The sequence below is a fragment of the Nyctibius grandis genome, chromosome Z (assembly GCF_013368605.1).
Source record: "Nyctibius grandis isolate bNycGra1 chromosome Z, bNycGra1.pri, whole genome shotgun sequence".
Classification (NCBI taxonomy): Eukaryota; Metazoa; Chordata; class Aves; order Nyctibiiformes; family Nyctibiidae; genus Nyctibius; species Nyctibius grandis.
Window position 1 is genome coordinate 83,160,374 of NC_090695.1, and position 288,358 is coordinate 83,448,731.

The following is a 288,358-nucleotide window of genomic DNA, read 5'->3' on the forward strand; positions in this document are numbered from 1 at the left end:
ACTCTTTGTGGAAATACCAATGTTGCAAAAAGATTGACCAGAGGGCAAGGTCCGTGCTTGTTTGATTCAAGTTTAAACCTTGCGTCAGGTTAGACATGAAACTATAGCATTCTAAATTCACTTTGTAGGGTCGGAGGTGGAGTGTGAGATGTGTGGTTTTGAAGAGAGCATGCTGTTGACACAATACCAAACTGTGCTATGCTCAGTCATAAGAAACAAGCAGAAGACCAGGCACAGGGAGAAGAATGAGAAAACAAATGTGTTCTCTCTGAGCAGCTTCAGGCAGGAGCAGAGAGAGAGGCTTTGAATTAGAGATACTGTAAATTACTAATCTGTAATACTGCTTACCAACTTGTTATTCCAGTACTATTTTTGGGTTTGTAAACTGGAGTTCAGAATACAATCCAGCTTAAAGTAAGCAAAACATGTTAGCCACATAGACGTTTAAAGCAGCTCTTGATACATCCTGACAGTTTTGGTTTATTTATAAACAAAAAAGGAGGGGAAGCAGGGAAGTAAGAGAAGTAGTTTGTTCTTGAACACACGTGTGCATGTTCCGATGTCCAAACAGTTGGGGAAGATACTGGCATTAGCTAAATGGCCTGAATGCCAAAATGATAAGAAATACTAAATTTCTAAAGAATTACGAATTTCAGAACTAAAATTAGTCGTGTATATGAAAGTGGTTTGATTTGGGAGTACCTGTAATCCTGATTTCCATTTGATTTGGTGTTCAAGACCTGAAGCACAAAGCCTGCAAGCTGCTCTGCATGGGGAGGCTGCTGTGTCTTTGAAGAGCCCCTTTGATGTCCGTGGAACAGATTACACTTTAAGTCAGGTAAATCTTTGAAATGTTAGGATTGTCATAACCCTTCCCATTCAGAAGATCTAGAAATGGAAGCTAACATTTAAGAATCACTTCTTTAGGGCACATGAGCATGTTTTATGAAGGTTCTGTGCAGACTTAGGAAGATTTGCAGTCAGTATAGAACTTTTAGTAGTGGTTATCACATGGAAAAGCATTGACTGCTTGCCCGGTGTGGTGGTTAGTATTCAGGTTGTCCAAATGATTTTCCTTATTATGGGTCAAACCCTATGGCCGACTGCTGAAGCGTCTAAACCCATTGAAGTGGTCTTTCTCAAAGGCTGAACTCCAGATCTTCCTAGTGCAGGATCTGAACAGCATTCTTTGAATAACCGTCTAGAATAATATGTGTTTGGTTGGTAGTGGTGTTGTGTTTTTTTTTAATTTCCTGTAAATTCTTATCAATTGATAAGATCTCTTTTCCTACTTGGATTGTAGCAGGGCAGTAGCCTATATCAAAGTGCATTGGCAGGCAGGAGAATGGACATGGTAGACTGGCTTTTAGCTCTTAATTCTAACAGGTGTTGTTTACCCCCCTTAGCAAAAAAAAAAATTACTTGCTCATACTGCCACAGAACAATACTCAAGTTCAACCACTGTCAGTTTAACCTAAAGGAGCTACGGATGTCATCTGTCTGGACCTCTGTAAGGCCTTTGACACAGTCCTCCACAACATTCTTCTCTCTAAATTGGAGAGATATGGTTTTGATTGGATGGTCTCATCCAGAGGGTAGTGGTCAATGGCTCAATATCCAGATGGAGATTGATGACCTGTGTCCCTCAGGGGTCTGTACTGGGACCTGCACTGTTTAATATCTTCATCCCTGACATAGACTGTGGGATCGAGTGCACCCTTAGCAAGTTTGCAGATGACCTCAAGCTGAGTGGTGCAGTTGACAAACCTGAGAGACGGGATGCCATCCAGAGGGACCTGGGAAAGCTTGAGAAGTGAGCCTGTGTGAACTTCAAGAGGTTCAATAGGGCCAAGTGCAAGGTCCTGCGCCTGGGTCAAGGCGACCCCTGGTATCAATACAGACTGAGGGATGAGGGATTTAGAGCAGCCCTGCGGAGAAGGACTTGGGAGTACTGGTGGATGAAAAGCTGGACATGAGCTGGCAAAGTGCACTTGCAGCCCAGAAGGCCAACCGTATCCTGGGCTGCATCCCCAGCAGTGTGGCCAGCAGGTCAAGTGAGGAGATTCTGCCCCTCTACTCTGCTCTCGTGAGACCCCACCTGCAGTTCTGCGTCCAGCTCTGGGGCCCCCAACAGAAGAAGGACATGGAGCTGTTGGAGTGAGTCCAGAGGAGAGCCACGAAGGTGATTATAGGGCTGGAGCACCTCTACTATGAAGAGAGACTGAGCAAGTTGGGGCTGTTCAGCCTGGAGAAGAGAAGGCTCCGGGGAGACCTTGTTTCAGCCTTTCAGTACTTAAAGGGTGCTTATAAGAAAGATGGGGACAAACTTTTTAGCAGGGCCTGTTGCAGTAGGACAAGGGGTAATGGTTTTAAACTAGAAGAGGGTAGATTTAGACTAGATGTAAGGAAGAAGTCTTTTACATTGATGGTCGTGAAACATTGGACCAGGTTTCCCAGAGAGGTGGTAGATGCCCCACCCCTGGAAACATTCAAGGTTAGGTTGGACGGGGCTCTGAGCAACCTGACCTAGTTGAAGATGTCCCTGCTCACTGCAGGGGTTGGACTAGATGACTTATACAGGTCCCTTCCAGCCCAAACCATTCTGTGATTCTATGAAGATTCAGACTTTTCCCAGGAAGAAATGAGGACACACATAAGAGATGTTCTCACCGATGCCCTGTGACCTCCTTTCCTTCTGGCTAATGAGATCTTTTTGTCTTGCTTTACCCTGAGAAATGGTCTACTTATCCTCTGCTATGGTCTGCCGTTGAAAAGATGAGCGTTTGATACTTTTGCTTCTATATTATGTTCATCTGAAACGTAGACCTGCATGGTAACAGTGAAGGGCAGGCAAAAACCAGACCAAAACAAAAAGCAAGCTAACAGAAAACATCCAGGCACTTGTCATGTTTGTTTAGAGAGGAAAAATCACAGTTAAATCTCATTAAAATCTATAGATTTCATTATATATAGCCTGGATAGCACAGCAGAAGTGCTTAATACACTGCTAGAAGGGGAATGTAGGGAGTGTCAGTCACTTAGCCTTTCTCCATAATATCAGTAAGAAAAATTGGAGATAGAATCATAGACTAGTTTGGGTTGGAAGGGACCTTAAAAGGTCCCTTCTTTTAAGGATAAGATACACAGACTGAGGTGGGATCCAGCTCCTCATAATTACCCCTTCCCTTTTGGCCTGTTGATGATCTCTGCATCTCTAGCAATGGAGGTCAGAGAATCACAGAATCAACTAGGTTGGAAGAGACCTCTGGGATTATCGAGTCCAACCGTTGCCCTGACACCACCCTGTCAACTAGACCATGGCACTAAGTGCCATGTCCAGTCTTTTCTTAAACACATCCAGAGATGGTGACTCCACCACCTCCCTGGGCAGCCCCTTCCAATGGCTAATGACCCTTGCTGAGAAGAAATTCTTCCTACTGTCCAACCTGAACCTCCCTGGTGAAGCTTGAGGCTGTGTCCTCTTGTTCTGTTGCTAGTTGCCTGGGAGAAGAGGCCGACTCCCACTCCACTACAACCTCCCTTCAGGTAGATGTAGACTGCAATAAGGTCAGCTCTGAGCCTCCTCTCAGAGGAGCCTTCTGCTTCTAAAAGAGAGTCTCTATTTCCTCTGTTTGTCTGATGTAGTAGTTCTCATTGTTCAGATGCTGATACCAGAGGAAAGGAGATTTTTGACGTCTACAGAATCTTCATCGCTCATAATAAAAGAGGTCCACTGTGTACAGCCAGGGACAATCCCACCGCAGCCTCTGCTGTTTAATTCTTGATCCTTTCCTTGGCATAGCTTTGAGGTATATCAGCTCTCGGGCAGTGCTTGGTACAGTCTGGAGGATGGTGGGATTTAAAGACTTGGTAGTAGACAGATTGGATGAGTCCCCTATGGGGAAAGACACTTATGGGCCTCGTAATGTTCTTGTGTTTGTTTTTTTTTTTTTAACATGGCCATAGGCAAAGATGTGTTTGTTGGTTCTACACACCATTTTTAGTAATCTGTGTTTTGTTCTGTTTAGTCAAATTTGTATTGCAGTAAGAGCAGGATTTCTTACAAAAAGCTGATCAATAAGCTTTGGACCTGATCTATTAGAAAATATCTGATTTCTAATCTCCCCTGGACGGGGAGAAATTTAATGAAATATAACAAGGGCAAGTGTAGAGTCCTGCATCTGGGCAAGAACAACCCCATGTACCAGTACAAGTTGGGGACAGAGCTGTTGGAGAGCAGCGTAGGGGAAAGGGAGCTGGGGGTCCTAGTGGACAGCAGGATGACCATGAGCCAGCAGTGTGCCCTTGTGGCCAAGAAGGCCAATGGCATCCTGGGGTGGATTAGAAGGGGTGTGGTTAGCAGGTCAAGAGAGGTTCTCCTCCCCCTCTACTCTGCCCTGGTGAGGCCGCATCTGGAATATTATGTCCAGTTCTGGGCCCCTCAGTTCAAGAAGGACAGGGAACTGCTAGAGAGAGTCCAGCGCAGAGCCACGAAGATGATGAAGGGGGTGGAACATCTCCCTTATGAGGAGAGGCTGAGGGAGCTGGGTCTCTTTAGCTTGGAGAAGACTGAGGGGTGACCTCATGAATGTTTATAAATATGTAAAGGGCAAGTGTCATGAGGATGGAGCCAGGCTCTTCTCACTGACATCCCTTGAGAGGACAAGGGGCAATGGGTGCAAGCTGGAACACAGGAGGTTCCACATAAACATGAGGAAAAACTTCTTTACAGTGAGGGTAACTGAACACTGGCACAGGCTGCCCAGAGAGGTTGTGGAGTCTCCTTCTCTGGAGACATTCAAAACCCGCCTGGACGCGTTCCTGTGTGATATGGTCTAGGTAATCCTGCTCCGGCAGGGGATTGGACTAGATGATCTTTCGAGGTCCCTTCCAATCCCTAACATTCTGTGATTCTGTGATTCTTTAGGACTAGGTGTCTGATGGATTTATGAGGAAGTAGCTGATTATGGAGGTAGTGATAATTTTCCTTTTGAAAATAGAATACAGTACCCCAGGAAATATAAATTCATGCAACTTATATTTCATGCTACTGAATAGATAAGCGTTTTCAGCAAATGCTTACAGCTACGATTTTCAAGCAGTGATTTTGAAGATAAACACAGAGGTCTAGCACTGATAAATACTGTGCTTTCTATGTTTTTACTTTCTTTTAACTCCTTTGTGATCATGGTTTTTACTCTAATTTACGTGCTAATATGTTTTATCTGAAAAGACCTGTTGTCTTCATTGCACTTCTGGCATTGAAACCTACCAAATTTACTTCATGCTTACTTTTATTTGTTTATAGCATATTTTGAGAGAATAAAAGACTGTAGTGGAGTGCAATAGCATCTGGCTATGATCTATAATTATTCAAGATGGTTTCTGTTGTGATGCCTTATAGATTGCTTTCAATAGTTAAGCTTTTTGGGGAATGTTGTTAGGCTTCCTTGGTAGCTGCTGCAAGGAAAATATTCATATTGCATTATCTTCCTTTCAGTCACCTGCTAGGGTAGATGAGTAAAGAAGAACCAGGTCGCAAAATGCTGAAATTGTTGTTTGAAGTGACCCGTCTTGAACTGTGTGCAATATCATGATACTTCGAATGCAGCTTTCATAACCTAAATCACTTTACTTCTGAATAAAATAGCAAGAGACTTCAGCAAATACCGTTGTCCAGAGTAATAAATGTCTGACCCCTTTTAGGCTTTTTTTGTATAACACAGATGCAAATAGAGAATAAATATTTTTATTGATTTCTCTGAATTGTCTTACATACATCTTGCATGTTTGATTTAAGTAAGACTAGTAGGAGCCATTTGCAGCAATTTGTGGCTTAGTAACCGGACAGTCAGGAATACTAGTGAGACAAAACCAATACGCCACTAGAACACACTAAAGGGCTCGAAAGTTTCTAGGCACTTCCGAAAATAATAACTTTAAACTTAGCAGGAACATTGTAGCAGGTAAGTAACAAGTGGAAAATTATGCAAGGCTGTACACACTGAAAAGAAAACGCTACCAGCTGAATGAAGTTCAAATAAAAATAAATTGGGCTAAAAAAGGAAGAACTAATCAGAAAATTAGGAGAAATAGAAAATGTGGTTTACAGATTGCTGGATTAAAAAAGTAAATGAGGCAGGAATTTGAACGAAAGGATAGAAGCAATACTACGAGGAATAAAATCCTAAGAAATTGTCTTAAAAATTGTTTTGCTGGTACAATATAATTAAGCAATGGAGAAAATGACTCAAATGCTGCTTCTGTTGACAATATTGAACAGGAATAATGCCATTGAATTAATGGAGTCACTTTGGACTTTCACAGGAGTCGTGCAAGTAGCATTTGGATTAAAACCGATCCTGCTGATCCCACTAGAAGTTGTTGTATAAGAGCTCCTGACGTAAAGATCTTGAGCACCAGCGGTCTGATCAAGCTTTTTGGAAGAGTTTTGCTTTTAACTTCCCTGGTAGATTTATTAGGCCTTAAACCTGCAGGAGCACCAAGCGTTATGCAAATAATGCTTTTATCATTCAGGGTGTTCAGCGCTGCTGTGTGTTATGCACTTGTTCTCTTTGCCAGTAATGAGGCAGTATAATGAGGGGGAGCGCTGCCCGTGTCCTGGCTACCGGGCTTGTGCGAAACAGCAGCTCTGCCTTCAGCTCTGATGGAGAGAAAATGTAATTTAGAGTGGGGATAATGTCCTAGCCCCATAGTCACAACTAAGTGCGGATGTAACTGCCTCGTGGTAGGCAGTGGTCTGGGCCAGCTTAGTAAAAAACATATTTTCAGAAAGCTAGTTTGAGGTCAAGATCAAAAGAAAGAAATGGCAGCAGTTAACCTGTTGTGGTTCTGGTCCATGGTGTGGGTCCCTGGAGGCACGTGCAGGGCTAGCGACAATAATTTGAGTTTGGGGAGGGGAGAGATCAGTAGCTGTTAAAAAAAAAATCTAAGCCTGTTCTCGGAGATAAAAAAGAAATTAAAAGTTCCAGTGGCAAACACACAACTACAACATGCACAAAATAACAGGTTATTCCTTTAATGAGGCCCACAAACAGAGGGGGGGAAAAAAAAAGGAATTCCCTAATGAGCCTCCAGGTTGTTGTTAATAGCTTCATTTGAAAAGAAATATGCTGAATTTCAGACTCCGATATATTCTGTTTATCGGTCTTTTTTATTGTAGTCCCCTTGTTTGTCAAGATCAGGCAGTAGCAATCTATTTGTGTGCCCACGATAACTCTTTTATATTTCCTGTCAGTGAATAATGAGGTTTCTCTAATCACCTGTTTGTGCTATAACTGCTGTGTTCTTTGTTGTTGGCATAAATTTCTGGATACCAACAGCATACGATAAAAAACAACATTTGTTAAGTCAGGGCATGGGACTGGAGTCAGGAAATGGTCTGCATTTCGTGTTTGGGGAAAGGGAGAAAGAGTATCGAGTGAAGTTAATTGTATGAACACGTTTGTACACGTATGTACATCAACAATAAGTTGGTGTACAAGGACAGAAGGAAGTAGGAGATGGGTGATGACCTTGCCCTGCTGTGTGGATCTTGCCCAGTCACTGTGGATCAGCAAAATAAGCTGCATTCAGTCCCCCAGAGTTTACACTTGTATACAAAAATGCATTCAGTCTCCCAAAGTGCACACTTTTACACTTAAAGCTTTATACTTTTATACGCTTTTTGTGCTTATTTTCTGTAGGTGTCCTGGCAGAAGAGTTTATGGTGAATCGGAAGAAAGTATTTTTAGGTACCTTCTGTATAATAGAAAGAGCAGCTGTTCTCATTAGAAAGCAAGATTTACTTCTCAGGAGTATTCCACAAAACATCCCAGTGTCAGCAACTGTTGATTTGTTGAAACTGGAAGGCTTCGTAGATGTGTAATACTTCAGTTTTGATGAGGAAGTATTTTATTATCAGTATGAGAAACTCAAATGTGTCACAACAAAGTGTACTGAATTTTCTTTTAAAAATCATCTTTAATTTGCAGATTAATCTTTTTTTGTAGAAACAAATTCAATAAGATCCACCATCTGAATTCCCAACTGCAATAACTACTGAGAATCGAACAATAAACTCATAGTTGTGAATTGTATATTTGAAAGTGTTAAACCCCCTCAAGCTCTTTCAAATAATGCTATTTCTGTATTTTGCAGGTTTAAAAACTCTTTAGAGATGATAAAAAATCTAGAAATACCATCTATACCCTTAGAATTTAAACTTTTTTCAACCTGAATTGTTCTTTTTTTAATATATGTTTTATGTGCTACAACAATCCAATGGCTTGAGCAGCCTTCCACAGTAGTATCCTAATGCTTTGTTTTAAAGTGCTGTAATGTGCTGTTTTTTTAAAAACATACACTATACATGCAGACTCAGGACTCTGTTAAGTGCTAAGGAACAGCAACTGCATTTCAAACAGTGTGTTGTGGACATCCTATACATAATTAATAATGTTAACATTACTTGGATGCAGTAATAAAGCAAAGCTGCAGATAAACTGAAAAAAAAAGCAGGCCAGTTGGGCAAACCGTCCTTTTTCTTTTTCGTGCTAATTAGGCCAGAGTGGGAGACCAGCTTTATTTTCAGGTCCGCTTTAGACATGCTGTTGAATGTGGGATGTTGAAGGGCAGGTCAATGACTTGGCCTTGAGACTAGAAGCAATTATAGTGCACATCAGTTCTCCAGATTAGATATTTTGGTTGTCTTGTGATGCCAGACAAGTTACCAATTATTATAGGAACATTTATCTATGTTCAGAAGCTGAAACAGAATAGTTTTTTAGCTTAATAGTCAAGGATCTATATGGACCATTACTAAAATAGCAATTAAGGTCCCTCTTACATTATGGTGTACTAAAAGCATCACATTCTCATCCACTCCATTGTGGATATGTTTCATTTTTACTGTTCTCTGCCAGATTTTTTTCTTACTTGTCCTTTTTCAATTGCTGTTCCCAGTTCTTCATTTTCCAGTTTTACTCCATACCGTGCAACAAGCAGCAAGCACATCTAAGCTACTACCCATCTTTGTTTAGGTTTGGTTTACAAATTACAGCAGAAAACAAAAATAAATTAAAAAAAACACTGCTAAGAGTACAATTTGTTAATGCAGTGTGGCCATACTGAGACAAGGTTTTGGCATATACAAACTCTTTTCTTACTTGACATTCCCATAAACTGCCGTATAGTAAAGTGGCTTTTAAAGTCTGAGACAGTCCTTGCAACTCAGTGATGCTAAGTGGTTTCTTAAGGTCCAGGCTACGCTGCACAGAGCGAGTACGATGCGGATACGCGTGAAGCAACTGCAACCATCAAACGTTTTTATGTAATCCAGTTTACCACCTCGGCTAAGTCCTTGTTTTAGTTGTCTTTGTGTCACATACTGCTACATGGAATAAGTGCATTCAGAGGTTCACACTCAGTTCCTGTCTGATGCATTCGGTTAAAATGTGCCTGGTAGATATGTTGTTTCATCTAATTTTATATTGTATTTGGGGAAAATCTAGGGCTAGGAGAAATCTCTTTTACAAGTAACAGTGTGCTATACAATCTGTACAGGAGTCTTTATATGTGCAAAAGTTTCAGATTTTGTTCTATTTCTGAACAAGTGTAAACAAATAAGGTAAAAATTGCATCTGTTCATCTTTCCAGAGACTCTCAGCAAAAATTGCCAAAAGGGTTTGCATCATTCATCCACAGAGCTTACATGTTACTGCCAGCTGCATCGTCCAAAACAAACAGAATCACTTCTTTATTGTAGCTGACAGCTGTAATACCCTTATTATTTCATATGTTTCACAGGAGGGACACATATCTTCATTACCTAATTATTGTTATGAGTGTGATCGGTAACATCACCTTCCTGTGAAGCAAGAAAATGGTGAAATGATGAAAACCAGCAATACTGTTGTATCTCCTTAAGTGACATGTCCTTTTTGATGGTGACAAAACTTTTGTAGTGGTAGATATAAATATCCACGTGGCCAGAAAATGCACGATATGAATGCAGTATGATCAGCTAATTATAACAATGCAAACTTACGGAATATTTTGCTTTATTCTCTTTAGCTGCAGGGTTTGGTATAATAGAAGAGTAGAGTTCATTGTAGAAAACGTTCATATAGCGGAGAGTGTTCAAGGGTCAGCGCGTCTATTAAAATGGTCATCTAGTGTGCCGGTGGGGTTTGGAAGTGAATCCCTTGATGGCCTCCACATCCTACGCTCACTTTGCTTCTGCCTGCAGAGGGGTTTTGACGGGAGTCAGCTGGATTCGTTCCCGAGGATGTCGGACTAGAAGCTGTACTCAAGTGGAGACCTTAATGGTTACTTCAGGGTCTGAACCAACGACTAGTCATTTGAGCGCCTTCAAATCACATGGAGGGGAGTGACTAAATCTGAAACAAAATCCACAGACTTCACATAATGTAGATACAGAAGCCTGAGCACTGCACGCTTTGAAATACTGATCTGCTCACGTTGTGCCAGGCTATTTTCTAATTTAGACACAGCCAATGCTGACTGCTTTGCGTGGTGTATTTTCAAATATGTTTTGCAGTTTGGGATATTGCTTGAAAGCAGAAAACACTCCTTCATTTTCAGTATGTGTTCTGATACTGTTCATGGAGGTGGATGTGTGTGTATTTTTTTATAAATGTACATATTTTTGTTTATATATAGACATATATTTAAGGGTTTTTATGGGATGTGCTTGGTACTTACATGATTTTTCAAAGTTTTGAAAAGTGAATCATAAATTTTGCATGTTTTGTATTTCGGATACTTAACTTGGGATGTCAGATGCTGCCCATTTCTTCAATAGTGTTGAAACCTCTTGTAAAAACTGTGACCAAGCAAGAGTGGATATCCAAAACCAGAAGTAACTTGAGATCGAGGAATACGTTTTAAAGGGTAATAAGAATATGGTTAGAATTCGTATTGTTTTAAGGTATTTCATTTTGGTGAAGATAGGAAGATATAATGAAATGTCATTACAGATTTAAAAAACTGTTAATGATGACTTTATAATTGCTCAGCTTTCAAATTTAGATTTACTTAGGGTTGGAAAAGATAAATTCACCAGTGCTGAGATTAATAATCACCTAGCAACCGGTGCCTGATTATACCCAATATAAAGCAAACAAAGGGAAAACAAAACTCTTCAATTTCCATATATATAAAGTATGTATAAGTGTATAAGTATGGAGCTAAATATATGTGTGTGTATGTATACACATAGACACACACTCTGGTGCTTCCAAATTGCTAACCTCAAAAGCTGTGGAGTGTAAAAAAGAGAAATGGAAAGGCAAAAGTGAGATATAAAGTGTGGATGAAAATTTAGAATATTTATTTAAAAGTGTTAATTCCACAATAAGTGTTTTGTTTTTTTTTTTTAAGCCATCTGGCTTCACTGATGAAGTGAAAGAAAAGGAAGGAAGATTTTACCTGTCTAGAGAAGGTCATAAACACTTACGTCTGTTTATTTTAAAGGGCACCCTTTAGACTGTGCTGCTGATTTGACTGCTTGCATGGATTTTTTTCTCCATGGAAAGTTGGGGATGGGCAAGAGAGAAGCTGCTTTGTGTCTTGAGTTGTTTCCTCATCAGGGGGTTGAGACTCTTCCAGAGCCTTGGGAACTGTGAATATTTTGAAGAAAGATTTAGGTAGAGCTAATGATAAAAAACTCAATGTAGATTAAGTCAAATAAGATATCTAGATCCCAATATTATAGAATCATAGAATCACAGAATGGTTTGGGTTGGAAGGGACCTTAAAGACCATCTAGTTCCAACCCCCCTGCCATGGGCAGGGACACCTTCCACTAGACCAGGTTGCTCCAAGCCCCATCCAGCCTGGCCTTGAACACTGCCAGGGAGGGGGCAGCCACAGCTTCTGTGGGCAAACTGAGCCTGTGTTTGACCATCTGATGGTCATGGATATAGAAATGGAGCCTACTAGCAGTTAGTGGAGAAGCCTGCAGGAGCCCACCTGATTTTTGCCAGAAACCAGTGAAGCTGTATCGGGAGATCTGCAAAACATGGTAATTTCTAGCAAGAAACGTGAATATTTTATTAGCTGAGAAATTTCAAGTGAACATACTACTAAAAATCTCCTGATCAGCTTTAAAAGCAAAGGACAAGGGCCTGGAAATGATAATGTATTCCCGTCATGACTTGATATCTCCGAAAGTTTTAATTGGACAAACCGACTTAATGGAGAGACAGTTTAGGCTAAGTGCCTTGTACAGAAATTCTCCATTTAGCTCTTGTTCTTTCCCTTTTCCTAAACCTATCTCACCCTGTAGATCTGAACAGATGCAGAAAGACAGGTTGATTCACATGAGTGTTAGCAAGTGACAAATAATTGTATAAACATGGCTGACGTGAATGACGGCTGAAATCAAATTACTACGTGCAAGGAGCACCTAGGTGCTTTTTGCCAGCTTTGTTGAGTATGCAGAGAGAAAAGATGTTGTGGATGATTGTGTTGATAGGGATTAGGGCATCTTCATTAAAGGCATTTATCAGCTATCTCCCTGCTTGTGGAGGAAGCATCGTTGCTCTTAGCTGAGGTTGGGTGATAGGAATGGTGCACCACTGGTACCATAAGCTGATCAGTTTGGGGGAATATGTCTTTCTTCCTTCGATGAAAAAGCGTCTCAGCTGATGACAGCTTTCCCCAAATCCTCGCAACAGTGTATGCATGAAAAATTTTCCATAAGTTGTAAAAATATTCAGGAGTGCATTATGTAACCATATTTGTCCTTTAATCACTTTTGATCCGTTTTTTACTAATAAAGATTTGAAATTACAGGAATCGTTCATCTTTTTCCCTGCAGAGCCAGTTGGCGTAGAAATTAACTCTCTGCAACCTATGAAAGAGAGAAGAGTTTACTTTTTAAGGTGTTTTCTGTTTCTACTTGTATTTCATATTGTCAAACATCAGATGCTTAAAAAGTCTGTAACACAGCAGGGTGAAGTACAGTGACCTACTGCTCTTTCACATTCAAATGAATAAAGTAGCTCATCCTGTAGACCTTTAAAAGGGGAAGAGATTATACTTTTTAAGGCAGAAGGGGATTTATTATGATAGCAATTAATATCTGCAGACATTACCTTAGGGCTCTTTTCTAACCCTGAAAGTAGGGACACACTTTTATGGTATTTTACTATTAGACTAAAACCAAAGTTTAAGTTAGCACTTCATCTTCACCCAGGATTAATGTTTCAGTTCAGTCCAGTGCTGGAGTGGTATTCGAAGGAGAATTCTCTGCTTAAAATAATCTGATTTTCTTTTCGTAATACCATCTCAGGTTTTCAAAAATCAGCTGGTACATCCCCTCAGATTACAAGACCGGAAAAAAGTTAAAGAAATGTTTACGCATGCTTTACACGAGTATGTTGCAGTTCTCCTCCACAACTACAAGCTACAGCTTCTTTAAGCGCATACAGTCTCTTGATCCCAGAGGCTTTCAGAAGCAGCAGCAACTACCTCAATTTTCATGAGACCTGTGATAAAATCATGAGTTTATTCTGACATTTACATTCTCCTGTAAGTTTTCCCATCCAATTCGTATGCAGATATTTAGAGTTGATGGTATAAGTTTATCTATTTTCGAAAACCATTTAAACGGTCTGCCATGAATATTCTAGTTAGAAAGTTAGCTGAACCTTCTACCTGCATGGTAAGCAAATCAGCCTAGAAAACAAGCAGAAGGAGGTAAATGAGCTATTGGTATCTAAAAACTTTGAACTTCCCTTTCAAATAATAAGGGATACAAGTTAATTATTCAACTGTTTTTACCTTAGGAAAAACAAAATTAGCTGCCTCACCATTAAATCTGAAAAAAACAGCTTACAAATTTCTTAAAAGAACTGCAGAGCTCATCTGTTTTCATGCTCACATTTTACATCTCTGCACAGGTGTGTCTTCAATATGATTTATGGTCTGCTTCTCAATAGTGGTTCAGCTGTTGAGAAATAGATTTGAACTTGGACACTGTACAGATGATTCTGTAAATCAGAAAACTATTAAAGCTCTTTTTCTGAAAATTCATTTTAACGTGAAACTGCTACTGGTAGCAAGTACTTTCTCAGCTGTCTTCTGAAGTTTAGTTGCTCTTCTGGGCTTCAGAGCTGAGACTCACTTTTACTATCCCTGCCCCAAATTTCTATTGACTGGCTATTTTCTGGGCTGTTTATTCTTTCATGCCACCTGGAGATTCCTTCTTTGTAACAAGTTTTATTCTCATGAAAGGGAATAGCTATTCATTTTCTTTCTTTAGAGAGAGCTTTTAAAATAAGTAATTTTTCAGGTAGCAATATAGGAAATTGAATAAAAATATAGCTGCTGTTTTAGGTAGGAACGATGGTCCACCTCTTCCCATCAACGGTGAAACCAAATGCTTGAGCTACAAAACACCCATTATATAGCATACTAGTGAAGAGTGTTGTACCTCCCGAACAACTTGTGTGGCTAGCACCCTGAACTCGTATGTCATGTTTGCAACTGTTCACCTGTGGATTTCGTCGTGCCTTTTCTTTCAATGGGTGTCAGCATCTCCTCGCACTCCTACAGTATCAGTATGTTTACCTCAGTATCAGCTTCTGTAAATTTCACTACATCGATGTGTAATGCATACTAAATGTGTTCATATTTATATTTAATGCACATTATATAAAAGAATGAATAGGGTTGAATTTTTCCATGCACACTTTCTGTTTCATGGAATATGCTCTATTCTTAAATTATAGAAGACAATGTGCCCAAACACCCAAATCATCTTTCTTCTATCACTTCTTTCCTTCCAGTTTTGAAATCATGTGAATCCACATGATTTTTTTGAAGACTTTTCTTTCTTTGTCATCATTTCATTGTCTCAAGCAGATGTTTCTTACAGTAACACTTCTGCCGGAAATCGTAGCAGTTATCTTTCTAGGTGTTATAAGACATTGAGGAAAATTGTATTTATTTCAGGCTAATGATTGTGTGCATAGGGTCTCAAATACTTCACCCGTGCCTAATTCAGGATACTGCACCTTAGCTTTTAGCAGCTATTCCTATCCCAGGAGCTGTAATGTTAAAGAGTAAATAGTTTTAAGTTGGAGTAAATAATTCTTTTTCTTTTTTTCATTGACAAATGTTAGTGAACTGCGAATTGATTTGGATATAGTAATGGCAGCTGGGTGGTCCATGTGCTTTTACAAGGAGTGCTTTACGAAGCAGTGCGTGCAGGTGGTTGTGGATGGTACTTCTCTGTTTGCACAGTGCCTTCATATCACAAAAATTGTTTTCATAAACTGTGAATTTCTGTTCTTGACAAGGATTGATGGGTTAACTGTTACCATCATGGTGTGCTGCATTATTTATACGCAGCAGTTGAGTTCCTTTTTTCAGGTTGTCCTTTGCTGTCAAGCAAAATACGGCACTCTCCAGTCAAGAATCCCGTAACATTTTGTAGTGTTTTACAGGATCAAAAAGTAAGCTATATAAAAGTGTAAAGTTCGACAAAGAGTAGATTACAATTTTTACCCTCCTCCCCACCATTACCCACTTGTGGAAAGAAGCAATAGTTGTACATTCAGTATTTTGTTGGAAAGGATATGTCTTAAGAGTATTTATGTGGAGGTACGTCATGGAGAATGGTGGACTTACAGAACAGTTTCTCTCCCAAGTGCTTTTAAAAAAAAGAGGTCCAGGTTTAGTCATTGAGTTATTCACTATGGACAAAAGCTGTTATAGTCTTTTAAAAAAGCCTAATTGTTACTAGAGAGCAAGCATCTCGCCATTTTATGTATTTTTTCCTAGGTTTGGAGAAGTAGGGAAGGTTTTTAATTAAATTTCTAATTTTGAGAATGTATGGATCTCCACTTTAACTTTTTTCGTTTTGTCTTGCTTTTTTAACTCTTAACCAACCATGTTTTCCAAAGAGAGGATGGACAGTTCACTCAAGGACTTATTTAACTTAAGAATGTTCTGAAGAAATTAAAAGACATAAGGAAAAATAAAAATAAAAGTGAAAAAATCCCCCAAATTTAGTATCCTCTAATCATGTAAATGTTTTGTCTGCTCCTCAGTACAGTATGGCCTGAGGTAATGTGGATTACATTTCTACCTTAACTCTTCCATGCATGATGTCGTCAAAAAAGAATAAATATGTGTAAATACATATTTATTTTTTATATATATATATATATATATAAAATAAGCTACATATATAACATCACTTCAAAGCAAGGGTCACCTAAAAAGTGGTAAATGCAAAGTGAATAGCTGTCAGTATGTCTAAGAGAATTAAATTTTATGGAGTAGAAGGCTGGGGGAAGATGGTTACACAGAGGTGTGCTGTTAATTAAATATAAAATGGAATTACCCAAACGGTATTCAAAGGACATAGAGGTTGCCGTTGCTTTCTGTTCTTGGTTGTCAGCAATCTGCCATACTTAGAGCTTGTGCATAACTTTTGGAGAGTTTTATACAGGAATCTTTTTTTTTTTTTCCCTTTAACCCACAGCGGATGTGTGTGACTCCAACCCATGCAAAAATGGTGGCATCTGTCTGTCGGGGCTGAGTGATGACTTCTACTCATGCGAGTGTCCTGAAGGTTTCACAGATCCCAATTGCTCTAGTGTTGTGGAGGTTGGTAAGTGCAAACTTCAAATGCTGGAATAGTTGTTTGAGTATCCCGTTAGTCTGTGGCTGCCCAACCAGTGACAGTGTCCACGGCAGTTTGTATAGCGCTGTGGTCACTGCATTGTTCATTATTGGTTTCTTAACCTTATCTCTATATTGTAGATATCTATATCATAGAATCATAGAATCACAGACTGGTTTGGGTTGAAAGGGACCTTAAAGACCATCCAGTTCCAACCCCCCTGCCACGGGCAGGGACACCTTCCACCAGACCAGGTTGCTCAAAGCCTTATCTAACCTGGTCTTGAACACTGCCAGGGAGGGGGCAGCCACAGCTTCTCTGAGCAGCCTGGGCCAGTGTCTCACCACCCTCACGGGAAAGAATTTCTTCCTAATATGTAATCTAAATCTACCCTCTTTCAGCTTAAAACCATTCCCCCTTGTCCTGTCAGTACTTGCACTTGTAAAATGTCCCTCTCCAGCTTTCCTGTAGCCCCTTCAGGTACTGGAAGGCTGCTAGAAGGTCTCCCCGGAGCCATCTCTTCTCCAGGCTGAACAGCCTCAACTCTCTCAGCCTCTCTTCACAGGAGAGGTGCTCCAGCCCTCTGATCATCTTCATGGCCCTCATCTGGACTCACTCCAGTGAGTTCCAATATCATAATTAGTAGACAGTTTAAAGTATCTGACAAGTGTATCTGCAGAACAGAATCACTCAGAAAAGTTCCGTGCCCTGTTTCACAAAGAGAAAAGATCATAGTTGCAACTTAAAGTCAGAAACATTTCTCAAAGATCAATGTAATTAGATATTTCTATATATCCTTCTGCTGATCAATGACAATTTAAAGCTTGGTTTCTGATAGTTTTATGCTTAGGTCCCAGAGTAAAGAGTATTGACTTAAACAAGTGAAGTTACAGAACAGTATAGGAGAAACCAGAATAGCACATAGTGGTCACTTGTTTGAATTTCAAAACAATTACCTGGCTGGAGGTTGTAATTAATCATTATATGAGTGCATAGAATGCAAGTCAAGTGTACTGAAATTTTGTGGTGTGTGTTTGACTCAGAGTAAATGTAAATATGAGTGGTAGCTTGAAAACATCCAGCCTCCATCTTAAGAAAACTTAAGGAGAAAATCTAAGTACAAGGGAAAAGATGGTAGACAGCGCATTGTGTCACAGGCCATCCCGTCATTTTTGATGGAGCAGGGACCTGCAAGTTGACCAAGCTCTTATATTATCCCAAAGAAGGTACAGAAGTACGTATGGTAGAACAAAACAATTAACAGACACTACTGTTTAAATACGTACATTTTCTACTTATCTCTTCCATCGAGCTGTGGGATTAGGATAGGAAGGTGAAAGATGCAGGAAAGCATTGGTTTACAGGAGAGATGGCAGTAGCTCTTATTTTGTTTGTATTAAGAAAATACAAAAAATGGGGGTTCTGTAGCAGCACCTTTTATCTGAAGGCTTTGCATGCCCTGCCTGCATTTCTTCTGCTGACAGCCAAAGTATCTGAAAGCCGTACAACCCTTCAAGTGTTTCATATCATATGTCCATGTCGGTGATTCATCAGTCTGGGTTACACTAACACGCTTCAGTCTTGCGACAGCTGAGTAGTGCTCGCACATTTTCCTTCTGCCAGCTGTACTGTAGGACACCAACCTTGGGCAGAAAGGCAGCGCCAACAGCCTTGCTTCTACAGACGTCTCGTTGAAGCTGTCACAGCTAGGCTCAGCACCTCTCTGACAGTGCAACCGTCCTAAATCTGTGTGGTTTTCATTTTTTAATAAATAAATAAAAGCTACACAGGCACAATCTGGATACACTGTTCTGGGGATTAAGTATATCCCTCTCTATCATGAGATAAGGTGAGCAGAACTTAGTCCAGGAACTCAGGGTTAGTTTGTTTTTTGTTTTTCATTATTTCTTTTCTGAAAATGATGCTGCCGTTGTTCTGGGAGTGAATTCTAAGTCTTCACAATGCAATTTTAAGGGAATTTGGATTGAATTTGATTTCCCTGAAGACAAGTTTTCTGCAGACAAATGAACCAGTTCCTGTGAGAGAATGACCAACTTCGGTCAGACACCAACTGTATTTTTTTCTGACTGTAAAATGTCATAGTAGCTGGTTATTACCTAACATTTGAGTTGCACAAGAAACTGCTTGTTCTCTTGGTGCATCCACACAAGAAGCCTGAAGACACTGCCTCAGAATCCTGTTTTCCATCCCTTTCCCTACCATTTTTATGCATACTTGAAGGATCTGAATTTATCCTACAGCTATATAGTGTGCTACCCTGAAATGGCCTTGACATGGGTTTACTGCAGGAAACTTCTTGATTTACCACGTGCTTGACTGGCAGAAAATTGCATTGCGCATAACTGGGAGGATGCTGATCATGAGTGAATCTGAGATAAAAGCATATTGTGATAATTGCCTCTGTAGTTTAGAACTAGCGATTAACAGGGCTTTCAAAAATACACAGATACTTACTAAATTCTCCAAAATACTTCAACAAAATCTGAGTTTGGTAAACAGAGTAAAGCATGAGCAAATAGAGAGCTTGAGAATATGTGGTGATCACAGCGCTTATGCAAGCAGAATATTACTTTTTTAGTTTGCAGTCCAGAGAGAGTATCTACTCGACAACATTGGTTAAGTAAAGGACTTAGCTAATGTTCCTGTATTAGCTAAAATCTACTGTTAATTTAGTTTGTGTTTGTCCTGTATGATTATGCTGCATGTATGGATTCAGGGACTAGCTGTTACTTCTTGAAAACTTTAAAAATTGTTTTCAAAATAATATTTTACTTTTTAGTAAAGTCTGTCTACGGCTTATTCAGCATTATATTCCCTTACGTAGAGTCACATAAATCACTGAAAAAAAAGGCACTTCAAGACAATATTTTGACTTTTACTATGAAAATTATGATGAATAGTGTAAGCTATTAATCAACTAGACTCCATTAATTCAAACACTGGAGTGTTTCAAGTAAAATAATAAGTTCAAATGTGGAACGGTGAGGACCCCAGGAGTTCAAGACCCCGTGTGATCACTTTTACCAAGAGTGTTTATGAGCAGATGTAAGACTGGAAAAGGAATGCTAACAAAGGTTATTTCTCTCTGGCTTTTTAATGAGTTATTGCCCAAAAGCTATTTCTCTTAATCCTTTCTGTCTCAAAAAGGTTTCTTGACAATTCCGTGTGTAGTTGAAAACACTAAGCTGGTTGAAAATTAGACATTTAGGATGTCAGGAGCAAGAAGAAGAGTGGAGGGTGGGGGAAAAAAAACAACACAGAGAAGAGCCTGTGTCAGTCTGTCGTCCCTTGAAAGGGCTGTACAGCAAATTTTAAAACCAGTTGAGTGTTCTGTGTGGCCCTCTCATTAGATACTCTGCTATTAGACTTTATTCAGTCCTAGTGACAGGATACTGTTGATCTCTGGACACTAGCTGGAAAGTCACAAATTTTCGAGGAACATACCTTGGACAGGAGGATTTCACAGTAGAAGGTAACAGGGATTTTACTTAGTCACACATTAAAGTGGGTAAATAAAAAAAAAAATGCTGTACGGATCAGAAGATAAAAATTCATGTAAAGGAAAAAAGATAAATGTATAAAAGTACATAAAGGTAGGAAGATTAAATATGTAGGCAGAAGTCTTACCCAGGTTGATCAACAAAGATTTAAGACAGTTTGGGACCTGCATGAATAGTTCAAGGACTTAAGAATCACAGAATCACAGAATCAACCAGGTTGGAAGAGACCTCAGGGATCATCGAGTCCAACCGTTGCTCTTACACCACCCTGTCAACTAGACCATGGCACTAAGTGCCATGTCCAGTCTTTTCTTAAACACCTCCAGAGATGGTGACTCCACCACCTCCCTGGGCAGCCCATTACCAATGTCTAATAACCCTTTCTGTGAAGAAATTCTTCCTGATGTCCAACCTGAAGCTCCCCTGGCCAAGCTTGAGGCTGTGCCCTCTTGTCCTATCGCTAGTTGCCCGGGAGAAGAGGACAACTCCCACTTCACTACAACCTCCCTTCAGGTAGTTATAGACTGCGATGAGGTCACCTCTGAGCCTCCTCTTCTCCAGGCTAAACAACCCCAGCTCCCTCAGCCGTTCCTCGTAGGTCAGACCTTCCAGACCCTTCACCAGCTTGGTCGCCCTCCTCTGCACTCACTCCAACACCTCAATCTAACTCCCGTTGTTATCTTAATAAAACTAAGATGTAAAAGAACCCAGCATGATCATGGCACCTTATTTCAGCCCAAGAAGATTCGTTATAGCTGTTTTTTTCTAAATTTACCCATGGAAAATCCTGACTCCACTGCCATACCTCTCAACTCTTTTCCAGTCCCATAATTTTGAGTGTATCTAAAACAAAATTATTGTGAAATGTTTGTAATAATAATTGATATGTTTTAAATTACTAATCCTATTCTGATCCTACTCTTTCTCTAATGGTAATCCTGCCTTATTTCCTATGTTTCCTTATACTAAATACTATACATAGTCATGCTAAAAGAGTTGAGATTAGATGATAGAGCTATAATATCACCCTGTGTGTGCAGCCAGGTTATTTCAATGCACTGTTTATCCTAAGAGATTCTAAATATGTGATAAACTGGCAGAGAATAAGGTAGAAGCAAGCAGGAAAAAGTACATTGTGGTTCTTTTCAGTACAGCACATCCTCCAGTGGTGTAGAAAAGGATTTAGCTAAATAGATAAGAGTAAAAGGTAATTATATCAAGCTTCCCAAACAGCAGGATGTTTTCCAAAGATAATAAGGACACTATGGCCTGAGTTACCACTTTAGCAGACTCCTACCTATATTTTTGGAAACATGAATTTTAACCTACATTGAAAAAGATTCACATGCAATTAACATTGGTATTGAAATGCATTGCAAACAACAAGTTGACAGATTTATGCCATTTAAATTACTCACAAGTAATTCTCAGAAGCTGTGTAAGTTACAGAAATACCGTAAACTACAACTGTTACATACAATTAATAGAAGTCTTTAATACATACTATTCAGGAAAACTATTAATGTGCGTCCTAATCAACATGGGTAGTTGATGAAAGAGAAGTAGCTTAGTCGTGGACAGTGCATGAGGGGAGCAATGACGGTGTGGCTATACATACATTGAAATAATACTGGGGGAAATTTTTTTTGACATAAAAATTATTCCTGTTTTGTTTGCTGTGTGCATAGGGGAAAACAGGCAGAGAAATACATGACTGAAGATAAAAGTTAAAGAAAGAGCAGGTAAGTTTAGAATGTCATAAGGCTATCACAGTATGTACCATGGATGACCGTGTTGTTCACATTTGAAAAATGAGCAACTTAAAACTATTCAGTTTTGATCTTCCAAATATGAAATTCAATAGCTGTCTGAGAGGATAAACTGGTGAACATTTTTAGTTTATGTAAGTGGAAAAGTAAATGATGTACAATGACAGGAAGGGTAGAGGAGCCACGAGCACATTAGAGAAAAGCCAGGAACACTCTCCAAAGCTGTGTTCAAATAGGCTGTCGGTACCTTTTTGGAAAGTGTCTTTACCTTTTGCGTCAGCTCTCTGTACTCACTGAGAGGAACTCATTATTGAAAAATGTGGTAAAAATGTCTATGTGCATTTTAGAAGGGTGGAAAGGCAAGTTAATTATCTTCACAGAATCACAGAATCACAGAATGTTAGGGATTGGAAGGGACCTCGAAAGATCATCTAGTCCAATCCCCCTGCCGGAGCAGGATTGCCTAGACCATATCACACAGGAACGCGTCCAGGTGGGTTTTGAATGTCTCCAGAGAAGGAGACTCCACAACCTCTCTGGGCAGCCTGTGCCAGTGTTTGGTCACCCTCACCGTAAAGAAGTTTTTCCTCATATTTATGTGGAACCTCCTGTGTTCCAGCTTGCACCCATTGCCCCTTGTCCTGTCAAGGGATGTCAGTGAGAAGAGCCTGGATCCATCCTCATGACACTTGCCCTTTACATATTTATAAACATTAATGAGGTCACCCCTCAGTCTCCTCTTCTCTAAGCCGAAGAGACCCAGCTCCCTCAGCCTCTCCTCATAAGGGAGATGTTCCACCCCCTTCATCATCTTCGTGGCTCTGCGCTGGACTCTCTCTAGCAGTTCCCTGTCCTTCTTGAACTGAGGGGCCCAGAACTGGACACAATATTCCAGATGCGGCCTCACCAGGGCAGAGTAGAGGGGGAGGAGAACCTCTCTTGACCTGCTAACCACACCCCTTCTAATCCACCCCAGGATGCCATTGGCCTTCTTGGCCACAAGGGCACACTGCTGGCTCATGGTCATCCTGCTGTCCACTAGGACCCCCAGGTCCCTTTCCCCTACGCTGGTCTCCAACAGCTCTGTCCCCAACTTGTACTGGTACATGGGGTTGTTCTTGCCCAGATGCAGGACTCTACACTTGCCCTTATTATATTTCATTAAATTTCTCCCCGCCCAACTCTCCAGCCTGTCCAGGTCTCTCTGAATGGCTGCGCAGCCTTCCGGCGCGTCAGCCACTCCTCCCAGTTTTGTGTCATCAGCGAACTTGCTGACAGTGCACTCTATTCCCTCATCCAAGTCATTAATGAATATATTGAATAGTACTGGTCCCAGTACCGACCCTTGAGGGACTCCGCTAGACACAGACCTCCAACTGGACTCTGTCCCATTGACCACCACTCTCTGGCTTCTTTCCTTCAGCCAGTTCACAATCCACCTCACTACCCGATCATCCACACCACACTTCCTCAGTTTAGCTGCGAGGATGCTGTGGGAGACCGTGTCAAACGCTTTACTGAAATCGAGATAGACCACATCCACAGCTTTACCATCATCTATCCACCGGGTTACGTCCTCATAAAAGGCTATCAGCTTGGTTAAGCATGACTTCCCCTTGGTGAAGCCATGCTGAGTGCCCCTAATGATCCCCCTATCTTTGATGTGCCTAGAGACAGCACCAAGGACAAATTGTTCTATCACCTTTCCAGGGATGGAGGTGAGGCTGACCGGTCTATAGTTACCCGGGTCCTCCTTCTTGCCCTTTTTGAAGACTGGAGTGACATTCGCTTTCCTCCAGTCCTCAGGCACCTCTCCCGTTGCCCACGACTTAGCAAAGATGATGGAGAGTGGCCTAGCAATGACTTCCGCCAGCTCCCTCAGCCCCCGCGGGTGCATCCCATCAGGGCCCATGGATTTATGGACGTCCAGATTGCTGAATTGGTCCCTGACCCAGCCCTCATCTACCAAGACAGATTCCTCCTCTATCCTGACTTCTTCTGAGGCCTCAGGGGTCCGGGGCTCCTCAGGACAGCCTCCAACAGTATAGACAGAGGCAAAGAAGGCATTCAGTAACTCTGCCTTCTTTTTATCCTCTGTCTCCAGGGCCCCCCATCTTATACATGTAATACATGTAATACAGGAAACTTGGGTGTAAGTGCAGCATGGTGGCTGAGGGAAGGGAGGAGAGCTGAAAGGCAAAAAGAGATGCCAGTTTTGCTTTACATCTTTATTTTGCCAAGTGATGAAGAAGTGATTGTGGGGTTCCTTGTTTATCACATTGCGGTGTTTTCCCTATCAGTTTAGTCTTTTCAGGGTTTTTTTGACAGCTTCTGTCTCTGAGCCTGCAGGAATCAAAGGGGTTCTTCCCTTTTTATGCTGTTAAATAAAAATTCGGTAAGATGGATTAGACCCAGAGTGCTATGATCTGTTGGCTTTGTGGCTTTCTTTCCACAACCTAAGTCTGCACCCTTGCTGTCCTTGCGTCTGCACTTACAGCTTATAAAAAAAATTAGTAAGGGTAAATTTCTGTCATTGTTTTGCAGTCAGTGTTATGGATGCTGTTTAATGCTATGAGTAGAAATGACTGAATGATTTCAAAGATGTTTTTGTAGTTATAGAATCATAAAATCATCATAGAATGGTTTGGGTTGGAAGGGACCTTAAGTATCATCTAGATCCAACCCCCCTGCCACAGGCAGAGACACCTTCCACCAGACCAGGTTGCTCCAAGCCCCATCCAGCCTGGCCTTGAACACTGCCAGGGAGGGGGCAGCCAGAGCTTCTCTGGGCAACCTGTTCCAGTGTCTCACTAACCTCACAGGAAAGAATTCTTCCTAAGATCTAATCAAAATCTACCATCTTTCAGGTCAAAACCATTCCCCCTCGTCCTATCACTATGTACCCTTGTAAAAAGCCCCTCTCCCGCTTTCCTGTAGGCCCCTTCAGGTACTGGATGGCTGCTAGAAGGTCTCCCTGGAGCCTTCTCTTCTCCAGGCTGAACAACCCCAAATCTCTCAGCCTGCATTCATAGCAGAGGTGCTCCAGCCCTCTGAGCATCTTCATGGCCCCCTTCTGGACTCATTCCAACAGCTCCATGTCCTTCTTGTGTTGGGAGTCCCAGAGCTGGACGCAGCACTGCAGGGGGGTCTCACAAGAGCGAAGTAGAGGGGCAGAATCACCTCCCTCGACCTGCTGGCCACGCTGCTGGTGATGCAGCCCAGGATACGGTTGGCCTTCTGGGCTGCAAGAGCACGTTACCAGCTCATGTTGAGCTTCTCGCCAACCATCACCCCCAAGTCTTCTCCTCAGGGCTGCTCTCAATCCATTCTCCACCCAGCCTGTATTTGTGCTTGGGATTGCCCCGACCCACATGAAGGACCTTGCACTTGGCCTTGTTGAACTTCATGCAATTCGCACAGGCCCAGTCCTCCAATGTGTGATTTTTAAAGGAGGATTGTTTGCACCACACACTGAACATTTGTACTAATGAATTTTCTTTCTAAGATAGATAAAATGAGATGAATCCATTCTTACAAAAGAATTGCAGTGGCTTAGTGTCATGTGTATCTAGTATACAGTTGATATGAATGTAGCTGCTTTAGCTCTAAATTAGGTAGCCTGAAATAATGCAAATTCAAGCACTGGCAGTCAGAAAATCAGAGCAGTTGAGGATCAGAGGAACTTCTGGAAGTGTCTATTCTAACTACATTTCTCAAAGAGTATCAGGGCTGCAGGTTTCTCAGAGTCTTGTGTAATTGGGTTTTGAATATTGCCAAGGATGGAGACTTCACAGCTTCTCATGGCAATCTGTGCCAGTGTTTGATCACCTGCACAGTGAAAAAACAAGCAAACAAACCAACCCAAAAAATCCAAACATGTTTTAAGTGGAATTTTGTGAATTTTGGTTTCTACTCGTTGTCTCTTGTCTTGTCACTGTGTGCCACTGAGAAGACCCTGTTTCTGTTGTCTTTATGAGATTTCTCTTCTTCAGGCTTAACAGTCTCAGCTGTCTTAGGTGCTCCTCATATGTCAGGTGCTCCAGTCCCGTAATGATTTTAGGGAAATAATCACATCCCTCAGCCTGCTGGCAGTTCTCTCCCTAGTACAACACAGTACTCAGTGTAGATTGCCCAGGATACTGGGAAATAGAGTGTGGACTCCAGATTTCAGCATCTGTTGTCACTGCTTTATGTGTAGTGTCACCCAAATTGTCTATATTTATTGCTATTGTGACAGAATCTACCTAGGTGATTTATTCACCGTGTTTCTTATTGCCAACAGAAAGATTTTATTATATGGTTGTGAGTTCTTCTTTAGTAAAGTGTCATGCTTTGCTCTTGATACTGATTTATTATTTGGAAAAATTGCAAAGGAAAGGAGTGTCTGTTTGTTTGTATTTTTGTTCTTGAAAATCATTTCAATGATTCTGTTGGTATAAAAATGAATGGTGAGTTGGGCCTGTGTTTATTTGAATGTAGGAAGAATAATCAGGTTTCATGGACAAAGGTTAGTCTCTTCTGGGAAGAGAGTGAGTTGGAGTGGGAGAGTGGAGGTAGAAAACAAGTTCTTCCCTCTGGTCTTTATCTGTGATACCTGTTTGGATTCTGTGCTGATTTCTTTTCTTGTGGGCAAAGAGGGAAAGTGATAGTTTTCTTGAGCAACAGCTTATTGCTGCAGAGTTCTTAATAATGTCCAGGTTTCCACTTCTGAGCAATGAAAGAAGTTGTTAAGTGGAGCCCTATCAGCATGGTACCTGATTAAGATGAAGCTGATTTTGTGTGAATCTGATTTTTGTTTGTTTGGTTTTAGTGCGAAATATCCCCAAGGTATTTGCTAAACTATTTGAAGTGCACTCTTGTGTTACTTTCCTTATGATTAGAATTTGCAGTATGAGTATGGACTACTAAATTTCCTCTTAGTAAGGCTGTAGCTGTTGTACATTCAGTATGTTGAGGGCATTTTTCAGTGTTCTGCTCTTAAGTCTATATCCTGTAGTTTCACATCTCTGTTGTGACGGTGGTTTATGTGGAATTCACTATAAAACAGATTTTTAAACAGGAACTATCACATAATCAGGGTACTTGGCTCATTCGGAGATGTTCTCAAAGGTTACGGAATTCTGTTGAAAGGCAGTCAATAGATATTAATAAAAATAATTTGACAAATTAAGTCTTAATTTTTAGTTTCTGGGTAGCCTGAAGAGTGCATGCTGCACAGAAATCTAAATTGAGTAGACTAAATGCATGTAAGCAGAATGGCTTAACAAGTGGCATTAAATGCAGTGCAGAAAATGTTGTAAGTGATAATTGTAGAATGTTTGTGCCAAAATAATTGCCTTTGGTGTTGATTGCTACTAAATCTGTTGTGAAAGTATGGGCTCAAGTCAAAATTGGTGAGAATGCTAAAATAAGGGATATTCATAGAATGATAGAATGATAGAATGCCAGGTTGGAAGGGACCTCAAGGATCATCTGGTCCAACCTTTCCTGGCAAAAGCACGGTCTAGACAAGAGGGCCCAGCGCCCTGTCCAGCTGAATCTTAAAAGTGTCCAGTGTTGGGGAATCCACCGCTACTCTGGGGAGATTATTCCAACGGCTAATTGTTCTCACTGTGACAAATTGTCGTCTTGTGTCCAGTCAGAATCTCTGCAGGAGTAACTTGTACCCGTTACTGCTTGTCTTTTCCATGTGACTCCTTGTAAAAAGGGAGTCTCCATCTTCTTTGTAGCCACCCATTAAATACTGGAACATGCTGATGAGGTCTCCCCTAAGCCTTCTTTTCTCATGGCTGAACAAACCCAGTTCTCTCAGCCTTTCCTCATATGGCAGGCTTCTCAGTCCTTTGGTCGTCTTTGTGGCCCTTCTCTGGACCCTCTCCAGCCTGTCCATGTCTTTTTGTATAGTGGGGACCAAAACTGAACACAGTATTCCAGGTGTGGATGGACAAGTGCTGAGTAGAGTGGAATAATGACTTCTTTGTTTCCACTGGTGATGCCCTTGTTGATACAACCCATCCTCCTGTTGGCTTTCTTTTTTTCTTTATCTGTTTTTGGTTGTAATGCTGGAGGGTTGGGACTGAAGCAGAGTCCTGCTTTTGTAGGTCACCAGAGTCCAAGGTGCCTCATTCTCGGTTGTGGCCACCACAGGAGCATTGTTGTGGAACCGCTTATCTATCTCTGTCTCAGCCTCTCTAATACTGCGCAGCCTTTTAACTATTTTCTGCAACTCGACCGCCTGATACAACAGCTCCTGACGGGGCTCTCTGCTTTTCCTCGGGTTTCCCTGGCTCTGGGAACCCTCTTGTACACCTCGATCTAGCGCTCAGCCACAGAACTTACTGTTGCCACAGCTGCATGTCTCACTGACTGAGTGCTGCTTTCAGTTTTGCCGCATTTAAAAATATTTCATCAGCATCAGTAAATAGGGCAAGTGATCCTTGAAACAATTTTCCCAATAGGCTGAAATTTGTTGGAATAGTATCACAGAATCACAGAACAGCTGATGTTGGCAGTGACCTCTGGACATCACCTGGTCGTAAGCCCATGCTCAAGCATGGTCAGCCAGACCAAGTCAAGTTGGGTCTTGTTTCCATATGAGAGGTTGCAGTGGAGACTCCTGTTCCACTGTTTGACCATGCTTGCAATACAAAAAGTGTTTTCTTGTGTTCAGGTGGAATTTCCTATGTTTTAAGTTGTGCCCATTGTCTCTTGTCACTCGATACCACTGAAGAGAGTCTGGCTTCATCTTCTTTACACCCTCCCTTCAGGTATTTTTATATACTTGGGTAGGATCCCCCCGAGTCTTCTCTTCTCCAGGCTGAGCAGTTCCAGCTCATGCAGCCTCTCCTTGTATGAAAGGTGCTCCAGTCCCTTCTGCATCTTTGTGGCCCTTTGCCGGCATTGCTCCAGTATGGCCATTTCTCTCTTGTGCTGGAGGGCTCAGAACTGGACACAGTACTGCAGAGGTGTCTCACCAGTGCTGAACAGAGGGAAGAATCACCTCTTTTGTCCTGCTCTGCCTATTGCTCTGCCTAATGCAGCCTAGATGCTGTTGGCAGTTGAAAAAAGATGGTTAATACACTCTTGGGTTTAATCAGAATGTATCTTTTATAAAGCATTCTGAAATATATTACTAATATTAAAAGTTTACTTAGTACCATTGATCTCGAGATGACCATCTGCAATGTTTGTAGGTAGTGGAAAGTTTAGTACCTTTGTGGAAAAAATCCTGCCAAATAAACAGTATCCTGAAAATCATATTACACTTCTTTTTTTTCCCTTTACAAATTTGTTATTTGAAAGTATCGACTAGCAAGGAATGAGTAGTTGTAGTCACACACTAGAGCATTTGACAAAAGAGCAGTGGAACGTACTGAGGGAGATTTTATGCATTTTAGTTTAATTAAAAAGACAAACGAAAACCACCCAGACTCTTGTTGGCAGAGCTACTGCTCAGGATAAGACCTTGCAAAGATAAGTAAGGTTTGTGAGCATGGACAGGTCTGCAAAACACATCCTGAGCCCCTGTTTTCAGTTGAAGGGATGAAGCTCTCAGTAGTAGATCATGGTTTGATTAAAAGCTCCAAGACCAATGCCAAGCCTTGCATACAAAAATATTCAGAAAAGCATGCATGTAGGTCATGGAGATCTTTCACAAAACAGTGAGGTGTGGACTCTCGACCCAGATGCTATTTAGTTGGAAATTCCAAGTATGTAGAGTCTACTAAAGGCGTGGTGCTCCAGAAACAAGACTTGGCATACTGCAGATCAGACTTGCCCAGGCTGTGTGTACTGGAAGGGAGGCATCTCCTGGGAGCCAGGTCCATTTCTACTGGCTTCCTGTCTGCAGCTGACCAGGATTTTTGCCCTACTTTACAGGGTGAAGAAGAGACAGGAGAAGGAACAGAAAAAATAAGAATGGTTTCTCTAGTAAGGTGATGTGTCTGTGGCCTGATATGTTTTAAACCAGCTTTAAACAAGTAGGTGCAACAAGCCAATTATGTTTTGCCAGATCTGCCAGTAAAATAGGCAGCACATAAAAATCCGTGGAGAGCTTATGCTAACAGCCAAGGGAAATTGCTCTTTGGATAGGTAGTCTAACGTTGTCTGAAAAAAGAAGCCTGCAAATAATTCAACTACTTTGAAAGAAAGAGGTGTTGGTGGGCAACAGCTGTAGCAGATTAAAACAGCTGAATCCAGTACATGACACATCGAGATCTAATGGAATACATATTCTGGCACACAACTTTATGCACGTTCCACACCCATCAGTACCTCTCAAGTAGTCCAGGTGCCTGCGAGACTTGCTGACATTGCTGCTAGGCTGTTTGTAGTGAAGTTCCATATTATGTCGACTTTGTTGTTCAGTGTTTATTTTTGTCTGGTGAGGAAAGATCTGGAGTTCTGTAGTTTCTATGAGGCCATGCAAGCACTGGGTAGAGCAATGTGGTGTTTTCTGCAGAGTCTCATGTTACGCTTGTCAGATGCTCATCAGCTACAGCACAGACATGATCCTGTCTTGGACTCCTTGATTCCATATGAGCTCAAAGAGCTGAGTGTTTAAAATAGGTCTCTCACTGCCTTTTTTTTTTCTTTTTTGTATTTGTTTGTTTAAAAACTTGTAAAACATACATGTTTTATTTGTTAAATTACTAGTAGATTGTTAGTGCCCTTAAGAGAGTTCCTTGTATTAGATCATTTCTTGTATGTACACCATTATATTTGCCAAATATTATATCAGAGATCTGTATGTTCTTGTCTGACTATTAAGAAATTAAGAGTTGCAGAACTTTTATACTTTTAAATTACACCACTCGTTAAGAATTATCAGTAAGGCTCAGGGATTAATTACTCTTCTGTTTTGCTAGAAATGGGGGAAGTAGCTTTATAGATTCACGTTATTGTTAGTTGAGTTTCTTGGCTAATGTAAAGTAAGTAGTTTTGATGTTTTTGAGGAGGCAGGATGACAAAATTTCTCATAAAATTTAGACTTAAGAAATAAATGTTCTTGAAGTACCGCTCCTGTTTGTGTTCCTGTTTTATATAATATAGTGTGCTCCTGGATTTTTGTGCAGAAGGATGTAGCTCAACAGCATGGAAACAACCTACTAAAATAAAAATGCCAGAAGGAAGCTGATTCTTTAGCTGAAAAGGCAAATTGGTCTTTAATGAGATGATAATTCTGGCATCCTAGGAGATTCAGATCAGAAGATTTTAGACTTCTTAGGCAAAAGTGATCAGATGGAAAACCTGGTGGTGTTCAGGTTAATGCAAGTTCTAAATGCAGTGCAGTTCCAGAGTAAAAGAAACAAAAATTAGAAGCTGAATATTGAAACCCAGAGACAGATGGACATGACTGTTGTTTCTTTCTTTGCCCCTCTAAGTTATTTCCCAGATGTTTCTTTGCATGACTATTTATATAAAGGGCTCATTAAGCAGAGCAAAATTCATCATGATTTAGAATCACGTTTGCTTAGCTTTGTCTCCCCATGTATGTTTACTCATATTTAAAATAATGAATTAGGGAAATATTTTTTGATACTATAAAGAGATGCAATAGTTCATAAACCCTTTTTCTTTTCTCCACTAGTAAATATTCTTATGCTCAGAAGCAGGAGAATGAGAGTGCCCAAATGTTTCTCTGAATAAATTTAATCTTTCTAACTAACTGGGAAAAGTTGCTATTAGTAGCTCTGAAATTTCTTTTCACTCTGTGGGATCAGATGTCTTTGTATGCTCATTCCCTTTTTATTTAAAATCTCTCTTTAGTCACTTGCTTAAGAGTTCAAGGTCTGAACAGCAAAGAGCTGTTCAGCACTCCATTCCAGATGCAAAATTCTCTTAAGTGTATAAACCAGTGTGGAATAATGTATCTACTCTACTCTCTTACCATTTTTTTTTGTGCAGTTCCAGAATACTAAATGAACTTGTTAAGATTTTGAACTAGAGTATATACCACTAGTATTGTCTTGAACAAATATACCTTGTTCATAAGTATGTTCAAGACTGAGAACTGTTGGTAGAAGTGGGGCACAGCTCTGAATGTAGAAGGCTTGTGCTGGTATACTCCAGCTAAGATTTTTGTTTTACTTTTTTCAGCAAAGGAATACCCACAGAATCCCATTTCAGCTGGGTAAGAGGAATAACTAAATGTTTTAGCTCTTAAATGGTTTGGCTTGGTTTTGTTTTTTTTTCCAAATATAGAAGTAATTACAGGAACTTCCTAATAAGTTTATGGTTGAAAGTTTTTCCTGTTAGGCTACTGAATAAATGCAGGATTTATTGCAAGGAGTAAACAAAATGGGAATTATATGAGTTAATCTAATAAAATGGGAATCAGAATTTGAAAGACCAAAGTTCATTACTGAACTTCTATGAAAATTATCAGTAAAATAGCAGGAAGAAAAAAGTCCTTTTAGTTCCCAGAGAAACACTTTTATTTGATAACCCTTCGGCATAAGTTAATGAGATGTTGGGGTAATTTGGATAATGAATGAACTGAAATGGTGCTGCTCCACCTGGCTCGTAAAAAGCCATCTGAGGGATGCCTCACTGTTACCTCATGTTAGGGTAAGGTCAGCTTTTTATCTGAATTTATTGCTGTTCAGTCAGATGTGCCTGAGCTGCACCAGCCCATGTCAGCTGTTAATAACCAGGCTGAAGGACCCCCACTACTGCCTCTCCTCTTTCTTCATTTACCTAGTTAATTGTCTGCGATGGTTGTTTTGGGGGTGGAAAGAGGCTATATGCCACGTGCTCATCTTTATGTGCACCCATGGCTGCTGGATCTTGGCATACATGGGGAGAGGTACAGCCACTCCAGGGTGGCACTGGGTGTTTTTCAGGATGGGTTTTCACATTTCAGCTATTTTACAGCAAGACGAGCCAGGCATCTTTTTTCTTTTGTTTTCAATTTGGCTCCAGAATGAATAATGAGGACTTAAGTGAAATGCTGACTGTATGAAGCATATTAATAATTTCATTTAGAGATACTGGGAGATTTTCATGTTGTATCATGTGTACAGCTTTCTCAATTTGATGATGCTGTAAAATAATGATTAATAATAATTCAGTCATATTTATGTTATAATATTAATGACCAAAATGATTAGGGCATGAAATTCTGGGCTAAATTATGGTTGCAGAATTAATATTTCAAATGTATTACTTGAGCTGAACACCTGCTTGAGAATTGCCACTGCACCATGAGTTAGGAGAGTTAATATATTATTTCCTATGTTAAAAAAAAATAATCAATGACATTAAAATTAATATTTTCATCTGGTCCTCTTTGGCTACATCTGTAATATTAGAATATTCATTTGAGGTACAAACTCTCCAGTAATCCATACCATCTTCATTTTGAAACATGCTCTGGACTGATTTCACTGTAAACCAGGCAATTCCGAAGTCTGGAAAAGAATGTGAGAGGGGTTGACTTGGGCATGAGCTTGATTTTTAGTCTCTGAAACTAGAAAGGGGGAGGTAGAATTCAAACTACATGATTTGGTGAAGCCACACTTCAGCTTCCTTTATATTTATGAGGCTATTCAGCTTATGTGTCTCTTCATGCATAATTGGTGCAAATATGCATAGTTCCACTCTTCTGATCTATGCTTTCGACAAATATCTAATTCATATATGCATGAATGCATTCAAGGTTTTAATGTTTTTTTTCAAATGGATGGGTACAAGACATGCATATATAATCTACTTTGTTTATCTGTCCATACGCATAAAACTCTGATATCCTACGCTTATTGCTTCCTCCTTTCATATCAGACTAACAGGGGTGGTCAAAATAGGCTGGATTCTTTAGATTTCCCATAAAAGCAATCAAAATGATATATACGAGCATTTTGTACATGGGGGATGGGATACAAAAATTCAGACTTCAAATCCTCATGGAGATGCTTCAAATATTCAATTTCAATTCCTATACACCTTTCTTGCCCTCCCTCTTTACATCAGTGCATCCATACAAACATCTGGTGTTGCAGCAAGATGTGTAACTGTCATCTGGGTAATGCATTTGTTATTCTTTTTGCCCACCAAAAAGAACATGGAACGAAGTACTGGTTACAGCTGTTTATCTTGTGTAACATCCCTCACTCAGGAAGATGGTGCTGGGAGCAGCACACATATGCACGGATTCAGAGCTTCTGTTTCAGAGGGGAAGTCCAAGATAACTGTGAATGCCAGGGTCCTTTCTCTAAATCTCACCCAGTATGTTATGTAGTTCCTTGTGGCTTTGAACAGCAATTACTGTTTGACTTCTGTTGATCATGTTTGCTCAACTGGTCTTTCTAGCTGCAGGTATAGGAAAAACTAGAGAGGAAAAAATTAAGTGCCTTAAAGTTCATTTTTCTTCTAAACATACTTAGTTTTCATGGAGTCTGGTGCCTTTTATGGTGCAAAAAGAAACGGGACAGAAGTAATGTTTCTCTTGTTTATTCAGGTATCTGTGTATCTTAAGTGGAGTGATGGTCACATTGTGCTGAGTGCTTCACTCTTTAAGTTTAAATCTAGAAGAAAAAGATTTGGCAACACAAGGCAGACAAAGCCCTAGCCAGAACTGAATTGATTCTGCTAATAAGGAGAATCTATGGCAAATCAATAAGCTGGGTACTGCTACAGTATCTTAGAGATTTGCTGGTTTCTTCACTGTATCAGAGGAGGCCTGGCTTTTAACCTAAGTTGCAGCACTGCCAGTTCAGTTAGCTGTTAGAGGTCTGGCAAGGTGTTTCCATCCAGTTAGAAGCTAGTTCACGCAAAGTATATTTTTCAAACACAAAACAAAGTTTTTTTTCCAAAGGCAGTATGAATCATTTTTCGTATATATTTATTAAGCCTTTTGAAGTACAAACAACGGGAAGAATGTTGAGAGAGTCATTAGAGACTATTAACAGAGGCAGAGGTATGAATGGTTTGTTGTGAAAAAAGAATGGAGGCTGTATAACGAGATGCATGTCAAAGATGAACAAATAATGCAGTAGAATGCCAAGTTTTGAAGATTATGTCTATATTCAAATTGTGAATTCTCTCTTTTTTTCTTTTTGTCTTTTCACTGACTTCTGTGTTTGTAATACTAACCTTGAGGAACATTCACTGACAATGACCTGGTCTCATTTCGAACCTAGTCTGAAAGCAACTACAGCTTCAAATGCATATTTAAGAATAAATGAAATGGCTATGAATCGAAAAGTATTGTGCTTTATAAAACAACAACAAAAACAACAAAAAAAAAAAAACAAAGCAAGGCAAAAAAATGATGGTAGTCCCAAACTGTCAGATGTGTTGTAGCGAAAGCCGTCAATAGGGAAAAATATAATCCCCTTTCTTTCTCTGGTGTGAGGAGTTGTGGGAAAGGTTTGATCCAACTATATGAAGAAGGTGTTGCTGTGGGATCTCAGGCAAAGAGAGCACTGCATATCCAGTGAGGGAAAGTGGAGGGTGTGGAGGCTGGAACTAACCAAAACAACTGATTCTCAGATGTTAAGATACTGAAAAAAAATCCTTCGTGCAAATGTTTCTTAACTTCAGGTTTGATTTCATGAGGAAGAAGGGGCATGCACATGTTAGGTTGTGCTATTTCAGAAGTTTATTCTGCAGAAATACCTGCATTCCTTGCTGTAACTCATAAAGGATTAAAGCTGTATCCAAAATTAGACTAGGTTAGCTACTGAACTGGTCTTGTGGCCTCTGGTGGCTTGACACGTTGTCCTGTTTCCTGAGGAGTGATAGAAGAGGGACACTGCCTGTGAGGTTGTACTGGGGAGACCAAAGAGAGTGTCTGCAAAGATGTTCAGCTGAGGAAAAGGTAATACATTATTATTATAAATGTACCAGAACAGGAGAACTGAGATCTTTTCTGTCCAGTTCTTCTACAACATGATAGTAACATAGGCATTCATTAAAAAAATTCTATATTTCCTAGTTCATTTGCCAATTGCAGTGACTAGAGGCTTAGGAAGAGTGAAAAGCTCAGTTCCAAGATGTTTATGCACAAACCAACAAGTTGCATTTAATTAAAGAGAAAATTAGATTCTTTGTGAGAATGTACAGTGAGTACATGCATCAGTATTTTAGGGTTCAGGGGAAGATTCTTGTCTAAGCATTAATGTTTTTTAAAAGGCATCATAAAACCCAACCCACACCATTTTTAGATATTCAAACCCACTTTTTGTTTTAAGTTCTGCACACAAAAACCCTGTTTTCATGGTAGATGAGTCCTTCTACTACATTAACCAGCTTTCTGCTGCTGGGACAGTGTGAACTAATAACATTCCTGCTGTGGCAAAGAGAATTATCATCATTAGTAGGGATTCTTAGCTACATAGATATGCCTGAGCAAAGGTCCTGAGAAGCTGTTGCAGCCCTGTGCTGGCACAAGATGTGTGTATGCACAGGCAGTGGTAAGATCAAGGCTTGTAACAGAATCATTATTGTGGATCAGGCCTTAAGGCCGAGAGAAACAAGTAAGAAAAATATTTTTCAACAGCTAAAACTCATTGTATTAGATTACGTTTCTCTAGAGATATAAAACACCATATCCAGTTCTGAATATGGCAAAGTGAATTCCAATATGGCATTAGATTAAACAAAAGGTGTTCTTGAAGATGTCAGTTGGGGTTTCTCCATGTATAAGTAAGGTGGGGGCAGTAAGGGTGTGAGGTAATAAGAAGACAGAGACATGCCAATGTATTTAAGTACAAATGTATTCTTGTTGAAAGAGAAAGAGAGGTATGTCTTGATTAAAAATTCTTATTACTTTCCTCTCCTTCTTGGGCAGGTCAACTTTTTAATCTTCGGTTGTATTATTCATTATGAACAGTCTAATGAGGCCAGAATTTGGTCCTGTAAGATTAATTTTTGCAGATAGGAAAACTGCGTTGTCAGTGTCATTTGATTTATTCAAAAATATGACTGAGTGAGCTATAATTATAAAGGGAACTATAATGGTCGTAAAAAGAAAATATTTAATTTCAGCTTCTGCTTTTCCTGGCATGAAATAAGAAACATCTGCAGGAGTCATTAGCTCATAGCTGAACAATACATTAGCCTAAGTCAGCAACAAAAGTAAGCAGTGGATTAACTTTGTCCTCACTAGTGGTGTCATTCGAATCAGTCTTAGTTATATTAAAACAACAGACCCTGACCAATGTAGCTTAAACAAAGTAATTAAATATATCAATCTGAATGCAAGTTGTGGATACCTCCAAAACATCAGTACATTTATCACTTGCCCTCTCAGGGTGGAAGAAGGGACCTAAGCACTTTCAAAGTATCAGTAATCCAAAATTAAACAGATTAATTATGTTTCAAGTATTGCAACTGAATATATGAATGCCCAAAGACCATGAAATAAAAGTTGCCTAAAATAAAGAATGTGAATATTAAAACTAGCAGGCTATGAATCTTGATACAGTTGGAATTGGGATGTGCGAAGCATTTCTTTCATACATCTTACAGTTAAATACAGAAAGAATTAAGTTACACAGTCCTTGTTTGGTCCTGTTGAAATCAAACTGATAGCAATACTTTTAGAGAAATATCCAACTCTTGTTTAAGAAAAGAAATATTAAAACTACAATAATCTGATTAATCAGAATTGAACTAAATGGCATTTTTTTTGTGTAATTTAATTTGCCACTGAATTTAATTACATATTCAGTCTGTAACAAACAGTATTGTATCCATGTTTCTCATGTTCGTTTGAAAATGGTCCATAGTAGCTCCACTGTTCGTCTTTGACTTGGCAACCCTAAATCACAGCCCTGTTTGTTGCCTGCTATTTGCGTGCCTTTGCAAATTTTCTTGTCTACTTCAGCTCTATAGGGATGATTGTCCTGTGAGACACGTGATGTTACCAAATGCCTTTGGCCTGCCCAAGAAGAAAGCTACATTTTCTGTGCTGAAGTCACTTAGCGTGGTGGACAAAGACTTCCTGGAACCTGAGAAGTCTACTGGTTGAATGGGAGAGGAGATGGGACTTGTGGTTATGGCTTAATAGATGTAGTTTGTAACTTTACATTCTTCACTACCGTATTTGGATAGGAAGAGGACAATTTAGCTTTATGAACACAGGATTTTTTTCATGTCATTACGCAGCGTATGGTACATGAAACACAGTGGCAATGGTCTGTGGTGAGAATTGGAGCAGCAAAGAGAATGTGATTAATAGAAAACCAGAGTGCAGTACAGTGAAACGTAACAGCAATGGCCTACCTGGTGAGAACAAAGTGATGAAGGGAGTGTGATTAAAAGGAACCAAAACGGCCTAGCAAAGCAGTTGAAGAGTAGCACAAGATAAGGGGAGGGAACTGATGCCACAGTTCAAGTGAAACTTCAGGAAAACTGATATTTTCAAGTCTGCTGAAACGTATACACAAGAAATTGATGCCTTAATCCAAATCTCGTTTAGCAGTGTTATAAGAAGCAGCAAACTAACTTTATGGATTTTTAGAAGATTTGTTATGTCTCTATATCCAGGAATCTCATTTACTGTAATATTTACTCTTGATATTAAAAAGGAGTGGGTGAGATGATGGAAAATTGACTGTATGACACACAGCAAAATAATTCTTTGATCAGTGGGTAAATACAGATTGCTGATGAGAAAGCCTTGGAGCAAGGAAAGATATTAATCTGGCATGCAGTCATACAGCTGAATCATTGTCATGTAGGCAACTGGATATTGCAAGCTGTACATAGGACTGTGCAGAGTACAATATCAACAGTGGTCCCAACTTGAAAGAGGAGGAGAGTGCGAGTCTGTGCATTCGAACAAAGTATAAGGTTGTGTAATTCAATGTGATGAGCATCCAGAGAGAAGCTGAATATAGGAATAAAGCTTCCCATAAGTATTCCAGTAGCAATGTTGATGGGTGAAAGGATGAGCAGTATGAAACCCCATAGTATTTTGAAATACTCCAGAACTGAACAGCAGCTTAGTGTCAGGGATAAACTGAGCATTCTGCTTTTACCCTGGATGACTGCAGTAGTTATTTAAAACAAATATTAGTACTGACTGTTATCCAATATAGTGTGCCCCAAACAAAACTGGGTGAGAAATGATACGTTCTTCTGGGTTGTTCTGACCAACTTCAACACATTTTTGGGAGGTGTTCCTGAACGTGGACTCTTTGTGGGTCCAGATGTATTCTTGGTTAACATAACTCCAGGTACAACTCGCATTAGGGCGATAGCATTCTTACTGAAAAGATAAAGGAAAAAGCAACCTATGATAATGATATGAGGTGGTGGCAACCTGTAAATATAATTTTACTGCAGAGCAGCAGCAGGTAACTGGCTCATACTTGCAAGAGGTGATGCAGACCACAGGACATGTATGGGATATCCTTTTGAAAGGCTTACAAGAACCTTATTCACCCTCTGGTTTGGCATAGGAGAGCTAAAAGAAGTTTGATATATGAACAACCTGAAGAATTAGTGTCAGTGGCATCATAGGTTGGAAACAAATCCCCAAACCACAGTAGTAATGCAAACAATTTGGGACACTTATTCATGGAATATCATACTTGAAGATGTATGCAGCATACTAAAAAAAAAAACAAAACAAGGAAGTTTATATCAAGTAAAAAAATCTACCTGATTTGCAAGATTTCCATCAGGAGATTTTTTGAAAAGTAATTTGGACTTTTATTTAAAAAAAAAACAAACCTCCCTTTTGCCACTATGCAGTGCAGAACAAACAATACAGAAAATAGACAAGAAGTACCCTTTAAAGGCTTCAAGGTGACTAAGAAAGGAAAAAAGAATTTTAGAAGATGAAGGAGAGGAAGGATGGACAGAAGACATTTTGGTTTGCTTGTTTTCAGTTTACTGGTTCAATTTTTATGGATAACATGAACTTACCATTAACTTATTTCCTCCTTAATGTTACGAGGAAACAAACAACATCTGCCATTCCTTAGTTTTTACCAAGTCCTGCAATCCACCAAAGTGACTGTCACTTTTTAAGTTGCTTAATAAATCAGATATAAGACTATCTGAAAGAAAAGAAAGCTCATTAAATTGAGCTTTCTTCTCCCTCGAGGAGCACAGAAGCTTCTGCCAGTATGAAAAAAAGCTAAAAAGCCCCACCTCTCCTGTGACCTGATTATTGACCACCTTGATGCACAGTAGCCCACCACAGACCTGCAACTACTGACCTTCCCCAGACTTCTGAGGCCGTGTGTGGAGTGAAGGCTGAAGATTTTTGCACTATAATATGTTTTGGAAAACAGCTGGAACCTCATTGAGCTTCTCTCTCATTGAAGTGTGCATTTGTTGTGGCAAAAGGGTAGCAAAATTTACATGATCACTTTCTACTGGGAAAGCTTGACCTAATTACAGAGGAATTAATTATTCTGAAGTTGTAAGCTTGGATTTTGTCCTGGTTAGGCTAAACTCCAGTGATTTCAGTGGAGTCTTTATCTGTATTATATAGGTCTGAATTGTCCCGTAGTGGTGTGAGGGGCCATTTAAAAATTCTCAAATTGCAAGATAGTACAGTAAAAGAAGCACAGACAATGGAATGTAATATAAATGTATATTTCATTGATTTATTCCAGGTCACCAGGAGACAATAATTCAGTCAGTCACTTTTACATTTATAAAGTGGATCTCATGTAAAGACCTCTGTGTGGTGCAAAGAATCAATAAGAAGATACATAAGTGAAGGAAATCCAGTAAATATTGGCTGTTTTGCTTTAGTCATTGACTGCAGATAGCAATCAGACATTTTGCTCTATCAGCCTACAGTAGGAGGGCATGTATGTATGTGTATTTTTTTTACATATATAGTGTGTCATTTTGTCCCTTTAATGCAAAGTCATGGCTAAAATTCACTAGGTTAAAACATGGAATATTGATGAAGTAGATGAATTTGCTCACCAGATGAATATTTCATGACTACCATTTTTTATGTCTATTTCTTGAATATATCTTGTATTTAGTCATAATAATCTTTGATGTATAAAGGTCTTGCAGAATGCTGTACATAGTAATTAACATAGACTTTAAAATACATGGTTTAATTTAAAATTTAGTATTCTAGTGAATTTCCTTATGGGGATTATTTTCTGTTCAGTGAAGTCATCATAAAATTCCTAGTGAAAAAAAAAGGGTTTAGAGGGGAAAAAGAATAATTTTGTTCGACAAAATATTGTGGGATTAATTTTTGTCTTTTAGTTAGGTCAGTGGAGTTATTTCAAGTTTACTTTCTTATTAGATACCGGTATTAGATCAGATTTCGTGTTAATGTTAATAATGCTGCACAAAGTTGAGCAACTGAAAATGCAATAAAACTGCATCTGTTAGCATCATAGACATTTAGATTGCCCATCTTTAAACCTGAACTTTCTTTTGCATGAATATTAACTGGAAAATGCCATGGCGGCCATGTAAATTATTCATGAATGTGAGTCAAATTCAGAAGGAATTTTTTACTTTAGAAGCTCACAAATGTTTCTTTGACCTAAAAACTAACAGAAAAATATTTAACCTAAAAACTTGGAAAAGTATTCATGAAAATGTATTAATGAATTTCAGTTTTATTTTTGTAAGACAATTTTATTGATGTCTAATTTTGAAATTTTAAAAAATATTCCAAGTGTTCTACAATTATTGGGTTTTTATTTTGTCTCTTAAAAGGGTTGAAATTGAGATGAGGTATTTCACTACAAGCATAACAGTTTTAGATTGACCCAAATATAAAGTTTTTAATTTCTGATTAATATATACTAATTTTTTTTTCCATTAGGTGGGGAAAAACCAACTCAAGAAAAGATTATTCTTCAGGTTCTGTCCTGAAGAAAGCAATTAATGATGGAGAATATAGGCTAGTAATTTCTTTTTCCTTAGTGCACTTAACTGTAATGAAAATCAATCACGTTTCAGTCAAGGTTTTCTCAGTAGTTCCTCCGAGTTAAGTGTGTGAGTATCTGCCTGTCATTTTCCCAGATCTCCAGAAACATACACTTAGAGCACTTAGAGCACTCCAGAAACATACACTTAGAAGTATTTACCTTGAGCATTAGAGATGAAGACTATGGAAGCAGTAGGGATTTTTCCATCACTGTCATTGTAAGTAGCCCTTTAAATGTAATTTATTTCAATAATGATAGTATAACAGTCAACATGTCGTAAAATGCGTGTTAGATCGCTATGTAAAGAGATTGAAAGGTGGCCAATACTTAAAGGAAAAAAGGTGAGTAATGTAGAAATACATTTTGCTTCTCTCCCATTGCACAGCCCTTCTGTTAATTGTTCTTTAAACACAATGTGATTCACAGAATCACAGCAGGGATGAGGTGCAAAGGGACCTCTCATCCAACCCCCCCTGCCCAAGCAGGGCCATCGAGAGCTGGTTGCCCAGGACCATGTCAAGATGGCTTCTGGATATCTCCAAGGAGGGAGACTCCACAACCTCTCTGGTCCTGTAAGAAAACTATTAAAATCTTACATATTGTCCAGCGTCTGGAATCCAGAATGGTGTGCATTTTGACAGCCCAAACAAAAGTGCCACATCAGCAGATAAGAGGTAAGATCATAGGTCTCGTACTCAATGGTTCAGAGCACCATAGACCTTTCTCTGTGTATCCTGCATTTCTGTATGCCTTTTTATGGAGAACACAAGGCATTACTGAATCCAGAAGCAAGGATCAAAGTATTGATTTACATTATTCTGACCTGAATCAACCACGTAAAAAGCATTTGCAACATCTCAAGTGTCGAGGAGAACACATTATATGAATAGTAATCCTTGTTTTTGTGATGGTCTGCGAAGGCATGCAGTGGAGATGCGAGTGTGTAGAAGTGCTCTAGACTCCATCAAACATCAGCTGGAAGGGGGTAATGCAAGGAGAGTTTTTGCCATCTGCTTGTAGCACGGAGGAGGGAAAATCAAAAGGAATGAAGGACAGATTTTTAACACAGCTCGCCAGAGCCTGACGTCTCTTATTTCTCATGGTGGGAGGTGCTGGTTGGGATTGCTTTTGAAATGCAGCCACTGGAGAGGGTGCTAAGCATCCCCTGAAAATTCAGAACTCTGCTTCTGATGGAAGGAGCACAGAAAATGAATAAATCAGCTCTGAGGAATGTATGGAAAAGTAGAGGTGAGGTGGGTTTCAGAAAATCCATCTACTTGGGATGAAAAAATCTTAAAAAAAACCCAGCTCAAAATCAATAGGCCTCCCTCCTACACTAATGAAAATTGAAAGGCGTGGAGGAGCACCAGAGTGCTGATTGATGGCTACCGTGAAAATTCTTCTTACAGGGATGAAGTCAGAGAGGCAGATAAACCTTTGACTTCTAGTGGCTTTATACATTAAGATAAAATAAAAATCAATGTTAAATCTTGTTCGGTTGTTCATGCGAAAGAGCCTTGAGTACTCAAGTTTTAATTATTTTCTGAAAAATTAAGAATAGGATATAGACTATATATACAAATTAAGGGAGGAAATGTAGGACTTCTGAGAAGAATAAAGAAACCTCACGCCAGGAGTATTTTTTTACGTCATATCACCATGTTCTCCCTTGCCTTGTTTCACTGCATGTATCAAAGCCACGTTACTGCCAGCAAGAGAGAAACACATCTGTTTTTCCACATGCTTTAACATGTTTAAGCATGTTTCTATTTCGGCATTTCTGTTCATTGAAATACAGTTGTCAGCAAAGAACTTGGCGTGCTCAATAAAACCAGTCTAGGGCGCAGTAGTTTGTTCAAACTGCCCCAGTTTTAAAGTAAGCTTCTTTGTCATTCGTATTTTAGGGCAGAACAATGTACTGGGTTTGAAAAGGTCGAGGTGTGGCCTCTGCAGATATCCTTGGATAAATTGTTATTTTCTACGAGTCATTGTTGCTGTTTTTAACACAGACATGTGGTAATAAATTCTTTGAGATCTAGATGAGGGCAGTGTTGTATTGAAACTGGACATTATTGACACTGTTTTGCCACAGTCTACATCGTACATATTTTTCAACATATATTTTTCAATATTAAACAATAATGGATCCATAGAATCATAGAATAACAGAATGGTTTGGATTGGAAGGGACCGTAAAGATCATCTAGTTCCAACCCCCCTGCCATGGGTAGGGACACCTTCCACTAGACCAGGTTGCTCAAAGCCCCATCCAACCTGTCCTTGAACACTGCCAGGGAGGGGACAGCCACAGCTTCTCTGGGCAACCTGTGCCAGTGTCTCACCACCCTCACAGGAAAGAATTTCTTCCTAAGATCTAATCTAAATCTAGCCTCTTGCAGTTTAAAACCATTCCCCCTCGTCCTATCACTCCACACCCTTGTAAAAAGCCCCTCTCCCACTTTCCTGTAGCCCCTTCAGATACTGGAAGGCTGCTAGAAGGTCTCCCCGGAGCCTTCTCTTCTGCGGGCTGAACAGCCCCAACTCTCCTAGCCTGTCTCCATAGGAGAGGCGTTCCAGCGCTCTTGTCATCTTCGCAGCCTTCCTCTGTACTCGTTCCAACAGCTCCATGTCCTTCTTATGCTAGGGGCCCGAGAGCTGGATGCAGTACTCCAGGTGGGGTCTCACGAGAGCGGAGCAGAGGGCCAGAATCCCCTCCCTCAACCTGCTGGCCACGCTGCTTTTGATGCAGCCCAGGACACGGTTGGCCTTCTGGGCTGCAAGAGCACATTTCCGGCTCATGTTGAGCTTCTCATCAACCGTCACCCCCAAGTCCTTCTCCTCAGGGCTGCTTTCAATCCATTCTCCACCCAGCCTGTATTTGTGCTTAGGATTGCCCCGACCCACATGCAGGACCTTTCACTTGGCCTTGTTGAACTTCATGTGGTCCGCATGGGCACAGCTCTCAAGCCTGTCAAGGTCCCTCTGGATGGCATCCCTTCCCTCCAGCGTGTCAACTGCAACACAGAGCTTGGTGTCATCGGCAAAGTTGCTGAGGGCACACTCAATCCCACTGTCCATGTCACTGACAAAGATGTTAAACAGGACCGGTCCCAATACTGACTCCTGAGGAATGCAACTTGTCACTGGTCTCCACTTGGACATTGAGCCGTTGACTGTAACTCTTTGAGTGTGACCATCCAGCCAATTCCTTATCCACAGAGTCGTCCATCCGTCAAGTCCATGTCTCTCCAATTTAGAGACAAGGATGTCGTGTGGGACAGCGTCAAGTGCTTTGCACAAGTCCAGGTAGATGCCATCAGTTGCTCTTCCCTTATCCACCAACACTGCAACCCCGTCATAGAAGGCCACCAAATTTTTCAGGCATGATTTGCCCTTAGAGAAGCCATGTTGGCTGTCACTAGTCACCTCCTTGATTTCCATGTGCCTCAGCATAGTTCCCAGGAGGGTCTGCTCCATGATCTTGCCAGGCACAGAGGTGAGACTGACTGGCCTGTAGTTCCCCGGATCTTCCTTTATTCCCTTCTTGAAGATGGGGGTTATGTTTCCCCTTTTCCAGTCAGCGGGGACTTCACTGCACTGCCACGACTGCTCAAAAATGATGGATTCACGGCTGGTCACTAGCGGTGTTCCCCAGGGCTCAGTTCTGGGGCCGGTGCTGTTCAATATCTTTATAGATGATCTAGACGTAGGGATTGAGTGCACCCTCAGTAAATTTGCAGATGACACCAAGCTGGGTGGGAGTGTCGATCTGCTGGAGGGTAGGAAGGCCCTTCAGAGGGATTTGGACAGGTTAGATAGATGGGCCGAGACCAACGGCATGAGGTTCAACAAGAACAAGTGCCGTGTCTTACACTTCGGCCACACCAACCCCATGCAGCTCTACAGGCTGGGGGAAGAGAGGTTAGAAAGCGGCCCGGTGGAAAGAGACCTAGGGGTGCTGATCGACAGCCGGCTAAACATGAGGCAGCAGTGTGCCCAGGTGGCCAAGAAGGCCAATGGCATCCTGGCCTCTATTAGGAATAGTGTAGCCAGCCGGTCTAGGGAAGTGATCGTCCCTCTCTACTTGGCACTGGTGAGGCCGCACCTTGAGTACTGTGTTCAGTTCTGGGCCCCTCACTTCAAGAAAGATGTTGAGGTGTTGGAGCGAGTGCAGAGGAGGGCAACCAAGCTGGTGAAGGGTCTGGAGGTTCTGACCTACGAGGAACGGCTGAGGGAGCTGGGGTTGTTTAGCCTGGAGAAGAGGAGGCTCCGAGGTGACCTTATTGCAGTCTACAACTACCTGAAGGGAGGTTGTAGTGAAGTGGGAGTCGGCCTCTTCTCCCGGGCAACTAGCGATAGGACAAGAGGGCACAGCCTCAAGCTTCGCCAGGGGAGGTTCAGGTTGGACATTAGGAAGAATTTGTTCTCAGAAAGGGTTATTAGACATTGGAATGGGCTGCCCAGGGAGGTGGTGGAGTCACCATCTCTGGATGTGTTTAAGAAAAGACCGGACATGGCACTTAGTGCCATGGTCTAGTTGACAGGGTGGTGTCAGGGCAACGGTTGGACTCGATGATCCCTGAGGTCTCTTCCAACCTGGTTGATTCTGTGATTCTGTGATTCTGTGATTGCTGCTTAGCAACGTCATCCGCCCGTTCCCTCAGGACCCGTGGATGCACCTCATCAGGTCCCATGTACTTGTGCACCTTCAGGTTCCTTAGATGGTCTCGAACCTGATCTTCTCCTACAGTGGGCAGTTCTTTATTCTTCCAGTACCTGCCTTTGCCTTCTGCGACTTGGGTGGTGAGGCTAGAGCACTTGCTGGTGAATACTGAGGAAAAAAAGTCGTTGAGTACCTCAGCCTTCTCCGTGTCCCGGGTAACCAGGTCTCCCGTTTCCTTCTGAGGACAGTCCACATTTTTCCTAGTCTTCCTTTTATCACTGACATACCTGTAGAAGCTTTTCTTGTTGTCCTTGACATCCCTGGCCAGATTTAATTCTATCAGGGCTTCAGCTTTCCGAACGTGCTCCCTGGCTGCTCAGACAATTTCCCTGTATTCCTCCCAGACTACCTGCCCTTGCTTCCACCCTCTGTAGGCTTCCTTCTTGTGCCTGAGTTTATCCTGGAGCTCCTTGTTCATCCATGCAGGCCTCCTGGCGTTTCTGCCTGCCTCAATATAGTCAAATATATTTAAGTATTTATTCTGTTTGTACTGAAGTTAAATAGAAAGCCAATATTAGCTACAAAGGTGATAGGATATTCTTTTGTTGCTCCCCAATCAGAAAAGTTAGAAGTGAGTACTAGTTTGTCAATCATTCCTTAAGCAGTGTGTTCCTGTCTCCAAAATTTACCTCGGCAATTAAAATATTGTTTTATTCATGTTAAAATATCTGCTTTGCCTTTCTTATACCAGGGCTCAAGTCTTCTCTTTCCTATACCCATATTCATGCTGCGTAGCTTTATGGTGGGGTATTTCCTGTTCCTCGTTCCTGAAGTTACTAAAAACCGATTAAAAACACATACCACACCAAAGGGATATGTCTCCCTGCATGGGACTCCTCTAACACCGCATCCTTCATTTTAGCTGCCATCTGCTCCTTTGAATTCTCCTCTTGGCACTTTATACAATTTACAGCTCAGATTTTCTGTGATGAAGTTTGTGTTGCATGGAAATTATCTCAGTAAAGCAGTATACTGGCCATCAGTCATGCTGAAAAGAGTACAATAGACTTGGATTTAATAAAAAAAAAAGTTAATTCTTCTGTAGGGCCTATGAACAAATCAAGGCATTTGAACTGAGCACTGTATGCCCCTGGTCCTATGCAGTTTTGTTTAATATATTGTAGAGTATTTTCTATGACTTTTCTATACCTTTCTATACTTCTCATTTTGTCTTGATGCAAGCTAAAGACTTTTCATATGGTGATAAAATTGTTGTCTGTTTGTTGGTTTATACAGCTTCATTCTCCAGAAAGGATAGCAGTATGATCATTGTAACTGGCATATTAGAAAATTTGCTAAAAACCCCAAAGTGAAAGCACTGAAAGTTGCAGGATATGTTTGTCCTGAAATTTTAGAGTTTGAAATTTGTTGGGTTTTCCTGTGTGTTTATTGAACTTTCTAGCTCACTGCCTTGCAGTGAGGCAAGCCGGTCAATCTGGACGTAATTTGCTGGCAGCAGACTGTCCAGCTGAGGTTAGTCTTGGGTAAGAAATGGCACAATAATGTCACAGAAAGTTCATGCACTAAAGTTGGTATCTGGCGTTACAGGACCATGTAGAGTTGGGGTTAATTTGTCTTAACTGCTATTTTCTGCTCTGTTCTGAGCACTGTTTATTTTCTTTTGAATCTTTCCTCATTCTAGTGGATGCTGGATATTGCATATTGTCAAGTAGTATGGTAATAATTCTACCTTCTTATTTCTTGTGGAAGGTTTAGTGATGCTCAGACCCTGTTCATATCTCAGTCCCACTTTGTTTCAGCCTCAATTTTTGTACCTTTGAGAAAGCCTTACTCTCCTCCCTTGCACAGAGAGCAAGTGCCAGGAGTTTCCCAGCTTTGAGTAAACTGTTCTCAAAAGCAGATTGCCCTCTCAGTCAGCCTGTGTCATCTGTGAATTGAGATGCAACACACTGTGAATTGAGATGCAACACATTTTCAGACCATAATATAAAGGAATTAATATATCTGGCATGGCACCCAAGTACCTTTGACTTGGCCTGGGTCAAGTACTTGGGTACACATCTGCAGTGAGAGCGCTAATCCAGCCTCATGTACAAGTCCAAAACCAGACTCAAACACACTGTGAGCATCTGAGTGGGCTTTTATTGTGGATTGTGGGTTTTTTTTTTCCCCAAGAGGGAGAATATCCATAAAAAAAGAATTATTATCATCATCACTATTACTTTGCAGTGTGATACATGATGTTATTTTAAAATTCTCCATTCACATAAGAATAGCTGGTCAAATTTCCCTTAAAACAAACAAAACAATCAAGTGAAAAAGCTTCGGGCAGGTGACTGAAATACGTAAATATGAAATTGCTTGGCTTAGAAGGCAAAGATTTGTATCTGTAACTATGAGGATATCCTGCATAGGTTTTTGTATCCACAAGTGTAACAGATGCTAGCAGGTACCTGGTTAACCATAACTATATTTTACAGCCTTTTTCAGTATTTAATTTTAAGATTACACATTTGGATGTTGGAGGATGCTCTTTGAAATATAAAGAGGCAAAGACTATTGTACACTGATTTACAGTCTTAATCACTTAGCTATTTGAGTACACTTGGTTTTGTTTGTAAAAGTGCTAGGATATTTTCTGATTACATTCTTTGCTCTTTTGGAACATGCACATCTCAAAAATGCTTATGGCAGCATGTGTGTGTGTGTATGTAAAATTGTGTGATATTTCAAGTCAGGACAGACTACTCCTGGTTTCAGAATTACGGCTTTAACTACTGTTGTGCCTTTGGCAGCACTTGAAACCTTGGCAAGAACTGCAGCTGACTGAGAACTGAATAATTGTTTTAAAACTAAATCTTTTTACACTGTTGTCCTTAGGAAGAGCATCCTGCCAAATCCTAGGCTCAGTGGGCACTCCATTGACTGTTTAGTTCTATGGAGTTGTAAATGTGACGGCACTAACCACAAAAATAATTATCTAATCTTGTCTTCTGCAAGAAATAGAATTTCACCTACATAAATCTTTAATTTCGTATTTAAGCATATTCTCATTCAGCACCTGGCCCTGATGCTTAGGAGAAAAGGAAGACTAGCGATAATGAATTAGCCACCTTTATTGGCATTTCTAACACTGTCAATTTAAGACACTAGTATTCTAGATTTTAATAATACTTGAAATTTTGCTCAGATACCCACTTTTTGTTAGAAATTTATTTCTTGAAATAAAATAATGAAGAGAAGAAAGAGTAAGTTTTTCGTAGACTTTAAGTGATTAAGTGGATGTAAACCTGCGAAGAGTGACAGGTTTCCTCTACTAGAGTGCCACAGGCATTTCTAGGGTTTCTTAATTATTTACTTTGTTTTCCGTTTAACATCTGTCATCCAAGCAGAGTTTTATCAGTTCATACTGAGTTATCTCCGACATGCTCTAGTGAGTTGCCTGGTGTCTTCCTTCTTGTTTTGTTTCGTTTTTTTTTCAAGAATAGCTGCAAGCACAACTTCGCCAGCTGAAGCTAGAAGGAGGCACTGGTGTTCCCAAGGGCCTGTGAATGGTGAAGGATGTGCTGGTGTCCCAGTAGTACAATTACGATTAACACACAGTAACAGAACAAACCCAACCCCACTGTAAAACTGCAAGATAAAAACCTCTTTCTCACACTAACAAACAGATGTGTCTTTGACTAACTGGCATAAATGGAGTTTCCAGATTCGTGGTGCATTTTCCAGATTCATCAGGTTCACGCCTCTTGAAAACAATCTGTTTTTCTTAGGGTTTACTCCTCCTATTTACAACTAGAGTTGACGATTACTTATATCAGTTGTTGCAGTGGCAGACAGTTGAGCTGGTTGAGTTAGTTGTTACGAGTTGGTGAGATAGCATTAATCATCTGATCTGTGTCTTGGAGGTGTCTTTAGCACATTTAACCTGACAGTGTGGGACAGACTGACATTGGGTGCAAAGGGGGGCTTTGGTGGAAACATGACTTGTTCCACCTCTCTGCTTGATGATGGGTTGCCTCATCAGTCATGCCAATACTGCCCACAAGGCCATGTTGAGAACCAAAGAAGAATGAACTGAAGTCTGTCAAATGGGGAGCGGGTGAAAAGACAGACTTCTTAAGCGCGTATTTTCAATGAAACATCTGTAGCATTAAAATCACATTCTTAAAGACTGATGCTGAGGTTTTAGGAACTCAGTCAGTCTTCATAGAGTGCAGTTTCTCTGACAGCCTGAGATTTGACGCTGAGCAGAATATAATTTATTTTTGATGCTGCATTCAGAAAAACGTTCTTTGCTCTTGGATCCTACTGTTCACAGGTCATTCCTTTCGATAATTTTGTAGAGCTCTTGCATAGCCTTTTCCATAGAGATAATGTCATATATCTATGTTTATTCTTTTATATATGAGTCGTACATTTTATTTGAATGTTAAAGGCAGACATATTTCATATTAATATAAAATTAACACAAGCCTTAATATAAGCACAAAACCAATGTAATGTGTCATAATATATAACATAGTGTAGCACACTGTTACACTGAATCTGCCTGCCTCGAGTTACCTATGCTTCGAAGTCCAGATTTTTCCCAAACCTGTCAAGGCTTCTACCATTGTAACAGAAATAATCAGAAGTCTGGCATAGGTATTCAGATACTATCCAAGCATTGCCTTCTTATATTATTTCTCTTAAGCTAATATATGTTGGGCAATATTTGTCTCCCAGACAATATATGTCTCCCAGAGATGCGAGAAGGATCACAGGTCAGTAGGAGAGCACCTGAAGAGCAGTACAAAGGGATCCTAGCCAGTAAGTCAGCTTTATCCAGAGCCCAACTGAAATGCCAAGCTGTGTGATGTGATCAACACACTGGAGGGAAGGGATGCCATCCAGAGGGACCTTGGCAGGCTTGAGAGCTAGGCCTGTGCAAACCGCATGAAGTTCAACAAGGCCAAGTGCAAGGTCCTGCATGTGGGTCAGGGCAATCCCAAGCACAAATCCAGGCTGGGCAGAGAGTGGATTGAGAGCAGCCCTGAGGAGAAGGACTTGGGGGTGATGGTTGATGAGAAGCTCAACATGAGCTGGAAATGTGTGCTGGCAGCCCCGAAAGCCAACCGTATCCTGGGCTTCTTCAAAGGCAGCGTGGCCAGCAGGTTGAGGGAGGTGATTCTGGCCCTCCACTCCACTCTTGTGAGACCTCACCTGGAGTACTGCGTTCAGCTCTGGGGCCCCCAACGTAAGAAGGACATGGAGCTGTTGGAACAAGTCCAGAGGAGGGCCATGAAAATGATCAGAGGGCTGGAGCACCTCTGATATGAAGGCAGGCTGAGAGATTTGGGGTTGTTCAGCCTGGAGAAGAGAAGGCTCTGGGGAGACAAGTCCAGAGGAGGGCCATGAAAATGATCAGAGGGCTGGAGCACCTCTGATATGAAGGCAGGCTGAGAGATTTGGGGTTGTTCAGCCTGGAGAAGAGAAGGCTCTGGGGAGACCTTCTAGCAGCCTTCCAGTACCTGAAGGGGGCTACAGGAAAGCTGGAGAGGGGCTTTTTACAAGGGCATGGAGTGATAGGACGAGGGGGAACGTTTTTAAACTGCAAGAGGCTAGATTTAGATTAGATCTTAGGAAGAAATTCTTTCCTGTGAGGGTGGTGAGATACTGGCCCAGGTTACCCAGAGAAGCTGTGGCTGCCCCCTCCCTGGCAATGCTCAAGGCCAGGTTGGATGGGGCGTTGAGCAGCCTGGTCTAGTGGAAGGTGTCCCTGCCCGTGGCAGGGGGGTTGGAACTAGATGATCTTTACGGTCTCTTCCAATCCAAACCATTCGATGATTCTATGAATATGTATCCTGCTACATGCCTTCCAAATCTGCCCATGTCTTCTTGTTTTGTTTTTTTTTCCCCACTAATGTCATGCAATATTATTCACCTCTAAGGAAAACAAGATTAAGTTTTCCCAAGTGAACATCAGATTTTCTCTAAGATAAAAACTAATATTTGTGCTGCCATATGTCTTATTATATTTTGTCAAGGATGCATTAAAAGGGGAAGAATAATGTGCTTAAAAATGCTTTAAAGCTGCAGAGTAGTTTACAGTTTAAGGTCATGCAGTGCTATTATCAGACCGTGACTTCAGGATGTCTGTGACTGTTTTGCGGGCTTTTTTGTCAAATACCCGGCTCGTCTGTGTGAGTCTCACTGCTCTGGAGTCAGAAGGAGAAAGCCAGGCTGATGATGATCCACCACCCAGTGTAGCAAGTCAACAGCTTGTGCCGGCTCAATTGAGCAAGGCAATTCCAGCTTACTCCCTCTCCACCGGTCTCAAATAAGTAAAGTAAATTACAGATAATTACTATGGAGATGAGTCACTGTATAAATAGCTTTTTAAAATAACTTCAAGTTTTAAATTGGTGCTGATGTTAAAAAAGTGGTGTTGTATAGGAAATTTTTGGTATGGTAATTTGGTGCAGTTACTTAATGAGAGGAATGCAGAGTGCTGACATTGCATTTCAGCTGGTATGATAAAGCAAAAATAGTGTATTCTTTGAGTATTTAGTAGTTTACTGAAGGATGTTTTTTTAAACATGCTTTATCAAGCTATGGGGGGTGAAAGAAGTCCTGGCACATATAGCAAGAGATTAAGTTCATTTGATTTTTTTTAAAAAGTGTGCATGAAGTACAAAAAGTTCATAACTGCATTTTCATATCTATTTTTATTATGCATCTTTAACTTCTGTCTAGGATTAAGAAATACAGTATTGACAAGTAGAACTAGGTCTTTTTCATTTTAGAAGAGCATTTTTCACTAACTCTAGTCTTACTCAGACAAGAAATGAACATAGTCTATTCCTTAAAGAGCCTAAACCAGCAATAAAATAGTCAAAATTAATTAAATAAACAGAAAAGTAACATTGGTGGCATAGCTGCCTTGGCTTCTGAATGATTTATTTTAGCTGAGATACCTCTATCCTATTTTATTTAGATGTGTACTTAAGCGCAGAGTGGTCTCACTGCAACAATCATCAGAGTAATAACAGAATCCAGTTTTGAATTGCTAATGCTGGTATTCATCCCAATAATTAAGTCTAAGAATATTATTCAAATAGCAGCCTGAAAAAAATGGCTACTGGAATGAGTATTCTTTGTATAATTGTACGATTTTGTTTAACCAGTTTTAATGAACAGTCACTAGTACTTTTAATTATTTGATGCTCAAGCAGCAGTCGAGCTTGCAGCTAATACAGATTTTGGGCATTTGTAAAATTTCATAACACAACTTCTAACTAACCTTCATGTTCTGTTCTGTTTGTGTAGTCCTCTCTGCCACTGGTGCCTTGACAAATTAGAATACACTTGATTGACTTAATTTGTAGTTTGTTTATTTACTTCTGATTCTGCTGTTCTTAAGATTTAAATACTCAGTTTCTTTTTTGTGGAATCAGCCGTCATGTTGTTTTTGAACTAATGATATATCTGATTAGTTCAATTTAAAAACCATACAGTGGTATTTTTCCCTTCTTTCTTTCATTGTCTTTAAATCCTCTACTGTTACAAACACATTTTATTTAAATTCCCTAATTATACAGTAAAAGAATGTTATTGTAGAATTTAAAAGCTTGAGGTGATCTTTGCATATATACACCTCAAAATGGATTAATACAGTTTCAAAATACACATCTAGACACTAAATGAAGAATTACAAAAGGGAAAGGTTAGCCTGTTAATTACCCTGTTTAGGCCATTTTAGATTATGTGTTTCATAATGTACTGTACTTGTAATGTAGCCTTCCTAAGTGTTTACCTGAACACCAAGATATATGAAGAAAAATCACCTATTTACCTCAGGAAACTGGTTACCGGCAAGATGGTTGGCTGGTGCTTCAGACAGTATTTCATTATTTTCTATTGATTGGATTTGACAGCCCCCAAAAGGACACCATGCTACTCTGCAATTAGGAATAACTGATGTGTCCAGCATTAATTGTCACATACAGTTGCATATAGAATATTGTACTGAATTAACCAAGGTTTATAGTTGGTCTCGAATACAGTTGATGTCTGTTGACAACGTCTCTGCTATGTCTGACAAAGTTTCACTAAAAAGAGGAAAGATCTTCCTGCTCCTTCCCTCATTTCTCCCAGCATAATACATGGAGTGATGTAGGCAAAGAACTCAATTTACCAAGCATGGCACTGATCTCTGAGAAAATGTTTGAAATCTTTATCCATGCCAAGTGCAAGGTCAGAAGCCATCAGGGTGGATCAAGGTTTGCTGTGATTGTAGGAGTGTTGTTTGTATGGAACTGATTCTGCAAGAAATAAAACAGAAGGAGCTTCCATTTCAACTGATCGGACAGACTCCTTAAAAGAGAAAAAATAAAAGTGTGGATACCTGTGTTTAGCATCTTAGGAGAGTCTCTATATCACATTTATGGAGAGTCCTCTCAGACTTCTAGGTGCTGTTAGAGTATCCAAGTGAGAAACACTTGATTGCTGCTTTTTTCTGTCTTTGAAAACTTCGCAGGACTGTGAGAAGACCGTTCTTATGATGCATGTGTATATAAAATGTACTGACTGCAAGGAGAGAAAGAATTAGGTCACTGATGTACTTTTAAAACACAGTTATACTGTGAATACATCTGTTTCTTTCTTTTGAATGTACGGATAATAGTTTACAGTCAAAGGTGCTTTATGATGATAACTTAAGGCAATTTAATGGTTACCTATCACCAAAAGGGAAAGGTTCTAGTATGAAGATACGGATTTTTATTGCTTTCCTCAGACAATAAACATCTGAAATGGAGAGTCCAATGGGCAACTGCCCCCTCACCCCAACCCTACCAGAAAAACAAGACCAAACCCTGAAACTGCCATTTTTGCTCTCTAACTACTTAATTTCAGGATTATTAATTCATTACTGCCATCACCAAGTTGGGAAGAAACTGAAAGGAACAGAAGGGGTGGAGGATGGAGAGATGGGAAAAAGGTGTGGACCATGCTTCTCATTAACAGCTTACCAGCAGCTGGCTTAGCTGTGTCCTCAAACAGCCTTCATTAGCTACCCAAATAACTGGGCCCTGCAGCTGATTTTTTAGAAGGCTGTACCTTAAGAACAGCTCTTTTTCAGTGCTGCAACAGCTAGCTCTGGCAGGGAATTTGACTGCAGAGAAGCTGACTGAAATTCTTCTGTTAAGCATTGCTGTTGTGGTATTGGACCTATCCTACTAGCTGTATTAGAGGGAAAGGTTGAGTGTAATGTTGTAAATGTAAGCTACAATTTTAACTCGGTTTAGCTTAGTTCTCCACTAAGATGAAATATCTGTTACTCAAGTTGACCAAACTCTTTAGAATAAAGTTTTTCATGATGTCTTATTGCTCGTATATTAAGAAAATGTAAATAATGTGACAATTAGGACTGTATGGATTTCTTCATCTGTATTTTTCTCTCTCTCCCTTCCCCTTCCTTGTCACTGCTTCCCTCCCCGCCCCCACTGCCTTTTTGCACAGCCTCAGTTGAAGAGGAACCAACTTCAGCAGGTATGAATAACTTATGATTACATCTGCATCATGGTAACCATTCCTTGAGAGCTACCTTTTTAAAAAAATAATTTTAACCATGTTTCTTTTGTGTATAACGCATGCTAAACAGCCATATCAGTGCTGGGTTCTTTTCTGTCTGCTCCCCTTCCTTTTGTCTTTTTTCCCCTCAATTTGGAGTCAGTAGGAGATACACTCCTCCAGTAGTAGTTAAAAATCTTCTCTGTTACATGTTCCTTCCTTTTTGCTTTTTCCTTGGTTAACCTGGCGCATCAGGCTTCACACAACGAACCAGGTCAAAAGCAATCAGGAGTTCAAAAAAAATCAGTGTTTGTGCTAGTTTTTTATCTATTTTGTGCTGGGGAAGCTCAGTCATCTGCATGACCCCCAAAACTAGCATCCTTAAAGGCAGTGCAGCCTGAGAACAAGCAGTGAAGGAAGGGAAGGACAGTGGGTGCAGATGCATGCTGCTCAAAGAAAATATTCTGCAGCCTATGGCCTGGATATCTGCTCAGCGAACTTTTATTTCCATTGACAGGCTGCCAAGTAGTGAGAACGGTTAACAACACAGTCATAAAAATTAGTTTAGGAGCTCCCTAAGAGACACAAACACGTAGTGTTTATTCTATTGCAAAGATTAACTATTTCTAATTAATTGGCAATCCATTAGCTTGGGAGTATTTAAAGAAAAATAAGACAACATACCAAAGAAGAAGAATGCCACTAAACAGCTTAACATATTTGAAATGGCATTGAGCTATATAAACTCAGTGAGCTGAATGAATAGAGAGTCACTTTATAGTGGCTTGTTAAAAGAAGGCCTCCAGAGGACCAAAGAAAAGGTAAGGAAAATGAATGATGAAAGGAGGATGGCAATGAAGGACTGAACACTGTTTACAACACTAACCTACAACTTGGGAGCAATATAAGTAATTAGGGTACAGTGGAGAATAATAAATGAAAGGACGGAGAACAAAGCCAAGAGCAGAATGTGAGGGAGGGAGAATAGTTAAGACTAGCACTGAATAGAGAAAGAAGCAAAAGGGAACTTCTAACATGGAGAGGGTAGTGGAATAGAAAGAAAGCATGACTGAGATGAGAAAAAACACTATGAAACAGACAAAGGAAGAGTTTGGGAAAGAACTGTAGAGTACTTACTAAGACACCCCTGAGTATATATTATAATTATTAAGCATTAGCCTTCAACTATCCATTTCTTGAGAGGTCTGCCAGTCTTGACATTTTCATGGGAAATATCTTGATAGAAACCTATTGCAGCTGTTCAATAGAAGTGTCAGTTATAAAAGGAGATTTTTTTTTTACATTGGAGAGAAAACAAAGCACCCTTTTTTCCCTTTATGGAATTTGTTTAAGTACGCACATTTTGTAGAGATAGAGTTTAGAGGCGTATATGAATATGCTGTGGTAATGTTCAAGACAATCTTGCTATGTTTGTGCATTGTAAAACCATCATTCCTGTTGCGACCAGTGGAGCATTTCATGAAGTTATGGGTTCCCTCTTTGCATTGTGAACATCGCTACTGTTTTTTGTGAAAGCCTGTAACTGTGAGCTGGCCAAGATAACCAGATACATCAGCTGAAAATGGGTGAAAGGAGGGAAGTGGAATTTATAAGACAGCCACATGGGCTCCACTACAGAACTCTGTTAGATTTACCAGCTGAACTGTCAATGGTTTCACAAAAGCCTACAGATTCTACATTCAGTTCCTCAGGAGCCCTTGCCTTTTTGAGTGCCAGATGACATTGTTTGCTTTTGTATTCGTTCAAATGGATTGTTTTTAATCACTTCTGACTGCTTTGTTTTACTCTGCCCTAGTATCACTGCTTTGTTTATTTCTCCACATAATTCTTGTACAAAGCTCAGACAATAATTTACAGTGAACATCTTTTGAGCATTGTTCCGTCACAGAATGTTCCTAAACGTTCATAATCTCCTTGAATTCACCCATTATCAATCATATCTTTTAGACCAGTTTTTTTTTTCTAATATTTTTCGCCATGACTTGATCAGATATGTTTCAAACCCAGATCATTTACTTGCTTGTGGTTGGTTGAATGAGCTGCACCTAATTTTTAGCCATTATTTTTATTGTCATAGTTCTTAGTGTTTCAGGGTTTGTTGGCATCTAAAAATGTGCCACAATTATTTATGCAGTAATAGCTATACCAGTGTAACTTTCTGTATGAAGATTCTTAATGGAAAGACTGGTGACCTTTTCATGTTAGTTATTCCATGAGTGGGTGCTGTTTGCAGTGAGAGTATACAGTGTGGGAGTTGCACTGATACAGCAATGCAGATAGATATTCCCACACAGACAAATCAACAGCTAGAAGTACACAAAAATACAGCACCAAAATGTTTTTGTTCTTCGATTTGGACAGTTGAACAAATGCCTCTGGCATAAATGGTACACGGTAGATCTACAATATGAGACAAAACACATGTTTGTAAACATTTGGGCAAATAAATCTCAACTGCTCAGAAATTATGTTACAAGGGAACATGATTAATTCACTTACTTTTGCAGGTATTTAATGTAACAGTAACACTTTATGTTATTTAATCTGGTTCTAGGACATTGATACTTCACATGATTAGAATCTCTGGGAATTATTTTTGAAACAGTTCTTTTCTTGGGACAAATTTTGATTAATCTGAACCTTTTTGGAGGAATTAATTTGACAAAACTTCTCCAGACACAGAATGACTTTTTTTTTCCTATTCAAATTAAAATTTCCACCTTTGGGAAAAGAATTCTAGTCTCTGCCTTGAGTAGCAAACTTTGCACCTTAAACTCTTCTTGCTAGATGTTAGTAGAGTATAACCCAACTCTGCATTTGCATGAAATGTGACTATGATCAAAATAAGCTATATTTAAGTATAGATACTATTTTTTTAGAAATTCCATAAGATGAAACAAAAAATTTCTGCACAGGTGTACATAGCTTGTTTTGGGTCTTCCTCAGCAAAGCACTGAAGTATGTAGTTAGTATTAGAGTAGTCATTGCACAGTAGACCTGTTTTCTTTGTGGTCGTGTGTTTAAGCATGTGTTTGCTAGATTGGAGCTTAAATTAAGTGCAGTGAAAGTGCAACCTAGAAGCACAATATAACTTTTAACAATGAAGTGCACTGTCTTGCTCCTTGGGGAGTCAAAGTCGAAACCAGACTGTTGCATTAAAAACAGGAAAAAAGTTTTAAATTTAGTGAAGGGCATGAATATGAAAATGAAGTTATTTTTAAATCTTTATTATAAAGATATTACTTGTTTTAGCTTTTGTCTGTGAATAAAATGCGATTTTTCTTTACCTAACATTAATTTATATATTAAAATTTAATAAGCAATACTAGCTCTTCAGATGCTTTATAATTAATACTTTCTATTGATTTTGCTTTAAGATATGACCAGATATTGTTGTTTTGTAAATAACAGATTAGTGCATTTTTATGGGACCGGTTTAATACAGGTTATTTCTCAGATTGTGATGACATTTACAAAGCTGTGTGTTCTGCTTAAAACACATACCTCTTCCTCAGAGTAGGAAGGCTGTCATGCAGTTTGAAAGATGCAGGGGTGCTGAAGAATAAATAGAAACTGCATCCAAAGCCTCATGCAGTCACCTGGAGCCTTTCACAGTAATTTCAGTGCCTATGCAAGGCACATCCCACTGAAATTTTTCCAAACAATAGCTTTACTTATTAAAGAATATTAGGTAGGATAAATTGCAGGTAATACATTAATTTTATGAAGATTATAAACATTATTTAAACATTTTATGAACCTTATACACTTTTAATTGACCTGTGATTGGGATGAAAACTAGAATTTCCTTTTCTATTCACTCAAAGGGATGAAACAATACTTTTTCCCATACTCTGCTCTTTGGGATAGAGTCTAGCTTCTCTGACAACGCCCTCTGTGAGTAATCTCGTAGAAGTGAAGTTACTAAAATTTTGCTCTGATTATTGTAACCACTAGGTTGAAGATAAATAATCCTGAAATAATAAATGCCCTGTGAGTATCTCTATAGAAATGGTATTTCACAGGGGTTCCTTAAGTTTCAGAATGCTTCAGTCTAATGCACTGTTTAATTATAACTCATTAAACATATTTCATCTAAGACAAAGCATACTTCATTTTTTGCATGCTTTTTAACCAAAGCTAAACCAATGAGTTTTTCAAATGGTCCTCACAGTTTCAACAAGGTTTTCCGTAGCCCTACTTCTGGATAAGCACTTATCTAGATCTTTTTTTCCATTACAGTTAAATACCTGTTATTTTATGTTGCTGTAGACATGTGAACACTCTCTTTTGAGCCACTTTTGCGTATCTGTTTATTTATTTTGAGTTTCAGATTAATTAATTAGTTTTACCAGAAGCTCATGTGTCCTCTGAAAGGAAGCTAGCAAAATCTCAGGGCAGTTTGCTTGGAGATTTGTTTCCATGTTTCTGTTCCCGTCTACACATGTGGCATGATTCTTTTAAAGCTGTTTATTGGACTAGGAGGAGGTTGCTTTTTTGAAAATTGTTTTTAAGCCTAATGTATCAAATTCTGTTGGATGTCCTGCTGTCTGAAGCTTTGCATCTCAAAAATGTTTCCCCATGGTTTTATGTATTACCCCCCCTCTCCTCAAGGAGTCTGGAATCATTTCTAAAGATATTAGAGTAATTCTTCCAAGACATGGTGAGACAGAGTACAGTATAACATGTGGCACTTCGTACACTTGCCTTTGCACTGTGACTTTGACTGAAATAATTAATACATGCCCTTTGAGTTCATCACTTAACTGAAGCCATTCCTTGCTTTTGTCACTGATTTTTTTTTTTTTTTTAAGCCTAGTGTTTTAGGTAACTGGCATTTGTGTCTTTGTATTACATCTATATACAATATGCAAATATATTTAGACTTCCATGACAAGAAAAGCTCTTTTACAGTTTGAGTTTAATATTGTTTTCATGAAATTTAGGTGTTGAAGACGTAGTAGACTCAATATATGACAGAAATTTTTTCTTCAAAAACAATAGTAAAAAGTAATCCCTACAACAACCTTCTGGCACAGTACATATATGTACGGACAGCTGCATTGTTTATCTGTGTGCAGCTCCTACAAGCAGTATATTTTTTCCCATGGAAAATAATGTTACTCTTCTACAATTTCATGTGGTATTTAATCTGTTCTTTATTTAGAATTCCAACTTCTATAAAAGTTATTTTAGCGTTTGTTTCCTAAAGAAGTGAAAAAGAAGGGAAAAAATCACTTGAGAAACAACAAAAGTTGAAAATGCCATGTAAAGTGGAGAAGAGGACTTCTATTGGGAAGTCTCTAGAATGAAGTTTAATTCAGAAAAAGAAATGAAAGGATTAGAATGGAAAATCACAATAGCAGAAGTTCCAGCAAGAAAGTTGTACTAGAGATAGCACTTAAGAGTTATCAAAAAGGCACAAAAAATAGACATCTAAAAACCTTGACATTTGCCCATTAACCTTACTCTTGGTGTTAAGCATGGTGTTAAGCAATAACTGAAATCTAAATTGCTTCCAAGTTATGTGTTTTATTTTGTTTCTGTTAGGAAAAAATCCATGTTTCTCTGGCTATTAAAACTGATGCTTTGTTTCTCTCTCAGATTTCCTGTGTTTAAGAAGAATTTTAAAGCAGGGCAGCACAGTATAGTTCCTTTGTGTTTTCCTTGGAACCTATTTGCAGAATATGAAACTATGGATCAGTCATTGTGTTTGAAAAAAAAAAAAAGATTGAAAAAGATGAAAAATTAAACGTAGTTATAAATTATTTTAACCAACAGATATTTCAAAAATGACTTACTGGACACAACCTAGATACTTCTTGAGAGACCCTATTTGTTTTCCTATTAGGTATCCTTTAGACTTCTGTAGTAACAGTGGAGTTCTGTTTTCTTTTCTAGTTGATTTTTAGATTTTTCTCTTTTATTCACATTAACATTTAGGTAAATTTGATTTAGACTGCTAGCATATTAGGAAGAAATAATGTTGCTTCCCTGAGCTCCACTACCTCTCAGGGACTGTCCCTATACTCAGTGAGAGCCTTACTGTGAAAAGGGAGTTTCCCGTGGAGATTTCAGACCCAAAAGCCCTTCCTTGATGTAGCATCCCAGTGCTCACACGCTGACTCTGTTCTTGCGAGCAGCGTGCTGAAATGGCAAAGCAAATCCAGCCCCTACTTTCTAGCTCATAATAGAATGGAAATTATGTACACAATCCCATAAAAAGATGCCTGTGTCATGGGTTGGGTTTCCCCTTATGGCCCTCTGGAAATTGACAGGATGGAGACAATAAAGCAACGTATTTAATCTGCATTTGCCAGGCATACGTGCTAAGTATTACTAACGTGTAGATTTAAAACCACCATACAATCTTGTATTAGCTATAAGTAGAATATTTTATTAATTTTCTGGTGAAATTATTAGTTCCTCAGAAATAAAATTCTTCATGGGACCTGGTGAGTTTAAAAAAAAAAAAAAAGAATGGAATTTGTATTGTAAAAATGTGAGCCACATTTTTGGCAAAAAAATAAGTGATTTTTCCTGTTCTAAATATCCTTACATTTAAAAATTTGCTGTATTATCATTTTTCATAGATTTAAAACACTAGACTTAAGATTATTAAAATCCCAGGTTTTCGCTTGTCCCAGTTTATTTTTATTTGAGGTAAGTTCATAATATCAATTTTTTAAGATTTTCATGTTTCATAACTATATATGGTGGAAGGTAGGAGGGTTTTACTCAGCACCATCTTAGATAGTTTAGAATAGTTTCATATTAGATAGTTTAGACTGTGAGTACATTTAGACTGGACATAAGGAAGAAATTTTTTACAATGAGGGTGGTGAGACACTGGCCCAGGTTGCCCAGAGAAGCTGTGGCTGCCCCCTCCCTGGCAGTGTTCAAGGCCAGGTTGGATGGGGCTTGGAGCAACCTGGAATAGTGTAAGGTGTCCCTGCCCATGGCAGGGGGGTTGGACTAGATGATCTTTATGGTCCCTTCCAACCCAAACCATTTGATGATTCAAATATTAGATAGGTCTTTTGCTCGAACAGAGGACTACTGTAATCAGTTTTTCATTATCTGTCCTTCCTTCATGTCAGCAATGCTTTTAGCACTTGGTGCTGCACTGTTCATCAAAAAGTAGAAGAGATCCCGTTGGTTAAAGTGCTGGCAACATGTCATTGATTCTCAGAGAACCACATATGAGTTCAAATGAAAAACATTTGAGGTCTTACTGAGATTAATATTGACACAGGATTTATCCTTATATCCTTATTTGCTAACTATACTATATGTTTGACTTGAAAATACTTAACAGATTGTGGGTATGAAATTGGATTTCACAAAGGGTATCTCTTCTTCCTGAAAATAATACCCTAATGGCCTTCTATTGATTGCAAGAAGTTGAAATAGTATCACCTTTGATGATTATCGGAAAAGAAAAAAAGAAAATAAACAGATATCCCTAGCTTATTGGAATGAAACTTTAGAAAAAGTTCGTGAGATATTTAATCTGCTTACTCTCTCGCCCTCAAAACCTCAAAGATGCATCTGGTCTAGTCTCAAGGACTTCAATTTCCTGCCCACTCTACAGCAGCGTCCGAAGTGTTTTAGTTTTGTGACAGCATGCTCTCCCTCTGTCTTTTGGGGCACAATAATTTTGCTGGGGTATGCAAAGCTATTCTGTTTCACACATTTCGAAGAGGAAAAGCGTCTTTCCAAATTATTCTGAGGAAAAGGATTTGCCATTCCCCCAGGGTCTGTAACAGAAATTTACTCTCTTGCTTAACTTGGCTTACACAGTTGTAACAATTCCTTTTCTTTTTCTTCTTGAAGTGTATATTTTATTTTTCACTGCCTGAAGCTAACTTATTAATTACATTTCCATATATACCAAGCAAAATATAGACTAAATCAGAACATTATATAAAGGTCATATTGAACTCTATTCTGATGGAAATGAGGCTTATGCAGTAAAAATAGCTCTAGATGCCAGGTGGCACTGAAGGCTATTACAGTAGGCTGTCACATTTAAAAGCTGGAAATCTTGCTTAGGTCAGGAATGGAAATTAATTAGTATTTTCAGCCTATGTCTTAGTGAATATTTGTATACCATAAAAATAACTCAGTTCGGCAAAATGGCTCACTTCAGGATTAGACAAAAAGGGTGCTAGGAGGTTGAGATTAGCCTGCAGGGCTGGCAACTGTCTGAGAAACTCATACATGGGCATTTTTCCATAATCTGCATAGTTTCAGAGAGAGGTGAGGGTAAGGGAGAGAGAGCAGTAAGGGACTCTGGAGCGCAGGTAGTTCTTTCATCAATCCTCTGGTCAGAGGGAAGGGGTTTCAAAGGGCCAGTTTAATCGGGCAACTCAACAAATGGTTACAGGACTGGTGCCACAGCCAGGGGTTTGGCTTCTTAGACCATGGGACTCTCTTTGAGAAAGCTGGACTACTGGGGACTGACGGGGTCCATCTGTCAGAGAAAGGGAAGAGCATCTTTGGTCATGGGCTTGCCAAGCTGGTGAAGAGGGCTTTAAACTGAAGCTGCCGGAGGAGGGGAACCTTAGTCCAGCCACTTCTACTAGTTTGATGCCAGGCCCAGGAATAAAAGCCCAGGGCCTGAAGAAGGATCGCAGATCAGCAGGAAAGCGCCTGAAGAGCAGCACAAAGGAATTACAGCCAGTAAGTCAACTTCATCCAACTTAAATGCCCCTATGCAAACACATGTAGCATGGGGAAAGAATAAGAGGAGTTAGAAACATGTGCATGCTTGATCTTATTGGCATCATGGAGACACGGCGGGATGGTTCCTATGACTGGAGTGTTGGAATGGAAGGATACAGGCTGTTTAGGAAGGAGAGGCAGGGCAGACAAGGAAGGAGCGTTGCCCTCTGGATCAATGACCAGCTGGAGTGCCAGGAGCTCCACCAGGGGATGGAGGAGGAGCTGACCGAGAGCTCATGGGTCGGGATTAAGGGGAGGGCAGGGACACATGACATTATAGGGGTGTCTGCTACAGGCTACCTGACCAGGAAGACCGAGCGGATGAGGCCCTCTATAGAGAGATCTGTGTAGCCTCCCATTCACCAGCCCTGATCCTCACAGGGGACTTCAACCACCCCGATATCTATTGGATAGACAACACAGTTGGGCACAAGCAGTCTAGGAGGTGCCTGGAATGCATTGATGATAACTTCTTTCTCCAAGTGATAGCGGATCAGTGAGGAGAGGTGCTATTCTGACCTTGTTCTCACCAACAAGGAAGGGCTGGTGGGGAATGTGAAGCTCAAGGGCAGCCTTGGCTGCAGTGACCATGAAATGGTGGAGTTCAAGATCCTTAGGGCAGCGAGGAGGGCGCAGAGCAAGCTCACTACCCTGGACTTCAGAAGAGCAGATTTTGGCCTCTTCAGGGACCTACTTGGTAGAGTCCTTTGGGATAAGGCCCTGGAGGGAAGAGGGGCCTAAGAAAGCTGGTTGATATTCAAGGACCACCTCCTCCAAGTTCAGGAGTGATGCATCCCAACAGAGAGGAAGTCAAGCAAAAACACCAGGAGGCCTGCATAGATGAACAAGGAGCTGTGGAAAAACTCAAACACAAAAAGGAAGCCTACAGAGGGTGGAAGCAAGGGCAGGGAGGAATGCAGGGAAATTGTCTGAGCAGCCAGGAATCAGTTAGGAAAGGTATATCCCTGTTAGAATTAAATCTGGCCAGGGATGTCAAGGGCAACAAGAAATGCTTCTATAGGTATGTCAGTGATAAAAGGAAGACTAGAGAAAATGTGGGCCCTCTCCCAAAGGAAGTGGGAGACCTGGTTGCCTGGGATATGAAGAAAGCTGAGGTTCTCAACAACTCTTGTGTCTCAGTCTTCACCGGCAAGTGCTCTAGCCACACCACCCAAGTCACAGAAGGCAAAGGCAGGTACTGGAAGAATAAAGAACTGCCCACTGTAGGAGAAGATCAGGTTTGAGACCATCTAAGGAATCTAAAGGTGCACAAGTCCATGGGACCTGATGAGGTGCATCCACGGGTCCTGAGGGAACTGGCGGATGACGTTGCTAAGCCACTATCCATCATTTTTGAGCAGTTGTGGCAGTCTGGTGAAGTCCCCACTGACTGGAAAAGGGGAAACATAACCCCCATCTTCAAGAAGGGGAAAAAGGAAGACCCAGGGAGCTACAGGCCAGTCAGTATCACCTCTGTGCCTGGCAAGTTCATGGAGCAGATCCTCCTGGAAACTGTGCTAAGGCACATGGAAAATAACGAGGTGATTGGTGACAGCCAACACTGCTTCACTAAGGGCAAATCATTCCTGACAAATTTGGTGGCCTTCTACCATGGGGTTACAGCATTGATGGATAAGGGATTGGGAAGAAATTCTTTCCTGTGAGGGTGGTGAGACACTGGAACACGTTGCCCAGAGAAACTGTGGATACCCCCTCCCTGGCAGTGTTTAAGGCCAGATTGGACGAGGCTTTGAGCAACCTGGTCTGGTGGAAGGTGTCCCTGCCAGTGGCAGGTGGGTTGGTACTAGATGATCTTTAACGTCCCTTCCAACCCAAACCATTTCTTTTGGTTGCTTATCACTTTCTCACCTGAACTTTGAGACAGAAGCTTTCCATGCCAGGTGCCTCCCTCAGGTTGAATTCATCTCAAATCGTTTCACTATTTATCATAATAAGTTTAAGGAAAAAAAGCTTTCTGCTGCCCATTTTGATTCTCAAAGCTGTTCTACTGAGAAACCTTTCTGCTCCAATACTTTGGAGCTGGGACATGCAATTTTACAGTACAGTGTCAGAGGTTGCTTTTAATACTGCCATGGAAAAGTCTGCAGAGTCAGACAAGGAGGTAGGCTTAATTCATGCTTAATTAGCAAAGACAGCTCCTAACCTAACAGAATTGACAAGTTTGTTATAGGGAAACCAGCAGTGCATACTGCTGTCAGAAGGTAGGTGAAATCAAGTCTGCCATACCAAATACCAATGCATCTCTGTCGCAAGGTGAGCAGGGAGCAGAACAGATGGAGATGTCACCCTGGAAGGAAAACACAACAGCTTTGTCTCAGGCTCCAGCAATGTAGCACTGTCTATTGGTACCAGGTCTGTATCAATAGGGTAGCTTTACGTAGGTGCTTTTCTATCTGGGAAGCAGTATTAGCCAAGAAGAGGCTTTGCAGGTGTCTAGACCTTGCTTGGACAGATGCAAAGAGCAGAACTAGCAGTTAAGATAGGGTCATGTGAATAAAATAGCCAAAGATTATTATTTGATATTGATTACTTCATCACCTGAAGATGGAGCAAGAACAAACAAGGTGAACAAACTACTGTTCTTATTGCTTCAGGGATCTCAGTGTACTCTGTTGCTCCTTGAGTTCTCTGTACTTCCAAGAAGTAGAGCCGAAGCACAGGAGAAGTATGGCAAAAGGCTAACCATGGTGGAGAACAGGTGACAAAATCCTCTCCTGTTAGAGCAGACAGATTTTCATCTGAGAGTGATGGAAACTGAGACAAGAAATTGCTGAGGGAGAAGGCAGTTGGCAGGGAAAGAATTGAGATTAATGAGTTGTGCATGGGCACAGAGTGACTGGGTCTGAGTATGTGCGTACAAAGGGAAAGGCTGCAGTGGGATGATCTGTGTTGGGTTGGCTGCTGTTGGAAGAGTTGTTTCCTTCATGCAGGCCATTTATTTCTGATTCATTCTTCCAACCTACTCATGCCTTCTTGCTCTCTCCTTTATGCTTGCGCTAGCAATTGTATGGCTACGTGTTGAGCTGCATCAGATGATTGTTTCAGCTGAAAGTAGCCTCTTCCCTAATGCAATTTCCGCAATAGAGCTAGAGTTCATTAGGTTCAGCTCCTTGACCTGGCTTGCCATGTAGTGGCATGTGTGCTCTCATTGGGAAGGGGCATTTGGTGGAAACATGTAGTGAAAGGTAGAGTAAAGGGAAAAAAAACTGTCGTCTTTGGTGAGATACTGTAATTAAATTGAGTTAAAGCAGTCAAAGATTCCCATCCAGGCATTAGATGCATGGAAAGGAAAAAAAAAAAAAAAACCACAAATACTAAAGAAAGCAAAGCAAACAGGAGTAGTGGTTGGTTGAGGATTTGGAAGCAGGATAACAAGCCTGATGAAAAGGACTGTATTCAAAAATATTGTCCCAAAGAGGCCTATTTTGTTCTTATTTTGGCTTTAAACTGTCTTATGACCATCTTTAAAGCATTGGTTTTACTGTGAAAATGCAAGAGTATTGAGGAAGAAATTTTACTCGTTTTCTGTTCAGTGCAAATTTGAGTGATTTTTAGTTATGAAGGCTTTGTATTGCACATTGATTCAGGAGGGTAAAGAAGTATTGAATAGTGACCCATTTGCAGAATGACTAGTCCTGTAGAAAGATAGTACATGGTAGCAAAATTAAGGACTATAAAGTAAGTGTACTCTTAAAAGATGCTAAGTATATTTTGAGTGACAAACCAGTCCCTTCCATGATAGACATTGTAACCCAAATAATATTCATGAGTTTTAGTGATGTCATATACATTATGAGTGCCAGTGCTTGCATAAATATGAATTTGAAATCCTCGCTGTTGGCATTTGTCACTAAATTGTACCAAGACTGGGCAGTAGTCTTCTTTTTGGACAGCATTGCAGCAACAGCATGGATAGATGTTATCTCATCCTGATTTCCTCTTCAAGAGTGAAGAGTCCAATCTAGGTCAGTCCTTGCAGTCAAAGAAACGAAACACAAACCTGTAGAGGACGTCATAGTAAGTTAGATATTTAAAACAAAGAGACCAGTTATTCCCGCATTTTCTCTATTTGCTACAGAAGCAGTGTACATGGTTAATGTCAATTAGGAAGAAACTCTGAATTTAAGTAAATCCCTTTTTCTGGTTTCTGCAGGAAAGGCCCACAAATGGAACTTGAATTTTTGTAGCCCAGTATCATGGTTTGTATGCACATATGAGTATGCATACATTTATGATTTTTTCCTGAGGTTTTTAGGACCTCACCTTTTGTAAAGCTGTTGATTTGTTATGTTTGACATTTGTTTTTCTTCATATTCATTTATGGTATCTCCTTCTAGGCTATATACTTAACACATTGAATGTTTTGTGCTTTAAAGACTTTGAGCCTATGAAAAGCTACATACATGTTTAACTGTAGTGACACAAGTTTCTGAAGATCAGCCTGCAAATAATTATAGTGATATAACATAAATAAGAGTAGCTGTGATGAGTTTCCCTGAAATCTAATGATTCTTGGTGCTGACTACCTCAACATAACATCTGTAGATTCTGAGCAAAGTTGCCTAGTGTGAGTCTTGAAAGTAACCTGTACCATTGATATGATTGTAGTGCTCCAGTGTCATGTTGGAAGAAGGGTACCAGAAAAGCCCTAATATGAGAATATCATAAAGTCAATAGATAAAAAAACAACAGAAAAATTAATCAGATTACAAAGGAATGGAAAGGTGTAAGGATTGCAAGATCATACTGTGTGCTGTCCATTCCTAGGGCTGTTGGGTGCAATAAGCAAGAGAAGGAAGAGGAGAAAAAAATTGTATTTTAAGATTAAAACCAAGAACAAATTGCCCCTCTGTGTTATTAGTATTGCTCCCCACGTTATGATGTTTAACAGCAGGATGAATGGGAAATATCCCTCTCTAATAACTCTTCTGGGAATGACTCTGTAGCATAATCTCTACAATTTTCCAAGTTGGCTGACATGCTGAAACAGCCAAGGAAAACCTTTAAAGATAAGGATAAGTTCAGTCTTGTATCTTATATGTTTGTTGGTCTAGTAACTTTTCGTATCACTTAATATCTCTTGTTCCTAAATAAATACTTTTTCTATCCATAATTCTTGTGTAGTAAAAAGCAAGCAAATGAAGAAAAGTCTATTCTGATTCTTGGTAATCTGTGCTGATTCTTGGTAATCTTGCACAGCAAAAAAAAGTATTAGTTCTTGCAACCAGAATCCTTGTCCTGCCTTTTCAGTCATTCATATCCTGTTATGTAAGGGAGTTAAAGAACTTACAGATGTCCCTAAGCTTAAGCAGGTTGGATAGCTGCTAAAGCGAGTAAGAAGGTAGTGCCAAGGAAGGCTCTCTGGCATGTGGCAGAGTAGCAGAGAGCGTGGCTGAACTGGGAGAATATGGTACTTCTGTTAAATTCAGGCTCCTTTGCGACCGATTTTATAACTGGGGAAAGATGTGACATTTAGGATTGTTTTCTGATGTAGGTACATAGGTTCCAGGAAGGCTATAACAAGGAAAGGTTTGTCGATACAGGTGGCATATTTTATTGAACCAGCTGATAGGTGAAATGGACAGGCTTTCGGACAAGTGAGTTTTTCTTCATGTCTGAAACAGCAGTATTTTATTGATGATGATCGTGAATATGCATAATACCATGACATTGCTGTGGATTTGTAGTGCATCAAAGTCCAGGAAGTGTTAAAACTGACAGATAATGGAATTATCTGCAAATGGAATTAAGTGCCCTGGAGGACCAAGAGCAGGGTTTAAAATAGAGCTGAGGTGGGTTGTTTTCTTCCATCTGGTCTTTCTTATTAAGAATCTGTGTCTCATCAGCTACTGATCTCATGCCCAGTTCCCATCCGAATGAATTTCTTCCTGCATTGCACTTCTGCCTACTACTAATACCCCCAAAACCCCTACCAAGTAAAAAAGTCCTGCTATCCCAAACTGTCTTGACTCTGGCTTCAGTCAGTACTGTTTTTCTGTATGGGATCAGCTAGCTGGACTGTCTTGAGTAGCTGTATCACTGAGGTGTTGAGAAGATCTTTAAGTCTCTCCTAGCTTGAACAGGAAGAAAATGTTGAAGGAATGTTTGGCATTTGTATTTTAAAAAGAGTCACAGGTTACCTGCCATTAACATTGACCATGAATAAACAGCCCTCTTTGGAATGTACCATTGAAGCAACATTAGAGGTGAAATCAGATGTAGTTCTTACCATAAAGAGATCATAAATTGCTTTCGGGGCATGGAAATATCAAGCAAAGGCTTAATGGAGTTCACTCAGACAGGGATGTGGGTATTTCTGCACGTATGCAGCAACTTCTTAGACCATCTCTTGCAATAACAAATATATGTCACTTCATTCATATCTACTAATTCTCATTGTTGCTCTTATAGATTGACTTTACATATGCTAATGACCATTTGCCAGAGCCAAGACCTCCCTTTTTTCTTTTATCTTAGAAATTGAATAGATTTTTTTTTTCGTTGTATATTCTTTTGATGCCCTTACTACTGCAATTAAAATGCACTAAATTTTTCTCACTGTAAGTTTTTTAAATAAACAATGTTTTACCTCATCATAGCATGAATGGCCGTTATTAGACTTAAAGAAAGAATAACATGTAGTACTCAGCTGTCTTCTGCTGTATTGTGTAATCTTATCTATACAACAGTAGTGTTTCAAAATATTATTTTGGAAACAACTATTTTTTTTCTCTTTTTTCTTACATAAAACTGTTGACTTCAGTAGTACTCCTTTTGAGCAAATACTATGTGACTTCAAAATCGTGGCAAAAATATTTACATAAGTTCCACAATACTGTAATAGCTGTAATAAGTAATAAGCTGCCAAATGAAAATTATCAGTATGACTGGAGATATGTAAAAGAGCATAAGCTTTCACAGTCCAGTCCAGAAACATGCGTTCATTACTTACTCAAGACACAATTTCCACTGGCTGCCATGGGAGTTAAGGTTTTATGACAACTGTTCTGATAAAAATAGCAATTATGAAAATGTAACATGCTCCCATCAATGTCTAGTTGTCTATTAGTAAAAAATGTTAAAATGAATTGTACCTTTATATACTTTAGAAGTTATTTGAATTGTGTCAAATAAGCTGAAAAAAGAGTTGGAATTCATGAAGGTTTTTTGAAACAGCCAGCTGTGATGAAGAAGCCGTAGCCCAAGACCAAAAAAGTCTCGATATATTATATATTGAATATTTATATATTCAATTTGCCTGCAGTATCATATTTTAACATTTACTTGCAAAGTGTGAATTAACGTTCTACAGCAACATTACAAGTCTTTGTTACAGTTATTCATGAATTTCATTAGCTTCAAGCTTTATACAGCATTCCATCCTGTGAAACCGCAGAATAGTGTTTGTTTATTAATATACACTAAGGGACAGGGTGACAATATTTCAATATCTGATTCTTAATCTTTCCATATCAACCTGGAATTTCTCAATTTTCTTTTTGTAATCCAGCCTTCTAGAAGAGAAAACCATTCTAATAATTTTTTCTGCAAAACAGTAGTACTGGGCATTTTTTGAAACAAAATACCAATTAATGATCCTGTCACATCAGTGTTCTGCTTTAGCCTCCACTGAGCAGTGACAGGTGCAGAAGGTATAACGTATTTGTCATCAAGTCTTGTTTCCATCTAAATTTTTGGTAGCAGAATACAGGCAATGGGTCGCAACCTCTTAAGAAATTCCCAAGAAGAATTTTCTTCAAAGTATTTTAAGTCGTGTAGCTAGGGATATCCTTACTGAAAGAACACATTACATTGGTAAAGCAGTGGGTTTGATAGCATATCATATTGGTCTTACCCCCTGCCATTCAGAACTAACTGCAGAATCCACATTTTTCAACCAGATGACCTTCTTTGTGCCTGACTCCATTTCGTCAACAGATGAGTAATATTATGGATTCCTTTTCAGGAACCATATCCAGACACTGATTAGACTAAATGGGAAAGGGACTATTAACCCGCACTCAGGTCATCTATACTGAGGTGAGGGGAAGTTAATTATGTCTAGTTCATGCCCTCATCTTTTGAAGTCACTCAGATGAATATGGGCATCATTATGCCTGTGCACACATCTATGGATCTTGCAAACCAGAGGAAAGCTGCATGTGTCTGATGAGCTACCCATGCCACAACTGAGGGTGGACACCAGAGAGGAGTGTGTGGCTCCAGAGGAAGTCTGCCATACCGTTCCATGAAGGACTGTATTTGTGGCCTTAGGAGTGCAGCAGCTTATGCCCCAGCCCTTGCACAAGGCTCTGCTGAAGGTAAAATTTACCTGTGCAGATAACTGTAATTGAACCACAATAATGACACCTGCATTGAGTGTAAAAAAGGAATTTTAAGCTAAAGTATTGTTTATCAGAAAAGACTAATCTCCAGTATTGCTGTGCAGGAATTATTACTGTTACCCACCAAAATAGGTCAGTATTTTCATCCATGTACAACTACCTGCATGTGAGTCACATTAATCAAGAGCAGTTAATTTGTATGTGGTCTGTGGATGTAGCTGGTGCAAAGGAAGCAGACATCCAGTGATTCTACTGTGTATCTTAAAAACTAAAGGCACATAACTGCAAACATGGGTTGTGATTTTAAATGGGGATGGTTATACCATGTGTGGTTTCCTGAGTTGGCAAGAGACGGATATGAAGCAGGAATGGCGTATGAGGAGAAAAGAGGACGATGATCTAGCTAAGAAGGGAGTAAGAGTTGGAGAATAATGACAGGATCTAGAACTCAAAAGGATTTAGGGTAGGGTACATGAAATTGGAAGGTTTTGATGACAGCTGGAAAAAAATGCAAAGAGGAAAGTATATATTTCCTCTGTCATACATCCTAAGGGAAATAAATGACTGGAGTGTAAGTCTTGTCTATTTCCCTTGGTTTCCGCTGTGGACAACTTTATGCCTTTTTGAACTATACATATTTCACATTTAGTAATTCTCTTTCATCACTTTTTAATAACATTTCATGTCCTAAGGGTAACCACCCTGAGATTCTCTTCTGCTGTTTCCGTGTCATTAATGCGACACTAGTAATTAGGACCTGACTCATACAAATATGAATAGCATAAGTTTAGGCTGTTGCCTTTTTTTAGTTCCCACTGGAATGCTCACCAAGAGGACTAACTGGATTTTAATCTATTTGCTGTTATAATTAAGAGTCACATAATCTTTTCAGGTTTTTTCCATTTTTCAGTTATTATGGAACACGGCGAAAAAGGATGAGAGGTCCAGATCACTGGCAGTTTAAAGCACAGTGAAACACTGAAAACATCATAAATGATGACGAGAATTGTGATGATAAAAATAGCTCTGTTGCACAGAAATCCCAGCTGGCAGTGAGGTTCTGTGTTAGGTACCAAACTATGTATAGTTTCCTTATTGCTGCGTATATTTTACTTAAGCAACAGACCAATGCAGTAAATACAGAGATGGATTTGTTTCAACTATATAGAGAATAAATTTGAAGAGTTTAATTTAAAGTAGAACCTGTAGACATTAGAACTGCACTTCTGAGCTGAATCTTTTGAACATCCCAATCTATAATAATTCTCTGAATATGTTAACATACAAAATTCTTCAAATCTTGGTAGTCCTTCAGCAAAATTTTTACAAAATACAAGATTCTCTGTGTTTGCAGAGGTTTTTCTGTTCTATGTGATCCAGAATCAACTGAAAAAGAGATTTGGAAAATATTTCTAACGTAACTTGGAAAATTAATCTAGATTTAATGATGATACAAAGTAAAACACAAAAAAAATAGCAACCAAGCACCCGCAGTTCGGTCAGCAAGAGTGGGAGAAGTCAGTGACAGAAACACTATCGTCTAGGAAAAAAATAACAATGCTGCTGCCTGAGTGTAAAGTTAGAGGAAGAGAAGGAAAAGGCACTGAGCCTGGATTTTCTGTAAACAAAGCAAGTATCCTTTGGGAAGATAAAACCCTCCTGTGAAAAGTCATGCAGAGATGCAGAACAGGTCTCATATTAATTTGCTACAGTAGGTTTATGAGATAACGGGTGGGGGAAGAACACAGTGGGCTTTATTTAGAAACATAGATGTAGGTGATGAAGGGTATAAAGAGCTGAAAAACAGCACTGAAAATGGGGAAAGAAAGTTCTCAAGCTTGGAAGCTGAGGAGTATGAGGAGAAATAATGAGAGAGAACTTGGGGAAAATGTCTTGTAGTACGTTGAACACTTTCTCCAGCTTTCAGAGCATTTTCAGGTTTCACTCTCTGTAATATAGCTGTGTTGCCTGCTACTACACTGACCACACCTCAAATTTGGGTATAATCTGTCATTCTCAGTCAATGGAAGGGTTAGGTGAGAAGCTTAAGACTATTTATTAAGGAAAGGCACTGTATAGCCATCAAGTTTAAATAGCATGGTGTCAGAAAATACTCTAGTTATTTAGTTACAAAAAGGTTGGGAAATGGCTGGACAATCAGTTTAAATTTCTTCTCCGTAATAGAAACTCACAGAACAGAATTGAGGGAAATGTGCAGAAATGACCTAAAGCATTTTGCACTCAACGGGTGAACCTTAGCTTTTGCTGCATCCAGATGGAGACACCTTGATCATTATAATCAGCACGCTCCATTTGCTGCATTAAAAACAAGATAAATATTTAATCACAGTGCAATTAAGTCTGGATCAGTGCCATTAGTTTATAATGAATATATTGTTGGATAGACTCTAATACAGTACTAATTCACTTATAAGCCAGGCTGAACAGATTTATTTTTTTTTAAAAGCTGATATTTTGAGAATGTTAATGAGATGAAGGTGTGTGTAACTGCTAATTATTTTTACGACTTTCATGCATTAACTGGAATAACATATAGCTATCGGTTAATATAATCAATATTCCACTGTAAGTGATGTTCTGCAATGCCTATTCTTTTCAGATTAAAATAACCAAACAAATAGCAAGATGTAGGTATAATAAATATTTGTTGATGCAAAATTAATTTGTATCATAACAGCAAAATAGAATCAACAGTGACAAATTCTAAAACAAAATTGTATGAAATATATTGATCTGTAGGAGCTATTGTGGTTTGTGTTTTGGTTTTTTTTTTTTCCTCTTTGTTTTACGAATATTCAGGTATGCTGGGCAAGCAAGAATTTCTTATTACACTTCCAAAGACTTGAAGGAAGAGGTAGTTCAAAATACATCAAGTTCGACTTCCGTGGGTTTTAGTTAAACTGAGAGGCTCCTTTATTTTCTTTAAGCCATGTCATGTTGCACCAGTATAATGGTAGCTGGGCCCTAAAATGTTGAGATATTTATGCAAATGCTGAGCCCAGAATGACTTTTAAGGGCAAACCCCAAAATCTGTGAGTAAGAAAGAGCGAATAATGGACTACAGTATATTCATTACTGAATATGGTTCATACTTAAGTAGTGGAATGAGCATGTTGACTAGAAGAACCACTTTCGTGATTACAGCCCCTTCTGTCAGAAGGTCAATAGCACATCTCCTGGGAACGCTCTCTTCAAATGTCCTCAAAACCGTGCACTGCAAAGCAGGCAGCTGACTAATAGTAGTAGTAGTAGTAGTAGTAGTAGTAGTTTCAAGTAGTGAACAAACATGCTGTTCTTAGGACCCAGCTACGTCAAGAGTGTTCTTGGGAAATGGTAGTTTTCTTCTAAATACAGGTGAAATTACAAAATACTTGAGCAGAAGCTTAGTCTTAACCACAAAGGTGCGCAAAAGTACGTGTACTAGTGAGATCTAACTCCGTACACTACATTGCTGGAACGGATATGTCATACTTGCGTGCTTGAGCCTATAGATAGGTTGGGACATAAGCATGTATTTTGGTATGATTTAATGATCCCCAGAACTCAGCAGATGCAGGATTGTTTCTGTCAAGTTGTTAAATTGGTCACTAAATTATCACAGCTCCCACACAGAAACGCAGCTGGGGGCATTCAAAACCAGCCTCCCTGTCAGGTAAGCCTTGCACAGTCATATTAAATTAATAGCCAAAGTAGTAAATGTGAGGAAGGTCAGAGACCCACAAAAGCTTTCGTTGTGTTCCTGCCTTTTTTGTGCAATAAAGCAGTTTTCTGTCAGAACCTATAAGGGCGTTCCTGCTGGTTTTGAATGCTCATCTGTGTGTCTCTGTGAAAGATGGTCCCTTTTTCGAATAGGATTATGTTATATTTTGGGTTTGTGTCTGCAGAACTTTGAAGTCAATCAGCTCACATTTGAGGGGGCACACCTTTCAAAAGTCCATTTAATTGAGTTTTTAAAAGGATGGTGAGGAAAGAAAAAGATCAATATACTTCTGAAAAAGAGGCAGTCAATCATTTATGCATATGTAGGTGTTATAAACATAATTTTTAACTGAACGGAGAGAACATACATATTAGGAGAAAAGAATGTCAAATATAAAGATTCAGACATTAAGCTCATCTCAAATATTTGTAAGATATCCAGTGCAGATTTTTAATTATTCCCATTGCAGGATTCTTCAGCTTTCTTCTCAGGCTGCAGGAACTGATGAGCAGCAGGGACAGGGTGTTGGATTACCTGGACACTGAGCCTAATTCAGTGTGATAATCCTTAACTTCTTCATCATGGGGAGCTTGTGCCATTCTGCTAGCAGCGGCAAGGAGATTAATTCTTCTCTTCCCATAAAGATGAAAGAAGTCATATGTGCCACTGGCTTCTTTTACACATATTAATCTCAGAATATAAGAGCTCTTGCTAAGTGAGCTCTGTCACAGCTTATTTTGAAGATTTTTCTTTGGCAGAGGAGTATTATGTATTACCAAAACATGGTGGGGGTGGGGGAAAGCTTCAAACTACTGATGTTAGAACTGTGTGAGAGATCTTTGATGAAGATTTCAACTTACCAGAGGGGAAAAAAATGTATTTGACTGACATTCCTGTCGAGCCAAGAGGGACTTAAGAAAAGCTAGTGGTATGAAGGCAAGCAGCTGGAGACTACTTTTCTCTTACAATGAAATCTAAAACCATTTGATACCTTTTATTAGTTTGATGATAACTCCAATATTTGTTTTAATGGGGTTTGGAGCTTACTATATCATCAGAGTAACATTGTCTATCTATCCTACTTCAGTAATATTCCACAAAGTAAGTGAAACAATTAGCTTTGTAGCTAACAGTTTCTTCATCTTGATGTGTATCAAGGTCAATATCTAATTTAGTGTTTTTCATTAAAGTTACATTATTTCTACATGAAGAGAAGCTGGATAGATAGATATCATCAAAAGTGTTAACTTTTGTATTGCACTGCCTTTAATTTTACTTTTTTTAAGTGTGATTGTTTGGCCTGTGTCACTCCATTGGAGTATATTTTTCTTCTCTTTACATTTTTCATATTGCTCATTTAATCTTGTCTTGGTAAGAAAGGATGGGTTTTGATTTTTGATCGTCTTCCTGTTTTAGCACAGCAGCAAGCACACTTTTGAGTATGAGGAATCACACTCTGAGGAAGATGACTGATGTAGAGTTCTTGTGTAACTATATCACCTGTAACTGCCTGGTGTTTTTGGATGTCTCTCCCACCAAAGCAGCAGCAGATATTATATTTGGCAAAAAAAATGCTTACACTGGTGAAAGCTTGGCTTATTTCACAGATGACTGTCACTGAACTGGGGAGTGGTAAGGGAAAGAGTAGTTGGATGGGGGTTTTTTTGTTTGTTTTTTCTTCCTGTTACGGCCACTGTTTCAACTGTTTTCTAATTTCTTGGAATTTGCTAAGCTGCTGCTACACAACTCCACTGTTAGCCATTGCACTTCAGAGTTGGCTTTTGTCACATTTTTAAGTCCTAGGTAAAGATTTATCAGAAAAATATGTGACGAAGCCTCCATAGACTTCTTGATAATGCATCTCAGTGCGTTGTACAAAATCTTGCATGTGTCCATTGTGTCGCTGACCATCTGCACAGCCTGCCCTTTCGGACAGGCTCCGTTTCTGTCTCCGATGAAGTTTGCACTGGTGCTCCAAATGAACTCGTGTATGGCTCTTGCTGTCCTCAGCTGGGTGAGGAGTGCGAGGGCTGCAGTGCTTCATCAGCAATGCACTGGAAACATAATATATATATATATATTTTCTTTTTCTTAAATTCTAATGCTTCCTGACCGCTTAGACGGGACAGTAATTAGTGTCATACCTCACAGGTACAGATAGACATTGTGTAGCTTGATCATGTAGATATGCTGAGTCTGTAGTAAAACTAAAGAATTTAAAAGAGAACAATCAGAATTTTAGGTAATGACATTCACATATGCATATTTAAATGTGCTTTACAATTGTCAATGTTTCTAGGCTTTTTTTTTGTTTATTTGTTTGGGTTTTTCCACAGAAATTTGAGACCATGCAAAAAAAAAAGAAGCTCAAAATAAGACTAAGGATTTTAAAAAATACATTTCCTCCAAACTGTTGAGGAAAAATGTAGAAAGGTATTTGGTCACTTCTTTCTATTACTTCAAAAGAATTTGAATATCCTACAAGACAAAAAAAAAGTAACAATTTTATTGAATAAGCTAATTCAACCTTTGTATATATTATCACTGTCAAAAATTACATTCTTATTGGTGAAATGATGCTTTCCTTGCTTTCCTGGCTTTTCTTGCTATGGAGAAGCTAATGCTTTCTCTCAAATATGTAATTACTGCTTCAATATTGCATTATACAAGATTTTATTTTTACAGAGTTTTAGTTGACTTCTTTGATGTGTCAAAGAAGAAAACAAATAACATGGTTCTGCCTTGAGCCCGTTTGCAACTCTACTGAGGATGCATTTGTTTGATTTGTCCATATATAAAATCTCAGAGATTTCAGTAAGAGTATCTAAAACATTTAAAACCTGCTATGCTTTAAGTTAACTTGCAATATTTTTTCAAAACCAGCATGGGATCTCAATTGAGTAACTGAATGACGTATTTTGGGCTGTACTTACTATGTCAGCTAATACCACTGGAATTGCATAAAGAAGGACTCAAAAGAGCAGCAAAGTGAATAGATCTGTTACTTTTAGTGCACAATTAATCTTGTTGACATTATTTTATATGAACAAGGATAAAAATGCCTGGAAAGCATACCATTGAATTCCACTGCTCATTAATATTGATCAAATGTTGTTGTTCTCTTTGTGTTGGAAGCCACTTAAAGATTACCTGCAAAAGTATTACAATGCTATTGATTTAAAAAAACAAGTCCCTGAAGTCCACTGTTTTTTGAAAATCAGTTGACATATTTGGGTTGGTTTGGTTTTTTTTTGGTAAAGAAGGATGTTTTGAACTTGCTTCTATAGATCTGAGTAACTGAGAATGTTAATCAGATTGGCAGGTAATAAATTATCAAGCATTCAATACAATGTTATTTAAAAGCCTATACATCCCTATGGAAGTTAGTTGGGACCTCTCATCATCTGTCAGCAGTGCCTAGATCTTACATACCATTTTTGATGCTTAGATGGAATGATGGCAGAATTAGGGCCCAGGTCCTTCAGGACAGTCAAACCTGTATAATTTTGTATCATGGATCCTGTAGACTCTGTTAAAAATAAAAAAAAAACACAAAAGAATCATATGCTTGAAGGTTCATGCAATTTAAATATCCTGAAGGTAGGGGTCTGGGATCTCAGAGTATGGTCCTCTGGAGAATTAGGAGAAACAAGGTATGATGCTATAGGATTCTCATTCATTCCTTTAGAACACAGATGAGTCTAACTCATGTCCTTTTTAGGAATGGTAACTAGTGAAAATTAGATTATTATTGTTTACTAGTTTCAGTACATTTAATTAAGATGTTTCATTGCTCTCAAAATAATTTTTGAACTACCAGTTTCTATTAACAAAAAAAAAAAATACACAAAGCAAAATTGCTCAACATTTAGATTGAAAATACTGCTATTATATGTCTATGACCAAATAACAATGATAATCAGGAAAAAAAAGTATTCATATTGTTGGTGTCGGGTTTTTATTTGAGTAGGAAGGCATGGTAGAAGACTAAGATTAGTTAGAAATGCTGGCATACACCAGTATATTTGTTACTGTGCACCTCAAATGACCTTTTAAGCCTTTGTACTTTGGACTGATCTGTGAAAATGCAAAATCTAAAGAAAATCAATGAAAGTATGCTGAACATGTGCTTAACAAGCTATATAGAGAAACCAGCAAGCAAAATGAGAAAGCAATTATTAAAAGATTTATTGTTCTTGGTAGATTAGAGATCTTCTTGCGTAGAAGTAATTAACATATGAGACTACCTGCAGGTACTCCCCAAACTGCAGAAGTATGATAGAGGCTTGAAAAAAAATACACAGCTCATATTCATGGGGAGACCAAAAGTGCAAATTATTAAACATGTTTCTTCCCAAAATATTACAGAGGAGAAATAATATGAACAGAAGCTGTGATACTTGAAAGCCATGAGTCTTCCTAGACCCGTTAAAGGAGTGATATATGTTGTCTGGAATTAATAATGTAGTCTATCTTTACATTTAAAGTGTAATGCAGAATGTGGATGGGGAAAGGCAAAAAAGGCAGCAGCCAGTCTCCTCATTTTCATCTTCATGATTTTTGCCTTTTTTTACTATTAATTGCATTTAGAATAAGCTGCTGCATATTCATGTCTTTTATTTATTGGGTTCAGTGAGACATATCCCATGTTTAATGATGATGTGCAGAGGTATAACTTCTGCAGGATTGTGTCCTGGAATAGGCCAATGACATAAGTTGTAATAGAAATGTGTATATGGATAGTTTCTCAAATGGCTATAACCACCTGGGCAATTATAACTGGGGACTGCGTTCTGACATCCTTGCCATTCTATTAATTTTTATCTCCTGCAAATTAATATTTTCTTATAGAGTGCAATTTTCACTAACGTGACGTTCTGAATGAGTGCTGTTGCAGTGAACATCTGTCAAACCTTCAGTTTGTAATTGAAAACATAAACTAATAGTCAGACCCTCAGAAACATTAAACTTATAGCTCTTTTAAGTTTAAATCATTCAATTCCCAGTGCTGATTGTCAGTAAATTATGTTGTGGAAAGAAGTTCTTCTCTGTTTTGTTTTGGGTTTTTTGTTGTTGTTGTTAAATGCAATTTTAAGTGGGTGAATAATTATGACATTACGTTTCAATAAGTGAAGATTAACACCTTTCTGTGTGCATGGCAAAAGTTGCAAATAATATATGTTATATTGAATTCACAAATTTTCACACACAAATTTGCATGTGAGGCTTTCCGATCCATGATTACCAGTTCTTTAAAGTGAGATTGGAAAAAAAATTCATCAAAATGCTGAAGTGTTTTTTCTGGTAGGAGGTAGGTTACAGGTCGTATTAGTAAGATAATAAGATGTAAAAGGCTTTTAACACGTGCCATTAAATGAATAAACTTTAGACTTCAGTTCGAAGATGCTATTATTTAAAGGTATTTATAGTCATTAAAAACCTAATAAACTGGATCTCACTGATGAAATGTTAGGTAACCTAGCGTGTGGTTAGTTGGGAAAAAAAAATTTTGTCACACCTTTTTGAAATCAGCTTGAAGTGGATATGCTAAAAAGGAACTCAATGGAAAAGGTGTAGTTGGTTTAGTAGCTGCTAATTGCTGGCCCAGATAGTCACATATTCAGAAAGTCACCCAAAGCCATAGCAAAAATTTCCTCAAATTACTAACTTGACATGTAGTGATTATTCAGGGATATTGTACATGTCACTCTGTACATGATAGGCACGTTTGATTAATACATATTTCCTCAGTGGTATAAAAATTAGAATGCCTGTTATCTTTAATAGGAGAGCAAGATTTAGCTTCCCTGTCCCCTGTCTTCTCTTACATTAAAAAGTCATGTTGTGATTAATGAGTAGTGACATGCTTCATATTTTTTCTTGTTCATAAAAATCTGTGCAAGTTATCTGAACTAAGTCAAGGGTATATTTTAGTGGGTTAGTGAATATTAAGGTCTACATAAGAAGTTTTATTTCTTTAATGAACGCATATAAATGACTGAAATGATTATGGTTGTTATTATGTATGTATATACACTTCTCTTTTTTTTTCCCTGTCTCAGGACCCTGCCTTCCTAATCCATGTCATAACGGTGGGATATGTGAAATTAGTGAAGCATACCGAGGCGACACATTCATAGGATATGTTTGTAAATGTCCGGAGGGATTTAATGGGATTCACTGCCAGCACAGTAAGTTCCACATGGTAACTTTTATTGTATTTATAGAAAGGAGCCGTTTTATTGTTTGCAATGTTGAGGATTAATATCGGATCTGCCTTTCTGAAGTATATCAGTCTTTGGCCTTTATGTTATGAGCAAGCTAATACTACTGAATACTACTACTACCTTCAGAAAATGACCTTACTTCCAACTTACTGGACACTGTTATTGAGATTTCAATAATATCTCATGGGGTAATTATATAGTCAGATCTAAACTTCACCAATGAAAAATTTTAAGAAATAAATAGATGTTGCATTTTTTGTGCTCATACTGAAAACTACAGTTCCATGTTTCTCCAATTAATGTTGTCAGAAATTCTGTGTGATCTCAACCAATTAGTAAGGTCTATGGATGTTCATCTGCAAGAGACTGATCAGATCATGTTCTAAGCTATAATCTTAATCTGCATTATCTGTCACTTCAATAGAAGCAGGTTTTTTTTTCATATGTAAAACTCAAAAGTAATTTAGAACAAGTACTTGCCTAAAGAGAAACTCGTGTGCCAAATTCGTGTTTTATTTTGTGCAATAAAGCTCAGCACAGTTCTTAAAATCTCACATTACTGATGTATTTGGAAGCCACCTGTTACTTAGAAGGTTAAAAACTCAAACAGTCCAGAATCCAGTTCCATTTGCACATAAAAGATAAATCCACTCATTGAAATCAGAGAGAGTAAGCGCTGAAGCCAGTCTACCTTAATTAAGTGCTCCATTTAGATACTTGTCTATAATTTGAAGTGTCAGGAACCAATACAGTCCAGCTCAAATAACCACTTATGTTCATTATGTCCCTTATATACACAATGGAAACTGTCTCCAAAGACCTGAATATGGATATTCAATTTCATTAACTTTGGCCACACTCTCTCTCTGTGCTAATTACGTAGATAACGTAGGCAGTCCCACTAACTTAATCTGGTTAAATTATGTGTCTACCTCTTCCACTGGGAACATGGAAATGTTGGATATTTTCTACTACTTTGGGACCTGTTGCATCTAGCCCTGATTCTGGGGATGTCCATCTAGTGGAGCTGGCTGCCAACAACAGTCATACTGACTTTCTTTTGTTTCACTGGTCATATCATTAGAGCACTCAGTCAAGACAGGGGACTGAGTTCATAGTGTGATTGTGATGGCAAAGGATAGTCATTGCCAGCCTTTAAATCATATAGCTAGAAGTTCAAGTGTTTCGAGACCAAGAGAGCAGGTGAGATTATGTCTAGCTGTAACTTAAGAATTATACCAGCTTAAAAATTGTACCTGGGCTAAATTGTGAGTGCAGTACCTTGTGGTTCCCAACCCTGTTCCTTGTACTTACATGCATTTTACATGAGTCTGCCCCCTGATAAGTGAAGCAGAAGTCATTAGGGAGTAGAGAGACAAGAAGCTGTACCTTGACCCCTGTGACTGCTGTAAATGAGGGTACAGGCAGACCGCTTCTGTGTGCCATTGATGTCCACTCATATGGAGGAGCTCATGTGAAAATGTTCCCAGTATCCTTTTAAAAATATTCAGTTATGTAACAGTTAGCTAATGATCCTGATAATCAGCAAAGTGTAGTTACACCAACTTAAGAACAAAGTAGAGCTCTCACACCAGTGATACAGATTAACTGTGGGGAGACTAGAACCCAAGAAGGCAGCTGAAGTGATTTGAGATAAGTTTATGCGAAGAGTTACTCTTTGGGGGACAATGAAATTCAGTCCTTTTCAGATAATCTGATTTAAGATGTGATAATAAATCATATACAATATATAGGTGTTCGGAGGGTCTCTAAGGATGTCAGCTATGAGAAGGAGCGGAGGAGGTCTCCACAATCAGGAAGAAGTATGGAATTTCCAGTGGTGGACTTAATATAACTCTTTTATATAATATCCCTTTAACTCAATTCTCAAAATTCCTATGATACAAATTCCTCTGCTTCATAAAGTTTAGCAATTCAGTTCTGAACTCACTGTTAATCAGTTAAGAAGCCTGTCAAAGTAGTTCCATCATAAAAAGGTAAATTAAAATGACCTCATTGCAAGACATGTATCTTCATCTAAACTGTTAAAATTTCCAAAAATCACGTTATACTTCTCTTGAACAAGGTTTTTTATCTTGGATTTCTTTCATGTCTAATATTCTGTTGCTAAATCAATTAAGCTAGGTGATTGATTTTGCAGTTGAGATACAATCCCAAAGCTGGTATTCTGTCATTCACGTTAACAAACATCCTGTCAATGTTTCTCAGATTCCTTGACCTTTTACTCATGTAAATAATTAATATGTAAAAGATAAAAGACATCATTAGCAATTTCACGGTATATTCTAGATTTATTGCAAAACTGATATTAACTGGCAATGGTTGTCTGAAAAGATTCTGATTCCCCAGTGGCAAAAAAAAAAAGAAAGAAAATTTTCGATTTCCAGGCTCATAAACTAACCAGTGTTTGGCTAGAAAAGTCTACCTCAGGTAGAAACCTGGGCAGATTTTTGTGGTGATACCCAAGAACAATATGTTCTTTAAATATTCCTCCGTTACTTCAGAGGCATTTACTTATCTGCTTGGTATGAAGATTCTTCCCAAACCCTGTCCAGGTTGCAATTTGTCATACTGTTAGATGTATAGCAGTCTGGCTTTCAAATGTGCAGTTCACAGTACCTAGTGACAAGGAGAGAGGAGCAGTTTGCAAGAACTGCCTCAAGGCAAGGTAAGTCTCCCTACGATCTTACTACACTGAGAAAACAGCTCTTTGAGAGAGAAACTTAGAGCACTTTAATTCCTGACAGTAGCATACAACTCATGCCCAGGAAGACTAGGGCGTACTCTGCAGCAGTGATGCTCATTCGTAAGAGCAGCAAATACGTCAGGATCACTTTGACTGAAAGCTGTGTAAATACATGGCCTTGTCATTCACCAGAAAGAAGCATGTAATCATTGGGTGTGTTATAATTCCCTTTTAACCATGGACTTCAAGAAAATCAATCTTCTGAGATCTTTCTGACTTTTATTGAAAAAGGCCTACTGCTATTCATGAATGAGCATCCATTGTTAAACCATTATAAACCTCATTAATCACTCTTCATATGACAGATGAAAATGCAGGACAAATACTGGCTGTTCAGATAATTAATGCCTTCATCTACATATAGAAGGATTATACTGTCACCTATTAAAACAGGCTAGAAATACAGTTCTGCAGAACAAGTCAAAATCCATGGGAATACCCAGAAGACTGAAATGGACAGGTTTTCCACCCAAAAGAAAATTCCATAACATTGAGAGATGTAGACAAGATGCATTATTCTGATTATCAGATAGAGATTGCCTGCTGAAAAAACAGGAAACAGAGGTATTAGTAACAACATATATCAAACTGTGGGTTACTGGCACAGAGATACAACTAGAAAAAATCAAGCTTGAAACAATAAAGAGTTCAGATTTAAGGGTTTGATTTGGATGTGGTTTTATATTCTGAGGATCATTAACTCTGTCAGCCATAAGAAAATGCCTTGCACTCCAAGAAGAGTAAAGGTTATTAATCAAAGAGATTTAATGTAAGCAAGCCTTTCCCAGTGTTTGTACATAGTTCTCTGCCTTCTACGTCCCCGTCATAGGTGGTCTGTGGTATTCACATCTGCTACATTAATGTAGTGGGAAACTGCACAGATGAGGGCCATGTGGCAGACCATCAGCTCACATTTTGATAGTATGTTGAGGCATCATCCCAACTACCCATAGGGTAGCAGCTTTTAGGTGTGGGACTGCAACTGCAAAGGCCAGTGGTCATGCATTTCTGGCTAGTTGACATGATGCAAAATCTACAGCTCCAGCTCTACCAGCAAATTCAAATCCTAGTAACTTTTCTAGCTACTAGGAAGAAATGTATGTGAGGAAGCAGTAGAACATGCTGTGGCGTGGATTTTGTGTGTTATAATGAGCGAGTGCTCTTGCTAAACCATTCCTTGCTGCAGTTTGGTGGTAGAGCACTCCAGAAACCTTTCCCCACAGGTTGTTTACATGCAGCTGTTTTGTTTTGGAGTCTAAACCCAATTGTAACTTGCACAGATGCAGCTTGTTCCAAGCCAGCAGGCCCCCTAGCCGAGTGGGCAAATTTAACGTACTAGGGTAGATACAATTGCACCATACCAGATGTTCATCCCATGCTTCTGCTGATGAACACTCACTATGGCTTCTCCTTTAATATCTGTTTGCACTTGGGGAGTTCTAAATCTAACCCAGGTGTTCCCTTTTATTTTGTGTGTGGGGTTCATTGTAATTAGCTGTACGCATAAGTTTTAACAAATTACACTAGCAATAAGTTATGTAGTGTAGTAGCAATAAGCTATATAGTATAGTAGTAGTAAGTTACAGGTAAATAAATAATAAATGCTCTAATGAGGTAAAAAATGATGGGTTTGTCAGTTGAAAACAGAGAAAGTTTTGATGATGAATCTTCTTACAACAAATGTGTGGTGACATTGAACAACAATGACAATGATTTTTGGGCTATTGGAAGTAAGGGTTTGTTTTCCTTGAAATCCAAATAAATATCTTGGTTAAAGCAATAGGTGACTGAGATAAGAGAGAAAAAGCAGTAAATCTCAGGTAACAGACCAACACTGGATGCTTCACAGGAGTGATTAAGACACCCCCACCATGAAAAGAAGAGGCATAACTTGCCCCCTACTTGAAGATTTTATTTCGTTCTGTAATAGCCAGAGATTGGCTTAAAATCCCAGGTGGGATGTATAATATCCCCTCCAATTTTGTTTCACACTTTTTAGCATTTGCTTCTATAACACTTTATTCTTCTCATTCATACACACTTCCAATAGCCTTTTTTTCTTGTTCAATTACTGACCTTAACAATTTCCTGACATATTCAGTTTCATAGTCTAATTATGCTGTACATTGAAAAAAATCCCTTTTCAACTTCAAACCTGTTGTCTCTCAGCATCTTTAAATGTTTCTTTCTCTGTGTATTATAAGACTAGAAGAAAAGCAGCTTTGAGTGCCTTCTGTATGCCACTTCTTATTTTGCATAAGTTTGTCATATTCCCTCTTATTTTTTCCTATGTAAATAGTTCAAATTGTTTCCTTTTCTGTTTCACATGTGAGTTTTTCTGGTACTTTTAAACTGCTTCTCCATGGCCTTCTCAAAACCCTTTTTGTTCTGTGGTGTATTTTACTGCAACAGCAACCTATACTGAAGACAAATCTGTACTATTTATTTGTTAGAAGATCCTTACAGTACTTTCTATGTTCTTTATGTAGCATTTTGTTGGAAGTTTCTTTTCAATTTTTCCTTTTTTAACCGGAACTGGATGTTGAGCTGAGGCTTTTATTAAGCTGCCTTCTTTGATGCCTAAGTTTCTTTCATAAAATCTCATAGTGGGAGGAAATAGATCTTCACGATTGCTTTTGGGTTTTATGCGGATATTGAACGGAGGGGTGGATTTCTTAGGACCTACACACTGACTGAACTATACAATGAATGGTACTTTTAAGAAGCTGTGTGTTCCTATGGTATAAAAGTCACTTAGGTTGTCAATAGCTGTTCTAAACATCTTTTGTAGAAGGGTAAATCTGTCTTCCCTTAATTACTGTCTTTCTTAAGGATTGGTATTATTTTACTGTGGAAAGAAATTAATGTTCCAAAAATGCATCAATTGCTCAATTAAATTTGTTCATGTTCTGCATTAAAAAACATATGGAGATACTTTGCACATACAAGTTCCTCTTTATAGTTGAATTAATAATAAATACTGAATTAAAAAGTACCTCTTTAAATTCAATAATAGTTATCTCATTGTAGTGTCAACATCACACATTCTCTCTTTTATAACACAAATATTATAATATGCCTTTTCAGTGTGTTTCCTCAGAATGAGAATTACTGCTTATGTTCCCAAATACATTACAGAAAAATACTAGCAATGAGTCTTGCTAATGCTGCATGAAATCACTTTTACAAAAAAATCCCACAAAGCTTCCCTTTTACATGTTCAATAACTAGACTGCTTTTTTGAAAGCAATGTATAAACGGTCTTACATGGCTTTGTGAAATAAGAATGTGGAACAATATATGGATTATGCTGTTACACTCATTTTGTAACAGATAAATGTTGTGAGAAAATGATGAGTGGTTTCAGGAAGTATATGAAGTTCTTTAGTAACAGACAGGGAACTGGACACTGATTCACCTGGCCTCTTCCACTTCTAGTTTAATGGGCTTTTTTTTTTTTCCCTTAATCTATGAAACCAGAGTTTGGAGTTTATATTTCTTAAATATAATGTCTCATACTTAAACAGATAGGGTATTTAAGATAAAGGCATGATGATGCACTCATCATTCAAACTTCAGTTTACATCAGTAGAGGGTTTTCTTGGACAAGAGCAGCAACGAGTTCAGTATCTCTTGATGTGTTATGCTCATTCTTTATCACTTACTAATGCATTATACCATGCAGTATCTACTGTATATATATTTTCAGTTTTCTTCAAGATTATGCATTCGAACAAGAAAAAGCTATTATCTAGGACTTAATGTCATTTTATTCTTGTCTGTTCTCCTTTTTTGGGTTCCCTGTCATACTTACAAAAAAATACATGATCATTTCAATTCTGTTACAAAAAGTGGTACAGGTTTGTTTTTTTCACTGGAAAAGGTCATTTTGTAATATCTAAATGCTGTTCTTTCCTTCCCTTTTCAGAACTTGAGTCAAGAAAATAAGCATTTTTTACTGCTTTGCTTTCTGAATTTCATTTCCCAAATTCAGTATTCTAGTTTTGACAGCTTTCCAGAAGTGTGACAATTGTCCATTTTCTTTTTGTTCAGTCTTAGCCTTCTCCATGGGAATGCTCACAATGCTCTCTTAGCAAGGATTTGGCACAGAAAGACTCTGCAAAGAAAAACAGACTTTAAATGGAATAACAGTCATTGGAAAACCTAAACTCAGCTTGTTTGTTAAGTGTGATCCTTTAAATAGCATTACTGATACTAACTGATTTCTGTTGGTGTAAGTTTTTACCTTCACATTTGTCAGTTTGACAAGCAATACACTTTGTGAGCCTGCTTTCCATCTCTTTATACAAATCCATCTTTCTAACAGTCAAAGAATGTTTACTATTGAGAGTGATATCCTTGGCTTTGTGTATGGTCATAAGCCCTTTTCTTAAAGCTTTGAACAGGAGTTCTTTGACACAGCTTTGAGATGGTAAGGGACTTATAACATTGGGCTGTTCCCAAATTGTCACTTACACAACTTTTCTTTAAGAAAGGGTGTCAAGAAGAAACTCTTAACCACGTTCTTACATCAGTATGGAATTATCATTGCTGAATGTGTTAACACTTGCAACTCTGACCCAGTAGATGATATAGATTGTAGAATCATAGAATGGTTTGGGTTGGAAGGAGCCTTCAAAGATGACCTAGTCCAACCCCCCTGCCATGGGGCGGGACATCTGTCACCAGATCAGGTTGCTCAAAGTCCCATCCAACCTAATCTTGGACACTGCCAATGATGGGGTAGCCATGACTTCACTGGGCAACCTTTTCCAGTGTCTCACCACCCTCATTCTAAAAAATTTCTTCCTAATATCCAACCTAAATCTACCCTCTTTCAGTTTAAAACCGTTGCCCCTTGTCCTGTCACTACAGGCCCTAGTAAAAAGTCTCTCTCCATCTTCCTTATAAGCCCCCTTTATATATAGAAAGGCCACAATAACATGGCCCTGGAGCCTTTTCTTCTCAAGGCTGAATAGCACCAGCTCACTCAGCCTTTCTTCATAGCACAGATGCTCCAGCCCTCTGACCATTCTCATAGCCCTCCTGTGGAGGAGGATCCACTCCAGCAGGTCCATGCCTTTCTTGTATTAGGTACCTCAGAGCTGGATGCACTACTCCAGGTGGGGTCTCACGAGAGTGAAGAGGGAGAATCACCTCCCTTGACCTGCTGGCCACACTTCTTTTTATGTTGCCCGGAATACAATTAGCTTTCTGGGCTGCCATCGCACATTGCTGGCTCATGTCCAGTTTTTCATCCACCCAGGTATGCCCAATCCTTCTCTGCAGGGCTGCTTTCAATCCATTCATCCCTCAGTCTGTATTGATATTGGGAATTGCCCCAACTCAGGTGCCGGATCTTGCATTTGGCCTTCTTGAACTTTATGGGTTTCACATGGGCCCTGTTCTCCAGCCTGCCAAGGTCCCTCTGGATGGCATCCCTTCCCTCAAGCATGTCAATTACACTGCAGTGTCATCTGCAAATGTTCTGAGGATGCACTCAGTCCTACACGAGACAAAAATTGATGAACCACAACAGAATTGTGGATGGTTAGAGGAGGAACACAGGAAAACTGGAACTGAACAAATCATAGAATCATAGAATGGTTTGAGTTGGAAGCGACCTTAGAGATCATCTATTTCCCATCCCCCTGCCACAGGCAGGGACATCTTCCACCAGACCAGGTTGCTCCAAGCCCCATCCAGCCTGGCCTTGAACACTGCCAGGGAGGGAGCAGCCACAGGTTCTCTGAGCAACCTGGGCCAGTGCCTCACCACTCTCACAGCAACGAATTTCTTCCTAATATCTAATCTAAATCTACCCTCTTTCAGTTTAAAACTGTTTCCCCTCATCCTATCACTCCATGCCCTTGTAAAACGCCCCTCTCCCGCATTCCTGTAGCCCCTTCAGTTACTGGAAGTCTTCTATAAGGTGTCCCCGGAGCCTTCTCTTCTCTAGGCTGAACAAAGCATCTGTTCTCTGTTCTCTGTTCCTTCTCCCCAGGTTTTATGCTCATTTAGGTAGACAGAGGAAATCATGACAATTTCAGCCATTGTGATGGTTTAGGATCAGCACAACCACACCGCAGTGTTAAAGGACGATTTACTTTCAGTCTTTGTTGCATTCATTGCAGATATACCAGCATATTTCTGTGAGGAAGATAATGAACACAAATGAAATCTTGAAATGAAATTTCATTATTTAATGAAACAAAACATTTAGAATTCTGTCACACAGTGGCACGGTCTGATCCATCTGCGTAGGAAGCAGCTCTTAGAAAAAAGTTGAGTTTTGTAATTTAGATCTTTTTCTTGTTTTTTCTTTTTATTGTTCTGATGCTGCAAGAACTACTGTGTTCAACCATCTGTGTGTGTATGTGTGTCAAGGATGCAGAATTAAATATTGTATTTGTGTTAGGAACTCCTGCTGGCATATGGCTGTGCAGTTCCCTATTACTATATAGAATATTAGTAATTCCATTGTTCATTGAACTAGTTGAAAATTATATGACTGACTTGAATGTTTGGAACTTGAACAAGTCACATGGCAATTTTTCTAAAAATTAAAGACTCTGAGGAGAAGGACTTGGGGGTGTTGGTTGATGAAAAGCTCACCATGAGCCGGCAATGGGCGCTTGCAGCCCAGAAAGCCAGCCGTACCCTGGGCTGCATCCCCAGCAGTGTGGCCAGCAGGGCGAGGGAGGGGATTCTGCCCCTCTACTCCGCTCTCATGAGACCCCCCCTGCAGTGCTGTGTCCAGCTCGGGGGCCCCCAACACAAGAAGGACATGGAGCTGTTGGAGCGAGTCCAGAGGAGGCCACGAAGATGCTCAGAGGGCTGGAGCACCTCTGCTATGGAGACAGGCTGAGAGAGTTGGAGCCTGCAGAAGAGAAGGCTCCAGGGAGACCTTATTTCAGCCTTCCAGTACCTGAAGGGGGCCTACAGGAAAGCTGGAGAGGGGCTTTTTACAATGGCACATAGTGATAGGACGAGGGGGAACGGTTTTAAACTGAAAGAGGTAGATTTAGATTAGATATTAGTAAGAAATTCTTTCCTGTGAGGTTAGTGAGACCCTGGCCCAGGTTGCCCAGAGAAGCTGCGGCTGCCCCCTCCCTGGCAGTGTTCAAGGCCAGGTTGGATGGGGCTTGGAGCAACCTGGTCTAGAGGAAAGGTATCCCTGCCTGTGGCAGGGGGGTTGGAACTAGATGATCTTTACGGTCCCTTCCAACTGAAACCGTTCTATGATTCTATCATTCTGTGACTTGGTCATCGAGTGTTGTTTTTATACTGCAGAGCCAGTGAAACATTTTGAAGAAGCCAAATAACTTTTTAGAAGGAAGATCCAGAAATTTATTTAGTACTCTAGCTACTCTCTTGAAATTATAAGTAGCATTTATTCATGTGGATACACTTTTGAGATCAGTGGGTTTGTTTGTAAGTAAGCGATATACAGAGGGAGAGAAGGATATAGCGCCAGACTCATTGCCTATGTGGGCAAAACTTGAAAAAACAGCACTTGGACTTGAATCTCAATATAATGAGATAATCGTCTAATAGTAGATACCAATCTGCATTACAAATGTATTCCCTTTGTATTCATAAAATATCTGAAGCAAAACTCATGGTGCTGTCGCATTTGCATATGAATACCCAGGATATTCTTCTAGTTTGCATTTATTCTGATGTATTAAATAACATACAATTATTTCTGTAGGGCATCTGGATGAGTGTTTTAGTTTGAATCAGGAGTGCATTTTTAAAGAAAATGTCTTGATCATCTCCACTTACTGTGCTTTGCTTCATGTGACAGCAGTCTCAGAGCACAAGAACTGGATCTCTTTGATCCTAAAATAATCTGAAATAAAATAGTCTGGTAGTCTAAAATTCATCGTGTACACACAAGGAATTGGCATAAAACATTCCAGTGCATAAATGGGCATTTGGTCCACCCAGCCAACCTAGAACTTGTGCAGAGAAAACATCCCTGAGATGTGTAGGGACGTATAGACATTGTGTCCTTAGCTCTAATCATTTCACTCTACAACTATAATTCTGTAAGACCACACTACTTAACAAATGTAGACATAACCTGTCTGTGCCTACGTTTTTCTCCAAGTACACTAAAAACGGTGAATAGATATTGTTTCTCTTCATTTTCTTATGATTTGTTAATGTCTGATATCATGAGAGGCACTTGGTTTTCTGCAGTCTCATGATCTGGCCTGAATTTTGTTTAATCTTCTAGTGTGATTGCCTGATACTGCCAAAAGTGATGGTGCCCATCTTCCCTGAGAACATATCCCCATCAGACTTCAGTCTGAATCATCTCACCAGGCTTGTCTGGAAGTGTACAACCTAACCACAAGAAGGGATTTTCAGTGGGATGAGACCACTGAATGTAGCCACACAGCTGCTAGGACCTAGAGAAGCGGGCAGACAGGAACGTGCAGAGGGACATAAAAGGTGGAATTTGAAGCACTCTATTTCTGACAGATTAGATATAATACTGAAACTGATACAACCTCTTTGGTGACTGCTCTTAATAAGAACAGAGATACTCCTAAGGCTTTCCAGAGAAGCTCTATTAGTTCTTATTGTGACACTTTTCTGCCCAAGTGCACAGAGCTTCTGCAACTCTAACCATCAGTAGTAATTTATCATCTCAGAAGGACTTCTGCTGGGTTCTGTTCATGGCCACAAATGAGCAGAAATGATAGTATTCAGGAATTGCCCCCTTAGAACAAAGCATCGGCAGTGAATTGATGTTGCATTGTCCAGATGTGTATGCGTTACACCATAAAAGAGAATTTAAATTGCTATTTACCTGCAATTGATAGAGAAGTTTTGTAATCTCGTCAGATTTCATTTTATCATCAACACAGGTCAGTAAGGCATCTGGTTCTGAAAATGTGTTCTATGGGATCCTTTCATGTATCTAGCAGAGCTGTTTATGCATGCAGTCATTACTCTCATGTAGCTTTTAGAGTTTATTTAAAAGCAGTATTCTCTTCCAATACCAGTAGTTTTCATTGTTAGAGGGAAATTAGTCTGCTCTTTTCTCATCCTTTCTATTTTTTTTGCCAGACATACCTAATATTTAAGAGAGCTTCAGAATAACACTGCAGAAGACATACACCAAAATGAGAAAAAAGTGAAAGATGAAAGAATTTCTGCATTAATCTAAAATTTAGAGTTTACAGCATTTATTTCTGATTTCATTATTTTAGTGCTCTAACAGAGAGAAAACCTCCAATTTCTCAGCAAAAATAAAGATCCTTTACAGGGATTGTACCACCCATGGGTCTAAGTTATGGTACAGATTATATGTACAGAGTGGAAGGCAATTCCTTAGCTGCTAAACATAGTTTTGGAAAATGCATAAACCTGTTTGGATAGATCTTATTTGATGTGATCATCAAGCAACGATGACATTGCCTGGGCCAGCTGCCATAAATACAAGTTCCAGTTCTGAGAGATGTTTTTAGTGCGGGACGTATAACTCTATGTGAGTCATGAAGAACAACTGGGGTGTATGTGCCCTGAGATAATAGAGCTGTCAGTCAGATGGAGACAGAAGTCACTGCCGTAAATATTTCCCTTTATGTAGTAGACAGTCGTTGGTGATGTGAGGAAACCACTTCATGCACATTTTGCATCTTTCATGGAGTGGGAGATGGGGTCTTCCTTTTCACCTTTGCAGAGGAGACAAGGAAATTACCATAGTCCAAAAGATGAAATGATTGATTAGTTGTTAGCAAATAAGTGTGTTTGCTACAGATATTACATACTGTATACATAGCATATGTAACATATACACGTATCATAGAATCACAGAATTGTTTAGGATGGAAGGGACCTCTGGAGATCACGTAGTATAACCCCCATCCTCAAGGAGCATCAACCAGAGCAGGAGGCCCAGGACCATGTCTAGTCATGTTTTGAATATTTGCCCAGATGGAGACTCCACAACCTCTCTCTAGTGTTTGATCACTCTCACTGTAAGAAAGTATGTTCAGATGGAGTTTCCTGTATGTTAAGTACAGCCCAATGCCTCTTGTCTGGTCAGTGGGCACCACTGAGGAGAGTCTGGCTCTTTTGTCTTTGCTCCTTCCCATCAGATATTTATACACATGGGTAAGATTCCCCTGAGCCTTCTCTCTGCAGGCTCAGCAGTCTCAGGTCTCTCAGCACCTCCTTGTAGGTCAGATGCTCCAGTCCCTTAGTCATCCTGGCCCTATGCTGGACTGACTCCAGAAAGTCCATATCTTATTTTGTACTGAGAAGCCCAGGACTGGACACAGGACTCCAGGTGCCCGATGCCTGGAAGTGCTCAAGGTCAGGTTGGATGGGGCTTGGAGAAATCTGGTCTAGTGGAAAGGTGTCCCTGCCCGTGGCAGGGGGGTTGGAACTAAATGATCTTTGAAGTTTCCTTCCAACCCAAACCATTCTATGATTCTGTGTCTCCCCAGTGCTGAGGAGAGAGGAAGAGTCAGTTCCCTCAACCTGCTGGCCATGATCTACCTAATGCAGCCCAGGAGGCTGTTGGCTTTCTTTGCCGTGTGGGTGCGTTGCTCTCTCATAGTCAACTTGTTGTCCACCAGGGCACCCAGATCCTTTTCTGCTAAGCTGCTTTCCAGCTGGTCGGCCCTCAGCATGTACTTGTGCAAGGGGCTTTTCCTCCCCAGGAGCAGGACTTGGCACTCCCCCTCATTGAACTTCATGAGGTTTCTGTTCAGCCCATCTCTCCAGCCTGTTGAGGTCCCTCTGGATGGCAGCACACCCATCTGGTGTATCAGCCACTCCTCCCCATTTTGTATCATCTGCCAAGTTGGTGAGAGTGCACTCTGTCCCAGTGTCTGGGGTCATTAATGAAGACTTTGAACAGTGTTGGCCCTTGTATTGACCCCTGGGATACACCACCAGTGATTTGCCTTCAACTGGACTTTTTGCCACTCATCACCACCGTCTGGGGCCACCCATTCAGCTGGTTTTTAATCCACCTCACTGTCTACTTATCTAACCTCCATACTCTCAGCCTGCCTCTGAGTATGTTATGGGAGACAGTGTTAAAAGTCTTACTGAAGTTGAGGTAAAGAACATCCATGGCTCATCCCCATCCACTGACCCAGTGACCTCATTGCAGAAGGCTATCAGGTTAGTCAGTCATGGTTTCTCCGTTATAAATCCATGCTTGCAACACCATTTTATCCTTCATGTGTTGGGAAATGCTTTCCAGAACAGCTTCTTCATCACCTTCACAGATACTGAGGTGAGGCTGACCAACTTGTAGTTCCCCAGGTCTTTCCTATTGCTCTTATGTTTGTGTACGTATACTATAAGTAAATGTATAATCCTTATAGAACTAAGGATATACTTATGGTTATAATGAACATCGTGATTTGCTATAGTGAATAACAGACATGTGGTTAGTCATGTATTAAGCCACCCATTCATTTATTAACCCTCTATGACTCTTAAGTGATTTATAAATGTGCTCTTAATATGTGTCCATGTATGTTAAATGTCATAAAATGTGGTACTCCACAGCCACTAGAGGGGAAAAAAGGTTAGAGAACTGTGCCAAAAGATCTAACCCATTCTCCTATATACAGTGCTAGATTATTTCTGTGATTAAATCTAACAATAAGATTCATAAACAGTAAAACATGCATATATTTATGAGCAACTAGGAGTATGAATTTGAAAGGTATTAGCAAAAAGTAGAAATTACCTTTACACAGCACGTTTGTGTGCACTGATGCAACATAAGTGCACGGAAGTCCCACAGATAACTTTTTATAAGAGTTTAAATGAGATGTATATAGATTGGCCATAAAGGAATACACTTCACCCCACGTATATCAAATACAGACATGTGAACAAATATAACCATCTGTTTTAGTCATTTTAAAACATCCATCATCATATCGTTCAGGACTTGTTGGTCTAATAACATTTTTTCAAAACACATGCCATAACTGTACTCATGTGAAAAGATATATCCCTGTGCTCATTCTATTCAGAAATGCATAAACAACTGCATTTTGAAAGAATGCAATTATATTGGGATATGTGAAGGGAAATATGCTAATGTACTGATCTGGGTTCAAACTTGCTTTGAAAATAATTGGACTTCTTGCCATGAGCCCACCTAAGCTATTTTTACACATAATCCAGTTAGAGGTTACAATCTAATGCTGGATATTTTAAGTTTACTTATGAAGCTGAGATTTTTGGAACATTGCTTGTAATAAAAAAAAAAAGATTCACAGGTCGATTCACTTTTTAATAAGTTTTTTTTTCTCAACTACAGTTAAAATGATTTGTCAAATGCTTGTTATGTAAACAGGCAATTATTTTAATAAGGTTCATTGGAAATGATAGGAATTGTTGCCCTGAAGACATGCTTCTACCGTGTAAACTTAAATGGTGAGTTACGTAATGGGACGAAGGTTTCCATGCCAGTATACATTAAAAGTAATTAAAAATGAAAAATCTGCTTCAATTTGTATAAAAACTTTTAAAGTACCAAGTCTTTTAAAACTAATAAGAAAGCTCCTGGGAATGCTATTCGAAAATTCTATTAAATTTAAATTACCTCAGATGAAAAGCAGTTAAATATGCATTTAAACAGAAGATCAGAAAATACCAGCATAGTCCAGTGTTGGAAGTGTGACTCCACAGAGAAAATTATAATAACTTCTTAGTGGCTATAACTAAAAGATAAAAATTTTGCAAGGCAGGCAGTGGGCACCTGTGCGGATTCAAATTTCATTATATGATCGGAGCAATAGTCAGTTTTCTCATTTATTTTATGGGGGTGTTAAAACAGAAACAGAGATTAAAAAGTATCCTCAAAACACACAAAAAAAAGTTTGAAAAAAAAGCCACAAATATTGCTGTGAATGCAGCAAGACGTATAGTTACTGTGGCAAAGTTTCCTGTAGAGCCCTACCTTATTAAGAATCTGCTCAAATTCCTTTGAAGCCAGCAGGCACCTTTATACTCTCTAGAAGCTCCCATTAGACTTTTATAAAATTATTCTGTGATCTCACCATTCTTTTACATAGTTTCCAATAGTTTCTAAGGAAAACAACTTTTGGAGTGTAAAAATGCAGAAATAATTAATATTTTGCTCTCTTGCTGGAAAACCTGAACATTATAAAATGTGCATAGCACATAAAATGCTAAATGTGTATATTGGAGTGATGCATAAACTTTGCAGTGTTCATACAGTTAGCCCCTGTAGGTTCCTAGCAATTATTAAATTGAATAATAATTTCACTTTTTTTTTTTCCCCTGGCCTTAATTCAAAGTACCAAAAGAAGAACAGTATTCTGCGAAATATTTCATTGGGTCTTTTTCTTGTTAATTTTTTTTATTATTGTTTTTCTAATAGTTCTACAGTTAATCTTAGCGTTCTGAAAACTGTGGTTATAGTTACTATTGTATAGAAATGTATTCATAAGTGACTTTAAAACTTTAAATTGTGTTTGGAAACTTTTGTTTAAGTAAGTATTGCATAGGGGAAATGCCATTATAGATCATGAAGAAAAGCCAGGAAACTGCTATAGATAATAAATATATTCTCAAATATGATTTTCAGATAGATGCTACACATGATTCTGTAATACTATAACAGCAGTACTTTGATCAGAGATTTAAATTATAGGTAGAAAAGTTGATAAATGAACTGGTGGGAAAACAAATCAGTCATAATAAAAAATGCTGTTTTGTCAAAATTTCATTTTCAGTTTTTCAGAACTCTGATTTCTTTATGAATCATGGAATCATAGAATCTTAGAATCATCTTGGTTGGAAAGGACCTTAAAGATCATCAACTCCAACCATTAACCCAGCACTGCCAAGTCCACCACTAAACCATGTCCCTCAGCACCACATCTACACGGCTTTTAAATACCTCCAGGGATAGTGACTCCACCACTTCCCTGAGCAGCCTGTTCCAATGTTTGATAACCTTTTCCGTGAAGAAATTTTTCCTGATATCCAATCTAAACCTCCCTTGGCACAACTTGAGGCCGTTTCCTCTCATCCTGTCACTTGTTACCTGGAAGAGGAGACTAACACCCTCCTCGCTGCAACCTCCCTTCAGGTAGTTGCAGAGAGCGATAAGGTCTCCCCTCAGCCTCCTTTTTTCCAGCCTAAACAACCCCAGTTCTCTCAGCTGCTCCTCATCAGACTTGTTCTCCAGACCCTTCACCAGCTTTGTTGCCCTTTTCTGGACTTTCTCCAGTGCCTCAATGTCTTTCTTCTAGTGAGGGCCCCAAAACTGAACACAGGATTCGAGGTGCGGCCTCACCAGTGCTGAGTACAGGGGGACGATCCCTGCCCTAGTCCTGCTGGCCACACTATTCTGATCACACCAGGATGCTGTTGGCCTTCTTGACCACCTGGGCACACTGCTAGCTCATATTCAGCTGGCTATCGATCAACACCCCAGGTTCTTTTCCACCAGGCAGCTTTCCAGCCACTCTTCCCCCAGCCTGTAGCGCTGTATGGAGTTGTTGTGACCCAAGTGCAGGACCCGACACTTGGCCTTGTTGAACCTCATACACTTGGCCTTGGCCCATCGATCCAGCCTGTCCAGATCCCTCTGCAGAGCCTTCCTACCCTCAAGCAGATCAACACTTCTCCCCAGCTTGGTGTCATCTGTGAACTTACCAAGCTTGCACTCGATCCCCTTATCCAGATCATTGATAAAGATATTAAAGAGAACTGGCCCCAATACTGAGCCCTGGGGAACACCACTTGTGACCGGCTACCAACTGGATTTAACTCCATTCACCACAGCTCCTTGGGCCCAGAAAGTTTTTTACCCACCAAAGCGTACGCCCATCCAAGCCATGAGCAGTCAGTTTCTCCAGGAGAGTGCTGTGGGAAGCAGTGTCAAAGGCTTTACTAAAGTCCAGGTACACAACATCCACAGCCTCTCCCTCATCCAGTAAGTGGGTCACCTTGTCATAGAAGGAGATCAGGTTTGTCAAGTAGGACTTGCCTTTCATAAACCCATGTTGACTGGGCCTGGTTGCCTGATTGTCCTGTATGTGCTACATGATGGCACTCAAGATGATTTGCTCCATAACCTTCCCCAGCATTGAGGCCAGACTGACAGGCCTGTAGTTCCCTGTATCCTCCTTCCGGCCCTTCTTGTAGATGGATGTCACATTTGCTAATTTCCAGTCCCATAGGACCTCCCCAGTTAGCCAGGGCTGCTGATAAATGATGGAAAGCGGCTTGGTGAGCACTCTGGCAACTCCCTCATTACCCTTGGCTGGATCCCATCTGGCCCTATAGTCTTATGTGTGTCTAAGTGGTGTAGCAGGTTGTTAACCATTTCCCCTTGGATTATGGGGGCTTCATTCTTCTCCCCTGAATCAAAGTCAACTCAGAATCATAGCCATATATTCCAGTTTTTCTTGAAAGAAATTGAACTAAAATTATTTCCGAAACCACTAAGACGGGAAATAGCACTTGATTTTTTCCAAACTAAGGAAAAAGATCAGTGTTTACAGGTAGCATGAAGTCTTTATTTCTTTCTTTTTTTTTTAAAGAGGGCTTGTTATATACTTGTTTATACTTGAGAAAAGTATAAATTAGTCTAATGAAGCCTAAGAGTCCATAAAATTGCTTTGAAAAGCAAGCTTTTTATATTTGGAAGGATTCTTAAGAGGTACTTTCTGACAGAACTCTAGATAGGACTAACTGAACTCTTCTCAAAATTGTTTTTGTTATGTATTTAGACGATAATGTATATTGCTGTTTATGAGAGGATCCCAAACATTCACGTATAGTCAAGCCAAAAGTTTTTACTTATGTCTAGACGTTATTTTTATTTCCTTGGCTTGCTTATTTAGAATGCCTCTTTTCACTTCAGAACACAACATTAGTAACTCTCTTACCTGATTTACTCTCTTCTTAATAGAATAATACTATCTGAGATATTCGTGCTGAATGGTTCAGGAAAAATTCTAATAGGCAGCTCTGTGGTGGATTATTCTGGAGGGAGTTTACCACAATGTGTTGTACCAAATACTTGCAGAAGAAGGAAAACTTTATATGGAATAATGAGAGTAGGGGTAATATAATGTTTAGCCTCTAAGGGTGGGGAACAAAAGGCTTGTACTTTTTCGTCTCAAGTGTAAAGCTGTTTTCTCCTCTTTTTGAAGATCAGATAATAAGGATATCTGAACAGTGAATCACTTCAGTATGACATTATAGTTGAAGTTCCCTGCAGGTTATTTGGCACAGCATTTTTAGAGCCTTCTGTGGTCAGGAAACTACCTTTGAAAAAGCAATCAAACCACTGAATTTTAACAGATGTCTGCCCTGTGTTGAATATGCATTGAATACATCCAGTTCAATTTAATAATATATACTAAATTCCCAAATTTCATGGGAATATGCTTCAGTTCTTTCTAAATGTTTCATACCAGGGTTGGACCAGTAATATGTTAGTGCTTGTTTTTGTATAATCCTGGTTAAATCAATGAACCATTATAGTTGAGGTTACAGCTTATTTTTTTGTTTACATTAATTACAGCCAAAAACTTCTTCACAAACTGGTTAGAAACTTTCTTAAAGCTGTAGTTAACAATAATAAAATTAATTATTATCATGGTAATTACTTATCTCTTCTGTATCTTTTAACCAAAAATTGGAGGTGATCTACCTGTGCTTGCAAACTTTTTTGTGATGCTTATTCATTCTGTTTAAGTACAATTGTTTTAATATATTTTTTTAGCTTTTTTAGAAAAAAATGAGGTTGTCCTCATTTAGGCGACCTTTATGATTTACGATTGTTTTAGTAAACCACAGGAATATGAGAAAGAACATTTTCATGACCTTTTTTGTTGTAAATGTTTTACCAAAAGTCTCCTACTCTTAAAGGAGATGTGTCCTTCTATACTTGGGTTTGCTGTAGTCCTTCCAATTTTATCATTTAACTGAGTGGCTTGCTGTTAAGATAGCCGTATTAAATTCCTTTGATTCTCTTGAGTCAGTTTCTTTACCAAATAAAACTGGTATAAGTTTATTCTTTTCAATGAAGCTTTACCATTTAATGTCTTGTAAAAAAATACTGTGCTTGAGCAAATTGGTAGAAATCTGTAATAATAAAAAAGAGTATATAATCTGACTTTCATGGTATTTGTTAGGAAAGTAATAATGAAAAGTTTGAGTACCTGAAAGCTCATGTTTAAACAGTAACAGGATATTACAAAGTTCTGCAAGCAAGATCATACACTTTGTGTGGTCTTACTGATATAGTACTTTCTCATGTAACCAAATCTTTCAGGAACAATGTACAATAAAGAAAATAATATGGAGAATGACTTTTAAAAATCTATTAAGAACCATCAAGCAACTGCAAGAAAAGACTAGACTAAGCTCCAGCTAAAAGATAATTATTCCATACTACATATTTCTCCACTTTATGCCTTCCTAGTTTCCACATGTAAAGGTATTTGAACATGTTGCTAGTTTTCAACAGCTTTTAATTTGAAATAGAACTAGGTAGAGACGTTTCTAAGTTTTCTGGGTTTCTTTAAAAAAAAAACAAAACAAACCGGAGGGCAGGGTGGTCATGTTTCTCAAACTGACTTGATCTTTATCCAATGTGTAGTTGTGGGTCTTCATAGAATCCAGTTATGATACAGAGGTTATAATCAGTTGCTCTGCTGTTCCCATCTGTTTTCTATATACAAAATTGACTTGATTATGGAAGAATATTCACAATATGAATAAAGCATAATTGGATTATGTCTAATCAATACTCCTAATAAGGGCCAAGTTGACTTCCAGTATGGACACTTGAACCTAGATGCTGTGTCTGCAATGGGACAACCATTCTATCACAATAGAAGACTAATTAAAAACATGGCTTAAAATTGAGATGAGTAGACAAGTGTCATCAGGAAGCCAAAACGAGTATAAAATCAAAGGATAAGGAAAAATGTGCTTGTCACCAGGAGGGAACTTCAGGAAGTCTGTACTGCAAAAAGTCGTCCTGGATCAGAAACAAGGGTTCAGGTGGCAGAAACCTGGAATTTGGGCGAAGTAAAGAACAAGCAAGCAGGGGACAGGAACAAGATACTGGTGCGCATTTGCAGCCAAAATGCAAGCTGCGTTGGCAAAAACAACTGATTGAGCTTATCAGTCCCTTCAACACAAAAAGTCAGGTTTATACCAAGTAACTTGCTGAAGAACTCAAATTACTGGAAGTAATAGTTAAATTTCTGATTATAACAGTTACATACTTTATATACCCATTTCATGTGGGGTAATTTTTCAGGAAAACGCATGTGACTGTATTTAACAGGTAAAGCCCAAAATGAGGATTTTATTTTTAATTATATTGTGTTTGCAAGTACAGTACTAGTTTTTATTCATGTTTTATTAAATACTTAGAGGATTAAAAAAATATATAACCCAGCAAAGAAGGACAAAACTCCAGAACTCTGCCTCATGATGATTCTCCAAATCACTATGTAATATAGCGAAGTTCTCTTACTTGTCCAGTGTCTAACAGCATACTTCTGTTCCAGGTTGCACAACTGTGCTTCAAACAGAAGCGTGCTTAATAGCTCTGTAGTTATGGTTTGATCTTAAAGGTAGGAAATGTAAATTTAATCATCTTCAACATAAAAAGAAACCTTTACTTCCTAATCAACTTAGCCCTTCGAGCTATTATTCAAGGAACAATCTATTTTCAGAAAATGGTCACTGTTTCCTTGTTCCTGCACCACTATCAATTTAAGAATCCGTCTTCAGTAGAGACATATTGGAGGATTGGGCGTGGGGGTTATTGGGTTTTATGAGTTTGGGTTTTTTTTGTTGGTGGTTTTTGGGTTGGTTTTTTTTTTCAGTTAACCTTGACACTATTTAGAAATACAGACTTCTCCTGTGCTGGCACTTTAACCTCTTCAGGAGCGCATTTCACTCAGTATTTGGGAGTCTTACTAGGTCCTTTTCTGAGAAACTCTGAATTCTTTGGTAGTACCCAGCTATCTGTGATTTAGTTACTGCAGTGTGTAAGATCGTTATCTGAACTACACTTCAAAATCTGACCTGGCATAAAACCTAAGCTTACCTGAAAAATCATGAGCAACCTACAGTGATTTTACTTTGTATTGGTTAATTTACATTAAAAGCACATCATTCTCACGTAGGCAGGTTGATTGCGTGGTCAGTGAAGAATTCGTATCTGACAATATACAGAGAGCTTTTCTTTAGGAGCCTTTATTGTCTTTAGGAGCAACTTCTTCAGAAACTCTGGCATTTTAAAATTTCTATTCAAATTTACTTCTAATGATGACAATATGACAAAGTTTAAAAGGGAATATGTGTGTTTCAGAAGAAACACACACACCAACTGGTGTAAAGTTTAGTATCATAATTGGCATATCTAGGAATTTGAACAAAATCTGACCACAATTTGCAGCAACCACTTTTAATTAAATATGCTACATCTGCACATTCAATCAAATGAAATAATGAACAGTAACTTATCTGTAGACCTTATGCTCCTTGCTTTAAAACAGGTCAGTACATTATTTTTCCAACTAAATGTCTGTTCTGGTATCAAACATAATGCTACAATGAGCTAGTCTTTCCTCATTCATCAAATATGACATATTTGTTTGAACTGATGGGAATAAAGGTTCTCAGATCACTGGAAGAAAAAACCACTGTAGGATACAAGTAACAAAGATAATAATAAAAAACTTCCATCTCTCTGCACTGATCATAGCTAATTGCTCCATAGGGATCGAATATGAGGATTGCTTTAGCAGTATCTGGTACTTAAGGTTCAGTCTGTTTTCTACACCATCTCATAGACAATGCGAAATATGCTGGAAAGTTGTGCATTTTTCCCTGCATATTTCAATATGAATGGCAAATTAGAAAAATTTAAATATCTTGAGAAGATATTATCTTTATACAGAAAAGCTTTTAAGAGGATAAATTACTACCTTTATTTCACCAAGTAAGAGAGAGTTCATATGATTACTTAATGTTTTTTAGTTCACAGTGACCTTGATATTTTTTTCTCACAAATGTGTTAACCTGTATTAAAATGATGAATAACCTGATGAAAACGTAAGGTTAATGGCCTTTGCTTAAAAAGGGAGCAAATAGGGAGCTGAAGAATCTTGTTAAATTTTATAAATACATATAAAGAATTTAATTTAGAATGGAGCAGGTCTGTTCTTTAGTCATTTCCCTTGACAGGCTTTATTTCTTGCACACTAAGCTGTTAAGCCTCTTCTTCCTCTTTAATAGACAGAAATTCAGGTAACCGTGCGAATTTTTATTAGTCCATTATGTGATATGTTTATAGGTAAGAAATAGTAAGACACAAGGGATTCAAAAGAAGCTCAGAGATCAGTAACCATCATCAATTTTAGTATAAAAATCTGATTTTTTTTCTGTTTCAAAGAACTGAAGCTAGCCTCCACATTTAGCTGAAAGTTTGTCCCTGCAGTTCTGTTCACAGGAACAGGAAGATTAGCACAGAATCACAGAGGGGTTGAGGGTGGAAGGGACCTCTGGAGGTCATCTGATCCATCCCCTCCTCCTCCAGCAGGGCCACCTAGAGCTGATTGCCCAGGACTATATCCAAATGGTTTTTGAATATCTGCAAGGATGGAGACTCCACAAATGCCCTGGGCAACCTATGCCGCTGTTCAGTCACCCTCACAGTAAAAAAGTGTTTTCTGATGTTGAGACAGAACGTCCTGTGCTTCCGTTTGTTCCCATCGCCTCTTGTCTTGTCATTGGGCACTACTGAAAAGAGCCTGGCTCCATCTTCTTTGCATCCTCCCTTCAGGTATTTATATACATTAATGATTTTCCTCCTGACCCTTCTTTAAGCTAAACAGTGCCAGGTCTCTCAGCCTTTCCTCATAGATGAGGTGCTTCAGTCCCTTAATCACTTTAGTGACCCTTTGTTGGACTCACTCCAGTAAGTCCATGTCTTCCTCGTACTGGAGAGCCCAGAAACAGATGTAGCACTCTAGGTGTGGCCTCACCAGTGCTGAGGGGAAGGATCGCCTCCTTCAACCTGCTGGCAATGCCCTGCCTAATGCAGCCCAGGAGGCTGTTGGCCTTCTTTGCCGTGAAGGTGCATTGCTGCCTCATGGTCAGCTTGTCCACCAGGACCCCCAGGTCCTTTTCTGCTAAGCTGCTTTCCAGCTGGTCGGCCCCCAGCATGTACTGGTGCACGGGGCTGTTGCTCCCCAGGGGCAGAGGCAGGACTTTACACTTCACTTGTTGAACTTCGTGAGGTTCCTGTTCGGCCCATTTCTCCAGCTTGTTGAGGTCCTCTGCATGGCAGCACACCAATCTGGTGTGCCAGTCACTCCTCCCAGTTTTGTGTCATCAGCAAACTTGGTGAGGGTGCACTCTGCCCCTCATCCAGATCATTAATGAAGACATTGAACAGGATTGGACCAGTATTGGCTCTGGGGGTACACTGATAGTTACTGACCTCCAACTAGACTTCATACTGCTGAACAACACCCTCTGGGCCCGCCCATTCAGCCAATTTTCAACTTGCTTCACATACATTGCACACAGAACTTAAAAGCTACACAGCTTTTTAGATCTGTAGAAAAGACTGGAGGTACATACTTCCCTGGAGACTCACAAAATCAATCAGATCTGGGCAAGACATATCTATTAAAACACTGAATTTTTGTACATAGATTCCTAGTAAGCGTGAAAGATCAAATTAAAAGTACAAAAGTTACATACTCAAAATACCAGAAATCAAGCAACTTTGTGAACACAGCTGAATTCTACTTCTTCCTGCACAAGCCTTATTAGCACCCGGTTTAGACATTTATGTAGCATCGTCTTTAGTTTGTATATGCCAGCACAAACTGGGTTTGCATTTTGGGGACAGAAGCAGATTCAACACAGCAGTGACGAGTATTACTTCAGTTCCTAGGGCATTTTGCCCACCAATGAATGCAACTAGTTCATCTCTGTTAAGTGTCTTCTCATTTGAATTTATTTGTGTCCTGTGCACATGTACACTTTATCAGCAACTGTATCCAAATGAACATGTACTCAACCAAAACTGCGCGAAGCAAAATTGTAGTACAAGCTAAAGACTGCTTTTCTGTTTGCAGCTTACACTGTCTAATGCAACAGGACTTCAACTCTTAATGAAGCTAGTGTGGGCTACCGTCTTTTAAATATTTCACTGAGTGCATTGATGCAGCCCTTTGAGACAATGATGTATAAAATCCATACAACGTTTCTACTCCATACAGAATAAAAGCAGAGGCAGAGAATTTTAATTATGATATCACTATCGTTCATCTCGCTGTTGAAGATGACTGAAAAATACTATATTGCATTTGAGAAAAAGAATCTAATATTATACTTGAAGGTTACTACACTGAAAAACGCAGGGGAGTATTATTCTTGCAGCATTTCACAAAGTGGATGGAAAAGGGAAACTCAAATGAAATTAACCACCTTTTCTGTCTTTTGAATTTAATAAAATTTGCAAGCTTCTAGATCAAGCTATTAGTTTCAATTTGCCCACTAACTCATGCACAGAAAAGAAATTTTTTAGACGGTTAAACAACCTTGTCAATTATATGTTTAATGAATTAAGATGAACTGAGAGACATTCCTAACAGACATCTGTTGATAAAGAAGTAGCTACTTTTCTTGAAGTTGCAAGGATCACTAATGAGTACTCTGTTAGAACTAATTGAATTTTTTTATTTAAGGCCAAACTATGACTTGTGGCCCTGATGACCTCTGGAAGTTACAGTGAAAATCCCTGAGCAAAACTTTAAATTCTGTTGTGTAATGGGACATAGTAAAACTTTAGTAGGTATATGAAACTAGCTAAATTTATGTGAGATTGCTTTTTTTTTTTCCTAAAGCACACCATGTTTAATCACATCCTTTACTGAGCATGTTTGCTGGGCAAAAGAATGTATGTCTTCTAATGTCAATTGTATAAATGCATTGTGTTCGGTGCTTTAAAACGCGTGCTTATTGTTTTTACAATTTTTATTTGCTAATCCTAACATTATCTTGTGTGCTTCCTGCAGATGTAAATGAATGTGAATCTGAACCCTGCAAGAATGGTGGAATCTGTACAGATCTTGTTGCCAACTACTCCTGTGAATGTCCAGGAGAATTTATGGGAAGAAACTGCCAACAGAGTAAGTATTGCATGTTTTTACATCTATTTTTTTAAAATAAATAAAAATTTTCTTTTGTAGAAACAACTATAGTATACTATGGAAATATTTCTCTAGTCTACAAATACATAGTGTTCAAAATAGCCATCTTATTCTTTTCAAAATGGAGGAAATTTAAGAGATCAAATCTGTCATGCATTCAAGTAAAGTATCTGATATGATGGAAACATTTTCAAAATGCAAAATTATTATCTAACAGTCAAAGACAAAGGAGTAGATAGTGCAAAGTAGAAAAATACAAAAACTGATTCAGGCTAGGGGTTCATCTCGCCAAGTATCCTGTCTTCAACAGTGATTATTAGCAGATATCAACAAGTGTAAGAGCAGAGCAAAAATATATGTTACTTTCTCTGACATGTATCTAGCTTCTGAAAGTTGGACCACTGGTTTACAAAGTCATTAGTGGAGTTCCTCCAGGATCTGTCCTGGGAACAGCCTCACATGATTTTGCCAATAACATTGACTACAAATGCACTATAAAGGTCTGATTCCTGAAGCTGTTACTAGAAAGGAGTTCTTCATGTATGAAAGACTAGGTAATCTTGACAACCAAAATAACAAAAATAGAATAAACTGCTATGGTACAAAATGCAGTATACCTTAACTTAGCAGTTTAATTACAGATGTCAGAGGCTCATGGATTTGAAATACTGCAGAGAAGAAAACCTGTGTGTTTTAGTCAAACAAAGGATGCTAATATGATGGTGTTGTGGAAGAAGCTAATATAGTCCCGAGATATGTCAGGCCTGGTACCTTAGGGAGAAAAAGCAAAGTATTTGTGTATTAGTATTTGTAGTATTAGATTCTACATTCAAAATACCTGAAATACTGGAGTCATCCACATTCACAAAAGGGGATTTCTAGTTCAAGGAAGATCTACTATGTGTAGCACAAAAAATTAAAAAAAAAAAAGTTGCAAGTTGAATACTAAGTGAATGAAAACACAACAGAGCTGAAGAACATGATTCATTTTAATGTGTTCACATTGTGGGCGCATGGGGAAGAATGAAGAATAAAACAACATGGAGCAATAACCACAAATGACAAGCTGGGAATTTTTTTGCTCAGTGAATTCCCAGGTTTATATATGCCACAGGCAAAAGATTTGAGGCATCCAACATAATGTGTATATAATTCTGGAGAGAAATCAAAGATTAAAAATTGCTTTGAGAAATTGTACAGTCCTATACGGCTACCTGAAAGACTTTGCAAAAAATTAACATCTATTAAAGTTTTCTGTAAAAGTTGCTGGTGAATCACTTCATGTATTTCCTTGTAAAGTACAATGGAACTACCATTTGGAGTTCTACCAGGAATCTCATCCATCTTTTCGGAGATTATCACTTCCGTTTTTTTGCCTGCAGCATGAACATTGCTCAGATTATAGATCACATAAAACGAATCTCCTGTTTTGCTAGAATTGGGGTAGTCAGAGCTGTTACTTGAAGTGATCATTGCATTTTCTGGATCATCATCTGTTATTTTGTATTTCTTTTTATAGATGTATATGTAATTATATGTAAAAACAAATGTTGTATGTGAAGTTGTGTATATTATACTGGATTTGGTTTTCTGTGTGTGTGTGTGTGTGTGTGTGTGTGTGTGTGTATGTACACACATGCACATTTCTATTTTGGAGAGCATATAACAGTAAGTATATACGTACAAAAAATAGAAATTTCCAGTATATTGAAATAGTGAAAGAATTCTGCTAATGTCAGTAAAGCATTACTGACTTGAAAAATATTCTACCTACAGCCTGTCTTTCTGGGTCATACTTTGGGGATTTACACTGGTAAGCCAATCACCTAGTCAAATGATCTTTCTGGAGATGTTTCTGTAGATAAATGCTGACAGCTGTGACCCAGGACTCTATTGTCTAGCCCATAGAGAAGAGCACTAAGTTATTTGAAAGGATAATTCTTTTGAGTGTTAAAGAATTTTTAGAATTATGATGAGGCTCTATTCAGCAGTCAAATAGCTTTGGTGGTAGCGATCAAAGACAGTGAGTTTTAAAATGTGCTTTGCAGTAACTATTAATTTGTCAGCTGCAAAGTGTTTACGGGCTGAGAGAGTTGGGGTTGTTCAGCCTAGAGGAGGCTGCAAGGAGACCTTATAGTTGCCTTTCAGTACTTAAAGTGGGCCTACAGGAAAGATGTGGAGGGGCTCTTTTTCCGGGAGTTTAGGGATAGGACGAGGGGTAATGGTTTTAAACTGAAAGAAGATAGGTTTAGATTATATATTAGGAAGAAATACTTTCCTGTGAGGGTGGTGAGACACTGGAAGAAGATGCCCAGAGAAGTTGTGGCTGCCCCCTCCCTGGCAGTGTTCAAGGCCAGGTTGGATGTGGCTTGGAGCAACTTGGTCTGGTGGAAGGTGTCCCTGCCCATGGCAGGGGGGTTGGAACTAGATGAGCTTTAAGGTCCCGTCCAACCCAAAGCATTCCATGATTCTGTGATTCTATGGTGTGGTAAATGGGAGATGTGGCAATGCAGCACTGGAATGCAGTGGTAAAAAGCTTCTCTTCTGTACTTCCTCTGAGTAGTGATCCACCAATCTGGTGTCTGCAGGACGGTGTCATGGGAGGAGTGTGAAACAAGATGTGCTTTGAAGACTAAAGAGAAAAGTAATATATTACTTAAATCAGTAATTAGAAAATGCTACACAATGTAGATATTTGAATACTTCCGTTTTACCACTCTGTATACTCAAGTTATTCAGCTAAGTGTATGAAGAGTTATCAATAAATAACAGATAATTAAGGATGGGAATAATATTTGTACTGACTGTAATCATTGAACTATGCCTGTTCAGGAAACTCAAGGCATTCTTCTAGTACTATGGCACAGTTCACAAACTTTTAGCATTCATCTACTTTTGAGCTAGCTTCAGTACAGCTAGCATTAACATGGTAACTTCCCTTTTTATACCACCAGTATAATTGTGCACTATACCAGTTCCTATAGCTGGGCTTGTAAATATCCTTTTTTTCATGAGAACTTTCTTGTATGTCATCATACCTAATTACATAATTACAAGTAGTAATTACACATTCTAATTACACCATTAGAGTTTTACACATATTTACACTAATCATATAATTAAATAGTTATGCTAATTAAGTAAATTGCTGATTGCTGTCTCAGAATTACCTCACAAAGCTCAAAGATTGCTAATCCACATCACAGAACATGTGAAATACTCTAGATCAGGAACAAAAAAGGCAAAAATACATCATGCAGTCTGTTCTCCTGTCATTGCAAGCTTGTTGTCCAGGATGCATTTTCTAATAGTATATCTAGTTTGGTATATCCCAAATACCAATGCTTTGTAGTAATGACTTGTCATGTTACTCATCAGCTTAAAGCAGTTTATGTCATACTGTTTTTCCTAATGCTCCAACTAAGATTTCTCTCTTTTTTTAATTCCACCATTTAATTCCACCATAATTAATTTCTCTTAGCTAATCTCCTAAATAAATCCCTTCCATTTTATCTCATGTGTAGCACTTTCCAGGTGTGAGACAACTGTTGTATCACACTCAGGTCCTGCGATCCTTGTGGGACACCCACCCAAAATCCTTCTAACTGGTCTCAAGAGCCTCTGCTAACTAGTGCAGCTGAAGTGAGAGAGAAAGGCTTGTCTGGAACTGAGTACTAAAATAGCACTAAAATGCCTAATGGTCCATATTTGGACCACCTTAACCATCTTCTGAGTCTCCTTCTGGCATGGATGAGGTTTGGAGTTGCATTCTAAGGGCTCAGCCATGAAGTAAAGTTCTCAGAAGACATGGAGGTGATCTCCTGGCCAGCTGATGTGCTTCACACCCCAACAATGCTTCTGCTCCTTTGGGGCCGCCTTCTTTTTTATTTACATATCCTTCTCATTTTGAAGCACTGGCCTGACCTCTCTTTTTTTTTCTGGAACGACTTGAATTCAGTCTTCTTTCTTTCTTATTAGCTACTGCTATCTTTAGCCATTCAGGCATAAATGATACTTAAACCGTCTGCTTCTCATTGCTGGAAAGCACAGGATGAGGCAAAGTCAAAGTAATGTGGACTGCAAGAGCACTGACAGCTTCAAAACATGCTCAATTGTTCTGGAATAAGCTTATCAACCTGCTAAGAGATACTTCATTGAGCATCTGGAATTTACAAAATTTGCCTGCAGATGTTTAGTTAACACGGAATAGAAAGAGAGCACCTTTTCCCATCCTCTGAAAGCAAAAGCTAAACTATATTAATTCTATATTACCTTCCAGATTTCTTAAGACCTCAGCATTTCCTTGATGCAGCTGCATCTCCTTCTGTTCTTGCACTCTCTGAACCTATTTTTTGCTTCTGTGCTGAATTCAAGCGATCAATTATGATTACCTCCATTACAACTTTCCTTAGTCTTGAAGTCTCTATAAATAAGTACTGCTTCCAAGACAGATTCTCCTGGGGTTGAAGTTTTTACTTTCTGGATCACAAAATTCTCTTGCAGGCAACAGGGAGCCGCTTTCTTCAGTGTCAGACTGTTTGCATTATTCAGTACGAATCTGTGTTGTTAAAATCTCCCACGAGTAACATGGATTGTGAATCGCAATAATTTGTGAGGAGTTCCACAGGTAATTTTTGATCACTTTTTTTTTTTTTATCTAGCAGACAGTACTATACAGTGGACACGTTTCAATTCCATCATTGTGCGTTTTGGAGCTGTATTTTGCAGATTGCCAAGAGTTGCTGCCATTAAAGCATATGGCACATTTTCTCATGCTTTTTCTTTAAAGATATAGATCAAATTAGTCACTGTAAATATTTTTTACAAATGCTGTGGCCCCTTCACCTCCTTTTCTGTCTATTCAACATGCCCATATGTAGGGGGACTGCCTTCAGAGTAAGTGCACCAATTTAGTTTGTCTAGCATGTCAGAAATCCTAAGCAGTGTACCTTCACATGATTTTAATTTGCTTCCCATGCTTTATGTTTTAGTACACCAGTGTGTTTACACTGCACTTGGTCGTCTTCTGCCTTCCTCTCTGTGGAAATCAAAGTGGCGTTTTTTTATTTAAATGAAAATGCCCCTTCTTTCAGTGTCATTTTTACTTAAAAATTGTCTAAAGATCTGACAGGTCTAGACATAAAGAGGCTTTCAAGACTTCTGCTTACATGCAGCTTTATGCTTCCAGGCTAGATGGTGTCATCCAAAACGTTCTGATGTGCTGTGTTTTTAGAATTTTCTTTCTTTCAAAATTGTTCGTAGGAATACAGGACACCTGCAACTTGCATGGTTTGTAGCGCAGCAGAAATAACTAGTTTGACAGTATTTTTTGAAGAGACTATATTGCTTCTTTTGGTGTCTTCTGTATTTCACTTTTAAGTGTGTTTTCAAGGAAGTGTCCCAACTTACTGGGACTTTTTTTGGCTTCAGGTGCTTGTCCTTTGAACTGCTCTGCTTGATGCTTACAGTCTTCAATGAGTCTTGAGTACCTCTGTCTTCCCCAGCTGCAGCTCTTACCAGCGCTGGCTCAGCAGGGTTCAGGGTTCAGAAAGCCTCCATGCTTAAGTTCAGAAAAACCCTACACAAAACAAACATCACAGGATGAGGGCATAAAAAGTGCACAGGCGAAATAAAACAATTTATGGAACAGCTGAAAGCTCTGTTTTCAGGGGGAAGCTTTACATCTGGCTAAAATTTCTGTTCCAAGAAGTCTGTGTTTTCAGAATATGGATAGAAATCAGAACTTCACCATTTTCTTAAATTAATAAGCCTGATAACAGACTTTCTGGTGAATTCAGCTCATGCAAATGGCCTGTTAAAATTAAGCTATTAAGCACTGGTCTGTTGTTGAATGGTAAACATGATCCCGTTACAACCATAGCTCATATCCAGATTACCTGCTGCAGAACCTCGGTTTTAAGGCGTGAGATTTTTTATGCAGCTCCTGTTGGCAATGTGTTGTGTCTTAAAGCTCATAGTGAGCCACTGTGAAACACTTTACTTCAAAGGAATCAACATGGACTTCAGTTCCCTAAATTACTGATTACTATTAAAATGTCTTTGAATGAGATTTAGGAGAACGTAACTTTCCCTACCGCTCAAAATATCAGTTTGACTAATTCTGTGAGTAATCCAATATGAAGTTTGGTTTTAAGCATATTCTTCATTGCTTTGAGTATCTGACAGCTTTATGATCTAAAATACTGGTGTTACATAAAATGTAGCAAATTTCTGTAAAATAGAGCTGGCCAAACATACTAATTTTTCTTTTGTGTTCTTGAAATTCCTCTGTAGTTCAAGATGTCAATGATTTATGTCGATATGTAAAAACCTTTCATGTTTAATGAGTTGATTCAGGTTTTAAGCTTTCATTAGGAAAAAAATGGTTAGGATTGGAAGGGACCTCTGGAGATCATCCAGTCCAACCCCCTGCCAAAGCAAGGTCACCCAGAGCACGTTGCACAGGGTCGTGTCCAGGCGGGTTTTGAATATCTCCAGAGAAGGAGACTCCCCGCCCTCCCTGGGCAGCCTGTGCCAGGGCTCTGGCACCCTCAAAGGAAAGAAGTTTTTGCTCATATTGAGGTGGAACTTCCCATGGTTCAGTTTGTGCCCGTTGCCCCTTGTCCTGTCACTGGGTACCACTGAGAAGAGTCTGGCCCCCTCCTCTTGACACCCACGCCTAAGGCATTTGTAAGTATTGATAAGATCCCCCCTCAGTCTTCTCTTCTCCAGGCTAAACAGACCCAGCTCCCTAAGCCTTTCCTCGTAGAGAGATGCTCCTGTCCCCTAATCACCTCTGTAGTCCTCCGCTGGACTCTCTCCAGTAATTCCTTGTCTTTCTTGCACTGGGGGGCCCAGAACTGGACACAACCCTGTGCAATGTGCTCTGGGTGAACCTGCTTTGCCAGGGGGTTGGACTAGATGATCTCCAGATGTCCCTTCCAATCCTAACCATTCTGTGATTCTGTGATTTCTAGATGACCTATAGATTAGGACCTTAAATTGAATCAAGAGGTTTGCTGTTGCTCTCTTTCCAATTTGTTAAATTAGTAAGTTCTCGTAGTTGCCTTGAAATTCCAGAAATTTCCAAACAGATTTTCTATTTTTGTCAAGGAACTGGGACAAAACCCCCTGTTTTTCATTGTGTCATACTGTAAAGTAAAAATTCCTTAAAACTGACATAAACCAGCCCTGTTGCTACCTGAAGGAGCCTTGCTTCAGCTCGTCTTTGTCAGTCCAGCTGCTTTTGTGGCTACTCATTCTGAGCTGACTTTTTATCCATTTGCCTTGTTGTACTGGCAAAAAATTACCCAGGAAATTAAAAAAAAGTTATTTAATGAATCAGAACAGTTCTTTGATCTGTTGAACTTCACAGCCACACAAATACTGGGCTGGTACAAAGGAATGGCAGGGGACAGAGCCTGGGCATGAAATCAAGTTTTAACACCAGTTAAAAATGTTAATCAAGCCGCAGTCTAATCAAGAGAGTAGAAACTGGTCTTTCTGGGGGGGTATATGTACACACATATATTACCCTCAGAGGAATTAATTCACTTTTTTTAATGTACTCAGGGTAGTTAACTTATCATTCCTATGATGCCCTTGCTTCTTTAGGGAGTAATGCGTGGTTAATCTCAGACAAAAGGAAGAATGGAAAAATTTTTGTGCCTAAAAGACATGTATCAATTTAACATAAAAGCACTGGTATTACTTGATTTATGACCTTGATTACAGAAGTATCTTAGAACAGAAAGATGGTAGAAATACATTTTGAAATGAAAGTGCGAGAGGGAAAACTTTTACATGTTAAATGTGACTTTAACCCATGTAATTCAGCTCAATCTAGGTAATTTGAAATGTTTTTTGAACATGCTGTAAGAATAAAAAGAGAAATTATTTAAGAGGTTAAATAAATGCTGAAAGACAGGCTAATGTATCAGTAGTAAGGATGATGCTTTATAAACATTTCTAACTATTTCAGCTAACCATGGATGGAAGACAGTTTCTATATTTGCATTGGACAAAACCCATCTTGAATCTCTTGGTGAAACTAATGAGGTTTGCTGAGGCTACGCTGTTCTGGGAATATTGTCTGGTTAGCATTTCTGTGTAGTGTATTGGTATGAAAGTGCAAAGAGGCAGAAAATGTTACAGAAATGACAGAACATGTTGTTAAAATTGAAGTGTTCTCCCAGGCATTTCAGTGACCTAGTGAGAAATATTAATCAAACTCCAGCACTTCTAATATGGAGTCTTCAAACAACAAAGCACACCCTGGCCCTTTTGCTGCAGACCTTCTTTGTCCAGGAATCAGGACCAGGTAAGACACAAAGGTGTGCAAAATTAGGCTCAGAATTGTAGTTCTTCTTTTCAACACAGTACGAAAATGAGACTGATCCTTCAGTGTCTGATGTTGGAATGAAGTCCTCAGCCTTATGCCTTTGGGTACGTTTTCATCTTGCTACAGTTGTACTGTACATCAGTGTCTCCCTTTGAAAATTCGTTTCTTAATATCTTACTTTGATTAGGCAGTAGAGGATACAATCTTTACTCAGACACCTGACGAAAACTCGTAAAATGATCAGACAAGCCCTTAGGACCCAACAGGCATATTTTACACATTTAATCATCTCCTTACTACGTGAGTCATCTAGTGTAATAGTAGCTTTTGGGTTGTGTCAATAACTCCAATATGAAATCAACCCTATTTTCAAGCATATACAACTTGACTTTGTAACGTCTCATTTTAGCTTCAACTACTTTGTTGTGGCAACTTTCTTGCCATGTTTTCTTACTTAAACCTACTGATCTGCTCTTCTCAGGCATTGTGCACTCATAGTGCCCCTCAGTTACCCTCGGGAAAAAGGCAGGAAGGTTTTATTGGGGTCAGGGATCCCTTCTCCTACCTGTCTTCCACCTGTCTGTTCTTCCTGCTGAGGGAGCAATGTGACCCTGCCTTTTCAGTAACATAGAATCATAGACATTCAAAAAAAGTAGAGGAGAAAAAATACTTATCTTATAAATATAATCCACGGTTCCTGTGTTGGAAAAGCTTTTATGTGCATTTTTATGTGTGTCAAAGCTTATGACAGTGCATATTTCAGCATTTCTAAGCCTTAAAAGAAAAATTACAACATACCGTTATTCTCAAAGTAGCCTCTATAGCTCTTAAGTACCTGGTCTGGTCAATAATGCACATTTTTTTTTTACATCCTCACAGAAATGAAAAATAATTTGCAGGTAAGGAATTGGTACTATAAAAGAAATAAAAGCCAGACTATAACCAGTAGAAGCAAACTGAAAACAAATCAACGATTATGATGAAAAAAAGCCCTTAAAGGTATGGAAAAATACCGTCAATAAAAGCACTAATGATTATAAATATATGAAAAGAACAATTTAGAGCTGCAGTAGGTTCAACAAAGTTCCCAATAGCCAAGTCACAGGACCATTTTTTTCTGTTTCAGGTACTAGTCCAATTGGAGAATACCTTATTTGAAGGCTTAGTATTTACAGAATCACAGACTGATTAGGGTTGGAAGGGACCTATGGAGATCATCTAGTCCAACCCCCTGGCAAAGCAGGTTCACCCAGAGCACGTTGCACAGGGTGGCATCCAGGCGGATTTTGAATATCTCCAGAGAAGGAGACTCCCCGCCCTCCCTGGGCAGCCTGTTCCAGTGCTCTGTCACCCTCAAAGTAAAGAAGTTCCTCCTCATATTGAGACGGAACTTCCCATGGTTCAGTTCGTGCCTGTTGCCCCTTGTCCTGTCACTGGGCACCACTGAGAAGAGTCTGGCCCCCTCCTCTTGACACCCACCCCTAAGGTATTATTTCTAAGTGTTGATAAGATCCCCTCTCAGTCTTTTCTTCTCCAAGCTGAACAGCCCCAGCTCTCTCAGCTTCTCCTCGTAAGAGAGATGCTCCAGTCCTCTGATCATCTCTGTAGCCCTCCGCTGGACTCTCTCCAGTAGTTCCTTATCTTTCTTGAACGGAGGGGCCCAGAACTGCACACAGTACTCCAGATGTGGCCTCACCAGGGCCATGTAGAGGGGCAGGATTTACAAAATAAAGGCCATTTATTTCAAAATAGATTAATCATGGAGAGTAGCTTGCCATCTCAGTCAGTCTGGTCCAGTCTGCTGCTACCCTTTCGTGGACACAGGTGGACACAGGAATGAGCAATGAGAGAAAAATCATCTTTAGAGCCGTACAGACTCTTCATAATGAAACTGCCTTGAGGTTTGCAGTAGTTAACAAACTGGGCACAGAGCAGAACTACAGGCAAGTATGGCATAAACCTTACAGAAGTTGGAGGTTTGAAAGTTGATTCACATTTTGGAGATTCATGTGGATTTGGAATTCAAACCAAGCTGTGAAAGATGAAAATCATAGAATCATAGAACAGTTTCAGTTGGGAGAGACCTTAAAGATCATCTAGTTCCAAACCCTTCTGCCACAGGCAGGGACACCTTTCCACTACACCAGGTTGCTCCAAGCCTCATCCAATCTGGCCTTGAACACTGCCACGGAGGGGGCAGCCACAGCTTCTCTGGGCAGCCTGGGCCAGTGTCTCACCACCCTCACAGGAAAGAATTTCTTCCTAATATCTAATCTAAATCTCCCCTCTTTCAGTTTAAAACCATTACCCCTTGTCCTATCACTCCATGCCCTTGTAAAAAGCCCCTCTTCCACTTTCCTGTAGCCCCTTCAGGTACTGGAAGGTGCTAGAAGGTCTCCCCGGAGCCTTATCTTCTCCAGGCTGAAGAGCCCCAACTCTCTCAGCCTCTCTTCATAGGAGAGGTGCTCCAGTCCCATCTTCATGGCCCCCCTCTGCACTCGTTCCCACAGCTCCATGTCCTTCTGTTGTTGGGGGCCCCAGAGCTGGACGCAGTACTGCAGGTGGGGTCTCACGAGCATGGAGTAGAGGGGCAGAATCACCTCCCTCGACCTGCTGGCCATGCTGCTGGGGATGCAGCCCAGGATACGGCTGGCCTTCTGGGCTGCAAGCGCACATTGCCAGCTCATGTTGAGCTTCTTGTCAACCACCACCCCCAAGTCCTTCTCCTCAGGGCTGCTTTCAATCCATTCTCCACCCAGCCTGGATTTGTGCTTGGGATTGCCCCGACCCACGTGTGGGACCTTGCACTTGGCCTTGTTGAACTTCATGGGGTCCGCATGGGCCCAGCTCTCAAGCCTGTCAAGGTCCCTCTAGATGGCATCTCTTCTCTTCAGCGTGTCAACCGCACCACACAGCTTGGTGTCGTCGGCAAACTCGCTGATCCCACTGTCCATGTCGCCGACAAAGATGTTAAACAGGACCGGTCCCAATACCGACCCCTCAGGAACGCCACTCTGCGTGAACTGAAAAGAAAACAGGACAAAACATGGTTACGTGAGCCCTAAACGAACTAAAATCTCCAGGCTCAGCACAGCTCCCTCCTGCAGTTTTCAGAAGGAGAAGGAAATGCAATATGTTCAGTGATCAACTTCCCACTGAGGCGAGATTCACAGCTCCTGCTGCTTTGGACAGACAGATAGTCCAGCAAAGCTCCTGTTCCAGGCATTGGTGCAGCAATGTGTAAGCTATGTAGGAGAGGAATGAGCAGTGATGGTAGGTTGCATCTATTTTTGTCCCTGACCACCACCATGGTTCTTCGTTGCATTCCGTTAGATGATCTGAGAACTTACAAGAAATTCAGAGTATCATCTCCAGCATCTCATCATTGTTTGTGGCAAAGCAGCATGTCATTCATCACAACTTAGTCCGCTTTCTAGCCTCCTCAGGGTTCAGCACGGGAATAGCAGTCATCCGTTGCCGGTCAGATTAGGGGCAAATTGCAGGCAGTGGCCATCAGCCCAAGAGCTGCCTCATGTGGAAGCACCCCTGCAGCTTGGAGGATCAGCAGCCATGGTGTTACTTACTCAAGGCTGTCACTGCTTCAAAATAAATGAGGAGATGAACAGATATGCAAAATTCAGCAGCAACGCAATACTGAGAGAGAAAGGCTTTGTGTCTTTCTGTCATGGTGTACGTAAATTGGGACTCAGAAGGTTGCGACTGAGTGTTTGGATTAAAGTACAGTTAAAACTTTAAAAATCCACGACTATCATAAAGGATTATTACTTTGCCAAGAAAGGCTGATGGAATTACTCTCAGCTCAAATCCTTTTCCTTTGTTTCGGTGAATGCTTTCTAATATTAATGCTGAATGTAATTTGGCCAGCTCTTTATTTGATGCAGTTACTTAGAAATTTTTTTGGCAGAAAAGAATAACTTAAACTTTTACCCTTTCAAACTGATGGACGCATTAATATCCATTACTGATCCAGCAAAATATGTTTGAAAGACCTCATTCATAAATATGATTTTCCTTTTTTGGCAAATCTGTACAGGTGATGGTAACATTGCATGCCTTCACTGAAGATCAGTTTGAGTGTGTAGTTTGTGATATTGTTTTATGTTGTTCTATTGATATCAATTCCCATTTATGCACCTATTGCTGAAACCTAATTTCATAATTACTCTGTTCCTATTTTTATGTAATTCACTTTTACACATCCTTGTTTTGAAATTTCATCTGAGGTGTAGCAAAAAAAGTAACCGTGTTGCAAATCTTTACATCAAAGTTAGAGAAAAGCAAAAATTGCTGGGAAAAATATTCCCCAGTATTCTTTTAACTATGAAAGCAAATTGGAATCCTTACATCCACTGTGTGCAAATATGATGAGGGTAGTGAAAGACTGGTATAAGTTGCCCAGAGAGGTGGTAGTTGCCCCATCCGTGGAAGCATTCAAGGTCAGGTTGGATGGGGCTCTGAGCAACCTGATCTAGTTGAAGATGTCCCTGCTCACTGCAGGGGGGGTTGGACCAGATGACTTATACAGGTCCCTTCCAACACAAATTATTCTATGATACTATGATTCTTTCTTTTTCTTCAGTGTTTCTAAAAAATGTTCTTTCTCTTCTGGATAGCAGTAAAATGTCTGTATAGGAAGCTGAATATGGATTTTACTGTGATTACTGAAACCTCTTCGTCTTTTTTCTTCTCACATCCTAGTCCTTCCACATTTTCTTTCACAACACCTTTAACTTTTCTATGAGGTGCAAATTTGGGTATTGGGTTTTGTTCATTTTAGACACAGGAAGTTTTTTCCCTGATAAAAAAGTGTCAGCAGACAAATCCTCAAGAATTAAATTCCTTTCCCAAAATACGTGAAGGAATCCGTTCAGCTTCTTCTCATCTCTGCTGAAGTTGGTGGTTGGTCTCCGACTGAATTCTCTGCAAGAAAGATGGGGCACAAGTTACATCATGCCCTTTAAAAGCTGTGCTTTAATCTTAGACATACAAATATAACTGCTGGAAGTAAAATGTGATTTATTAATGAAGTGTAGCATGTTTAGCCCCTTCACCTAATAAGTTAAATCTCTCTAGCATTAATTGCACATTGATAAAAGATTGAAATACTAGGGTTTTGTTGTTGTTCATTATTAGTATTTAGTGATAGAGAATCCTAATTTCAGACACATTAATGTACTTCAGAGGTGGGGTTTGATTCAATACGCAAAGCCTAATTGACAGTCATCATCTGTGACATCTGTGTCACCTTTGCTATGTCTGCAAAGTACAAGGAGAAGTAGAGTCCAAGGAATTCACCAAGACAGGTTACTGGGTAGGGAATTGTATAAGTTAGTTAGTACGAAAAGCTGAGAAAAAATGTAATATTTGTGAACAGCAAAAAACTGCACCTGCCTGCAGTGCCCACACGTAAGGGATGTAATGCAGAAGAGTGTTTCCTCTTGGGAAAGCAGAGATATCACTGCACTGTTCTGTGACCCCAAAAGGGACCTGAGGAAAAGCAGATTCTGGTCTCTGATGTAACTGGCATCTTTTATGCATGGTGGAACACCTTCAGAAAACAGTGTGAGAGTTGCAACCCATAATTCCCAGTGCGCCAGGGGCTGGGGTGTGAACAACATGATTCCAAATTTGATCAGATAAAGAAGGAATTTGATTCTCTTATAAGTAGGTACTAGTCTTGTTCACTTAAACTTTGCAGTTCCTGAAAGGCATATAAACCTTCAACTGAAGCTGCTCCATTTTCCAAAATGCAATTCATTGTTCTTCAAGTTGTTAGATGCAAATGCATGCCTGCTGAAGAGATACTGTAGTTATGTGCACACACTCCTTGTTGTGAATTTTGCATTTAGTGCTGAGATTAGGTCTTCTTGTGCAAGACAAGAAGTTGAGAAATGCCCTTGCTCTGTCAATCCTACTGCAATGAAGTTAGCAGATCAGCATCTAACATTGCAATATTGTTAAGCCAAAAGGATTTCAAGTCACAAGAAATTTTATACAGGGAGAGTTAGACGAGAAAGGCATTAAGGTGTTTCCAGGGTCATATGAGTTGATCTGCCTGAGGGTAGGAAGGCTCTGCAGAGGGATCTGGACAGGTTAGATAGATGGGCCAAGACCAATGGCATGAAGTTCAACAAGGCCAAGTGCCGGGTCCTACACTTGGGGCACAACAACCCCATGCACTACTAGAGGCTGGGGGAAAAGTTGTTGGAAAGCTGCCTGGTGGAAAAGGACCTGGGGGTATTGGTGGACAGCCGGCTGAACATGAGGCAGCAGTGTGCCCAGGTGGCCAAGAAGGCCAACAGCATCCTGGCACGTATCAGAAATAGTGTGGCCAGCAGGACTAGGGCAGTGATTGTCCCCCTGTACTCAGCACCTGTGAGACCACACCTCGAGTACTGTGTCCAGTTTTGGGCCCCGCACTTCAAGAAAGACATTGGGGTGCTGGAGCGAGTCCAGAGGAGGGCGACCAAGCTGGTGAAGGGTCTGGAGGGTATGTCCTCTGAGGAGCGGCTGGGGGAACGGGAATTGTTTAGCCTGGAGAAAAGGAGGCTGAGGGGTGACCTTATCGCTCTCGACAAGTACCTGAAAGGAGGTTGTAGTGGGGTGGGGGTCAGCCTCTTCTCCCAGGCAACTAGCGACAGGACGAGAGCACACAGCCTCAAGCTGTGCCAGGGGAGCTTCAAGCTAGACATTAGGAAGAATTTCTTCACAGAAAGGATCATTAGGCATTGGAATGGGCTACCCAGGGAGGTGGTGGAATCACCATCTCTGGAGGTGTTTAAGAAAAGACTGGACATGGCACTTAGTGCCATGGTGTAGTTGACACAGTGGTGTTAGGTCAAAGGTTGGACTCGATGATCCCAGAGGTCTCTTCCAACGTAGCTGATTCTGTGATTCTGTGATTCTCAGTTTTTTACGTGGGCACTCGGGACATAGGACGAAGAGGTTATTGGGCATTTAAACTGAGACGTGTAAATTTTTATAACATAGTGTTAAGGTTTTTTGATAAGTCATTGTGGTTAAATAATAGCATAGTTTAGTGCTATTGCTACTTTATTGAATCAAAAGAATCAAACAACTAGGCTATGGTGATTCCATTGTACTTTTGTCCTGTGCAACTTTATTTGGAATTTCTTAATACAGACATTGTCAACACAGTGGAGTCTCCTGGCTCTTACCCATCAGAGTCTAATCCATCAAGATGAATTTGTAAACAGAGTTGTTCTCATTTATGTATTAATGACAGGTAACTTCCCATTTGCCTTTTGTTATAATATTTTCTGAATAGTTCTCTTTACATAGTCATAAGTGAAAGTTACTAAGTCAATCTGCTTTTCAAATGTTTAGGCGTTTTGTAAATAAGGTAAGAGGATTTTTTCCACATAAATTCAAATCTTTATTTATGCTTTATTTATGAAAGAGGAAAATGCTAAAATATTTGGATTTTGGTGACTAGATGATGTTCTCTAATATGTTCCATCTCTTCTCTGAACAGCTGGAATAAAAAAAGTCACAGCTATTTAGTGGCTTCATTGACCATATTTATATGGAGGAATTTCAGAAAACGGGATATTATTTCTTAGTTTGTCAGCTTAGAAATACAACTCCCTTCTTGGCAATCCCCTAACAAACATTTTTTTTTTTCCTGGATAATATTACATTATTGGATAATTAGATTTCCTACAGAATACCAAGTAAATAGCCTATAAACAGTATTAAAAGGAGATGCCTTCTGAAATAGTAGCTTTTTAAAGTGGAGTTTCTATTCTTAATTGAACTGCTATACTTATTCATTATGTATGCAGTGTGTTTTCTTGGGGAGTTGTTTTTAAATAGACTATTTACTTGAATAACATAACGGATTATTAGCTAAATTTCACTACCATTTCATTGGTAATTTCTTAAGAACATAAAAAAAATCACATTGAGTGAGATGATAGTTCAACAGTCTGATTGGCTTACCATCATGTGTCTCTGCCTGTGGCAATGACAAACACTATTTAAGGAAAGAATGTAGGCTTGGGCAGTTTCTGTCATTTGTACCCTCTTACCTCTTCCAGGTTTACAGTTCCTGTAGCAATATTAGAGGGTACAACCCTGATAGGTCTCTTTAGTATCATCTATGGACCTATTGTGCCTGAATTTGTCTAATACCTTTTTGAATCTGTAGATCCTGTATTTGCCCCAGAAGGTTCCAGAAGATCACTACGCACTGTGCAAAGTACTTTCTTTTACAGGTGTTAAGCTGATTGCCTGTGAATTTCACCGAGTGCCCCCTGTTTTCAGTAATGTAGATGTGATGAACAGTACTGTATTCATCTCATCTATGTTTATGTAATGTTCAGTCATATACCTCCATGCCCATTTCCTCTCCGCCTTGAAAATTCCTAGGTTCTTACTCCCCTTTCCTATGACACCTGCTTTTTCCCTTTAATCATTTGAACTGCCGTTCTCTGTACTTCATATAGCTCTACACCTTCTTGGGATGCAGAGACCTGAACTGCACATGGTATGCTACAACATGTGGTCACACCAGAGTTTCATATATCTGTAAAATAATACTCTTGTTCTCAATGCCTAACTTTTTATAAGCTTTTTTTGGCTGCCACTGCATTTTGATCCAATGACTTCAGAAAACTGATTAGGATGGTTCTATTTGCAGTAATGGCCATTTCCAAGTTTGGTATTGTGTAGGCCTATCTTACGGGTTTTTTTGTAGATGCAGTATCTTCCATTTGTGTACATTGAGGTTCACCTGTCACCCTTTTGACCACTCATTCAATTTTCTATGTCATTCTGGAGCCACTCATCATCAGAGTGGCGTTTGATCAAGAGAGCTTAGTAGCTTCAAAGTGGTTAGTTTCCCCCTTCATACTTTCCTCCAGGTCACTAATGAGTAAAACTGACTCCAGCAGTGATCCTTGGGGGATCCCACTGCTGATATTTAATCCTGAAAAGCCACTTCCTGTTCTCTAATTAGACTTCTGCCTATAGCATGGCCTTTTCCCCACTCCCTGGCAAGAGCCTTTCATGTGGAACCGTATCAAATGCTTTCTGAAAATCCAAGTATGCTGTTTCCAAGTATGCTGTATTTTCTTTATCCCTACGCATTTTTTCACCATTAAAGAACTCCATCAGGTGTGGCAGGATTGCCATTTACAGAAGTCATGTCAGCTTTTTTCCAACAGATTGTCTTTATCCAGGTACTCAGTGATCTTAATTATAGACTCAGCAGCTTACAAGATGTCAAAGTAGACTCACCTGCCTGTATTTCCCATAGTGCATCCTAGACATGTTTTTTTGTAGATGGGAGTGGAGCACTGATCTATTGGTGCAGCTCTGTAGTCCCTAAATCTAGCTTTTTCCTGTAGGCACAATTCCTAAAAGCACTACCTCATGAAATCACATTACCACTGGAAAAAGCAAGTCATTATTAAGTGGCGAAAGAACTCGAAAATCCTTTTGCTTCCATTTTTTAAATCCTCAGACCACCTAAGAGTTGCCCAACTTTACTTTCAGTCTGTGTCCTCAGCACGGAGCTTATAGAGCAAGTGAAGGCCAAAAGTGAATTTTACAACCTTACTATAGAAGTATGAAGAGAGGATTTGGTAATAGAAGCATATCATAGTCACTTAGCAGTAATAGCACTGTTGAGAAGTAGAACATAACATCCAATTTCTTTGTATTTGATTAGTTCTGATAGCCATTGCTTACGCACATGAACCGTGTTGACCAGTATGATAACAGAATAATGTGCTGCTGTTGGCTGAGATGCTACATCAGCATAAAAAGCATTTAATATCTTTGGACGTATCAGCAAATAGGTAGCAATTCTTCCCATTACTGTCTGAAAAGCTGTCTTCTGTTGCACGGAACATAACTAATCATTTCATTTTCATGTCACCTCCTAGAGACTTGAAGCTTAACACAACATCATTTGAGAAGTTTGCTTGTCTGGAACTGTCTGTGTGCTCATTAGCTGCTACTGATGCAAATTGGTAAAGATGTCGCCTTTGACATACGGTATTTTACGTGAAGGCATGAAACAAGATTAATCATATTCTCCACCTCAGTGCTGCAGTACCACACTGGCTACTAACATACTTGGAATCACACTTCAGAAATCAGAATAATAATAATTAAAATGTTAACAGGTCAAGAAAATCCATTTTGTTTTGTTTTAAATCTATGAAGAAAACATGGAGACAAATGCCTTCTGTTAATCAGATTTCAGAGCTGAATGGCTCTATAAACTTACCAGGGCCAGGCAAAAATGTGCTATTCCATTGTGCTGTCAGGAGTCACCTGGAGTTTAAAAATCCTGCGACTTTAAGTTTTTTATCCAGTAATAGATAAAAATAATCTGAAATAATTAATGACATTTTGTGTTCTCCAAGAGTCCTGAAATGCAAAACAAAATGGGGGTTTGTAAATTCTGTTTTGTGATTTCATTTTGCATTGTGATGGACTAGAAAGAGGAACACATGATCTTTTACCTTGTCTAAGTGGAAGTGCTGATTAAATTCCTTCAATGGGACCCATAACATTGATTTGGTCTTTCCTGTAGGATCAGTCGTCAGAACAACGATTAACATGAGTTGCTACAACCAAGTTACTCAGTATCACTCTCAAGATGCGGCCTCACCAGTGCCTCTCTACTCGGCACTGGTGAGGCCACATCTTGAGTACTGTGTTCAGTTCTGGGCCCCGCACTTCAAGAAAGATGTTGAGGTGTTGGAGCGAGTCCAGAGGAGGGCAACCAAGCTGGTGAAGGGTCTGGAGAGTCTGACCTACGAGGAACGGCTGAGGGAGCTGAGGTTGTTTAGCCTGGAGAAGAGGAGGCTCCGAGGTGACCTTATTGCAGTCTAAAACTACCTGAAGGGAGGTTGTAGTGAAGTGGGAGTCGGCCTCTTCTCCCGGGCAGCTAGCGCTAGGACAAGAGGGCATAGCCTCAAGCTTCACCAGGGGAGGTTCAGGTTGGACATCAGGAAGAATTTCTTTACAGAAAGGGTTATTAGACATTGGAATGGGCTGCCCAGGGAGGTGGTGGAGTCACCATCTCTGGATGTGTTTAAGAAAAGACTGGACATGGCACTTAGTGCCATGGTCTAGTTGACATGGTGTGTCAGGGCAACGGTTGGACTCGATGATCCCAGAGGTCTCTTCCAACCTGGTTGATTCTGTGATTCTGTGATTCTGTGATTGTATTGTGGAAAAAACACTTGAGGTACATGGAGTAAGCAAACTATTTGATCAGCTGCAGAATGATTGAAATAGCCAATAGCTAAAATGTGCAAAGCTGAGCTTGTGGTCTGAAGCTGTGTCCCTGCTATGTGATGCTCACCAGCAATCTTCAGACTCCAGTCCATACAATGAGAGGTTGAATAGCTCAAGTCCAAAGCACCACTTCACTCAAGCTAGAGATTTTTAGGTATGGGTAAAGGTCTGATTAGCACAGCCAGATTTATAGCTCATGTGGATGCAGTAGTATACCATCCCTTTTGGACAACAGTGATTTTAATATTCCTATTATAGATCTGCAGAGTTCCAAAATTTAAAAAGTCAGTGTTCCATGCACAGCTCTTGCACAATTTAGGATTAATTCCAAGTGAAAATCTGCCTCTGTGTGGGAGGGACTGTAGAGGGCTTAGGCTTTGCTTGTATTTAAAAGTGATGTTTTAAGAGATGCCATAAGAAGCAATAGCTGCTAGTGGGGGAAAAAAAAAAAGCTGTCATGAACTCCAAAGCAGATGAAATGGCAGTAAGAATGTGCTTAACAAAAAAATAGTAGGCCAATACCTTCAAAAAACAGGTATGTAGGAATATTCCTACTGCATCTGTGTAATCTCCAGCTGTACTGGTACACTGTAATCAGTGCTCTTAGACTACTGAAGCCAAGCTATGAGCCAATTAATCGGATAATGAGCTGGATATGTGACTGTCCTTCACTATACCTGTGCACAATATATTTGCTCTGTGCAAGTGTGGCTGAAGTAAACTGAATGTACAAAGCCAGAGTGCTTTCAGTAACTTAAGATTTTAGCTCTTCAGTCTGTCATAGTGTACGTTTACACATATGATCTGCGTACAAATGCGAAAACAGCATCTTGTGGGAAATGAAAAATCTCCTTGGGCCTCTGCTTTCTACTGGAAATCAAGATGTAATTCCTACAATTAGAAAGTCTTCTACTTCTTTAAATAGACTGATTATCCACAGCAAAAATTTAATTTGGTATAGGAAAACAGATAGAAATTTTGTTTGAAAGGTTGAGGTTGGCAGGGTCCTTTGGAGGTCATCTAGTCCAACCTCCCTGCTCAAGCAGGACCACCTAGAGCCAGTTGCCCAGAGCTATTTCCAAACAGGTTTTTAGTATTTCCATAGATGGGGCTTGAAACTTCACTGGACAACCTGTTTCAGTGTTTAACCATTCTCAGAGTAAAAAACAAACAAACAAACAAACAAACAAAAAAACAGAAAATTTTTTTCTTGCCTTCAGATGGACTTTTAATTTGTTCCCACTGCCTTTTGTACTGTCAGTGGGCACCACTGAGGAAAGTCTAGCTCCTTTGTATTTATTCCCTCCCATCAGACATTTATACACATTGATAAGATCCTCCTGAGCCTTATCTCTACAGGCTGAGCAGTCTCAGGTCTCCAGCATCTCCTTGTAGGTCAGATGCTCCAGTCCCTTGGTCATCATGGTCCTGCACTGGACTCACTCCAGTAAGTCCATGTCTTTTCAATAGTGGGGAGCCCAAAAATGGATGCAGCACTCTAGGTGTGGCCTCACCAGTGCTGAATAGAGGGGAGGGATCAGCTCCCTCAACCTTCTGGCAATGCTCTGCCTAATGCAGCCCAGGAGGCTGTTGGCTGCCTTTGCTCTGAGGGTGCGTCACTGTCTCATGGTCAACGTGTTGTCCACCAGGGCACCCAGGTCCTTTTCTACCAAGCTGTTTCCAGCTGGTAGGACTCCAGCATGTACTTGTGCACGGGGCTGTTCCTCCCCAGGGGCAGGACTTGGCACTTCTCTTGTTGAACTTCATGAGGCTTCTGTTCAGCCCATTTCTCCAGCCTGTTGAGGTCCCTCTGGATGGCAGCACACCCATCTGGAGTATCAGCCACTCCTCCCCATTTTGTATCATCTGCCAAGTTGGTGAGGGTGCACTCTGTCCCAGTGTCTGGGTCATTACTGAAGACGGTGAACAGTGTTGTCGCTTGTATTGACCCCTGCCACCACCAATGACTTCAGGTGTAATACAGACAGAATGAGGTATTTCTATGCAAAATAGCTTTCTGAGGTTTGAGGTGGGTATTTCAGCTTGAATCACTTGGTATTTCCAGTTCCAAAGTCACATCAGCCTTCTCATGATCATCTTTTTCAACAATCTGGAAAGTTGTTTATTTGCTATTATGCTCATCTCTTCCTTGGCATCTGTTTTTCAAAGACTTTTTCCATAAAGACCATCTATGTTATCTATCTAGTAAATCTACCTTTGCAGAAAAATATAACATCATATACATTTTTAAGTAATGTTTTTCTTTAAAACTTATCTGATTTAATTTTAGCCTTCTTAAACCTAGGCACTAAGCTGAAGATAGCACTCTAGGCTTGTTCCTTGGTCAGCAGAAACAGAAAATATGATTACATCTGTCTTAAACATTTTCTTAACAGATAATGGAATAATGAAAATTGTAGTTTAGAGTTGCCTATTTCTTCCCACAGGTGACAGAAAGAGCCTAAGCAGCTAGTTCAGCATAGATATGTAACTTTTAGATGGCTGAAGCTGCGTCGCGTGAATTGTATCCCTCATGTTTGCCTTGTTTGGTTAGCTATTTTTAGCTATAAACACTTTGGAATAATGTCCTCTTTATGGTAAAAAGAGATGTTGATAAGGATAAATAAGGGGATAGGAAAAAAATATATACAGATTTGATTTATATTAAAATATACCATGGAGTCACAAATACTACACTTCATTTTATGACGCTGCTGTAGTAACAAAACACTTCTTTTCTGCACATATATAAAGACAACTCTTTGAATCTTCATTCTGGATTTTTTCCACCCTAATAGAAGTCCATGACCTTTAAATTAATTCTGTATTTTTAACAGGGCTTCAAGCTCTGATCCTTAAACCTACTTTACATGAATATAAGGTTATACCTACCTCAAATGGCTTCCAGGAACAAGATCTAAATGCCAATATCTGAATTTGCAGTTATTAAAAATTCAGACGTGTTATAGAAGAAGATGGAAACAGCTTAGAGACCATAAGAACTGCTGTTTCTGGGTAGTCAGATTTAAATAACAGTCATTTGCATGCGGTTTGTGTTCAGTACTGTGGATATAGCTCATATTTAGCATATCACTTCAGCAGTATATTGTAGGATATTGCCATCTTTTTACTTCTTTCCAAAGAACATGTATTCCATTGCAGTGTAGAATTCATATTAGTGCCGCTAGTAGTTTTTAAACAATTTCAATGAATACGTCTTGTAACTAGTAATATTGTCATTTCTAGGAACAGTTGCTGTTCTTATGGGGGGGAAAAAAAAAACACCAAACCACAAAGACAGAAGGAATGTCTCTAGGCAGCAAAATGAGATTTGCCACTTGAAAAGCACATACTCTTCTCCTGGCAAGTGAACATTGTCATTGTCATACTGGCTTGCAGGAATGCTAATTACGTTGATGTTGTAATCCCACTGATTTCTGTTGTAGACCTGCTAGAAAAATGCACATTGTCTTTCCGTGTAACTATATCTTGTCTTTCCAATTTTACTTCCAAGAGAACGTTTAGGTTTGTGGTGTTTTTTTCAAAGTTGCTTTTTGGAACAGGCAAATTTTGGGAAGAACCAATCGCTAAGCACATAGATACATATGTCATGAGCTGCCTTCAGCTTAGCAGTAGCTGGTTAGCACTTAAAAAAAAAAAAAAAAAAGTAGTATCCGCATCTGGTTCCTGTAACTAATTCAGAGAATCAGGTAGAGCTTCAAAATCAGCTGGTCAGAATCCAGGTATAGCACCTCTCCTAATAGGATTTAATGAAAGTTATAAAGGAAATCAGTGAGATTTCCTGTTCAATTAGCACCTCTGAAATTAGCATTCCCACCAGCCAGCAAGACTGTGAGTGTGCATTTGCGTCAGCAGGTCACTTCAGGTTGAGAGGCACAATATGAGCTTTCGAAGTGGTGAACCCCATTTTACAGGACTGGTTTGAATATTCTTTAGCTTGCACTTTGTTTTCCTGGGAATGCTGACAGTTCCTGGAAATTGTAATATTACCAGTTTAAGATATGTTCATCCACTCTATTTAAAAATTACTAGTTTTTCTGGTACAAATGTTGCCTAGTGACAGAAAAAAACATGTCCTTTGGAAGGAGTTTAGGGAGAAGAGAGAATACACTACAATATAATGCATTTGCCACATAGGTAAGGTTTTTGTCTGTGTTGCATGCTCCATAGACAAAAAAAAAAAACAAACTGTACGTCAGTGAAGACAGATGAATGTAGATATAAACCAAAGGAACAAAGGAAAGTTGTTGTCTGTAGCTATCTTGAAATCAGTCTGAACTTCTGCAGAACAGTGTCTCATTAGCAAATTTCCTAACAGCTGGAAAGCTGAAGAGTTTTCTTGTATTCTTTGAAGAAATATTTCTATCAATACCCACGGAGGGGAGAAGTGAATGGATTGCACAGGGTTCAGCAGCAACAAGTAAAAATGATTGTTTTTAAACCAGTTGGGTTCCTAATTGCTTTTTTACATGCCTAAGTTAAGCTTAAATTGTTAATTGGCTGTACTCAGTGCCACAACCATTTACAATGGCTAGAAGTAAAGGAGGTAATTAATAGATCTACAGCTGCACAAATCTCCTCCACCCACAGCTGCTCAAGTCCAGATCTACCAAAAAATCTTGAGATTGGTAAGTAGAACTTGGAATCACATATCTTTTCATGTCATTGCAACCTAAGGTAATAATCAGTTACTGGTATGCGGCAGATAGAGGCTATGGTTTCTGTGTCTGCCATTCCTTATGTGTGTATGTATGACCACATGGCAATTACTTTATAGTGCAACTTTAAAGCTCCTGTGAATTTAAACTCTATAATATGAATGTAGGTTAATTCTTGTGAGAAGTTTTTTTAGTGTTACTCCATGATTTCTTGTTTATTCAGATTAATTTTAGTAGTGTTTAAGTGGCTATGAGTTATCTAAAACTAGTTATGTTAATATCAGTACTCAAACATGGTAGAAATGTTATTTTTCACAGTGTCAGCTTGAAAGGTAAAAGCCATTTTTCACATAAAGATTAATATATTGCTATATGAGAGCTCAGCAGAGGAGTTTGAGAAACTCAACTCCTTACTGCAATATAATTTAATCTTTTTTTTTAAGATCGTAATTGCTGCATGAAAACAAAATACAATAAAAGTAATGTGTATCAGTGAATTGTTGAATGCTGTAACTTGAGTAGTAGTATAAACTCAGAGGAAGCATTTTGGTTTTGGTAGTTAGGCAATGGTGCTTGTCCTTTCTGAAATCACCATGGCGTGATAGTAGTTTTCTGCCGTGGCTGTAAATTGGCCATACGGTGCATCACAGTCAAGGTTCAACCGATCATTTTTCTGGGTTCTAAACTCTCCCCTGGATTTTAGATTGTGCCTCCAGTTAGTCCAATAACCCATATAGCAAGGACAGCTGTGCTTCTTCACACTTCGTGCTATGCCATGTGGTTGCTGTAAATTGTGATTATTTGGTATCCCCAGCTAGAAAAAAAAATAGGAGAGGAGACAAATACACTAAAGGCTATTTTAAGAAGAAGACATTGTTGTCGACATTCATAGAATCATAGAATCGTTTTGGTTGGAAAGGACCTTTAAGATTCAAGACAAGAAATAATAAACGGAATAAGAAAAATTCAAGTTGGACTTCAATCAAGCACTGAATGGGATTGTTGTTCACTACTGGTGCTTTTGAAAAAAGTCATTGAGCAAACATTTGTCAGGAATGGTGTGGCTGTAATGTAGTTGACATGTCTTGGGACAGAGATGTTTCCAGATCCTTTGAAGCTGTGGTTTTCTCTCATAGGGATCCACAAACGGTGTGTCTTCGTTCTGCAAGTCCTCTTCCCCAGCCAGTTCCATGAAAAACATTTTGAACATGCCTAGGGATGCTGTCAATAGCATTAAAGTGCTGGAGTTCAGCACAAAACATAGCAGCAACAATCATTTCATGGAGCGATACTAAAAAAGTTATTTTTCTGATTACAGCTTTGCAGATATATGATTTTAGATGTACCTTTCTTTTCGGGCATAAGAATGACCATGCTTGGTCTGCCGCCAGTCCAATAGTCCGGCCTTGGACAGTGATCTGAAGTGAATGCTTAATGAATAAGTGTAAGAAAAGGGACAAGCACTAAGTGATGGTTCTCCCATTGTATTTTCCTAGCTTCCAGCAGTCTTCAGTTCAGGGAGTTCCTAAATCAGAAGTTGTATCTTCCTTCAGTCTTATTCCTGTTGCATAGGCCCCCTCTTCAACTGTGCTGTATGTTGCAGTTCCCCAGACGTTAATCCCCGTGCTTTTTGTGGGGAATTTATAATCCTGTCCATTCTACTCGAAGAGCAGAATGGAGAAATTGCCAAACTAGAACTAAGCAAATTAGTCCTGAATAACAACTCTGTATTTCAGACACAGCACTATAAAAAAAAGACCTAATCTTCTTTTAGAGTCTGAGCTGTTGTCTCCATATGCTCCTGCACTATGCTGGAAGTATAAGTTTTTGCAGACTTGCTCAGTGTAGAAAATCCCTCTGGATGACCGTCAGAGGAATGTGAATCCCACGCTGGGGACTGCAGGCCAGTGTGGGAAAATGCTTATAGTCAAAGAGCTGAAGTCTCTGTGTGAAGGAACAAGAAGAAACAGGAGGCTGAAGCCTAGGTTGCATGGTGGGGATTTTATGCATGTATCAACATTAATTACTGCAGTATCAGAGGTCATCTGTAATCCCACTGTGCAATGGTGAAGTTGGCAATTGGGGACCATCGTGTCACTAAAACCATGAGAGGGTCCACTGACACCTCTAGTAGGAAGGGAAGCTGTGTGCAAAAGCACTTTACATAATATAAAGAAGAGAGGATTTTATCATTATTGTGTCATGGTTGTGAAAAAACAAGTCCGACAGGAACATCGCTTCATACACTGCATATGGATGGACACTTTAATAGCAGACTGCTAAATGATCGTCCATACCCAACTATAGAGATCCTATAAAAACAAATTCACTGTTCTCTGAAGAGAGCTATCCTTGACAGAACAAACTGGACAAAGATGTGTGGGTGGCAGGAGGAACAAGAAGAAGAAATAGGAGGCTGAAGCCTAGATTACACGTTGGGGACCTTATGCATGTATCAGCATTAATTACTGCAATATCAGAGGTCATCTGTAATCCCATTGTCAGGGTTTGTGCTCCAGCACAATTACCGTGCTGTGCTAAGGACAGCCAGAGTAATCTCATTGCAGAAAATGAGGTGCTTGGAGAAAGACAGGATTTCAGATGTCTAAAACAGATTTGTTTTCTGCATGCCTTCAATTTTGCATCTCTTTGTTTTGATGACGTAAGCTAGAGACAAACCAACAGAGGAAATGGAAGCTATATATTCATGCTGCAAAATTGGGCATGTTTCATCGTCAGTAACAAGAAATCTTTTTCTTCTTTTTGCAAAGGCATAATCCTCACATTTTCGAGCAATTTTTAAACCATTTGGAGGTTTTGCTTTATTTGTGGACTGACATAAATAATAGAAATGATTTGTAGAAGAATGTAGAAGTCCAAATTAAATATACTCAAGTAACATGTTTACCCACTGCTTTCTGCTTATTATCTCCTACTGTAGTAATTATTTATCTTATTTTAAAATGGTGTCTCCTTCCTCTATTAGAGGGGGAATCAGTGACGTATTTCCCTGTTCTAATTTACCTCTGAAGAGATTTCAGTGTAAAACACAGTAAGCTGTCTGTCACCTTCTTCTATTTGCTTTTGCACAAATATTTTTGTTCAGCTGGAGGGATTTATTGTTGTAAGAGACAAGGGTGGAAATGCAGAGCTCATCCTTTGTCTGGGGAGCTATTTGATCCCCATACCCTTGGTCTACAAGTGAAATCTGGACTAATGATCATTTGCTTTGTGGTGCAAAATGGTGCATAACGTTTCAGATCTAATTATGTTTGAGATTGTAAAAGAAGTCTTCCAGACAGTTTTATAACCATTCCATCTTCATGTGAGTTGGTGGGGATTGTTAGGAGAACTGAAAAGATATAAGTGAACCCTTCACTTTTCCTGTGTAGTTGACTTTTCCCATCCTTCGCTAGATCCATTCACAGTCATACAGCTTATTGGTACACCTTTGCATCCTGTCATCTTCATGGACAATGGGGCATTGTGGGCATAGGTTTGTGTTTGATGAGAACAAGAGAAGTGTCAATAGGGTTTTATGTAGTGCGTACCTATTGTCACTGTAGGATTAAAAAACATATTGCTTGAGTTAGTGTTTTGCTATTTAATGACACTAAAATAACAGCTCCAGATGACAAAATCTTCCTTGTGAATCTGTATCATGAATATGTCAAGCAGCTTCTTAATTGCTGTTTTATTTTTTTTACTTTCTTGTGTCAAGCTAATTGTCATACCCCAGTGTCTCAGCATTAAGTAATAAAAACTGTTTTCTATTTAATGACTGACGTTGACCAGACTGACTTGTACAGAGTCACTGTAGTGATATTATTACTCCCTTGGAGACTGCAGTTTCCCAAGCTGTCGTGATTTTTGCTAAATGCACTGTGGGTTTAATAGAAGTAGATGTATAACAACAAAATTTAATACAGCTTGTATTTGTTCTGCAAAATATGTATCTCCGTTTTATTTAAAAGACAATCTCCAAAAGCTGCACTTGCTTGTTTCCTTCATTGTTAGTTGTCAATGGCATGTCACAGCCCTTAAGCACTAAAAGAAATGATTGATGTCTTAACTTGAAGGAAAGTATTGTTTGTGTCTCAAATTTAATATCTTATGCAGAATTCAATATCTTATTCTGTAACCAAACTTTTACTGATATAACATGTTTGATGAATAACCAGAGGCAGGTTATTCAGCTGAGAGCTTTCAAGAAAAGTAAATTTCTGGGGAATTTAGAGAGTAATAACCCCATTAGAGCTTTTGTAACGAGAAAGCATGACTCACAAATCTATTAGAGTATTTGGAAGAAATTAATGAGCATATGGCTCAGGGAAGTCCATTTGTTGTGCAGCATTTGACTATCCAAAAATGTGTTCAACTATTTCCTTTCAACTGATAAAAGAAAGTAAATTGAAAGGTTTTCTTGTAGAATAATGTCTGATTAAAAATAAAGAGCAAAAGAGTGGGTAAATGGGCAGTTTTAACAATGGAAGGAGCTTACTCACAGAGTCCTAGCAAAACCTCTGCCGAAGTCCTTGCTGTTCGATGAATAAGAAAGCAAAATGTTCTGATAATTTAAGAAAAGTACTTAGCATTATAAAAATGAACTGAAGAGTTTTAAAAGTATCTTGAAATATAGATTGGCCTGGCTATGAAACAGAAGGTGTAAATCAATGTGGTCAAGTTCAAGGTAAGACTACTCAAAAAAAAAACCCTCACGACGGACATGGAGGTATCTTAATTTTCAGGAAGAGAGAGCCTTGGGTGGGCTTCCACAAGGCACATCTGTCAGACCTGTGCCTGGGAAATTGCTCAGTTAATCATCACTGCTGTGGTCGGAGTAGGATTGCATTGCAAGTTCTGTGGTTTGGACCTGCAAGCAGGTCTTGAGCAGGATTACTCAGCTTCCTACCTCATTAGAATGATCTGATGTCCTTCAGGGTGGTGAAAAAAGATGTTCCTCTAAAGGCAGATCGTAGTGTTGTGTACATATGTATTACACTGTAAGGCTAATCTTGTTTAGAAATTATTATCCAGTCTCATGTTTCCTACGCATCTCGTGTTGTTACGCTTGAACTGAACACCAAAGTGGAAAGTATGTCTAATGTGGTAGTTTCAGTTTTTAGGAGTGGTAAATTTTGTGTTTAACTCACATTGAGAAATGGACAAACATGACAAGACTGGAACTGCAATTAAAATAAGAAGCTTGTACAATTAAGTACCTATTCCCTGAAGGTAGAGATTTGCTTTGGGCTTCAGGAATAATCCTCCTAAAGCTAAGGAATGACCATATATGGTCATAGCTGACAAAGTAGAGTTAAGTGCTGTACTTGGCAATTTAACTGCCTTCAATTAGAAAGGAAAATTAATCTTTCTCTTGTAAGAAATTCACACGTATTTCAAATACCATTTAATGCATCTCAAGCATGAGAACTAACATGCCTTCAAATCAAAACTTTCCACAAATTTCTGCACCTTAAACAGAGGCTGATAAGAAAAAAAAAAAAAGGACATCCATATCTCTTCCAAGTCTGCCAAAGCTGAGATATCTATAGGAGATCAAGGGTCTGTGGGAATCTGGCCCTTCCTTTTGAGCATTGTCTCAGAAATCGTAAACCACGTGCTCGGGCGACATCTTATGGCGGCTGCCTGGAATGCCTGAGCCTGGCAACGTGGGATGGCGCAATAAGCTAGGCGCCCGCCCTCCACCCTCCTCCGGATGCGTGTCTCTGGTAACAGCCTGGCAAGGGACCAATCCTACGGCGCAGGAACCGGACATGTCCCGCCTTCGGACCTGTGATTGGTGCGAACTGTTGACTGACGGCTCCCAGTCACATGACTCTGCCGAAAAACTCTATAAAAGAGGCTGGATCACTTCACCACGCGGGACCCTCACCGCCATCTTCCAAGGAAGACATCGCTGGATCTCAGGGTGGTGAATATTTTCTTTTTTCTTTCTCTTTCAACTGTTTTCTCTGTTTCTTTCTTTCTTTCATCTCTCTCTCTCTTTTCCTTGAATATTGAGTTGCCTCAGTGTTGGACCTAATAAAGTCAGAGCCAAGTGTGTTGATACCGTGCCTCGGTTGTGCTTTGTCTGAACTCTGGGATCACGAATCTTTAATATTTCGGGTCAGGATTGTTTGGGGGTGCTTTACCTGCCGGCAGGTTAAGCATACCGGGTGTTCGCATTGAACCAGGCACGCCGCACGTGGGCTGCACTGGAATTATTTATATTTTTGGCGGGCCCTGCGCGCGGGCTGTCTGCATTGAACCAGGCACGCCGCACGTGGGCTGCACTGGAATTATTAATTAGGCGGATCTCTCTCTCTCTCTCTCTCGGGGAGCAGGGGACGGGGATTGTCTGCATTTTATTTCTAGATTTGCTCCTTTTTTTGACTAATTAGGCGGGCCTCTCTCTCTCCCTCTCTCTCTCTCGGGGGGGGCGGACGGGGGGCGGCTGTCTGCATTTTATTTCTAGATTTGCTTTAGAGGCGGACCTTAAATCCGGAACCCGACAGGGTCTTGGCATCAAATACATGTTCTCCTTTTGAAAATTACCTGCTAAAGCCAAATACCGTTATTCTGGACCTCACTCAAAACTGGCCCTGATATATGCTGGGGCCCTGTCCTCGTGCACACATTTTGCCCGTTAGGTCACTAAATAATGCTAGCAGGGCTGGCAGGTGTCCTCATCCCTGTGCTCCTCACTGTGAGAGGAAAATTATATACAGAATATAGCTGTATACTCCCCGTCCATATTAAAACACCTGCCATGCCTCCACACCTCCATTTTCAGCTCCTCTTGGAAACCTCTCTTCTGTTTCTAACATCTCTATTTTGAAACACTTACCAATCTATACCAGCTGTTAGGGGTGGTTAATTTCATAATAAGCTGGAATCAGTTCTGTATGTGCGTGTGTGTGTTTGTGAGTTACACACACGTATAGACACACCTGTGTGTGCTTTCTTTCCCATTATGAATGACAAAGATATTTTAGTAAGTAAATATAAGAAACTTGAAAATATGCAGTTTTCTTAGGAAGGTAGAGTAGTTTACCTCTGGCTTGCAAGCAGATATGGCAGTTTATACACTAAAGGAATTTATTGTGATTAGATGAAAAGATTTCAGAAACAGAGCTAAGATTTGAATAGGTCTTTCAATTTTTAAGTAATTCATGATAACACAATGAAAAATGACACTTTTCCAACATACGTGGGTTTTTCGAATACATCCTGTATTGTGCCTGCCTGTGCTGATGACAAAGAGTTTGTTTTCTTCTGGCATTGCTATGCACTTGACACAGCAGCAGGAGAGAGCTGCATTTTGTTATATTTTGTGCAGCATGAACAGTTATTAGTCAAGTGCTGAATGCACCACCTTTATTGTTGGGTGATGATACATGACACAGAAAGGTAGAACTAGGACTTCAGATTATAGCCGAGCTTCATGGTCTGTTAAAAATATGGATGAAATCATCATGTGGTGCAAGTCAGTCATTAATTTCAGTGGGGCCAGGATTTCATTTAAGCATATCCTGAAAATAAACCAGTTTTTGCGTTTAAGAAGTAACACATTCGGAAACCCACCTGCGTGGGGGTTTTAGTTTAGCTTTTTAGAGCACAAGCATGTGCTTGTCCATGGCCCTTACTCCATAATCAACTTAATACCGCAATTTAGATTTTATTTATCGCCATTATCAGTGACATACAATACCCAGGGATTGTATTGCCAGTGACTCCCAGCACTGTCTTGTTGCCTCAGCTTCTGCCAAAAGGAACAAATTGCACTGGTCGCTTTTTCTTCTCTGTACCTTTAAATTAATGAGGAATTAAATTATTTGTGACTTTCTGCCCATATGGTGTAAGGATTTCATAGCAGTACCATTTCAGAGTTCATTCTCAGGTATTGCTTAAGGTGAAGCACTCCCAGGCTTCTGAGAAAACCTGGAGTGTAAGTAAACGTCTGCTCTGTCCTGTTGTGTTCAAAATCGCTGAAGTGCGGTTGACCCACAAAGCAGAAGATCTTTTGGGCAACTGAGCAAGACTGGCTGCTACAGTAGTTCCTTCAATTAGCTGCTCTTTATACTCTGCATTAAAAATGAGTTGAGAAAAAAAATCTTATTTACTTGAAAGTGGTTGGGGGTATTTAATAGTGAGTAGACTGAGAATCATTTGTATATAATGAATTTTCAAAATTTTCTGTTTGGATTGCTCACTACAACTGGATGCTCTTGTTCCTGTACCCAGATGAAGTGGCTTTAGAAAACAATGTATGCAGAAATATCTTGACTTTAAAAAAGATTACATCTAGAAGTATTTCAGGTGAATAAATTGATGACGAATACCACACATAAAATAATGAACATTTATTAAATGTTAAATACATGCTTTGTGGTTTGCTGATTAGATGTATAAGATCTTAAACTCTTTTTAATGTAACTAAACAGTATCATGTGTCTAACTTCATATTCCTAAAGATAACGGCAATAACAATATGTAGCATATTGGCTAAATGCTAACCTCTAAGGCAAGAGCAGCAATATGGAACTTTGCAGTAACTACAGAATTTAAAATTTGCTTTTAGCAATTATTTCAATATTTTAATCTAAGGATCATTTTCTTTCATTGTATCTGTAAAACACAAACTCACAACTCTTCGATAGAAGGAACTAAAACAAATGGAAAGCTTAATATATTTCATTAGTTTTGCAATGGGAATATATTTACAAGCAATATTTTTGAACTTCTTTTTTTCATTTCTGCAAAAAGAAGATGCTACTCAAGTGCTTTCAATCTCTTCTAATAAAATATGTGACATGATGTGTTGGATCTATTTTTATGTTCATTATAATTACAGCCATTTGGGACTCAGAAGTTGATCATTTCATTTGCTTTAATTTCTTTTCTTGTTTCCATTCGCAGGATGCTCTGGCCCCCTAGGGATAGAAGGAGGAATTGTGTCAAACCAACAAATTACTGCATCATCCACTCATCGAGCTCTTTTTGGACTCCAGAAATGGTATCCATACTATGCACGACTTAATAAGAAGGGTCTTGTGAATGCTTGGACTGCTGCAGAAAATGACAGATGGCCATGGATTCAGGTAACAGATGGGAGATGAGGAGGAAAAAAATCTTGATTCAGTTGCCAGAGTCACTTAAGAAACTGAGGAAGACAAGTGGTAAACTAACAGCTAGATTATTCTTCACTGTCAGAGATGTAGCCTAGACTAAAAGGGACTATTTAGTTGCAAAACAGTAATAATCTTGACTTTACAAATGCACAGGTCTTTTTATCTAAAAAGCATGTGCGTATGTTCCGTTGTGGCTCTAAACCATAGAAGCAAATTTATAAAGGCTCTTTTCAAGGGAGCTGTTTTCCACATACGTAATATTTGCTCATTAGGTCCTTAGTAGCATTTCACAGCAATATCTCATGGTGGAGATACTTTGACACATGCAGCCTTCCTTGAGTGTCATTCTAGAGTGCTTTAATGTGATTTTGGCTGTACCAGAGCCTGCAGGAATAGTTTGTCCTTTCTGCTGAGCTGCTCTGGGCCCACAGGTTAAGCATTGTGTGCATCATGCTGGAAGAAACAAGAGCTGTTTTAATTAAGGTTAGTTGAACCACGTCTGTGGGGCTGAAAATACACATTTTTTTCATTTCCACTCAAGGGTGTTGTCGCTAGAATGATTCAAATAGCAGTGCCCTCTTTGTTTTCTCTGCACCCAGCAAATGGCTCCAGTAAAAGTCATGAAGCAGTGATTATGAAGTCCCATGGCTGTATTTTAGTGAAGATAATTATTACCTAGTAGTTGCTGTAGCTCTTTACATTTATGGTGTTTTCGTGATATGTGAATTGGGCTAAGCTTTGGCATTTTCAGCTGTTAATTAATAAAGATGATGTTAGATATTGATGGGAAAACCTTTTGTACTAATCAGTATCGTCAATATGTGAAAAGGGTCCTTTCCTTCCAGTGAACCCACCACAGGAGTAGCAAAAGATGGTACCTGAGCATCTTGTCAACTTACCAGCGCTAAGTTGAACTGTCGAGGTGTCCCTTGGGTTTGTCAGACACACTCTTCTTCAAGTTACCTTTGTGTACATGGCATAATTTTTGTTCATATTCAAGTTTCTGTACTGACTACCATTTGTGATTCTTCTGAACGGTTCCCAGATGTTTGGGGAAAAAGTGTACAGGATTACCTGTTCATTCTTCTTGTCTGGAGAGCAGGCACAAAGCGATGTTTGATGAAGTTTTCTGAAACCGATGTGGTGAGAGTGCTGGATTTTGTCAGTTCTGAAAAATGAAGCCAGTGCTACTGTTTGTTATTCACTGCAGAGTGAAAGCACAAAGGCCCTTCAATGTATCTTAAGTGAGTTTTCTTCCGTAAAGACCAGAGGGGTTAGGGTGTCTGTAAAATTTATACATTGAAAAAGAACTGGAAAGAATAACGCTAAGGGACTTGAGCAGAATTATTTTCACAGGAGTAGAAAACTAATGTAACTTTAATGGATAATGAAAAAGTCAGTGTTACAGTAGCTTTTGGGCTGCTTTAGAGTGTGGGCTTTATTAAATGAGCTGGAGAATAAAATTAAGCTTGGACCCCTAGACATGTCTTTACTAGGAGATGAACTGGATGGGGATGGCTTACGGTCTGTCGCTTCCACGTTTGTACATGTCAAAGCCACCACCTACCATGGAAGCAGCTGTCAGGCAGCTGTGCAGGTTTCTACCCAGACCAGAGTTATGTCTGCCTTGTACTTTGCTCCCAGGGAAGTCTTCCCTTTGCTCTTACCTGGAAGGAAAGTTGGACCAACGGAGAAAATGTGGCTACAAATCTCAGCCCAAGGTATCAGGTTTGAACAGTCTGTTCTTTTTTGGAGTTAATGAGTTTTGGAGGTAGTGCCAACCCCATGCAGGTTATTCTGTAATTTTGACAGCCATAGTATGTAAGGACTTTCTAGAAACTAATTAAGTGATATGATTAATGTGTATTAAGCATCTAGCATTCCCTTCCTTTTCGTCTCATTTTTCTTTAAAAATAAACTTTGGTCTACAATTTTCACAAAACTTGCCAAGTATTTTATTTTTCTTTTTAGTTCAAACTAACAATAAAAATACTTTGTAACTTAAAAACAGAAGTTTAAATCTTGGGAGATTTTTGTTTTCCTTTTTTGAAGAGTTTTCTCCTTAGAACACCTGGGAACAGAGAATTTAAATTTGTCAGGGAGATGATACTTGTAGAGAAAAAGTGCTTTTTAGTCTTCTGCAGAAACCCTGTTTTGACTTGGCAAGGATACAGACCCCCACAAACTCACATTTTATGGACTGCATAGTAGTTCTTTACATCAGAGCACCGTCTTGTTCTTCAAGCATGAAATACACTCTGAGACACACACTGCCTGACCCTTATATGGGTGAACAGTTTCTGTTGAGAGAAGAGGAGAAGCAGAAATCCCATATCTTATTTTTGCACAGCTTCTCTAATGGCCAGGGAGATATTTCATAACCATTTGTGGAAGGTTACAAAGAGCCCACTCTGATTTGTGCTAAGTTTCTGGCTACCTTCCTTCTGGTCTTGTAGGAGAAATACTCCCTCTAACAACAGCCTACTCTTTATTTTTACTTTTATCACATCACCAGCTTCTTCCCTGATCCTAATGTGAGGGGTCTGTATATGGGACCTTTTCCATGCTGGTTTTAGTGACAAAGCAGCTGGTCCAGAAGATGGCTCCTGAAAAAGAGTGTGAATGTTTGGCAGAGATTAAGCAGAATGTTACAAAGCCAGAAACTCCATTGTTAGGAAATGTAAATTAACATTTTGCGCTGTGAACCTGAAGCAGTAGCCTGTTACGCTTTTATAGTTTCTAATGCTAGATAAATTCTAAAGGAAGCTGTGTATAATGGGCAAAGTCCCCCGAAGTATAAATGTGTACAGGATTGTAGCTATTTTTGCCTTGTTCCATCATTATCAGTTTTCTTTGTCATTTAATTTCTTTATTTATATGCAGTTTGGCAAATGAAAGGTTTGAGTGCTTTGCTTATAACTCACTTGTAATGAGTGCAGAGGTTTTTTCCTCTAATCTTTCAGGTGTCTGACACACATGAACTAATTAGTATGCAATTTCATTTTCCTGCATTCGCCCAATGAGCTGAAAATTGAAATTGCCATTTTAAATTTACACTCTCAGCATGTAATTAGTAATGGCACTACAATGCTTGTAATTGGCTTGTGATTTAAAGGGTCAGTGACCATGTTTTTGAAAGCAAATTAAAGTCAGAGTAAGTCATATCTCCCTTTTAAAGTTCTGATGACCTCTGTTTCTCCTCATAGGTTGTCTGTGATAAAATAGCACCTGTGTATACTGTTTACCACTTTATTAGTGACACTAACTTTTAATGTTTCCAAATACAATGAGAAAAAAAAAAAACACACTTCTATTTTTCATGAGTTGTTCATGAGATATAACCAAAATGGTCACTTTACCTGTTCTGGTAACAAATCTTTTTTGTCAAAACTCTTTTTTTTTAAGAGAGCACTGATTTCTTTTTTCCCTTTTGTTCTTTTGCATTCATGGCTGCAAAAGATGCTGTTTCTTTTTATTCTCATTCCACTTCGTCTCTACTCCTTCCTTACACATATCTGTATTTTTCGATTCATGTATATTTTTTCTCAAGGCAGTATGGATCAGAATAGAGATGGCCATGTGCAGGATTATTGCTTCTATTCTCTCTCTGCCATATCCAAAGCCATAATAACTGTTAACCTCTAATGCAAACCTGCTAGCAGGACCTTCTAAATGTTACTCCTCTGTAGTGATTTCTAACCTAGGGATCCATGCCTATACCCTTATATTTCTTCTTCTCTCCCTGTTTCACCACCCAAACCTAACATTTCTTAGCTCTTTTTTCCCCTACTCATGGCTGTTTTCCCTTTCCTTCCATAAAATACTATCCTTTTTTATATCACTGCAGTTATTATTCCTGTAATACATCAAAACTTCATCCATGGTAAATAGGCTAAAAATGCATGAACTGGGATGTCATGAACACTGTAAGACAAAACAGAGTAATTTGGTATTACTGGCAATGTAAGGACTGGTTTACAGTACCGAAGTCCTAAGTCGTGTGGTTAAAATGTATAAGTAACTTTGGCAGAAGGATGCTTGGATGGGGCTTTGCATTTTTTGTCAGTTTTTGATTTTCTGGTCCTGGCTGTGGCCAGTCGATTAAGCAAGGCGTGGAAAAGATCAGTGCCTGCTGGTTCCCATGCAATTGCTGCTGTTGCACCAGGAGTGAGCTATCACGTCTGAGAACAAGAGATCCCTTGATTTCTGCTCATCTCCTGAGTGTGATTCTGAAGAGGATCCCTGTGAGGAATGTGCCTGATGATACAATAACTTGAGTGGTGTACAAGAGGCTACCAGCTCTTTTTAAAGTGCTTTGTGGTCTTTTAGACGTGGAATTTTTTACAAGGTCAGTATTAATCCACAGCGACCAAGAGCAGATTTGGGCATGCCTTACGTCTGGAGAATACTAAGAAAATGAACTGATTACTGGATGTCATATTACTGTGTGGGAACTATGATTGAACACCTGAACTGTTGCTGGAGACTGTTGTATATAAATGTAAGTTACTAAATAGAAAAATCAAAAAGCTATCTTCTTATCCCTCATTAAAATAGCAGGAACCTTTTCTCCAGAGACATCAGTATGGTTACCAATTGGTATTTAAATAAAACATTCAAATACTTAATTTTATTATTGTGAGAAGGAGGAGGATTCATTTACAAAACAGTTGGACTGCTCAGTTTGGTTGCAAAATCAAAAATTGGGAAATAAAGTTGGTTTGGGTTGAGTAGTTGGCTTTTTCCCCCTAGTTTTTATTGCTTACAAAAATATCCAAAATATTTATTTTGGGGTCTTTTTGTCTTCAAATAATTCATTCCTTTCCAGCTCTATTTCGTATTTTTATTCCTTTTTGGGGTCAATTTTTGAATGTCAAATGTGATTTAAAAATGGAAAAGCTAGATTTAGAAGATATGAAAAGAGCATTGTAATTCTAGTATTTTTCTAGTTTGTTCTCTAAATGTCTTTTCTGCAACTATATGTCAAAGTTCAGATGAAACTCCATATTTTCAGATACAACAGTTTAATGGAAAAGGTGCTCAACTTCTAATTGGTAATTTGAATATATTAGTGTTCCAGTCTAAATTAAAATACATTGGGTTTATTTACTTTTACCTTCTCAATAAGTCTGTCTTAAATAATACTTTTTTCTTTTTTAATATATTTGCACAATTCTAAAAAAAATTCTTTGTTATATTTCTTAAAACTCTGAGTAAATAATCTTCCTTTAGAGACTCTTAATAAAAAAGGTAACCTGTGATGGAAAAGAAGCGACCCCAGCAGGTTCAGGGTAAAATTTTCCCAGGTCCCTGTGTAATTTAGAATGTTAAGGTCAACTAAATCCAGTTAGAGCCACAAAAAAGTAGTTCCTACAAAGCTTGTTCCCAGAGCAGAAATCGGCACGATTAATAAGGGACAATACGTTGAGCATTCCATGAAATGCATGGAAATGTCCAGTGGTTGGAGGGTGTGAGCAGAGCCAGCATACTACATGGGTGTTGGTCATGTTCATCAAGAGAAAATGGAGCACAAGAGTCTTCCTTAAGTATTGCCCATACACAGCATTCACTAAAAGTATATCTGAGGACCAGATAGTGTATTGATATGTTCTTGGATATGATGTTTGCATTAAGATAGTTTAAAATCAGCAGGGTAAGACAAGAATTGTGCAGCACAGTGGTTAGAATACTTGTTTGAGAGAATCTAAATTCTAGTTTCTACTCCAGAAGCCATGTTGGTTCTTTATTTACTGATTACTAAGAATGTTTCTGGAGATTTTTTTTAAGTCTAAATACATTGGAATATTGTTTCTGGTAGGTAGAATGTATGTTTTTATTTATGGCTTGATTTGGTTTTTACACAAGTGTTTCCAACACCAGCTGTGGTTTTAATCCCATCTCTGGTTCTCAGTCTCACATTTTGGAGCTTGCAGTCTCTAATACTGGTGTAGTTAATTGTGTGTGAATCTCACAAACCTAATCATAACTACTGTGACACACAAAAAATGTACTCATAATAAGGACTCTCTAAGTTCCATCATTCTTATCCCCAAGAAGAAATCAATAAAGTGTTGGGTTTTTTTTTTCTGCAAGAAAGGCAAGGAAAAAAATTACCAGCTTCCACATCAAGAACTTCCAAAAAGCAAGTATACACCAGGTGACAGCTATTTGCTAATAAAATGTTAAAACCCAAAATACACAGAGGTCTTGCAGAACATTCATTCAAACATCTGTTAGTAACAGCTCTAAGCAAACTACCATCTGTCAAACCATTCATTTTGTCAAAGTTCATTTCCTCATTCATGAGTACTGTTGTATCAGCCTCCAAAAATACCTGTCATCATAGATTAAATATTTAATATTACTTAATATAGCTCTCAGCTTAGTATAATGTGGCCAAGTGAAGCTTATGAAATACAATCTCAGAGTCATCATGTAAGGTGACTCGAACCATATAGGAAGACTTAATCTGCTAAGTTAAATGCTGAAAAAACTATTAAAACTCTGGATTTTTTGTCAGTAATCCAAAATTTGACTTAGTATCATAGGAGGGTTTCTTTGGGAGATATTGGTGAATGGCAGTAAGTACCTGAAAAGCCCTTGGCAGGGGAGAACAGAAACTAATAATGAAAGTGCAGCTGAATTCTCTCAAAACTATCCCACATAGGACCTTTGAACTGCAGGAATTAGTTCTTCAGTTGGTCAAAGTCTGCCATAAGTTCACTGACTTGAGTGAACTCAGTATCAATGTCTCCTAGCTACAGATCTCCCTCAACATCTATACATTTAGCTTACAGGCTAAAAATATAATTTATGTACTCGAAACAGACAAGAAAACAGAAGGACTGGGAGCCTATTTCTTGGTGGAATCATCCAGATACTCCATTGTGTCCCATAACTTGCTATCTATTTGATATCATCTCATATCTCCTAGTTTCATCCTTTGTAGACACAAACACCCACACACAGACATATTCAAACAACTTTTGATTGAGGTTTCTGATACACAAAAGCAGTCAGTTCAGAGTTAGCATCCCCATGGCAACAGAAACTGGATGCTGTTATAAACACCATCCATAACATGCTCTGTCAGCCTGCGTGCCAGCTTTCCTTAATTACTCCATGTAATATGGCTGAACGAATGAAGTAACAGTACTTTCAAACGCATTGTTTCATGCATCTGTAACGCCATCTATTTTGACTTAATGGTTTTTCACATTTATCATCCTGATATTAAAAGTAATCAAACCAGCAAGTGGTGACACACTGAAATGAGCAAACGTGTGTCTGTCTGGTCTCTCGCGCTGATAATATGTTTGTTGCATGTGGAGATGCCCCAGCACCTATGTGGTGGCTCACCAACTGTAATGGAGTGATGTGTGGGCATCATAGTCCTCCCGTGGGGAGGACAGCATCTAAATCTGTAAGATGATACTATGCTGATGTGTGGTAGTCAAACAAGTAATATTTTATGTTGTAAAACACTCACTTTCAAAACCAGCAAAGGAAACGATCCTCACTTATAGTTACTCTTCTGCTAGGCTTGACTGCTAGAAAAAGCTGTTTCAAGTTACTTCATTACAGCTAAGGTTCAGGAAACAAAGTTCAAGAAAAAGTGAAATTACATGCCAATATACTAAGAATTTTTTTTGCATGGTACAGAGGCATACATGCACACTCACCTCTGTGTTGATGGCCCCAGAGCAGTACATATATGCTGAGTTCATATATGTGTAGGTAGGTCACAGAAGTGCAGAGCAATCTGCAGGGTGAAAATAGAGGCAAAGCCTTGGTACAGCTCTAGCTGTGGAGAAGCAAGCATGCAGTCCCTGGCTGCGCCTCTGTATTTCTCTGAGATTTTAGAGCTGGTGGGGAAAAATTACTGTTTTACATAGGCTGCTGGAAGTACCACAAGTAAACAGCACCATGATAAGCAGAAAACAAGGGCTAAAGCAAACTCATACTCCTTGACCTCCTCTGGAAATGTTGACATGCGCTTGTCATCTCAAAGACTTTCTGATTTCAGTGGAACACCTGTTCTGTGGGCTGAAAAATAGGAGTGTATTTTACTTTTGCACTCTTAAAACCTTCTTATTCCATGAGTGGTTAAGATAAAGAGACACCATGCAAGTCTTGAGTCTTTCAATTAGACTTTTCAGATTTTGAGGGTTTTTCTTTGTCAGTTGCAAAACCAAGCAACTTTTAATGTTTTAATCTAATGTATTGTCTGCCAACTTCTGAAGAAGGAAAAAGTATTTTGAGGAAAAATGCAGAGATAATTAAAATCAATGGAAAGTCTTACTGAAGGGTAACTTTTTGTGTTTATATATCAACTTTTTTGTCTATTGATTCATTTCAAGAGATAATGAAAAATATATTATGAGTGTGTTTGTTGTGATTCAGCCAGTATTCAGCCAATTTCTTAAGGTTCAGGATGGATTAATCATTTGAGTCACCTTTTCATTTTCTGTAACAGCATCTGTGGGTGGAGAAGTCATTTGAGTGGCATAGTCTTTTCAACAGTCACAAAGCCATCTGTCCCTGTATACTTACTAATCTACCTCTTTACTCCACTTGTGTCCATCTAAAACCTTGGCCTCTCTCCCTATGCAACCAGTCTCATAGCAACTAACAGATTATTCTCAAAGATGACAATACGTGGGAAGGATTGCTTTCACATATTCCTATTTTCCCATTTGTCTTTCTCCCACAAATTTTGTCATGATGTGAACACCGTCTAACAGTTGCCCTAATTATAAGCAGCATTACCAGATCAGTCAGCAGTCCTAGTTACAGCTGGAACTTCAATATGCTTTGGGTTCTCTATAAACTGACAACTGAAAATACTCTGTACTAACTTTTCAGGTACATGGGAAGAACGAAAGGATGGTATGGTCAGCATGATAGGCAGCATAAAGCCAGCTGTGGCTGCCAAGCTCATTGGAAAATAAAGTTTTATGTAGGTATACGATGATTAGGATTATGTTGACCAAGGAAGAAAGGGGGTAAATATGTATATTTTATGATCTGTGTTTCATTACTGATCAGCATTTCATCACTGGCTGAGGAGGGGTAGCTAAAGTGTGACAGCATGAGAAGTGGCTACTCACTAAAACTGTGCAAACACAGATCTACTGTATCACTTGTTCCTTGTGGATTCCTTGCCAAAAATCCAGACCTGGTTTGAATTGTGGGATTTGCAGCATCTCCCAAGGCTGACATAGCCAACATTACATAGGAAAGGAAGTCTGCCCATTGCACAGCCCATGACGATCATGTTCTGTGGAACCACCCTTCAAGGTCAACCCTTCCCCTTCCTTTACAGTCCTAATGAGTATAATTTCTGTAGATAAACTGCATAAAAAGAAAGACAAGGTAGTGAACTATGGTTAAGAAGTGCTCTCTGCACAGGTTGTTTGTGCACCATTTGATAATACTATTATCACTTTCTGGATTTATTCTGGTGGAGGAACTAAGTGGCTTTAGTTTCCCCATGTGTTAAAATAAGCTGGGAATGTGCAATGATTAGAAAACCACAGTAGGGATCTTACAGTGCCAGGGAATTCTGATCTCCTGTGTGTTCCCCACTATTTCAGTTTTTGCTTTAGCTTCCATCTTTCAATCGATGGGTTTAATTCCAGGTTCAGCTTTAATATTCAAAGGTAATGAAGATAATTTCTTCATCTGGCAACAGACTTGTCATTTTCTAGCATATTTCCTTCTTACTTAATCTTTCTTGGTCTGAGAAGATACCTGGGACCTAGATAAAGCCCACTGAAGTCAGAATGGGAATTCTTCCCAGTTGTCCTTTGTTGGTCTTCAGGGTAGGTCACATTGGTCATCAGAGTTTTTGCTAGAGTGCATCTATCAAAGTCCCTTAAAAACAAATTGAAAGGATGCAACAGAAAGTATCTCTAATATTTCAATGGGCATATTGAATTTTCCCTGAATATATTTTTGTGATGATTTTAATACTATACCTTTTGAATTTACTTCTTTTCCATAAAGAAGAGGGTTTCCATGTAGGATTAAAAGGAAAGTGCATGTTTGTTTCTGTGACCTGAGTCTATCATCTTATCTTCTAACCTTGATGAGCTATTTATCAAAGCTATTATTTTACAAGTGGAAATACATACAGATATTTTCTCTACCATTTTTATTTACACATTCTTTGACTGGTACTTTAAGAAATATTCTAGACATTTTGGGGAAGTTCTTTCTGGAAGGCATTAACACGCTGAAGACAGGAAGAATATTCACAAGTTCGAGGTATATGAAGGAATTAATAATAGCAGTGAACAACCTTAGTGTTTCTTAGCTAACCTTAAATTGCAGGAGTTAATATCCATTTAACCAATACTTTGTAAATGAGATGAAATTTTACCAGGCTTCAAAACTCTGAACAATGCAAGATTGATTAGGGGCCTCTTCTTGAGATGATAGTCTAAATATGCCAGTATTTGAATAATTTGTATCATCCAGTTAATGGCATTCATAACAACTACCTTTGGGACTAAAATAATGACTTAATAATAGGAAGAAACAGGCCAAGCAAGTTTTTAGTCTGTCTAATTATGTAAACTCTTGTGAGGCATAAAGTGAAAGTTCTCAACAAAAGCCAAATGAAGTGAGTGCTTTTTGGTAATATTTATAGCATATGCTCCTCCATATTAGCGTTACGTGGGCCAAACAACTCCTGTATTTATGTTTTCCATACAATTAGAGTTTAACCTATATTCTGATCTTTTCCCAGAAAGGTAAATTAAATTAGTGGGCCAATTTCCGTCTCTGATTCGGCATGCCTAACTTGAAACATACGAATAGTCTAATTGGAGATAGCAAAGGTGATGAGTTGCTTTTAGATGGTTGGCTGGGACTAAGCTGTGAGTGAGTACAGGGAGGACCTGCAAGACGGTTGTTGTTACCACAAGGTATGATAGACTGGCGAGGCACTCTGTAAACAACAGTATTGGGAGTGTAAGTTTGCAGAGGATTTAATAGCAAAGTTGTGAAGAGACTTTGCTGGATCTACATCCGTGTAAGTGAAACAAAAAGGGTCTGGGATCAGAAATAACTGAGTATTTAATTGGTTTGTCTGCAAGGTACAATCCCACAATCAAGTTAGGAATTATCATTTGTGAAGTGACCTATAGCAAATGACTGTGTTAGTTCTCCTAGACTATCACAATTATAAGGTAAAACACGTTGGCTTTTCTCCGTGTAATAAACCTGCTTCCAGAACGACAACAGCCGGAGTGCTGCTGTGGATAAATCACTGCGTTACCTAATCTGGATGCTAGTTAAAACACATATCACTGCTACTGTACTGACTGCATTAATGCCCTCAACTAAATCTGGAGATAATAGTAACAGATCTCCTTCGACCTTCCTGAACCTCATCATGTGTCAAGAGTCCTGCTCTGCAGCCCCATGCTCTTGACGTGACATCAGAGTGAAACAGCAATGTTCAGTCATGTTCAGGACCTCTGGTGCTTGAAGACAGAAGAGGAAATATGGGAGGGAGCTTTCAGGCTCACTAAATTTCCCAATATTCAGGGAATCATGTTAGGTTACTCCTTTTCTGAGTTTATTACAAACATTTCCATTGGCAAGTGTCCCTATTTTTCATCAGAAAATGTTTCTGTGGGTGCTTTCTGTCTAGCTTTATCAGAATTATGACTTTAAAAAAAAAAAAGACAAAAAAAATTAAATTTCAATCCTTCAAAAACTGATGAAATCAGCAGGGAAGGGTTGCTGTAATAAATCTTTGAATGCCAGTATAACCTTGATCCCTCATGCAACCCTATTTTTATGTGAGTAATAGTACGTATTAGTAAAAATTCCTATACTTTGTGCTAGAAAAGATGGAAAATTATTTATAGCAATGCTATTTTATCTCATAACTGAAACAGGTAAACACCATAGTTCTCCATAAAGTGCATTTCTGTTTATGAATGAAAGCTCATGTAAAACTACATTTACAGTCTCAAAGACCCAGCGTTTTGTGAGGGCTTTAATCTGAGCATTTCTTGGAAGCTTACGTTTAAGGTATATGTCAGAGAAGCCTGTTCTGTATGAGATTTTAGTGGTGTTATTGCTAATAATGCAATAATAAATGAGGGGAATATGGTTATGTATTCTGGCCAGGAGCATCACATATGGTGTCTTCCTAAAATCACTCCATCTTTTCATCCCTCTTCTGCTCTCCTGCATGTAATAATGTAGCTGAGACAGATGCAACTGATTTTTTAATCTTTCTTTTTTTGTCAAGTATGTAGCTTCTGCACACTAAATATACTAATATGTAATCACAAATTGAAGAGGAATATGAACTTCTTCCACTGGTGCTGTCTCTAATCTCTGCTGTTCTGTTACATTGGCATATTATGACTGTGACTTTTAGTCTTTTTTTCTACAATTGTAAGGTTTGTTAAGCATGCTGGGAGGTTATTTTTGGTGCTTGTTTTGTGAAGCCCTTTGAATTGTGCATTGAATACCCTACTTTTTTTAATGGGAAACAAGCATGAAGTGATTCCCTTCAGTCTTATGGTCCTACATTTACTCACACCCAAAATAGAAGCTGCCCGCACACCATGCAGATTTGCAGGACTGGTTCTGAATTGCCTTTGAAAATGATGCACTGTACAGTGGACAGGAACTTGTAAAATTACCTTGCTCATATTGCTACTTTCTCTTGTGAAAATACTCTTTTTCATTTGTTTTATTTCCTTTCTTATATGGATTTTTTTCAAGTTCCGGTAAAATCTGGATTGGCTACATCTTCATCGGTGTAGGCAACTGAGTGATTTATCATCCTACAATAGATTTGTGTGAGCCATTGCAGTCAAAACAGCAGTACACCAGTGAAAATTGTTTAATAGATAATTACTCCTACAGAATCAGTGCTGAGAGCAGGAAACATGGCATGCTGGTTAGTTTTTCCCCTCCTGTTGAAAGAGGCCATGACTCTATAACCTTCTGTGATAATAAAAGTGGTCAAAACATGGAGTCAGGATGATTGTGGTGATTGAAAGGAACAAGGTTAAAGGAAATTTCAAGAACTGCTGGGAACTTTTTAAACTGAGAGAGCTGATTTTATCCCCCAGCTCTCAAGCATACATTGCACTCAAGGGAGTATGCCTTGAGTGTTTTTCTTTTTGCTTAGTTTTGGCTACATGACACAGTATAGAAGGCACTGAGTGACCGGCAGTGCATGAATTCAGCCTTTGACAGTGTGTACAGCACTGACTCTGAGGTATCATATCTTGTCCCTCAGCATTGTTTATTAATTTGCGTTGACTGCCATGCCTGTGCCCTAGCTGAGCTTTTTGCAGTATCAGCACGGTGACTTTGCATCATCCACCTTATATTGTGTAGACATAATCTATTTCTTGGAGCATCAGGTTTAAATGAATTGATGTCAGACTACTGGATTTCTTTTACATGCAGTTTTATCTGAGTGATTCAGCATTTGTCATTTATTCTAGCTCCAGAAGACTTCCTCACTGAAATGCAAAACGTGCTTGAGGCAGATTCCATTACTTACAGGTGTAAACAGCACCTTACCCAAGTTTCATAAAATGCTTCATGCCATGAGGATGTAAGGCAATGGGCATCTTCAGATCTGCTTGTGAACATCGCAGCCAAATCCCTCACGTAACTTGGGTGAATTAGGTCCCATGGAAGTTGCTGGACCCAGGAACCCCCTCAGAGCTAGGGCTGAATGCAGCTCCATGGACAGGGTCTGTGTCAAGTCTAAATCTGTTACTCTCAAAATAACCTTAAATGTAAGTAGGGCTGGTAGAACTGATCAGTCTCTTTCTTCTGGCTGTAAGTAGTTTCCTCGAATTTCTATGCAAGTATCTTCTTCTTACAAGGTCTTTACCGTGCATTAATACTTAAATTACTGGGGTAAATCCTTCAAAATGCTAATCTAGGTAATGATAAGGGGCCCTTTATAACGGAATAAGCTATTACTTTTTTTAAAATGTGTGTTAAATTCTTGTACTTGTCCTGGTGACTTTTACCTCTTCGTTTGTTTTAAAACACAGTCACCCATGTAATTAGAATATATAACATTCTGCCCTAGATCTGAATCCACAAAACAGAGCTTCTTAAGCTGTTTTTTCTTCGCAATTGCCACAGAAAAGTACCTTTGAAAATGGTTTTAGTGCTAAAAGAGCTAGTTCACATTTCACGTTGGGAACTTTGCTTCCTACTGGTGTACATTAAGTAATAAAGATTTCAGCACCTGCTTCATTATAGTTGTAATATTTTGAGTTTTGCTAAGCTCTGACTTGAAAAATTTAAAATACATAAAAGCGCCCAGACACAAAAGGCCAATTAATTCCTGGCGTATCCATACGCTCTGAAAGGAGCAACCACAGGCGTGACGTTTGCCCTGTGGGGATTTCGTATGTAAGAAAGCTGCAGGGATTTGAAAGCCTTTTTTTACCCCTTTCATTGTGATTTTCCTGCAAATATTGACAGAACATGTAGACCTAATGGCAAAACATGGTATCCTGGTTTTATTTCCTGTGTTATATCAAGCTCAATACTGCTTAAAGCCTCTTGTGGTTTAACCCCAGCCGGCAACAAAGCCCCACACAGCCGCTTGCTCACTCCCTCCTGGTGAGATGGGGGGGATTAGAAGAGTAGAAGTGCAAAAACTCTTGGGTTGGGATAAAGACACTTTAATATGTAAAGCAAAAGCCGTGTGCACAAGCAAAGCAAACCAAGGAATTCCTTCACTGCTTCCCATGGGCAGGCAGGTGCTCAGCCATCCCCAGGACAGCAGGGCTCCATCACACGTAACGGTGACTTGGGAAGACAAACACCGTCACTCTGAACGTCCCCCCCTTCCTTCTTCCCCCAGCTTTACCTGCTGAGCATGACACCATATGGTGTGGGATATCCCTTGGGTCAGTTGGGGGTCAGCTGTCCAGCCTGTGTCCCCTCCCAACTCCTTGTGCAGCCCCAGCCCACTCGCTGGTGGGGTGGGGTGAGGAGAAGAAAAGGCCTTGACTCTGAGCAAGCACTGCTCAACAGTAACTAAAATATCCCTGTGTTATCAACACTGTTTTCAGCCCAAATCCAAAACACAGCCCCATACCAGCTACTGTGAAGAAAACTAACTTTATGCCAGCCAACACCAGCACAAAGCCAGAGCTCAGTTTGTGACTCAGAGTATGGATACTGATCAAGAAAGCCTCTAAAAGGAAAGATTCCATCTGTTAGAACAGACAAGTAAATAAAATTGTATAGCTTATACGTACAGATATCCAGATATGGGTATAGAGCAGGCTGGTATATAGCAGAACAAAGGCAGGCTTTTTACCTCCTGAAACTCAAAGAACACAGATTAAACAGTATGTATATTAAATAAATATTTCAAAATTAAATTTATTTCATTTTTATGATTATCTGACCAAATCTTCCCTTCATTCGGTAGGACTTTTCTTTTTTTCAAGTTTGATCTTCTACCATAGTATTAAACTCTCTGGCAGATTACTTTTGGGTGGGTTTTTTTTGGTCATTGCTTTGCTTTTTGAAGTGCAGTGGTTGATTTGTTGTGCATTAGAGATGGAGAATGGAGCACGGAAACGAGCCAGTGTGGGAATGTAATATCCTGTGGTTAAATCCATGGTTTCATTAGAAACTACTCTTTCTGAGTAAACAGGGGAAAAAAAAATCCACATAAATTCTCATCCAAGAAACCTCCCCTAGATTATTATCTGGAAAAAAAGAAAAAACAGGAATGAAGCTGAAAGAATATTAGATATATGCACAACTGCATCAAAGAAAATTTATTTGGTGTTGCATTATATCTTCCTTTTACCAAACCATGAAATGTGACGATACTTAGTCAGTATATGTAAAAGCCAAGTAATCAATGGTTGGTTTCTGTTTGACTGTGCTTTCTAATTTGTTTGTGGAGATGGTGTTCACTTATTAACAATTTTGTAAATATATGAAGATTTTTTTTACTTTCCTGTTTATTAATATTCTTAAATTTCATATAGAGAGTGAAATCTGGATAAGACATTTCTAGAAACTTCTGTGTCTGGCTGGTTACTATTCTATGTTAACTACGTTTTTAAATGTAGTTAGGCAGCTGATAGTAGCCTCTGGAGCTGTCCTCTTACAAATATGTGTCAATATTTTGTCTTGCAGTAATGTGTCTTCTTCTTTTCTCTGGGAAACCTGGAATGGAGGATAAGAATGTTTCCCAAGACTGTAAAAAGGCCTGAATCTCTTCTGATTTACACCTGTCTGAATTTCTGGTGTGAATCCATTGCCCCCATTGCAATTGCAAAGGTTCCGGAGTTTTCCTGGTATACGTGAGAAAGATCCTGTAAAAAAATCTGATCTTTCGTAGGCAGCTTCTCCTCTCTCAATGGGTCTAAACCTCTAAAAAAAACCCCATTGTTATTCTAAAGATGTATGAGTGCTTGTTAATTGCTTATAGGGAGATCTACGGTAAAACTATGCTGAAATTTCTTTTGCCTCAAGAAGAAAAATATTAGAAGCCCAACTATTTCACATAAGTAGCAGAGAGATAGCTAGACCCCCTCAAAAAAACAGCAGTAAAATTCTGTCTTTCTCCACTTTCCCGTCGTGTACACAGTAAGATATTGAAACACTGAAGTTTGATCATCTTGCATCCTTAATAGAGGCTAGATTACATTACCAAGTGAGAGAAAATCTTGAGACCACACTGTAAAGAATAAAGGGATTAAAGTATTTGGACAGCAGATACCTGATCGATCTCTGACTCCCATATTTCTGTACCGGGGCTGCTATGCCAAATAGTAGGGAGTGCACCGGGTCAGCTCTGCTAACTGGGGAGCAGAGATAAGATTCATTTGGAGGAAGCAGGTGCTAATGTAGTTTAATGTATTATTTACATTGTCCCAGTTGTTTACTCTCCAGTATTTCCATTCGTCTCCTTTTATCACACATCTGCCTGCGCCTTCATGCAATTCTCACAGTACGACAGCTCTTTGTTAGGCTTCATTTGGTGCAAAAGTTACAGACTTCAGCTGCCTACCAGCAAGAGGGTGGGAGTGCCGTTTTCACAGATTGCTTCATGATTTACTTCATTGCAGGGACAAGGCTGGTGATGCCAGCGTTGTTTGATTTTAATATCATGTTCTGAATTTTGTGAGAATATAGTTGGTTTTCTCATATCATAGATGGATAAAGGAGGCAAAATTAAGGTTGTCTGAATATTGTTGAACTCTCCGTACATCTTTTGTACGTCAAGGTGTTGAGGTCAGCTCAGACAAGTTCACAGGGAATGTTCATATCCATGGATAGCCATTGATATTTTGCTGTTGACTGCTTTGAGATTAGCATTTCAGCCATGATCTTTAGACATATGAATTTTCAGTGAGAATCCAGGAAAGATCTATTTCTTTGCTTTACAGAACATCCGTGTATTTTTACTTTCACAAATAAATTTAACCTGAAGTTAACTTAGGCTCTTCTGTATGGGATTGCAAATTGGCTTCTAATAGAACAGAAGATTCAGCCTTTGGTAAATTATTGCACTGTTGCATTTCCTCTTTAGGAAGAAAATATATAGCAGTAATCCTATATACCAGTAATATGCTATACGCCCGTAATAAATCAGTAAGATCCTATATATCGATAATATATTTTTGTGTGTGTGTACATACACATGAAGACATAAGCATAGTACGGGCTTTTGGTTCAATTTTTTTCATTTATTTATGTGCGTATGTCCATGAAATGAATGAAAGATAAAAGGAATTAATGCAAATGTAAAGACAGTAATTTAAATGCTACAGCTATGTTTTTTTCCTTTCTGTCATTTAAAAAAAAAAAAGAAAAAAGGAATCAATGGAATCTAGAACCAGAGTTGTATCCCTCCGATGGTTAGTGATAACATTGTACTGTTATTTCAGATAAACCTGCAGAAGAAGATGCGAGTCACTGGAGTTATAACTCAAGGTGCCAAGAGGATTGGAAGTCCAGAATATGTAAAATCTTACAAAATTGCATACAGTAATGATGGGAAGTCGTGGACAATGTACAAAGTAAAAGGCACAAATGAAGATATGGTAAGATTAAATCATCTGTGTATGGATACATCTTATGGTTTAGCTGCCTTCAGAGGTATGAGGCATCTCTAGTAGATAAGCATAATTGTCTGATGGTATGGTATAGGTTGCCTTGTTATTATTTTTCTCTGAAAAAAAACCCCATCAATAAATTTGCACTTTCTGTCTGCTAAGAATTTCTTATGCTTTAATTGATGGTTGTATAAATACTATGTCCCAAGGCTAGAATAATCCTGTTTATTACACTTAACTGATTTTCATTTTAATTAGTTTACCAGTAATTACTCATTACTCTGTTTTCAATTTAGTTCTATTACATTGGCAGATTAGTGTTAACCCTTAAAACCATAGAACCCATTCATCAATGCTAATCTCTGTACTGCACCAACAGTATCATCCAGTGGGAAGTATGTATTTACAGTCTATAGTTACCACTTATATTTTATAGAGCTGTGCATACAAAGCAGCAAAAATCCCTTTATTCTGTAAGTTAAGATACAACTAAGGCACTTTGCAGCATTAGACCTAGTTTCTCTACTAGGAAATTAAAATGCTGTGTGAAGAGGTATATAATGAGGGAAGAAAACAAAGTACAACCGTATCTGGTTAGAGTGAGGAGTGAATAGAAGAATGCTTATAGGTTTATTTCAGCTCCCCCTGGAATCAACGGGAGGGTTACAGAGCACTTCAGTGGGAGTTGGATCAGGTTCTTGAAGTAGAGGGAAAAAAATAAATGTCAATCAGCATAAATAATTGCAGGCTAAATTGAATTGGGAGTATTTAATGCACTAATTAGAAAAGAAGACATAATTTAGTTGCATTAGTAGCTGCAGTTTCTAGGAGTGACGAGATAGAGGTCCTGATTCGGTGCAGGTGGCAAATGCATACTGATGCAAGCCAATGGCAGTGTGTTTTGCTTAAAAACTTGTGTGTTGGGCACTAGAAATGGTAAAACAGCCCGTGTTCGGGAAAAACTGACAGCGAAATTTGTGAGGACGGTCAGAAGAACAACGCAGATATTTTTGAGATATGGAAATCAACTGAACCTCCAGTAACCCTCCTGGCATATTTTCATGAGTCTGTCATTTTATCACAGGTGTTTCGTGGAAACGTGGACAACAACACCCCGTACGCTAACTCCTTCACCCCTCCAATTAAGTCGCAGTACGTACGGCTGTATCCTCAGGTGTGCAGAAGACACTGCACGTTGAGAATGGAGCTTCTTGGCTGTGAACTGTCAGGTGGGTTTTCTGCAGCCGCCGCAGAATCAGAAGTCAACCATCAAGCAGTGCATTTTTGTGCCCAAGGTCTAAACCACGTGCAGTGTATTCCTGGTGAAATGCACTTGGCAGGACTGAGTTTCTCCAGACAGTTACTTATCTCTTTTTGTGTAAATTATATAAGCATCAACACTTACCTAAACGATGTAAGTGACAATAGTCGCTTGCAGTAGGGCAGTAATAGTAGTAGGGTAATGTGGTAGCAACCTAATAACACTTTGTAAATCTTTTTGTGCACATTATATGCAATTATGTGTGACCTAGAAAAGGTCATTTATAGCAGTTTTAATAAGTACCAACAGCTATCAGAACCCGTTACGTTACATACTAAGCAGACAATGAAACAGAGAATCTCTAACTCAGAGTTACGCTCAGCAAAGCCTAAATTAAGCGCTGAAAACTATTTCTGAGAGCTGGAGCTCTTTGTGCGATGCTGTATAGCAGAGTCACGGCAGACGCAGGCATCGAAGCTGATCTGAGTCGTTTCTCCTGGCTGCGGGGTGATCACGCCGATGTGCTGTGTGACGTCCTCAGAGGGACAAGGGTGCTTCAGCTGCCGGCAAGGACCACTCAAAGTGCACTAAGATATATTTTGCCGGACTGCTTTAGTCAAGAGTTCAGTTTAGATTTGTTTTGTGGATTTCTAGCAGAAGCAGGGATTGCGTCTCGTAGCAGAAAGCAAATGAACAAGTGGAGCCAATATAAAGCCTCTTAAGGTTTGTAGTAGCAGAAGTTATAGCTCATAAATGTGAAGGCTGACCTCTAGCCACTCTCTGCAAGAACCATATTCCCTTACAAATTCAGTAAAGCATATAAATTTTTTATCTTTTTCAAGAGATCAACCTTTTACCTATGGGAGTGCTCCATTGAATTCATTTAAGAATGATTTTTATGTGGCTGCCTGCTTACTGTACAAACAATACTGATCCAGTTCACGAACGATATACCAAAACAGCTAGAGTTAAATAATTCTCAGTCCTCTAGTGGCATGAAAACCAAATTCAGGAATGAAAAGTTAATGCATTAATCTCACTGTAGCCCTTTTCCAATATAGATAGGTTTGAGAGTAAATAGAAAATTCTGTCTGGCTGCTTTAGTCTATTAGATTTTTTTTTTATGTCTTCCATTTCTGGAACCACAATTTAGAGTAAATCCTTGCCAGAATGACCAGGAATTGTTTTGCTCAAAGAACTGTGAAAGCTACTGAAGTGAATTCATTTCAGTGGTCTCCTAACAGTTTCAAGGTCATCATTTCTTAGAACTGCAGGCAGCCAAGGCTCAGCAGAACAATTTCAATCTTACTGAAAGAAGAGTATAATTATACGTAATGACTTACTAATTCGCTCTAATTCCAGGTGGTCTGTCTTAGGCAGAAAAACACTTGGAGAGGTCTGGCTTCTCTAACAAGTCCTGGTGCTAGAGAACAGAGTCACTAACGAAGGGAGGGAGACTGTCTCACAGCACCAGATAATCATAAAAACTTAATTCTTTCTTAGGACAAACTTCAGCAAAATGTTCAATATAATCTGCTCTAGGCTCATAAATAGCTTTATTTACCAGGACCCATTGTCAGATCTTATTGAAAACCATGATCAATGCTTGTGGAGTTGGCCATCAATAAATTAGGCATTAATTTTCATGGCCTTGTGTTCCTGCCTTACTTGTGTTCTGCACATCTCTGTGTTGTAAATTCCCTTCCCTTCATAGGGTATTGATGTGGGGGGAAAAACAGATCACAGCTACTGTTTATTAGAATGCCTTTATTCATTAACCTGTTATTAACAATAGCATCAAGCTATTGTTTTTAAAAACTGGTAACTGTTCGCCCAACACGGTCACTTACTCATGCAGTTCACTCACACATCCAAACATCTGTATATAGCAGGCTCTGCCTTCTTGCACGCGGTCCTTGTCAGACATGGTGGATGCTTGTGTGTGTTGGTGGCTGTGTGCCAATTCAGCAAATTCTTCGTGTTCTGAGTTTGTCAGTTCTTGCAAAGGGATGCTGGTCCACAGAACTTAACCATCCTTGTGAGTCTTGTAGCATCTTCTGAGCATGTAATTTTCCTCTTCTTGGCACGTTGTTCTCTGGTAACTATTTCTCTATCCTAACAGCACCTGTAGGTACCATTCACACAAACTTACACACAAGTGGACTTTGTAACATCTGCATTTAATACCAGATTCCCCGCCCCTTATTCGTCTTCAGCACTGTCTAATCTGGAAAGGAATCCTGTGTTCATTAATAGGAAGAAAATTTTTTAAATCTCTTGATTTTCAGAAAAGAAAAATATCACAGTATTAATCAAAACAAAATCACCTTTGCCCTCAAATAATTGACCTATGCTGCTTTTGCCAATACTGCATGAATCCTCGCCCAAGACAAGACGCATGTAAACATTTGCATGCAGATCCATTTGTGGTTTTGCCTCCACTGCATTGGATGCTTCATATTTCGTTTGTGGGTTTGAGCTTTCTTGAAAGAAGAGGTAGATGAGGGGCATGGTACAGGACGCAGACTGAAGAGTAAAATATTGTGCCCTCAGAAGAGTCAACAGAGAATAACCTTCATATGGATTCTTTCAATTTTCAGATGCTAATCCACAGTCATCCTCATTATTTCCCTGTTTCTGTTTCATTGAGCTAGACCAAATAACTGCAAACTTACACCTAGACAGGTTTAAACATAGACTTATCCGATATCATTTATCACAGATGGTGATATCCAAAGCATCTCAAACATTTTGACCTAAGATGCTCCACTGAGCGTAGCAGTAAGTATGTCTCCATCAGCTCTCACTAACTCTTAACAGGTTGTAAAAATGGGAAGGGAAATTGAATCCTTTTGCAGGGACATTGCAAAGCAAATTTAAAGAAGATACAGTGCAGTGAAGAGGAGATGTCCCGGGGAGTCATGAGCATTATTATAGATACACTTCTGTGGGGGATGGCTATCTACAGACACAAAGTTTTGTACTAGTTAGATGATTCTGTCCTTTGCCCTCTAGGTTATAGCTCGCCTATCAAAATAACAGTCTTCTGTCATTGCAGCAGGGTGCCATAGGAACTGGGAAGTGACAGGGTCTGCTGTTGCTGTCTGTGACACAGCACTAAGACATTGTTCTGCCACCTCTGTGCATCATGTTCGTCTCTTCTGGTTCTCATTGTTCTTCTCAGTGTCTCCTGTTACCTTTAACAACTGTCTTCCTCCTCCCTTTGGGGCAGTGGGGAAGGAAGGCGAGTGTAAAATCCCATTAATGCATGCATGCATGCAGACACACAAGCGGACACACCTGTTGTTTCATAAATCAATAATAATACTCAGAAAAGACAGAAGTAATTTAATGGTTTGGACCAGCACTGAAAAACAGTTTTGACAACCTATGTTTTTGTGTCAGGAACCTCCTTCAGATTCCTCAGATGAAACATTCTTGCTGACAGCCCTTGTGATCCTGGAGAGATACTTCAGAATTGGATAATAAGCAAAGTCCTTCTCTAAAGCAACAGATGAGTCTCTCTCATTTGTGCTATCAATTGCTCCCTCCCACTCCGGGGAAAATTGTTTTGTTGTTGTTATGAACTAGGTAGTTCATTCTACAGACAAGGCTGTGCAATTTCCATTTGTGCACTGAGAATCAGTTCTGAAAGGTTGGGTTGTTTTCAAAAATTAACTCTGTTTTCTGTTTATGTTTTTAATTGAATATGAAACATGTCAGTATTTCAAATTTTAAATACAGTTGTTACTACATTAAAGAGCATATTATCAGTCTTCGGTAATACGCATTTGCTCCTGCTGTGAGACCCCCCACAAAGGGCCTGGTTTTACCTTCCTGATTTGAATCCCTAATAATTCCACTTAATTCTGTGTGTTAAACCTATGGGAGAAACAGAAGTGGAATCTCACCAAAGGTCTTTGCTAATAATATCAAAGAAATTAAAAAAAGAATCAGGTCTTTAAATCTGGGTAAACATACTGTGGAGTAAAAGGACTTTTAAGAAAAAGAGAACCAGCTTTGATATCTAGCTCAAATAAAGTGAAAAATAAAATAAAAACTTTGAAGATGTTTTAAGTGATCACACAGTACTCTGGCTCTATCAAGAGACACCAGCTGAGTAGGGTCATGGTCCCAGCAGGAAAGCTTTTACAACTTACATGTGTGATTTAAGAAACACAGCTGGCGACTCAGCAAATGATTACCTGATAGGAACCAGCTCAGCGACGTGAGATGTGAGTGTCAGGTGGAAAACCCCTGTCTTCCCAATGATGCATAAAGTCGAGTTTCTCTCCATTCATAGTGATTATGCACTTCTTGCAAAACCAGGTATGTTAGATCATGGGTGCACTCTCACTCAATGAGTTAGAGGATGTTGAAATATTATTTGCAGTTTAACTGTGTCAAGTCAGCTATTGAACTAAGCAGGACCACCAAATTTGTGAAGTGAAAACTTTGGGACAACTGCACATATGCAGGTTTTTGACAGCTGGAGCAGGAAGGAAATGAGAAAACGGCTTCTTTTTATGTTCCCATCTCCATCTTTCACCTTGTCCCCAAACAGCCATCAAATATTACTCCACCCAGCCATACATCCACCTTTCCTGACCTCTTAGCAGCCCTCTCGCTTGACTTGCCTCTCTTTTCCTCATTTTTTTTAATCTTAAAACCAGGCAGCTCATCTACCTCCCTTGGCTTGCAATACTGTTGTTACAGTGCTGCCATCGAAGGATGTCTGTCCCGTCGTCAGCTTGCTTCTTCCCTCTTTTGGGTCCAAATGTACCTTCTGTGTTCCTAGATTAAAATACCAAGGCAGGGCAACATAAGAGTCACTTATTTTTTTTTTTTTTTCATGGGCACTCAACAGAGAAAGGGGAAGCCCAAGATCTGTCTTTTGCTACAATCAAAATAACTCAATGATGTGGGACATCGACCTGGTTTAAACAAATAAGCCTTTGATGCTCGATTTCTCCTAAGCCATTATCTCCTACTATTCTCCCTCCTTCACAATTTTCTATAGTCTTCCACTGTGTTGGGCCTTTCTAAGTTTTTGGCTAGCTATCAAGTAATTCAAAAGTGTAGAAGGCTCAGTTCTTGTTGATATTTTACTTCAGCAGTGGCTTTACGAAAATGTTTCCTCAGTAGGCAGACACCTGGTTGATGTGATATGGCATAAAAGCGTGATAAAATCGAACTGAATAGGGGAAACAATAGCAAGCTGCTGGACAGGGAAATAAAACCAAGATAAGAAGAGGTGGAAGTCATCTTTTCTGTTTGTTTGCCTTCATAAATTTATGCCAGGATAAAATAAATTCTCTATCTTGTTTTTGATTCTTCCAAGGTAGTGTTGAAATAAAGTGCCTTGAATTGGCTATTTTCATTTGTTTGTTTGCAAGTTCCTCCAACAACAGTCTTGATTAAAGCCTTTGCTTCAAGAATTGCTGGTTTTCTTTTCCGTAACGGAAAATCTAAGCCACTTACAGAGATAACTAGGTAGTGTCACAGATATTATTTTGTTGTTCCAGGTTGCTCTGAACCCCTGGGGATGAAATCAGGACATATACAGGACTACCAAATTACTGCCTCCAGTGTTTTCCGAACACTCAACATGGACATGTTTACTTGGGAGCCCAGGAAAGCCCGGCTGGACAAGCAAGGCAAAGTTAATGCCTGGACCTCTGGCCACAATGACCAGTCACAGTGGTTACAGGTAAAGTTTCATATACATTTTCCCAAATGTGTATCTTATTTGTGTTGCAGGTATGGGGAAGGTTGACTGGTTTAAGATTATACTCATATTCTTCAGCTTCTGAGTGTAACCATCCTAACTCTGCCACATGTAGATGATGAAGCTATGAAAGCCCACACAGATCTTTATCTTTAGTACCTAATTTGCAGAAAACCCTGCTCAGGGAAACCTTCACCTCTGCTAGCCAAACCTTTCACTGGCTTCTCCTCTTTTGTTGAAAGAGATTATTTTTTTCCCCCTTCTGTCCTTCCAAAGCTCCCTGAAAAGGCGTATTTACTTCAGCTTTGTGCATGTTAGCAAATCTCGGCCATAGAAATTATCTTTGTGTAATTGAGACTCTCAAAATTACCTTCTGGCACCGCTCTGAAGCTAGCAAGACTGATTCAGCACTTGAATTCATTATAAAGCTGTGCACAGGGGTTGTTTTCAGCCTGGGAGTGATTTATGCAAGCTAGTAGTACAGTAATGTGAAAGATTGCAATAAATCACCAGTATGGAAGCCTATTTGACCAATCACTGACACATTTACATTTTTTGAACTGTTGAAAATAGCAGTGTTTTGAGTCAGCTGCCAGTTCGCAGTGCAGTTCTCAGTGGGAAACCTCAATAGCTCTAGACATGGCTACTAACCCCCTGCAATCTTTTCACATATAAATTATGATATATTAGCTTTTTTACCTACAGTTGCTAAGCAATTTAGCAATACGATTACTATCTTTTCTCCAAGTTGACACACTTAATAAAAGGAAGGAGCAGTTGCCTTGTCTATTTAACTTTTGAATAACTGAAGATCCTGGGTTTTGCTGAAAGTTTTTTTAAGGCAGCTTGTAGAAACAGCAGTTAGTAACTTCTGGAGAGGAGGAAGATTTTACTGCTGTATTTTATGGTGGAGAAGCGGATGAAAATGCTTCTCTGTGTAAGAGAGGCAGTTACATGATATTTAGCCCCATCAGTGATACCAAGAAACCAAGGGTGTGCAGAGACTCCACAGAAATACCCTATGGTGTGTTATTCCTCCTGTGGGTGACACTGGATTTTTAATTAACTACAGATGGCAAGGGGCTGCAGAGTTAATTCTTATATACTAAAATTTTCCATTCTGTTCTAAGTCTTGCTATACTACCTGAATCTGCAAATTGAATCTGACCACTTGCACAGTCTCTGCAAGTCCTTGAAGTATCAGGCATATTCTTTTTCTATCTGGTCAAAAGTTGTTAAGAAATATTCATCTTTTATTTCATTTGTCATATGGCTATGAATAAGTTCAGTAACTTCACAGGAATATGACCCACGTGCTTGCTCAAGGGCACTCTTGCCATTCCTTTAAAGATGATGCTGCTGAAGCCATGTCAATTGTCTGGCCTAATTCTTAGCACAGGAGCTTCCATTAACTTAAGTAACCTGCCTCTTCAGTGTCTCTGTACTCATCGCTGTTGAAAACTATGCGGTTTGGTGATACGGAACAACGAAGCTGTTCAGGTTTGTACCAAATCTAATGCAAAAAATCAGTTCCAGCAACTCTGTCTGCTCCTGAATAGTTTTCTTTAGGGATTCCCTTCCTTTCGGAGACACCTCTGTGAAAGTATCTGAATAACAGTAAAATTAAAGATTGGAGGAAGGTGGGAAAATGAAGTTAAAAGGAAAAAGTAATGGTTTGCTTCCCATAATTGTGTATAAACTTAGCATAAACTGAGGGAGGTAAAGCGTTTCAGGTTAATTCCTGAGAAAAAAAAAAAAAAGCTTGAACTTCACTTTCCTTCAAGGCATTCCCTTTGCTCATTACTTTGATTTGCTTGTCAACATCTTTTGCTACCTTGAACCAGTTCACAGGCTTTTCCCAGGATCTCTTGCTGAACTACCGTGACCAGGCTGCTGTGCCAGTCTGGGGAGTGCTTCTGCTCCTTCTGGACACAGGCGAGGACTGTCGTTCCAGCCGCTCACCCCACTTCCCATTGCTTTGGTTATATAACATTAAAGGAAGTGTTAAAAGTACTTCCCACCTTATGCCCAGAATGAGGCACTGAGGCTATGAAGATTATTGAAAATGATTCCTACGGATCTTTCAGATGCTTGGTGACTGCTCTTGTGAACAGATTTTCACCATTCTGTATCTCATTTTCCTAGCCGACACTGTTATTCAGAAGAATTAACCTTTTCCCCAAAATCCATTCCCACTCTACTACTAATTTTCTGCAGTTATAAATTATGAAATCAGGACAGTGGCTTAAACTCCCTTTTCTCTATTTACTGTTAGTTAAGTTTTGGTGTTTTAAAATACTTTCTTGTTTCTGCTAGATCGGCAGATGCCATATCCATCATTGTATTGATTTCCCACTCTCTCTCCTAATAAGGACAGCAACACCTTGTACTTTAATGCCTTTGCCCGTTTGTCCTTTGCCTGGTGCTTCAAGTAATTTCTCTGATGTTGTTTCTCTGATCTACCATCCTCTGCAATATTGCTTGAAGCTGAGGCAGCTCAGTTCATTTTGTGTCTCCAAATAGCTGCAGCTTTCTTCTCTCCCCCAACCATCTCCTTTGCATAAATTTTGTATGTTATTCTAGTTCTAACTTTCTAATTGTGCATGGTTATTTGTAGTATTTTATCTTAAAACCGGTGTTATGCTGGGTTTTTTGAAGGCCTGTGTCTCTACAGAGAACAGCTGGATGAAAAGGATGCCCATCTTGGAAGCCTGCTGAGGTTCCTTTTATACCTCCATATTATCTTTAGGTCACCAGCAGCAGTGCAGTAGCTTTATGTTTCTAGTTGTACTTGGAAATCTAAAATAGTTTACTCACTGCAAAAATTACTTTCATCTGGTTGCTTAGCTTGTATTTTCCTGCAAAGCTAGTGGGAGGTTCTGTAGCTTGATGTGCATGAGTGATAAACCTGATACAGTTTATCCACAGGTCTTTTGTATAGTTACCATTGAGCTCAGATGATTTAAGAAAACCATCCCTCCCTTAAACAGTAGAGCGGAGCGACAAGCAATGTCTTACTCTAATGTTTCTCTTGCTGATTGTGTATGATGGAATCAGCTAAGCACTATTAGGGAAAAACCAGTGGCTGATAAAGATAGCAGATTGTTTGAAGATTGGCAAAGCAACTGTTATATATATACCTACACATTTTTAAAATTATTGCAAGTAGCAATCCGTTTGGGTTGGGTGTTTTTCTGCCAACCTAATCTCCAGTATTAGAGAATATTACTGAGATTTTTCATCAACACAGTTAGAAAAGAGTTGTCTCAGTGCTGCAATTGACTTATTCTTTCAGTTTAACATATGATCATCTTTTTTACATCACAAAGTCTCTTGTTTGAAAACAAAGGCAAAATTGTATTCCAAATATTTATACACTTTTTGTGATATATATGCAAAACCATCTCTATCTACAAAGACTCATGCCATCCTAAGACCTACTTATTTTCATTGCCTAGCGTTTCTTTACAGTGTTTAAGCTTCAAAGTGATCAAATGAAAGAGTTGTTATTTAAAGGCTAAAACAGACACAGCTTCTACTCAGTTTTTCTTATAGACTACTCTTACATAAAGTAGACTTTGTGCTATGTTTCTCTAGTATTTACAAAACTTGACAGTGGTATGTGTTGTGCTTTGCACCACCAACACGAGTCATCTGAAATTGTCTAAATACTAAGACAAATGAAGATTAGGAGAAGACAGAGGGTAATCATGCCTAATGCTATGTCAGCTCCAGCAGCCTCATGCAGAGCACAGCCAACATGAGCCTAGGGAGACAACCCAGCCCCTTTTTCTGCATTTCACCAAGTTATTGGCTATATAACGTGACGCAAAGGGACTAAACCACAGCAATTTCTAATTTTACAGATTCTATATATAAAATCTACATGTGCAATTTATAGATATCTTAAAATATCTACTTCTAATTAGTTGCTTAGGCTCCTTTTATAGTCAATGAAAAGAGGACAGCACTATCAGGGGATAATTCATCCAACCCTCTGTGTGTTAAGTTTCCTGTTATGAATCACCCTGGAGATACGCCTTTACTCTGTTAGCCACAGATAGCCAGAGATAGGCAATTAGCTTAAACTAGAAGATGAATTTTTGAATTATGGAAGTTATGTGAGGTGAATCCTTCCCTTTTTTAAAATGGGAAGAGAACATTAGTTTTCATCTCATATTGTTTAGCTGGGGTTATTTTAATGTTGGTGTTCATTCTGTCACTAAAAAAAGGAATGTTGTTTCCTGTTTCTCATGTGGTATTGGCTTCTCGTCTATTATTGCACCTGCCTCTTTCTCCCTTTTTTTTTTATTGCATTTACCTGTTTATTTGTAATTAATTCTGCAGAAGCTTACTAGATAGAAAATCGCTATATTATAGCATTTCTTAAATGCTGAAAACAACGCATAAGGAGAAAATTGTGTGGAATGCTTAATTATCTTTTGAATTGTGTTGTTAGCAAAGCAAGCATTAATATTAATACTGGTTAAAGAACATAAATAAGTGGCTTCTGTCTGACCACGAGCTTAAACATTTATTTTAACACCCACACTCTGGAAAAAAAAAAAAAAAAAATTAAATAAGGACTTGAAAGACCCAAAATTTGAATAGGTTAAAATCTTAGTTTAAGACCAATCTAGTAATTAACATAATGAAGAAATTACATTACTTCTAGAAGGCCTGGACTGCGAAGCAGTGTGTTGTGACTGCTCTTTGAAAGGTACAGTGTTCTATGAGAATTGTAAGCTTAATTATAACACATTATAAACAAAGGGCATGCATCTTTCTCTGCAGATTCAATAGAACACAGCCATCACCAACAGATCAGGAAAGGAATCAATGTCCTTTACATGTACAGCAACAAAAGGTCTCTCTCATTCTTCAGATGCCAAGTTGGTACTGTTTTTTAATTACAATTTCTCGCAAGCAGAAAAGTGAGTTCTCAGATTGCAGATGGCAACAGATAAGTTGTGCAGAGATCAGCCATTCTTCGTGCCATTTTATTGAGATACTGAAAGATATTTACAGTCAATATTGGTCATTTTATCTTTTCAACTCCAAGGAATCTTTTTCTTTTCTTGTGGTTCTTGGCAAGGCAGCTATCATTTTCTGCTTGAAGGACTTGGACACTCAGCTTTGGCATCTCCTTGGTCTTATGCCCGCCTCGATGAGGAGCTTCACAGAGTAATATTCTGTTCACACCGTTTGATAGCTCACAGGATGCAGCAACATAACAAGGCAGGTCGTGATTAAATTATTAATATGGATCTTTTCTTTCCCATCCTTTTGCCAGAAACTCGCTATAGGTAAACTTCCCTATAAAAAGCAGCCAGTGGTAGAATAAGGTAGTAATGGACAAACAGTTCCGAGTGATTTAGTCAAAGACAAAAGCACGTAAAGAAAGATGCCCACTTCTAAATTGCACACTGTTGAATTTACCTACTTTACACTGCCTAGGCCAGAATACCAAACAGGTCACTTTACTGGCTTCTTCAATTGCCTGTGAAGTATAGACTTGAGTTTGCACCTAGATGATCACTGTTTGCTTTTAGGACAGTGTGTAGCTCAAGATGAACAGCAAGCTTTTTTTCTTTCTTTTTTTTTTAAAAAAAAACCCTGATCTCTCCATATGTTGCCAATGTTCTTTTAGCACTACAAACAAACACGTAGCTTAGAGAAATGGTATTAAGAGTTATGCCTTGATTTCCTAGTTGCAGTTACCTGCCAGCAAATATTTGATGGCCATTCCAGAGGTCACTCTCTAACTCAGTTTTTCCCCCAGATCATTTCAAGTTAAATGCATTATTCACATTAATAATGTTACTAAATTGTGCATTTCAGCATTGCCCTTCCTAAATTGCTTTTGACTTTGCAAAGCTTTCTTCTGCAATTCATTTTATGGAAATGTTTATAGTGGTAATTGAATTTAAGCCTTGAAATTAAATAAGGCAGCATAAAATCTTGGTTTATTTTGCCTTTTCAATGCTGTATGTAGGTTGTATTTTATCATTTAGGTAGAAAAGTCTAGAGCCTTTGTACAATCATTTATTTTACTCTGGCCAAATACAAGGGGATTGTTAGAATGAGAGGCAGAGTACAGAAGTTCTTTGTTGAGAGGTGTCCAGGGAATAGGCAACACATAGATACCGCATGATTATTTCCTGCGATAAATTTTGTATGACATCACCTTCATTAACAGGTACAAAGGAAAGAGTCCATCTAAACTGCAAATTAGTATGGTTAAGATTTTATAGGCAAAAAATGTTTCATAGCACACAGTCCTACTCTGTTCAGTGAATTATATTCCCTACTCGCTCTGTTAAGTCTTCAGTAAAAAATGAGGGGTTAACTCGGTGTTCCAGAGCCTATCTCTGAAAGCTAACAGATTCATCATCACTAACAAAAATTACTTGAGAAGTTTCCATAAACAGTTGAATCATGTCTAGATCTAAAGCATTGCAAGAGAGTGCTGTCAATTCCCATACTGACTTGTAGGTTTTCTCTGTGTATCACTCCCCTGCAGATGAAAGTTAAATTGAATAATGACCCATTTCCTATTACAATAACAGTTTTTGATCCTGCTTTAAGAAATCTAGGAGTGTAAGCTACTCTCTGGTTGTTCTAAATTTTGCTGTACATAGGATTTGAGTCTGAAGTATTTTTTGTTACTGTGGAGTGGAAATTTTGCTCTTACTTGATGCCAATAGCAGCACTGAAAATAGCATGCGTTAAATTTTAATGGAGAGTGTTAGTTTTTTATTCTTTTAAATTCCTGCATGTTTTACCTAGCTATCCTTTCCACTGATTTGAAATAATGTTCTGTCTCTATTTGTAAAAAAAAAAAGCATATTTTCCTTGCCCTCTTTTGAAATATCAAAATGGCTACAGAATCAGCTAGATAGCAATACAGAAGGAAAGGATGCAAATGTATTTCTTATTCATGCCTTCTTCTTCCATGGCAATGTTTCAAAATAGCATCCACTTTTTCCTAATAAAACTGTTCATTGTTTTCATAGATACATCTGAATTAGTTTTAGACTCAAGCACAATTGGACACAGTTGTTGCCCCACAATAGTTTCGGTCTTGACAAGACGAAAGGATGACAAAGAAAATACAGATGAGGGAGAGAAATGAAGCGACCTTGACAAGGTCAAGTATCTTTAAGCAGCAGAAAGTACCTGATGTAAAAACAGATGAAACAAAAGCCAGTGCAGGATGAAAGCAAAAGAACAGAATGGAACTGTGTCTAGTTCTGTTTTCTGATAGCTGGATCCTTTATTAACTGGACTGTGCTGTTTTTATCAGCTCTGAACATTTGTTCCCAAATGTTACTTCTTGACTAAGCAAGACACTTGTATTTTCTCCATGTGTCTGTCAGGATTTTATGACTAAAATATACAAAGGTCTTGTATATCTTCACTTGTATATCTTTTTATCTTCACTGAATGGGCCTCTTAATTTTGCATTCACATGATTTTAGTCTTTATGCCACTTTAAAAGCACAGTGAGGCTGTATTACAAGATTCTGGTTGACTTCAGAACACATTCATTCAAAATCTGTTCTTCATTTTCTCATTCTGTTCCCTACGTAAAATAGATAGAAACAGATCGGTTCCTAACTTGGCAAATGGTGAACAGAGATTGTATCTTTTTTGCAAAGTAAATAATGAAATTGAGACACAAAACACAAGAAGTATTGGTGGCAAAGGAACCTCAAGTTAATCTAAATTATAAAGAAACAAACTACCTTACAGCCTTCTTCAGAGTAGGGGAAAACGTGCTTAACCAGGCTGACAGTTACCTAGCAGTAAGCAGAAAAATGAAACAGTCCTATCTCAGCGTGTTAAAGCATCACATAAAGTAGATATGCACATTTCTCTTGCTGTTTCTGAATCTTAGCCTATTCATTGGTTTCATCATGTATTTCTCCCCAATAACATCCCAATCATAGTTTAGTGTTGGTCTCAGCAGAATACTTAATATCTTGGTTTTTTTGTTGTTTTTGGTTTCCATGTTAACTCGGGTGTGTCTATATAGCAATGTATGGTGCAAGACCCTCTTTCCACTCTGCTTAATAACATTCTTTCTGTTTGATCCTCAAGTAACGCAAGAGCAGTTTCCCTGTCAGAAAACATGACATATGAGAAAAATCTTAGCAGAAAAGGTGAGAAAGAGAGAAGGACAATTTAAAAGTGAAATCACAGTAGATACAAAAATACTGCAACTAAACATTTCTTCAATTATCTGGGTCTTGTTCAAGAGCACCTTGAGACTTGTAATATGGAGTGTCAGAACATGTTCTCATTGGAATTTCCTCACTGATTTTGGGCTTGTGTCTGTGTGTACATCTACTCGCAGGAGCTGAGACTTACTCAACAGGCATAAAGATAGAAATGGAGGCAGATTTTCTCAGAATGGAGACACGTTTTTTAATCTACGATTCATCTTTGACATCAGGACAGAGCTGAGACAATATCTAAGTTGTCAGTGCTTGTGCTCACATTTGATAGCTTTCTCTAAAATAAGTCAGATAATAGGTTATTTTAAAGGAATGCATACTTGAAAAGTTAGTCCTTGGGATTACAAGAACTTCCTGCCTAATTATATCCTATACGTAACCAAGTCTTAATTGCTTTTGTTGGTGGTGTGGTCTCCTTAGAAGCTTCATGTTTAACTAACCACAAGATACATTAATTCTATTTCAACCCAGCCTTTCTTTGTTGTATAATGAAGCAGAAAAATATTTTGACAATTAGAAGTTAATTCTATATATAGCTAGTAAAAGGAAAACACTTCTGTAAAAACCACAGATCTGTTATTTATGATGGCAAAAGTAAAAATAATCAGACCTATCTTAATGGGTCATCTTTATTAAGAGGAAATGAGAAATATAACACACCAATACTGGTTTTGGCTAAGAAATATTAAGTAGAAAACTATCAGAAAATTTTTTAAAGGCCTTATCGCAGATGGTTAATGATCCCCCTTTGGCAACATCAGAAGTACTAGAAAGGCATGATACAGTGTTTATAAATATAGGAACAGACCCTCACTGTATATTCCTTTATCTGAATTTGGTTTTATTGGCTTTACTTTGCGATGTTCCTCAGTTTGTCTTATTTATGCTTCAGTTACATTGAACTCAAACACTGCCTCTATATACCAGATATACAAATACTGTGGATTCCATTTTGTGTTTTCCTACATAATGCTGAGCAACCTGAACTCTTAGAAACCTCAGCAGCACATTATAGGAGTAGCTAAGACTTGCTTTTTGGAGAAGTACCAGACAGCTTCAGCTGATGTTGTTTCATGGAGCTAAAGAACAAAGGTAAGAGATTTTTAGAAGGTGGTTTATTGACTCACTGGCTAACTCACATATCAATGTTGAGACTATAAAACCCAGTGACCAACTGAATTGGCAAAGCATAGATGACTCCAAACTCAATAAGGGCCTCAGAGCACAGCAGTCACATAGTTGAGAGCAGCACACAAGTCCACCACAGAAGAAAGCCATACTGCTTTCAGTGTCTCTCATTCAGCCTGTGAAGGTTCTTCATCCACTTCAACAGGATCTCTGGAAATACCATGATTTTCTTCCATGTATAAATATGCGTTGCATGCTAGTACACGTACAGTGAATGGGGTGAACCTCAATCAAAGCATATGAACATGACAACAATGATGGATCACGCATCAGGAGAACGTGAGCCAAATCCAAATGAGCTAATGGGAGTGACAGCCTGACCATCAGGCGAGAGGTGCCTGGTGGCTAGTAAATGAATGATACATTCGTTTTGCTCCTTAGATGAGCTTGCCTGTTTCCTGCCTGCAGATCTGTCTCCACTGGGAGGACTGCTTTACTCTGAATAAACCTCAGAGCTGCTTTAAAACAGCTGCCAGTTTAGTTATTAGTGGTTGACCGTTATTGACCACATCTGCCACCAAACCATTCATTCTTTTCACTTCCCCCAAATGTACATCGATATAAATTGCAGGACCACAGTAGGATTTGTTTTGTGTCCTGAAATACATAAGAGGAGTGTTTTTATTTGAGAGGAGCTTAAAGTCTTGTTTTCCAAGGTTCACAGCAATAATTCATAGTCCCAGAAAGTCTTCTGATATTAAAAATCAAATCTCTGTTTTATGAGAATTTGAGAGCTATTTGGGGGTTATTATCAGAGATTTTTAACATAGTTCCCTTTATTTTCTTTATTCCCCATCCTACTGTGTGTAATTTCGTGTTGTTAAGGCAATCTGACTCTCTCTCTATATAAGCAAAATAATTTTTTTTTTTGAATTCAAGATCATTTTCCATTTAAAATATACATCATAAATACCCTTAATAATAAATACATAAAAACACAAGAGAAGGAAGGGTCTTTTGAGAATTTTGCATCTCTTGAGTTACTTTATATCTCTGCAGGTGCATATGGGGAGGGTGCAATCTTTGTCCTTTTTCCACTATAATTTTTTAAATTTTCTGATTGCATTCCACTCATAGTAAAATGTCATAAAATGTTATCTGGTTTTAGTTCTAATGAAACAATAATGACACCCACTGTCAGGGCAAGAGAGGATAGGTAGCGAAGGACCACAGTGTTGTATTTTTTGACCCTCTGAAAAGTCAAACTTCAAATGGAATAATAGCATTCTGGGAAAAAATGGAGCAATTGCAAATAAGAGTTGTCATGTTGAGTAACGTCTAACTGTGATTTTAAAAAGTCTGTCGTCTATTATGGAAGCTCACTTGGAAGGTGGAAATTGTGGCTAATCAGTTTACGTTGCAGTCCTCCCACATTGCATGAGCCTTTCCATTTCATTTTGACTGAAACAAGAACTGAATTCTGGGAATTAGATCTTACTTCTTGCGTTAAGATATATAAGCAAGTTAAACTTTAATGCACAAGAAAATAAATGAAAACATTAAAATTAATTATTCAAATTTAATCTGTTCCTCAGTTTTACAGAGTACTGTAAATCTCATTTGAGCATTGCACTTCAGCCATTTAGGCAATGTGGTCTTTAAAACTGAAATAGAGACTCTGTGTGAGGAGCTTTCGAGAAAATTTGATCATCCGTCACTTTGTATTGTGTTACCCCATTATTTCACAGATTAAAGGGAAATGCGTAAAAAGAAACTCAATGCCATGATTCTAAAAAGGCATTGTTTATAAAATACAGATCTCTTTACTGAACTGCACCTGATTTTAATTGTCATGTACCTGGGATAGAAACAAAGGCAGGCAGTTCTGTTATTTTGTTACGTTAATTAGTTTATCACACCAACTTTAGGACCACATTGCCCACCAAATACTAGGAGCCATTTGGGAGGATTTTTACAGCTCAGGAACTGCCATTAACTAACCTACTACAGTAAGGTAGAATGTTTGGTTTTTTTTTTTTTACAGAAATGTTAATCTCCAAGATAAACAATGTCTGCTTGAAGCAGAAGTAAAAGAAGCCAGCTAGTGTATGTTCAAATATGGGTGGCAGCATGCTGATCTTCACTCTTTGAGTTAGATTTAAGAATCAATGCTGTGATGTTTCAAAAATAAGTATCAGAAGTCTGATCCAGAAGGTAACGAGGTCAGTGTAAATGCTGGTATTTATTTCTGTATATTTTTGCCGTGTTACACAGAATAATGACTGGGAGTAAACAGTGCCATGCATTGCAACCCCTAGCCATACACCTCTATCTTACTAGAGCAAATCTCTCCTGTTAAGTGCAGGGTTCGTTGTCCATACCATCCTGTAAATGATTTCTAGCTCAGTTGCCTAAAATACTTGACAGAGTTTGACCAATTTGATTTTGAGTTGTGTGGGTTTTTTTGAGACCAATCTTCTAAGTTCTCTGTATGTAACATAGCAAAAAAAGTCAGGAAAGGGTATGGAGAAGGCAGGTTGGGAACGCAATATGCAGTATTTTTCACAATATAAGAATTAAGTGGAGTCACATGAGATCAGCAGGCAGCAGGTTTATATAAATAAAAGCAAAGATACCCACATTAAGAGCTAGCATGGAGCTCACTATAGTAGTGGTAGTCCATACCACTGGCCACCTTTAGACTCTACAAACTGAGGATTTCGGTATTTCATGATTTCTGCACCCCCATTTCTTCTCTGTACTGCCTGTAAGTGGATAGTAAGATACTACCTGTTGTTCATGTATAAGGGAAGTATGTGTAACAAGAACTAGAGGACATCAACAGTGGGAGTCAGGTTTTAGGAGATGGTTTTACTCAATGCATGATGGACAAGAGAAACTCTGACAAATTATTTTGTGGCTGTGAGAAGTTGATTTGAATTCAAGGGGAGACTGGACATGAACTCATCCAAATCTTACAGGAAGAAACCCATCGGGAATTACTAAATAGACAAAACACATGAGGCTCAAGAAATTCCCTTACATGAAAATTACTGGAGACTGCAGGTGTATTAGGCCAACATATATATGTATATATTTTGCCTTTTGCATCTGCTTTTGACCGCTTTTGGAAGACAAATACTGGGCCCTTGTTTTGCACGAGTAAAGCTTGTCCTCTTCTGTCAGTCTTCTACGGAGACATTTACCATACAAGCAAAGGTACCACAGTCGAGGAAAGGGAAAAATAAACCGAACAAGATGGTTGGGACAGCATAATGATATTTCACTAGCATAATATTCTTTTTTTTTCTTTTTTTTTTTTAATTTTCAGATTTCTTTGTAATTCTGTCGTTAGGAGAACTGCTTTCAAATATTCCTGTTTCATTTAGCTGGAAGGAAATGCTCAGTGCTTCAGGACAAATAAGGGGCATTTTTTTTCCATTTCTGACAATCTAAAGTGATTTGATTATTTTCTTAAACTTTGGGGGAACAGGAAAATATTTTTCCGTATAACTCCAGGCTTGGTCAACAATTTTAGCAAAGTGTTAATCCCTTAAATCAGTCATGCCTTGTGCTTTCTGCACACTCCGCAGTAGGTGCAGAGAACCGATAAGTGTTACAGGGTGTTTTGAAAGCCAGGAAAATATGTCTGTGTCAGATCAAAGGCAGAACTGAGTCCCAGGTTTGGATTTGTCCTGCCAGTAGCTGAGTCTTATTTTGACCAGAGGTCTATTTCCGAAGCTCTGTAATAGGGGCTCCAGGGTGTCCTTTTGACTAATAACAGATAATCTTTCTTATGTCCTGGAGAATGAAGATTAATAGACCTTTTAATTGTATTCAAGCCAGTACCTTACAAGATTATTGCCTTAGAAGTGCCAAGCCATTTAGTCTAAAAGGAAGAAGAAACTTGGATTCTTCTGTAAACCTGGAAAAACACTTCACTAGCTAAAAAAGCCAATTCCTACATTGTAATGCACCAATTCTGTTTATTTCTGCTGGTCGCTAACCATGTATCACTGGAAAGAAAAGCCTGTCCTGTCATTTCAGGGGGGAACACAAAAAAAAAAAAAAAAAGAAGAAAAAAACAAAGAAGGTTACTGTTGTTTTCAAAGTCTGGTAGCACAATTTTGTCATTTTTAGTTTACAGCTACAGCAGCATATCTGTATGAAACAGGTTATGCATAATAATCCTGGCTGACAGATGGGCAAAGTCATTCTTAAAAAGAATGGCTGAATGATGCTGCCTTGGCTGCATTTCCTATGAAAATAAGAGTCATGCACTCAGAGCTTTTACATACAAGGAGGGACTTTCAGCCTAAACCCCACTTACCTTCTAGGCATATTTAACTTTGCTTACAGGCAGGTTTTTGTTAGTATTTCAACAGTTCAGTAGTTACATTAATTATTAGTCACTTTGCAGTATCTTGTGTGCAAGCTTGTCTTCAGTTTACTTGTTGATCTATAGCCCGGATACTCATAGATTATTGGGACATTTTTATGTACTGCAGAAAATATGTGCAACATTATTAATCACCTGAGAAAAACCGACCAGGTGAATAATGAAATTCCATATTACCACCATTATTTTTCATTTTAAAAATAAAATGAGCTTCTCATGCGTAGGTGAGTCCATTTATGATCCCACCAATTTATCAGTCCTCCAATAAAAGGTGTCGCGTGATCATCATCCCTACTGAAAACCAAGCAGAAGTTGCAGTGATTCAGTTGTAGGGAAGGATTTTGCTTTCCCAGGCATTGCATCACCAGCTTTTGATTTCAGTTTAAAACCCAGTATGTACTGAAAACCTCAGACAACTGAAACCAGAGGTACCTAGATTTCTCCTGACTGCAGTTCAAAAGCTGACACTGTTTCGAAGTGCTGGTATCAAATGTTAACATCCTCACTCTTCACAGTTCTGGTGTCAGTCTCAAATTTACAGTTCAATAGACCACATTTCCCCTGCTTACAGTCCAAGTTTTCTGCTATCTGTGTTTGACACTATTTTTGCTGCTTTTTTACCCATTCCAGCACCTGAGATTGCCTGCAATGGTCTTTAATCAGAAAATAGGGTATCCGCACTGGGACAGAGCCCACAGCACTAGCACGCAGGAAATCTTACTGATAAATTTGCTCATCAACTTGAGATATTTTAGTAAAATAAGGAGAGGTAACAGAAGTCCTTTCTTGCTCTTCTCGCAATCTAAAGAGAGTGGAGCATGCCCATCCAGCTTCTCAGGATGATCTGTTCCTTATTCATAGATTAGAGGAAAGACAAGCAAAAATGAAAATGGTCAATATTTTTCATATTTTTTTTTTCCTTTGGTAATTGTTCTTGTCTGTGTTTTATTTTCACATTTATTCATAGTCAAAAGCTTTTGATCAAAAGTTGTTAGCATCATTATTGTTAGTACAGCAATAACTGCTTTAAATTATATCTTCCAGAAATTACACTCCTGAAAGCTACTTCTTATCATCCAGTTTTATGCATTTTTTGCTTTTAAAGGCATGTACCATTATGTCAAGAACTGAATGTAAATGAAATTTTTTTCCCATTTCCATACCTATTTGTAGCCATAACTAGGTGCCAGGATCAGCAAATTGTACTGCACAGTCACTGTTTGCAGTAGTGTTCAGCTGAAGACCTTGACAGAAAGATAGCATAATACGCTGTCAGTGTGTTGTATCATGAACTACTCACGATCACATTCTTTTTTTTTTCTTTTTTTTTTTTTTTTAATGGCAAAGTATTTTTTTGTCCTTGGCTTTCGCACAAAAACTTCAATTGATTGATCTAACACAGAATGGTATCACACATTTTATCAACTCTTCAAGTGTACTAATGCAGCTCAAAAGCTTCTTCTGACTCCACCAGATGTCTAAGCCTGCTTAATCACTGGTAATTTAATGGACTATTTTTAAATCTCTTAGCATCATCAAGGACTGATAAGCTCTGAATATTCCATAGTAGGTGGAGAGACTATTGCTGTTTTATTAATGGTTTCTTGATTGTTGGTGACCAATGCAATCAACTATGTCGTCTCTACTAAAGTCCTCTCATCACATTTATGGTAAAAAAACTCCTGTACACAGATGTGAAATATTCAGTGTTAGGAGATTTAATCATCGCTGAAGTCATCATTTTGGAAGACTAAATTTTCTTTTACTTCAGACTACATTCACACCTGGACATACCAGGTACTGCCATTTCCCTTGAGGACATGAATACTTCCTGATAAGTTGCGGGAGTTACCGACACTCACAGAAGTCATTTCAGTTTGCAGGATCAGTATAAAAACAGTATTATCTTGTGTGTGCTGCAGGTGGTATTTACCAGTGTGCTGATACTACAACCACAGAACATCAACTGCTTTGAGTTCCCATAGGAAATGGGTAGCAATTCCCTTTGGTGCTTTTGAAAATCCGGGTCCTGAGGCTAAAATTTGCTGCTTTTTTTTTTTGTTTGTTTTTTACATTTTAGGTTTAAGATAGGAATAAAATTTGATTAGTCATGGTTTAGTGAAGTGTGGTTATAAGAATTTTCTCTGTTAGAAATAGATGCTGCTTTTAAACTGGCTATGCAGTTGACCATATAAATCTGAGTTATCTGAATTTTTACTAAAATGCTGAAAAAATTCTATAGTAATTCAGATGGTTTTTTTCTCTTTTTCCCATAATTCCTATATAACTGTTATTACTAAGTACATAAATATAATAATGAAGGATTCACACAGTCTGTACTATTTAAGAAGCAGCTGCTCCTTAAGAAGTTGCTCATGTAAATGAAGTGACCTATGAGCTTGTGTGTGTGTCTCACTTCAAAAATTTCAGAATAATCGCCTGAGATGTATTTTTGACAGTCCATGGAGATTTCAAGCAACAGACCTCACACCTCAGTTTCTCACTTTTAAATTGTATTTGGGACAGCTGACGGTACATGGTATTCTTTCTAACTTGTTTCTTATATGCAGTTGCTGCAGTCATAAAATGACTCAGAGGGAATGTGCTCTTTAAGAAGAGGAAATAAGAGTAAATAAGTAAATAAGAAAATAAGAGTTGTGTTCTTAGCCGAGAGGACTACAGACATTAAAAATATAGTGGCACAATGTTAAAATACTCTTGAAGGTCTAAGCTTAAATTGAAAAAGACGCAAGCAAAACAAACCCCACGTTTTTAAAGAAGAAAAAGAATGCCACTCCAATCTTATTTCATCTGAAAACAGCCCATCTCTACCTGGATTCATGAGAAGAAGTTTAATTTTAAACATATGCTAGCTAATACAGACCCAATTAAATGTAAATATATTTGGGTTTGTTTTATTTTATTTTATTTTATTTAGAAAGAATGAAAATATTTTATAGTGGAATATTGAACAAAACATTCTGAAATGCTTCTTCCTATCAAATTATTATGGCTTCTTTTAGAGCATTTCCTTTTGTCTCATAAATTATTTTGTTAATGTAATTTTTTCAGGTTTTATTGATAAATATTTACCCTAATAGTGTATAAGTAAAAAGTGACTATACTAAAAACACTCTGCTACATATGATGCTGTGATGGAAATTAGATTTCTCTACCAAGAATGCATAGTTGCTTGGTTGGTTTTTTTCCTTCAAAGTTTTTAGATGCAATTAGGCATGATGGATTATAGTCTGGCTTTCTTTTTTTTTTTAATATGAACCTTTGGAAAATAACCTGAAATGCTAAGTTTCATAGTTTACAAACAAGCGATGCTGCTGAGATGTTGTTAGAAACATATAGATGTTGCACATCTGCGGCAAGTGTACTGTACCATCAGTATGACTTTCCTTTTATCTCGAGTGTTTGGGCATGGAGGAGAATGCTAAGCACCTACACGTGATGCAATAAGATAAGGAGAGCTGCAGTTCTGCCTTTATGCTGTAGACACTGCAAGCCTGTCCCTCCTTTTCTTAGGCTTGGGTGCAGATAGCAACTCTCTGGGTGTGCTGGTTTACCCTGGAAAAATCATGGGAGACACGAGGTCTTACATGAAGAGTAAATAACCTGCCCAGAACAGCTTAAGTGCATTAGACTGTCTAGGGGGGATTCAAGTGCCCAACCATGAGTCTCTAACATTACCTCAAGCATCCCAAAACGTCTGCGACCTCCTTGCAAGGCCATATGTGATAGGCAGACACGGACCTTGGTGAAGTAGCAGCTGGAGACCATGCAGGCCTTCCTCTTTCAGTCTTTTAAGGGTAAGTATTGCCTCCACCTTGGCAGTGCTTCCCTTATTCTCATGTGCGTTGAATCCAGGTTTCTTTCTTTTTGATGCCTGGTGCTTTTAGTCCAAGGGACTCTTTTATTTGACAGGTAGAGTAGACTACCCAGAAATTCATCAGCATCATCTGGCAACAAGTTGACAAAACCCACAAAGGTAAATAAAAGAAAATCTGGCAGAAAAATGACATCTGTAAAACTACTAAAAAAAAGTTGGGCACAGGATTAGCTATACTGGGAGCAGAAACATAATAACTGTAGAAGGAGGGGACTAAGTGAACATTTTAAATAATTATTAAAAAGCATTTTTGAACTAACCTTAACCCTCAGCACTCCTGAAATCTTCCACCCCATTTCTCTCCTTTGCATCTTTGATTTGAAGCTGAGATTGTATGTCCTGAGATGAAGAGATGCACAGCTGAAGGTCAAGCGAGCCATCTTGCCATTATCTTCATTATGAAGTAGGACCCAGTGCCCCCTGGATTCTGAGCGTTCTTTCTTCTCCTTTCACATTACAGTGTAGATAAGGAGTGTGTAATTTTTAAAGACTGTCTTCACTTTTCATACTTTGATTCACATGATGGAGTATCCTTACAGAGCATGAAATGGATTCCTTTCAGGTGAAATTACGCCAAAAGACGTGCTTCAAAAGTTAGTCCAGACTAGCTGGAAGTAGAAACCTGGCAGCACACAGTGTGTAGACATCCTGTTCTCCGTATCAGCTGCTTGGCTTTACAGATCTGCGCCCATTGCGCTGTGCTGCTTGTAAGTGTAAATACAGCCTACCTCTGCTTATTGGTTTCCCAGTCTCCAATGCTTTGGGCAGCGTGGCTGGTTTTGCTAGGTATCGGGAAATCGCAGAAGGTTGAGGCTGGAAGGGACCTCTTGAGAGTCATCTTGGTCCAACCCCCCCCCCCGCCTCTCATCCCCAGTCAAGCAAGGCCACCCACAGCCAGCCCATGTAGGGCCATACCTCTCCTCTGTTAATGGCTGAGGTGCTGGAGAGTTCTGCAGTTTGTATCTTCTTGAGGCTTGTCTTCTTGTAAGCCAGAGTCACAGTGTGTGTTTCTGTTCCAGGAGAGGTGACTTGAACTGTGTGGTCACTCAGACCACTTCCACTCCTGAGTCCTGTCCACACATGGCTTATCATTCATGTGCTGTCCTGCCTCTTTAATAGTCCCAGCAAGTGCCTGGAACTTAATTTGTTTCCACCAAGTATGCAGAAGAGGGAAGACATGTGTTGGGAGTGGGGAGGGGATGTTCAGAAAGTTATGGTTGATATGTCATGGCATATCTACTCCACTTGTACTGAGCTTCCTGGTATAATGGAGACTCAAGCCAGTAGGTTGTGGTAGGCAATGCATGACCATGAGGACTATCTTGAGTCCAAAAGCAGTATAGTTGTGCTCAAGCACAGTGCATGCAAATGCAGTTGTATGGCTTGCAGATCCAAACTGGTCTATGGGCAGCTGTCCCAAATGTCTAGAAGTGTCTCGTCCTTATGTTCCTGCTCTTGGGAGAAGTGAATGTTGCCAGGCAGAGGGTCTCTGCATCTGTAAGTTGCAGTTCTCAAGGACTTCAGGTGCAAAGATGGCTATACAAAGATTGGGCACATCTGCATAGTCAGATGCTGAGAGCTGAGATTGATTAGCTTTGGACTACTCAGAGCAAGGACAGAGCACGCTAGTGACTGTTTTCTCCTGATCAAGAAGACCTACTTACAGTACAACACTAGTCACTCCATGTTTAACTGCACACTGACACACGGTTCATGCTGCTCATCCATGCAGTGGTTCATTAAAAATGTTTCCTATTCAGGTGGATTTATCTGTGTGCTTTTCTTAAATTAAGTCTCCCACAAATCACACTGAATCGTCTTTAACATCTGAAGAAAGGTGGGAAACAGATATCTACAAAGGGAGTAGCTATAGCTCAAGAGAGTTCTTTCAGACACGAGATGTTAAACTGCTTTTTGATCAGCTGCTTGTAGAAATGTACATTAAACTGTAAACCATGGTTCTTCTTGTAACCAGCTAATGATCCTCTCAGTCGCAGACTAATTGCTTCTACCTCGATCTAAATTCTGCTGCATTGAAAAAGCCAAAGTCGCATTCTGATCCTGTTAATCACATTCAGCTTTGAAGACTACATAGTGGTTGTGTGTTAATTCAGCTTCTCTCCCTGGTAATTTGTTTGATTGCCTGTTACTTGCAATCTGCACTAACTGAATATATGTGTTCTGCATCCTGATGGGAAGTTATGACTTGCGTTTAAGCTATTCTAATGCAGATGTTTTGCCTAGAAGTTGGGCTAAATTCTGCTCACCTTTCTGCTCTGAAGTACTTTCCATGGGAAGAATGAAATGCAGAGGTGTTAACCCTTTGTGGAAGGTAATAGAGCAACAGAGTAAAAGCTATATGTCTTTAATGCTAGATTAATAACAATCTTTATTGCCTGAAGGCTTATCATCAGCTTATGAATAAATAAGTAAATAAGATACTAAAGTATGGGAAGGAGATGCAGGTGCTACATCTTTTTATTCTTTTCCTCCATCTCCAGCAGTATGTATTGAAAAGACCTAGAACAGAGTCTGTCTGTTCATTACTTCCTTTTTTTTTCATTTTTTTAAAATATAATACACACACACAAACACACGCACATATTCTACACAGTTTTGTGTAAGTCTTTCAGAAAAAGACTGAACATATGCCAAATTACCTTTCAGCTTCCCTCCTCATTTTTCTGAACACAGTACAAGGCTGCTGGATATGTCCTATAAGCACAAAACAATTGTTACTAGGACATTTTTATTAACACTAGATCTATGTGATAATAAAGATTTATTGTGATTTTACCTTTGAAACCCCCTGAATCTTAATGAGAATTTTTTCTCCCTGTTCTGAATTTCAATGAGAAATACTCTGAGTGTCATGGCCAAATTTCACAAATGTTAAATATTTGTGAAATCCTTTTAGATTACTTTCAACATTTTAAAAATAAACAACTTCTTTATGGAGGCATTTTTTTCAAGTTAACAGGAGAGACATTAACTTTTAGTATAAGAAGCATTCTCTGCTAAAAAGAGATTACACTTGGAAAATACTAATGTTAAAATTATTTATAAAGAGAATCTAAAGTTGACTCTGAAATGTTTAGTTCAAATGCTGCCTGGTAGTGTGGACCAATTAGTGATTCCTTACCAGATCAGCCTTTTTGAAAAACAGACTATTCATTTAGACTCCGAAATATTTGGAAGCAAGCTCTGGAGACATGATGTTTATTAATTCATGAAAGACTGATACTAATTAGCAGTGATCATTTCCCAGAGGCCCACTTAGGCTATGGAAGCAAGCCCCCCTACACTCCTTACAGAAGAAAGAAGTCCCTTCAAGCAGTCCATGAGGTCATCCAAAGCAGACTCCTGCCCTGAGTGATCGTTGATTGGGTCCCTCTCTCTCTCCATTGACCAAAGAGAAAACAAAAATTGAGTTTTGCCTCCCAAGGATACTGACCTCATATTCTGGGGTGCTCCTCTAAGCAACATTGCTGCTATCAGATGGCAATAAATTAGTTCGTCCTGGTAGAACCAAAACTCTGGGACCACTTGCAGATAATGACATTTTCTACTTCTTGTCGTAGTATCTCACTATCGAAGCTTTTAAGTTATTCTTTTTCCTAAGAGGATTTGCTACTCATTCTTTGCTACCTGTCTTCAAATGTTGGGGCAGGGGTCTCCAGTCGTCCTTGTCTGATTGCTCTAAAGAGCCATTTTTCCTCTTCTTTTCTTATAAATGTACTCTTACGCTTTTCTGTGTTTTCTTCTTTATAACATTCAAACTGTAGTGTCCATCTTTCAAAGGCACTGGCTTGGACTAGCTGACTTCTTATGCTTATTTATTTTTCCTTCTCTTCTCATGATTAATTTTTTACACTTTGTGTCATATCTGTTATTCTGTCTTGCCCCACGTTCCACTCAAAATCTAGTTTGCTCACAGGGCCTCAGCTTCCCAAAGTCGCAAGACTCGATCTTCAGCATTTGATCAGCCAGAGATTCTTTGTTTCTTCACCTTCTTTTTTTAATTTTTTGCTGTAAAAACATATCACATCTTCTCATGGAGTTCAGCACTCCTCTTATTTTACTGTAATATTTTTACTATTAGTCTCTCTTGCCTGATTTAATGGACAATATTAAAAATGCCAACTGCTTCAAAGCCATTTATTGTTTGAAATAAATCTGACTTTTTTCTTTTTTTTTACTGGCTTGCTGCATTGCTGGAGGACACAGAATGAAGCCTCAGTTTTACCCTCACATTTCAAGGAAATGTCAGTTTTGATAGGGAATTCAACTCCTCCATTCTTCCTCTAAAAATATGTTATTAGGTCAATTTACTTCTGTTATTGTATTATGTTCCTTGATCATTTCAATGCAAGGCATCTGGCCCAAATCTCATATATCCAGTGCTGGGTTCTGGTTCAAAAGAACTGATCACAGATGTGCTGACCCACGTGAAACCCACTTGAAAGCTCACATTTTATTAGGCTTTAAGACTCCTGCCTTGCATTTTTAAAAGTCTTGTGCTAAGATTATGAAATAAAGAACTCGAAGAAATCAAGGAATGAAAAAGTCAGAGCTTTAGATGTAGAAAAAGAAATAAAGGCTTAAAGAGAGAAGAGAAGTTCAGCAGGATAAGAAATGTGATAGCAAATGTTTTAAGACAGTAAAGCACAGACTGTTACTGCAAAGGAAATGGAAAGGCACTTGGGGAATCAACCTCTGGCATCTTGTATTCTGATTATTAGGAGCACATGGGAACACTCTTTGGATACAAATTACTTGCAGTGGACACTGCTGTTTTTTTGGGATCATGTATGGCACCTAGCCCAATGGGAAATGGGACAGGATTGGTCCTATTGTGCCGTTAGGTGGTGTAAACAATAAGTAACAAACAGAAAACAAAAGCAAATTGACTTAGAGCTTGGAGAAGGAAAGGTACTGTCTATGGTGTCAGCATGCGGTGGGCACAGTTGCAAAGCCATGCAAATCCACCTCTTGGACTGGGTCCTCTCTCACCATGCATTAAGGAGCTTCTTAACAGCCCTGAGTTTTCCTGCCTGCACCCAAGAACGCTCTGCAAATAATGTACGACATGCTGCACCACTTTGCTTTGGTGTGGTGTAAAGTCAGGCTGCAAACAGAAACTGTTCTAATTACGTTCTCCTGTGTTTTGTTTCATTTCTGTTTTGTTTTGTTTAGGTTGACCTGCTTGCCCCTACAAAAATCACTGGCATAATTACCCAAGGAGCTAAAGATTTTGGTCACGTCCAATTTGTGGGGTCCTACAAGCTTGCTTACAGTAATGATGGGGAGCACTGGATCATATACCAAGATGAAAAACAAAAGAAGGATAAGGTAAAGCAAAGAGAAAATGGATATTTCGGCTGCATTTACACACTACATCTGTAGTACGTCCTGTGCTGGAAGCCTGTAGATTGCATGCTGCCTGCTTTATAGGGTTCCATATGCATAGCATCCCACAGATAAAAGTCAAGGTGAATAAAAGGGAGTCATATAACACAATGACATTCACAGTGCAGTAATATCATGCCTATCAGTGCAATGCACCTGATTTAACGCTATTAAATATGGGACATAAAACTTTACAGTTCTCCATTTATTGGAATTATTTCTTCCTTTAACTCTGGAGAAGGTATATAAATAGCGGTTTATTTGTATATTCAGAAACACTGTCTCAATGCATATTTTTATAAGTATGCGCTATTTCTGTAATTTTCTGTAAAGCACTTCTTTAGTATACCTCATTACCTAGCCATTTTGGATTGATTTTTTTTTTTTCTGGAAATTAATCACTAGGGTTTCAAATACCCAACGGAAAGATTATTTTTTATTCCCCTATTAAATGAATACAAAACATAAAAACTTTCACAGCTTCCTTTGCAAATGTTTAATGAGAGGCATAGAGAAAGTATCGCTGATTGATTTACCTGTGAGCATTTAACTTTTCTCCTGTTATTTAGGATTTTTTTTTTTAGGGTTTTAGGATTTTATTCATTATACCTTTCCTTTAAACTGTACAAAACTTTTATACTGAAAATACCTGAATTCATAATATCATCTCTTAAGAAAGAGATTACAGGATATGCATTGCTTAAGGGAAATGTTAAGCAAGCTGACAAAATGTGAATTTTTTGTTAAATATCTTAGTGAGATCATGTCTAATTGAAACAAAAGATACATAATTAAAAATACCAGATGGCTGATATGTCTGATAATGCATGTGTCAAATCTGGTGTTTTTAACATCTGTATTCAGGGTGATAAACACTCCCATTTGTACTTATTTTTCTTAGAATAAACAAAAAATCCTTCAGTAAAAAATTAATACCCTTCATATAGGTCAATTAAATTCATTTTTTTGAAGTAATGAGTAAGCTTTTGATATGTATTGATACGTGTTGTATGAGTACAGGTAGATCGATGGATGAGGGGTTAGACAACTGCATCTCTTAAATTTCACTGATTTTAAATGACTGATCAAATGTACGTCCATTTATTAGGGGAAGGTGTCCTAAATTACTGGACTAAATATGTACGTAACTGTGTGTATGTGTCTGCATAGACATGTTACATTTGTGATATTATTATCCAAAGATGACACTGTAAAGTTCCGCTGTTAAAAGCCAAATGGCAGTTCACTGTGGTTTTATCCTGCACTGAGATTTTTCCCCATCAAATTCTAAAGGGTTTTAGATAGGGAAAACAAAATCAGTTGTTTTAGCCATCCAACTGAGAAGGTCCTGACAGCAGTGATTATGGATGTGTCTAGTATAATTGGTTGTCAGATAAAAACTGGAAACAAACAACTCACCTTTCATAGACGTACCAGAAATGCGTTCAATATAAATGACAGAGAGCCACTTCAGTACTTTGTACACATCCCATTTTAAATCCCTGGCATTTAAAAACAGAAGCAAAAGATCTACTGTGAAAGAAATGTCTTCTCCAAACCAAACTTCTATTAGTAAACTGTTGCATTCATTTTACTGAAAAAGGGAACGAACATGCGTTCAAGTCTCTGGTGAGAAAACAGTCACAAGCAAATCTAAAAGTAAATACACTCTCACTTAACAGCACTGTTCCAGTCTGCACTTGTTTATAACATTTGCCAAGGCAATTAAATTCTTCTTGCTTTCATCATTGGCTGGATTGTTAGTTGTTATATGGATAGTTCGTTAGGAACAATGGAAAACTCTTAATCATTGTCTTAGTAAAACATCTCACATCCCATATTAATTAACATCCGTAAGAATAAAATAGATACATCTTATTATGATTCTTCAACAAATCAAGTGCAATTAAAAGCAGAGTGAGATCCAATACACTTAGTTGGAAATTAGAAGTTAGAACTTCTGAATTTAAATTTGTACGAAATAAACAAGATCACTTGATATGAGTCTAGACCTCAGTCTTTGATACACAAACATTAATCCAAAATATTTTTACTATTTTTAATTTTTTCCATATGACAAAAGTCTGGAAAAGTCAAAAGTCTGATGGCAGAGTCTGACATTCCAGAAATGCTAGCTGTTGATCAGTGAACTTGGTAAAACTGTATAGGAGGTAGGACTGGAAAGGATCTCGAGACAGCACCTAAACACATACCTCTTGACCCATGAAGAGACTATGCTGCTGTCCTCACATCCCCTCTGATATCTTCTCAGCAGAAAACGTGATTCAATGACCCCAAAGTCCCTTCCTGCCACCCTAGGAGTAGGTGCAAACAGTTCATTGTTAGAACTAAGGCTTAATTCATTCACCTGTCCTTCACCTCATACAACGCTCATATCCTGCACCATTCTCCATCAGATTATTATTTAATATGTTTGCAGAAACAGACAGTGATAAAAATTCTACTATATAGCAGTCTATTCCAGTGTTTAAATAACCTTAAAGGTGGAAAGGTACTTATCCCCCTCCCTGCAGTACATCCACCCTGTCCTCAGAGGACACAAAAACCTGATTTTATCTTCGTCTTTTCAGACAGGTTGTTTTGATTGCAATGTGTTAACTTATTTCTTCTCAGTTTCCTTTTGGGGAAAAAATAATCTTCGTTCTTTCAGTCTTTCCTCAAAGGGTATGTCTTCTCAACCTCAGATCATTCTACTTGGACCAGCTCTTCCTGGAGTGTGGTTTCCCAAGCTTGTTGTAGAGTTTCAATCTTTAGCACAGAACTGCTGCCTGCTCCATCATTCTCCCTATTGTACCTGTGACATTGGTTAAGACTTCCTAAGTTTTGGCTTGTTACTCATTATCATTAAATTGCACCATTGTTCTTCTGCACATTCCTCTAATTTGTCACGACCACTCTGAATTTTGATCCCACTTTTAAAATGGGAAAAGCTTGACCACATCTGCACTTTTAACAAGCAAATCTATTTCCATCGTCCATTGCATTACTGAGAATACATAAATTGCATTCGGCCAGAGGCGTGGAGCATCGCCTAGTAAAACCTTCCAGTTTGACACCAAACCCTTCATCACCGCTCCAGCTAGGTGTGTGTCGATGCAGTGTGCTCTGATGGGGTTTGCCCACTGAATGTGTATAGCACCAGAAAACTCACCGCACTCTGGCCTGTGCGCAGTGGAACAAAAATATAAATGAAGAAGAAAAACAGCCAAAGAAAAAGCAATGCTGTGCCTCAACTATGGGGAGCAGAAGAGAAATAGTATCATTGGTCATGTCTGATAGTAACATCTTCGCACAGGATCCACAACAATTTCCTTAGCTTCAGTTAAGATACAATATTTGGCCCAAAATGCAAGAACACTGTAGAAGAAACCATGTTTTCACAGCAAAGTGGAACTTCCATTAAACGTTTCTTCTGTCCCCTGGAGATACAGAAGGCAGATAAAAGATAGATACTGGCAACTGTCAACAGAAACCAGCATATATTATTCATAATTTACTCTCACTTATTCTATTTATTAACTGAATATCTTGATTTCTTCTATGAAGGATAGAATATATAGATTTCTTATTTCCTCTGCAGGTGATTTACTCATCCTATACTCATCCTGTGATCCGCGTACAATCATCCAGTAATTTAGGAGAAAGATGGTTCCAAAAACTTTCAGGGAAAGGAAGACAGGATGAAAGAAAAATAACTACTTTTAAAGTCCTAACAAAATATGTCATTTTACATTCTGACAAAGCAAAGATAAAAAGAATATCTCAGATATATAAGTATGGAGATATTGGTAGGCTGGTAATAGTGATTTGTGGATGAATATTGTGACTTTAAAACGCATTGAAGTTAGAGCTGAGAGCTTAATCCTGTCTCACTGAACATCTTGGTGAATTCCTGAAGCTACTCACTTCTGCCTCTTCATCATTTGTGAAGTTATTTTACAAAGGAATAAAATACTGGTACCTTGTATTCACAAGAGCACTATGTGCAGCCTGTATCTTTGATCAGTCTGCAACAAACTAGTTGTTTCAAACAGCAGGAAATACGGTGTTCAGTTTTCTTCTTTGCACCATGTCAAATGGAAAAGCTGTTCCAAGAACAGTGGCTCCTCCAGCTCCTGTTTGGCTTCTGCTATTTTAATGGCCAGTCATTTGAGTTCACATCTCTGCTGAACTTCTGTGAATGCAGACGAAAAGGTACTGGAGTTAAAAAAAAAAAAGCATGTTCTTTAAAAAATGAAGCCTTTCTCATTCATTTTAGTTTGAATGAGTTGCCTGGAAAATACGAAAGCTTTTCCTGTTGTCTTCAAGAAACAAAGTAAATTACATTTCAGGCTGGCAGGTAGGAAGAAAATATATTTTAGAAAATGGACCAGAGCTAATAGCTATCTTGTTTTTCTCAACTAGAGGTCAGTAGCTCACTACGCCTCCAAAGCTAAGGACATCCAAACCAAATCTGACCTTTTTTTTTTTTTTTAATCACATTCCACATGTGATTTATAAATTGCACAGCCTGCTGTAGATAACTCAAGGCCAGCTGCAATGTCAAATGGCATTTTAGAGGCTGTTTTTTAAAATAAGATGAGAACATTTGAAAGTAGCCTAAAGGAGTCTAGCAGACTGCAACACTGTCAGTCATTATTAGGCATCAGCAGTGCAATTAACTGCAGGTAGACAATGTCCAGTATGCAAATGGCCACTGGACTTGTGCACAAAATTATGAACTATTTATAAGTTATATGCTTTCCATGTCTAGTTAATTGCCATAGCAACAGAAGACAAGAACCTACTTATAAATGAAAAGTTAGATCATGCCAGGTTAAAAACCTTTCTGCTAGATTTGCTAATGGTTTTTCTGTATGGTGTTTAATTATTATAACACTTGGTTTACATAGAGAGATTCAGTTCCTACATATATCTACATACTTGGCACAGCTGACTTTGTTTTCAGTAATATTATTTAAATTAGTATTATAATTATTTAATACTATTATTTAAAATAATGTTTCTAATCTAACAGTAATATTTTATTTTTTTTCTGCACTGGTTTTAATTGTGAGTGACTTCTATTACTTTCAGCTGAGTTAACATGATTTGTATCAGATGAAGAGCTACGTATAGTCATTCTAGGTTGTGCCTCCAGCACACATATCTCTCTCTCTCTCTTGTACCACACTAAGAGCTGAAGGAGGAAAACATGCTCATATTAATGGTCTCTACCTTGAATTTCTATAAGCATTTCAGGAGGGAGGTTGGTCTTCAAAATATTTCTCTTTTTGCTTGGCTTTGAACCTTCTATCATGAAGCACTTATACACTACGTACAGTGGAGTAAATTCTCATTTTAGTAGTATCAGTGGATAGATCAAGTGGAAAAAATAACAAGAACGTGAGAGGATGTTTTGCAATAATACATATTCTTATTCATGTATCACGGAGACTGGCACTGGACCCTTTTGCATTGCTATCCATGTCATGCCAGCCAACTCCTGACCCTTCAACCAGTCCCAAGGAAAGTGCTCAGTGAAGAAAAAGAAAGGAGGATAGCTAAGATCAGGAGTGGACAATTTACACCCACCTGCAGAGATTTTATGTATACCAACTGAAAAGAAAGAATGTCTTTTTTCTCCTCTTAATCACTCAGAAAACACGTGTGCACACATACACATACATACGTCTTTACATATGAATGTATGGATATTTAAAAAAAAAACCTGCCCAGTCTTTTATAGTGGAAAGCATCTTCAACGGGATGGAGTACTCCTATAAACAGCAGCACTGTTTCTGGTGAGAAATCGAGACATCTTTCACTGCCTTTTAGATGGTGTTGTTCACTTCTGACTCTTCATGGTGAAAACAGTTTCTTCACCAAGAACAAAAAACTTCAAAGCAAGTAAATGGTCTGTTGAAATCTGCAAATTCCTTCTCTTGCTTAAGTAAGTCTTCAGTGAACAGTAAAAAAGAAATAAAATGTTTCCAAAATAAAGGAATATGGCTGTCAAAAATTACTTTTCTTTTGCCTTTTTTTTAGATTTTAAATGAACAGTGCCCCTTTTATTTTTCTGAACACTGAGATGTTCTGCACTGAAGCATACTCCAAACAGAAGCTAGGTCTAGCTATTCTTTTAAAATAATCTGCCTGTAAGATGAGCAGGATTAACTACTCCATGAAATAACACGTTTAAAATATTCTGCTCGGAATAAAAAATATGGTTAAGGTACAGCAGAGAACGCAGTGACTTCAACATCTGAGGCTTGAATATTAAAGTCTCAACGCTCAGCCATTATTACATATAGCAGGAACTGAAAATGCTGCGGCCAATGCAGACTTTTTATGCAATTTAAGTTTCTGCAAGACATGAGATCCAGAAAGATTCTCTGTGGAGAGAATTTTTGTCCTGCTCACACATCCACTGACACAGCACCACAACCAATCTTTCGCACTGCAGCCACCTGTTAATGGACGTGCCCTAAAACCTGGTTTGCAGCTCTACATTTGGAGCAAAGCAAACATCACTTGTAATACATTGCACTTTTCCCAAGCTATTCTTCTTCAGGTTCTTCTTCTAAATTATTCTATCATAAAACATTCAATAGTTTTCTTTTTAAAACAAGAATCAGTTAACATTGTCGTTATTTGGATTTGCTGCTTATGCTGTAAAACACTTGATTCTATTGAAAAATCTTAGTGAATGTTTGAAGGAAAGACATCCAAATTGCTTGTTGGACATAATTATAAACGACACTTCACAGAATCAATCACAGAATTGCAGAATCACAGAATCAATCAGGTTGGAAGAGACCTCTGGGATCATCGAGTCCAACCATTGCCCTGACACCACCATGGCAACTAGACCATGGCACTAAGTGCCATGTCCAGGCTTTTCTTAAACACATCCAGAGATGGTGACTCCACCACCTCCCTGGGCAGCCCATTCCAATGTATAATAACCCTTTCTGAGAAGAAATTCTTCCTGATGTCCAACCTGAACCTCCCCTGGTGAAGCTTGAGGCTGTGTCCTCTTGTCCTATCACTAGTTGCCAGGGAGAAGAGGCCGACTCCCACTTCACTACAACCTCTCTTGAGGTAGTTGTAGACTGCAATAAGGTCACCTTGGAGCCTCCTCTTCTCCGGGCTAAACACCCCCAGCTCCCTCAGCCGTTCCTCATAGGTCAGACCCTCCAGACCCTTCACCAGCTTGGTCGCCCTCCTCTGGACTCGCTCCATCACACTTGTTTATGTTTCAGAAATCTTTTTTGCAGAGAATATCAGTACATATTTTCCAGGTTTTCGTTCTCTTTTGCATGAACTGATCATAAAATAAGTTATCATACTTAAAAGTACAACAGCATGCATTTTCTACTTTTTTACTTTAATAGCAGCTGTAAGAGACTAACCTACAGAGGAGCTACACGTATGCGTGTGGGGTGTGTATGTGGAAACTTGCTGAAGCTGCTGGGTAAATGTTTTAGCAAGTTACACCTTTTAAGTAAGCAGACTGACATAAATAGATATATCCACTGTAAAATCTTTAACATTCTAAACAGGATTGTCAAAATGCAGGAGCTTCAGTCCACCCTTACCAACACAGGCACCTTGTAACGTGGGAGCCACTGGGCTGGGTGAGGCTGAAGCTCTGCCCAAGGGAGGGAGCATCCTGTAGCAGATGACTAGACAAATAAAAAACATAGGGCTGTTGTTGTTCCCTGGTGTACCCTCCCAGCCTCTGGCTTTCTTCTGTCTGTATTTTTAATAGCCCCTGCTGATTTTGCCCCTGACAGTTTATCTGATCTTTAACAGTTGTTAAAGGCTGTGGAAACTGTGCCACAGTTTAATTATGTGTTGTGTGGGGAACCATGACCTTTAGGTGGCTCAGGACAAACCTGCTATCATTCCTTGTCCCCTCGTGGCTCTGGTAAGGGAACAGTGCCATATGGCCCGCTATTGATTTCCTCCATACCACTTACGATTTCATAGGCATCTATCATATCTCCTTTCAGGATGAAGAGACTTAGTCCATTTAATAATTTGAAAAAGGACATTCTTCTGTGGTTGTGGCCATCTTGCCACTTAACTCTGTGTATTTGCTGTTTGAGATGAGGCAGATCTGCACCCATCCAGAACTCAAAGTGAAGATGTGCTGGCTTTATGCACTGACGCGTTAATAACTTACACTCTGCTCTTTATTCCTTGCCCACTAATCAGCTTGGGTTTTATTGTCATTGGGCATTTTTTTTTCAGTCTGAAAAATTACATAAAGCTATGTATTATAACTCCAACATCAGCTTCCTGAATGCTAATAAATCATTACAGAGTTCAGAGGTGTTGTATACTGAAACAAACTTCTCAGAAAGAAATGTGAGGAGGGAACATTTATGGAATGAGGCTACCAGCTCTTAAATAGCTTTTAATTGCTTAGGTGCTTCATTTAGTGTTGACTGTTTGGGCATGAAGGAATGTGTAATTAAAGAAAAACTACATTTGGCTACAGAAATAGTTTTTTTTCTACTGGGGAGTCAGATGTACAGTTTTTGTCTTTGTCCTCCCTGCTCTTTCCAAGTTTCTTGACTCCATTAGGAGTTAGGCTGAAGTAACATGAAGAGTGATGAAGAATATATTTTTCCCATATGAAATTTGCCATGGGTCCACAGCAAAAATATCCAGTAAATTTGCTCTTAGAATATTATATTTCATGCAGGTCATATTTGTAAATGCTGACAAAGCTTCCCTCACTTTCTGATAAATTTATTTCCCTAAAATGCTTTTTCTGATCTAGCACATTCAGTTAATTTCTTGAAACCAGATCTTGAATTTTGAGGGAAGGTGAATTTCAGATTTGCATAAATTAACCTCAGAAAGAGATGAGTTCGCCTTCAAGTGCTAATGAAATCATGCATGAGTTAGAAATAAAATTTAATTATTGTTTTCCTGCTCTAAGTAAATGACATAATCCTACCTTGTTCAGCTATATTTGTTGCTTGGTTTGCATCACATACTTTTATTTATTTTGCATAGCTATGTGTGAATACAAGTACTGGGGCTGTAGATGGGTTCTTCTGGTAAACAACGATGTTTTTTGTTCTAAGCCTTCATTTAAATGTTATCTCTGAAATACATCTTCCATAGAGAAAATAAAACAGAGAGTAAGAGAATTTTCCAGTAGTTCTGCAGCAAGACTTGTCTGCAGTTCTGCATTGCTTATCATCTGGCTTGGCAAAAAAATACCAACAGATATATTGCATGCATGCACAAGAAATCAAATGAAAAATATCTACTTTTAAGCTTTCCTAGCTGCATATTGTACATTGCGGGGTGCCACTCTAACATTAATAATAAGCTTACTGTCTTTTATGGTATGCTATGTTGCCACAAATGAAACTCAAATTCAGGTGCAATCTTGTTAGCCCAAGCTCCAGCTGATTTATGTAATCAACACTGTACTTGTGCAACAAACAATTTTGCCTATGGTAAATACATTTTTTTCCCTTAGACTCACAGCACTGTTGTTTCTGTGGTCAGTGTGTCTGCAGTTTTATCCTGTCTTAACTCCCAGATGCTTTAACGCTCCCATCTCTGTAGTAGTGAGATGCCAGACAAAAAGAAAAATTTATCACTTGTGAAAGAGCATCACTTGTGGAGAATACACATTTTGTTCGAGATGCCAAATTGATAGCACTTGAGAGAAGCTTTTGAAAGTCAGAGAAGATACAACATAGAGATCAAAAAGTGAAGATGTTCATATAGTGTTGTGTAAACATGTCACGAAAGAACCAGCTTGAGGGCTAAAATAGTAGATCAGCCTCTTCTGAATTCAACCTCTGACATTTTTCCTCAGAACTTCTAGGAAACTCGTTATTCTGCACCAATTCAGTCATATAAGCACTTCTTCAGGAGGTCCATATTCCTTCTCTGCATGATGCAAGTGAAACTTACTCATTTCAAGTTGAAAAGCCATCAGATACAGTTTTTACAAATGAAAAGTGAATTGGCTGACATTTGAAGAGAATGAACATTTCCCATAAAAACGGAAAATATCCCAAGAGAATAATATGATCATTTAGCCAAAAAGTGGTGCCGTGGCCTTTGAATTTAAATAGTGGCTGCCAGGGGAAAAAAAAACAGCGTTGTTTTAACGCAGACAGAAGTTTGGGAACTCACTTAGGTATGGGTTAACCCATGCTAGTGGAAATAACATCGTAACATGCACTGAACCATGCTAGGATTTTTTTTTAATTTGATAGCAGACCGATGCCCTTAATTGATATGCTGACTTCTGTTTGACAGAAGAAGATAGTATCCTTGATAATCACTAACTTTACAAGGGTTTATATGGTTGCATCCAAGCTGCATTCACAAGTGATACAATAAAAATTCTTCTTAACTTTAATTATTAATGTTATTTTGTTGGAAACAATAACAGGATCTCCTGGGATTAATTTGACATGATACAAATGCCAAGTAAAGAGACATTTAATTTTTAATTTTTTAAATGTTAATGATTGTTATGTAAATTTTAGAGTGGGGCCCTGGGTGTTGGCAGTACAGCAGATTAAGCTTTGAATCAAAGGCTAAATCTGCACCAGGGCTGGCTCATACCCAGCTCTAAGGTCTCTGGCATGCAGTGAAATCCCCAGGTCTCAGCAAAGGCAGGCACTCTGCAGCATCACTTGGGTGCGCAGATGATCCAAACTCAGCATGGAGATCAGGGAGGTGCCCAGGGACATCAGGGGCGTACCACAGCTGCTCCTTAAGACGCTCGGGCTTAAATCTTCTCGTTACTTGCCCTTCAGGTGTTCCAGGGAAATTTTGACAACGACACGCACCGTAAGAACGTCATCGACCCTCCGATCTACGCCCGGCACGTCCGCATCCTCCCGTGGTCGTGGTACGGCAGGATCACCCTGCGGTCGGAGCTGCTGGGCTGCGCAGCGGAGGACTGAGGCGGATCTCCGTGAGGCACCGCAGCTCTCGGCCGAGCTAAAAGTCTCTCCGTAGAAGAAACTGTGCAAAGCCTGTAGGATGCTGAGTGGGTTTTTCATGAACAAGTGCTCATTTTATGGTAGGCCGCTAACTGTCTTTCGCAAGGAGGTCTAAGCCTGCCCTTTAAATGATCCAATCCGATTTTGTCCTTGAAATCTGTTAGTGTTGTCCCTTCTGCTGTGGAATTATCCTTCTAGTTTTCCTTTGAGCTGTTCACACTAGTTGAAACGTGTTAGGGAAAAAAAGCAGCATCCTTTTTACAAGGGAAGAGAAATAGCATGACAAAGCTCATTTGCAGCGTTAGAAACATTGGGCTGACGAGTTCTCCATAAATCATACTGTCATCTTACTTGCAAAAAGTGATACTGCAGCTTTTAGCAATAAGTTTACTTGGGGATGACTGCATTATAGTAATTGTGCCTATCAAACACTGTCAGTATTTATGACATATATTTTGGAAGATGCTCTGTGGTACTGTAAAACACAGTACCTGTGATAATACAAGCTACCTTTCATCACTTTCATCTGAACGGCAGAGTCGACGCACCTAGAGGGTTTTCCTAACTAACCCCATTTTCCTTCTCTATTTTGCATGCGATAGACATGACCTCCATCTTTTCCGTTTAGTATCACCACTAACGTTATTTTCGTTGAAAGAGGTGACCTGTTTGCATATAGAACAAATCTGCTATCAGTATATTATGAAGTTAATGAATTTGCTGAGGTTTGTTAATTCTACTTGAGATGCGCTTTTTCAAGGAGGCTGAGATCAGACACCAGGGTACTTGTGGTATCTCATCTTAAGTACCCACGCAGGTAACGGCACACAGCGCATCAGGAATCCTGAGCCTGTTCTGTGACTTGCCCAGGGATGAGCACACAACCCTAGACAGACCTGCCTGCCCAATTACTTCTTTCAGAAACATCCTTAATTTCTGTGAGGAGGTAAATGTGGGGTGAAGGAATCAGGTACTAAAAGATATAGAGGGGGAATGACTCCCTTACTGCCAGGAAACCCTCTCGGTAGGCTCTCATGGTGGTGGTCACAGCCTTCCTCCCAGGCATGAAGGCAAGAGGTGTCGCAGGAGTTCATCAAAGCTGGGCCCCTGGCACCCTCCACTCCCAACTATGTCTTTTCAGACATATGCCAGTGAGCCACGAGGAGGCTGATTTTTATCATGCCTCATCTACAGAAATGCTTCATACATACTGTGTTGTTTTAAGAACATGACAGCCAGCAAGGACCCCAGTTTAAAAAGCATGTTTTAGGAGTAAAAGTGGAGCAGCAGGGGGGACACTCTCCCCTAAGCCTCAGTTTCCCCTGATGATGGAGATAACGATACCAACCTTTGCAGAGCACTCTGAGCTTCCTTGGAATAAAGTGCTCTATGACTATGTTAGAATAGCACCTAAGCCAAAAAATCCTGGGACAAGGAGCGAGGGAATGTTTTTATCTGTTACCTGAAATAGCAGCATTTGGGATTACTGCCACCCTTTTAATTTCATAACATGCTGATGTGGAGAGAGGTAGATATATATACAGCTGCATGTTTTCACAAATGTCACTGAAGTTATTTTTTGTCACCGTTACATTCTCTCCGAAACACTGAAGTATGAACCTGGGCGCTGCTTCCCAAGCAAACAGCTAGTTGGCCCACAGTCTGCAAAGGGCAAAGTTTACTTTGGAAACAAAAATGGTTTGGATTTCAAAAACCTGCATTTAATCACACATTCTCCACCACAGACAAAATATGTTATCCATCGAACTGTGAAAGACTCTAGAATAGCAGCCAGGAATTTTACATACAAGAATTGGGGATATATTGGTGGCGGTTTTCTGATAGTGTCACTTAAACTGTCACATTTTAACAAACAGAACACCCTGCCTCTACAAAATGACTTAATCCTTAAACTGTATTTATAGAAGTATTTATTTTATAAGGCTTAGACATTTAAAGACTTCTAAAGAAGAGTCTTGTAAAGGTAAAAGTATGTGTAAGAAATATTGAGGTCCTGTGCAACACTGCTAAGTTTGTTCTTTATTTTTTACTTTGTGCTGCATAACAAAAGCCACTAGACTGTTACTGTCTTGTCTGTAACTGTGTTAACAGCATTCCTTAATCATGTATATATGGAGTGGTCTTCAAGCATAGTGAGTGATTTTAAAGAGAAAGTCAATCATGGTGGTACTTCTAAAGAGCAAAAAAAATCTGAATAATGGAGGACAAGTGTATTTCTAAATTACATACTGCCCATGTTTTCCACTTTAGGGTCTACAAAAAAAAAAAAGTTGTAATATTTGTATCTTTAAGGCATACACAATATTTAAAGAGGTCCAAAAACATTTTCCAGTTGTGGGAGAGCAACTGACCCTGAATTTACTTAGAGATATGAAGAACAGCTTGTAGCTATTTCACTAGTTGGCTGTACCCAAAAAATGGAAGGCCATTTCAGAAAATTAGGCTCCCTAGTTTACCAACTTGTTTTAATGTTCTTTTGAATTATTTGTCTTGTGTTCTTAAGTGATTTTTTTCATGTTATTCATCTTTTGCACATTCAGTTTTGGTTTTTAATTCATCTTTCTTTGTTTAGTAATGTAATGGTTATCCATTCATCTGCATATTAAAATAGCATTGTCATGATGCATAACACAGTAATTTTATTTTTGTATTAATTTAGAGTTGAGTATTTTCATCCTTATGTCCTGTGTCAGCTTTCATCTGCCAGCAGTCTTCACGACCTGCAAAGAAAGCTCCGTACATTGTGACAACACTCTGTCATAATTTATAAAAAAATCGTATATGTGATGCCCTTACAATTTCAACCAACTTATTGGGGCTTTTTGTAATGAAATTATCCCTTAGCCTCCAAGAAGCTTTCTTTAAATGTCATTATGCAGCCATAGTACTGAATTCTGCTCCCAGTATCAGCAGAATAAGTGTGAAGTAACTCTTGATTTCTGTGAAATACTTCAGATTTCACAAAACACATGAGAATCGGGTTATGATCCAGAATTAAGCTTTTTCCCTTTAATTTTATTTTCCTGTCTTGGTGATCACCATTGACACAAGGGACAAGTTATAAATTAACACGACTGTACTCTCCCAGTGAAGGCAACTGGCATCCCAAAACCAGAAATCAGTGCAGGACAGGATATGTCCCTTTAAGCGGGGATGGAGAAACACTCTGAAATGATCCTTGACTTCTGTATTAATTGTAACAATGGCATCGAACAAGACTGAAAATGTTCTCCTATTTAAATTTCACCCTGAACCAGTTAAGTATTTGCAGGCAGACTGTAGGCTACTTTCTGTAGCTCTGTAATGTGCTACGTTTATAGCCTGGGAAACAACGCACCGGCACGAGGCTCCATTTTATCTGTGTTCTGTAAGGGCTTATCACGTTAACCGGCTCTGGTTTTGAGGTTGACTTTCTCTTTTGGAATGGCTGCATAAAAAATAGTGTCAGTTTTGAAGACTAAGGATACTAAATGAGTGTATCTCTGCTATCCAACAAATATGAACTATAATATTCAGTGCTGGCTTCTGATGTGTCAGTAAGTACAGAAGTATCTCAGACACAATGACCTTTGCAACCTTTCAAGCTGTGTAATATTCAAATGGTTTTGTATATACTTAAATCATGTAGGACGATGTAAAACCAGTATGACCTTGTCTAGTCTTCAAACTTAACAATAAAACTTTTGAAAAATGAGGTCATTTTTCAAGCACTTACATTGCAATACCTTGAAGGAGATACAACTTATCTCAGCCTCGCTGGCAGCAAATGTGGAGCAGAGATACGATGTTGGCATTTTCCTGGATTCATTCGCAGGGTCTTTGTGGTAGGTAAGTTTGTTTCTGGCAAAATAACTGTGGTGCTTTGCTCCCTTCAGTATGTTCCCTTTCTTCTTTCAGATAAAAAAGCCAAGGTTTGAATGAGTCTAAAAATATTTTTCTATCTTACTGCCCTCTGAATGTGCAGCAGAAATGTAAACTGACAATTTTGTTTCCTTTAAGTCAAATTTCTTGGGATATTTATCAATCCTTATCGTTTCTTCTCCACTCCTGCATACACAAATTAATTTCCGAAAAGATAAACAGCGGCTGCAGCGCAGACCCGCTACGAGGCTTCCAGCAGAGATGCCAAAGCAGGGGCAGTGCTTGCTCACACCCTCGCCTCTCTTCACTTTGCTGTACAGCCTGCTCCCCAAATTTCTTAGTTTAGTTAACCATATCATTTCACTTTCTGAAAAAGCCTAGATGTTACAGTGGCGCATGGAAAAGCCATTCGCTCCCAATTTTAAACAATGAGATTTAAAAATTTTTTAAATTTTTGTGTACTTATGAGAGATGGAGCTTCAGTGGTTTACTCTTTACTGATCCAGAATAAGCCCACAGGTATACACACTTTTGTGTCATATCAATTACAGCTTGTGTCCTTTCACCAAAAATTGTCTTTTAGAGATAAAAACGATCCACAAGTATGCACTGATGACAGGTACCTTGTCTGCCAAACGTGCGGTCTGAACGTTAACGGCATATCATCTTTCAACAGAAAAATTACAGAACCGATGTGCATTTTTTTCTGATTACATATCTCTACTAGTCATAAAAATGAGAATATAATGGTGCACGCAAAAAGAGGATTACTTTTGGTGAATGTCTGAATATTAGTGCTTCAATCATAAATTTCTGAAAATACACATCTTGAATGTGTCTGACTTTTAATTATAAATTGCAACTCCTTCATGAAACATGGGGCCTGTTCCAGAAGAAATGAAAAGTGATTTTTCCTCTCATTCTTCATAATGTAGATCCCCAGGAACTCTAATGAAGACAATGAGAGAAAATAATGAGTAATTCTCTTCAGAATAGCAACTATTTATCAATGTCCGTCCTCCCATACCTGTTGCTAATGAGCTCCAGGGATTAACATGCATATCAACACTCTACATCATTATGAAATATGTAGTCTCTGATACTTCTGTGGTAAATACAGTGACACTTACTTTGTACCTTAGGTTTAAATAACAGGAGGTTAATCTGTTCACTTAGTGAATCTGATCACTAAGTGACTTGTGATCACTTAGCCTTATAAAATAGGACAAAATAGAAGATAATTTTACTGACACAAACTTTTTATTTTCTTTTTTAAAATTTGCATAATTTTCTTAGTAAAGAAATACCCTTTAGGATGCAAGAGACTGCTTTATATTAAGAATATACAAGGCAGACTTGTATAAGTCTTTGTTGTGTAGCTTTATAACTGCATTTATCCCAAATTATCTTTCAATGATACATACCAGTATCAACGTTTGAGGAGCTGTAAATATATATATTTAAATGCCTCTGAACAGAAGGACATGGCTTGGTCTCACAATTTAGCTTGCTAAGCGTGCAGCAAAATATCTTTTACCAGTATATGTTAGTAACTGTTGTTACTAACAACAGTTGTTAACTAACAACAATACCAGTTGTGTTTTGATATGGTATATATCAATTCAGAAGTAGGCTCCACGTGTATGGGAAACACGACTAACCTAGTGAAATACAGGCAGGGCACAGCAAATGGAGAGAATGGTCAGAGCACAGTCTGACTGTCACGATATTGTTTCTGATGCTGCTTTCTCACTGGTTTAGAAGCTAATGCATTGTGGTTATCTGAGGTTGCACATCAGACGATAGGTCAGCAGGCACATTTCTGATGGCATGTGGGGTTTAGCTGATGTTTGGAGTCAACCCACCACAACTCTAAATGGAAAACATAAATCATATCTGGGTTCTAGAATTATGCACACTGAAGTGCATAGAAAAATATTTTGTCTGAATCTTCTTTCCTCACTTTTTACATCTGTGCTATTTTGCTCTTGAATGGTGTTGCCTTTTCTATTTTTGACTTGGAGAAATTCCTTTATTACATGTGACTCATTACTGTAACAGGTTCACAGCTTCATTAGAAGAGGCACTGATGGAGAATTTTTGAATAAGCAATTAAAGCATGCATTGCTTATGTGAATATGGTGTGTACATTTTTATACATATATACATATATATATGTGCATTTTCTACAGACCAGTGTCATATAGGTCACATGGGAACAGAGAGAGCAAAGAGGAAGCAGAAGGGTGATTATGCTTTCCATGTTGTTGCAATATCTGTCGCTCACTAATATTTCAAGAACTGCCCAAATAAATCCACTGTGCATCAGAAGACTTATTAGTGAGCCTAAGAACTAATTCCATTTCTAGTGAACCTTTTGATGTGGGTAAAACCAGTGATGGTTCGAGTGTATTGCCCCTTCACTCACTATTTTCTTCCATTTCTTGCAGAACAGACTGGGGAAATGAGGATTTGTTGTGTGGAAACAATACCTGTTAGAGGTCCTGTTTCTGTTTCCAAGATTTGTGGGTGTTGTATAATTTGAGGAGTAATCTCCTGTTATGTACACACAGTATCACAGAGCCACAGAACAGTTTGGGTTAGAAGGGATCTTCAAACATCACCTAGCCCAACCTCCCTGGCATGGGCAGGGACATCTTTCACTAGATCAGGTTGCTCAAAGCCTCATCCAGCCTGACCTTGAACACTTCAAATGATGGAGCATCCACAGCTTCTGTGGCCAACCTGTTCCCATGTCTCACCACCATTTTTATAAAAAAATTATTTGTTATAGCCAATCTAAATCTACGCTCTTTTGGTTTAAAACCACTGCCCCTTGTCCTGTCCCTACAAGCCCTAGTAAAACATCTGTCTCCATCTTTCTTTTATATCTATATATAAAAAGCCCCCTTTATATATTGAAAGGCTGCAATAACGTCTCCCTGGAGCTATGTCTCTGAACAGCCCCAACTCCCTCAGCCTTTATTCATAGCAGAGATGCTCCAGTCCTCTGACCATTCTTGTAGCCCTCCTGTGGAGGAGGATCCGCTCTAACAGGTTCATGTCTTTCTTATACTGAGGACCCCAAAGCTGAACACAGTACTCCAGGTGGGCTCTCATAAGAGCCGTGTAGAGAGGGAGAATCCTATAGCTAGTGGTGTTCCCCAGGGGTCAGTACTGGGTCCAGTCCTGTTTAACTTATTCATCAATGATCTGGACGAAGGGACAGAGTGTACACTCAGCAACTTTGCTGGTGAGACAACACTGGGAGGGGTGGCTGATACACCAGCAGGTTGTGCTGCCATTCAGCGAGACCTGGACAGGCTGGAGAGCTGGGCAGAGAGGAACCTCATGAAGTTCAACAAAGGCAAGTGTAGGGTCCTGCACGTAGGGAGGAATAACCCCATGCACCAGTACAGGCTGGGGGTTGACCTGCTGGAAAGCAGCTCTGCAGAGAAGGACCTGGGAGTTCTGGTGGGCAACAAGTTCACCATGAGCCAACAATGTGCCCTTGGGGCCAGGAAGGCCAATGGTGTCCTGGGGGACATGAGGAAGAGCCTGGCCACTAGGTTAAGGGAGGTTATCCTGCCCCTCTACACAGCTCTAGTGAGGCCACACCTGGAGTACTGTGTGCAGTTCTGGGCACCCCAGTTCAAGAAAGATAAGGAACTAGTGGAGACAGTCCAGCGGAGAGCTACAGAGATGATCAGAGGACTGAAGCATCTCTCTTATGAGGAGAGGCTGAGAGAGCTGGGTCTGTTTAGCCTGGAGAAGAGAAGACTGAGGGGGGATCTTATCAATACTTACAAACACCTTAGGGTGGGTGTCAAGAGGATGGGGCCAGACTCTTCTCAGTGGTGCCCAGTGACAGGACAAGGGGCAATGGGCACAAACTGAACCATGGGAAGTTCCATCTCAATATAAAAACTTCTTTCCTTTGAGCGTGCCAGAGCCCTGGCACAGGCTGCCCAGGGAGGGTGAGGAATCTCCTTCTCTGGAGATATTCAAAACCCACCTGGACGTGACCCTGTGCAAGGTGGTCTGGGTGACCCTGCGCAACGTGCTCTGGGTGACCCTGCTTTGGCAGGGGGTTGGACTAGATGATCTCCAGAGGGCCCTTCCAACCCCAGTCATCCTGTGATTCTGTGAATCACCTGCCTCAACCTGCTGGCCATGCTTCTTTTTATGCAGCCCAGGATACGATTGGCTTTCTGGTCTGCAAGCGCACATTAGAGGCTCACGTACAGTTTTTTATCCATCAGTACCCCGAAGTCCTTCTCTTCAGGGCTGCTCTCAATCCATTCCCCAGTCTGTACTGATACTGGAGATTGTCCTGACCCAGGTGCAAGACCTTGCACTTGGTCTTGTAGAACTTCATCGGGACTAGGGAAGTGATCATCCCTCTGTACTCAGCACTGGTGGGGCTGCACCTCAAATACTGTGTTCAGTTCTGGGCCACTCACTACAAGAAAGACATTGAGGTGCTGGAGAGAGTCCAGAGAAAGGCAACGAAGCAGGTGAAGGGTCTAGAGCACAAGTCCTATGAGGAGCGGCTGAGGGAACTGGGGTTGTTTAGTCTGGAGAAACGGAGGCTGAGGGGAGACCTTATCACTCTCTACAACTACCTGAAGGGAGGTTGCAGCGAGGTGGGTGTTAGTCTCTTCTCCCAGGTAACAAGTGATAGGACGAGAGGAAACAGCCTCAAGTTGCACCAGGGGAGGTTTAGATTAGATATCAGGAAAAATTTCTACACCGAAAGGGTTACCAAGCAGTGGAACAGGCTGCCCAGGACAGTGGTGGAGTCACCATTCCTGGAGGGATTTAAAAGCCGTGTAGATGTGGTGCTGAGGGACATGGTTTAGTGGTGGACTTGGTAGTGCTGGGTTAATGGTTGGACTTGATGATCTTAAATGTCCTTTCCAACCAAAATGATTCTATGATTCTTGAGATTCACATTGGCCCACTCCTCAAGCCTGTCAAGGTCCCTCTGGACGGCATCCCTTCCCTCAAGCATATTGACTGCACTACTCAGCTTGTTGTCATGTGCCAATTTGCTGAGAGTGCACTCAATCCCACTGTCTGTGTCATTGATGAAGATATTAAATTGTTCCCAATATGGACCCTTGAGGGACACTACTCATTACTGGTTTCCACAAGTACATTGAGCCATTGACTGTAACTCTGGATGCAGCCATCCAGCCAATTCCTTATCCATCTAACAGTCCATCCATCAAAGCCATTTCTTCTTCAGTGGCAAGAACATTGTGGTGGACTGTATCAAAGGCCTTACAGAAATCCAGGTGGATAATATCCATAGGTCTTCCTTTGTCCACTGATGCAGTCACTCCATCATAGAAGGCCACTAGATTAGTCAGGCATAATGTGCCCTTGGTGAGGCCATATTGGCTGTCTCTAGTCACCTCCCTGTATTCCACATGTTTTGACATATCTTCCAGTAGGATCTGTTCTGTGATCTTACCTGGCACAGAGCTGAGGCTGACAGTAAACACATCAAGTACAACTTTTTCTATCTAAATGAAAGTGAGAAGCAGGACTAGTGGCATTGACTAGTGGCATTGTCTATAGTGAGTTCTCTACATCCAGGTCAATATGCCATGTTAATACTTACTTAGGCTCAATTTGGCATTGAGTAGCCTTCATCATAGGGATGTGCTCCATGAAAATTACCATATCTTTCCCAAGCGTACACATAGATGGGATACATGTGTACCTGCAGAGTACCTTTTTCTCTTACAGTATTTCAAGATGCCTGTTCTTGCACTGCTGATACAGGAAACAAATGAGCAACACCAGGTCTATATTCCCAAGGCTGAAAAAATTCACTGATCTATGAACTGAAGAGCTGTAAACAAATGCTGCCTTTGAGACCCAGCCTATGTGGAGGATGAAGTCCTCTGCTTTGAGTATGGAGAGAATAAAAACTACCAAAGAGAAAGGAAAACTGCAGACGGATGAGATTAGACTAGAATGAGGAAATAATTTGGGAAAGGATAAAGAGGAGGACAGGGCCTTTGGGTCAGGAGGGCTGCCTAGGACCAGATGAACAGGATTATATTGAAAGGCAGTTAACATATATGAACCGTATTGAACTTGCAGTGCACTGTCCTTGGTGTATTTCCAAAATTCACCTTGTGGGGTTTTTTTAAGCTAACCCCTCTGCTCCTCTGCTCCTTCCTTCAGAGGATGCAAAGGATAATAAACAACCCCCATTTCAACAAGTACAGTGTGAACTTTTGCAAAAGTCATGCTGGAAACTAGGACGTCAAGAGGATGCACTGCTGAGGAGCCTCAATTTCTTCTAGCATAACACCCAAGCCTACAATCTTGGCACAGCCCATCCCTGCAGCCAGTCTATGCTTCCCAAGGCAGTCACCTGCAGTGGCGTAAGACATCCAAGCATCTCAGTACGGATCTGTTGATGATGTGGTGCAAGTTAGGGCAAAGACTTAGGTCAAGGCAGAGGGAGCATCTCTGTCACAGCCTCGTTCTCTCTCCTTGGCAAGTTATAGATGAGTACATATCACTGAAATTGGATGTTTTTCCTCACAGGTAAAGCCTCAGCAAGCTCCTACAAACAGGCACCTACAAACGAGACCAGTACCTGATTTGTAGCTGTCAGTTTACACCAGCTGTAGCTCCAGACCTGTACATTCAGCAGTGAGATTGGTATTTTTTCCCTAATTTTCTTACTCTTCAACACTTTAGAACTAGTATTTCAAGGATGCTAATTAAGTTCATCAACCTAATCTAGCTCTTCATCTTATGTATGCTGTTATAATTTTCTTCAATTTCAGAAAAATAAGTGGAGATGGGGAAACATGCTTGTTTGTGGCTATTTTATTTATGTTCTTGGTTTGCTTAATTTTCTTGGCTTAGCGGCTCACACAGAAATAGAGTTTTCTTCACATGGGAACAGGCAGCGTTACTTGAAAGTCAGAAGTGCTTCTGTGTTTTAAAGCAATTTTTCCCTTTACTGAGTGTTTTGCAAGTACTTTATTAAAAAAGCCATCACTGACCAGTGACCAGAATAAGTAAGAAGGTTTTCTTGTTCACAAAGATATTCAATTTCCAGATAGGAGTCAAAATGGCTTCAGAAAAATCTGACCCAGTATTTATACAATATACATATATAGCACATGTCACTCACCACCTGCATTGGCTGCTCCACCTTTCCATTTCTTTTCAGTTTCTGAGCTGTAATAGAAAATGTTGTTTAGCAGTGGGAATGAGACCATCTATTCACAAATGGCTTTTCACTAAGAACACGTTTAACTGTAACGGTCACATTCCCCAAATATTTCTGGGAGTCTAAAGCCAGACTTCCAAACCAGAGCAGCCCGGGAGCTAGGTGTGATGTGGTGAAGGAAAATTTGCCCGGTCCCAGTGCAACTGCTGAGCTGACTGAATGGCATGCACAGTTTACATCTGCAAACACAGAGTGGGTAACAGGAATGGCTCAGTAAACATGTCCCAGTTAATCCCTTCGTGGTATAAAAGCCTGCACTTCAACTAGAACAGTTTGGATATTTTTAAATATTTAGCAATCTTTTCCCTAGCCTCTACCACGAGCATTCCTATGGCCTGTGAAAAATGCATTTGTGGATAATTTCTTCTCCAATGGGTTACATTCTATTCAGATTAACGTCTGCAATGCATTTAGACTGCCTGAATGAACTAATAAGTTATTGAAGTCAGATAATGGACTGCTAGAAGCCCGTGACAAGATGTATGGTACTGGTCTACCACCCTTATCATACCAAATGGAAGGGCTGCTTGAGACATCCTTGATGACAACAGCCCAGTAAATAGTCATTTGAGTCAACAGCTTGATTTCAAGCAACCTCTTCACAGAAGTAAGGACTTGTTTAAGTTGAAGGAGAGTGAAATGTGCCAATAGAATTCCAGTACGACAGGTAATGTGCTCTTTGACGGGTGCTGTGCTCCTTTCAGGCACCCAGGCAACAACTCAGTATTACCAGGGCTCAAATGAACACTGCTTAATTCTTACGTGATATCTCGCACGAATAACTGTGAAATCGTCTTGCACTGTCTTGTGAAAAATCTCAATCGGTACACAGTTTTTTAGTAAATTACTGAGGACTCTGCCATAGCTGCCTTTTTGCCTTACGTTGAGCCCTATGTATATACTGGTCATCCTTTTGGTTGTATTCCAATGTCACAGTGAAGCTACTGAGTGTATAGACACTTCTGCAGCCCAGATCATCTCCTAAAATGCAGCAAAGCAGTGTTTTGATTGAAAAACAGGCAAAGGCTCATTATCATTCATTTACTGTCTCAAGACAGCCTGGACTGGTTCTTCCTGGCCAGTGTAACATGACTTTAAACCAGCGAATGTATACCTGGGACTGTGCTGGGGAGGGGCACTTTGATGAACATCCCTTTTTCCATGCATTATCCTCCCCAAGTAAGGGTCCTCCCCTTTAGCTCTACAGTAAAAACGTTGATAGGACCAGCCCCCAGTCCCAGTGGATCTTACACAGAACCTTGTGCTTGCTCTTCAGCACTGGACAAAGGCAAAGTTTCAACTACACTTCCCTGGCTGCACAGCAGTAATTCAGCTCTCATCAGTACGACTCCTGGCACAGGTTTTAGAACCAGGTAAGCAATGCTGGTAAAGTCATATTGAAGGTGACTCCAGCTTCCACTTTGCCTCAGAGTCCCTGACCCTTCCCGTGGTGATGGCTTGCCCTTCTCTCCCCAGTCTGGAGCACACAGAAACTGACATAAAGGTGGAGGCAGAGGAGGCAGAGGATTGGGCCTGGCCCCTGCACACAGTTATTCAAACCATGAGGCTCTGTGGACTATAAGCATCACTGCCAGAAACAGCATAGACAGAGTCAGCACTTCCCATTTAAAAATGGTGCTCCAAGTCTATGCAGTATAGAAATTTTTTTTATAATATTTTATCCAATTTATTGGGACTGAATATTCATTATAGAGAGACTGGAGGTGAAAAGGGTAGATCTTCATCTGAACTTACAACGCCACCACATATGTGACTCTTCAGGTCTTCCAGTCTCTAAGATACCTTCTAAGCAGGGTCTGGCTCTGAACAGTTGAGTTACCCTTAATTAAATTAATTAAGATTAATTTTATAACCAACCTGGTTGAAAGACTAATTCATATGACACAATTCTGACTAAAATGTTTTCAAATGCCAATATTGTCTTAACACACAACTATTTCACAGGGGCTTCTTCATCTCTTTTCATCTTGAGACAATCTGATTGCATGCAGTAGAATTAGTTACTCCGAGAATAAGAAAGATCATACCCATGAATACTAATCCTCACCCTCTATTAAACTGGAGTTAAGGGGTGAGGGTGGGGGGACAAGGAAGAGAAAAGCAGTCCCTGAAAGTGCAAGCCAGAATTTGAGATATATTTGCACAAGAAGGAGGAACAAACTGTAAGAGGTACCCTTTCTCTGTGCTCTCTTCAGGTGTAAAAAGGGCAGCAGAGCACTGCACGTGTGTGTGCATGTGTGATCGACTTTAATCATGGGTAGGTGCACAGATTTGAACGGGACAGCTACACAGACTGCAATATGCAGAAGCAGCTGCATGACTGGCATCTTTGCCTTTGTCTTCACCATAACCTTTTCCTATTCCTATTACATTAAAGTCTCTTAAATGATTATGCAGGATCTCAGCCTGCGATGTGATCCTGTTACCCTCAGGTGTAATTGCAAATGAGACAAGAAGTCTCAGCTGTATTGCTCCTTATAATGGCATTCATTCTTTGTCCAATGTTAATTATTCCTTGCAGCTGACAATGAAACACAAAGACCAAAGAGTTAATTTTCAGTGTAATGAAAAATCAGTACATGCTAATATGTTTCATGTTATTTCGCTTATTTACCTCTAAAAGCACTGTTTTGTTTTGCTCTGTGAATACTTAAAAGCCAGGCACTAAATAAAAGGTGAGAACAAAAGACACAAAGAAAAACATCAGATTTGTTTGCAAACCAAAGAGGACTTGCCACAAGCTGTGCTCAGAGAAAGCAGTAACTGAGCAGAAACTTTGTAGGTTTTCTTTCCATGGCCCTACAGCTTTGCTGGTGCACAGCCCTGTCGTTGCCACCATGCTATGCAGCACAGCACGTGTAGGTGTGCGACTTACCTGACAGCCAGTAGGGAGGATGGACACACTGTCATGGTTTAAAGCTGGGCTGGCTATTAACCAGGTGGCAGATGCTCTCTGTTAACCCTCTCCCCCCGCCCAGGGAAAGGGAAAAGGGAGAGAGACTTATGGGTTGGAAAGTTAAAACAGTTTTAATAAACTATAATAATGAAAAAGAGTATAATAAAAATAATAATAGAAATAATCAAATACATACAAATACATACAAATACATACAAATACATACAAATACATACAAATACATACAAATACATACAAATACATACAAATACATACAAATACATACAAAGCCAAGATTGAGAGCTTGGAAATCCTCCTCAGGCAGAGTTGCTCCCCCCAGCACGGGCAGAGGGGAAAATGCAATAGCTCCCCCAGCACGGGCAGAGGGGAAAATGCAGTAGCTCTCTGCCTTCACACCTGCAGGCTTTTAACTGGAAACTGGCAAAGCTGGTACCAATCAGTGGGAGACAGGAGGGCCCCTCCCTCCTGGGCCCCACCTCCAGGAGGCAGTGGGTTAGTGATAAATAGGAAAGTGAGAATGACATGTATGGGATGGAATACCTCGTTGGTCAATCTTGGGTTACCTGCCCTGTCTGCTCCTCCCTGCAGGTGTGAGCCCCCTTCGGCTCTTCACTCATAAGCAGTGAGGAATTTAGCAGTGACCTTGGTTTCTCTAAGACTAATTGGCCTGGTTTGGGCCAAACCAGGACACACACCCTCATGGACTCCATCCGCACCCTCCCCAACAGCTGCGGCAGAGGGAAGAGGAAAATCTGCCCTGGAGGTAGCTGACTGCCCCTTCTCACTAGAAAGTCTCCAGAGGGCTGAAAGTGCAGCACCCTAGTGACACTGGGGGGACACGAAGGAAAACCATGAGGACTTGCTGCAAAATAAGCCTTCTGTGTCAGTCAAGCTGTGAGCAGGATCCAGTCCATCAGATGAGGAAGAAGGACGCATGAGTTATTCCTCCGGTGCACTGTGGTACCCACCTTGCTCTCATATGCACACACAAGTGAAGAGTGCAACTCGTCACCTAAAACTCACCTGATTCTGCAATATAGCCAGACACGTATTTTGCACATTTGTAGATGTCCGTTATGCTTGGACTATCAAACTCAAATACAGCAATGTTCAGCCTTTCTCTACTTGTACATTATTTAGCTCAGGATGTTTGCCAGACGTAGTGGTCCCTCAAAGACATACTTTTTTTTCCACCATCCTCTGCAGTGACTTCAGTTCTGCATTCATCTGTTGATACAATGGTTTGTTTTGTTCTGTTTTGTTTTCTGTCCAAATTCCATTAGCTTGCATAGGACTTGTGTGCTGTCTCTTATTCAGTATGTGCTGAAGTGCTTTAATATATTGTGGTCCCTAAAAAGTATTTGTTGATCTTAATCCAAGTAAGTGGGAAGTGAGGAAGTGGGATTACTAGGTATCACCATAACCATATACTTTTCTGATAATATTGCCTAGAACTGATGCATTGTTCAAACATATTAATCAAAAATTAAATGTGGATCTAATTCAGACCTTCCATTTGCTGTCAGCGATGCAGTTTTAAATTCATGAAGTCTAACGTTTGCTAGTCAAATATTATGCAGACAGCTGACACTATTTATTCAGAGGCTGACTCCAACAGTTTTGTGGAATGCCATATGATATTTGAGGATAAGGCTTACTCAGTCCCTCTTATTGAAGCCATTCCTTTTCTTCCATCCTTCTGCAGCCATATTTTAAGAGAAAGGGAAAATGAAGGTGATAAATGCAGCAAACAATTACCATCAGGAGAGAGGTTATGCCTTATCCTCGCAGCCTGAAGGAACACAATGAATGCTGAACACCTTAGGCTTTTTGTAGTTCAAGTCTCTAATCAAGGCAGTAGTTTGTTCTTTATAAGATATGTGAAACGCAGCTCAAAAATTATACTCATTATTTGAAAAAGATAAAAGAAACAGCCTATACATGATCAAAAGCACTCAAAACCTAGGGTCTTCTCATGCTTAATTTCTATTGGTGTAAGTTCTGCATTATTAATAGTAGGAAACTCAGGGAAGAACCTTTTTTAAATTCAGATTATTATTTCCCCCTTCTAATTGTAATTCTTAATTGCATACATTTTCAGAGGTGTCTGAGTCTGAATATTTCACATAATACTGGGACTTCCTTTGGAGAAAGTATTTGAAATCATGGGATGGTGATGCACATGTCATGAATTTTTTTCTGCAAGATGCCTCCATGGATTCCTCATTCTGTGGAACTTATGTCATTGCCCTCTAAAATGAGCAGTCCTGGCTAAATTTATTTCCCTGGCTTCTCACCATAGGAACGAAGGTGAGAGTCCCATCTGACCAGTAAGATCATGACCAGGTCAGTATTCAGCAACTTGGATCCATATTCTTGTCTATTTGGTAACTGTGATTCAAACTGGCGTCTCAACAGGAAACACGTCGCCAGCGCACAGTTTTCTTCAGTGTAGTAATGAAAGTTTCTCTTGTGCTACGATCACCCATTTTACTTCTGCCTGAGTTTGAAATAACTATAGTGGCTTAAAACAATATGATACGCTCTTTTAGGAAGTTACCAAAGAGACCACCTGTCTTGTTTTTGCAGGGAGTGGAGGTTTCCCATCTTAAGATATTAGGGCTGTTCTCCCTAATGTCCTCTGAGACATAACAAAGAGAAGTAACCAGGGCTTACATTAAGGACACGTAATTCCCTTCTAAGAACGAACATAAAGTTTAAAAAATAGTTAATGTGTATTTTTGGGGTTTATATGTCCTTGGCTTCTCAGATTTGACACAAAGGAAATCTCACAAGAGTCATGCATCTGAGCTAGTTTTCAACATGAACTCTTTTCCACTTGTTTCAAATATGTTTTAATACAACCAAGTGCTATCCCATTTCACTAAACTCAAGTTCTGTCTAAATAATAATGAAGTGTACATTTTACAGGTTTATTTTTGACTATTTATCTTCTTTTCACAATTTATTGTTCTGCAGTCACAAAGAACATCCTCAGAAGAGAAGCTTAACCCAGAAACTGTCAGTATGTATTAATCTTCATTATTTTTAATCTTATACACATTTTTTATGAAATATTGAAGCATTCCCACATGGCCAGCTGAAAACATTTCCCTTCAAAGTGTAGAAAATATCTAGCATCATTTGCTGAATGTTTTCATGCACACTCACATTTTCACAAATACACGCATAAACTCAGGGCGGGGCAGGGTCAGAAACTCATCGGTTATAAAATGAACAATTTGCGAAGACTGTGGGACTCTCAGACAAATAGGGATTTATTAAGCAAACAAAACTGTAGGCTGGTCATTAGGAAAAATTTCTCAGCACCGGGACTGAATAGACCATGTAGGCATGACAAGTCCCAGGTACGGAGACCGGTGTGTATAACGGTAAGTGAAGTCTTTATCGGCTGCGGTACCAATCTGTTGGTTTGGTTTTGGGAGAACATAAATGTCACTCCAAGGGGAACACCAAAAATCAACCCACACAGGGCAGGCAGCTCCTTTGCTCTGCCGAAGCCAGACGTGCAGCAGCCTCGGACTCCTTTGGGTAAGAAAAACGCCACACGATCTGCTGTACATCAGCAGACCCATTTGGTGATTAGTTTACATAGCAGGTGTAATTATTGACAAAAGGCAATTAAGCTGTTTTACTTCAGAGGATTTCATTCAAAGGTAAATCCAACTGCATCCCAGGTGACTGCCACTTCAGCCATCCGCGTACACAAAATGGAGAGCGTGCTTCATTTCCCCAAGGCACCGTCAGGCTCTCTGAGCAAGGCAGGCTGCCTTTATGCTTAGCTTGGACCAGTAGTAATTAGAGTGACCCGGGATTTCTCAGAACTACTACATCTTAAGAAACGCAGCTTTACCTCCATTGACCTTCTCCGCAGCTGCCAGACTGAACAAGCACTACGGGACTAAAAGCATAAATTAACTTAGTGACTCCTTCAAAACAGTATTGATTCAGGAAGTGCAATAATGGACAACTGCTTCCTCAAAACCTGCCCTCAGTTCAAGTCATTGAATAAGTGTATAGGAGGCTGTTAATTCAGTGGGTTTTATGTGATTTAACTAATGTAACAGAGAGGCAAGCTCAGCCATTTCAAACGCATGCGACCTAGTATGAAAAGGAGTGTTTTTAAAAAGGGTGAAGAGTTATACCTCTTTGTAGGTATAACTCTATAAATGTCACAATAATGTCGCCTGTTATTGTGACATTTTTTCTTCCCTTTTTCTTTTCTAAGAAGGTAGAAGTATATTCTTTCATTCTAAAAAAAAGTTCAGTGCAAAAGCAAACTTCATGCAGGAAAGGGAGTGAATAGGTTGCAAAGTCTGAAAGATCTCTGTATTCTAAATTTGAGAAGAGTTTGGATTGAGAGACACGTGTCACCTTTGATGACACAACCCATGAAACTGTATTCTTAAAAGAGTATTAAGCATGCAAAGGTTTAATTACTCACTCTGGCCAACTTACCTGTTTTACACAATGTATTTTCACCTTCAGAGTTTGGAAGTTTTTGTAATATATAGCTTCAATGCACTTAACTTTATACTCACAGTATTGTCCAAATATAGTTACCTACAAATGGCGAGACTATAAATCTTGTTTAAACAGGCTGTATAAAAACAGAGCAGCTCAAGGTTAGTCCTTGCAAAACAAGAGTCTTTGTTCTTTACAAGACCTTCCTTCAAAAATATCCATATTAACATCTAGATTCGTCACCTCTGCCTTTTTGCACGCCTTGGGTTAGCACAAAGTCTTCAGAACGGCAGGCTCTGGGAGGCAAATTGTCAGGCTGCTGACAAGACTGTCACACTGAACTCGGTGACAAACCACCCCCAAAGTACAATGGGCTTCTCCAGCACAGGCAAAAAGAAGTGACCTTCATGCATAATGCGGGATCCTGACACACATCTACCGCCCGTGTGGCTGCAAGTTTCTAGCTCTGCGTGGAGTTTTTCAAATATCAGCTGTAGGAACTTCTGTCAGCTTGAAAGAAATACGATGTTGTAATCGAGTTACTGTGAAAGCTGTGGGAGGCTGGGACTGGTGTGTACCTGTCAATATCCCACGGTGGCACTGCCGAGCCGCTGGCATCGCATCAGTGAAAACGGAGCTTCTTCCAGTGTTTTAAAGGTATCGATTTGGTAGTCCCTTAACTTGGATCAGTTTTACACCAGGGTCACCTAAACAGGCTTCAGTTGCATTACTTTCATGTTATGCTGATATGAGCCAGGAAACTTTCTGATACTTCCCTTTTCTTGACAAGATCATCTAGACGGAAAATGTCTGTGTGGGGAGCAGAGGGAAGAACAGAGCCAGGTTTTTCTTTGTTTGCTTTTGTTTTAGTGAGATGGCATTTCTGATTTGGAAAATTGATTGGTTTTGCTTGATCTTTCCCAAGTAATTCTGAGCATAATTGCTAAACATGTTTTTCTTGAAATCTGTATGGTATTAGAGTTCATTCCTCTTTATATTCTCCACTCCCTAAAGACAATGAGCTCAGAGGACGTACTATGCACTACTTACTCTTTGACAAAGCAGCAATGTAGCACAACTTGAAAGAGACTACTAGAAGAGATGCAATTCAAGACATCCCTTCAATTGTCAATATTATCTCCTTTTATAAGAATATGTTATGGTTTTAAAATCTTTTGGGGAGGTAAGTATACAATTTAGAACTATAGGCAAATAGAGGCAGAGAAAAATAAAAATAAAGGGGATGAGGGGAATGCTGGAATTCCAATATAGTGGGATTTTGAACGACAATAATGACATGGATTCATTTGGATCCATGGGTTTACCATTAAAATTATACTAGAGATAATCAGGGGGTCTATAACATGAGGGTAAAAGATGTGTCTCTCCAGTTCATTCATTTACTTAGTTTACATGTCATTTACGTCTTTATATTCTTTTTCACATCCTTTTCATTTTCCGTTATCAAAAGCAGCATATTTCTTTCAGTATTTTTTCCTTTATGCTGGACAAGATACAAAAAATGCCAGTGTGTATTCAGACTAAGCAATAAAAAGAGACAGGGTCCTGCATGCACAAATCAGTTGCAGTCACAAACTGCACTTACTTTGATTTGGTACAAGTCTTTTAATAAGCTATTTTCTGCAGAATCCTTTTTTTTTTACATAGATTAAATACAAAATTGTGAAGACAGCTTCCCTCCTGAGACACAGCTCCTAATTGCATGCAAAGCACCACTCTGCTGTCAGCACATAGATTTCATATATTTGTATTTAAAGACTATGTTTAAAGTGGTAACCCTTAAAATCTCAACTAGTGACACTCAGACTGTAACTCCCTTGCGGAATAAGTAAGGGCACTGCTGTCCTCCCCTGGGCAGCAGGATTGCCAGAGTTGACATTGTAGGGTTTGCTTTTGGTAACCTCCACCTCTCAAGGAGAGTATACACATGAACCTGCACTTCCCAGGTACAGACAGCCAAGCTGACTTTGTGTGCTCAAGCAACACGATTATTTCATGGAATCACAGAATCATTTTGATTGGAAAGGACCATTAAGATGATCAAGTCCAACCATTAACCTAACACTGCCAAGTCCACCACTAAACCATGTCCCTCAGCACCACATCTGCATGTCTTTTAAATCCCTCCAGAGATGGTGACTCCACCACTTCCCTGGGCAGCCTGTTACAATGCTTGACAACCCTTTCAGTGAAGAAATTTTTCCTGATACCCACTCTAAACCTCCCCTGGCGCAACTTGAGGCCATTTCCTCTCGTCCTATCATTTGTTACCTGGGAGAAGAGACTGACCCCACCTCGCTACACCCTCCTTTCAGGCAGTTGTAGAGAGTGATAAGGTCTCCCCTCAGCCTCCAAACTAAACACTCCCAGTTCCCTCAGCCGCTCCTCATAAGACTTCTGCTCTAGACCCTTCATCAGCTTTGTTGCCCTTCTTTGGACTTGCTCCAGCACCTCAACATCTTTCTTGTAGTGAGGAACCCAGAACTGAACACAGTATTTGAGGTGCGGCCTCACCACTGCCGAGTACAGAGGGATGATCACTCCCCTAGTCCTGCTGGCCACACTATTTCTGATACAGGCCAGGATGCGGTTGGCCTTCTTGGCCAACAATTTGCATGCCTGCACCTTTACTGATGTTTGCCAACGGGAGGCATCCCAGCAGCCTACGCTGCATTTTGCCTGGGCACAAGTGAAGGTCGTAGAGGCAGCTGCAGTATACTGTTATTCCCAGCGAAAAATGGGACTTCATAAAGGGTCAGTAAATTCACTTACAAAAACTTCAGCACCAACTGTCCTAGCTGATCTTCTTGTCCACTACAGATAAGTGATAGAAAAATATTAACTGACAGTAAGAAATGGCTGGGAAGGATTAGCAGGATGGCTTCTATTTTCTGCTGGAGCTCATCATAACATGTGGCATCACTTTTTTCAGGTACAGAGGAGGACTGGGGGAGCTGAAAGATCTTGTAGGTGTTTGCTTACAGGTTTACTGCCTAGGTGAAACTTTGTGATGTGCCAGGCTACTGAACTTCTGCAAACCTACTGCAATGCCTAAGTGCATCAATAACAATGCTGTAGAATTTGTATATTTTCTGTAAACTCCTTATCATCCTAGTACTGATGAAGGATGAACCAAAAGTCTAGACATTTTAACAGCTCTCATGCGTGTTAGTAAATGTTGGCATTACAAGAACAGCATGGGGGCCAGGAGCGCAACCTCCCAACGTGCTCCTGTACAACGGACAGCTGAAGAGGAGGCAAAGAAATAGGGCAGTCCTACAAACAGCATTAGGCCCCTGCTGTTGCTGACAGTGAACCATGTCCCTCGCCCCTTGCCCAGCTGCTTAAAGCTATTTTCCACTGCACACTTTATTAGTAGCTTCTGTAGCAGTTCAGCACAGAATCTGGTGTAAAGCTCCTCTATTATCCTGTTGCAGCATGAAAGTGAAAAGGCTGCTGGCCATGATTATTTTCTACAACTTGAATATGTGGGTGAAAGAAATCTAAGAAACAGTGCTGACAGCTCCTCAGATGATGAGAAATAACTGTACTTCAGTAAAATTATTCTTGGGTGTGCAGATCCCTTTCTAATTACTGGCAGCGAGGACAGAAGAAAAACTTCGATTAACAAAGCTGGTTACATAAGAAATTTGAGATGAAAGGAGAAGTGAACATTGAATCAAAAGGGTAATGATCCCACAAGCAGCATGACGACTGCTGCTCTGCAGTGTGGGGAGACTAGGTTTTGATGTCAATCATGCAACAGTAGAAATGATTCACCATCTTTTTTTTTTGTAATTCGTTCTTTAATTAGTAGGACTTAGCCTATATATCATACACGCACGTAAATCACCTGTCTATCCATCTGTTTTAATATCCATCTAGTTCAAACCTCTTCTTCCTTTGCTATTATTCACAGCTGTCCCTACGGGTACCATTGAAGCAGAACATCACTGAGTAAATCGATGTATTTTAAGGATGAGCTTTCATGCAAGTGACACTAATTATCAGAAAATAATAAAACTGTATCTTCAAACTACCTGACCTTATATACTGTACTGGTTTATGTTCCATCATCCTTTGAGTGCCTCTGCTGGTTCTAGTAGGTGGGTTGTTTTTTTCATCTCTGTTCCCACCAGCTAAAATTAAACTGTCTCTGTCTGAGAGGAATTATAAAATCTGCAATAATGGATAATCAGTCCTTTCAGACAGAAGCAGTCATGCAGACATTTTAAAACTTTCAAAAATTGTCCCTTTCCAACTGTGGTGACTTCTTCTTGTTTTACTCATGATGGAAACCAGCAAAGTGTACCAGCTCTGTTTTCACATGTAATCCCATGAGATTAGAATTTTGTTAGAAGCAGATGCTTACTTTTAGCTTCATTGTCGGAGACAAAGACAAGACTCCAATATTACAAAGGAGAGGGCAGTCTTCACTGATGGCACTGTGCTAATTGCTGTCAAAACATGTTCTTGACAGACAGAAGTAGCTTCAGAAGGAAAATAAATGCGAAGCCAGGTCTATTGATAAATTACTGCTAAACCCAATGTTTTACCTTCTTTGGACAGTACCCTCCAGCCACTAGACGGGCTTTGCAACACTCTTTATCACATCAGCACTTCCTGTATGAAGATGGCAAAAAAAAAATTGCATAGAAGCTTGTAAAGGAACACAGTGCATGGTTTTGTGAAGTCTGGAGTGCCCTTAGAGATGTTTGACAATAGATGAACGCCCTGTACTCCCAGAAGAAGGGGGAGGGAAGAGGTGTGCAAGAGCAGCTGCAGCTTTGAACCTCAGTGTGCCCAGGCAAAGACAAACCATGGCACGACATCCAACTACTAATTAGAAAATGTCCCTCCTTGTGTGTATGAGTCTCATAACCTTAATGAATGCTGAGAAGCAAATAATTACCCTACCTCTAAGAAGCACCATGCTTGACTATAGTCCCTTCAGAGTTAATCACACAAAGACATGGCTCAGTAGCCATTAGCTTTGAAAACCTCACCCCACTTCCCATCCATTATGAGCCGGAAGATTACATGCCCTTCCTTGTGCAAAGGCACAGGACAAGAAATGGTGGAATACAAGAGTCTGCAGACTAGGCGTGCAAAAGGCAACAAAACAAACCTTGTAATTGTCTCATTTTACAGACTACAAATATGTAGTAATGTAATAGAAGCTTGTGGGTCCAATCCATCTTGGCAAGTCATCTGTCTTCTCACTGGTGTTAACAGTGAACTGCCACAACAGAAAATGTTCTCTTGGTGTAAATAATCTTCTAAGAGTTGTAAAGCAAAAGAAAACCTAAGGAGACCTTGATGGACATCAGGAACAGCCAGGAAAATACCCAGCAGTGAGTACACTGTCAATGCACAGATGGCATCTCTCACTGCCCTCTCTCTGCCAGCAACAGACAAAGCAGAGAAAAACATACAGCCGTCATAGCATCCCAAACGCAATGTGTGTGGGTATTTGTGTGTATGTGTGTGTACACAAGTGCATGTTTAGGACTTCATATGGCCTCTGCATTCAGTGTTTTGGGGATGTGAGCCATGCAGATGGCATCACAGCTACACCCTTCCCCATTGCCATCTCACCAACATCCAGAAGAAACATATACCCTGCCCGTCTGATGACTTCTGACATGCCTGGCACCTCCTCACCCTCCCTTAGCCTTAGTTGTTGACAGAGGACTAGCCTTCGGTAATAATATTCACCACCAGCATAGTAAGAAGAATAGAATGAGCTTTACTTTTCCTTAGAAAAGCTGATATACCTAACACATTAGTATATAAAATACATACCTGGTGACGTTTGCATACTCCTCTGACTCACAGGTCTAACAATAAACTGCTATTTTATGGGTTCTATGCCAGAGGGACTGACACCGAGTGTTAACTCAGAATCATTTATAAATGTAATAAATGTGTTTTCATATTTTTATTTCAGGCAATTAATTCAGTTATTATATGCAACAGAAATTATTGTTAATCCTTTGGATATCCCAACAGCAACCTTCCACCACCTTAGCACCTTACTGTTTATCATGGCACTTTTTAACGATCTTCTGATAATTTTCTCTTCATGTCTTTCCCAATTGACATGAATTAATTTTTTCAGGTCAAATTTTATGAGCCATTATATGAAATGCTTCACTAAAATCTTTACATACAATCATATTACACACTTCTTTGCATTATTGAAGTTCGCGTTTGCAAATGCACAGATTTTCTCGCGCTTGCTTGCCCATTGTCCATCTGTGACTAATCTTTCACTTCCAGCTAGAGATTAAAAAAAAAATATTGTCCCTATAAATTTAAAAAATAGCAACAAAAGAACAAAATAAGTCAAGGGCAAGTAGGTAATTTCCTTTATTTTTTAGGACTGAATACATGAAGTAATTTTCCTTTAATGTCATGTAGCCATCTTACAGTACAACCACTTAGTTGTACACTCCACCCCAGGCTTGTCTATACTGCAGCTGCAGCCATGGTTACATCGTGTGCTTTTTATTCTAGCAATCATGTGCAATAACAGCAGGGAAAGCTGGGCAGCATGACGCTCCACATAAACCTACATGTACATACCTACTGGCCCAGGCTGGAGTCCACTTTGCTGTGTGCTCCCCATGACTATTAGCTCCCACATGCTTAAGCACACACAAACCACTAATAGAGGTTTCATTGCAGACGAGAGTGTTAAGCACCTTTATTTCCCATGTATCTTAAGAGCTGCAGCATGTTACAGTTAGTTATGATCCCCCTAAGCAGAATATCGCTGATGCCCTCCTAACTCTCCTATAAGTCACAAGTTATATTTAATATGTCAGTGCTTGCAGTCTGGTCTTCAGCAAATATAACATGGTGCTGAGGAGATTTATATCACCTGAATAGCCAGTTACAAGCAGTGACTTTAGGTGATTTCTGCTTCCTACTTCACAGAGTGTTGTACTGAAGGATGTTCATGCTCTCCATCCTCACAGGTAGCTGAAATTTATTTCTTGAAACACAGTTGTGGGTGTGGGGCTATACTACTCAAAAAAAGCATTGCTTGATGTGGAAGATGGTGGAGGAGAAGCCTCAGAGTACCATCAGCACCTCTGGTGAAGGGCTGCTTCTCTTCTGTAGGTTTTCACAGGGTCTGGCACTAATAACTGTCGTTAGATTTCATAATCAAACAAACCAGAGATAACCATAAAACTATTACTGACTACCTGAATGCTGAGTAAGGCGATACACAACCTTTCAAAGGAAATAGTGACTGGCATCTTCATGACTTAATGCTTTATACCTAGGCTGGCCAGGGCTCAGGGCAGTGCTCAGCAGGGAACAAGTCTGCCGCAAGAGAGAAATGAACTAAAGGTCACACCAGATATGCCTTATATTTTATGCCTTGTATTTTATGCCTATAAATCTCTGGGTTTTTTCTCGTTACCCAAGTGACTGCTGTTATCTATATCTTTGAATAGAAACTAAGGAGAACTTATTGTTATTTTCCTGACATGTTTCTCTAAGCATTTCCAAAGAGTATTTTACTGAATGTACTGAACACCAACAAAACAGAAAGAGACCAACGTTTTCTAGATTGTCATACACAGTTGTGAGTTCCTTGGCTCCCCGGAGGTAATTCATCACTAACAGCGTCTTACTGCAATGTGCCTGAAATTCATGTGAACTTACCACCAAGGTGATATTGCTATACTGAAAACACCCTGAAAGATAACACATAAATAAATTTATTCCAAAGGGAATAAATGTGTGTAACACACAGCTCAGGTGGCTAGAAGTTTAAAAGCTATTACTTTCCATCATTAGTAATCCCCGAGGCTAGAGCATTCAGCTGTGAAGATTGCTTTGTACTTGCAGTGACACAAGGTCATCATAAAGAGATTATTTCCTGTGGTGCTTAGCTGGAGTATCTTCCCTCAAATGACTTCCATGGCTGCCAGTAACCGTGTCCTTATCATCAGAAAACAAATAGAAAACAAACAAAATAATCTAGGCCCAAACTCCTGTATCTTCCCAGAACACTGGATGTCACGAGTTTAAACTTCTCAAGAACTACAGATTTCTGAATTTGCATTCTTCAAAAGGCACTTACAAGTATTCAGTATAATGTATTTATCAGCACATGTGAAATACTTCAACAGACATAAAGAAATTGCCTGTTATGTACCAATTTACTAGTTCATTTCACATTAGTCCATGATTTATAACACAATAGCTTCAATGGGATGACAGAATACAAGGAGCAAAATGATGATTTTTAAGCTTTAAAACATATTATGAAGTGGACCAAAATAATAATGTTTAAAAGATGACTTTAAAATTTTCCGATCCCTATGGAAAGAAGATCGGAAGATAAAAGTGTAATTGTAATCTTTCATTTTTAACTTGATTTTCCTTGTTTGCATTCTCCTATGATACTGCTGTATTCAGTACTTATGACAGCTAAAAGTAAAAGGACTAGAAAGTTGATATTATTATTGGCCATTGCTTAGGTAACTACAATATCTTGACAATTCAGTGTTATAGAGAATTTCAGCTTTTGTTTTCTTTCCAACTACAGTAATTGTGAAAAGCAATGCTTTTGTTATCCTGATGAAATCTGAAAGTGCACAGCTGTAAATCATAAACAAAATAGTGTTAATAATACCAGCCCAGAGTCTCCTAAGTACAGAGCTCATTATTGTGTTCAGTCAGCATGCGAGGCTCTAGCAAAAATAATAAATGCTAATGAAGTACAATTTTACCCATCTTCATGAGAATACTGGCCCAAGATGGAGCACCTGCAAAGACCGTGACCAATCTTGAAATCTTGAAAAATCAGAAACATTTCGGTGGTCATTCAAGTTGCTACGCTGTCAAAGAATCCTTGTTTCCTTGAGAATAACTACTGATTAGACACCTAGTGAGATGCTTGTGGGCAGAGCAGGAGAGGATTTGCATTGAGGACACGAAGAGCGCTACCTGCTGGCAGCGACGCATGATGTCCATGTAGAAGGACATGGCAAGAGAGGCACAAGGGGGACAGGGAAATATACAGAGGGGGAAGTACAGGGCCACAGATTTTTCTGCTTCTCTTTGAGATCCTTCTTGGTCTTGACCAGCCCTGCGAAATTTTCACTTTTTGACACGCCAGTATTTTTCAATTAGCACAAGTATAATGCAACCATAAACTTATATACGTAAATGTGATTAAGAAATGCTGTTCTTTTGAACCCACATTTTTCCTAGGTATTTTGTCCTTTGCAAACTTGTTTACCACAGAAGGTTGCCAGGGACACAATTCATTAAACCACTTGTTTATTCCACATTTTACTATTTTCTCATATGATATTTTACCTCCTACACAGTCAGCAATTACACATCATGTTAAATCCTGCTAATCGGCTAATATCAATTGTGGCAAAAAAGCATTAACAGAGGCCACTAGTGAAATCTTAGAGACTACAAAGTATATGTGTGTGTATGTGTGTACGAAAAAATAAATGTATTGTGGAATATTTCTAATGGAATACTTCACTAAGGAATAACCATTTGTCTTGCTGTACCTTGGTTCTGATAAAACACTAGAAAAAAGCCTATCTTTGCTAACAAGGAATTTTAAGTATTAATAGGTCTTTTTGCTGCTACCTTCCTCCTGCCCCCAGCTCCTACATTATCAGTTTCTCTTTGTCTAGAAATGTAAAGTTTTCAGGCTAAAGGAATATAACATATAATTTTATACGCCTAGGCCCAAACCAGTGGATACAGACTTCAGTCTGCTTTCCACTGAGTAATTTTTATTGAATAAGAAACACAAGAGGCAATTATTTATAAGCAGTTGGAATATCTAATGCTGTATTCACAACATACATCCACTGAAAACAAATTTCAAGACTAACAAATTGCCTCAGTCTTTTGGTGGTCAGCTGCACAAGAATGAATTTCTTTCAACTCATGCACAGGAGAATATCCTTCATTTTCAGATGCTCAGTAGAGCACTCAAGATCCTTAGGAAGAAAAAGTGCCCCTTACAAATATATTGAACTTGCTCTCCTCAAAGGAAGAGTATGGAGGAAAATCTGCCTTTTGCTTTTGTGGGGTCATTGAATAAAAATATACATAACTTATCTTATACAAATTATGATAGATAAAATTTGCAATAGAAATTCAGAGTTATTAACAAAAGTATTAGGACTTGATAACATAAACCAGGGAGCATCACTCTAAAATGTTGCTTGAAGGCATAAGTATTTTCCATTTTGCAGCCAATCATAGCAAAAATGAATCTTAATTGCATATTAAAGGTTTTATATAAAGCAAAACAACAAAGAAACAAAGTTGCTATGTTTTAACAGCCTACTTCCATTCTTCTACAGGAACAGAAAAGAGATAATTTTGCATTACTGGGCATCCTTCCCAAGTTTAGGAATAACCCTAGTAGTGCTGATGGGAAACCAGCATGGTTTTCAAGCCCATTTCTGCAACTACCTCAGCAGATCTGGGTGTTAAGAATCTTCAAAGGATGCGTATCTTACACAGAGGTACATCTTAGAGGAGTTGTGCAGAAAATTCTGTAAGTCCAGTTTTGGGGTAAAGTTTGAATTAAATATAATTATGCCCCTCTAGGCATAGAAGCAGCAGCTACTACTTCCTGAGGCAATAATTAATATTAAATTAATTCATAATGAAAATTCATTTGTATTAATGAATGGTACATTAAGCAGGCATTAATATTACATTAATTTTAGATTTTAAAAATCAGATAATATGAAATCAAGAATATGACCTGTCCTTTATTTCTTTATAAAGGTCTGTGGGACTCTAGACAAAAAATATGCACACTATTCCCATTCGAGGAAGAGGCAAAATCATGCCTCCAAAGGGCTCCAAGGGGATCATAATTGACCACTACAAGGCAAAAAGAAAGGGAAGACTGGACACATGGTGGAATTGTGGGTAGAAACTAAAAGAATGGTAGCATAATTAATGATAACCAATATTTTTTTCTAGTAAGTAGGTTTTGTAAAATCTGGTTTCCAATATGGAAAGTCAAGCTGATCAAGGTGCCTGGGCTGACATAATAACCTTCAACACCACTAAGGAATTTGCTGTATGACAATGTGCAATAGAGTGATAAATATCCAGTCCAGTACTACAGTATTTTAATAGATTAAAGATAGAGCTCAGAAAACACTTTTAAAAAATAATTGTTGCCTTATTCTGCAGTTTTAGTGGGGTCCTGGAAGAATAAAATGTAGCTCAATGGAGGTGTGCATATTGGCTCATCGATAGTAGTGTGGTTACTGCAGAGGGCAGTAAGTCCTGGTCTGCACATGAAACAGTGTGAATGGCTGTGTGTATACTCCTCATTGGTTATAGACCCTAGTTTACAATCTTCTGTTCGTTACCGAGGTTTCCCCAGCCAGACAGTTGTTTTGCTCATTCCAGACAGGAGCAGAGGATCTAACTGGCTGATGGATGAGGACCATGGAATGATGTACCAAGGCAACTTGATAACATAAATGCACCCAGCATCTTCAGCAACACTTATGAAAGTGAAAAAAAAAAACCAAACCACAAAACCAAAAAGAAAGGAGAGCAATGGTGATATCACAGGATCAACTAGGTTGGAAGAGCCCTCTGGGATCATCGAGTCCAACCTTTGACCTAACACCACTGTGTCAACTAGACCATGGCACTAAGTGCCATGTCCAGTCTTTTCTTAAACACCTCCAGGGATGGTGACTCCACCACCTCCCTGGGCAGCCCATTCCAATGGCTAATAATCCTTTCTGTGAAGAAATGTTTCCTAAGGTCTAACCTGAACCTCCCCTGGTGCAGCTTAAGGCTGTGTCCTCTAGTCCTGTTGCTAGTTCCCTGGGAGAAGAGGCCGACCCCCACCCCGCTACAACCTCCTTTCAGATAGTTGTAGAGAGCGATAAGGTCTCCCCTGAGCCTCCTCTTTTGCAGGCTAAACAATCCCACTTCCCCAGCTGCTCCTCATAGGACATACCCTCCAGACCCTTCACCAGCTTCATTTCCCTTCTTTGGATGCGCTCCAGCACCTCAATGTCTTTCTTGAAGTGCAGGGCCCAGAACTGAACACAGTACTCAAGGTGTGGCCTCACTAGTGCTGAGTACAGGAGGACAATTATTTCCCTAGTCCAGCTGTCCACACTATTCCTGATACAAGCCAGGATGCTGTTGGCCTTCTTGGCCACCTGGGCACACTGCTGCCTCATGTTCAGCTGGCTGTCCACCAATATCCCCAGGTCCTTTTCCACCAGGCCGCTTTCCAACCACTCTTCCCCCAGCCTGTAGTGCTGTATGGGGTTGTTACGGCCAAAGTGTAGGACCCGGCACTCGGCCTTGTTGAACTTCATACCATTGGTCTCGTCCCATCTGTCTCACCTGTCCAGATCCCTCTGCAGAACCTTCCTACCCTCAGGCAGATCAACACTCCCACCCAACTTAGCAACAAAACAAAGTGACAGCAATTGTGAAGTGGCAAATAATATATCAATGAATTTGGATCTCCTGGTGTTTTTGCACAATGTGTATTATGTCTCATTCAAAGGCAGGAAACTGTCTCCTGCAACAAAGTGACCCTGTGGTAGACCTGCAGATTACGTTACTGGCAGAGCACAGCTACAGCCTTTATTCTCACAGCCCAGAGAGGCAAACAGTACCCAGTTTGATGAATAAGGAAGGAGAAAATTTGTACAAGGAAGAAGTTTTTTAGTGTGTGACTTTATGTTGAGATTAGCCTCACTGCAAAAAAAAAAAAGATGATTGGGAAAAATGATTGAAAAATTTGGAAAAGACTGAGATAACTAAAACATGTAATACAAAGGCTGGAAAGCACACTTCAAAAGAGCTTACTGCTAAATGAAGTTTAACTGAAGGCTGAGACTTGATCATGGTTTATATATAAAAAAGTGAAAATTATACTTTTGACAGTGAAGGACCCATAAGTCTAATGTAGAAGAATATTCTGTTGTTGAAAGAGGACAAGAGACAAATACAAAAAGGAGGAAGGGCTACTGATGAATTTACAGTATTTAACTACTAGAAAATATAGAACTATTACCATTTTCTTACCAGATAGATATTCAGAATATTTCTGTGGACCTCTGAAATGTTAACTGGGGTGTAATTAAGTAATGTGCATAATTAAGAGAGTCCAACCTGGTCTTCGTTCTGCAAAGAAACACAAGTCATGAAGACAGTCCATTCAACAAAACAACATGACAATAAGAACTGGAATAAGGATTTGAAATGTAGGGTTTGCTACGTGGTTTTTGAAAAACAAACCTGAATTGTAAGCCCTTGGAAAGCTGTAGTTGGAAGTTTTTCGTAGCCATAAATGGATTAGAAGTTCCTCTGACCTTCATGAGATTTAATCTTTGAAATATACATCATTTTAAAACCAGGACATGGGACTCCTACACACTCCTAAGTTATTCCTAAGTACTCTACTTAAACTCTAACTAAACTCTATGTCCATTTTACAATTGCAAAATGCCAATTTACTTGACTTAGACAAAATTTGCCCTGTATGAATTCTGTATTAAAGTGAGGCTTGCCTTACAGAAAGGTTTTAGTGCAGATAATCAAAAGAAACATACTTGGCTTGTAAATAACTACTTTTTATGAACTATGGTGTGACATGACCAGGTTGCCTCCCCATCACACATAGCAGAATTTGAAGTACGCAATGTCATGTTGTCTGTTTTTAGCTGTAATGTCTCATACTTCACCTCATTTACTTGATTTTCAAATGCAACATTATGTTCCTCCATTACGGGTAACTATAGTTCTTACCAAAAAAAAAAACCAAAGAAAAAAAAGAAAAACAAAAATATAAATCAGGTAAAATTTTCAAATTTCGTGGAGAGGAGACGTTTGAGTTCTCCCTCCTGCCCTCCTCCCAGCCCACAATAGAGGGATGGGAGCTGGAGCTGAGCACCAGATGAACAAGCTCCACACACGGTGCCTGCAAAATGACAGCTCTGACCATATATTCACTTTTTCTAAGCCACTCAGTGTTGGCCTCACTCAGCTTCTACTGAAGTCAATAATAAAACTGTCACTGATTTCAGATGGAGCAATCTGAGGCCAGTACTTGGTGTTTTCAAAAGCTTTCTTCTTGACTATATTTATTTACCCATTTTTTTAAAAATTACCACCCAGATATTTAACCATGTCCTGTACAGGCTTTTTTTTTTTTTCCCCCATGAAAGTCAATACAGAAGGGGTAAATAGAAATTTGCACTGTGTTCTTCTAAAAAATATTTTACGGTGTTTACTTCAGTACAGCAGCTGGGATTTTTAGGCTTAGTCAAAAAAAGAAAAGGCATGAAAGTAGGAGTATTTTCTCTTGCAACTATCAATTGTATGGAATAAATAAACTCTATAAAAACACCTTTTAAGCTACTGGAAAATAACCTTAATATATAACTTCTTCCACAAGAGACCATTCATTTAACTGAGATGTTTTGCTATATTTTATACAAATAAAACAAGATGGGGTATTTTTCTGTAGTTGTAATTGAACCTCATGCTCACAACGGCCATGTAAATAATCAGAAAAAATTGCAGGTAATTCTTTGAATGGCAAAAATACAATAATATATTCCTTTATTACAGAGGAATATATTTCTTAAAAAACAAAACCAAACCCAACCCACACACAAAGCAGCTAAAATAATGTTAATCGAGTTACCAGTCATAAGAATGTCTCTAATTACTGAGGGTGAGTCCTTGTGTGAATACCACTCCCCACTCCAGTATCGTCAGCTAACCTTCTCAATACCATAATTTACAAGTCCCAGAAAAACTTTACTAGACGTGTTGAACCATCTGTCCGCTCCATTTAAAAGCAGTTTGGATTCATGTGAGTATTTAAAAAGTTAAAAAGTAGGAACAAATAAATCAACACTTTTGTTTAGTTTGAAACACCAGGACAGACAAACAAACAATTTTCACTGCTGGGATGTTTCACTAAAAATTCTTCTCCTAGGAACTAAGGCAATATCTTCAGCAAATAAATCCTGAAATAATTTTGAGGGGTTTCTCTCAGTGAGTGAGAGAAAAAATACACAAACAAACCTTTGTTGTTGAACAGCATCCATGCATGAAATCCCACTAAGTATTTTTAGGAGTTGTGAATCTTCCTTGAATTTTGCTGAAGATAAGCCACAAAACATAAAATCAATGAAAAATTGTTAAGCACATGACTTGTACTGAATTCACTGACTAACTAAAAGCTTCATTCCATCACAGTGTACATGTGGGACCTCACATAAGACCAAGTGCACTTCAATGTTTTTGTTACCTTAGGAATATTTGGCTACAGGAAAAAATAACAGCACAGTGCACCTGAGGTTGGCCTCGATCTAATTACGCTGGTCGGAGAGAGTTTAAAATGTTTCTGAAAAGCAGTAAAACTGCATCAGTGAAAGTGATTTTAGAACTCAGTTCTGATTGCCAATGGGGGTGACCTCAGGATCCAACTGATAGAAATATTTTCAGAAGTTACTTACTTAAGAAATTGGTTTCCCTGTTGCAGTTCTAATAATAGCTTTCCAATTTTGTAAAAAAATACCATGTTGTTATCAAAATGCTACCTGCATTTATATAGCCTCCTTGCTGTTCCTAGGTACCAAACAGTAACAGATTACAAGGCACTTTAAGCTGTTTCTTAACTTCGGGCGTCTGAAATAAGCTGAGTTCGATGAACAACAAAGTAATTTCCTAATGGTTGCAGCCCATGTTTTAGAAAAACTACAGTTAGTTCGGTATTTTATTTAGGAGACTGTTCTCTGCTATATTTTGAGGCATTACCCCATCATCTCCAGGAAGATGGCTAGTCAAGCTGTGGGAATTCAAGGACATTCAGATCTCAATTTTTCACTCCTTCGCTCTCCCAGAGTACGTTCCAGTTCTGAACTATGTGATGCCAAAGCACCTATTTCATACCAGTACACACTCTTCTGTCCCTACCTCCCCTCTACTGCATGGTTTACACCAGCATTTCAGCAGCAGTATCCCAAATATTCATCCAATGCAGGTAACTTCTTCCTATCAAGTAAATATGTCCTTGCAATATTGCCCTTCACAGTTAAGAAGAAAATTTCATGACTCAAAGAAAAATGCGCTTTGGTGGATGTGGTACTGTCTTCCAGAGGCAGCTGAGTTGGAAACAGTCATTCCAAGATGCATGTGCAGCACCACTCACCTGGAGGACTCCTGAAGCGAGAAGGCATTTTAAGAGGCAACATTATTAAGGTATTTCATTGCTGCATTGTAGCAGGTATATCTTGACAGTATGTACCTTCCCCAAAGCTTTCTTACATGCCAAAATCCTCAGCTGCCTTCTTCAACTGTCAAAATCTCCAGCTTCTCATCTGAAACCTGCTGCAATGTAATTATTTATCTGTTATTGATACAAACTTCTGCATCATCTCACACTCATAACCGGAAGCACTATATAAAATGAACTGAGTTTAGTCTAAAAATAAATTTATAAAATGAGTTAAAAACAACAAATATGTACAAATCAAAATCTTGTTATAAGTGATGTAGCAATTGTGTAGTAATGAAAATAAGTAGTCTACTTTTGTACTGAGATGGATACTATGGAAACCAGATACCCAAACATTTTTTATGTTCTAAGCCTCAGTGTATTCTCTGTGGTCTTAAGCATGATCTCTGGAGCATTTTTAAGCTCAGGCAGCCTCAACTGAACCTCAGATTCAAAGCATGTAATAGTGCCATGTAGTGGCATCCCTCGACACTCATATACCAATTTCTAGTTTGCCACGCTGTAGTTAACATATATTTTCTAGTACTGTTTCACCTCTTTCTCTCCTCTTTCTGGACTCGTTTTTTTTCCCTCTTGTTCTCTCTTTGCTCAAAAATGAAAGCTGGGGAGATGGGTAGGAGGTGGAACTGTTTCATTTAATCATTGGCATGTCAGGGGGAAAGAAGCAATGTCTTTTTGCTATGAAAAATATAGAGTTATTCTTTGATTACTGACTGAAATCTCATAACTTTTGTGCCGTGAGGCATGAAACTCATCCTGTCAAAAGAATAGCACCTTCAGTGTAGAGTTACTAAATATTTATTTCAGTGGCAATGTTCTGTAAAGCTTTGACTGCTTACATTGAGTGCTACTCCCAGGCCTTTTCCTTTTTATTGATTACATTAACACTTTTAACACTCTGCCTTCATAAATAGTCACCAGAGAGCATTCATTCCACACTCAGTGAAACAATTTTGCATTGAGTAGCATTATATTTGCACATGCTTAAATTAGATGAACTGTCTTCATCCAGTTGGGGTCACAGAGCGTTCAGCTCACACGCTTGATACCAGCCAGTCCCTTGAATGAACTCTCAAGGCAACAGTCGTTTTTTCTGCCTTTCCCAGAGCTATTTTAAAAGCTTTCTAAGACCTGCTGAATCTCTTGTTCCAGGCCCATCAAAAAAGTAAAAGCAAGGATGTAGATCAAACCTCCCGGGAAAAAAAATGTGCTTGACACAGCTGCTTGCCAGGAAATATGCCCACTTTAAAAGACAAGATAATTTTGTCAGAGGTAGATGAAATATTTTCAACATGACGGAATTTTATGGAGCCAAGTCATTTCACAGGCAAATGAATAAGGATCGCAAAGTTTAAGGAAGATGGGAAAGATGGACCTCCTGAATCTGCCTTAGGATGTGAGTTTGTCATGGACAGATTTAGCATAAGTTGTGAGGATAAACTCTGCATTAATCATAGCAAGGCCTTGAACCTGGCTCTCCCATGTCTGTGCCCTGTGTCCTGACCACTAGCATGGAAGAACTCAAAGTAATTTTGATCAAATACCACCAAAAATGTACTTGTCCATCAAAAATGGACTTTTGACACAAGTTGGACCTGATTTGATTTTTTAACAAAAGCATTGACAAGAGGTTGCCTTGATAAAATGTGGAAGTAAAATAAATTCTGGGGCTTTTTGAAAGCTAGTATGAAGAAGGATTATTGCCCTCCAGGCGGCTCAAGAATTTAATGTCGGTAGTGCCACAGGAGGAAGCGTGTGGTTACATGAAGTAGGGACACAGGTTTCAGCCAAGGGCTTTTATTTAACTAATGCATCAGCAATTACAGAATGAGATCTGGCTTAATGCCTTACGTGAAAAATTGCCTTACATGTTACGTTGTCATGCCTGTTATATCGGTGTGGTTGCCTTAGATAACCTTAGGGTCCACAGGATGGCACTGTGCCACAGTAGATACAATCAACCTTAAGATGCTAAACTTGATATGGGATATAGTCTCACCACAGCATTACAACCTCTGCTTATAATGAGAATCATTCCACTTGTAGATACCAAAGAAGGGAACTGCTTCTTGAGTGATAGTACATTCACTTCTTTTTAGTGCTAATACATACAGTTTAATGTAATACCTTTCTGGCATCTTATGTGATAGAAAATGTCATTGAATGTGATAGTCCACTTTTTATCCATTGTCCTTGGCTAGCAGTGTTTAAATCAAAACAACGAGAACTTAAGGTTGTGAGAGGAATATATATACAAAATAAAAAGTGTCACAAGGATAGGTGATAGTTTGAAACTCTGGAAGACAGTAAATGAGGTGACTTCTACAACAGTCAGGATAGGCGTTTGTGCTCAAAAGGCTGGCCTACAAATTGTACAGATTAGAGGCACTTTAGAAAAATCCTTATTCTTATAACGGCCAACTCAACACATTTATTTATTTGTCTACAGATATAATTCCCAAGGTCTGTTTTTTGTTCCAAAGCAGAGCAAAACAAAACTTTCTGGAGCCTGTTCAGATAAATCAGGCCTAAGGATAAGAATGAGTTCTGAATCCTCCTTGAAAAAGTCCTCATGAATTAAATATGTCCATATAATCTCTGCACTTGTCTGGACACAAATGTGCTGCTGCTTTCATAAAGACTAAAGATTTCTGGAAAGGCTTAGGATACTGCTGTTCAATATGTATTTTCATGCCTGGCCCATATCAAGATTGCTCTCCTTGAAACTTATGGCTTCTCAGATGAAACAGGTTCATCATTTTACAGACCACTCATAAGGGCTTATTTGGAAGATTAAATGTAATTCAAGTCACTTCTAGTCAAAAATAAGGTTAGCTTCAGTTGGATCAGTACAGAGAAGGACTACCAGAATGATAACAGGAGTGCATAACTTTCCTTATGGGGAAAACAAAAATGCATCTGAAGCCCATAAAATAAAAATCAAAGGGAACACGTTTAATCACTGAATGCTTGTAGAAAATAGGTATAAACTGACCATGAACATTCTAACCACCAGAAACGTAGTGTTTGGGTACAAATTTTAAACAGGGCATTGGGGAGCAAGAAACCTACACTATAGCAAAAGGGAGTTCAATAAATTAATGTGTGGAAGTGACAGCAGTAAAGACATTCTGCACCTTTCAATATACTCACAATATTACTTGCAAGTTATTAATCAGTAAATATTCATGTTTTTAGGCATCTGTTAACTTCCTTTGGGTTAATGCGACAATTCTCCCTTTTCACTGACAAATTCTAAGGATTTTTCACTACCAAGACCATACGTAGACTTAGGGTACCTTTTGGATGGGCTCCTGCACTTCCCCAGTTTGGAAAACTTTTCTCACGTTCGATCCTTGTGCCTTATTTATGCACTCAGAATTATACCGTTCAACAACTTTTGGGATTGGGAAGAAATTCCTAATACTAAAATAATCCATTTTGAATATTTTTCTCTTGTTCTGCAGTTTACTTCCTCTCTTTGTCTCTCTCCTAGTGTTACTTTGAAATCTTTGAGGCCTTCAGACTTCACCTTTTGCTAGTTTTATATAGTACGGTGGTTTCAGGATGTTTGTAGCAGAAAGGATGTGGGGCAGAAACGACATTCTTTAGAAACATTGCAACCTTATTTTTTACTTTATTACCAATGAATTATTGCCTGCAGTAATGATGAGCAGTGACTTAATGCCTTTACACATTACCTTCCTCCTGGGAGAAGGCCGTAACTTAGTATAACATTTCTGTAGCACCAATGTACTGCTTTACCTGTCTCAGTGGCCACCCTTCACTGTTAGGACATCACTTTCCACCTGACACAATCTAGCTGGTACATGTCTCCACAGGACTCCCTGTTTAAGTTTATTGCCATTAATTAAGGTGTCTTAATTGGTTTTGTTTATAAGTAGACAGTAATTCACAAGTCCTCTGTGTTTCCTCAGATGCAATCTACGTGGGCTAAGCAGACCAATTTACTCACATGAATGCTTTTCATTCCTTCCTTTAAATCCAGTCAGGTATTTCCCTCACCCGGTTTTATGTCCTTTCTGTTCCTCAGCTTCTCCCCCTTCTTATTATTTGGTAATGGCAGGGAGAAATCCTAGCCACGAACCAGGACATTACAGTGCTCAGAACCAATCAAACACCAAACAAAAAGGCGGCCTGCAAAGAAGAACACCGTAACTTCCTATCTAGAGTTTTGTCACTAATTTCTGCTCATGTGTGAATATCAGCCTAAATTTGAGCAGAAAGCTGGTGTTCATTTGCTACCATTCAGCCGTAGCTCTTCACCACCTGTAGGGAAGCATTCCTCTTCACAGGAAGAGTCCTAAGACTCATCAAATTCATCTGCAAAAACCACCTCTGCATTCCAATTTGGCATGCAGAGTTTTCCAAAAGTCCTGGAGAAAGAAATTTCCAGAGAGAGAAATGCAGAAACATGTCTAGGTGGAGAGTTCTCAGGTCATTCTCACAGATCTCATAGCTTTGGTAAAGAGCTTCCTCTATGGAGAAGAAACAGTGATTTTTCTCCCATTAACTTTCCAAAGAACCCAAAATCAGTGATGCCTAATGAGTCCCTAATTAACTAACTTAGTGTCTATTTACAAAGAAGGAGGTTAAAGTTACCTTTAAAGTTACCTCATTGCTTGTAAGAAAGTTACAAGCAAAACGCAAACTGCTGCAAAACTACAAACATCTGAATTTCTTTTTTTTTTTTTTTTAACTACTGTGAAGCTGTTCAACTTCTTCCACCTCCTTCTGTTATCTTTTCTTCACCACCTCCAAGAGCTCTTCTCCTCTTTCTCCCTTTCTGTTATTCTGTTAACCAAAATTATAAGACCTTATAGTTAACAAGACCGCAGACCATATAATACAGCCACATGTATCCCTTTTTTTGGCTGAAGAGCTTGCAGGGTGGGTTCCTCTTATTTTTGTATGCTTCTCCAGCCTTCAGTTCTCATCCTGTTTGCACTCAGCTTTTCTTTCTTGTAGTCACAAATTTTAATACTATTAGCATCTGATTATATTTTAATGGCTTTGCCATGGGGAAATCCAAGAAAAATGGGTTTCTGTTTACTCTTTAACTTCTTTCCTGAAAACAATTTGCATCTGCAGTGCCTTGCCTTTGTCACAGTATGAATCACACCCTTGTTTTACATTGTCTCATAACCATTCGTTCCCTGTGTCCCATCCACAGTAATCAAGGTTGAAGTGAATCTATCCTTCTTTGTGTTGCGGATTAACTTGGGAGGGGTAAGAAAAAAGAGAAAGAATGCAGTACATGATCTGCTCATTTGAGTAAAATGAAGGCTATATATACAAAACGCCATCACTTAGGTTATTCCCAGAAATGGCTATTTCCTTAAAGTACACACTTCTCTCAGACAGATAGATGGTAGTTACAGCCAAAGGAAAATGCACTTCCCTAAGAGCCAGCCACTCTCTGTAGCTGAAGTGTAGGGGGAGACTGGACCTGGAGCAGATCATGGCATTGTGCATAGACCCTACCAACCTTGCATAAAAGATGTCAAAGCAGAGAGTCTTTGCATTCACGATGTATGTCTGTCTTCACCTGGTGGCATTGCAATGATCTAATTATCACAGTCTTCCAACTGAACCCAACTTTGGTTTGAAAGAACTGGGTTCTTTCATAACAGTTTGTTCATGGCCCTGGGATTCCTGGTTAGCAAGAAAAGCGATGAATGTTTTTCTTCACAATGTCTCAGTAAACTTCCCTAGTTTCCTGGCTTTTCACAGAACAATCCCAGAGAAGGGCAATGCTCCTACTGCCCTCTACACTGTTATGCTCTCAGGCATAACAGCCTTGGCTGTTACAACCCTGTAAGACTAGAAATGTCTAAGTAAGAGAAATAGAGCCTACAAAACAAGTAAATTGACTGGTTTAATCCTGTTTCCATTCATGTTCTAATTATTCTTAAAATAAGTCGTAACTTTAAATTCGTAGAAATCTGAAGTCCATTACACGGGGCATGCTTCACTTACCCTCTCTGTGAAAACAGCTCACTTCATATGTGGGGCACAGAATCTACTCAAGATCATGTCACGGATTGCAGACATAGCTCAGATAAATTACACTCAAAATTTTGTAATGGGCAAAAAAGGAATTCAATGGTATGTAAAATCAAGAATTTATTGTCTTATCAAGGATAAGTAAAATCCTAATAGTCTAATCAAAGGGCTGTTATTAGTCCAGATATAATTATTATAGTAAAAGAAAAGAAAAACGAAAATAAATACTGTTACCAAAAAAAGTCTCAATAATAACAGTATAGTTAAAATTGCATACATATTTCTAGAGTCTACCCCCCTTCCAGGTGTTTTGCTCATGCTTTCACCACTCCCTGGGGTACTAATGGTTAAGTCTTCAGTCTGCCGAGGAGCACAGCAAGTTGTCAGCATTACAAGGCCTTTGCTGGAAGCAGCACGATGACGGTGAGGGTTTCTTCTTCCTTACTCTAGGATCTACTTGGTGGTTATTTTATGCTTGCTAATGTGCTTTACACCTTGGTCTTTCTTCATTGGCCTGTAAGACACATTACATCCAAATTTACAATATTTATGGGGCCTTTTTTCACATTATATACTTATTCCTTGTTCCCTTTTTCACCCCTAAAAAGCTGACTTTACCTCGCTGCAGGTCTGCATTTGTTTAACTGATCAACGATGAGTTGTTTCTAGCTGTAGGCTCTCCAGTGCTGGCCTGTGCCTTGCCTCTTATCACCCCATGACTGCTCCTCTACTCCACACCCTGCATCCCCACTTCTCAAGGGCTCTGCTGTCATACCAGGACGGTACTCCTCTACACTACGTCACCATCTTAGTCATAAATATTTCATTCTACACAGAATAACGACTTCACAGAATCACAGAATCACAGAATGTTAGGGATTGGAAGGGACCTCGAAAGATCATCTAGTCCAATCCCCCTGCCGGGGCAGGATTGCCTAGACCATATCACACAGGAATGCGTCCAGGCGGGTTTTGAATGTCTCCAGAGAAGGAGACTCCACAACCTCTCTGGGCAGCCTGTTCCAGTGTTCAGTCACCCTTACAGTAAAGAAGTTTTTCCTCATATTTATGTGGAACCTCCTGTGCTCCAGCTTGCACCCATTGCCCCTTGTCCTGTCAAGGGATGTCACTGAGAAGAGCCTGGCTCCATCCTCTTGACACTTGCCCTTTACATATTTATAAACATTAATGAGGTCACCCCTCAGTCTCCTCTTCTCTAAGCTAAAGAGACCCAGCTCCCTCAGCCTCTCCTCATAAGGGAGATGTTCCACTCCCTTCATCATCTTCGTGGCTCTGCGCTGGACTCTCTCTAGCAGTTCCCTGTCCTTCTTGAACTGAGGGGCCCAGAACTGGACACAATACACCAGATGCGGCCTCACCAGGGCAGAGTAGAGGGGGAGGAGAACCTCTCTCGACCTGCTGACCACACCCCTTCTAATCCACCCCAGGATGCCATTGGCCTTCTTGGCCACAAGGGCACACTGCTGGCTCATGGTCATCCTGTTGTCCACTAGGACCCCCAGGTCCCTTTCCCCTACGCTGCTCTCCAACAGGTCTGTCCCCAACTTGTACTGGTACATGGGGTTGTTCTTGCCCAGATGCAGGACTCTACACTTGCCCTTGTTATATTTCATTAAATTTCTCCCCGCCCAACTCTCCAGCCTGTCCAGGTCTCTCTGAATGGCTGCGCAGCCTTCCGGCATCTCAGCCACTCCTCCCAGTTTTGTGTCATCAGCGAACTTGCTGACAGCGCACTCTAATCCCTCATCCAAGTCATTAATGAATATATTGAATAGAACTGGTCCCAGAACCGACCCTTGCGGAACTCCGCTAGACACAGACCTCCAACTGGACTCTGTCCCGCTGACCACTACTCTCTGGCTTCTTTCCTTCAGCCAGTTTACAATCCACCTCACTACCCGATCATCCAGACCACACTTCCCCAGTTTAGCTGCGAGGATGCTGTGGGAGACCGTGTCAAACGCTTTACTGAAATCGAGATAGACCACATCCACAGCTTTACCATCATCTATCCACCGGGTAACATCCTCATAAAAGGCTATCAAGTTGGTTGAGCAAGACTTCCCGTTGGTGAAGCCATGCTGAGTGCCCCTAATGATCCCCCTATCCTTGATGTGCCTAGATACAGCACCAAGAACAAGTTGCTCCATCACCTTTCCAGGGATGGAGGTGAGGCTGACCGGTCTATAGTTACCCGGGTCCTCCTTCCCGCCCTTTTTGAAGACTGGAGTGACATTCGCTTTCCTCCAGTCCTCAGGCACCTCTCCTGTTGCCCATGACTTAGCAAAGATGATGGAGAGTGGCCTAGCAATGACTTCCACCAGCTCCCTCAGCACCCGCGGGTGCATCCCATCAGGGCCCATGGATTTATGGACATCCAGGTTGCTTAATTGGTCCCTGACCCAGCCCTCATCAACCAAGACAGATTCCTCCTCTATCTTGACTTCTTCTGAGGCCGCAGGGGTCCAGGGCTCCTCAGGACAGCCTCCAACAGTATAGACAGAGGCAAAGAAGGCATTCAGTAACTCCGCCTTCTTTTTATCCTCTGTCTCCAGGGCCCCCACCTCATTCATCAGTGGGCCTACATTGCCTCTAGTGTTGGCTTTACCTGCAATGTATTTGAAGAAGCCCTTTCTGTTGTCCTTGATCTCTCTTGCAAGGTTTAATTCCAAGGAGGCCTTAGCTTTCCTAGTTGCCTCCCTACATCCTCTGACAACAGACTTATATTCCTCCCAAGTGGCCAGCCCCTCCTTCCACGATCTGTACACCTTCTTCTTCCACTTGAGTTTGCCCAGCAGTTCCCTGTTCAACCATGCAGGTCTCCTGGTACCCTTCCTTGACTTCCTACCTGTTGGGATGCTCTGATCTTGAGCTCGGAAGAAGCAGTCCTTGAACGCTAACCAACTATCTTGGGCCCCCTTACCTTCTAGTACCCTGTCCCATGGGATTTCCCCTAGCAATTGCTTGAAAAGGCCAAAGTTGGCCCTCCTGAAGTTCAGGGTTGTGATTCTGCTAGCTATTCTGTTCCTGCCACATGAGATCCTGAACTCTACCATCTCATGGTCGCTACAACCAAGGCTGCCCTCAACCTTCACCTCTTCAACCAGACCCTCCTTGTTAGTGAGGATCAGATCCAGCAGCGCTCCTCTCCTAGTTGGCTCATCCACCATTTGCATCAGAAAGTTATCATCAATGCACTGGAGGAACCTCCTGGACTGGGGATGGCTGGCTGAGTAGGCCTCCCAGCAAATATCAGGGTAGTTGAAATCCCCCACAACAACCAGGCCCTGTAATTGCGAGACTTCTCTCAGCTGCCTGTAGAAGGCCTCATCACCGTCCTCATCCTGATCCGGTGGCCTGTAATAGACACCCACAACAGTATCACCCCTGCCAGCCTGCCCCTTAATTCGCACCCACAAACTCTCAACTCGCTCCTGATCCACCTCTGGATAGAACTCAATACATTCTAGCTGCTCACTCACATAAAGAGCAACTCCACCACCTCTCCTTAGCGGCCTGTCTTTCCTGAACAGGACATAGCCATCCATGACCACATTCCAGTCATGCGAGGCGTCCCACCAAGTCTCTGTAATTGCCACTAGATCATAGCCCCCCGACCGAACACGGATTTCTAACTCCTCCTGCTTATTCCCCATGCTGTGTGCATTGGTGTACAGGCATTTCAGGGAGCGAGCTGGGCACACTGATTTCATCCCAGGTTCACTCCCTGATTTCACCCCAGGGGGATGGGGGGCCTCCTGGTCTACCTCAACACTAGAGCATTGCCCCAGTGGTGCAAGCCCAGCTACCACCCCATCCCCCTTCGAATCTAGTTTAAAGCTCTCCGAATGAGCCCTTTTGCCCCTACGACATAAACCTTTCCCATGTATCACTGTCACGCCTGTTGTCTTATAAAACCAGCCATTATCAAAGAACCCAAAGCCCTGCCTGTAGCACCAGTCTCGTAGCCAGGTGTTAATAGAGAGAATCCTACTATTCCATCCCACGTCATCACCTGAAAATGGAAGGAGGGAGGAGAAAACAACTTGTGCCCCAGACTCTTTCACCAACCGTCCTAGGGCCTTGTAGTCTTTCTTCATCCCCCTCAGACTACGGGATGCAGCTTCTTCCCCACCTGTCTGGAAGATCAGCAGGGGGTAGTAGTCTGTGGCCTTCACCAGGTTGGGGAGTTGCCTGGTGATATCCCTGATTCGGGCTCCAGGCAGGCTGCAGACCTCCCTGTGATGGGGGTCAGCTCTGCATATTGGGCCCTCAGATCCCTTTAGGAAGGAGTCTCCAACCACTAAAACTCTTCTCTTTTTCCTTGTGGAGGAGGTAGCTATATGCCTGTCAGGTTTTTCTGACTGTGGTGGGACCTCTGATATAGGTTGCCTCTCCACCACTTCCCCGTTGGACCGGCTGTATTCCACTAGGGCTTCATATCTATTGCTCAGAGGCATCTGTGGAGGCAAGGTAGGCAAGGAGGGCACTCGCCTTTTGCCACGGCCATAGACTTGTCTCCACTCACTCCTCTCCTCTAAGTTATTGTTTTCCACCTGAGAGGGGCAGAGTACAGGGGTCCCTCGATCCTGGGAGCTCTCCGGCAGGTGCTCCCATTTTTGCTGCAGGGAGGGCAGAGTCTGGCTCCACCAGTCTATCTCCATTTCAGCCTCCCGAATGCTCCTAAGTCTTTCTACTTCGGCTTGAAGCCTTTCAACCTGGCTTTGCAGCTGTGCCACTCGGCCGAGCAGATCATCTACTTGCTCACAGCACACACAGCCCCCTGACACCACAGAGACGGTGTAGCATTCCCTGCAGCCGGCAACCTGCACCATCGCCTCCTTCCGTGGGAGCTCTGTCTGGGTTCCCACATCCATTTTGGTCTTCTTCCACCGGGTAGATACCATTGTTCTTTCACTGAACTGGGAAATACCTGTTGGTGGCACCCCTGGTTCACAGCTCCTTGGCACCTTCCTTGCCTTGTGCACTGGGAGGGAGTCAGAGACTTGTTATAGTTATCTACATAAAAACTATGGTTGTACTACCCAAAGATAAGCAAAAGTAAAATAAATTAGGCATAGCCATCCCGTCTTCAGAAAAATTACTGCTGCGGCCAAACCATGAAAAAAAACAAAGCTCCAGGCAGTCCAAAAAAGGTTCAGACAAAATTAGCCTAAGAAGCTTCAGTCTTGAGGTCTTGCAAACTCACTGTAATGCCTGTGGCATATTAATAACCGTGACAGTACTGTACTTACTGGGCTACAGAGCTACAGGTAAGTGATAATCAAATGCCCTAATGTCCTAATGCATTAGTAAGTGTTAATTAGTGTGCAATTAGTAATGCATTATTTTGCATTACTGAAGACTGTACAGGACATCACAGTTAGCCCACATCAAAGAACTGAGCCTCCAAAACAGAGCTGTGCATCTCAACAGCACCTGACAAAGACCATAGTGGGCTCCATCACAGCATCCAGCCTGCAGATAGACCACTTCAATTTTCAAGGCTGCCAGTCTTGCACTGCTCTCGGGCACTGCACCAATTCCTTTGCAAAATGCATACACCATTCTGAAGTTGGTGAATGTGTAGATAATGACAGTTAATCTTGTGCATTTTACTACTTGGAGGGAAAACATATATTAAAAAATCTAATTATTTATTTTGGAAAAATGGTTAGTTTATTGCACTGCAAAGACCCACCTCTACATTTTGACTGGAAGCGTAGAACAAGTGGTAAGACACAGTGTCACCAGAAAGTAATGAATTAGACAAACATGCTGCAAGTGGGAGGCTTTGGGGATTTGAGGTTCCCTAGCAAAGTAAGATGCTTTCAGTAAAGCTGGTGCTAGCTCTTGCTTTTTTATCAAAACCTCACATAGTACCAGGTACTTTTGCACTAAAGGCAAAAGAAAACCAGCACTTATTCCAAGTCGGAAAGATTGAACACATAGTAATGAAATATTCCCTGTTGCCCTGGGCAAGATTAAACAAATTACCCAAAATGAAATTTGTACAGAATTTAAGTTCTAAAATTGAAACCCTGAAAACCCAGCTCATCTCTTATTATCTTGAAGAAACCTGATGTTGGTCATGATGGACATCATTAAGATGCAACAAACGCTTACTCTCAATTAGATTGCAGACACTGAGCATCTTCTTCAGTCTCATCCGTCACTCAGGACAATGCATCTTCCCAGGGTGTGAGGCAGGAGAAAACCTTCCCAACGAACTTTCCAAGTGCAACTGAGACAAATTTTGCTACCAGATTTGTCTGAAAGAGGTCAATACAACGATGAAATAAAATACTGATTTTTGAACTTTCAAAAATTTCGTGGTCAACATTTTTATAAATTTCACCATTTGCGGCTTCTCATTTTGAAACTATTATTTTTTATTAAAAGTTGAATGAAACATGAGGTGAATAGAAGGTTACATAAGCCAAAAACAAAACAACGTGCCTTTTTCCACTAATAAAGTATTTCATGTTGAATTAATGTTCAGGTTTTTGTCACTTAGTTCACCAAAAAGCTGAAAAAAGCCTGTTATATTTTGCCAATATGAAAGTTTTCTCGAGGTTTTAATCCATTTACAAAATCTTAAAAACTCATTATTTGCTTTTTAACTTTTTCTCATATAACAAACTATATGTGTTTTACCCTGTTTTCCTTCGTTCCCCAGTGTTTCACCTATATTTTTGTTATCCCTGAAGTGTTTTGATTATAAATAATTCTGATGTGCTAGCAAAGTTAGTTACTTAAAGTCTTACAAGCTCAGATGACTCAATGTATATTCATCAACCTGTGTATTAAGAAGAGCACCATTTATATGGTATTAATGCATCATCTACTGATGAAGAGAGTGATAATACTATCTGGGCAACCCAGTATGAAGTAGTATTTCAAAAACGTGTCTGTGTATCAGCAGCTAATATTATATCAGGCAGATTTACATTAGCAGAAGGTTCATAAATTCAAACAGTAATCAAATTAACTATCAAGACTGTGGATATTGGCAATCCTCTTGGGGTATGTTTACACTCCGTAGAAGCCTTGGTGAGTAAAGCAGTTCATTAAAGACAGACTCAGTCCTAAGTCAGAGGCTCCAAATTGGGAGAGATGATGCCAGATAGATGTGGCTCATTAGAGGAACTTGTTCCTAGCTCTAAGGAGCTACGAATCCATCCTGTCAGCTCTTGGACACACAAGCAGAGTGGAGGCAGGAAACCAAGCCAAGTACAGCTGGCTAATAAGGTATGTAATTGCCTTGTTTCTTTGCATTTGCTTTCCAAATCTAGCAACTAAGTTGTTGACTTTGTCCTTTAGTAGTTTAAAATTAATTTTGTTTTCCATCAAAATATTGTGTTATGTTCACAGTGACTTAATCGAAGGCAAAACACAGACCTGGGGCCAGCGTGCCTCTCGTAGGTTTTGGTACTCAGTGTCCAGAAGTCTTGTTCTAGGAAGCTGCAAGGGCTTGATGTGAGCTGCTGACCATGAGTCTTAAATGGTAGAGAGGAAATTCCCTTTATTAAATGTTGGAGACTTTGTGGCCTGCAGCAAGGCAGCAGCAAAGGAAGCTAAGTTTTCATGTTCAAATATCAGCTTGTGGCATTCACCCAGTCCTACTCCTCATCGAAGTTCAGAGAGCCACCAGTTTCTTCTAAAACACCTCTGGTTAAGGAGATGATACCACCGCTCTACTCAGTACTGAAGGAGAGGACTAACCTCTCAGTCCAAATGAAGATGAGCTGTGCTGAGCACTACCTGATGGTCTTGCTCTGAGTACCACCTATGTCTGAGGAATGGTCAGGTTTCAGACCCAACCTGATCCCAGCTACCATTGGTTAGCTCCTTCCAGTTTCCCTGCTCAGGAGTCTGCCTGCTTTGCATTCTTCCCTGACATCTCCCCATGAACTGCTTCAGGAACTCAGTCAGTTGGGATTTCACTCTAGGCAGAAGCCACCTAAAAACTACACGTGGCAACACTCAGCACTGCAGTACCTGAATCCTTTTTAGGAACAATTTTTTTTTCAATTTAATGTGCAATACCTACCCCTCTCAGACAAAGAGAGCAAAAGGGTGGTTGCTGCTAGAAATTAAATTTTCATTGTGTCTTTGGGAAGCAAAAGAACATCAAACGTTATTGCCTAGCTAGATGCTGGAAGGATAGCAGAACATACACGCACATCCAACCTGGTTCAATCTTTTTCTCAACTAACAATGAAATTTTTTAAGTTTATGTATCAAACAGCATAGCTGCAAGGAAAAGCTAAGACAAAGCGTTCTCTCTTTAAGCTTTACTCTGAATCTACAGCAATTGTTTTTGTTCTTTGTACTTTTTCACTGTATCAGCTAACATTTGCTAAACACACCGAAGTAAAAACCCCTCCTCGCTCTTCAGCCAGTAATTGCACTAAAATCAAGACCTTGTTAACTGAGGACAACAGATTCACACTGCTGTTGAAATGGTTAATATCACAAGAGAATGCACATTTTATGCAAAAAATCTGATTTGGCTGACAACTGTGGAGAAAAGCAAGTAGAATTATTGCCATTTAAATTTTATATCCCACTGGAATAAGTGTTTAGTGCAGAAGCTGCTTCAGACATAGGGATTATTGTTTAGTTAAAAATAATTATGGGAAGAGCTAAGAGCAAAACTAATTCCTAGGGATAGAGCGTATATTATTGTAGCCACTGCACTGATAAATACGGCTCTGATAATCTTATGATCAAAATGTGTTCAGCCAGACCCTGGCAAAATAAATTGCAATAGATTTAAAGAAAATGTAGACGTAGAAAAACGTAAAAGTAAAAAAGACTTGTTACAAATAAGTGCCCCTTTAGGGCACAAAATGAATGTACTGGCACCAGGAGCTTACATGAAATCACACGGCAGCTGTGTCCTGATTTATATAAGTGCTGTGATTCTCCATATTTTTTTCCTACTTTCTTTGCACCTTTTTTTTTGTTTCCCCTGAAAGGAAAAAGAGAAACTCACCCAACTTCAACTAAGCTATTTCAGAGTAACATTAAAGCTTTGACTTAGGCTGACAAATGACCTCCCTGTAGGGATCTCTTTCTCTGCACAAAACTGGCCATTGAAAAATATTGTAATCAGACATGGCAGTGATTTTATTGGAATAAGCTTATTCATTCCTGTTGGCTGTCAAGCAAGTTTCAGCATGAACCATTTATCAAAAAATCAATGGGAGGCTCTTGAATATAATTTTTCTTGAAAACGTATAGAAATACCTAAGCTTCATAAATGTATTGATGTGTGTCCCTGTGTGTGTGGGTGAGTGAAATGAAACTGTGTCTGGACAATGAAAAACGATAAGGAGCTCTGAAATTCTCTCAGATGAGATCCCAGTGTGGCAAGGAAATCCCCAAAAAAACTTTCCATCAAGTCAGGACACTCTGGGGAGATTTCCCAAAGCAATGGAACAAATAAATGAGCAAAATGACTTCCAGAAATGTGAAACGTAAGATAAACATCATGATAAAAAATGAGTAATACTCCAAGAGAGTTTCTAAAACTCAATTGCATCCTGCAAAAATAGGCATCCTCATCCTGTCCTTTTCTTGCTGGATTCTCCAACTTGAGCAGCTGCTACAGACCACTGTCAAGAAAGAGGATACGGGATAGACAGACCTTAGTTCTAATGTATTGCACTTATTCATATGTTTCACATAGAAAACAGTAAAGAAGAGTTTAGATAATTTAAATATATGTTCACAAACTCCAATTGCGCAGACAGAAATAAGAATTAAAAAAAAGTTAGCATTGCTAGTACATACATGTAGGTAAATTTGCTCCATGAGATTCTCAGTTATTTGAAAAGGCACATCAAATCAAAAGCTTTCATTATTTTCTTTAAGCCACCATAGCTTGGTCCTGCAGCCACAAGCACAAAAGGTTTTGACTGCGGAGCAATGATTCAGTGATTAACTCCAGTCCACTGAAGGACTTCAGCCATTGGACCATTTTGACAATACTTATTAATTACCTGCGCCTTGATCAGCAGTTCCACCATGAAGGAAAGTACAGGAGACCTGGATTATGGTGACCTCAGGATCAGAAATAGAAATAAATGCTAGGTCTGCTTGAGCCTTCCCCATTATCCACTGAAGTATGCAGGTTTTCCTCTAGTGCACATATGAAGACACATCAGAGTTTAAACACAACCCAGTAACCTTTGGTTGAAGCTCACCAAAACACTGTTTTGGTAAAAACACATGGAAGGACACATTGTGTGTAAATAGAATAAATACACTTACATGGGCAGTGGTACCACATTTGTAACGTACATAAAACAGGAAGGTAATTTTACACAAACATGCATGGAAGATCAGATGTGCAGAGAAAGAAAGGAGATGCCATGAAATTCCCTTCTAATGATACAAGGTATGTCGAGAAAGACTGCTCCATTTCCATGCATCTTGCAGTGTGCGCAGCCCATGGGACAAAGCTTCACAGGAGACCTCACCTCAGGCAATGTGCATTTTACCTCAATTTGAGCCTCCTGTTTCAAAGAGAGCAGAGGAGAGCTATGTATCCCAGTATTCTCACCTTGCATACTGAATTCTCTTCCATCCATGAATGACAAATGATCACAGACATTTCATTTGGTTTGCCAACTGAGAACTGTGAAACGTGGTGTGTCAATAAGAGAGAGAACATTATTGAAATTAAATAGATTTAGATCTGCTTAAAACACCACAGAACTTAAAAGGTGCTCTGATGTCAGTAACATTTTTTTTTTAAGTTCTGGTTGTAATGTATGAATGAGGATGAGATGGACAGATGGATGGAGAAAAAAGACTATTATGATCCCTAATTAAAATTATAAGAGATTAAAGGTAGGTTAAAATATCATAAAGTAACATTGTTTGGAAGTAAAGGTGGCAAAACCAAAAAGGATTACTGTGATGTAACTGTAATAGAGAACATCAGAATAAAGCCATTTGTTTCAGCGTGACGCTGATAAAAAGACAAGGAAACACACTGGAAAATTAAAAAGAAAAGAAAGTTAATGAGGGCTTCAGGAACCATTTTTCATGCAAGGAATCTTAATACGCCAGCCTGCATTCACGAGCAAACTGTAAGACAAAAGCTGTGTGATAATTCAAGAAAGAGATATGTAAAATGTCATGCTGTTATGCTGATTACTGGCTAGATTTATGATATAAACTTCACAAATTACAGAATATAGAGTGGAGAGGCGGAATAAATATTCTTTCTAAAATTTAATCACTTTCTAACATGAAAAATCTACAAGGTGATTCTTCAGAGACCAAAAATGTAACCTGCAAAAGCATTAATTTTTTTTTTTTTTGGTGGAAGCTTAAGCTTGATAAGAGGAAATTGGAGTATTCAAATCCATCTGAGACCACAAAAATATAGTATTAGCAGAGTAAATTACTCTCATGTTCAAGCTGCCAAAAGCAATTTAGTCTGTGTATATAGAAACAAAATCACAAGACTAAATCAATATGTTTGTGGAGAAAAGATAATTGATTAAAATAGCAGGTCACATCTATACTAATGTGCCATTCAGTAGCTGACATCATCCCTCTGTCTTTGGAATGAACACCAGCTCATAATACTCACTTACACACCTTTTAATTACTTTGCGTTGTAGCCAGAAAATGGAAGGCTAACTCATTAACCTTCCTCGTCTTTCAACAAGGTGTTTTTTTCTTAATGTTTATGACTGGACCTGCAGTTATTCCCACAGACTGCAGTGGTATCTATTAGCAAACCTGGTCAGCTGCAAGTTCTCTTTCATTGCTCAATACATTCAATCTGTTCTTCATGATTCAAACCCATATTCCTGTCTTATCAGTAAACAGAAATTTCAGAGATTATTTTTCCTGTTTCTAGGAGTGAAGCAGTTTTTGCAAATGCTAGAACTATTCTATAGATTGTTTTGTTGGTGGCAGACAATTAAGAAAGGACCTTATAAACAATGATATAAAACATTGATTTAAAACCCAGACATTCCACTCGTAACAAGCACTTCTCTTACTTATGAGTAATGACTCCTATTTAATGCATTGTTAATGCCTTCCTAAAGCAGAAGAATCAATGTGCCAGGAAGAAAAGAGAAATAGATTTCCTGGAGCATCGTGGAATTTTTGACTGAACAAAGACAAAGAAACCCAAACTAGAGGAGAATCATCAGAAAGCAATAATTTTGTTGCCGCTAGGGTGTTTTGTTTATTTTCCTATAAGAAGACCCAGAAAAAGAAGAGAAGCCTATAATAGAAATTTCTCCAGAAAATTAAGACACCTTTGCACCTTTCTGCAGGTTGAAGATGCATTAAGGTTACATCATGGGTGTGGGAAGAAATGCAGAGAATTAGAATTTGTTTCATCCTCCCCCACCCCCAAAAAGAAAAATGCGTAGTCCTTTTAAGGGGACCACAGAGGAATGTGACTGCGTCCAGTTTTGGTAAGAAGCTGTGATAAGCACAAGGGCACAATCCTGCACTTCAAAGGAAGCTTTAAGTGATAATAGGTTAAAACCGTCTTTGTCTCATCAGTTATTTAAATACTACTAATCATCTGGGCTTTGTGCCCAGCTCAACACCTATAATTTGAGGGCCCTAAATCTTATAAAGTACGAAGGGTCACCTCACACTCAGACCAGTGATTTACGTGCTTGCAAGTTATACAAACGGACTCCAAGAAAAGCTCACAAGTTTACACCTTCTACACCTTAAAAAGGGGCTACAAACTGAAAACGTAAATTACATGTTTATAAAATTATACTATCGTATTTTAAGGATGCTACAAGCAGGGGAAAACGGCCTGAAGCCAGGAATGCAGCAATTAAGGTATATAATAGCAATGTTAATTGAAAGTTCTTATGCAGGAGGGCAGAGGAAATGACCTAACTCAGCTGACATAAGGCCATGGCAGTAATTCTGCATTACTCTCTCCGCCTGCCTCTTTGATGCCCATCTGCACCTTTTGCCTTGCACCTGCACACCTGAGCAAGTCTGGAATATGGGAACTTCCTGATCAGAAAAATAACCTTTTTTCTCTTATTTATCCTAAAATATATTTTGCTGAGTAACTAGTTCCCTGGTCTAGCTCACCACATGACCATACAACCAGTTGGACAGGAGCAGAAATCAAAGACCTGGAGCAAAGAAGAAATTGTTTCTGTTGATTCAAATATTACTGCTACATACGAGAGCCTAAGAAATGAGGAAGTTGAACTTGTATTAGGAGGGAATAAACATGAATAAACACCTTTGTCATTTCATTGTGGTACAGAGAAACAGCTGGAGACTGAGTGCACCAGCACCAGTAACCACCTTTGATAAAGGCAGCAGAAAGATTTGGCTTGGGAACTGAGAACATATGAGAGTCCTGGGGCAGTTTGCAGGAACTAATCAGCCACACTCACAAGACAGGCGAGGTTATGGAGCCAGTGAGACAGAAGGGTAAGCCTAAAAACTGTCTCTGTTGCTTTACTGTCTGCAACATTCTTCTATTTTTGTCAAACCCTTTTTACAGAAAACACCAAAAGGCAAAGACTGGCTTTTCCTACAACTGAGCCTTCTGTGGAAGCTGCAAGAGTTTGAGGGGCAATCCACCAGTGGCAACAAAGACCTGAGTGAAAAGAGGTAACAAAAGCTGCCAGGATAAGGCTCAAGATAAATTCCTAAACATCTGGAGATCTTATTGCTCCCTTAGTGATTGTGTTATCATTACAGACTTATGGTGGTGTAACCCCAGACACTGTTGTCAGGATGCAGGGATGAATCAAACTCAAAGCCTGAGCTCCTCAAAAGGATGTGCCTAATACCCTGCAGTTTAGGCTCAGTATTTTGCTGTTGCTGAAGCTACTATGATGAAGTTTGCCATTTTCCAACACCACAGCACCATATGCAATCAAATATTAACGATTAAAATACATTGCTATTCCCAGAAGGAGGCAACCTGTGGCAATAACTATCGCAATGCTAGCCCACTCCCAAAATTGGGATGCTAGAAATTATCATCCTGCAAGAATCAGTAATAATGACAACATAGTCTATATCCTCACTCAAAGCACATCAAATGCACAGCAAATTGCTGCATGCGCTTTCTGCTCCACTGTCTTAGCTATTTCCTTCTACTAGCTTCTCAGAGGAAGACTGTAATATTGTTCCCAAGGTGCTCAACAGTCACCTCTTTCACAGCTGCATGATGCTTTTAGGTAAAAAGTGAATGAATACTGTATGAGATTGGACCAGGAAGCCTTGCTGACAGCACACATAGGCCGGGTAACAGCTTTCTTGTGATGGCAACGATGGTGAACTTACATGAAATGCCAGTAGTAGTAAAAATGAATTGTAACATAAGAAAAACTAAATGTCTTATAAACTTTTGAGGGTAAAAATAAGGTTCAGATCATATAAGATAAAAGAAACTCCAGGAAAATCCAATGGAGTGTTATGCAGCAGGAGATAGCTCATTTCAGAGCAAAGATGCAACTCATTAACTTGCTGCACTTTGAGATGCAGGAAAGAAATTATATTCCACAACCAGCTAGGAAATTAAAACTAATGCACAAATTAATGCTAAGGCAAATGGAGACCAAAACCCAGCAGAAGGATAGTGCAGTGACATACTCCAGGAGGGGATGAAGGAAGGGATGTTAGAAACAGTAGCAGGGCGCAATCCAAACTGTTTTTGTCATTGCATTGGCAGCTGAATTCTAAGACTCTTACTGTCAGAGTCTGGCTTAACTGTAGCTATGTGGTTTGTGAAGACTGGAGAGCCTGATGGTGCAACTTGTTTCATTTCTTTGACTGATGAACTTTGATTTAATTGATCATTTGTGAATTAGGACCCTTCTGCAGTAGCCTGGAGTGAATATCCACTTACTGCAATAAGTGCTGTAACTTTTTCACTCATCACAAAAGAAATTCACATTCTGTAATGCTGCTTTGAATCAAATAGTTAAGATTGAAAAGTTTTGTCTCCTACAGGGAGGGATAAAAAGATGGAACTGGTTAATGATATTCCACTAGCATTTATTTATAAAGGATGTATAACATATCATTTCCTTGATTATTTCTAGAACCAGAGGCTTTGCCCAAAACCCTTGACATGAGGCTTCTTTTTGTTGGGATATCACAATGGCTTCTCTACTTTTTTATAATTTTTTTTCTGCTTTCCTAAATCCTCCTGGGAGTCTTATTGCTCCTCTCAAAGGTGCACACGCACATGCCTCTACCCGTGTTCTGTCTCTGCTTTCACTTTGTCATTCACCAAGGAATAACCTAGTTGTCTAGTTGACCTTCTGCTCATAACTTCTCTCTGGAGCGGGGATGTGGATGTGATTTCTTCAGCAGTCTGATTATGGTGGGGAATTTTTCCCTATTCCTTTTTTTTTTTCTTTTTAGCTATTTCAAAAGCCACTGTGTTACAGTTATTAGCACATATAACTTGACCAGACAGAGGAGTTTTAGCAGCGAACGCTCATCTTCCTCTCCCACTAAACTGAATAACTTTCAGCAACTAAGCAGTAGTCAAATATTTTTATGCTTTTGCATAGAAATTCAACAATGATGATGGCTTTGGCATTAAATAATGACTGTGTTGAAAGTACTTTAGAAGACAGAATCAGAATTCAAAATTATATCAACAAAGAAATTTTACAAAATCCAGGAAGAAATTCACCAAGAAGTTCAGCCTGCTTGGCAGTGGGCACTGAGTTCACAAATACCATATAGGGATTAAGTACCTATCATAACTGAAGTGGCAGAAGAGGTTCCAGGGGTTATAGGGAGACCATAAATTTTAAATCAGGTTTTATATTAATACTGCACTGTTTTACAAAAGATAAAAAAAGCAATTACTCTGCTCTACAATGTTTAGTAAACTCTGAGCTGGTCAGCTGTCTTTTGTATTGTGCATTAAAGGAGAAGTAGGCACATCTCAGAGTGGGAACCACTACACTGTGCCTGGCAAATACTTGTTTTGGGAGGCTTAAATAGAAGTTTATCCAATCTCAGTGCATGGGAATAGACTGTATGTCTTCACAGAATCACAGAATCAACCAGGTTGGAAGAGACCTCAGGGATCATCGAGTCCAACCGTTGCCCTGACACCACCCTGTCGACTAGACCATGGCACTAAGTGCCATGTCCAGTCTTTTCTTAAACACATCCAGAGATGGTGACTCCACCACCTCCCTGGGCAGCCCCTTCCAATGTCTAATAACTTCTTCTTGAACTCTTTTTCAGCACTTTTTTAGACTTGAAATTACAAACTGTAAATTTAGAGAAACTGAAGGCAGAGCAAAATGTTCTTACAAACCAGTATTTTAGCCATGGCTCCACTGCTTCATGATAAGCCCTGGCAGCTGATAAGGCTTATGGTGTTGAATTTTAACGTCTAAACCTGTATATGGCTTCAGAGGTGACAAACTAAGAGACTGCCTCTTTCTCTCTCATGCTCAACAGCTGTAATTCATGTCAGTGGAGACAGCTCAAAATAAATGAAGGGGATCTACGGACTGTCTCCTACTATAGTCCAGATAGCTCTAATGTCCTAACGCTTTAGGTAAGACGCCAAGTCCATCTATTTTGCCATTCACTGAGGTGGGGTAGGTGCAAGGCTGGAATAAATTGACTTTTCTTACCTTCAGTAGGGACTATGTGACTTCTCTGACTGCTATGAAGAGGCCTTCTATAACTATGATGGCTGAAGCATACATTTATTTGGTGTTGGAAGAATTTCATTCACTAGGTATGTACAGCTGAGTTCCTGAGGAGCACAGTTTATCACATAAAATCTGTATAAATACACATTAAAAGTAGGCTGGTGTTCTGCCCTAATTGAATTTTGCTGCATACTCTTTAAGGAGACCCCTGACATTAAAGTAGATTTGGTCAGCCTTGGAGTACAGTATGAGAACGAATTCACTACTGTTTAACAGCTATACACACACTTAGTCTTTGATAATGAAGGTCACACAGGTTTTTTAAAAAAGAGAAAGCTCAAGCTGTGGAGGGAAAAGTGACCTCACCTTAAAAAAAAACCCCACAAAACCAAACTCAAAACCTTAATCCAGAAATGTGATAGTTACCAAGTATTTCCTTATCTCTTTAGCTGAAATAAGAGACTGGCTATTTAAGTAACAACAAGAATGAGTGTTATTCTAGGCCATTATTCTCATCTTCATGCAGAAGGCTCAGTCACTCAATCATAATGATATATGTCCATTAAGTACTGCAAAATCACACCACACGTTATTTGGAAAAGTGTATGACCTCTATATGAAGTTTAAATTAATTTATTCTGATCAGCTTTAATCAACTATCAAATTAATTCATAGTGTTTGGAATAGTATTACCAAGCTCCTGGAAACCAAGTTCACTGAACAACGTCACATATTCATTACTTTCTGAAGCATAATGAAACCTAAAGTGTTAGGAAATGATCTACAGTTTTAATGGCAATAGAAGCAGACACTTTCTTCACCAAAGAAACTACCACAAATACACAAATCTCTTCTTTATCATCTGGGAACCTTTTTCCATCCATAATGAGAATTTTTCTTTGATTTTAATTCTTTCTGTTTACTTGTCAGACCGGGACCCAGTCCAAGGAAGCCGCAGGAACAAGGGCTCTGACACGCTGCCTTGAGCGAATGCCTGCAAGGTCCCATCCTCTGTCAGAGCTGCCATCCCCATGACAGAGCCTGCAGAAGAGCAAGTGCACCTGCACCTCAGCTGTTCCTCTCACCACAAACTCACCCCCACAGATGCCAGGTCCTTCTAGCCAACTCTGCAATGAGGTTAGCATTTCTGGAAGACTTGGTAGGGCAGGACAGCTGACAGCAGGAACATCCATAACCTCTGGAGAAAGATTTTGCCTGGAAAATAAATGCTAGAGGCTGTCTGTTTTCTGCCTGATGTTCCTTCCAGCCTGCAGGGTGGACCATGGGAGAAGCTTTGCATCTACCTTCCCAGAGCAGGTAACACACCTGCGCTGATCTGGCAGCAGAGGTTAGTGAAGGAGGATGCTATGGCCTGCCACGAGTCATCACTAGCAGGGTGCTACCAGGGCAAGGGAAGTCTAGGGAAGACTTGAAGAGCCACCTTATATGACAGGTTATATGCAACTTCTTTTTCATGTAACTTGGTCTTCTGAACTATAAGCTGATTAAAATCTCCTACCTTACTTGTTTCATCTAAGAACAAAACCAGGTGGTGAGACATTAGAAAACCTTCCAGAAATAATGTGTCAAAAGATGTCCCCAGGGTAGTCCTACCTTCTTACGTTCTCTAAATTTTATTATTCGAAGAACTGCTTAAGCAGCTTGCTGATTTGTTCCAGGAAACCAAATATGAGCACTGTTTCATTGGATCTAAGAGGCTGGTGTCACACTTATTTTCTGGTTTTGAGGCATAATTCTTTTTTATTATTGTTTTTCACTCAGTACAGACAATATTTTAGCCCTAATCGAGCACATCATCCCATCGAGCTGACTTTCCCGAGGCTGCCTTTTAGTTTATTCAGTGGCTGAGCAGGTCATTAAAGGCACGCAGGACTGCTACATCGTGAATCACAGGATCGGAAGTTTTACTCCTTAGCACAACATGGCCAGCCAGCTCTAGCTTTCCCTGTAGACTAGAAACTCAGGAACACTGTCAAGATATGACGTTTTTGTCGCATTTACACTTAAAATGTCAGTTCACACTCAGATTCGAACACAGGCAAAGAGATGGGAGTTTGCTGGCCTTTTCCTTATCCTGCCTCCGTTTGATGTGAAATTACACATTAATACATACAGCCACATGACATTTCAAAACGAAATATTCTTCAGCGACATGAAAAGCAGGAAAGGCCTGAAAAGTGTCATAATTTTCCAAACTTGTCAATAGAGTGAACAGTACATCTTCGCCTTGTGCATTTGTCATGATACAAACAGCACTTCGTCCTCAGGGGACCTGCTTGGTATGTTCTAGCCCCTTTTGCCCGGAGATGAATTAGTGCATTTAAAGGAGAGCACAGAGGCTGCTTTCTGAGGCTTAGGTCTTACTTTGTTCTTGGTCGCAACTCAACTCACAGAAAGCATCATTCACACGCACAGACACTCACAGGCCCAGGTTTATGATTAATCCCACCGCAGTGTGCTCATACATGTGTAACAAAAATGGTCCCTTTGTGGAACCCGATGGACTAAAACAAGGGAACAGTATATTCAGTCAGTTTTTTGACCACTAGGTAAAAAGTTCAAGTTCAGCCCAAACTGAAGGATGACTCGAGTTTCTTATTTGGACTTTCTGAAAATTTTCTCTGAAAACAGTATGTGTGAGAGAGTACAGATATGCAGGAAAAAGTGATTACAGGAGATGAGGAGGTAAAGAAGGAGCATGTTCAAGAATTCGTAATGCATTTGCACTTCTGTTAGTAATAACACATGAAAAGTCACTTGAATTCAGCATGTAATTGTTCTTTGCCTCCCTGGTATCTTGTGAGAACACTCCCTTTACCACCTTGATTTTGTTTTCTCTAAGTTTAAAGATGTATTGGCACCAGTAATTGCCTAATCTGGTCCAGACACAATATGGTATAGAGCAGATTTATTAAACTGTGACAACAAATTAGGAATAAAAGCTCCAGGGAAGCCATATATCAAGGCTGCAATAATTCTTCTCCAAGCGTCACACAGAGAGTCCGGTGGAGCATCCAGAGCGTTTCCTCCCAGCCCCTGCTAACACTGAGCTACCGGAGGCTGCTTTTCCCACCCCTGGCCGGGAGCTGAGCTCAGTGAATTTAAACTGCTGGTAAATCGCGTGGCCCCACCCCACGCTTCTCTCCTTTCTCTGCCTCTCGATGGGAGTTGTTCCACCCTTGATGCAAGGGGAGCGCTCCCCAGGCACCCCACGTCTGCTCCCTGCCCAAATGAGGTTGCGATGTGTGCACTGCAGCTCAGCCTTGGGACGGTGCTGTGTGATGGGGCAAGATTTGTTCCACCGGTTACTTCTCATGCTGCAAGCCTGCATAATCAGCTGCTCAAAGATACCAGAGGTTCAACGATATTGCATCGGAACTGACGCTGTTGATGGAGGAACCAGCAGCAAGACAACTGTGATAGCTTTACTGTGTGAAGCTCGTTGCTGATGAGTTCAGCATTCAAACACTCTTAGCATTTGGAAACTTTAGTCTTTGCTCTTCACAGCTGAAAATAGTTACTGCAATGTGACTGCCATGCTTTGCATCCCTCCTACAAATAACCGTGGGCTTATACATTGTGTTTTTAATTATGATGCCGAAGGGACATAGTTAATATTTCAGTGAAGATGCACATGGCTGTTCATCAGTCATTTCTCATATTGTGAACTGTCTTTGATAAGATAATTATTGCTCTGATTAATAAGCTGCTAAACTAATATCAGAGGTGTCAGTTGTTGAAAGAGAGAAGAACAAAACAATGACAGTGACAATTCACACTTTGCTGACATTTATGAATATATAAAGTTACCCCAAGAAAGAGTAAGTCAGAAAAGAAGCAGAGAAGTTGTAGAATGAAAGCAAAACAACTGCATTGGATGGTGTATGGAAAGCACTAAGAATCATGCAACATTCTACTTCAGCATTGCACAGGAACAATTAAATGCTTAAATAGTTCTTTTAGTGTCAGTAGAAAATCTTTAACTTCAGTGAAGCTGCAGCAGTTGCTGAAAGAGATTTTTGAACTGCGAAATAAGGTGCTTTATTCACAGGAAAAGTTATTGCTAAGCAGGAGTAACAAGGAGTTGTTCTGAGCCTTAATTTGTATGTTCACCAAAAATAGCAGGTTGAGTTTTATTGCCCACAGAGCTCCTATAAATTCAGTGGAATGCCACAGCACGACATCAGTTTATTATTATCTGAGCACAAAGTAATTCTGTCAGTTCAGTGTGTGGTTTTTGGGACACACAGACGCTGACTTGTAATAGGCTGGCAGAAGACTCAGATTCGCTTTTTAACAATCCTGTTTAGTACCTGACTGTGACAGCATCAGCTTAGGTAACAGATTGCAAGGATCATGGCCATATCTTGCTGTTCTTTTGCACAGAAAAGTCCTGTTGACTTTAGAGGAGGGTTTGCACCTGGAAAGAGTGTAGATCTTCATTCTCTTTGATTAGAGCCTCATAAACACATGTAACCAAACCAGTCTCTGTTATAACAAGTGTATCCTTGCTCTTGTCATTGTCCAGTGTGTGGATATACCACTGATTTTGTCACGATGTCTGTGTCTGAAAAGCTAGTCTCTAATTCTCAGGTTTTGTTCTGGAAGGTTGTTTCTAAAAGGAAATCTGTGTCTTGGGTGGTAATTCTGCACCGCTGGCAGTGGATCGGATCCCAAGGGTTTCCATGCCCCATCTTTCCAGGTTCATCTGAGATGAAGTGACAAAGAAAAGCTGGGATCCTACTAGGTCTGGCTGACCCTATAATGCTGAACTGATGTTTGTATGCTATTCGCAGCTGCCAGGAAAAAACAGTGGCCTTGTGGCCACCGTGGACATTCTGGTTTACACCTACAACCAAAGCTGACACTTGGCTACTCTAGGATTAAACCAAAACGGGAAAGGGGAAAAAAAGCTACATAAGGATATTTTTCACCATACCTGCTAAATGCAGGTTAACCTTCTGTCTGGAATAAAATCTGTATAGTTACATTTACATAATATAAGTTTTCTCAAAAGTCCACAGGATTTTCCACTGACGTCAGTAATTTCTGGAGGACCATTTTCCATCATTATTGGGATCCCTAAAAACATTAATAAGGAGCACACAGGATTGTCTACAAAAGCTACTTGCTGTTCAGCTACCTTTAAAGGATTTCCAGTAGGTGCTAATACAAAACTTCAGAAGCCTGAAGACCTTTGTAAGAGAGGTCATAGCCTTAAAGCAATGCTAAGGCTACATCTCCTAAGGAGCAGCTGGTGAAGATCAGAGGAGATCAAAGGTTGTAACTAAGTGACCAACCATCTTAAGTTATCTACCTAGGCTTCTGAATTGTTTGTGGTTGCTCCTTCACCTTTTAACTCTGCAAAGAGACTTTCATTTTTTATTTATCAAAGGTCTGGGTACTTATGCTTTTTCTCAATTAAAGATCAAATCTTGAAAGTTTTACTGATTTACGATTTTCAGTAATTTATTTTTTTTTTCTTTCAACTAGTGGTTGAAAATATCTTTCTACTATTATATACATTGATGTGGCTAACAATTTTTTTTTCCCTGCATATCAAAACGCATTAAGGAAACATAAAAGAAAAAAAATCACCATCTCCTCCTCTCTCTGTATCTGCAGCAATTTGAAAGAAAATGATGAATGGCAAAATGTTAGAGCAAAGGCTCCCAAAATGAAGGAAGTGGCATGGTTAGGTTCTGTATTTTAAATTAGAAATAACTGCTCTGAATACATAAGCAATCAGATATCCATTTATATCCTGGTTAGAATCTGAGGCTTCATTAATTGCAGTGGAATCACATACAAAATGAAGACTTCCTACATAAAGCCAGGCTTACTCAAAGAAAATCTTAATGTTTTATAATAGTATTTTCCACATTAGAGTTCTGCTCATGGCTAAATCATCGTGGACAAATATACATATATTTAAACAGAGAAAGGATACACTCTTTTAGTCTAAAAACTGAGCCATAGAAAAACCACTAGACTGAATACTGATTATTCATATGAATCATTAGTCAAACAGAGGTGAGAACTAAAAAAATATGAGTTACTATTTATAAGTTCAAGTTTGCGTGACATTTCTAAAGGCCTTTTTGTCATACCCAGTTGCTCCATGTTGTTACACACAGAGATGAAAACTAGATCAAAGGATAGCCTGTGTTGCTAGTACTCACCTAGTAAACATCCAATCTCCCTTTTCCTTTCAGTCATATCCTTTTATACACTAAATAAATCTGGGATGATTCCTGTGTTTTTACCATTTGGGCCATCACATGTTTTCCACTGGAGGATGCACCAAAATGAAGACAAACATGGGATGAATATTCCAGCAAAATCTCGATGAAATGCTGAATATCCCCCACTTCACGTTGAGAAAAAGTCAGTAAGCCCACTGACACTTCCTGAAGGACTTTATCCATGTGACTGAAGGACTCAAGCCAGGAGTACTCACGTATGTAATCGTATACTCAGGACCATATTTTGTATGAGCCACTAACAGTCATTTGTCTAAACAAAAAAAAAAAAAAAGAAAAAAGAAAAGGAGAAACCTATTTTATCACATCATGGGAACACTCATAATTTATAAGTCTACATTTTACAATCATTTTACAAGACTACTGCACATTCAAGAGAAACATGCACTTCTTATGACAAGTTATACAGTGTGATCACTGCAGTAGTTAAGCTACAGAAAAACTGGGTTAAAAATAACAGGCATGCTGCTCACCCATGCTAGCAATGAATGTGGTTTTTAACTCGAATCTTAAAGGAGTACAGTATTTCTCCCCTACAATCCTGCCTGAAGTCTGCAGAGTATGTTTGTTCTTCACTTACCCTCTTTTGCCATAGTCAGTTCTTTTCCTATTACAAATCCCACACAGTTTATCCAGGAACTCAGGAGAATCTAGACAACAAATAAGTACTATGAGGAAAGAGAGAAATATTAGAAATGTTGTGCTCACAGTAACAACAAAACACAGATTAAGTGACAAGTCAGACTTCTAATACATCTTCATTCACTGCTCCGCCAGTGCCAATGTCTTTTTATATAAAAAACTGTGCATCACTCATGCCGCAACAAACGTTTTCCTGCTTAACAAAACTCCTTTGAGTTCATGCTCCATATATGCCCTTAATAAAGGCAATCTTAAAATGAACTTTCTATAGCTCTCACCTTGCCCATTTTACTGTTTTGCTACCCTCTGCTGGCTTTTTTTCCTCTGTCACATTAAACAGAAGCTGCTGATTTTCACTTGGAAAGCTTTTCATAAGGCAACTTCAGGAACAGCTTTTGGGGATGGGAAAAGGGGAAGGAGTGAAGCTGACCAGGTGGCACTGGCTTCTTCCGTTTCCATGCAACAGGAATTTTCATCCAGATCACCAGTTTCCATGAAATTTCTTAAAATCAAGAACTCCCAGGTATACAGACATCATGCATGCTCAGCTCTCCTATGCAGTGCATGTTCATTGAGTCTGATGCTTAAAGATAGCAACTATGCCCATATTTCTGACCTCTTGAGTAAAAATATGAAAACTCTCCACACATTTCCACACCATTTGGATGAGAGCTCCACGTGCCCTTGATCTCCACGTTCCTCCGAATCATTTTTCTCCATTAATAATTTGCATGGATGTCAAAAAAAAAAATAACAGCGCATATCTCGTGGCAAATTAGGTAACCTTGACAGCAAACAGACTTTCCAATGCAAACCTGCATGGCAAAAATATAGTTTGCAGCTGCAAATACATCACACGTGAAATCACAGGTAAAATCATTTCTCTACAGTGTGTGGCTGTTCTCAGAAAATTCTGGTTAGTCCCGAGACTCCCATTATCGAGAAGAGTTGTAAATTGGAGAGAGGTCAGTGCAAAGCCACTGCTATGATTAAAGTGGGCTGGAGGCATTGACTTATGAAGAAAGATGAAAAGATCTAAATAAATATGTCCTGGCTGTGGAGCACTTAAAAGGCATCGAGATAACCATTAACAAATAGCTGAAGGATATGAAAACCAAGCAGAGAAAAGAGGTATTTCAGGTAGCATAAAGGAGAACAGCCAAAGGTAATGAGATTAAAATTAAGAAAGGAACATCTAAGCCAAGTGTCTGGATAAACTCCTAGAAGTGGAATGTGTCACGCCATGGAGCACTCCCCTGGGTATAATGGAAGTCCTGTCGGCTGAGACAAATAAAGCTGGATAGGCAGAACTGAAGTGGTTGTACAATGGGTTTAACCCTGTCTTTACAGTGAGGCAGGCCGAAACGTACAAATAGGTCTTTACCACCTCCAGTGTCTCTGAATTACTGCTGAGATAACTCAGCTTAATGCAATTCCCTTGTGAATGAAACCGCTCGTGCCTCGCAGAAAAAGCGTGAAGTCTACAAACAGCGCGGTTTCAGAAGATAAAAACTCTGCAGATGAAGATCTTACACCTCTCCCCCAGAAACGCCCATGAACTGCCATCCTTCCGACGCACCAAACCTGCAGAGCGTGCCCTGTACAGTTACGTCCACTGAGAACAAAACCGTGAAGCAAACGAGATGTTCTCCTAGTTCCCGTGGTGGTGACTGCCACGAGTTTTGTCTGCACTGCAGGTGGCCATGCCACAGAAGAGACATGCAGTTTTGACTTGTTTAGGCATTTGGAAACTTCAAATATTTTTAGTCTACACACAATTTGATTGACTTGTTAGGGCTACCGGGCATGTAGCAATTGTGGATAAATTGATAAAAACCTTAAATCTTCCTGAGCAAAATTTTCAGGAGTAAAAGAGGATGTGCATAGAAAAATCACATGTAAGATAACCCCTCCTGTGGCCATCAAGAAAACCTGAGCCAGGACAACTTTTACTCCTCCTCCTTCCATTTACTCCCAGTAGGAAGAGGAACGCAAGCAGCCCATTTTCTGTTCGGGGGGCAGCCATAATTTTACGCAAGCTAAGCAGGAAAAAAATCTCACTGCCTTTCAGTTTTTGTGTTTTCAGCTGCAGTCACTGACATCTCTAGCTAGAACAGCTTTTATCTTTGGGAGCCTTTACGTGCTCCAAGGATGCAACTCTAACCTGATGTGATTGATAGGCTGATGTTGCAGGGACCCCACTGGAAGGGTAGGCAGTCCACACAGCACCAGAATGAAGATTATTGTATAAACCAATGTCTGCTCACTCCAAATAGGCCAAGTCTCATCGCTGCACCTAGAGCAACAAGAATAAAACACTCAGGAACTGACAGGCATGCATGACAACCAAAGAAATGTGCGCTGTCTGTGCAGCATTCTTAGATGTGGAACAGCAACATGGCTTTTATCCTACTCACACTCGAATAAGCTGAGCTTCCTCCTGCACATATCTGATTTACCTCAATTGTGATGTGTTATTATCATCTCTCTCGTGATTCTGGGCTGCGTTCCCACTTACCCACTATTATTTGTCTGCTTGATCCCGCTGATGCCACACCACTTGCTGCGTGCAGTGTATGCTGTCACAGGTCTGAAGCCAGTTGCTGTGATTATGGGCGTAACTCCACTGTGAGCCTGCCCTCGTCTTCCGACAAGTATCTAAAAAGTTACTTCTGCTTCAATTAGCTAAACAGTCATTCTTCCTTGTGTAAGAGATCCACCTCCCTGAAGAACACATTCATCTTTTCTGGTCAAACTGCAAATGGATCTGGACCAAGCCTATCTACCAGGATGACATTGGCATTTAGAAGTAAAGACTCTGTTACTCATAAATATGATTCAGTTGCACATCTTTCCTCTTGCACTGTCTGCCTAGGATTTAGTCCTTAAAAAATTAAGAGCTTAATTTTATTTTTAAAGAGTTCCCTATTAAAAGCATGAAAAAGGAATGAGAAAGACTTTCAAGGAGAGGTAAGTTCTTTGATAAGTAAAATTTCTTATTGAGCTTCATAAAAATAACCTTCCCCAGTTTGTGTCTGTGTAGAGATTATTTCTGTAATTGTATTACACATACATAACATCAGTTTTGGCAAATAAGCTACAAAAAACTTTCTAGTCTGAAAGTCTGTACATAAGATCTCAGTTACAGAATACTTTTTGTGCCAAGGCTTATCCTTTTCTATTCCACTTCCTTTAGTTCACTGTAACCGTTACTAATTACCTTTGTGGCACTACACGCAGCTCAGCAAAACAAAACAAAATTACTCTCTCCCCCAAACACAGAGCTGCTGGAATAATATGAGCAGAATTTGAGAGAAAGATACATAGAACTGTAGAATCACAGAATGGATTGGGTTGGAAGGGACCTTTAAAGGTCATCTATTCCAACCCCCCTGCCACAGGCAGGGACACCTTCCACCAGACCAGGTTGCTCCAAGCCCCATCCAACCTGGCCTTGAACACTGCCAGGGAGGGGGCAGCCACAGCTTCTCTGGGCAACCTGGGCCAGGGTCTCACCACCCTCACAGGAAAGAATTTCTTCCTAATATCTAATCTAAATCTACGCTCTTTCAGTGTAAAACTGTTGCCCCCCCGTCACTACAGGCCTTTGTAAAAAGCCTCTGTCTTTATTATAAGCCCCCCTTAAGTACTTAAAGGCCGCACTAAGGTCTCCTCGGCACCTCTGTTCTCCAGGCTAAATAATCCCAACTCCCTCAGCCTTTCTTCATAGGAGAGGTTCTCCAGCCCCCTGACCATTCTCACAGCCCTCCTCTGGACCCGCTCTAACAGGTCCATGTCCTTCTTGTGCTGGAGAACTGAGAATTGGATGCAGTACTGCAGGGGGGGTCTCACAAGAGCAGAGCAGAGGGGCAAAATCCCCTCCCTCGACCTGCTGCCACACTTCTTTTGATGCAGCCCAGGATATGGTTGGCCTTCTGGGCTGCAAGCGCATATTAGCGGCTCACGTCCAATTTCTCACCCACCAGTACACCCAAATCCTTCTCTGCAGGACTGCTCTCAATCCATTCATCCCCCAGTCTGTACTGATATTGAGGACTGCCTCGACCCAGGTGCAGGACCTTGCACTTGGTCTTCTTGAACTTCATGAGGTTTGCACAGGCCCAACTCCTCCAGACTGTCAAGGTCCCTATGGATGGCACCCCTTCCCTCTAGCATATCAACTGCATGACTCAGCTTGGTGTCATCTGCAAACTTGCTGAGGGTGCACTCAATACCACTGTCTATGCCATTGATGAAGATATTAAATAGTATTAGTCCCAGTATGGACCCTTGAGGGACACCACTCGTTACTGGTTTCCATTTGGACATTGAGCCATTGACTGTAATTCTTTGGACATGGCCAGCCAGCCAATTCCTTAGCCGTCTAACAGTCCACCCAACAAATCCATTTCTCTCCAATTTAGAGGTAAGAATGTTGTCAGGGACTGTATCAAAGATCTTACAGAAGTCCAGGTATATATACTTAAGCAGTATCAAGAAAGACTAGTCCTGTGCTTACAGTTAAGACCCACCCTAATAATAAATAACAGAAGGATATAGACAACTGCGAGTGACTTTACTGTTAATGTGAATCTCATTACATACTATCCTTACAACTCCTCAAACAGTATTTATGTGTCTACCTTCATAACACTACTGAAGATATAAATTTTTCAGGGTTTAGAGATATAAGAAGATTAAGACCTGTTTTTTCAATAGAGGGGCAAAAAGCGATCTCTTTCCCCACATCCTTTCCTGGGGTCTTAGCTGCCTGTGTTCAAACTGGCTCCAGACACATAACCTGGGATCAGGCTGCTATGAAAACAACTGTGTTGCCAGAAAGCCCTGTGGGACACCCCATCTGGGGCCACCACCCTTGGCAGGAGCTGCGTTTCAGCTCAGACCTCTGCCTTTGGTCCTCGCTAGAGCTGTGATGTAGGCATGCCGGTGCCCAGCCTTCTGCCTCACATCCTCACCTTGCTCACAGGACTTCCCAGCTTTACCTTGGACCAGCCCCATGGACGCAGACCAGTCTGTATGGATATGGTGGGTCCTTGGCAGTTAGGACACTGCCTGGCCTCGCTGTCTCCTGCCTTGCCCATGATGTTGTCTCCTACTATTTTGAAGGGTAGAATTAAGGTGTTTTTCAAGACAGGGATTCAGTCCCTGCCCTTCTGTTCACTTCAGTGGAAACAATGGACAGATCACAAAACTTTTCTGCTTAAAGAGCATTTGTGATTTTTAGGGCACTTGGAACCAAATCCTCAGAGATACAGAAACTTAACTCCCAGTGATTTCAGTCAGCTAATGTCCTTAGAAAAGCCTGACATACATGAACTGCCCAAGCTCAGGTGTTCAGCCTATTTCAGAGTGAGAACCCAAAACTGGATCTCCCAAGTCCTGGCCCCTTGATGTGGCCACTGGACTTTGCTGCCTTTAAAATGAAAGATTGTTTGAACTGATGTGAGTCTCGAAATATTCAGTTGATTTTGCTTGTTACACACTACTACTGTCAAATTAAATTTTGAAAAACAATGACTTGAGATGAATCACAGCCTCTTAGTTACAAACAATGACCCTTTGTGCTCCGATTAGCTAGATGCCAACTCACTTTTTGATAGAGTATCTGTTTTGGAAGCAGCATGCTTCAAATGCAGAATCACAGAGCCAAAGGGGAAAGGAGCAGGTGGCAATCTGCCAACTAAAAAAAAAAAACAAACCCTTATCTGTTATATACTGAAATCATTAACTATTTTACAGCTATAAAAAGAACGTTAAAATGTCCCAGTGTGCTCCTAGCAGGGTCATGATTTGTTGGTGCCTGAGAGGCCAGCACAGTGCAGTCTGACAGTTGTTTAGGTCAGGATGAAATACGACATCTGTGCTCGTACTCAAGAGCTGGTACCAGTTCTGGATGATTTGCCAAATGAAGATCTATTGGAGAAGGTTTTGGTTTGACAGATAAATAGACCCTCCAAGATTTTTCAGTGCTAGGGCATTCAAGAGACTGCCCCATTTATGGGGCTTTGCGCAACCTAAAGGCATTTTAATCAGCTTTACTGGCATTTTAACAAGCTGAGTTTGCCTTCGGTATCTCAGATACCGAGATCTGTACACATCTTCAAAGTAGAATCCAAGAGGAAAAGAAGGAGAAAATGCAGAGTCCTGCAAATTTCCCACTGAGACAAAGTTATGCACAATGGAACTGTTCCAAGGTAAATGGCAGAAAAAAGGCAATGAGATTTGGCAAAGACCAACAAATTAATTAAAATTTTTTATGTGCAGTATAGATTAAGATTCAAACATTTGGTGCTGATTCACGAAGTCTATTCCCATCAGCTTGGCTGATCAGACTCCCAGTTATGCCCCTGTCACCTGTCTCTGAGACATGACACTCTGAATGAAAGGTGGAAAGCTTTGAAAAACATAATGCACCATTCAGATTAGAAAGTACACAATTCAACACTTAGCTGCAAACCACAACTAAGTAGTTGAAAGTGCACACGGACTCTCTGTTGCTATAGTACAGCATGCGCGTGAAATGAAGCTTGCTACTCTTACAGGAACTGGCCTGATAATAAGAAAAAGATGATACTTCTAATGACACCAAGTCATTTGCCATCATATTGGGGCATCAATCTCTTGCTGAAAGAGGAAATTATCAGCCGCAAAAGATAGCCTTGATTTTTTTTTTTTAAATTAAGAATTTCAAAGTAGACATGAGGCTTAAGCTTACTTCCTAAGCTTTCTGCAAAGAACAACCCACAGAGGGCTTTTTTCATTCTGCTCCATTTGGAATTATTGGTAGATGACCTGTAAATAAACTCAAATGTCTGCTCCCAGGAAAAATCACGTCAAGTCCAGTGTATTAAATACCTCAGTTGTACGGGCAGAATTAGAAAAAAGGGAGAAAAAAACTTCTCAGTTGTGACCTTGATTATTATTTTAGGGACTCATGGATTCTGTATCACCTCATTCCCCCTCTTCAGCACCATCTGCAAACTTAATGGGTGAGGACTCTGTGATCTCCTCCAGGCCACTGATAAAGATGTGCACGGGTTTGGGTTGGAATATAGTCAATTTTCTTCACAGTACCTTGTACGGTTTAGCAGCTTATGTATGTAGCTGTGTTTTAGATTTGTGCTGAAAACAGTCGATAACACAGGGATGTTTTGGTTACTGCTGAGCAGTGCTCACACAGCGTCAAGGGCCCTTCCTGCTCCTCACCCTACCCCACCAGCGAGTGGGCTGGGGGTGCACAAGGAGCTGGGAGGGGACACCGCCAGGACAGCTGACCCAAGGGATATCCCACACCATATGGCGTCATGCTCAGCATGTAAAGCTGGGGGAAGAAGAAGGAAGGGGGGACATTTGGAGTGATGGTGCTTGTCTTCCCAAGTCACCATTACATGTGATGGAGCCCTGCTGTCCTGGGAATGGCTGAGCACCTGCCTGCCCATGGGAAGCGGTGAAGAAATTCCTTGGTTTGCTTTGCTTGGCTTGCACAAGCAGCTTTTGCTTTACCTGTTAAACTGCTTTTATCTCAACTCACAAATTTTACCACTATTTTCCTTCCAATTCTCTCCCCCACCCCACCAGGGGAGTGAGCGGCTGTGTGGGACTGAGCTGCTGTCCGGGGTTAAACCAGGACAGATGCTAAACAAAAGAGGTCCCAAATAGACCCCAGTGGTGCCCATATGACCCACTGAGCACAGCCCTCTGAATCACATCATCCAAACAGTTTTATATCTGCCTTGCTGTGCATCCATCCAGACCATCATGGCCCAACTTGGATGTGAGAACAGTGACAGTGTCAAAAGCCTTGCTTTAGGCCAGGTACTTGACATCCACAGGTCTTCCTGCATTCCACAAACCAATCATTTCTTCCCAGAAGGCCATCAGGTGGGTCAGGTGTGATTTATGCCCAGTAAATCCATGCCAATAGCTCCTGATCCCCTTCTCTTCCATGTGTGTTGGAAGAACATGTTCCATGATTTTCCCAGGGACAGAACCAAGGCTGACCTGCCCAAAGTTTTCCAGATCATCCATACCACCTGTTTGGAAGACAGATGCAACATCTGGTTTTCTGTGATCACTGGCAACCTCCCTGGATCTCCAGGACCTTCCAGAACTTACAGATGTCTCGCCCTGCAAGGAGACTGGCCAGCTCTCAGCACCCTCAGGTGCAGTCCATTTTGTCCCATTGTCCCATGGTTGAGGTTGTCTCCAACCGCCCCAACTTGTGAGGTTGTCTCCAACCACACCAACCTGATGCTCACTTAGTGCTAGTTATTCCTCTCCTTGACTCATCTCTCCAAGCACAGAGGCCCGGCTGGGGAGAACTGAGGCAAAGGCAGCATTTAGTACCTCTGCCTTCTGTGCCCGTTGTCACACCAAATCAATTAATGTCTTAATCACAGCATCAATAACTTAGCTACAGAACAAATGGGACCACAGCATGTTTATTTCTCTCTCAGAAACAGAGATTAATAACAATTAAAATATTTCTTAATTAAGGAAACACTGATTTTGGAATGGAAGTGTGTTAGTCTCTTTATTAGAAGCAGACATACATTAACCGTACAAACATACCCACTAAAACCACTGAATGGAAAAGATACATATTTGAATAAATTCTGAACAATTTTTATCTTCAGTTTACTGCATTCTGCAACATCTGGGAAGCCATTCCTTAACAATTGTCCTTGGATATTTGTCATACTCTCGCTGAGCTGCGGTTGCTCCATTGTGGAGCGAACCTGCCTGAGCCTGGCAGGAAACACTGAATCCGTGCGCACCAAAAGCACCGCTTCAGGTACCACCGAAATCACTTCATTAACTCCTCACTTCAGAACACAGCTGATATCTAGTCTGGGTGAGTGAACTGAGATTATTCCTGAACGGACTTCAGTGATCACCCTGTACACTGACAGCTGGGCTGCCGCACACGAAGCTGAGCAATCAGTCAATTCTGACCGAAATTAAAGCCATACTTACGCAGCACATCTGGAGCGCACATCTCCAACATGCTGGAGTTGGAAGCTTCCACAGGCCTTGAGAATTTTGGCCTTTCTTTTCAAATCTTGACTGAATAATGAGCAGGGAAAATTGGGGGGTCTTGAAGAGAACATATCGATTAGATTCCTTTGCTAATACAGAAAATAAAGTTCATCAATTGTTGCTTACATTTCCTGAACTTTTTTCTCCTGTAGAAGTTCAGGCGTGATGACTATGTGCAATCTCTCACCTTTTTTCCTAATTCATGGATCCAGAGTAAGCTTTAGCTTCCACCTCAAGTAAGGCAACATTAATATCATACCTTTTTAGTTAATGACAGTTTGGGGCAGTTAGTGTACCGCATATATGACTTTTTTAATCGATTCAATTTTGAAATACACATTTTTGCCTTTGAAATAGTATGTAAATTGTTTTTCCACTCTCATTTAGTTTCTTCCACTGTAACACGTAAACCGTCCTAATTTGCAATGTCCCTTTAATAAATTGAAAACAACACTTCTTCATGGAAAATCAACCTTTGTATATATAAGAGCTTAGTGACTTCATTTTATATCCCTTGACTGACTTTTCCAAATATATTTTTTTCAACGTTGTAAAAGTTTTCAGACTTACGGGCTAGCAGTACTTTTAACGTCATCCTGGCATGGCAAATTCAAAGTAATTGAATTTGTTGCAACTGACAGTTATCATGATACCATATTTGCCATGATGTGTCAGCACTATCTTATCTGCCCAAGAGAGATCCTGATCTTCAGCTTACAATAGTTGCTTCTTAGTATTGATACGATTGCCTTCGATGCACAACCCACCATGTACAATCCAATAAACATTTATAAATACTAATTCCATCCTTCCTTTGTTAAGGGCACAAAACTGCTTGTTTAAAATATATAAAGGTATAACAAACTTGTCTCGATGTGATCACTTAATGTTGATTTCTTTAGTCATTTTGAAACATCAAAGAAACATTTTGCCTCTAGCATTTGCCACTTGTTCTGTAAACTGGCATGTTCTTGCCCCTTCCAGACCTCCTCCTCTCCCCCAGGTCTTTATCCATTATCTTCAATAGGATCTCTTTGGTTTCTGACAGCACTGGCAAGAAAAGATACATTGCCACTACTCTATGAGGTCTTCTAAAGAGTATCAAGTACATTGTGATGACGCAAAGCAAAACTGGAAAGTCTTCAGTGAGCTTCTCATCTTTAGTCACTTGGGAAACTGAGATCATGGAAGAACTTCAGCTGCATGTTAGTCATAAGTCTTTCAGAAAGAAGGCATACTATCTTCACAATAGGTCACTGAAAATCACCAGATTAGGAGAAACAGCAAGAAGCAAACTTCTCTCCCCCTCCACCCCACCAGGATAAGTGCAATGAAAGGAATTTGTGTAAGACGAAGTGTTCCAGAAACGTAAGTAACACTGGGTACCTAGTTTTTGGATCCTTCTGAAGATGGAGCAAGTCCAAAGCTACAACCAGCGAGGTGGATTCAGCTCCCATGGGGTGCGCAGTTTCCACCTCTACTCCTTGCATCCTCTCACCCTGTGCAGTTTCCACCTCCCACCTATTGGGATGGTAGAGATGCACAAACTTAAGGGAAAGAACAAAGCTCTCCCTGGCCAGACGAAAAACACTCATGATTATAGACAGTGATCTCCACGATAAGAGGATGCTACTGAATGATACAGAAGGGAACAGTTTACACTTTTCTTCTCTATATTGAGAAACAATTACTTACAAATTTAGTTTTTATCCTCAGTATATGAGTAGACAATTCTGCCACACCTGATCTCTGCAACATTACTCTTCCCCCCGTTGCTAGCACAGGCCCCAGAGTGAAGCATTTAGTGCCTTTCAATGACTCTTGATAGCATGGGTGAATGTTTTTCAAGGAATTAACTGTGTGCAGAAATATACCTTTTAGTGTGATGCAGAAGGTTTCAGCAACAGAATAGTCTTTGCTCAAATCACCTCCTTAAGCACCTTGCCAATATTCCAGGTAATATGCTAACAAGAAAATATATATTAAGATATGGACTTACACATATACTAAGAAATAGCCCCAAAACAAGCACTCAGTAATAGGTACCATGGAACACATCATGCACCGTATAGCTAAATACTGCAACATTCAGCCTTGTTATGGCTGAGGATGGATAATCCCCACAGACATTCTGAAAAGCAGTATAAATATTTCTCATTATCCCTAGGTTTGAGATCACTTTTTATTAGTGGTAAGAGCCTTATTAAGCTGAATCTCCTCTACTTTTTCTGAGACATTCACCACTGCAAGAACAGCAGGAGAGGAACTGTATTCTGTGAAAGTCTGAACAGTGTGTATAGAGTTAACAGGAAACGAGAGCAGAGAGAGCATTTTAGCATGAAGGGAGCTGACCCTCCCCTTTCACGTGGACAACAATGTCATCAGTCAAATGTCAGGTCATTTTGATTTCCCTGCTCCAGGGAAAGTACGACATTTACCAAGAAAAAGCTCTTCTTTCATTTTAGGCAAACACTGGCTGTTTCTCTTTTCATTAATGTATTTTCCTGTGTGCATTTAAAAACTTTCTTCTCAAAAAAAAAAAAAAAAAAGAGAAGACTGACTCACGAGCAGATGCCATTTTGGAGTACTCCAGGCTGAGGTACACTCCAGCAGCCCCATGCATTGAGACCTCCTGACAACACCAGAAACCCAGGGAGGAATTTCAGAGTCCTGGGCAGACAGCAGGGTAGAGGTGTTAACATCTTTAGCCTTTCTGCAGGCTCTTTACAAAAACCTGGAGGACCACCTTGATTGCCACAAGTGCCACTTTACCACTGCCTGCCAACGCTGTGGCGGGTGAGTTCCAAAGGTCATAATGATGGGGAGGGGGTGTAAAAGGGCTTCCGATATGATTTTGTCATTTGTCATCTTTTCATTTCATTGAGCATCCCTCAGTCCTCCTAAGAGAGCAGGAAAGAGTCTGAACTCTCTCCATCGCTCCATCTTCTGTTTTTTTATACTGTGGCCATAACTCCTCTGCACATTCAAGAATGCAAACTTTTCCCATTCTTTCAAGCTTTCTTCATAAGAAAAATCCTCTTACATTTCAAATAATGTGCTTTGGACTTGAATCTTTATTTAAGACAGTATGACCGTAATATATAGATTTTCTCTCACTTTTATTTATGATAGTGCTATGGGAGTTAATACTTGTTCAAGCTTTAAGCACTATTTTTATGTAATAAAGACAAGAGTATAAATAAAAATAAAACTAGCTGTCATCTCTCACCTTAAAACCAAACAAAAGATAGTCAATACCAAGCTTGTATACCTATATTTCCTGAAATACTGGAATTCCTGAAGCATTAAAATTCCTGAAGCATTACGCACAGAAATAAAGATAATGCAACTATACATGTAACAGTAACACTGCAATCTCAGTATCATTCCATATATTTCCCCTAATATAACCCGCTATCTTCTTTGCTTCTTTGACCACCATGGCACATTGAGCAAATGTTCTTATTGAGCTTTCCCCTGTGAGGCACAGGTCTTTCTCCGGAGTGATTACAGCTAACTTATAACCCATCAAGGTATACGAAAAATTCAGATGGTTCCTCCCAGTGATAAGAGAGCTTCCAGAAGCAATGTCTTTGGAACTCACCTGAGATCAGAACTGGGATTATCTGATATTTCAGTACCACGTTGCCAGCAGCTGTTTAAGATTTTCAGACATGCTATTTGCCCTCACTAGAGAAGCAGGCTTACACTTTGCTTGTCTAATTACATAGACTTATATCTTGCTTTTTTAATTTCTCAAGGTCAGTCATTCTCCCGTAAGATCTGTTCAATCCATAACTAAACTGATGTCACTTCAGTACCTATCTACAGAGAGAAACTAAAACTGAGCCATTTAAAGTGCTGACAGTCTTGTAACTAAATTTTAAGTAATTTTGAAGAAAAAAAACAAAGTATTTAGTTCCTGGTAAATCACAGATATATAAGTCCAGCTATGAGCAAAAATATTGGAAACCATAGCATGAGCCATACAGTGCCACAATAGGATTCTTCTAGATTCATGAAGAGAAAAACATGTGTTCATGAAATACACAGTCATCTCCATGAAAATAGCTGTCTGGAAGTGTTTAATTTTCAAAAAAAGATGTGATTACTGTTATTAGTTTTGTATTAAAAAATTACTATGTTCCTTGAATCAGTATATGGAAGAAAGACTCACAGAAATGGTTTCGGGAGAGCATATGTACAACACCAAATACAGAATTTGGAAGATGGCAGATGACAGGCAGGCAGTGACAGGCACTCCCAGGAGAGCTCAGCAGACTGGGAAAGGATTTCTTGGCTGATAGATTTAGCATATCTTGTGTAGCGGGGAAAGAGGTTGAGATTGGTGCTCAGTGAAAGCTGAACTAGCACGTAGCGTCCTGTTAAAAAATATGGCCTCAATTCACAGTTTTCACTCCCCACATCCACTCAACAGCTCAGTGGCTGCTGCTTTCGTCTAAGCTGCAGGTTAAAACAATTCTGCTTCCTCCTATGTCTGTGAGAGACAAACCACCACGCCGCAACGGGAGCTCTGTCCTTCTTGCCATACCCATTCCACACTGCATTAATAGGTAAACATCCACCAGGATAAACACCAGATGTTTCACCCAAATACTAGGTGAGTCAGCTAAGTTTTCTCTGTCTCAATAATAACCCATACAACTGCAAAACAGAGGTAGATTCACACCTGGCTGCGTGCTGTGTTCACAGATGCAACTGGTTTTATCAATGCACTGTGATTGTTCTGACGCTGTAATGCTTCTCTTTTCCATAAAATACTTAAACTGTTAGTGAGAACAGACAAGTGACTGTGTCAGCAGTGGTGAGAACACTTGCCTGAGAGGTGCGAAATCTTAATTATTTATTCAAAGCAGTACAGTTTCAATGGGAGACCTGAGAAGACTCTTCTCCTGCCTCTTCCCTCTCTCTCCAAAGCACCCTATAGGCATTCATTAGAGAAATGAAGGTTCACGTCCTTCAGGAAATAAGAGAACTCCATTTATGCTGTTGCTCTAACCCAGCAGCACTTGGGTAAAAAGTGGCATCTCCACCTGTTGACTTTAACCCTCATTTCATTTCTTACTTTTGTAAGTAATGTTTGCAATGCATAAAATTATTTTGGGAGGGTGGAGCTTTTTTCTCCTGGAAAAACAGGACAAATGATGGTTTCATTCACCACTACTTATTTTTTTGCTCAGATATCCACCTCAGAAGTCAAATTTAACCCTGCCACTGCTCATTCCCCTTCCACTCTCACCCATTAAACTAGCAAAACTGGCTTCACATTTATTAGTCAAAATTAAAATCTGCTAACATATCTGCTCTATAATTTACAACCAAACAAATGATTTTTAACTGACACAGGGCAGCCAAATAAGACCCTTTTTAAACTTCATGTTATCTACACAAAGCAGATCAATAACACAGGTCAATCGCTGAATGATGTGATTTCAGCTGATAAAGCAAGGGGAAAAAAGTTGACCCACTGTGAAACCATTCTGAGCAATTGCGAAGTAGAATTCCAGGAACTGCAGAAAAGGTCATGGATAATGCCTGTGAAAAGCCTAAATATATGCAAACATTAAATACCATTTTTTAACTTCAATATACAGGAAGTGCTCCTTCTGTTCAATTTGGACACAAATTGTTAGCAAAGTGGCAGTGAATATGTCTGTGTTCAGTAATTCCAGTAATACTCAGCCTGAAAAAAAAATGAATTTATTTCTGGAAAACTTCAGCACTGAATCAAAACAGGACTTTATTACTTTGAAGGGAAATCAGCACAGAGAGAAACGACATGGGAAAGGGACTAGGAAAGATTAAGACTGGTGATCCAGAAAGACCCACATATATTTGAAGTGAACGTTTGTCCTAAGAGGGAGTAACTACTTAAGGGAACAAAATAGAGAATAGGAAATGGTAGGAAAATCATTCTGATTGATAGTGAAATGTATCAGGTTGCTGACTAGTATTTCTCAGCATGCCCTTCAGGGTGAACTTAAGCCAGCACCCAAACTTGGAAAAGCATTAAATGTGATTGTCTAAAGTTTGCTATTTAACACAAAGCAGGAGTTTAAGTGCAGCTTGGAATTTCTCACAGGACACAGGAGCATTTCAGGCACTTGTATTACACACTTGTGACAGGGAAATTATGCATCTTCTTCAACCTTACCTCCTCCCAAACACTGCCGACCCACAGTACCTACCCATGGCACTGACAAATGTGCAATGCTGCACTATCTGCACTGCCTCAGAACGCTGGAAGAAGTCTAAACACAGAGTTTCTTCCAAAGTATAATTACCTCCACAACTTAGAGATTGCTTAGATAGCTTTTTGCTAGTTAACGACGACTAGCTCAACTAATGATGACCACTCAGAAGGACTAGCTCAACGAACTTCCCACAGTACTAGAGTGCGGCTGCACCTTCATATCCATCGATGCTCACAAGTTCAGAAAGCAGTACTTAATTTCAGTCATGGCAAATGTAGACCTTCAGCTTTCAGTGAGAGATATTCCTTTGCTTCATGCTTCCTCTTGAATTTTCTGCAATGCATCATTTCGTAAGAATTAACTCCACTTGGCTTTCAGCTGTAGCATCCAGCCCTCTTTCGATCCTTCTTTTTTTAAATCAAGCAACTCTTAATTTCTTACCTATAGTCCATAAATTTCTCATGGCACATGGTCAAGATCAGATAATATCAACAAGATAAGTATTTTCTGATAAGCAGATATTAGATATCATGTTTTTTTAACGAATGTGTGAATTTGGTAGATTTTTTTTTTTAAGTGCATGCAACTATTAGGCCAAACATTGGAAACTTTATTCAGACTAAGTTTGTCTTATTCTGTGAAGCCACTAAATTAATTTGCTTGTGAAATAAGGTCTTTTGCCATCAAAACAATTTTCAGAATGTGAACCTATGTAACCAGCAAGAAAGGTAGATCCCACCAAGAAATGTGAATACCAGCCTAATCTTAGCCATCCTGTACCAATTGCTCTTTTTGTCTTGAAAGCCTGGCACCAAATATGAAACATTATTATAAACTTAGGTTACATAATATTTATCAGATATTTAAAAATAACAACAGCAGTTTGTCCACCACCTTAAAAAATAACCCCATATTAATAGGGGATACTTTATTTAGGATTAGCTGGTAAAGTCAAGATCCAAATCAATACTGTAGGTCCAAAAATAAAATACAGGCTAAAAGTAGGTAGCTAAATTCAAAACCAGATGTCCTAGATGCCTAATTCTATTTTCTCATACCACCATGCTCAAGCCAGTACACTCATTCTGACTTTCTGTTGCCTAATTTAAGTAGCCTGAAGGACCCCTCTCTGGATCACACCACATAACATGTCATTATATCTATTTAGGGTGTATTTCACCAGTTGTATATTCTCAGGTTTCTACCTGGCAGCAGAAACAGCTACCTCTCACTTTACTGTGAATCAGCATCAAACTATAAATAGAGAAGTATACTTTCAGGTATATTCTACATTATACCTTTCTAAGTATATTGTAAAAGAAGTTAAGTGGCTTCAGAAGTATAAATCAACTTTTACCTAAATCTGCAGGAAATAGAGAAATTTTGGATCATGTGTGTAAAAATACTGAATTTTTTCACTGCTTGTGATCTGATCTGCTTATAAACCTCAATAATCCTGCTGCATCCAATACCTCATAACCACCTCTTTGTTAAACAACAGAATTTTCTGGTCCTCTAAAATGGAAATTAATAAACAACTTCCTTGGTAACCTAGGAATTTTTTTTCATTAAGGTTCATTCCTTGTAGTTCTTAATATTGGAAAGCTGCCACTGAGATCAGTAGATATTCTCTCTACAGAAGGCAGAAGAAATTATTTTTATTTTATTGTTTTATTAAAAGAATGTGGAGAATCCCAAATTCAATATACAGAAACCTACTTCTTTCAAACTGAGTTTCTATCCAGTGGATCGCATAGATGCCTTAATCTGCATGGCTCAAAAGTCTGCTGATATAAAGAAAATAACATAACCTACACGACATTCACAAAATACTTAAAATAAGATAATGTTGCCCTCATTGTTCATCCTTGTTCTAAGAGTTTATTGTGACCATGAAATTTTTTCACTGCTGGAAAGAAGGGTAGTTCCTTTCACAAATTACTTCAGTAATGCTCTCTTGTTGCAAAGGTGCCCATAGGAAATGGTCTGAGGACTGAAAACCACATTTTTTCATCTCTGTTGGTGTTATCCAATAAAATAATGCACAAAGAATTGGACAAAAAGATGATATTAGCTTCATCTGAAAATTAGTATATGACACAAGAAAGGACTAAAGATCTTTCTTTTATTGACTATGGCATGTTTGAAGGAATTCTTCATTGGTGAGGACAGTAATACTGTCAGATTTAAAAAAAGACATGCACACACATATACATTATACATAGCAATTATTTTTCCAAGTACAAATGAAACAAAACCAAAAAATACCTTTTTAGGTATTTTAGGAGTCCAAAATATTTGTGAAGCTATGAAAACATCACTGTGATTATTCACTGCACTTTTTGACATAAAATAGTAAAAGACAAACTCTTTTTTTTTTAATCTAAGCAGTTATTACAGCTTATCCTAGGTGGTTAGTTAAGCCAGTTATTTGCCACCGCTTGTGGTGAATGGTTAGTGGTTAAGCTTGAAAAGAGCAAAGGCTCTGAAGATAGGAAACCCTTCTCAAATACGCTGATCCTCTTTATAGATCAGGGTAAGGGTGCCTATGACTGGATTTCAGCAAGGTTATATCCTGAATTGCATTTTAGTTTAAATCCTCTACAAATGATAGAAAACCTCTATTCATTCTGTCTGTTCTGGCCAGCAAGGCTTCATCAGATTTTTTTCTTTTACCATTTTTCATGTCTTTAGTTCTGCTTCCCTTCTTCTATCTCCTCTACCAAGAGCAGTGATGTGCCTTTTAAATCAGATATATTCTCATGTCACTAAGGATATATTTGCATTTGTTGCAAAAGTATGGGGTAAGCTGGGCTGAGCTGAAAGACTGTTACTATGCAGGACTCGAGTTTTAGTAATGTGGCATAGCTGACAACTGTAAAACTTCAGCATTCCAAAAACATTTGGCTCTCCTTCTCATATGAATGGTTTCATAGATTATTACTCAGAATTTATGCAGGTGAAGTTAATTTCAACCCTCATGAATAAGATTTTTCTCCCATTTAAATTGTTTTTCTTAAATAACCATCCTCATTTAAAAAGTAAAAAATCTTCAAATCTGGTCTCTTTAAGATTCTGTTTCTAACTAGCTCAGAAGATATATTTCCATATGAAAAGTTAAATCAACGTTTTCTTATTATATTGATTTTCCACTTAGAGTTAGCTGCAAAGATTTTCAGTCCTCCTAAAAAGTCAACATATTTTTATAACCTGATGAATATTTTCCACATTGAATCATTCAACAAATGAAAAATAACAGTCTGTAACATTTAAAATCAGGTTGAGAATACACTCCAATGTACAAATGCTGCACTTCTAAATATTTAAAATTATTAAGTTCTTGGCCACCACATCTTACGTACTTATATGTGTAATATGTTTATACTGACAGAGATTCCACTTCAAAATGCTCCACCCAGATAGGAATCAAAAGGCAGTACTGTAAATGATTCACTGGGTCTTGTCACAAGTTAGACAAGGTTTTTTGTCCCTCGTGGCAATCTCTCCAAGGATAAGTAAACAGGAAAGGAGAATAACTTTCCCTCTTATGTTAGTAGTTACAGCTACACTGACAAGCCCCTGCACAGAGGACCAGTAAAATTATTTGTGTGGGCATACACATATTGAAATAATGAGTATTAATTCTAGCACTTTAAAGATACTACGAAAGCCATACATGCAGGTGAAAATACTGCTATCAAAAAGGAGTATTCTGTTACGACAAAACAGCAGGAGAGAAAACTTCCTGCAGAAAATTATTTAATAGACTCAAAAGACAGTGAGTACTTTCTTTGTAGAGAATCATGAAATCCATAACTTTCCAGTAGCACCACAAATAACTTCCACAGATTGCTGTGCATGACAGCTGATACCGAATTGCCTGAGAAGCTCAACAAGTCACTGTTACACTATTACTCCACAACTGCTCCCTATACAAACTGCCCCAAGACAATTCTTTAAGGCAGAGAAACAACTGGCTGTCACGTTCTTCTCTTTCACCAGCTCACGACTATCCATCAACCTGTTCAGAGAAAATATTCTTTGATAGCTAGGAGGCAAAAACACTAGTAGACTTCAAGACAATAATCAGAAGCAGAGCCTTTTAAACATGCAAATGGTGAAACCTCTCAAACAGCTTTACCCCTCACAAAATATTTTTCAAATATTAATGCCTCTTGTTTGAGGCACATCCCATAAGAAACCACAAAGCAGGACTTAAAGAAATAAGAAAGTTATATTGGAGCTTCACATGGTTATTAAAAGATATCCTAGCTATTATTGAAGCCAGGGAGCTACAATCAAGATGATCCTTATTAAAATAAACTAATGAGATTTGACAGAATATGAATTTAAGCCTAAATACCAACAATGTCATGCTGTTGGCAAATGAAATATATTAACTGAAAACTGTTGCGTTTGATTTAAGGCCCTATCATGCAAAAAGAGAAAAGAGGTCACCCTGGACCTTCAGGGAATCTGTTCTTACAGAAATTTTAATTTTGTTCACAACCCCTGGGAAGCAAAAATAATGAATTGCCTTGCTCAGAGATGTAAGAGGTGTACCAGTCACACACTGACAGCATTACAGTTCATACTACCTCATCTACCTACACGAAATATTCAGCTAAAATAGCAATAATAATTGGGACTAGATAGTATGTTCCTTTGCTCACACTAGAAATCCCACTTCAATGGAACTGCTGATCTGAGCAAGTGTTAATAATTTCCCAGAATAAGTGGTAAACCATATCTGTCTCTTGTTTCAGTCAGATGCAGAAGGAATGGGTTTTGCATGTTGCAAGTGTAATACAATAGCTCCTTACATAGCACGGAAGCTGTAAAATAAGCTTTAAAGAAGGACTCTTTGGGTCAGTCACTGACAGCAAAGTGTAAATGCAGACGTCTGAGCCTCTGCAGTTTTGGATGACAAAAATATTCACCCATCCAAACCTCAGACTGCATCTGCAAATCCAGGCAACAGTATGTGCAAATAAAAAGTGACCCAAAACTGTGCGACACAGTTTCAGTCATAACGTATTTCTAGGCCAGTTGGCCTCAGAGCGTGAGCAAGCCAGCTTGAAGACTTAGCTCTCTGCCTCTGGACAGCAGCTGGTCCTTTGCCCTGGTGCCTGTAGGCAAATGCAGCGTCCTTCATCTGCCGCCTCTTTGACAGCCAAGTAGCTATGGCTACTGGCTCCTGCGTGGACTTCATGATCCGAACTCCTCTAACGCTAAAATTTTTAGAGGCACTATTATTTGAAGTTAACTACAATTTCCCACATTTCCAAATGCCTCAGAAAACACCATTTAGCACAAGAAAAATGCATTGCAAAGTTGCAACTCCTGCACCACAATCCTAGCTTGGAGGTACACAGCAGGTCACAACACAAGTCAGGACCCCTTCTGGCAGTGTTCAAGGCCAGGTTGGATGAGGCTTTGAGCAACCTGGTCTGGTGGAAGGTGTCCCTGCCTGTGGCAGGGGGGTTGGAACTAGGTGATCTTTAAGGTCCCTTCCAACCCAAACCATTCTATGATTCTATGGCTAGACACCAGTTATCCAAGCTCACCAGTGCGCTCTCTACCTGCAAAACAGACACTTGAAAATACGCCACTGGAAAGCAAAGCTGTCTCTTTTTACATCGGTACAACCGGCTGGTTAAAAGCTGTACTGAGATTGCCCAGGGTACACTTTGGAGACTGGCCAAAATCTTCTCTTCGCCGCTTCAATTCTGACAACTTTGGAGGACGTGTAACACCAGCAAAAAAACCTATTCTAGTGGCTTGGACTGCCAAGTAGTAGTTCAATAATAAAAAGTGTGTTTTCCTGTCTGGATGGCTTGAATGATGACAGCACAATCACGAATGGTGCTTCAGTTTAGCAACATTTTGTTGATATTGGTCCAACACTGAGTGAAAACCACCTTAGTCTTCTGTGTGAGAAGGCCGCTCCTTGGATTTGGTTCTCTTCGTTTTGAGAACACCACAACTGCCTGAAATCATCGCTTTCATGACATCAAATACCAAAGTTCGGTCATATTCATATGGATTGAAAAAATGTTACCTAGTCTCTGTGGGGGAGTATCTGTGATCTTTGTGGCGTGATACCTTCATCACACACAGCAAAACCACTGGCTTTCCAACAGTCACAGTGGACATTCATCAACTATTTCTGAGTCAATTGACATTGCAGTCATATGCACTACTTTTAACAAAAGAGTGTGGTAAAAGCAAATCAAGTAATGTGCAGGAACTGGTGATTTTTTTCATCTTAATGGCTCTCTGAAAAATTAGCGTTTAAGACAACTGAAGTTGGTACCTTAAAAAGTAGCTTATCCACTACTGAACTTGGAGTTCAAAGATTGTCTCCAATACTTTCCTTAGCACTTCCTAAGACGTATTTCAAGGGTTGTTTTTTTCTCTCTAATGGAGCAAAACCTGCTTATTTCTGGGGTGTGCAGTGCATGAACACTCATGAGACCTCTGAGATCTGCAGGAGGTACAGTGTAAGTGCAAAGTACTTTTCTTGCTAACTTGCATGCTGATGGGAGAAAGTTTCCTGCTTCTGTTTACACACGACATTACAAAGTCTTTCTTCGTGTCTTCCTTCTTTCCTTTCTGCCTTCCTTGCTTCTTGATCACACTCACCTCACCAATTCATCTTCAGGGTCTCCCAGGAAAACAGAAACATAACTAAGAACAACATGTACAGAGCTTACAGAAGATGAGAAGGAAAAACATAACCGGTCTGGTGTGTTGAAGAGGCACAACCACTTACAAGATACAGTATCAACATTAAAAGAG

General features: G+C 39.5%; 1 protein-coding gene across 1 annotated transcript; it reads left to right on the plus strand.

Annotated features, from left to right (window-relative positions):
* Positions 1-1,631: 1,631 nt before the first annotated feature.
* On the plus strand, positions 1,632-201,878 carry EDIL3 (EGF like repeats and discoidin domains 3). The gene is made up of 12 exons (XM_068422961.1): positions 1,632-1,813; positions 15,153-15,253; positions 16,520-16,648; positions 56,010-56,039; positions 82,958-83,086; positions 108,986-109,099; positions 142,361-142,542; positions 160,503-160,658; positions 161,755-161,899; positions 167,457-167,641; positions 190,521-190,676; positions 201,542-201,878. The coding sequence occupies exons 1-12, from the start codon at positions 1,632-1,634 to the stop codon at positions 201,689-201,691; spliced, it is 1,659 nt and encodes a 552-aa protein (XP_068279062.1). The 3' UTR covers positions 201,692-201,878.
* The last annotated feature ends 86,480 nt before the right edge of the window (positions 201,879-288,358 follow it).

Coding starts and splice junctions, on each gene's coding strand:
- EDIL3 (XM_068422961.1), top strand. CDS start 1,632: ATGACCTGTGTCCCTCAGGGGTCTGTACTGGGACCTGCACTGTTTAAT. Junction 16,649..56,009: donor CTCTAGTGTTGTGGAGGTTG/GTAAGTGCAAAC, acceptor CTTTTTGCACAG/CCTCAGTTGAAGAGGAACCA. Junction 83,087..108,985: donor TGGGATTCACTGCCAGCACA/GTAAGTTCCACA, acceptor TGCTTCCTGCAG/ATGTAAATGAATGTGAATCT.